Source organism: Rousettus aegyptiacus, unplaced genomic scaffold (assembly GCF_014176215.1).
Source record: "Rousettus aegyptiacus isolate mRouAeg1 unplaced genomic scaffold, mRouAeg1.p scaffold_m13_p_3, whole genome shotgun sequence".
Taxonomy (NCBI): Eukaryota; Metazoa; Chordata; class Mammalia; order Chiroptera; family Pteropodidae; genus Rousettus; species Rousettus aegyptiacus.
Window position 1 is genome coordinate 113,094,431 of NW_023416306.1, and position 288,358 is coordinate 113,382,788.

The 288,358-nt window shown below is 38.7% G+C and overlaps 2 protein-coding genes, 1 long non-coding RNA gene and 1 pseudogene across 10 annotated transcripts; 1 reads left to right on the forward strand and 3 right to left on the reverse strand.

Annotated features, from left to right (window-relative positions):
- Positions 1–22,879: 22,879 nt before the first annotated feature.
- FAM98B (family with sequence similarity 98 member B) lies at positions 22,880–49,077 on the forward strand. The gene is made up of 8 exons (XM_016152181.2): positions 22,880–23,021; positions 29,774–29,919; positions 31,069–31,203; positions 35,321–35,499; positions 38,398–38,478; positions 39,049–39,165; positions 45,879–46,046; positions 48,130–49,077. Exons 1-8 carry the CDS (start codon positions 22,942–22,944, stop codon positions 48,514–48,516), a joined length of 1,293 nt encoding a protein of 430 aa, XP_016007667.2. The 5' UTR covers positions 22,880–22,941; the 3' UTR covers positions 48,517–49,077.
- A 1,313-nt stretch (positions 49,078–50,390) lies between these two features.
- RASGRP1 (RAS guanyl releasing protein 1) lies at positions 50,391–135,182 on the reverse strand. 8 transcript variants are annotated; one of them, XM_016152177.2, is made up of 18 exons: positions 135,087–135,182; positions 130,183–130,364; positions 93,881–93,991; positions 84,419–84,573; positions 78,895–78,962; positions 77,839–77,970; positions 75,781–75,934; positions 72,567–72,740; positions 71,292–71,408; positions 68,512–68,787; positions 66,970–67,050; positions 65,582–65,686; positions 64,618–64,727; positions 63,770–63,914; positions 63,039–63,075; positions 62,211–62,363; positions 60,342–60,718; positions 50,391–54,345 (listed from the first exon to the last, which is right to left on the reverse strand). In XM_016152177.2, exons 2-18 carry the CDS (start codon positions 130,256–130,258, stop codon positions 54,211–54,213), a joined length of 2,406 nt encoding a protein of 801 aa, XP_016007663.1. In that variant the 5' UTR covers positions 130,259–130,364; positions 135,087–135,182; the 3' UTR covers positions 50,391–54,210. The 8 variants fall into 8 exon arrangements, with proteins under 8 accessions (XP_016007663.1, XP_016007658.1, XP_016007659.1 ...); XM_016152172.2 differs by lacking the exon at positions 135,087–135,182 and adding an exon at positions 134,852–135,043; XM_016152173.2 differs by lacking the exon at positions 135,087–135,182 and adding an exon at positions 134,852–135,041 and having other exon boundaries at positions 78,895–78,957; positions 84,468–84,573.
- Positions 70,785–70,924, reverse strand: LOC118601147 (annotated as a pseudogene).
- Positions 135,183–144,675: 9,493 nt separating the features above from the next.
- Positions 144,676–157,615, reverse strand: LOC107514452. Its single transcript, XR_001597786.2, has 3 exons — positions 157,525–157,615; positions 152,076–152,153; positions 144,676–145,060 (listed from the first exon to the last, which is right to left on the reverse strand). It is a non-coding gene; the product is annotated as an uncharacterized LOC107514452 (long non-coding RNA).
- Between the last annotated feature and the right edge of the window lie 130,743 nt (positions 157,616–288,358).

Below are 288,358 nucleotides of genomic sequence, written 5' to 3' on the forward strand. Positions count from 1 at the left end.
AAAGGATTGGTCTTAAAGTGGCCTGTCACACAGGAAGCTTTTTCTGTGAGAGTCTGAAACTTTCTTTGTGGAGCAGAATGGTGGGAAGGTTGTCCTCTTTCAAAGAGTTCTTATAAAATAATCAGTACTGTGGCATGTACCGCTAGAACCTAAATCTCTGCCTCAGGTGTTTCTGTAGCCTAGCATGTGATTGAGCTAGGACTGAAATAGGTTCTTTAAACTATGCCAAGTTCCTAAACCATTATCAGTCCCAAGTTCCTAAACCATTATCAGTCCCATTTGTGTTTTAACAATTGACACAATGTCAAGCGAAACAGCCGACACAGGATGTCTGGTGGAATCAGCAAGTGGGTGAGGATGATTTGAGGGGCTGGAAAAATGGAGTTTGCTTATTGCTGCCAAAATCTGCATGGGTAATCAGTAATTTAACACTCTCTGCTTGTGAACACTTGAGCTTCCAAGTGTCTGCATATAAAAAGACTCAGAAATTTCTCCAAAATCCTTCTGTGATCCCATATCTAAAGTGTCCTTTCAGTGCTTCTCCATTTTGTCTCACTCCCGATTCGCATTAAACAATGCCACGTGACCTCATCGCTCTAAGTAATTGGGCCAACATCTATCTCAGTATTTCAAGAAGGCATCATGAACATTTGTCACAAATTGTACACAAAGAATGGACTAAGGAAATACCTGCAACATACTTATGCTTTTACTCATTTCAGATATAAAAATACTAATTCTGTTTTGAGAGATTACTTCATTTCCAACAGTGCTAAACCTTACCTAATATAATTCTTTTTAAGTGTGCACTTTAGAATGACATGAAAATTACTTAGTTCTCAGAAAATAGCTTTATATAATGATTTTATCAGAGCAAGGAATAATTTGATACTATTTCTTTTGGAGAAGGAAAAAAGTATATTTTAATGATATTGCATATAGACTCAAGCTAAAATTAACCAACTTTCAGAAACTTTAATCATACCTTCTAGTTTAGTGATCATTATATTTGTCTTGCAATAAATTTGAAATAAACCACAAAACAATAGGGAATAGAACTGGCTATAATTTAGGAAGAGCCTGGTATCCCAAGTTAATAATAATAGGATTATAAGAATGGGATGAAAAATGAGCCGTGCGGTCAACCGTATAATTTACATAGGACTTTGGCTCCAGAGTATTTTAAAGTTATAGGTAGCATCTAAAGGACTCTTGATAAAGGCATTCTTTCCTTTTAAATGCCTCTAAATATTATCCTATAACATGTACTCCTAAGTTAGTGTTGATTTTATTATAAATTAGTTTTAGTTAAATATTTTTGAGTGATATTTCCATTTGCTCTGCTTGGTTACAAACAACAGAAATTAACTTAAGCTAAAAACAAATTATTAACTATGGTGGCTAATGGAATTGAAGGAAAAGCTGAAATACTATGGTAGAGTTTTAAGAGTCAGTATATAACACCCCTTTCTTCCTCGCCAGAGTTTGGGAACAGGTGAGAGGTATAAGAAGGATTTATAAAAATGAGGATTAAAAAGTCACCTTTGTTATCTAATAAAGCTAATTGGACAGTGTGACTTGAATACATCATCCATGAATTAGACTTACACATGCAGATGTTGGCACAGCTGGACAACAGCAGGGCCTCCCTCATATGGCAAAGGACAAATGGAATGGACACTCCCTGTGGGGAAGCGAAACTGAAAAAACAAAGAGGGAGTGGCTGATGGGCACATCAGGCTCCTACAATTGCATGGATTAGATAACTCATTCCTGCACAGAGGTGAGTAAAGGAGTCCAAAGAGCCCAGAAACTAATAGAAATTTCTCCACATGGAAGTGTGAGGCCAGGGAGTCGGAGCTTTGTCCATTGAGTGGTGTGGGTTGTGCGGTGAACACTCTGGGCAGCTGTGTCCCTGTTAAACAGGTTCCCCTAATAAACTAACCTAACAAGATCTCCATCCTTAGAAGCCTTTCTTTGCATACATCTTTTCAAGAGAGTATTGGCTTTGACAACTCGGTTTCTCCACCACATCGGCCTTTTGGAAAAGGTTCTGTCATCATTAGATGGGTTCTGTAAAGCTTTAAAATGCAGTCCTCAGAGTAACAGCTGTATTGAAATATTGCACACATACACAATTCACCCAGTCAAAGTGTACAATTCAATGTATTTTAATACCTTCACAGAGTTGTGCAAACATCGCCACAATTAATTTTAGACTTGTCATCACCTGAAAAAGAAACCCTGTACCTTTTAGATATCACTCCTAAATCCACTACAACACCCTGCCCCAGCTTTAAGCAACCACTAATATATTTTATGTCTTTATAGATTTACTTGTTCTAGATATTTTATATAAGCAGAATCACAATACATAGCCTTTTATGACTGACTTTTTTTCACTTAGCATATTTTCGAGGTTCATCTATACATATATCATGATTTCTCTTTAAAAGCAAATAATATTCTATTATATGGATATACTACATTTTCTTTATCCATCAGTTGATGGACATTTGAGTTATTTTCACTTTTTGGATGTGAATAATGCCACTATGAACATTCGCACAAGTATTTGTATGGAGATGCTTTCATTGCTCTTGGGAGTATACATAGGAGTGGGATTGCCAGGTCTGTTTACCTTTTTGAGGAACTGTTTTCCACAGTGGCTGCACCATTTTACATTTCCACCAGAAAGGTTTGAGGGTTCCTCTTTCTCTACATTCTTGACAAAATTCATTAATTGACTTTTTTATTATGGCCATCCTATTAGCTATGATTTTCATTCACATTTCCCTGGTGATTAATAATGTCTGGCATCTTTTCATGTGCTTATTAGCTGTTTGTACATCTTCTTTGAAGAAATATCTACTCAGATAATTTGTCCGTTTTTTAATTGGGTTATTTGTATTTTTTTTATTAAGTGGTCAGAGTTCTTGATATACTTGATACAAGTTTCTTATCAGATATGTGATTTGCAAATATTTTTCCCATTATGTGGGTTGTCTTTTCACTTTCTTGACATTGTCCTTTGATGCACAAAAACTTTTAATTTTGAGGAAGTACAATTTATCTATTTTGTCAATGTGTATTTTTTTTTAACAGCACAGCAACAATTACTGTTTCAGCCTAGAAAATCATCACTTCTTTAAAATTTCAGCAAAGCAAGTTAAAAACTTCACTCATCAAATAAATTATAATTTAAACAAGAACTTGCTAAAAGTCGACATGTCTTTTTAAGGACTATTCATTTATGAACAAATTACCCTATTTTTTGGTTTTTATTATACATATTTTTTGATATCTTGAAAATCTTAAAATCTATATATACATCCTGTGGATAAAAACCACTGTTAGATCTATAGTACATCTCACAAGCAGTATTACATTATAATTAAGGAAATATAGTAATTAGTTAATAATCATGATCTATTACCAGTTATGCTTTAACCCAACCCATGTCTCAGTTCTAGAACTTGATTAGTATATATCTTTATAACTTGCACTAAATTCTATCAGATGTTTCCCATCACTGGCAGTCTCAAAATATTTCTTATTTAGCATGGAATTTTTTTAAATCCTTGTACTTTTTCTTTTCTTCCTGAATTCAGTGGCTATTTCACTTGAGGGAATCAAATTATATATTTGTTGCTAAAGTTAATCTCTTTTTCTATATCTCAGAAACTGAAAAATGTTTATTTAGACATATTAAGCCTTCACGAACACAAAAAAAACCCTAAACGAAGTCGTTCCAATCACACTTTAACTTTGCTCTAAAAAGTGTAAGACATACATCTCCCCAAAAGGTATTTTCAGAAGTTACTGCTGGCTGGGCAAAATTTAAGTTGATACATAATAGCATTTGCTTATTTTTGAGTAATACTTTTAATTTAGAACATGCTACCTTTACAAATTTTTCCAGTTACAAATTCAATCAGATTAGAACTATCCAGTGAAATTTAAACAAACTGCTTTTAATAATCAATCTGAATTAAGTTCACATTATTCCTAACTCAGTGCAGGAAACTTCATAACTCAAATCCCTCTTTCCTCACAAACCTACTCATAAGGTCTTTTCCCTTCTTTTATGTGTGGGGAAATAGGTTTTAAATCATGCATTTATTTAGGGTTTAGATATTTGCACAACTTTATAATATCTGTGTGAAGAAATGTGTTTCAGATTGTGAAACTACTCTTTTGTTGATTAGTTTCAAAGTTTTCCAAAGGAATAGAGTTATCACCTTTAATATCATTCACCTGGAAGGGACACAGCACTGGAGTGTTAGGACAGGCAAGAACAAGTTAGGTTGTTGAAAACAGTACTTAGGCTGCAGTTCCCAAATCTGGCTGATCATCTGAATCACCTGAGTAATCTATAAAAACCAGGTTCAGGCAGGAGAGTCACGGGCCTAGGTAACAAGAACGAGACTCCGCGATGGCTTGGTTGTTGGAGCAGTGGCTTAGACTGGAAAAAACCAGAAAAGGCGAAGTATTAAATGCATAATGAATGCAGACATAAAAGTCGTATGTGAAGACCAGTTGGAGAGAGATGGATACACGTGCATATTTTGAGGAGAACTGGAAAGACGAACATCATGAAAGGTACCTCATTACGTCTCCTTAACTTCCTCTTTTCTTCCCTACGTTTTTGAAATACATTTAAAAATTTTATTTAAAAACGTTTAAATCTATAATTTATAGGGGAAGTTAGCTGATTTACACTGTTGTTTCAATTCAAAATATGTAAATATTTAGTACAATGGTTGTTTCGAAGGCTTACTCTTCATTAGAATCATCTGAACTTTAAAATATAGTTGAACCTTGGACAAAGCAGGGAGTAGGGCTTTTGACCCTCATGCAGTCAAAAATCCTCATATAACTTTGACTCTCCCAAAATTTAACTACTAATAGTCTAGTATTGACTGGAAGCCTTACTGATAAGTTAACATATATTTTGTATGTTACATATATATTATATTCTTACAATAAAGTAAGCCAGAGAAAAGAAAATGTTATTAATAAAATCATAAGGAAGAAAAAAGTACATTTACAGTATTGTACATGTTTATTAAAACATATCTGTGTACAAGCAGAGGCACGCAGTTCAAATCCATGTTTCCTAGGCCTTGTCTCTTTAACTGGATCAGAATCTCTGAGGACAGAGCCTGAATATATCTCTGTGTAGAAGGCTTTCCAGGTGGCTCTCAGTGGCGGACATCTCTGCTTCTGGGCCATCACAGGTGAAGTGAGTCAAATTCCTATTTTCGTATTATTAATCAAATAACACTGAAAAGCTGGGAGCCAAAATGTATCTGGAATGATGCTTTGCAGTAGTAGTTCTTAAAAAATGTTTAAGTTAGAAATCTTTGTTTAAAGAAATGCTAGTTTTATCTATGAACTCTGAGAACAAGAAAATAAACTAGAATTGCTCCAGTTGGTTGTGGTGTGTGAGGTGGAGTTCTCCAGGTTAGCTGCATCTTCTCTTCAGCTAAAAGGGGTCTAAGAGGAAACCCCAGAGCTCTGAGGGGGTGTTTACAAATCTGCGTTTTATTTTATTTTCTCCCTCTGCCTTGGTCACTGGAAAGTCCCCAGTTTCTGTTAATATTACCATTCTTCAGGAAGCAGAAGACCAGGAGGCTGCCTATAAGGAGACTCCTGTGGTCCTCATCTTTTCTCCTTCATCGTTTCTTGAGGCACAAATCCCACAATGCTCTAGACATGGCCCTTGTTGCAAAATAGTGGCCCCAACATAGATTTTTAAATTTAAATTGATTTTTATGGTGACATTGGTTAATGAAATGCAATAAGTTTCAACTGTACACTTTAACAGTAAGGCATATGCATACACACACACATACATACACACATACACATACATACATATATTTACACTGTGTGTTCACCTATAGTTAGATTTCTTCCTGTCACCACAAATTAGACCCCCTTTACCCTGTCTATCTCCTCTCTCCCCTCTGGTAACCACTAGTCTATGTCCATGTCCACCTGGCATAGATTTTTAACTCCTGACTCTCTCTGATGAATGGAGCTGGACAAGCTAGAAGGAAAATTGATGGTTCAAACATCTTAGTTTGAAAGAAGCCCTTAGACTCCTTTCTCTGGATTTTATCGTCTCCAAATGGGCTTCTGAATGTCTTCAAGAAAATCTTAGCTTTGTCCTACCAGGTCTCAGATATTTATAATCTCTTTTCTTCTATTAGGGGCTCCACTCCCTAATATCGTGGTGCTTTTGTCTTGGACATGGGGGCGGAGTGGTTAGGTAGACATAACCTCCTGTACCCTCCTCTCCTCCCTGGGCTGTTATTTTAGCCACTTTTAGTTTTTCAGGGATTATTATTCGCACCATTCTGCTCTGGGTTTTTTTGAGCCTTTTCCATCTCTCTATCCTATGACAGTCCTAACTGATTAACAGAGGAGGCTGGAATGAAGAGGATTGCTTGTTTTTTTTTAAATTTATTTTAATTAGTTTCAAGAATATAGTACATTGGTTAAATATCTATATAATTCATAAAACGATCGCCCCAATTTCTCCCTCCCTCTCGAGACCCTCCATGTCAACATATTAATGCTAACTGCATTCCCTATGCCATGCTCTCCATCCCCATGACCATTCATCAGCTACTAATTTGTACTTCTTTAACCCTTCACCCCATTCTCCCAGCCCCACAAGCCCTACTCCCCTCTGTTCATCACCAAATTGTCCACTATATTTGTGAGTCTGTTATTGATTAGTTTGTTCTTTTTATTCCTTAGATTCCTCATGTAAGTGAAATCATATAGTGTTTATCTTTGTCTGACTTAAATACCTTCTAGGTCCATCAAAGCAGTATCTTTTCCCATCCCCTTCCTTTTAGTCTGTATGTGTCTCTTAATCTTAATTGAGTCTTTTGTATTTTTTCTTCTTAAAGAAGTCCCTCCAACATTTCCTGTAATACTGGCTTGGTGGTGATAAATTCCTTTAGCTTATTTTTGTCTGGGAAGCTTTTTATCTGTCCTTCAACTCTAATGATAGCTTTGCTGGATAAAGTATCCTTGGCTGTAGATCCTGGGTCTTCATGCTGTCAAATATTTTTTGCCAAGTCCTTCTGTCCTGCATAGTTTCTTTTGAGAAATCAGCTGCCAGTCTTATGGGTATTTACTTATAGGTAACTATCTTTTTTTTTCTTGCTGCTTTTAATATTCTGTCTTTGTATTTAACCTTTGGCATTTTAATTATGATGTGTCTTGGTGTGGGACTCTTTGGATCCCTGGTTTTTGGGATTCTCTGAGTTTCCTGGGGTCTTATGTCCATTTCCTTCACCAGATTAGGGAAGTTTTCCATCATTATTTCTTCAAACAGTTGTTCAACATCTTGATTTTCTTCAGTTACACCGATCAGACAGATATTTGGACCCTTAATATGCTCCTTAAATTATTTTTATAGTCTTGGCATCTTATCTCTTGCCATTCTGATTGTGTGTCCTTGGCTTTCCCACCCTCTAGATAGGGCATTTGGATCCTTTATCCACTTTGTTTCTTCCTTTGTTTATTCCATTTAATATACTTCTCATCTCAGATAATGTGTCCTTTGTTTCATACTGGTTCCCTTTTATAATTTCCATGTTTATGTTTTTTTATTTCTTTGTTGAAGTTATCACTGAATATCTACACTTCCCATAAGTTCATTGAGAATCTTTATAACCAGTGTTTTGAACTCTGCATCTGTTAGGTGACTTGACTCCCTTATATCTTGATTTCTGTTCTCTTCTCTCATATGGTTTCTGCTTCTTTGTCTTCCCGTTTTGGCTGCCTTTGTGTGTCTGTTTCTATGTACTAAGCAAAGCTCCCAAGTCTCTCAGTCTTACTAGTGTGGATTTGTAAAGTAGGTGTCCAGTGGCACAGTCCTAGAGGAGCTCAGTTGTAGGCCAAACTTAGCCCAAATCTCTACCCCTCTGGGGTTACCTGTTAAGATTCAGCAAGCAAACTATAGGTGTTGTGTTTATAGTTGCCTCAAAAGGCCACACCAGAAACCGAGGCCATCTGTCTCCAGTGTGAGTCTAGGCACTGCTCAGCAAGGAGCACCTCTCTGAGGATACACCTGGAAGTGGTTTGGGTGGGGCCACAAGATGGAGGAGGCGGAGTTTGAGGGAATCCTCTAGGCGGAGCGACCTCTGTTATCCAGTTCAACGGTGTCATGGCTATGGCGGTGCTGCGTGTAGCACACTGGGAAGGTGGAGGACTCAACAGGAGACAATGGAGACCGCCAGCACTTATGTACAGAATGAGCCTCGCTTTAGTCCCTACTCTGATAGTGTCTTCCTGTAAGTCCCTGATGCCCCTATGTGCAGCCAAATTGGCACTGGTGCTCAGAGAGAGCAGGTCTGTCACCGTGAAAAATGTTTGTGCACGCGGCCTCTTTAAGAGGCTTCTGCTAATTGCCACTGCCTCAGCCTCTGTCTCACTCAGCACTTGAAACCTGGCAGCCCGTGTCCTCACCCTGTCCTATCTTCTGCTGTTGCAGAGTGATTTCTTATATTTCTCTCTAGTTGTGTGGCTTGTTCATCAAGATCCCAGGCGATTTTTCCTTGCTGCTGTTCCTTGTTTCCATCACAACTTTGATCTGGTCAGCAGAGGGATGAACATGTGGCATATCATCTATGCCATTTTTTTCCTTCCTCCTCAGCTGCATCTCCATTTAATTTTAGATTCCACGTATAAGTGAAATCATATGGTATTCGCCTTTCTCTGACTTATTCTACTTAGCACAATAACCTCTAGGTCCATCTATTTTGTTGCAAATGGTAAGATTTCATTCTTTTTTTGTGGCTGATATTCCATTGTATATATGTACCACGTCTTTATCCATTTGTCTATTGGTGGACATTTAGATCGCTTTCATATATTGGCAATTGTAAATAATGCTTCAATGAACATAGGAGGGCTTATATCTTTTCGAATTAGTGTTTTGGATTTCTTCACATAAATACCCAGAAATGGAATGGCTGGGTCATATGGTAGTTCTATTAATTTTTTGAGGAACCTCCATACTGTTTTCCATAGTGGCTTTACCAGTTTACAGTCCCACCAATATTTCCTTTTCTCCACATTCTCGCCAACACTTGTTCGTTGATATATTGATAGCCATTCTGAAAGGTGTGAGGTGATATCTCATTTTGGTTGTAATTTGCATTTCTCTGATAATTACTGGTATTGGGTATTTTTTCATATTTGTATGTTCTCATTAAAAAAAAAAAAGTCTATTCAGGTCCTCTGCTTAATTTAGTCAGATTGGTTGGTTTTTTGGTGAGTTCCTTTTATTTTGGATATTAATCTCATATTGGTTGTATCATTGGCGAATAGTTCCTCTCATTTAGTAGGATGTCTTTTCGTTTTGCCGATGGTTTACTTTTCTGTGCAAAATCTTTTTAGTTTGATGTAGTTCCATTTTAAAAATTTTTTTCTGTTTCTGTTGTCCAAGGAGACATATTCAAAAAATATTACTAAGAGCTATATCAAAGAGTTTACTAGCCTGTGTTTTTTTCTAGTTTTATGGTTTCAAGTCTTGCTTTTAAGTCTTTAATCCATTTGACTTCATTCTTGTATATGGTATAAGAAAGGGGTCTACTTTCATATGTTTTTTTTTTTTTGCATGTATCTGTCCAGATTTCTCAACATTATTTCATGAAAAGCATATATTACCCCCATTGTATATTCTTGCCTCCTTTGTCGTAGATTAATTGACCATACAAGCATGTTTATTTCTGGGCTCTCTATTCTGTTCCGTTGACCTATGTGCCTGTTTTTATGCCAGTACCATGCTGCTTTGATTACCATAGCCTTATAGTATAGTTTGATAGCAGGTCGTGTGATCCCTCCAACTTTGTTCTTTTTTTCTTAAGATTGCCTTGACTTTTGGGGTTATTTTGTGGTTCCATATAAATTTTAGGATTATTTGTTCTACTCCTGTGAAAAATTCCAGTAGTATTTTGATAGGGATTGCATTGAATCTGTAGATTGCTTTGGGTAGTATTGACATTTCAATGGTGTTAATTGTTCCTATCCATGAGCACAGTATATTCTTCCATTTATTTGAATCTGTTTCAATTTCTTTTTTAAATGCATTATTTTCTGATTACAGGTCTTTTACTTCCTTAGTTAAATTTATTCCTAGGTATTGTATTCTTTTTGATGCAGTTGTAAGTGGGATTATTTTCTTAATTTTTCTTTCTGATAGTTTGCTATTGGTGTATAAAATGCAACCAATTTCTGAATATTAATTTTGTATCTTGCTACATTAGTGAATTCACTTATCTGTTCTAATAGTTTTTTGATGGAATCTTTAGGATTCTCTATCTACAGTATCATCATCTGCAATAATGAGTATCATTTCTTTTTTCTCCATTTGGTACCTTTTTTCTTTTCTTTTTTGTTTGAATGCTGTATCTAGGACTTCTAATACTATGTTGAATAACAGTGGTGAATGTGAACATCCTTGTCTTGTTCTTGATCTTAGATGAAAAGCTTTCAGTTTTTCACTGTTGAGTATGATGGTAACTGTGGGTTTGTCATATGTGGCCTTAATTATGTTGAGGTATATTCCTCTATTTCTACTTTGCCTAAAGTTTTTATTAAAAATGGATGCTGAAGTTTGTCAAACGCTTTTTCTGCATCTATTCAAGTGATCTTATGATTTTATTTTTATTATTAAAATATTTTTTATTATGGCGACATTGGTTAACAAAATCCGGTAAGTTTCAGGTGTAAAATTCAACAGTAAGATGTATATATATTGCATTATGTGTTCACCACCATAGTTAGATTTCTTTCTGTCACCACATATCTGACCCCTTTTACCCCATCTACCTTCCTCCACCCCTCCCCGCTCCCCTTTGGTAAACACTAGTCTGTTGTCCATGTCTATGAGTCTGTCCTGTTCATTTGTTGCTTTTAGGTTTATATCCCACATATAAGTGGTACCATATGGTTTTCAACTTTTTCTGTCTGGCTTATTTCTCTCAGCATGATTATCTCAGGATCCATCCACATTGTCACAAATGGCAGTATTTCATCTCTTCTTATGGCTAAGTAATATCCCATTGTATATATGTACCAAGTTTCTTTAGACAATCATCTATCATAGGACACTTCAGTTGCTTCCATGTCCTGGCCACTGTGAATAATGCTGCCATGATATCAATGTGCAAATATCTTTTCAAATATGGGTTTCAAGTCTTTGGGGTTTCAACTTTTTGTGGGAAAAATACCCAGTAGAGGGATTGCTGGATCATATGGTAGATCAAGTCATAGTTTTATGAAGATCCTCCATGCTGTTTTCCATAGTGGCTGTACCAATTTGCAGTCCCACCAGCAGTGTATGACGCTTCCTTTTTCTCTGCATCCTCTCCCACATTTGTTATTACTTGTCCTGTTGGTAACAACTATTTTAATAGGTGTTAGATGGTATCTCATTGTAGTTTTGATTTGTATTTCCCCAATAGCTAGCGATGTTGAGCAACTTTTCATGTTTGTTGGCTATTTGTATGTCTTCTTGGGAGAAGTGTCTGTTTAGGTCCTCTGCCCAATTTTTGACTGGATTGTTTGTTTGTTGTTGTTATTATTGATTTGTACAAGTTCTTTGTATATTTTGGATATTAGGCCCTCATTGGAGGTGTTTCTTGCAAATATATTTTCCCATTCGGATGGTTGTCCTTTTATTGACAGTTTCTTTTGCGGTACAGAAGCCTCTTAGTTTAATGTAGTCTCATTCATTTATTTTTGTTTTTATTTCCCTTGCTTTTGAGGTCAAATTCTTAAAATCCTCTTTAAGTCCAAAGTCCTTGAGTTTAGTTCCTATGTTTTCTTTTATGCATTTTTTTTGATTCTGGTCTTATATTCAGGTCCTTAATCCATTTTGAGTTAATTTTGATGTGTAGTGATAGACAACAGTGTAGTTTCATTCTTTTGCAGGTGGCTTTCCAGTTTTCCCAGCACCGTTTATAGAAGAAGCTTTCCCTTATCCACTGTATGGTTTGGTTCTTCTGTCAAAAATTATTTGCCCATATATATATGGGTTTACTTCTGAACTCTTGATTCTGTTCCACTGGTCTGTGTGCCTGTGTTTCTGCAAATACCATACCATTTTGATTACTGTCATTTTGTAGTATAATTTAAAGTCAGGCAGAGTGATGCCTCCAGCCTCATTCTTTTTTCTCAGGATGGCTTTGGCAATTTGGGATATCTTGTTCTTCCCTACAAATCTGATGATTTTTTGTTCTACTTCTTTAAAAAATGCCAATGGGATTTTGATGGGGATTGCATTAAATCTGTATAATGCTTTAGGTAATAAGGTTGTTTTAACTATGTTGATTTTTCCGATGCGAGAACATGGAATATTTTTCCATTTCTTATCTTCTTCTATTTATTTTTCTAGGGTCTTATAGTTTTTTAAAAATTTTATATAGGTACTTCACATGTTTTGTTAAATTTGTTACTAGGTATTTTATTCTTTTTGTTGCAATTGCAAAAGTAATCATTTTTTTCACTTCTTTTTCTGACACTTCGTTATTAGAGTATAGGAACGCTATCGAGTTTTGAACATTGATTTTGTATCCAGAAACTTTACTGTATTTGCTTATCATTTCTAGTAGTGTTCTTGTGGAGTCTTAAGAGTTTTTAATATAGAGAATCATGTAATCCACAGATAGTGACAGTGTGACTTCTTTGTTTCCTATTTGGATGCCTTTTCTATCTTTCTCTTGCCTGTTTGCACTTGCTAGGACCTCCAATGTTACGCTAAATAACAGTGGTATTAGTGGACAGCCTTGTCTCATTCCTGATCTTAGAGGAAAAGCTTCTAGTTTTTCACCATTAAGTATGATGTTAGCTGAGGGTTTGTCATATATGGCCTTTGTTATGTTAAGGTACTTTCCTTCTGTAATACTTTTGTGTTTTGATCGTAAATGGATGCTGTATCTTGTCAAAGGCTTTTTCTGCATCTATTGATATGATCATGTGATTCTTATTTTTTGTTTATGTAGTGTATCACATTAATCGATTTACGTATGTTGAACCAGCCCTGTGCCCCTGGGATGAAGCCACTTGATTATGGTGTATATCTTTTTAATATGTTGCTATATTTGATCCACTAGTATCTTATTTAGGATTTTTACATCTGTGTTCATGAGAGATATTGGTCTGTAGTTTTCTTTTTTTGTGTTATCTTTACCAGGTTTTGGTATCAGGGTAATATTGGCCTTATTAAGTGAGTTAAGTGTTGCCTCCTGTTTGATTTTTTTTTTTTTTTGGAAGAGTTCAAGGAGAATAGGTATTAAATCCTCTTTGAATTTTGATAGAATTCACTGGTGAAGCCATCTGGTCCTGGACCTTCACTTTTTGGTAGGTTTCGATGATTGTTTCAATTTCCATACTGCTGATAAGTCTGTTTAGGTTTTCCAGGTCTTGATTCAGTCTGGGAAGGTTGTATCTTTCTAAGTATTATCCATTTATTCTAGATTATTAAATTTGGTGCTATATACTTTTTCATAGTATTCTCATATGATCCTTTGTATTTCTGCTATGTCTGTCATAATTTCTCCTCTTTCATTCCTGTTTTTGTTTATTTCTGTTCTTTCTCTTTTTAGTTTAGTAAATCTAGCCAGGATTTTGTCAATTTTATTTAACTTCTCAAAAAACTAGCTCTTTGTTGCATTTATTTTTTCTATTTTGTTTTCAATTTCTTTTAATTCTACTCTAATTTCGATTATTTTTTTCCTTCTGTTAATTTTAGGCTTCATTTGTTCCTCCTTTTCTAGTTTTTAAAGAGGAAGTGTTAGGTTGTTTATTTGGGCTTGTTCTTATTTTTTGATGGACCTATAATGATATGAACTTTCCTCTTTTTACTGCTTTTGCCGTGTCCCAAAAGTTTTGATATGTTGTGCTATCATTATCATTCATTTCTATGTATCTCTTGATCTCTCTTTTTATTTCTTCTTTGACCCAATTATTCTTCAGTAGTATGTCGTTTAATCTCCATGTACCTGTGGTACTTCCCACTTTTTTTTTTTTTTTTTTTTTTTTTACAGTTGATCTCCAGTTTTAAAGCATTATGATCAGAGAATATGGTTGGTATGATTTTAACCCTCATATTCGTTGAGGTTATCTCTGTGTCCCAATATGTGGTCAATCCTTGAGAATGTTCCATGTATACTAGAGAAGAATGTATAAGCAGCTTTTGGGGGGATGAAAGGTTCTGTAAATGTTGATTATGTCCAGTTGGTAAAGTGCCATTTATGGATGTTATTTCCTTATTGATTTTTTGTTTGGATGATCTGTCCATATCTGACAGAGGGTCTCCTACTATGAGAGTGTTTTGGTCTGTTTCTCCCTTTAGTTCTGTTAGAAATTGCTTTATATATTTCAGGGCTCCCTGATTGGGAATGTTATGTCTTCTTGGTGTATGATTCCCTTTATCATTATGAAGTGTCCCTCAGTAGCTTTCTTTACCTTTTTTTTATTTTGAAGTCTATTTCATCTGATATTAGCACTGCTACTCCCGCTTTTCTCTGAATGCCATTTGCTTGAAATATTTTTTTCTACCCTTTCACTTTGAGTCTATATTTATCTTTGGACCTGAGATGTGTCTCCTGGAGGTAGCATATGGTTGGGTTTTGTTTTTTGATCCATTCTGCAACTCTGTGCCTTTTTATTGGTGAGTTCAGTCCATTTACATTTAGGGTGATTATTGAAATAATCTTTTGCTTTCTGGTAGCTCACTGTTTCCATTGCTCCTTGTCTTCATGGTTTTCGTTTTTGTTTTTGTTTTTTGTTTTTAATATTCTGGTTGGGTTTTGTGTATTTTCCCTCTGATCTTTCTTGTTTTATGTTATATACTTCAGCTCTGAATCTTTGGTGTGTGGTTATCATTATGTATATGTATAGGACAGATATATATATACATATATACATACATACATATACACACAGTTATATATATACAGTTATATATATTTATATATAGTAGTCCTTTTCCTTCCGCATGTGCCTTATCTCCATTTCCCTTTGAGAATTTGGATCTTTGAATCTCTCCTTTTCAGTCATCATTGTCTCAATTTGTCCCTATGTATGCTGAATGTTCATTATCTTGCAATAGCAAATCTCTTATTGTTTAAGCTTATAATGCCTTGTTCTTAATAAACATTGCACTCCTCTGCTTCTATCTGCCTGCTAGTCACCTTACTTGTAATTATGTATTTTTTTTTTTTTTGTCATTTCGTTTTAGGTGAACTGGCCCCTTTCGATATTTCCTATAATGCAGGCCTCATAGTGGAGAATTCTCTCGATTTTTGTGTGCCTGGAAAGGTCTTTATTTCTCCTTCATATCTAAAGGAGAGCTTAGCTGGATACATGGTTTTTGGTTGGTAGTTCCTTCCATTTAATAGTTTGAATATTTGATTCCACTCCTTTCTGGTTTATAAGGTTTGTACTTATAAGGTTTGTCTGACGATAATCTAATGAGTTTTCCTTTATAGTTTACTATCTTCTTTTCCCTGGCTTCCCTGAGAATTCTTTCTTTGTCATTGATTTTTGATAATTCTAATCACTGCTTCTTTTCCTCCTCTTCAAGAACACATATTTTTCTTATGTTTCCTTTCCTGATGGTATCAGCTAGTCCTTGTATTTCTTTCATTATTTTTCATTATTCAGTTTCCCTTGTCTTCCTTCTGATATATTTCTAGATTTTTGTATCACTGATCCTTTCCTCCATTTGGCCAACTCTTGTTCTCAAGTTTGCTGTTTCATTTTTTTTTTATCTCTTTTAGTGTGTTCTTCATCTCCAGAAGTTTTACTTGGTTTGTTTTTTTTTTTTTGAGGGTTTCAATCTCCTTGCTAAAAAACTCATTCTTCTGATCTTGTTGTTTTTTCAATTCCTGAAATTGTTGATATGAGTTATTTTGAATCTCATTGATTTTTTTCAGAAGTACCATCCCAAATTCTCAGGTCACATATCTCTATATTTTTAAGCTTATTTTCTGGGAATTTTTCTTTCTGAGCTGACTTGTCACCTTGGTTGTTCATGGTATTTAATGGATGATTTCTTTGCCTGGGCATTAATGGAAGTGTAGTTTGCTTTATCTCCAGAAAGATTTATTATATAAAGGTCTCTCTTTAGCCTATTGCTAAGAAGGCATTTTTCTTTTGGTTTCCAATGTGAGTTAAGTTTTTGTTGTTGATTTGTTTTTATTTTTATTTTGTTGCAACTTAGTATATTTCTAAGCAATAGAATTCTGAGATCTGGAGGGTGATACAACAGCACAGGCCAATATTATAATCTATAGTGCTAGAAAAAACAAAATTTCCAGGAAAGAGCCAATAATGAGAGAGTATATCTAACCAGCAAGTGGGATCAAGGGACTCAGATACTCCCTGCCAGATGTTTCTAACTGGGAGATAAGTCTTTTTAAAAATGTATTGTGGTAGAAAAAATTGTGATGTCTTCACCAACCATTTTTTTCTTCTAGGCACACAGAAAGACTATATTTCCTAACTTCCCTGCAGATAGATTAGGATAATGTGGGGGTAATGTAATCTGTGCAATGTGGACAGAAAGTGTTGTGCTTTCTTTTAGATTTACCATAAAACTCTTTGTATAATCCTCTATTCTCTCATTTTCCTTTATATGTTGACTTTGGTTGCCATATGTCAAAAATGGCAGAGTCACAGGAAGGATCTTAAGTCCACAAAAGCTGCCTAATAAACCACCTCAAAACTTAGTGGCTTAAACAACTGTATTATTATCTCATGATTCTGTGAGTTGTGTAAGCTTAGCTAGTTTTTACCACTTGAGATCTCTCATGCAATTGCAGGCCATTTTGGATAGAATTGTAGTTATTTGATGGATCAACTGGGATGGATGACCAAAAGAAGTCCACTTATGTTGGCAGATGATGCTGGCTATCTGCTGGAAATCCATCTGGCACTGTCAACTGGAGTGCCTACGTGTGGCTTCTCCATGTAGCTCTAGATTCTCCTAGCCTGGTGCCTAGGATGGTTCCAAGAGAAAGCATTCCATCAGAGGGCATTCAAAGAGGCAGGAAATGGAAGTAGCGAGCCAGTTAGGAACTGACTCTGCCTGGATTGGCACAACATCATTTCCACCATATTCTGCAGATCAAAGTAATCATTAGGCCTGCCTTGATTTAACAGGGATATTACCTCTTGAGGGGGGAGTGGCAAAGTCATTTTGCCAAAGAGCATATGGTATTGATGTCATTGTTATGACCATCTGTGGAACTACAATATGACATACTCTCCCACCAAATACCTCATCAGACTATGACATGAGCCAGACACAACTGTATTTTATTCTACTGAGATTTGGGGTTTGTTACAGCAGTTAATTTATCTTGATACCATCCATAACATTGCATCAGTTTATGGGGCAACCCTCTTGTCTCTGGTATTCACAGTAATGTCTTTTTCCAGCTTGAGTAAGAAATCTTATCTTAAAAATGAGGATACCATTATTCCAAACAGAATATTTAGTCCTAGATGAGTCCATTCACAAGGCCATTTAATATACGATGTTCCAGCTGCCAAGTTGAGGTCTGGCTCAGTTCCGCTGGGACATTATCACATTACAGGCAGTATCAGGGAACAAGCAGAAGTGCCCACCTCCAGACATAGTAGCTATATATTGGTCAAGGTATAGCCTCACACATCTACCTTTCAAGAATCTTGCTTCTGTTGTTCAGGGTCCCAAAGAACTTATGTTGAGAAGAGTGAATGTCTACTGACTGTTTTCTCTAGTTTGTATAATGTCCAGCAGAAAATCTCTTTGGATTTTCTATACATATAATATAGTCTGGGAGGGCTCAAAGGGTACAGTTTTACCAGAGAGCCTCCTATAATTCAATGCTGGAGGTCACAAATTCTTCTTGGTCTTTTGGTGGGTACAAGGAGGGCCAGCTTTATGGGCATGTGACCTGTGCAGCTGCAAACCTGCTCTTAGCATAGCTCCATGCTTGGTTTAATGCTCTGTCGTTGCTATTTTGAAATTCTTAATTTTAAACCTTTTCATTTTGTACTGGGACCTGCACATTAGGTAGTCGGTCCTGGGTACAAGGACCATCATTCTTCTAATCAATCAGTAGCTGCTTAATAATGTCTTGCACTATTATTGATGTCTTCTTGATGAAATCTAGAAATTGCCACAGAAGTTGATAACTCCTGATAACAGGTAATATTAAGGCTACAAGTTTTAGAATATTCACAGAATCCAGAACAATATATACCTGGATACTAAGTTTGCATTGCATGGCATTGCATTTCACAAATATTTTCTGAGCACTCTAGAAATGCGGGACACAGCTCAACAGAGAAATGGATTAGAGGCCAGTATACTGAACAATGTGGAGAGTGTTTGTAAATGAGTTTGGAGAGGTATGCAAAAGCCAGATCAGGCATGGCCTTTTGAGTCATGTGTATGTTGGACATAGATTTTATGTGCCTCTTCAGATGTCTTCCTGGACTGTTAGCTGCTTGTTTCACCTCACCCACCGCTGCAAACTACCTGACTCCTCTTGGGCCTCTGAGGCCAACTTGTTTCTTGCCCTAGTGGTTTTAAATCCTTCTCCTTTGTCATTGTCACACAGCCATACACATCTGGAGTTTGGGGCTCCTTCTGTCACTTCTGCACTTGGAGAAAACCCAGACTTGGGACGTGGGATCTGGCACCCAGAAAACCTGTCAAAAGGGAAAATGACACAATCTTAAGAGCAGGGAAATTTTTGGCCAGTGGGGAAGATACAGAGGAACCTAAGCAGATAAATACCCTCTCTTTTTCCCAGCCTGGGGACTGTGATAGGACAGTTTTTTCTTGCAGTTCACCTTGTTGGAGGTATGGATATTCCTTGACTCTTGGGAAAGCAAATGGCTTGAATGGAAAATTAGAAAGTCTAGGGGAGAGGTCCATGGTTAGATATAAAGGAATGGATCTTTGTATTTCGTCTTAAGGCCAATGAGTGTATCTAGTGCAGAAAATACATTCAACAATGAGGAGGGCAATTTGATCCAGCCCATCAATGTCAGCTAGACTCTATCCTCAGCCATCTCAGAGCTTTCCTAAAAGGCCCAGAACAGAGAGGCCATGGTGGCAAGGATGACTTCTGCATTGACTCAACAACCTGAGCTTTCCCTTCACTAAAGTTGACTAATTCTGTTCTTGTCTGTATTTATAGTTTGGTTTTCATTTCTTTTAAAAGTTTACTTTAAAAATGTGTAAGTCAGGTAAAGTATTTAAAACAGTGTCAGGTACACAGTAGAGCCCTTAATGCTGTCAATTGTCCTAGCTTGTGTTCCCTGAAAACAGTTTGAGGCAAAAGCTGAGGTATTATCGCATTATTAGTAAGTGCAGTCTTAGGGAAGGAAGATGGAAGAATGAAGTGAGGCAAATAAGGAAGGCAAATATATGGAAGTACCGCACATTATTGTGCTACCGAATGCTAACACGCCAGCAACAGAGCCGAACGTGGCTTTTTCTTTAGAAATTCCGGCCAACTTCCTGGTGCAAGGTTGGTTACATTCCATCTTGGAGAGGGTTGTGATTCTGGATAAGAGTTTGCCTTTCCCACCCGTAGTTTTTCTGCTAGCTTCACCAATTGAGAGTTCACATAGAATGTCTCACCTATGACAACATTGCCTTGAAATAGGGAACTCATTTTATGGCAAAGATGATGAGACAGTGGGTGAAACAGCAAAATATTTACAGGTGCTACTTACTGTGTTATGAGACTCACCTTATGAGAATCAGCTGTCCAGATAGAATGGCATAATGGCCTATTGAAGACTTAGGAAAGGCATAAGCTTAGGCTCAACATCCTGCAGATTGAGGTGCTGATCTCCAGGTTAAGGTATATGAGCTGAATCAACAGAATACTTACGATAGTTGTGCTCATGAGCTAGAAAACATGGACCTAGGAACTAAGGGGAGAAAGTAGCGTTGGCTCCCTCTCCATTACTCTCAAGGTTGCACCTATAGAATATGTTATTTCTAAAACTTTAGGCTCTTATGGCTTAGAGGCCCTGACTTCCAGGGTGGGAGGATGTTGACTGTGGCAATTGTTTTTTTACAAGGTTGGGCTCCTTATGCCAGTGAACTTGCAGGCAAAGAATAGTTTACAGACATACCTATTTGTCATGAACATCTCAGGTTGCTGCTACACAGCAGAGGCAGGAATTTGTTTGAAACCTAAGATCTTACTGGGGCACCTCTTGTTGCTCTTGTTCCTGTTATGACTTCAAATGGATAATTTCTGCAAATATGGCTGTCACTCAGATTAACTGAAATTCTGGCCAAGAGTGTGGAAAATATATATAGGTATAGAGGAGGAAAGTGATAGGCCTGTATTATAGTTTGGACTAACTGTACCATGAAAGAATCCAGCAGGGGTTGCTGACCATTTTGTTGTCTTCTAAGGAGGTTACAGCATCTACCACCTTAGCTTGGTCTTCTGTTTCTCCTGTCAGGGAAGAAGTCCTAGATATAAGCGAATACAAGTGTGTCTGAATACAGCAAGGGATGATCTGGGTGAGATTTAGTTTAAGCACTGTCCAGAGCCACACACATACATTGTATCCTGGCCAGAGTGGCCCTAACAATAGCTCGTGCTATTAAATGGTTTGTAGAGACAGCTGCCTTCATTGTCATGGTGGCTGCTCTGTGATCTTCAGCTCTTAGTTTTATTCTACTGTAATTAGAGAACATGCTTTTTATGCTTTCTGCCTTTGTAATGAGACTTTCAGGTACAGTGTGAAGCCAATTATTTATTGAAAAATGTATATTCTGAAGTTTTGGGGAGCAGTGATCTATATATCATTTAGATCAAATTTATAGATCATGTTTTCCAAGTCTCATGTATGTATACTGATTTTTTTTGACTGTTACATCAGTTAGTGAAAGATGTGTTTAAAATCTTTATCTGTAATTTTGGATTTGCCTAATTCTCCTTTAAGTTCTTTAATTTATATATTTTGAGGCTGGTTATTAAGCTGACATTTAGGATTGTTATAGCTTCCTGTGATGTTGACACTTTTATCATTATGAAATGTCCCTATTTATGTGTCTCTGATACTTTTTGCATTAGTAGCTATTCTTAATAGTTCTACCCTGCTAATTTATGGTTTGTTTTCTTTCTTTCTTTTTTTGCCTTTTTAAGATTTAATCAAGTGTTTTTAAAATATTTTTCTATTTTCCCCTTAGTTATTAGTTATACAACATGATTATTTCTTTAGTGAATATCGTAATGAGGGTGACATGCAACTTTTTTATTATAAATTATTTTATCACTTCATAGACATTAGAAGAACCTTATAATTCTTTAACTCTTTGTTATCCTCCCCTCTTGAATTCTCTTTATCTTTTAAATTTCACAAGGCATTACTATTACTGTTTTGAACAGTAATAACATTGAATTTTACTCACATATTTACACTTTCTAGCAGTACTATTCATTTCCTTTTGCATTATTGTGGGATCATCTTTTTATTGAAGAAACTCTTTAATATTTCTTATGTGGGTCTGCTGGATACAATATATATCAGTTTTTGTGTATCTAAAAATGTCTTTGTTTTCTCTTCATTTCTTAATATTTCTGCCGTGTATAAAATTCTGGATTTAGAGTTATTCATGTTAAAAATGTCATTTCATTTTCTTGTTTTCATTGTTTTACTTGAGAAGTCAGCTTACGATATTGTTGAAGTTTGAATATTTTTTCTGACTTTAAGATTTCCCTTTTATCCTTTGTTTTCAGCATTTTTACTAATATTTTCTTAAATTGTGATTTTATTTATTTTCTTTAGGGTTAGTAGAGCTTTTAAATCAATGGCTTGATACCTTTTCTCAGAAAATTCTTGCCTCTGCCCCATTTTCTCAGTGGTCTCCTTCTTGAAGTCCAATTATTCCAATTGCTATGTTAGACTCTTTTTACCTTTCCCATATAATTATCATACTTAAAAAAAATTTCAATCTTTTTTTTCTGTGCTTCAGTTTTGTTTTTTACTTATTTTTAAGGAAAAACAGCATCGGAACACTCAAGATCAACATTAATGAAGAACAGTTACCTCATTTCTATTCGATTTTTTTTTATAGGAAATTTTTGCCAAGATTACTGAGACTAGCACTTTCTATGACTCTTAAACTCTTTGAGGGAGGCAATAACCTTTCAGAACATACATTCTCTCCCATCATTTAGATAGAACAACTCTCCATAAATAATACACAAAGAGAATATTGTGTTTTGTTTGGAACTTTATGGAACATTAGTCACAATTTTTGAAAATCACAACTATACTCTCTGCTCACAGGATTTTGTTTTTTATATGACTCAATTACATTTTGTCAGCAATACAACACATAGTCTGTATGTGTGTTTAAGAAGGTTCTACAGGTAGGTGCAAACATCTGATCACTTCGTTGATTTACATTTCATAATGAAACAATATTTTTACAAATTTCTTTTATTTCTTAAACTTGGAGCATTGCCGTGTATATTGATTTAAAAATTATATATATAGGTACATATTATGTACTAATTTTAGCTTGATAATTATTTCAGAATTTTTGTTTTAAAAAGAGAGGTCCCAGGAGTCAGATTAAGAACAACTTGGGTAGAATCACGATGTTTGCTAAGATTGATTTCAACACACAGAAAGACTTAACACAAGTCTTTTTATTACTATTATTATTTATTATTACCTAAAAGTTATTATTGTTACATAAGGCCGTTTTAGGCACCCACCACTGATTGCCTCCAGGCCGGGAACCTTGGCGCCCTCAGTCAGAGGAGGTCCTAAGCAGTCCTGGTCGAGACCCCGACCGGAACCTTGGTGCGGTAACGCCAGTTTCCGGCGGGCTCCTTAGAGCGGTGAACAGCTTTCGGCCGAAGGACCATGAGAGGGCCGGGGCCGGAGCCGGGTCCCGAACCTACTACGATGGAGGGGGACGTGCTGGACACACTAGAGGCGCTAGGGTGAGTGTTCCTGGGGCTGTCTTTCCCCCCCAAATGTAAGCTTTTCCTCGGCTTGGCTGCTGCAGTCTCCTCCCCGTAGGTCTACTCTGGGCTTGGGCAGCTCGGTGCAGGCCTCTTTCTCTGCCTCACTCCCTCCGGCGCCGACGGAGTTAAGAGGGAGGTGGGAGAGAAATCCTTTTGCAGGTTGGGGGTGGAGTACGGCCGGAGAGCCGAGGCGCGTGGCCTCCTCTTCCAAACTCCTCGCCTCAGGAATTCCGCAGCGGGTACTGGCGGCAATGGCGCGGAGCAGCCAAGCTAGCTCTAGTCCTCCGGAGAAACATGTCCCTACCCTGCGGGTGGTATTTTTGTTGACATAGTTGTCGTGCCCAGGGGGAGGTGCTGGAACTCTGGACTGCGGCCAGGGACTGTTGTCTGGTATGGTGTACAACCTGTGGCTTAATTAGGGCCCGGGAGCGAATCTCTCTTCCTTGACCGAAGTAAATGTTTTAGCTCAGTGCTAGTCCATTCATTCAACTATTTCATTCATGCGTTAACATATTTACTTGATATTAATAGGTATTCATTAATGCATGTTTGTGTGCTAGACAGAGGAAAGAATTTCAGGTTACTAGTAGTTTACATAGTCGTGGGGGCTACAAAGAGTGTGCTAGTATTTACAATTTAGAGTGGGAAGTGCTATGAGAACTCCTGGGATGGTGGTAATACTTCTAGGTATGGGGAGCAATAAATACAACGTGGTCTCTCAGCTTTATCTTATTTTGCCTCACAGCCATTGTTCCTATCCCAGATTAGCTTGTCCTTCGCATTTGTCCGTTTAATCCCCCCACACTGCTCCCGCTCCCACCCCCACTACCAGTCAGCTCCAGAAAAAAGGTGTCTTACCTGTCTTGTTACCAGCACCATTCTATAGTGGTGCCTGGCACAGTAAATACTGGCTGAATGAATGGGTAAATGAATGAAGAAAAGTTCAAAGAAGAGAGTGCACAGAGGTAAGCATAGGGCCAGATAGTTGAGAGTCAAAAAATACACGTTAAGAGATTTGCGCCATGTGGCACAATTGTTTGCCTTGTCACACGCCGGAGTTTCTTGAATAGGATAGTGCTATTGTGAAGCTTGAAACTCCCACTCCCCGTTTTTTTCCCCCCCCCCCCCCCCCCCCCCCCCCCGCTAAAGCTGCACTTGCTACTTTATGAACTGATTCTTTTGGACCCTGATGACACTTACTTTGCAGTGACCCAGTGTTATAGAGTATTGCACTTAGTAGATCCAGAATAAGTGTTTGCCAAATGAAAGAACGGAGCCAGCAATTATTTAGGGGGCATTTTCACTTTCGTGATATCCCTCGGAAATTTCAATTAACTTGGTTAAGGAAGTAACCAAAACAAGAAGTTAAAATAATTGAAGTGTTTAGGCCTCAGTTTGGGCTCTTAAGTACTCCAGATAAGAATAGTGGGATTCTGTAAATAGTTAATGAAAAAGGTTAAATCAGTGCTTTTTTTCTTCATTCCTTGAATTTATTTATATTATAGGTGTTTTGAAAAACAAAGTTTGTTGTAATTTTTGCTTTTATTAAGGAGACCTAGTTTCAGATTATTTAATATGAAAAGTGTAACAGTTTGCATACTTTAGACTAGAGTTTTTTCCTAGAATAACTAAGGACAAGATTTTAAAGTTTAAATTTTCCTATAATAATGAAATGTGAAAAAAAATAGTTGTTTACTTACAGTATGTTATAACCGAACACTTTAAAAATACTATTCATGTAGGTCGTGAATAATGCATTTTCTATAGTGATTAAAACATTTAGGCTATTAGAGGAAGCACTTTAGTTTGTTAGATAAATAGAAATTGAAAGGGAAGAATTAAAAAGGGAAATCTATGTGAAAGAACAATTTAGTGATATAATATAATTATAAATGAAAACAGGGTAGAAATAACTTAGTTTCCTCATCTGCGAAAAGAGCAGACTGGAGCAGATTATTTTAGAAGTCTCTTTCAGTTCTGATAGTCTATGATTTTATAGAACAATGGATCTCAACCCTGATTATGCATCAAAATCATGTATGAAGCTTGCAAAAAATATTCTAGTCTGGTATATACTACAAACTGACTGACTCATGATCTTCAGGGGTGCTGTATAGGCCTTCATGTTTTTAAAAAGCTTCACAGACTAGGTTGAAGACCGCTATTATGGAGAGAAGTTTATTTCATATATTTATTGAGCACAACTCTATATTGGACACTGTTCTGTGAAATCAGTGGTGAGCAAAATAGACTTAGTCCCTGTGGAGCTTACAGTTTAGTGGAGAGACATGATTACACAAACATTAATTTATTAACTATAAAAAGTGGTTTAAAGGAAAATAACAGGGTGGCATAACAGGATAGGAGGACCTATGTAGTCTTATGTGGTAGCGATAGATTCCTGAGGAAGTCACATTTGTGTTGAAATAGGAATAGTAAATAGGGGTTATGTAGGTGAGGTTGGATAAGAAAGGAGGACAAAGGTATCCTTATAGTGAGAACAAAATATGAAAAACCTTCAATTGGATAAGAGCATGCCGTATTAGAATAACTGGAAGGAGACTGATGTGGCTGGAGGTCTGAGAGCAAAGACCAGAGTGGTGGCAGATTGGATTGGAGAGTTAGGTGAGGACCAGGACATGCAGCACCTTTTAGACTATGTTGTAGATTTTGTTCTTCGTCATAACAGTGGGACATGATTGAAGGATTTTAAATAAAAAGGAGTTGTTAGATGTTTAGTTAGAAAAGTGACCTCTGTCATCAAGGTGCAGAGTAGATTGGAGAATTTAATTAGTAGTCTAGCCAAGAAGTGTTGGTTGCTTAGTGGGAGTGGATATGGAAAGAAGTATATTACAGGACTTAGTGATTGATTAGAATTAGAGCTGAAGGAGATAACAGTATTAAGGATTCGTTTCTTCAGTAGGTGTTTATTGAGCACCAAAATGAAATGATACCCCTTGGAATCTAAATTGAAGGGAAGAAAGTAAAGACAGCAGGGAACTAGTGAACACAGAGAATATAGAGGGACCAGTGGAATGGAAATAGGGATGATAACAGAGTAGGTATAAGTTGAGTGGTCAGAAGAAGAAACTGGAAGGATAAATGTAGGTTGGGGTCGAGGAGTGACATGTGTGAATTAGCGATTTCAGAGGTGGAGTAGTTCTAGATGATGGCAAGGTCCAGGGGCTAATTCACGGACAGGTGGCAAAGGTTAAAAAAGAGGAAGTTAGGGAGTTGAGAGCTCAGGGTATTGGATAGGGTATATATGTGGATTTTGAAGAAACTTAATAATGCTGAAAATGAGGATGGAAAGGAAAACTGAGCACAGGAAATGTTGGGGAATATCCAAGAGGCCGATTGATGAAAATCACAAGAGAAAGAGGGTGGCAAATCTCACTGGCCTGAGCCTGGAGAGAGCAGAAGGTATTTATAAGATAATGGGGGAACAATGATATGAATGCTGTATTGGAAAGTAAGGAAGACAAACCCATATGATTTTATGGAACTTGAGAGAGTAAAATAGCCAAAGCTAGAGGTGATAGGAATAATCTTTTTGAGAACAGATTGACAATATAGGAGTTGTTGTTCATGGATGGAACATAATGGAAGAGTTTGGGAAATACGGAGAAGTGGAAAGCTGGATCAGAGGCAAGCCACTAGGGTGGGCAAATGATAAGGGGAGAAAAAGGATCTCATATTTTTATGTCGGCTGATGAAAATAGAAAACAAAGTAAATTAGGCCTTGGCTGTATCTTTGTGGAGGTTCGCTAATGGCCTTAACACACTGAAGATTGGATCACCCATCTTGAAGTAGTGTCAGACCAGCAGCTATGGTTCCAGAGTACGGAGGACTCCTGGGGGATTCTGGCCTAGGGGCGGAATCCCTAGTGTTTGGAATAAGAGTAGTATTTTCCTAATTAAACAAAAATTTATAGGACAAACTAAGAGCATAATACTAACACCTTTCTTTTAGGACATTGTAGTAATTAACTGAGGTAATATACATAATGCACATAGCACTGGCCTAAGAGCAGTTCATGTTAGTTGCTCTAATGATCGTTTTTAGATATTAGATTTGTTAAATGTGTTTCTTTTTTCTTTTTTACCTGATTTGGTAAGCTGAGGCATTAAGGATTGTGGGGTTTCTTGCCCTCTAAATTTAGAATTTTTTTGGTGATTTAATCAATTTTTGTTGAGTTTTATAGTTGGCAGTTTAGTAAAAATTACTTAAAAACTATATGAATTAAATTTATTCAGGGGTTTATGATAATTGCAGAAATGAAAGCAAGTTGAAGGAAATAAGATGTTTACTATTAAATCTCAATGAAAGGCATCGTAAGACATGGAGGAAAAGTAAACACATAGAGGAACCAGTCTTGACTGGAGCTGCAGAGACAGCAGTCTAGTCCCAGTTCTTCCTTTACTTGGCTGCATTACCTGGCCAGGTTATTTATTATTTCTTTCTTATTGTAGACAGAAGTTTAAGAGTTCACATGGAGCACTTGGAGTCAAATCTGGATTTAAATCATCATGTCATTTATGTTCTAATCCTACAGAATTAGGATAATATTAACTTCAAAGCATTGTTGTAAAGATTAAATGAATTATAGATAGCAAGTATCCTAACATTGTTAACTCTTAATTTCTTATGTGCAAAATGGAGATTTGAAAATACTCTTCATTAGATCTGATCAGAGAATTCAGAGAAAAAGAAATGCAAATGACCTCAAACATATGAAAAGATATAGTCTTATTCATAAGAGAAATGTAAATTAAAACTATATACTGAGATACTAAATGGTCATAAATCCAGATGTTTGACAACTTTGGTGAGTTATGGTGGAATGGGTGGATGCTCTTATACCTTTATGGTACCACTCCTGTAGAGCAAAATTTAATAGTATCTAGCAAAGTTACATATCCACTTACCCTTTATCCTAACAATTCCATCTCTAGGAAGCTATCCCAGATATACACTGACAAAAATTTGCCGAATTTCTTAGTAATAGAAAAACACTGCACACAACCCAAATGTCCTTCAGTGGGAGCATAGTGAATAAAATATGGTGTATCTAGGCGGTGGAGTACTATACAACAATAAAGGTGGAGTAGTAGCTCTACTGATCTCTAGTACATGTAAATACGTGTATGTAAGTGTGTCTGTATTTAAAACAGTATATAGTAGGCTACCTTTTATCTAAATAAAGGAAAAGTATTTATATGTTTATATTTTAAAATGTTATGGAATGACAAACCAAAACTAATAAATATAATTACCTATGGGGGAGAGATGGAACAGAGTAGAGGGAACAAGATTAAGATTGTAAACTAGATTTGTCTGAATGTACTTTGTTTTGTAAATTAGACTTTGAAACCATATAGATGTTTTTCATAATTATAAAACAAATAAGAAAATCAGAACAAAAAAATTAAAAGCAAAATGAAACAAAGGTCTCTCAATATGTTGAATAAGTATTTAATCACATGGGAAGGAATTGTTTTTTTTATACATCCAACTGCAATATATTCTAAAGATAAAAATATTGTTTTCAGTAACATTAGTGTTAGTAATAATTTTGGTTTTCCTATTTTGAAACCACAGGTAATTTATATTTATTTTTACTGAGATTATGTAAATATCATTAGGAACCGAATTTTCATTGTAAGAGGAAATGGATAACAGTGTAAGACAAAATAAATTAACCCTCTCCACCCCCTCCACAAACCCACAGTTCTAAATTTGATTAGGAAATAGCAATGTGAACTGCTGTTGTGATTTCTCTTAAAAAGATACAGATAAAGTAACTCACTTTTAGTACCAGGTCGAGTACTCTTAACTTCCATTAAAAAGAATCAAGTTTTCATGGAGAAATGACTGATTACTGGTATTAGGGCAGGAACATCTTGTCATAGAAAGCAGGGAAAGTTTTCAAAGAATACTGGGGATAAATCATAGGTCTCATTGGCTAACATGAATGGCCTCCCACTAACCAGAGATAGGGCAGTTTGACTATCAAAAGAAAAATAACTGCAATGGATTAAAACCTACCAAATATACTAAAATATTTAAGTTTATAATGTGAAAAAAAGTTCAGTTGCAGAAAGGACAACAAAAGTAGAAAACTGTTATCTAATCCAACTAAGATAATATATAAAATGATTTAAAAATTTAAGGTTCTATTCAAATATACTTTGTGGCACTGTTTTAAAAGTATAAAATTATAAATGGTTTAGGTTAAAATGATCTCATAGATCTTTTTCAGCTTTAATTTTTTTAATTTAAAATTTGCCTGATCTTTTTTCACTATATTTCCTTTTTATTATTCTTGTAACTAGTGTAGTTATTAGACTGCTGTATTTGTCTTTGTGTTATATGTAATATTTCTCTTAAAATTGGTTGATAATTTTACTTATTAAGTGTTAAAATATAGAAAAAAAGCCAAACGTAAACTATATAGAGCAGAAATTGGCAAACTATTTCTATAACAGACCAGATAGTGAACATTTTAGATTTTCCTGGCTATAATGTCTCTGTCACAACTACTCAACTTTGCCATTGCAGTGTGAAAGCACCTGGAGACATTCTGTAAATGGATACATTTATTGGCTGTGTTCCAATAAAACTTTATTTACAGAAACAGGCAGTATAGGCTGTGATAAAGACTATTAGGGTTTCTTTTTTCTTTTTTTTCTTTTTTCTTTTAACTTTTTATGTCTTCCTTTCCTAGGTATAGGGGACCACTGTTAGAAGAGCAAGCCCTTACCAAGGCAGCTGAGGATGGGCTATCTTCACCTGAATTTTCAGAGCTCTGTGTTTGGTTAGGCTCTCAAATAAAATCATTGTGCAACTTGGAAGAAAGTATCACTTCAGCTGGTATTGGCATTGTGTTTTATTTACTTTCTCTTTAATAGTAAAATGAAATGATAGCTTATGATTTACAGTTTCATCTGCAGTATGCCCACTGTACAAAGAAAAATCAGTGTGAAGAACTTTAGTATGTTATATTAAATATCTTTGGAGTACACTTTATATTAACCCAAAATTCTTAAATTTGTATGAAATTATAAACAATTACTGTTCATCTGTTGTCCTAACCTTAGTATTGTTCTTTAGAAAAAGTAGAGTCTGAATTTGGTTATTTAAAAAGTTTAATTTTTGAATACTGCTTATTTCGAATTAAAAGTTCTTTTTTTGTTTGTTTGTTTTTTAAAGTATATGTAATCCCTAGTTTAAATTGTATTACTAAACCTCTAACTCAGGGCATGGATTCACAGAGGAATACTTTTATAAAAAAACTCCTGTACTAACTTGTAAAGTTTAATTCATCACTATCTTGGTGACTGGAGTCTTTGTGGGTCTTTGATTGGTAGAATTTCAAATAGTTTAATAAAATTAAAAAATAAAAATTATTGGGCATTTGCTCGGGGACAAAGTGCCTTCCCTTTTGAAGCTATCCTTTTAAATTGTTTTTTTCCTTGCCAAATCTAATAGAATTTATGTGATGTGGAGTAAATAAGATAAATTCAAAACGTGATACAGGCTTCTACAGAATTAGAATATTAAAGAAGGGTAAGCAATTAGGCATAATTAGGTGGTGGCCTTTATTATCTGAATCCATAGAAATACAATAGAAATGGATCATTTGCTCTGAAGCCGGTTAATTATAGCTATCATAATTACTTTTTAATATTTTAGTTACATAAAATATTTCCATTTTATCTACTTTGATGGAAAGTTTATTGGACAATACTTATCAGGGATTTAAATATAAAAATATCTCATGATTAGATACTTATGTTCTTAAATTGATACTTATGTTTCTGAATTTAAGTGTTGCTTTCTATATATGGAAATTGGGTACCTTTACCTAAGCTTTGGGATTACACATACGGATTTAATGTCAAAGTGAAAAAGTAAAATTGAATAAAATTGAAATCAACTCGTGGTAGATTTTATAGTATCAGATCAAATGGTAATTATTCAATAACGATCTTATGATTTCTTTTTTTTTTTTTTTTAAAGGGAGAGATGATCTAGAAAGCTTCCAGCTTGAGATAAGTGGTTTTTTAAAAGAAATGGCATGTCCATATTCTGTACTCATATCAGGAGATATTAAAGACCGTTTAAAAAAGAAAGATGACTGTTTGAAACTTCTATGTAAGTTCTCTTTCTTTGAACATTTAAATGCATGCGTTCACTTGGTTTTTGTTATTTTCAAGATTTATGAAATTTCATTAATGAAGCATTTTGTATATAATAAATTTTAATGTACTCTATAATATTTCTAACAGTTATGATTTATTTGGCTAATATAGAATTTTCTGTGTTTGTGATTTATATAGTATTTTAGTAATTTTTCTTATGCCTAATTCACCTCTTAGTATTTATGACTAGAAGGCAAAAAAGTTGGTGATCTCCAAAGTCTTATTTAATCTTAAAACTCTCTGAAACTAGGCTGCTAAGCAGATTGTTAGATCTTGTTTTAGTGATAGGCACTGAATGGTTAGTGGGTTCAAAAATATTTATTGATTACTTACTATTATACCAGAAACTGCCCTAGGCATTAGGGATAGATTAGTTTAAAAAAAAAGCACCCTTAGGCCACTTGAATTTTAGTGAGTCTGGCCTATTTTCGTTAGGGATGAATTTGGATTATAAATTATCCTATATCTACACAGTTAGCATAAATAATCCATTGATTTGTATTGAGTCCCTTCAAAAAATTTTTAATTCAATTTAATTTCATGCTATTTTGAAACTTGTACAAACAGTGACCATTTGGAAAAAATTTTCTAACATTTTCTATTGAAGATTTTTATTAGGTTGTACCATTTATACAAAGATCCATGTGATATATTCCTTCTAGATGCAAGTGTTGGCAATGTTTGTTTTATTTGAGCTGAAATTACTCATTTGTATTTAACCGATGATGATAGGAGTTTTGATATTTGAATAACCTTGTGTGTGTGGGGGGGGTGTGAGGAGTGGGGGGATAAAAATTATGCCCCCTCCTTTTCTTGCACTGTTTTCTCACCTTCCTCTCATTCACTGTGAGTCACTGATTTTATGAACCATTGTTATTAATTGGAGGTCAGAGTAACCCCTGGGAATTTTGAGACAAAGGATTCTAAGAAGCATGGCTTAGAGGAACTTGCATACTCTTTCAGTTAATGAGAGTTAGGTAATTCATTTTTACCTTACCTGCTAAGAAGTTCAACAATAACAGTAATATAGGCTTCTGGTAAAAGTAAAGAGGATATATAAGAGAAATTGGTATAGTTTTTTTCTTCTGATTATGGAAACTTGCTTTGGAGGTCAGGTAAGGTGGGGGTTAGTGTTAAATGGATACAGTTGGAGTTGGAGAAGGTGAAAAGATTCTGGAGATGGATGGGGGTAATGGTTGCACAACACTTTGAATGTACTTAATGATAATGTACACTTAAAAATAGAATGGTAGATTTTATGTTATATGTGTTGCATGCTCATCATAGAAATCTTACAAAATAGATAAAATTATAAAGAAGAAAACCATTTATAATCTCACTCTCCAGAGAGAATCATGACTAAATTTTTGGTGTATTTTGTTTTCTTTTTTTCCTTTGTATATACACATTTAAGTAAGATTGAGATACTGTACAAATGCAGTTCCTTCACTACTTCTTTAGTGAATGTGAACATTTTCCCATCACTTATTTTTTAAAAAAATAATTTAAATTAGCTGTATAACATTGAATGCTATGGACACACTTAATAGATTTCAAATTTGAGGGTACTTAGATTTTTTCCATTTTAAATTTCTTTGCTCATAATTCTGGATTAGTTAGACCAAGATTATGAACATTAAAAACAAAAATCTGTGGTCTAGGTATATATTGCCATAGTTTTCTCCAGAAAGGCTATACCGGTTCACAATCTTAGCATCCACTCCATCTTTATCTTTAGTTAGACTATCTTTAAAACATACAAAGAAGCTTCATATTCTTGGAAGTGTTAGTAACCTGTATAAAATAAAAGGGACCAAATTCCTTACTATGTGGAGAGCTTTTATAAATTAAGAAGAAAAAGAAAACTCAGTGATAAAATATATAAAGTACGTAAAACATGAACAGGCATTCTACAGAAAAAAGTTTTTTAAATTACTTTTAATCATGAGAAAATGCACAGTATGCCTCAGAGTTAAAAAAGTAAAATGAGAGGATAATATATTTGTTTTCACTTAACAGTTTAGCAAATACCAACAAAAAAAGAAAATAATACAAATTTAGGGGAGTAAGCATTCTCATGTACAATAGGTGTTAAGAGTGTGGAGGAATGACTAGTACAACCTTTTGGAAAAGCAGATTATTAGTATCACAACATTCACATGCCTTTTGACTTGGCAATTTCATGTCTAGGAATACATATTTATTTCCCCAAGTGTACAGAGATACATGAAAAGGACGTTCATTATGGCATTGTTTGTAGGAATGGTACATCTTTGCAATGATACCACAATATAGCCATTAGAATGAAAACACATCAAATGTGCTGATACGGAATGGTCTCTAAGATAAATTGGTAAATAAAAAATGAAAATAGGGAACGTGTATAGTATGCCTTGTTTCTACAAAAGTATGTAGATGGTAGATACATATACTAAATATACATACACATATGACTAAAAAGATAAGAAACTAATACTGATTGCCTCAAGGGAAGGGGAATGTGAGGATTATGGTGGAAAGACTTCACAGTATTTTTTACCATCTGCATGGATTAGCCATTTTAAGTACTAGACTGAACTCTTGTTGTTACTGTTACATAGCGCATGTTTCTGTGGAACAAAGGCAGACTTCAGCCAAGGTTCTGTCCAAAATATAAATTTTTGAATGGGTGATTTGTTTTAATGAGGTTTCAAAACCAGAGTGACTTTGGCATAGTCCACAGAAGCAGTTTGATACATGTTGGCCTTAACTTTCTGTGGGCTCTTTAGATTATGTGACATGTGTAGATTGCATGGAAAAGACTTTAAATGGTGGCTTTCAATCCTCTCTGCCCATGAGAATCACCTTGGTTGTAAAATATACCACACAGATGTCCTACTCCTACTTCAGATCTACTGGTTCAGAATCTCTCAGGGTAGGACCCAGGCACCTGTACTTTTAAAGTTTCTCAGATATCTTGTTTGCTCAGCTGAAGTTGACACTATTAAATTGTGGAGTGTGTGATTATTACTTAAAATAAATAAAAACAAAACCCTAGTATTTTAACTACTGTAGTGAGAGTTAATTTAAAACAAGGCTACAAATAATCACCTAAGATTTTTGAGTAATTTTCTTAAATATGGCTGTTGAAAGGGTTAAATGAAATGGTGATAGTAAAGTGAAATTGTGAACAGCCTGGGGTGGTGTATCTTGAAGGCAAACATTATTCTGATTACTCTCTACTAATAGATCAGTTAGAGCTATACATTCTCCCCTGGCTTGAGTACTCTGTGTATATAAGTGAGACTATTTTATCAGAGTTTTATTCATTCTTAAATTATTGATTTGCTGTTGTGTTTCTCCTACTGAACTTTAAACTCTTTGTGGGTAGGCTCTGTCTGTCTGCCTGCCTGCCTCTCTTTCCTTCCACTCTCTTTATTTCTTTTTGTGATAAGAAAACGACATGAGATCTACCCTCTTAGCAAATTTTTAAGTATACAGTACAGTACTATTAACTATAGGCACTGTACTACAAAGCAGTAGATCTCTAGGCCTTATTCATCTTGAATAAGTGACCAATATGTATCCACCTTGGCTTATGAGGACTATGCCACAGTCCTTCTGATTTCAAAACTTCAAACAGATCATTGGTTCGTAAAAATTTTATGTTTAATAACTCCCCATTTCTCTCTCTTCCCCCACCCCTGGCAACCACCATTCTACTTTCTCCTTTATAAATTTGATGAATTTAGATTTCTCATAAAAATAATTTGTAGTATTTGTGCTTCTGTGTCTACATTTTTATTTTGCCCAGTGTCCCCCAGGTTTATCCATGTTGTTGCAAATGGATCTCTTTCTTTCTTAAGGCTGAATAATGTTCCATTTTATGTATATACAACATTTTCTCTATCAAAGAATGCCTAGGTTGTTTCTGTATCTTGGTTATTGTGAACAGTACTTCAGTGAACATGGTAGTGCAGATCTCTTTGAGATCCTGATTTTGATTCCTTTGGATATATGCCCAAAAGTGGGATTTTTAAGGAGTTTGTGTGGATTTTAACATTATTTGTTTTTCTTTTTTCTTATTATAGTATTTTTAAGTACAGAGCTTCAAGCTTTACAGATATTACAGAACAAAAAACGTAAAAATTCTCAATTGGATAAAAATAGTGAAATTTATCAGGAAATTCACGCTATCTGTGATACCCTTGGTATTCCTAAGTCAACAACTTCTGACATTCCACTTATGCTAAGCCAAGTGGAGTCAAAGGTATTGTATTTGTTTTATTTTTCTTTCCCCAAATGCAACTAAATGCTAACATGTAAATATTTCCTTTAAGTATAAAATATTCATTCCATTTCAGGAGAAGTATTTCATCATGGAAACTAAATTTTAGGTATGGAGTTAATATGTATGTGACCTAATTTGCTTATAGTTAATACTCAATAATCACATCTTAGTGAGTGCCCTTAGGCTTTATGAGAGTTGCTGGGATAGAAATCACTTTGCAAATTTAAGAATTCTTTTTCTAAACAAGATTGAAATACATTATGAAGAAAAAAAGTAGATTAACCTATAAAGTCAAAGGCAAACTAAATTTTAAAAAATGGACATTAATGGAATTGCAATGTGGTTGTCTTTGGTAGTGAACAAGCACAGTTTCTGGTGGATAAGTGTTTAGCAAATGTTTGTTGTATAGTGAATGAATAAATGAGTACCCCGATGGTATAAAAAGAGCTGCAAACTGTGAGCCTCAAGTTTTTTGATTTTTTTCAGTTATTAAACTACTTTTCCTAGTCAAGACATGTGTTAGAATGCTGCTCTCATAGATAAAATTTTTGCCTAATCCCTAGGTTTTGCAGAAACCCTCTAGGCAATAATACAGGATTCATTTTAAAGAAAAAATTCTTACTTTCAAAAATAGGTACTAAAACTCCATTTTTAGGCACACTAACCTAAGTCCTTGAATAAAGTACTTTTTTGCATTGATATTTTATGAACTAAAGAAAAAGATTTGTCTTCACTTGAGAGAATTTTAGTATCATTAAGATGAAAACACAATATTAAAACTTTTTTTGAGGTAGGAGGAGAACTTGCAAACCAAAGAATGTCTGTGAATCCCAGCTCAAATATACGGTCTGGGTAAACAAGTTATTCTTCAGAGTTTTTTCTCTTTTCCTCTGGATTAAGAATGATCTGGGGTTGGCTGAAATTTTTGGGACTATTTCAGATTGAGGCAGAATTATGGACTCTTCCTAATCTCTCAGTGCTTTCACATATTTACCCTAAAGAGGCTTTTTTCCTTTTAGGGATTTCAGTTAGTATTAGCAGTTAGTATTAGTTAGTATTATCTCTTTTCCCTACTTAAAGCAGGCTATCACACCAGTATTCGAATGCTAGCAGGCTAATTATAAGGTAGTCGTTACTGTGGTCATTGTGGCTAAATAATTTACCTAAAAGGACTTCCTTCTCCATTCAGTTTCTATCAGAAATTTCCATATGTGCAGAAGAGACCATTGGGAAGAAAAGTATCATTTTCTAACTCGAAGCTATTTAAATGTGAATCTAAAGTAATTCTAGTAATAATAATAGCACATATATAGCATTTACTGTCCTAAACATTTATATATAACAACTTATTGCCTTCCTTAGATCATCTATAATGAGTTAGGTATCATTATCTACAACAGCTATATGAGGAAACTGAGGTACTGAAAAGTTTAATGAATTAGACAAGCAGATTTCTAAGTAGCGGTGGATCCGAGTTTTGAACCCAGGTAGTCAATCTCCAGAATCTATACTCTTCACTCCCTCACTATCACAAACTTATTAAAACTGTTATCTAATGTTGCAATCCTGGGAATGTGATTACATGTAAGAAACTGCAAATATTCATTCAGAATTCCTCTCGAGTGAGGAGTTACAACTAAAAATTTTAGTAATATATGAAATAATTAAATTGGAGGTATTTATGATAATTGGTGAATCTGTACAAAAGGTATATTTTAACAGAATGAGTTAATAATTATAATATGTAAGAATTGTATCAGTAATTGTAGAGGTAGATTTGCTATGAAGCTAATAAAGCTTAAGCTTTGAGACTCCTCATTTGCACAAGTTCTTTCTAAGCTAATTTTTTAAAAACAGCTTTCTCAAGATATAATTTACATGCCGTAAAATTCATCCATTCAAAGTGTGTAGTTCAATGAATTTTAGTGTATTTGCAGAGTACAACCATCATCAAAATCTAATTTTAGAACATTCCCATCACCTTTCCATCTCCTTCTAAAGAAATCTTGTGCCTCTTTACAGTCACTCCCTATCACCACTAGTCTTCATGCTAATTTTGTTTTCATAATTTTTAATTCTTTTAAAAAGAGTGCCCTCCAACATTAAATAAGCTTCATACCCCTCAAAATCTAAACTGTCCCTGATTGTTTTCCTTAGTTACCTTATAACTAAGACACTGTAAATATTTCATTCAGTTTCGAAATATTTTCTTTAGATAGTAAAGGATTCTCCAGTTAGGGTAAGCCCAACTTAGGCTATCATTTCTTAGTCATTTCCTTCAGGATAAATGACTTATTGGAATGACCCCTATATTGCTAAAGCAAAAGAGAATGCCTACTATCTCACCAGAGTAAAACTGTTTCAAGTAATATAAATTAGTAGCTTTGCAAAAGGAATGAAATGTATATGTAGAGACTTAATTGGGAAGTCTTGTTCATCTATGTTGTCTTGCCGAACAGTGAAACCAGAATGAATACTTAACAATCGGAATGTGTAGATAGTAATTAATTGAGAAAAATCATGTGCTCATCAAATGTGTTAATCCTTTTGAGAATTTACCAGTATGTAAGAGAGTGCCATCTTAAGAAAATCCAAAATCATATGGATTCTCATAGTAAAACCTTCTAGTAGCTATTTTAGTTGTTTATGTACATTATTTTTTATTCTGGAAAAGTAATGCGTGAATTAATTTAAACTAATACTTTGAAAAAGATATTCTGAATAGTAGTGATATTCTTTCCCTATATGTAAAGGTATATTTTAGTTATTTCACTTTAACATTTTATTATCTAGCATTCAAAATAACATTTTAAGCAAGAGTAAGATTGCTTTAAATTAGGGATTTATAATTTCACAATCTTTTATATTTACTTTTAGGTGAAAGATATTCTCTCAAAAGTCCAGAAAAATCATGTGGGAAAACCACTGCTGAAAATTGATTTAAATCTGGAACAGGCGGTAAGTCCTTCCTCTTTTTATTATTAGATTTATATAATTCAGTTAGCAAATATGACTTAATTTTACAAATGGACATCTAGATTTTACAAGATGTAGCATGTATTATTTTGGAGAATTAAAATGGATCGATATTACAGAGTAATAGGTCCAGACATTTTTTTTGATCAGCTTATTAATTTTAAAACTACTTGGCCAAGAGTATTTATGGTGCCCATTATGTTAGCATAGTTGCGATTTGAAACAAATAGTAGCTTAAAGCCAATAAGATTGGAAGTTACTGGTATTTTCTCTCCTTATTGGTTCAGACAACTTAGTAAGTAAATGTTTTCCTTAACACATTTGATTGAAGATAAGGTAAATTCCAGTTTTAGAGTTTAATTTGTATGTTTAATATCTTCTGAATATCATAAATGTTCTATCAGATACTCTTTATTATTTAAATAATTTATTGTTAAAGTCTCATGGATCAGAAAATAGTCATTGGGTTCAGTATTTTTTGAATCAGTAGGAAGTACTTACCACAACTTTTAAATTTCCCTGCATAATGAATCTAAAACTTATGATATTTAGGAACAACTGGAAAGAATCAATGATGCTCTTTCCTGTGAATATGAGTGCCGCCGGCGGATGTTGATGAAACGATTGGATGTCACAGTGCAGTCCTTCGGATGGTCTGATAGAGCAAAGGTAGGGCTGTTTTGCCATCTGTGTCCTGTAGGTGGTACTCTGTGACAGTTCTTCAGTCTTTCTTGTCTGTTATGTAACTATGCCACATTTGTACTTTATCCCTCCATCGGAAGAACATACCCAGGCCAACTGCTGGTCTTATATAACGATCCTGGTCTTGTATAAATCCCTTTTTTCAAATATTTTTATTTCTACCCAAATCTTTCACATTATTTTAAACTCATAGATAACTGATTAATTCAAGGATATGTATTAAAGAAGGCATCATATGAGACAGTAAGAGAAAGTGAGCAACTGGTCAAGAAAGAAAGACATAAGAATAGGTATTGGTAGTACTGATGCCTGAACAAGTCTTCTTAAAAGTATTTTACGGCCGTGGAGTGTAGTACAGTTGAAGAGGGATTTGGAGGATATGGGCATCTCTAAATATGAATCTCTTCATACAGCTTTCTAGAGATCTGTCTTCTATCGCACCCATTTTATGCATCTAACCTGTACTCAAGCTTTGTCCTACCTTGCATCACAGACTGGAAATTCTCCTGACAGTAAGCTGGGACAATTTTAGGAAATCATTTGCTCCCTCTGTTTTCAGGGGTCACTGTCTTATGTTCCTTGATGTCCAGTGTTTGAAAAAAAAAAAATCCCTGTTTCACATGGGTTATCCAGTTTTATAGTTGTTTCAAGTGGAAGGGTAAATCTAGTGTATGTTACTCTCTGCAGTTAATGTTATTATACTCTTTGGATTAACTGGGCAGTTTTTCTGCCCCATCTCGTATCAGCACTTATGCAGCTTTATTCAGCTGATACCTGGACTGGGCTGGAACATCCAAGATACTTGTCTCACATGTCTGGGTTCTGCTGTCTGCTGGGGTGCTTTGGTTGTATTCTAGGCTCTTACGTGGCCTCTCTTTCCATGTGGTGTTTTGTATTGGTTTCCTGTGGTTGTTGTAACCAATTACTGCAAACTTAGTTGCTTATATAATACACATTTATTCTCTTAACAGTTCTAGAGAACAGAAGTCCTAAAATGAAGGTATTGGCAGGATTGCATTCCTTCCAGATGCATAAGGGGAGAATCTGTTTTCCTGCATTTCCTAGCTTCCAGATGTCACCTATGTACCTCGGCTCTTTTTCTCATCCTCCATCTTCAAAACTAGTAGTGTAGGATCCTCTAATCTTTCTTCCTCTGCTTTTAGTGTCACTTTGCCTTCCCTTGTCTGACACTCTTATGTCTCTCTTACAAGGATCCTTATGATTACACTTGGCCCACTCATGTAATCCAGAGTAATTTTTCTATCAAGATCTTTAATCTGCATCTGCAAGGTAACATTCACACGTTCCAGAGATTAGGATGTAGACATCTTTGGGTGGCCGTTATTCAGTTTACCAGATGTCTCATCTTCCTTCTAATTAGATGTTATTTCTTCTTGTTTTAGGTTTCTCTATCATATGCTGCTGCTGCTTTTTCTTTTTAAACATACTTTTAAAATTGGATAGGCTAATGAATTTTCCATTTTCTGTATACTTTCCCTCCTCAAAACATGTCGTCTTATTGTAGTAAATCTGTGCTGTTTGCTTGGCTATATCACTATTTCTTTGTTGTAGTATGCATATACCTTTTAATGATGTAGTTTGGTCATTCTGACCTATTTATGAAGAAATACTCCCTCATGTACTATACAGAGTCTCCTCCAGACACCTGGCAGACAGAAAATTGAAGAGTGCTTAGAACAGAGTTGCTGGTGAAATCTGTTATTTCAGGGAACAATTTTTTTTTTTTTAAGCACAATAATTGAATAGTTGTAAGGCAGAGTTGAACACTGTCATTTATGTGTTTTCTTTAATAAACATTTATTCAGCATCTCATATGTGTCAAGCACTATGATGTACCAGGTTCTGGATGAGCATTTCAGTACCCTCTGATTAGGTATAGAACATTTTTGGAAGATTTTCATGTCTGTGATACCTAATCAGCTTCTCAGATGGTTAAAGCTGTTTCTTTTCTGCACGCGCACCAGGATAAACTCCAGAAATATGTGAGCGTCCATGTTATTGGAATAACTGTTGTATGCAAGAAACCGAGATGCTCTAAGCTGTGGGTTACAAAAGAAGTAGATGACATGATTGCCGGCCTCAAGAAATGCAATAGAGTTCAAATGTATGGGAGGTATTCGCTTTACTGACCTCTGGAAACTAAAATAGGTTAAGTTTTGTACATGTCGGGTCATCAGTTTAACCTGTTAGAATTTTAATGAGAAAACAGAATTTAGGAATATAAGGACAACTGTGAAGGTAGTGTATTAAATGTATCTTAATATGGTAACTTAGAGGATATTTTCAGTGTTGGCCTTAAGTTTACAGAGAAATACAAAACAGTTTTGACATGTTCTTTTCTTTGAATGTTTAGAGTGGCATGGACTTATGAGCATGTTGACTCTTTACTACCCTTGAATTTGGAGACTTTGAGAAAATATGCCTTTAGGAAATGCCTTCATATTTTATTTTCATCATCTTTTTTTCATCATGTTTTAGGACAAAGGAAGTTGTATTTTTATTCTTTTCTCCTTTTCTCCTTAGTCTGGGGAGATTTTAGAAATGTTTTTTTCTTAGCCTATGGATCACTTTAGGCCTTTCTAATTGATTACATAAGTATATGCCGTTATACCTTGAGTTTTCTTGTTATATTATCCTGTTTCATATGTCTGACATTGAATGACTCATCAGACATTTATTCTACAGCATTCTAAAACTTTACAGAAAATTTTATAGTCTATTAATTGACTTTGAGGTTTCCTTTAATTCCCTATTTGACCCTTTAATGAAATCCTTGGCAGCTAAATTTTTGTACATGTCTATGATGTATTTCTAAAATTTCTTTTAAAATTGAATTATAATTGACATATATTAGTTTTAGGTGTACACTATAATTATTTGATATTTATATATATTGCAAAATGATCACCAGAAGTCTAGTTAGCATTTGTTTTTGTGATGAGAACTTTTAAGATTTATTTTCTTAGCAACTTTCAAATATGCAATACAGTATTATTAACTATAACCATCATACTGTACATTACATCCCCATGACTTACTTTATTTTATAACTAAGTTTGTACCATTGACTCCCTTTACCCATTTCACATACTCCCCCATTCCTCACATCTGACAGCCACCAGTCTGTTCTTAGTATCTATAAGCTTGGTTATGCTTGGTTATTTTTCGATTCTTTTTTTCTTTTCTTTTTTTTTTTTTTTAGATTCCATATAAAAGTGAGATCATATGGTATTTACTTCACTTAGCACAGTACTCTCAAGATATATCCATGTTGTTGCATATGGCAAGATTTTATTTTTTTATGACTCAATAATATTCCTGTATATATGCGCATCGCATTTTCTTTATACATTTATTCATTGATGGACACAAGTTGTTACCATATTGGTTATTGTGAATAATGCTGCAGTGAATAAGGGAGCACATATATCTTTTCAAGTATTGTTTGTGTTTTTGTTTTGCTCAGAAGTGGAATTGCTGAATCACATAATAGTTGTATTTTTAATTTTTTGCAAACCTCTGTGTTATTTTCTAGCAGCTGTACCAATTTACACGAACCTCCATCAGTGCACAAAGGGTTCCCTTTCTCAACAGCCTTGCCAACACTTGATATTTCTTCACTTTTTAATGATTGCCATTTTAATAGGTGTGAGGTGGTATCTCATTGTGACTTTAATTCGCATTTTCCTGATGATTAGTGATGTTTAGCATCTTTTTATGTACCTGTTGGCCATCATTATATGCTCTTTAGAAAAATGTACATTTGATCCTCTGCCCATTTTATGAGTTATTTATATATTTTAGATATTAACCCCTTATCAAATATATGATTTGTAAATATTTTCTTCCATTCATTAGGTTGACTTTTCATTTTATTGTTGGTTTCCTTTGCTTTGCAGAAGCTTTTTAGTTTAATGTAGTCCCAGTCATATATTTTTGCTTTTGTTGAATTTGGTTTTGGTGTGAAATCCAAAAAAATCATTGCCAAGACTGATGTCAGGGAGCTTACAGCCTATGTTTTTTTCTTGAAATTTTAAAGTTTCAGGTCATATATTCCATTTTAAGGTCTTTAATCCATTTAAAGTTATTTTTGTGTATGGTGTAAGATGGGTCCACTTTCATTCTTTTGGATGTTGTCTGGTTTTCCCAGCACCATTTATTGAAGAGACTGTCCCATTGTATATTCTTATCTCCTTTGTCATAAATTAATTGACCAGACATATGTAGGTTTATTTCTGGAGTCTCTATTCTGTTCCATTGATCTGTGTTTGTTACTATGCCGGTACCATACTGTTTGATTACTATAGCTTTGTAATATAGTTTGAAATCAGAGTGTGATGCCACCAACTTTTGTTTTTTCTTTCTCAAGATTCAGGGTCAAGTAGAATTTCTTAATCAGAGAGTATGCAAGATTTTAGTGCTTTTGATGTATATTCCAGAGTTACCTTCCAAAAAGATTATACACTTTTGTTAGTATGGTTAATCTGACTTCTTTTAAATTATTTTGCTAGTATTGAATTAGGACAGTATAATGTTACAGTTTTCTTTTTTTACAGAATCTGTCGTGATCACTGTCTCCTATCTAAAAGTTCTATTTCCATACCCTTTATAAAATTTTTAATTTTTGGAGCTATAATCCACCATCTTAAAATGTATATATAGTTCAGTGGTTTAAGTATATTCACTGTATTCTGCAATCATTACCACTATCTAATTCCAGAACGTTTCCATCACCCCAAAAAGAAATATGCACCCATTAGTAGTCATTCCTAACACCCTCTCACTTCCCTGGCAGCCACTACTGTGATCTATTTTCTGTGTCTTTGAATTTGCCTAATCTGGACATTTCATATAAGCAGAATCATATAATATGTGGCTTTTTGTGTCTGTTTTCTTAGCATAATGGTTTCAAGGTTCATCCATGTCATCTCATGTAGCAGTACTTCATTTCAGTGTCCTTTTTATGGCTGTTATATTTTATTGTATAGTGATGCCATAATTAACTTTCTTATTTTGTACATTTTTTCTATATAACAAATACCAGGAATATTAATATGGATAATTTTTATTTATGAATCAAAGTATAGTCTTATGATGGATTCCTAAATGGAAATTTATTGTGTCAGTGGTTATGACTCTTAATGCTTTTGATTCACATGGCCAAATTGTTTTTTAGGAAATTGGTATAAATTTGAACTCCTGTCAGTAAGGTAAATGAAATTTTGTCTTCACTTTAGTTTCTTTAATATTTAGAACATTATCACTTTTATTGCTAACTTGATGGTTCAGAAAGACTAAATTGTTTTAATTTGCTTATTTTTATTATTGGTAAAGTTTAACTTTTTTCCATAAGCTTATTAGTCATTTGAATTTCCGCTTTTTTTTTTTTGGAATTTCTATTTGTGTCTTGTCTCCCCCCGCCCCCCCCCCCCCCGCCTTAGGGTCTTCCTGTTTTCCTTTTGATGGAGCTTTTTATATATTAAGGAAGTTGGCTAGTTGCTGTGTTTGTTAAATATTTTTCCTAGTTGTCTTTTTTATTTTATGTGTTTTGATATATATAAATTTTAATCTTTGTAATAAAGTTAAATTTTTCATTATGAAATAAAACCTTAAACAGTGAACTCCGTATTTGAAATTCCAATATGGTGCACCTTATTATTTTTACAGATAGCCAACAGTTTATTCCAGCACCATTTAAAAGAATAATCCATACCTTTTCTCACTGGTCTTTGATGCTCTTCTCTCATTTATTGATTGCATGCATACATTTATGAGGCTCAGAATCTTAATTGCCTTTTTTGTTTCATCAATCTGTTTTTTTCCTCCCCAAGTTTCATGTCATTAGACTGAGGCAGGAGAGTATACTGTTATCTGTACACCTGTGCTTGGGGATCAAGTGTATCCTTATAACTAAGTAGGCAAAGCTGGGATTCTCTCCGTATTTTGGGGAAACTAAGCTTTCCATTGGCAAAAGAGGGTAATAAAAACAACCACACTCTAAAAGGCTTTTTCAGGATTAGTAATAAAAACAACCACACTCTAAAAGGATATTTTCAGGATTAAAGACAGGACTATTAAGTGAACAGTATTCTGGCACATTTAATAAGTGCTCAGTGACTGTTAGCTATTATGACAGTGATAATAATTTCATACTGCATATTAATATCTGATAGAACTCTTTCAAAATTCTTTAAGTCATTTTTACATATTTAGTTTCAGGATTAATTTTGGGTCCCCGCACCGTCCATTCCCCCCTCCCCCTGCCCCACATTTAGCTCGAAAACCATTCCAACAGATTGCAGTAAATCTTTAGTTAATCTGGGGGAAAACCGACAGTACTGTGTCCCCATCCAGAAACTTGGTATTTCTCTCCATTTATTCAAGTTTTCCTTTTGTTTTTATAAGATTTACAATTTTTTTTTTCTTAAAGGTCTTGTATGTGATTTTGGTAAAGCTGTTTTTAGGTTTGTCTTGTGTTATTATGACTAGAATCTTTTTTGTGTTACTTTTTAGTGAGTTATTGGTAGTTGTATATTCTTTTAGCATCTGTTGGTCTACTTTTTTCATTCTACATAGAAATTATCAAATATAAATGATTGCCATTGCTCTTTCATTGAAACGTTCTTTGGTTTCTTTTCCCCCTCACTTTTGTCATTTAGGTGAAAACAGATGACATAGCAAGAATTTATCAGCCTAAGCGTTATGCTTTGTCACCCAAGACAACCATTACATTGGCACATCTACTTGCTGCTCGTGAAGATCTATCCAAGATCATTAGAACAAGTAGTGGCTCTAGCCGGGAGAAGACGGCATGTGCCATTAATAAGGTTGGTTTTTCTCAGTGGAGAATGAATTTATGATATCCTTGTTTGATGTTTTGATATTTTCTTTTGTTTTGGTGAACTCCTAGAAAAGAGGGGTAGAGGGGCTTCACTCCATCTAGGCTTAATTATGTTTTGTGTGTGTATGTTCATTTGAATTTCTTTATTCATAGATTAAACCAAAGTTTTATCTGAATTAGAGGAATTAAGAATTGTTCTGATCAATAGCTTTATGAAGAATTATTTGTCTTTCCAGCAAAGTAATCATTCATTGTTAGTGAAAATACGTAGGAATCATTTTAGGTATTGACAGGTTTCTTATACCCTTGGTATAAAGGGAAGAGCATGTGCTTTGGAGTCATATAAATCTGGCTTCACATTCTAGTTCTATCATTTACTTAGAGTAATCACCTTGGGAAAGTTACCGAATCTCTTGGGGGCGTCTGTTTCCTGATTCAGAGCATAGAACCATTTTTTTGACAGGTCTTAAACAAGTTCAAAGAGTCTGAATTTTATACTTTAACGGCAGCAACAACAGTAAACTGATCTAGAATGTTTGTTAGGTCAGCTAGCATGTACTCTTCATTTAGACCCAGGCTATATTACAGAAGAGGAAAAATTCAGGAATTAGGGCATTTGGGTAATTTTAAAATAGTTTGTCACTCAGCATGGTGAGAAAGTTATCCTTGATATGATTCCTTACCTGAGGGATGGTTGTGTATAAAGTCAATTTACCTAATTATTGCTCAGTTAGACAGCAGTGTTTATGCCTCCCTGCTTCCATTTTAATATCAGCCTATCTTCTGAAAATGTTCTGTCTTGAAATATGTTAATGTCTTGCGTCAGGTTACAATCTAGTTGGATCAAGAGTTCTACTTCTTTAAGTGAAATTTCCCATCTCTTTTCTGAGTTTATAATTTATAGTCTGATTATTTGAGGGAAATCTTATGATCAGTTCTTGCAGTAGCTTGCCATATACCCACCAACATAGCTTGTTTGGTGGAGAGACCACTGAGAATAACTACCAAGAAAAGCTGTTTTGGGGATTGGATAATTAGAGCATTATTGCTGACTTTAAAAGAATGTTTGACATACTTCGTTCGAATCTTGCCCCACAGTGAGGATGTTGTACTTCTTGTCCGTCATGAATTACTAAAACATAATTTTGATTAGATGATCAGTGGAAGTAGAACCTGATTCATGGATCATTTTAATTGAGGTAGTTATGGTTTTACCTTCTTCCCTGAAAGAGACTGGTAGGAAGCTATTGGCTTTTCCTTGCCTGTGGTGAGTGGAGGGCTACCCTCCTCACTTTTGTCTGTCTGTCTTCGTTCGTGAATATATAAAGGGGGTCCTTTCTACAGGACCTTGGGGCGTAAACCATACTCTTCCCTGGTTTATCCTTCAAAGTATTGTAAAACATAGCTAAGGAGGTATATTAAGTTTTTATTTTCTTTATAATAATTACTATCATCATTGAAAGTTAGCTTAAGTTTCTCATAAAAAAGAAATAGTTCCTTGAGAATCTATATCTCTCCTTGCAATCATACCTTTGATTATAGTTATTATATTCATCTTGATTTCATTGTATCCATGTTATATATATTTTATACTTTGCTGAAATAAAATGTGCTTAGAAATATAGTCTTTTATTGCATAGCTCATTACCAAATCAGTGGCAATGGAAAGTTCAGAGTTTTTGTTGTTGTATAAATGGATATGAATTTAATTAAAGTATATAGTTTATGTACTTGAAAATGTTTTGTTAAAAAAATTTCTTAGTGTGATAGGTACCACATTTGTTATAGAATTTGCTAAACAAATTTAAATGAGAAAATTAACAAGCCCTTAAGTTTCAGAACTATTTCCCTGGATTGTTTAAAAATAATGCCACATTGTGAGAAATTTGTCATACATCACATTTATATTTTCAATATTAATTCATATTACCATGTCTGTTACTTTCATGTCCTTAAATATTTGGCTTCTGTTTCTTTATTAGAATAGTAACCTCAATATCACTTAAATCCTTTAAGTAGATTTTAACTTTTAAAATATGAGAAAGTGAAAGAAAATGTTTTTTACACAGGTGCTGATGGGAAGAGTGCCTGACAGGGGAGGACGGCCAAATGAAATTGAACCACCACCCCCTGAAATGCCACCTTGGCAAAAGAGACAAGAAGGCGGCGGAAGGGGTGGGTGGGGTGGTGGAGGTGGTGGTGGTAGAGGAGGTGGTGGAGGTGGAAGAGGTGGCTGGGGAGGTGGAGGAGGGTGGGGAGGTAGTGGGGGAGGGGGAGGAGGGTGGGGAGGAAGTGGGGGAGGTGGTAGCAGAGGAGGAGGTTTCCAGGGCAGGGGAGATTATGGTGGGAGGGGAGATTATGGTGGAAGAGGGGGCTATGGTGGAAGAGGGGGCTACGGTGGAAGAGGTTATGGAGATCCATATGGAGGAGGTGGTGGTGGGTATAGAAGATATTAAAAACTGTAAAAATTAGCAATGCTTACTCCTTGAGAGATACATTAGGCATAGTGTTCAAAATAACATACTTGAATGTCATCTTTGAAGTAAACACCATTTTAGATTCTTAGTTGGGTTAATATGTAAGAGCATTGTTTTATACAACTATTTGATCCCTTAGACATAGTGATGATTTTCCCCCCATGTTCTGTGTACCCTTGAGCATGTTATATCTTTTTAAATAACAAAAACAAAAAATGAGCAAAAACTATTTTTTAAAATGTAAATATTATCATCAAACTTGGAAAATGGAAAGTATTTTGTCATGATTGAATTTAGATTGTGACCTGTATTTTATTCAGGTTCGAGATACATAAATGACCCCACTTGTTAATTAGACTGTTGCCTCATCTGTATTCCTATAGCTGTGTTTTGTGTTTGTTAATTCTACTTTACAACGTAGGGAAAGAGACCGATGGTTTTGTTCAATAGGTAGTTGTCATGACTTGTTTTCTCTATTATAGGAAGCTATTCCTCTGACCAGGTTTCTGTTAAAGTTCCATAAATCGAAGGCTGAGTTTACTTTTTGGTATGCCTATTTGATTTGTTTTCCAATTGGATTTGAAATCTGATTCTGTTTGACAAAGCAAAGTTAAATTTAGGTCAGAATTACTCTAACGGGACGAAAGTATATCAATTTTACATAATGGTGTAAAAATATTCCTATAAATTGGTCTCTTCATCCTTCGGCCCTCATTTTAGGTATCAGAATATCAAAAGGTAGGCTGAGCTGTATAATATAGGATTAGAGCAGTAATTTCCAGTTTCAGTAGAACAGAGGTAGGGCCAAGGCATCCATAGGTGATTCTGATTCTCAGCTAGATTTGGGAAACACAGGGTTAGGGGTTATATGTGGTTTCGTGGGTGGAGCAACGAAAGGCTTGGGGACTAGATATTGTGTATTCGAATTATGACATTAGCCCCTGGGTGCTGTGGCTGAAATGACTGGAGGTCACAGGGATTGATTTGTCCTCATTGGTGAAATGAGGAATGTGATGCTTGAGTACAAGTGAAATTCATTGAGAATTTATAGCAGTCCTGTTGTGAATGGTGTAAGAGATGGGTCAAGTAATGCAGTTTTTTTTCTTAGTAGAGAGAAAAGAGCCACACAATTTTTTTTCAATTCCTACTGTAAAATCTATATCACAATGTAGATGTCTGGTCAGCACCTGTGCGTAACAGCTTTCTGTGCTCTAACCAACCTTAGTAGATAGAAAGCTGAGTACCAGTGGACAAATGGTATTTGATTTTTGGCAGTTTTGTTTTTTGGTTTTACAGTAAACCCTGTGATAATATCTAAGATAACGTTAAAACTTTAAAAGTATGCTGCAGTCTTGGCCATGTACTTTCAAGCTAACCTTTCAAAGAAATTTGTTCAGGATAGGAAAACAAATTTTTTTGGTTATTTGTAAACTTATCTTTTAGTGTTTATATTTAATAGAGAGATTTAATTTCATTTATGATAGTAAGAGAAAAATGTTTTCCATGATTAGGAAAAGCCTTTTATCAGTAGCTATGAACTCTGGAAAACAATTAAAAAAGAAAAAAATATATATATATGTGTGTGTATATATACATGCAGAGAACACTGGAGTAAAATATTTCAAGAGTTATTAACTTAAACAGAAAAATGTTCATTTAAAGCCTTTCTATTTCTGCTTCATTTCATTTTGGGAGCTTTAATTGATAACAGAAGGGGTTTACAACTACTTCCAACTTTTATCACTAAAGGTTTATAGCAAATAATGGCAGAAACATCATTTTCCATAAGATGTCTTTGTACCTTCATTGAAGTGCTGTTTGATTATCCACTGGAGGCACTGTAAATCTTATCCAAGTTTAGCACGTGCTCCTTGAATCATGTTGGAGCTGGAACCACACCTTATCGCATTCCTATAAATGTCGCTCGAATGAAAAGCCGAGTAGTCTAGACTCTAATGTCTTATTCTTTCCCATAAGCTAGGATTTTTATGATTATCTTCAGTAAAAAATTCATTTGTATAAGAATGTGCTGAGCAATATCTAGAATAGCAGTAAAGCAATCTGGGGTCTTCACGTGAAAGGCCATAATGTGAAAATGTTTTATAAATTGAGTGCAATACAAATGTAGTGTGTGATGAATGGCATTTCACTGCTTCCTAAAGTCCAACACGTTTTTTTGTGTCTCTTCATTCTTTCTTACCTTGTTCTCATTTTCGCTTTTCCTATTACCTTGTTATTCCTCCCCTTTTTTCTTTTTCTTGTCTTGGTCTAGCCTGTGGTATCTAATAGCATCTATAGATACATCTTTCCTGGGAGTTTCTGGATTAAAGAAAGTAACCTCACATCTGGACCATATAAAGAACAGACGTCCTATCCATACATAACCACTACACCATTATACATAAGCAAAAGAAGGGATCAGTTATTATCTTTGAACTTATTCCCTTGTGTTCTGCAGATGAGAGAAATCCTTGCCTCACTAAACAAGAAAAAAGTATTTTAAACCAAAAACATTTAATTACTTATATCCGTGTCAAAAGAAGGTATAATAACTCAAATAAGATTTGTGACCAGAGAATGTTCTGATCAACGATACCATCTATACCTTGTAAGGAGCACAGGTTAGAGATATTTGGGATGAGAATCAGTGCTGGAGGAGAGTCAGTTTAATCTCTTCTCTAGGTTGTCAGTGTGACTTCATTATTTTGTATGAAGTATTATGAATTGCCAGAATGATAAACCCACATCCAAATATATGAAGATAAATTGCACAGTGAAATGTGAGTGATTGGAATTTTTCTCCCTTCATTGGTTTGGTTAAACAAAAGTTGGCTGGGAATTAATGGAAAATCATGGCTATCTCTAATCACTAAATAATCATGAGCACAAATGGATTGCTCTGGGTGGACTGTACACTGAGTTGAACCATCCTCTACCAATTTCACCCACAGCTTCAAAGTTTCTCTCCTTGCTAGTTTTCTTAGAACTGTGTAATTAAAGATGAAAGCCACAGAGAAATGACAACTTCATATTTGTCTCCTTCAGTTTTAAATATTTATAGACTTAATATTTGGGATCACTGTAAGTCATTATGTAATAAGATAGGACAAGATTAAATATTTCTGTTACTTCATGTTATAAAAAGATGTATAAAACTTATACTGAATAATTGCTTTGCTTTTCCTTCCAGGAAAACTGGTTAATAGGATAGGGGAGTGGTCATAGCTGTGGATTATGGTAAAAATTCAGGTGAAGCTTCTACATATTTGTGAACTAGAAGACAAGACATCTGTGTTATAGGGGTCCTAATGTCTTTTATCATATAAATATTACACAAAGAAAATGTACATTAGGTATAAAAAATCTTTACATTCTATACATTTTGTTTTTCCTTATAGTTCTTTTACATAATATATCTTTAGACAGAAATTCACAAATAGTAAAAAGGCAAGTCAGTTACCAAAGAAAATGAGAAGTGACATTGCTCTTAACAAAACAAAATTTGTACTTGTTTTGGCAAATAAACATATGCTCAAACTTATTTCAAGTCAGTAGAAGACACAAAAATTCTTATCCTAGGCTTGACAAATGAAAACTTTGTTCCAGGTTATTCCTGGAAGAGTCCACTAATCCCATGTAGCTCAGTATAAATAATACTAATTTACATATTATACTTCTTGGCCTTTGCTGAACTGTAAAAACCTGTGAGGAAGCTACTCCTTCCTATCCATTTCAGTGATAAATTCTGGAATGTTTGAGACCTTCTATCCTTGTTAATTTGACTAAGGGGACTTTGATCTTCTGAATTCCAATAGGTTACAGATATTTCACACAAAACTAACCTGGAATGTGTATTTTGGATGGTGAGTAAGAAGAATGAAAAAATTTAATTGTGTTACATGACTAAGTTTAAAGAAACTGAGCTGTACTGTCTTTGGTCTATATCAGAGGAAAATAATAGTGAAGAATATGAATTTTAAATATTATCATAAACTCATGTCGTTCCATACAACTTAAGTAGCAAAGTGCTTCTATAAGTTTATATACCAAGTGGTAGACCTAAGCAGCTCTGCTGTAGGATTTTTGAGGTTAGATTTAGAAATGGGTAAATTTGCGAAATGATTCTTTAAACGCTAATTGAAAGCAAGTCACTTTGTCCCTAAAGCTCAGTACAAGGAGGTACACAAGTAGAAGCTGGTCTTTTATCAAAGAAGCTTCTTAAATGGTCAGAATCCTCTAAGGAAGCTACCTTGTATATATGTATTTTTGTGTTCTGATTAAGACTTGGTAGTGGTGTTGGCTCTAGGTTTGGAACTTCTAATTGTTGAGATTATATTCTTGGCAGTTGGTCAACTTATGAATTTCAAGTCCGTTTAATACCAGGTTTTCCAAGCATGGAAGGTAAGTTCCACTCAAAAAGAAAATGACCATATGAAATTTTTGTAGAGAAATAAAGAGTCTGACAAATTTGTGAGCAGTTGCCCAGACAATGAAATGAGCCCATTTATCATTAACCTTCACTGATAGATAACTTACAGAACTCTTACTTGTGATTTTGCCAGATACTACAGTTTACATTGTGAGCAAATTCTTCATCTTATAACAAATTGAACTTTATATTTGTGAATTTGTGTAAATGACTAAAAGTTGTTTCATTCACTTCCACATTTTGTGGAGGAAACAAAATTCCAAGTCACATGCATGCCTGATATTGTATATACATAGTATATATACATATGTACACGTTTTTCAGCTGTTATTGAAGGTCGTAGTCCAATTAGCTTATTTCTAAATAATATAGTATAAGCACAAATTCAGCTCAAAAACAATTACTTCCACAAAAGGTAAAGATAGTACAGGAAAAGCTAAATAGACTGTTTTAAAAAAACAGCCACAAAGTCTCAGTTCTATCCACTGTAGATTATATGAGGACAAACATTTTTGTATTATTTAGCCAGTCATGTCTGAGATGGTAATAACCATATTTTCAGGGATTTAATTGACTATTCTGATTGTGAGACTAAAACTATGAGTTGATCTGCAGTTAGATAATGTCATGTTGTTTAATAAGCCTCCCGGCAAAAATTTGTCCTCTAGAAGGATGGGGAAAAGGCTAATTGATTAGTTATGAGGTAGTGAAGTGGGAACCAGATTCATAAAGAATACTGGATTATAGAGAAGTGAATCTACTTTTGGAATATGGGTATTTTAATATAAGCGAGCTTCGGATGGAACAAAGTAAATCCCTTAGTTCACAGAAAACCCTGGGGAAGGAAGCAAATTCATTTTCCAGGGATTTTAGTTCTAAGGAAGATGCAGACAGGCCATATAGGAGAAGCTACTTTGTCAGGAAACTAGTCATGATTTTTTTTTTTAAATCATGCTTTTGCTATTAGTCTTAAGGGGCAAAAGTTTGTGGTCTTAATGGCAAAACTTTTACATTCTTCAGTTTTCTTCTCTTTTGTTTCATCTGACTGAAAGAGAAAACAGTACCACACTGTACCACACTTTCTAAAAATCTTTTAGATTAAAAAAAGAAACAAGATTTTCTTTTTTAAAATACCCTTTTCAAAACTGGTCTATCTAAGGTTCCCTGGGTCTTTCTGTTAATGGGTTTAGGAAAGAAGATCTCTGATACAGTTATCTACAGATTGTGCTCCTTGAGTGTTTGGGCTAAGAACAGTCACCCTGTACCATTTGAGCTAAGACATGATTGCTTTTTGCAAGCTGGAGGCTTTCTATCTTCTTCTGTGCATGTTTCAGTTGAATCTTCAGAGCATCGTTATCTGCTTTCAGGGTATTTATTTCCTAAAGGGAAAGGAGAATAAATTAAGTTAATAAAGCAACAATGAATAGTAAAATCGGTTATAGTATGAGGAGTACTACAGTTGACTGGCATCTCTTATTCACTGTGGCTGAGAATTAAAAACTATTTTCAAAACAGGTATTTTGCCCTGAATAGGAAATAAGTTAAATATCAAATGATCATGTGCAAATAGCAGTTTTTGTTACTCATATCAAAGATGTGAGTGGCTAAGAGGCAGAATAAACCATTCCTGAGCAATAAGTGACTAATGACCTTTGGATGTTGTGAAGCAGGAGACCTACACTTGGCAGAGACAGAGTCTGTGGTCAGGTTTAAGGTATGAAAGAGTCTTGGCAAATTGTAATATGAAATATTATAGTTCATTTAAAATTCTCCCCCCATTCAAATCACCGAAAACTAATGGACTCTTGATAAAGATAGGAATTTTATTCTTCACTCTAAACTGAGATCTAGTTATCTAATTTTCAGTGATTTAATTATAAGGCAGCAGTTGGTTTCCAGTCTTTTTTTTAATTGACATATTTTACACATTGTGTAAATTAAAAGTGTACATGTTAATTTGATACTTGTATATTGTAATATGGTTGCTATTGTAGCTATAATTAACACCTCTATCATGTTACGTAATCATCCTTTTTAGCTGGAATAATTAAGTTCTAATCTCTTAGTAAGTGTAATGACTTTAGTACAATATTGTCTATACTCATGTGCATTTCTAGGGCTTATTTACTACTTGTTCTTCATTTGTACCCTAAACATCGGTCCTGTCCTCCAAGCCCCATCACCTAGTAACCACCGTTTTACTCTTTTTACAAGTTTGGAAAATTTTACATGTAAGTGACAGTATTCGTTTTTCTCTGATTTATCCCACTTAGCATAATGTGCTCAAGGTCCATCGATGTTGTTACACATGGCAAGATTTCGTTCATTTTTATGGCTGAATAGTATTCCATGCCACATTTTCTTCATTTATCAAGTCAGCAGACCCTTAGGTTGTTCTGAATCTCGGTTATTGTAAATAATGCTGCAGTGAACATAGTAGTGCATTTGTTTTCGAGTTAGTGTTTTTGTGTTCTTCCGATAAATACCCAGATGTTGAATCACTGGATCATATGGTAGTTCTATTTTAAATTTTTTGAGGACCTTCCATAGTGTTTTCCACAGTGGTTGTACCAATTTACATTCCTACCAAGAGTGCACAAGGGTTTCCTTTTCTCCACATCCTCATCAGCACTTGTTGTCGCTTGTCTTTTTGATGATAGCCATTCTAACAGGTGTTATTTCATTGTGGTTTTGATTTTCATTTCCCTGATAATTAGTGATGTTGAGCATCTTTTCATATACCTCTTGGCTATCTGTATGTCTTTGGAAAAATGTCTATTAAGTTCTGCCTATTTTATAATTGGATTTTTTTTTTATTGAGTTGTATGAGTTATTTATATATTTTGGATATTAACCCCTTATCTGATACATGGTTTGCAAAAATTTTCTCGCTTCTGTAGTTTGCCTTTATTTGTTCATTGTTTCTTTTGCTGTGTAAAAGCTCTTAAGTTTGATGTAGTCTTATTTGTTGATTTCTACTTTTGTTTGTGTTTTTGGTGTCATATCTGCAAAATCATCGCCAAGACCAGCATCGAGGATCTTTTTCCCTACATTTTCTTCCAGGAGTTTTATAGTATCAGGTCTTATGTTTAAGTTTTTGATCGATTTTGAGTTAATTTTTATGAGTGGTGTAAGGTGTCCAGTTTCATTGTTCTGCGTGTTTTTCCAGTTTGCCCAACATTTGTTGAAGAGAGGATATTTTCCCCATTGGGTGGTCTTGCCTCCCTTATCGAATATTAGCTGACTGTGTAAGCAAGGGTTTAATTCTGGACTATCTTTTCTCTTCTTTGGTCTATATTTTTGTGCCAGTACTATATCGTTTTTATTTATTACTGTAGCTTTATAGTATAGTTTGGAATCAGGAAGTGTGATATCTCTATCTTTTATCAAGATAGGATTGTTTCCATTTTTGTGAAGAGTGCCATTAGTATTTTGATGAGGATTGCATAGAACCTGTAGATTGCTTTGGGTAGCATGGACCTTTAACAATATTAATTCTTCTAATCCATGAACACAGGTGTCCTTCCATTTGTTCATGTGTTCAGTTTCTTTTAGCAAAGTCTTGTCATTTTCATTGTATAGATCTTTCACTTCCTTGGTTAATTTATTCCAAGTATTGTTTTTGACGCTATTGTAAATGGGATAGTTTTCTTTTTCAGATGTTTCATCTTTAATGTATAAAAATGCAGCTGATTTCTGTATATTGATTTTGTATCCTGTAACTTCCAACAGTTTTTTGGTTGAGTCTTTGGGATTTTTCTATATGTAAACTAATCTGCATTTAATGATAGTTTTACTTCTTTCCCATTTTGGATGACTTTTTTTTTTTTTTTTTGGCTTAATCACTCTAGCTAAAGCTTCCAGTATTATATTGAATAAGAGTGTTATGAACAGGCATCCTTGTCTATTTCTGATTTTAGAAGAAGAGCTTACTATGTTGAGGTATGTTCCTTCTCTACCCAATCTGCTGAGGTTTTTTTTTTTTTAATCATGAAGGGGTTATATTTTGTCAAATGCATTTTTTGCATTTATTGAGATCACGATTTTTACTTTTCATTTTAATGTGATGTAATACATTTACATATGTCAAACCATGCTTGCATCCCAAGGATAAATTCCACTTAGTCATGGTGTATAACCCTTTGTATATGTTCTTGAATTAGGTTTGCTATTATTTTGAGAATTTTAACATCTATATTTGTAAGTGATATTGGTCTATAGTTTTCTTGTGGCATCCTTATCTGGCTTTGGTATCTGGGTAATGCTGCCCTCATAGGATGAGTCTGGAAGTTTCCCTTCTCAGGTTTTGAAACAGTTTTAGAAGGACTGGTGTTAATTCTTTGAATGTTTAGTAGAATTTGCTAGTGAAGCCATCTTGATCCAGGGGTTTTCTGTGTTGGGAGGTTTTTCATTATCAGTTCAATTTCTCATTAGTCTATTCAGATTTCTATTTCTTCCTGATTCTGTCTGGGTAGGTCGTGTATTTCTAGAAGTTTATCCATTTCTTTCAGTTTATCTAATTTGTTGGCACATAATTGTTCATAATAGTCTCTTATGGTTTTATGTATTTGTGTAGTAACAGTTGTATTGTCTCCTTTTGCATTTCTAATTTTTTTGTCAGTCTGGCTAAAGGCTTATCAATTTTCTTTTTTGAAGGACCAGCTTTTAGTTTTGTTGAATCTTTATTTTTCTGCTCTGATCTTTGATTTCCTATTCTCTACGCTCTCTACTAACTTTGAGCTTAATTTGTTTTCTTAGTCCCTTGAGGTGTAAAGTTAGGTTATCTGAAATCATTCTAATTCTTAAGATATGCACTATTGCTATAAACTTTATTCTTGGAACTGCTTTTGCTGCAGCCCATAAGTTTTAATATGTTGTATTTCCTTTTTCATTTGTCTTGAGATTATTTCCATTTTGATTTTGTTGACCCATCGGTTCAGAATTATGTTGTTTAGTTTCCACATATTTGTAGATTTTCTAGCTTTATACCATTGTGGTCAGGAAAGATAGTTTGGTATGATTTCAGTCTTTAAATTTGCTGAGACTTGTTTTGTGCCTTATATGATCTATCCTGGAAAATGTTCCCTGTGCACTAAAGAAGAATGTGTGTTCTTTTGCTCTTAGATGGAATTTTCTCTATGTGGGTGCTAAATCAATTTATTCTAGAGTGTGGTTTAATTCCAACATTTCATTACTTTTCTGTCTGGATAACCTATACATTGTCTCTCCTACTGGCAGGTTTAATCATTTCAGTCTTCCTTCTGAAGGACCAGTAATCCTCAGTGTTGTATTGTCTATTTCTCCCTTTTGATGTTAGTATTTGCTTAATATATTTCATTGCTGCAATGATGGTTGCATACATATTTACCATTATTACACTTTGTAATACTTTTTAAGCCTTTGTAAGTTAACTGGTTAACACACCAATCTAATATAGTTTCCTAATTCTGACTTTATTTTTCAACTCTGCTAGAATGTTGTTGGAAAGCAGGAGATAGGACAACAGCAGGTGTCCAAATACTCTATTCTGTATTGTCAATCACTAATGGACTTGTTTTTGTTAAAGTACATGGTGAGCTGTGGGTGGAGCTATTGAATTACAGATAGACATTTCACTTAACTGCAAAGTGAGACTTGATCTTTTAAAATGTAATAGTGAATCGTTTTCCCTAGGCCTCTATGACAAGGATAAAAGTAGAGGCAATGGAGAAGATGGTGAGAGGCTTTAGGAGCTCTGGTATTACTGGGTGGGAATTGTTCTGGACCTAATGCATCTGAAACCTTTCTACCACCTTGCAGCAAGAAGTCATTGTTGCCAAATACATTGTGCCTTTTCATGCGCATGTAAAATGTCAAGATCTGAAGCAAACAGTAGGGAGGACATGGAAACCCAGCCCTGTGTTTTACAGAGCACCAAACAGATCATAGATTTTAATAGCTAGTGTAAGAAATATCTAGGACTAGAAATGCCAATCTTTGTCCTGAAGGCCAAAGTTCTTTCCTCTCTATTAAATTCACTTTTCAAGATTTCTTTCATTTTTCTTAAAAGTTGCTTTTGGCAGTTTGTGCCCCTCAAAAGAGAGGGCTTTGTGTAATCCACATTTTGCCATCCAATGGACTTTAGTCTTAAAGCATGTCTTAAAAATACTCCAAGCAGGAGCACTTTTTTCTTCCAGAAAACCTGTTCTTTTTCTATATGTACTTCCTAATATTATATTCTTTGTTCCAGGTACCAAACTAAGGGTTTCTTCATGTGTATCTAACTCAATTCCTGGGAGTCTGACAGGGAGGGTACAACATTGAGGACAAGGTAGGAAATCCTGAGACCTTCTTGTACAGTTTCACTGTGTACAATTACTAAAGGAATTCTACCTAGGTAGGTATTGGTTTTACATTTGTCCTGATAGGCCTCTAAAAACACATTGTCAACCTGGATGTTTTGAAACAGTGCAGATAGTCATTCTTCCTCTTTAATATAAAGTGATTGATAATAATGTTGGATCTAATATATCCTTGGTTGCCTGTTATTGGTAAGAAACTACTGTCCCCATAAGAAGTCTAAGTCAACTCAACTCGAGTTTTGTACTCTAAACGAAAAGAAGTACATTAGTTAATTGACTCCACAGAATTCAGTGTTTGAACAACTGACTGCTATCTTATTTCCTCCTCTCAAACCTTTGGCCACCATATTCCCAAACTGTTATTTTGCCTCCATTAAGTACCTTATTAGACATTGTGAGCCTAACAAAAAAGCAGCTCCCAGTATCACAGTTGTTACCATTTTATATTCAACTGTGCATTGGCCAGCTACTACTGAGTTAGCTGTTCTTTCTACCTGAGATGTTAGAAAAGATTTCCCTCGTTTATATTAAAAGGGAGGCTTTTTCCTTTGCTGGGTTTTAATACACTTTTTTTTTTTTCTTGGTAGCAAAGATCATCTACTGTCTCTTAAAAAGATACCTAGGCAACCATGAATGTCTCCAAACATGATCCTGATGACTAAATTAGCAAAGACCTCTAAAGAAGAAGGATTTAGGCAAGTTCATTTGAAGTTCCATATAGAAAAAGGGTGTGGTGTCAGCACAGTAAAACTGATCAATAGAAACTGGTTTTTCTCAAAGAGCCTGTTGTGAATAGTGTTTTTGGCCCTGGCACCGACACGTTAAAATGGTACCTTTATGGTAATAAGGAGCCCTGTATATCCTGTTCTACTCATGTAATGTGAACCAGGGCCCCCATTGGTTTCTTTGAGAGAAAGCCAGAATCCTTTTTTTCCTCCTTTTATCCCACTAGTAATCAACCGTCTGACTATTCAGTTCTCATGCCCTCCCCTGGATTAGCCCCACTTCTCTCAGAAAGTCTTAAAAAAAGGTACCTTTTCCAGCTCTTGGTAAGTTGGGAGTCTGAGGTGACGGAATTCCTCCTTTGATTTTATGAGGGAGTCTTTATTCTCCCACTTGACAAAAGCCCGCCTTCTTACCAAGACTGGGCTAGGGCATGGAGATGTGGGACTGGAAAGCACATACAGAGTGTCTTGGCCTATCTTCCTTGGGGAATACGGCGTGAAAGGACCAGAAGGGCTCTCACAAGACGGTAATTCGGTCTGGGTGGCCTTGTGGGCGACAGTCCTCTTCAGCCGAACAGAAATCTTTTGTGAGGATACTCCCATGAGCATGATGGTCCGATCCTTACTTTCCTCACTTTGTTCCACAGCCTCCCCATTAGGGAATGTAAAAGATCCTTCCTCGGGTGCTGTGGGAAGATACATGACATATTAGTTTCAAATGAGATCTTTCTTATTGTTACAGGAATTCCAAAGGTCTAAAATGGACTCATTTTCAGGCACCCAGTTTAGAGAGTGAAAGGGACAGCCTGGTGTCAGGCTGCATCCACCCTGGGGAAAGGGCATCTTTTTGTATTTGCATAAAGGTTTCCTAGAGGATTTTTATTTCTGCAGAAAAATTGAAGCCCCTGCATCAATGCTGTAAAGTTTCATAAATGAGAGCAAGGTCATTATAGAGACAGACATGCCTTATAAATACCTGTTTCAGGACCAAAACTTGAGTGCAGACAGCTTTCACATCCCAATACCCTGGGATTTGGGAGCTGTCTACACTTAAGTTTTGGTCCTGAAACAGGTAGCCTTCAACAGCTGGTAGGACTTCTCCGTGGCACCTATTTTCCCTTTTGTACAGTGGACACAGCTTAACTATGAGAGAGCAGTTCTAGCTGTGTACAAGTAATCAAAATGTATTTCCCTGGTTTGATACTGATCGAAAGAGGAGTCATTCTTTGAACTAACACCCTTGCCCAGCCTAGTTTTAACCAAAAGGATTAAGTTCCTGGAAAAACAGTAACAGTGGATGTGTTTTAGATGTACGTTTACTGCTAAGGTTCAGCAGTAATTTTATGTTGTGCAATTTTATTGAAATGTTTTATATAGATTGTTAGTCGTCACTAAACTTTTTAGCCAAGACAGTGGACTGGTGTAGTCAAAATGACTTCTGGACATGAACAAAAGTTCTCTAATTAGCATTTGTAATCTGATTGACAGTTTGTAAGCTTTCTCATAATAAAAGATCCTAGTTTAATTTTTTGTTAGGGGAACATAATTAAACATTAGGTGTTTACCTAAATCTCAAACTTATAATTACATTGTCTCTTTTGGAGGAATATCGTGGGTGATATTTTTGTAGTTCCAACTTTTCTGTAGCAATATGCTCCTTTTACCAGCCAAAATTATAAACACTTCTATTATTTGTCAAATTCCTAGACATACAGAAAGGTTGAGCTAGATTCTTATGCATTCTATCTTTTTTAAGAGCAAAAAGAATAGCAAATAAAAAAGCAACAGAAAAGGAGTTCTTAAAATGGCAGGAAAAGTTCCAGGAGACCACAGTGTTATAAAAGTCAGAAGAGTTGTACACTTTAAGAAAGGAAAAGTAGGTAAGTTTAAAGTACGAGATCCTTTCCAGGCTTCACACTGAGGCCCCAGACCTTTATGCTGTTCTCTGCCACTTTTCTTACATGAAAATTTACATTTTAAATGACAGAATTGTGTTGCCCAAAGGTGATGTATAACTCTTAAAATATAGGCTGCATAATATACAGGCATGTCCTCCACAGTGGTATCTGTGCTGGTGGTGTCTATTAAAAAAGGGAAGGATAAAGGTAACCTTTCTTCCTTGGAAACTTTATCCTTTCCATTTTACTTTACAAGAGGAAAGTTCCAGCGCCTGCTTACCGTGAAGCAGATCTTTGGCTCCCAATGAGCAAAGGTTAGAAGTTGGCCCTATAGAGGTGCTGTTCTCTGTTGATGCTGCTGAGTTCTTGGCTCGCTTCTTGCACTCAAACACAACCAGATCTTTACATTGTTTGTGGCAGTTCATCCCACAGTCTGTGGAAGAGACACCCTGGTCAGGAAGTCTTTCACTTCTGTGGTCTCAAAACCACATTTATGCAGTATTCTTGTGTCACACATGCCTGTCCCATCTTCTGGGGCTAGGATACCCAACATTCCTAATGAACCTAGCATTTTCACATGGTCAAACCCCGGACTTCAGTCTTGTTGCCCTTTTCAAGTGGAAGTGGCACCTTGGGGATGTGGTGTCTTGGTTATCCCATGCATGGTGCCTACTCTTAGGAGACTCTCTGGGGCTTCCAGCTGTTAGGCCATATTGTTTTTCCCTTAGAGTAAAAGGCTTTTTTTTATTCTTGAATTTTTCTAGTCACAAGGGAAGCCAATAAGGGCCTTTGGTTAATCACTTCTTTTCCCAAAGGGATTCTGTACCTTACATTTGCAATCCATATCAGAGCATAATCTACCAGCCATCCCTATTTCTAGAGCAAACAAGCCAGAGAGAGGATCTTGTAAGGGGAAGCTGCATAACTGGTCACTTAGGCACTCTTCTCTATACTTTGTGGTGGCAGTCCCTCTTAGGGGGTAGTCTAGGGAAGCAAGTTTGGGGATGAGGCTGTGGAATGAACAGACAACTACTATGGGTCAACTGCGCTTTATAGGAGAGCCCCTAAGACAAGGGAAAACAATGCAGTTGACCGAGTTGAGTCTTACCTTTACATCGATATCCTTGTTTGATCACTCCCCAGAGCTATAAGACAAACAAGACAATGCACCACACATCATTCATCTGTCTGGTAGGAGGCTAGGCACATTTATTCTTGATTTTCCCTCGTTCTACTTTATACCTCAAGTGGGAGGGAAACCTTGTTTATCTCTCACGTGTCCCTCCTGATCTTAAATTGAAAACAGGAAAATTTGGTGCAGATAAGAGTCAAATGTTCTTGAGAAGCTCATTATAGTGGACTTATGAGCCAGGCCTTCTCCAGGCCTGAAGTGGATGCATCATAGGACAAATAGGCTTCTTAAGGACTCCAAACTAAACAAGTATCTAGATAGCTGGGGTCAGGGGTGGGATAGAGCCCAGATGACTTCTTAAAGACAGTTCCTTTTGAAGTGGGGAGAGGTGAGGATGTCTCATTTCCTTTTTCTACCATTTAGAACAGCATATGAATATAAGACTCAAAAAGTATGTCCCAAATTCAACATTTCTTTACCATTTATCTAAGGCTTCAATGCACCAGAGGGAAAAATAAATCAGGAAGGAATGGGAAAGGATGAATGCAAGTAAAAACCATGCATTTGCGGACTATTTTATATTACGTGTTTGCTTAGGCTCTAAGGTGGGATAAACCGATGAGGATTGTGAGGTCTGTGCCTGGCTTAATCATTTAATGTTTTGTACCCTTCCCCAAGTTCAGCCACGAAGCACTCAAAGAACTTACAAATCCAGCACAGTTGTCACAGAAAGTGGGCTTCAGGTAGGTTGTCTCTTGGAAGTTGTGAGGAAAGCCCAGGCCAAGCTTAGAGTAGATTGAGCTGGCCCTCATGAAGTAGGCTGTGATCTCGTCCCTGCTGATAAGGCCTTCCCTGCCAGCAAATGACACAGACAAGGATGTGAGGGGGCAAGCAAGGGTAGCTTCTAGGCTTAGAAACCTTTCTTTTTTTATCCTTCAGCTGTAGTATAGTATTAACTGACAATTACCTTCGTGAGCCCTCCTCTCAGTAAGTATACAAGAACAGGATGTAATAAGTAGGTGAGAAGGGATTACTCATTTTATGGCGTTCTTTGGCTAAACTAGGTTTTCTTAACTGACCACTATCTACAGGACTTGAAAAATGATGGAAATTATGTGTATAGAAATACCTTATGTTCCAGTTACTGATTTCAGACAGGACATAATACATAACTAGAATCTACCAACCATACATTTAGTTTTATATAGAGGACAAAGATTAAAACTTATATAACGTTGCAAAAAGGAAATATGCAAATTATTAATACTCGTTTCTCATAATCTGTAAGGACAAAACAAGAAGGAAAACTAAACTTCTTTAAATTTATAGTTGACTATTCCTAAACTGGTTTCATGGTCTATTGTGGTCCAAACCAAAGCCAGACAGGCATTCATTTGATGATTGCTCTCTTAGCCTCAGTATCTTAGCTCAAATAGTCATTAATGACTATCACAGCAACAACACATCCGAATTTACAGATTCTTCTAGTGACACACCCATAAACTATCCTTTCCAAAGGGCTCATGACCACATATTCCTGTACATAGACCCTCACCTGTCTTTGTCCATCACACAGAAAGAAAACGGAAAACTTGCAGCAATCTTTTCAAACTCTTCCTGAGAAATGTATCCATCTTGGTCATGATCATAGTTCTTGAAGACAGACTGTGAAAAAGAGTTTCTCTGATTACCAAAGAGAAGCCAGTCATTTCTCCCTTTAGCCAAATGCCAAAGGGGCTGGAGTAGCTGATAAAAGCTTCTCCTCAGCCTGATGAGAGGAACAAGGAAACGTGTTCCTTAAGCTGCTGCAATGATGCGTGGGTCACATCCCAGATCTTTGCTAGTACCAGAATTTAGAGGGCGGCCAGGAGTTTTTGACCCATTAGCCTATCAGTTATGCCATATCCTGGCTGGCAGACTCCTGATTATTGCATAGAGGGCTGTTCTTCTACTTTGCCTTTTCATTGCTCAGCTTAGATTACACCTTCTCTGTGAAGTTTCTACTAAACAGCTCAGTCGGAAGTGTTCCCTCCCCTCTCAGTCCTCTACTACTCACTGTCCTGTCACTTGCTGGCTCTTTCTTTTCTGTAGTTACACTGGATGGTCCACAAGGATGAATGTAGAAATATGAATGTATGTACTGCTCCCTTGGCATTTAGCACTGAATTAAATCAAGCAGTGTCCAAATTTTCAGTTTTAGATTCTCTTTATTACCTTTACTTATACTCAAACCTTTTCTAGCACTTCTCTGCCCTCAGATCAACTGGCAACCTTTAAATATATACCTTCCTGCTAGGTCTTTCAGAGGAGGCATACCTTCCTCCATATGAGGCCAAAGTGTGCTGGCAAAACAAAACTTCTGTTCTGCAGCCACAATGAGAAGTGGTTCCCTGTGTACTGTAGGAACAAGTTTCAAGTTTCTCACCTTATGTTTCTACCACTACCCCCTTCCCCCCCAACATCCAAAACTAAGCCAGGCAGTGCCTTGCTTTTGTCTGCTGAAACGTAGCTGTACTTACGTCCACCATCCTCTGGACATGTTTGCTTATAGTCTTTGGGTCAGGTTTGGGAGATATTCCAGAGGCCCAGTCCACTACTACTGGTGGCTTTGAAGGTGTTAGTGGCTAAAATGAAATAATCAGAGACATCCCTATGACTATAATATAGTCTACAGCTCCTTCCTTTCTCATTACCTGACAGTTGCAACCCCACCTCCATCCACCGCCACATGCTATGTGGCAAGTTGCAGAGTGCCCACATGTCACTGAATTTAGGACAGTAATCTTGGCTAACAAGTATTGTGCTTTACAGTTTATAAAATACTCCTCACATGTATTATTTCCATCTACAGATAATTTAAAATTCTTGAGTTTTAATTTCCTCTCCATTGAACTTTTTGTCAAAACTATCGACAAAGATTAAAGTGATTTACATAACTTTTCTCTCTGTTCTCTACTTCGTATTTAGTAGAGATGTTAATGGAGTAAGAAATAGATAAAAGGCAGGAAGACAAGAAATAAATCTGAGGCCTAGACAAGCTGGGATGTAATATACTCTCAAATATTTGACTTGGCCCAAATTAAAATCTCTCCTAAAAATGGTAGAAGTTACCCTTTCCACTGAAATACCTGAAAACCTACCAGATATTTTCAGTGAACATCTTTCATTACAATTGGAAGCTAGAACTTGATCTTCCTTATAGAAACAATGAAATTGAGCCACCTGAACAGGTCAACTGAATTTCTTATGTGGGGGCAATTCTCTCCCCTTTAATACCACTTATTTTGAGGCTGAGAAGCTTCCCAGGACACTGGGGATTACTGGTCCTTCAGAAGGAAGACTGAAATGATTAAACCTGCCAGTAGGAGAGGCAGGGCCAGATAACCTGTGCAGCTCCTGCTGTGCAGTGTGCTATTTGAGGACTTTTCTGCACAAAGGGTCAAAAGACTCAGAAGATTGCTCTGACCCCGATGACTACAGGATGATGGGGCTTATCTCCCCACCAAGCTGGAAATCTTCCGAAGTTTAGCTTCCGACAGTATACATATTGCTCTCATCATCATCAACAAATCACAGAAGGAAACAACAATGTGGGGACACTTTATAAAAAACAGGAGGGAGATGTCACTCCTCTAATTTGTAAACCACTGATTGATTCCACTACTTATTCTGATGCTCTCATGGCATTTAGTTATTTACCATTCACACATCAATCTTATCCCTTCACCCACAGGCTCTTTATAGTCTGGAACTATTTCTCATATATAAGTTGAAGCTTTACTTCTCTAACAAGGTTGGGCACATAGTAGAAACATAATATGCTTATTAAACTGAATTAAAAATTCCTTCAGATTAGTGGCTTGTAAAGCACCTGTTACCTACAGGAGTCTTAATATGACAGACTTACTGGGGCTTTGTGGTTCCTTGGTTCCCGGGCATAGGAAAGCTCATAGATTTCATCCTCAGTGTAGTAGAGATCTAGGGATAACTGCAGATCAAAGTAGAACAGGGTTAATTGCTAGAGTGCTGTCTGCCTTGCCCAGGGCTGATCTATTTCTTTCTACCTTAGTTCTTTCTCTCCAGTGGTTTAGTCTTCTAGGTGCTTAGTAGTTTGTTTTTAAAATTCACAAAATTTGGAGGGTGTAACTTACTGTTGTAATAGCTCAAGCATTAGTTCTTTTAAAATGTTTTTAAATTTTGGAGAAGTCTCAAGATGCTCTCATTTAAACTATAATACTTAAGCCTTTAGCCTTTATATGGAACTTAGGCCCTATCTGCTCAGGTAGTCTGCACTTTACTTGTCCTCTCCCAAAGCAGACGAATGATCTGAAAGGATAGTTTGCATGGCCTACTACTATTAACATTTGATTCTAGTAACAGAACCAAGCTTAAATAATAGGTATTAAATGATATTAAGAGTACATGAGTTTCATATATTTTAGAACTATACAATTTTAGAGGAGAAAGGTCTTAGAAAGAACCTTCTTAACCAAGACTCTATGAATAGGCTTCAGGAGGTTCAGAATGCAAAAACATGCATATTTTTGCATATATGGACTATGCATATTTTTCTGGGAAGAATGTTCACAGCTTTCATCACAGGATTTCTGATTCCCAAAAGTTAAGATTTTGTACATTTTTCTACAGGTGGTGATGTCTAAGGCTGAGAACTGCCAAGGTCACTTGACTAATTACTAAAAGGTCTAGGATTAGACACCAACTGGAGGTGAAGCCTGAGGCTTTATCATGATATAGGAAGATAAAAGTTATTCCATTCTGCAGAAGAAGATTAAAAATTGTATAATTTTAGAAGTGAAAGAGAAATTGGAAGTCATCCCAGACACTAATCCCTCTGATTTTACAGAGGAGGAAATAGGACTTAGAGTTATGTTTCTAGTCATACAACTGGCAAGACTACAGAACAAGTCTGGCTGAAAGGGAGTCATCTGGTCTCCCCTGCACTGCTACAAGTGTCCACCTTCCCTTGGTTTAAGTGCTTCCAGGAGTAGAGATCTAAGCCAGTTGTGGCAAGACCCAGATAATGAACCTGTTTTACTTTTTGTTACTCACTGCCTTGTCCTTTTTTATGAGTACACACTGTCCCCATCTCTTACCAAGCCTGTATCCTAATTTGCTGTCATCTCCTTCCAGAAAGCTTAGGGCTGCTTTTGCAGGGAGAAGGAAATACTTCTAGTCCAAAGAGCATACTGCTTAAGAGCAGCTGGAGTACGCCATCTGGGTCTGAATCCAGGCTGAGCTGCTTAATAATGTGTGGTCTCCTGGCAGGCTATGTCTTTGTGCCTCAGTATTCCCACCCACAAAATGGAGATACGGTATTTACATTATAGAGTTTTTATGAAGATTAACTGAGCTAATACTTGGTATGGTGCAGAGACTGGCACCTGGCACACAGAAAGTGCTTAGTAATCATCTCCTGAGTGACACTCACCGTCAGCAGGTGCACCAAGTCCTTGTTGGCCTCCAAGGGTGGGGCTACCTCTTGCAGCTGGACCAGTTCATTGATATGATTGTAAAGGGCCAGCAGCTTGTGGACGTTCACCTTCCCATCCTCTAGATAGTCAGGCATGGCTTCATATAGGGAGATGAGGTCCTTAAGGTGCACCCCCAGGATGGGGATCTTAAAGTGGGTGCATTCCCCATAGGCTCGTCGGTAGTTGTCATAGTTTCTGCAGGAGGACAGCAGCTCAGTCATCTCACCCAGGACCTATAAAACAGAAGAGACCCAATCACAGGCACCTTCCAGGCAGAGTGTATTGCCTGCAGTAGCCACCTTGTTTACTCTCAGCCTGTACTATGATTCACCCCATCTCTAATCTGTCGGGCAAGGATTGATTGATTCATCTAAAAGGTACAGATTATGACTCTCAAATGAAAACTCCAGCTTATGTCAAATGTCACTGTGCTTTACTTGATTCTACTACATAACTGAAAAAGTTTAAATGAAGTCATATTTATCATTTTTATACTAAAATTTTTCTTTTAAAAAATAGGTCCCTGATATACAAAGTAAAGAGTATATAGTGAATGGTAAATGTCCCTCCGACCGCTGTCTCTAAGCTATGCATTTCCTTTCCCTACTATCTCCTAAATGCTCCTAGAGATACAACACTCTTTAACATTTGAAATGTGATGTTAGAAGTGCTGGCTATGTGCTGGCATGGGGAAAAACGTGTGTTTTAAGTGTGGAACTTCGGTAGTCTATTGCATGTTCTTATTCTTTATGCTATGCTGTATAGGCCTTACCTCAATGGTTTTCAAAACGGGCCTGTGTTTAGGAAGCAAGTGACACTCCATTCACTGACTAAAACCTTAAACTAGAAAGAATGAACAGACTAGATCAATTCCTAGCAAAGGATATGCATGAGAATGAGGCAGAGGGCCCAGGGAGCTCTTCCTTGGAGCTCACCCTCTGCCTCGGCCCTGGAAGGGGCAGCTGTTGACCAGCTCAAAAAAGGAGCTGCCGGATCTAGTGTTCTTTGCAAATATGCCGGGTTCAAGTCAGCAAGCGGTTCACAGAACCTCATTCCCCATGTGTGATGACCAGTTTTTTCACAAGCAAAGACAGCGAGACTGTCTGCCGATCATGTTACAGTGCAAAATGACAATTTTAAACACTGCTGGAAACTCTTAATAAAACTGTGGCCTAAGAAGTACCATTTCTCCCCAGTGAAGAACTTGAGGTTTTAGAGTTATCCTCCCTCAGGCACTTTGAGTTGGTAAGGGTGCCCTCTTGTCACACACCTCTAGCAAACAGTGCAGGTGACTGAAGTGTGGATGGTCCTCACAGATGAGACTAACGGCATAAATTAGATATTTTTTTCCTTAGAAGGTAAAACTACTTGGGGGACAGTTGCTTCAACCCTGGACTAATTCACCATGTAGAGCAACCCAAGGGGCAAGCAGCTACAGACAAGGAAGCACTGCTTTGGAGTACCCCAAGCTGAAGAGAAGGAGCAAGCCAAATAAGTGAAAAGACACAAAGTCATGTTAATCTCTGTGACTGTTTCCCTCTGTCACCTCTGAGACATGGGCAATCTCTTCAGTTCTGCCTGGTCTCAGCAGAACTATCAGAATTATAAAGTGACCAGACCACAGGTGGCCGGGGGTGGGGCAGCATCCTCAGAGTCCAGTACTGAGACCAGGGATGATTAATAAGAGACTCCCAAAAGGAGGCTAATAAACACCTGGGGAAAACATAGGGCAACAAGGCACAGACATCTCTCCCTTAGCAGACAATCTCTGTTCCAGCTTGGGAGGATTGGGGTTTGAGTTTAGGAAGGGCAGGCTGGTTGGTCCTCTTAAATGAGATGAAAATGCTCAAAGAGTAGTTGTAGTTTAACCCACACCATACATAGTTGCGCTGATATCTTCGCTATGTCATAGTAACATATTTCTAACAGCCTTATGTCATAAAAGATTAAAGTCTATTCTGTAAAATCTAAGGATGTAGAAAAATGCATAAGATATTTAAGAAAAATATTCCTCAATGAAACACTATTACAAAATGGCACCTGAAAAGCTCATTTCCAATTATCTGGGGAAATTCAACTATCTAGAATGTCATTCTCCAGGGAATCTTGAAAGCTAGGGTTTCTTTTTGTTTTGTTTTCTTAACTCATATTTTGCATTCTTATTTGGAGTAAAACAGGTTGTTCAACTGTTTACAGGGTAACTTCTGAGTTGTAAAACGCGATGTTCCTCAGTTGTATTCCCCCATTCAATCTTGGCTGCCACAGTCAGACAGAAAGAAAGCACGAGGACCCTTTTTTTTTTTTTTTTGCATCTGTACTGGAACCGTAGCAGCAGGCGGTAACTGCTCCAGGTCTGTCAAATAGATGCATTTTTGAAAGCTAGGATTTTACTGTGTCCCTATATAACCACTTGACATGTACACTGAAACACTATTCCTTTTTGGAAAACATTTTGGACCAAGGGAGTCAGTATTAAAGACGGTGACTGAATATTCAGTGGCACATCATTTCAACTGACCAGCAGTGACACTGAGGCAAGACTGAATCACAGTCACTCTCGGATCTAGGCTGTCCCCATCCTGTGGGATTTCTCGAGGTTTGCTTCCTTGATATTTTCCCTGGTTGACAGGATAGTGTGGTTCGCAAATGCTTCCTGGGTTGCCCCTCAAGGACGAAATGTTGATGTGGGTCCTATGAATGATGCTGAGGAGCCCCAGAGGAGACAAATCACACTGACCTTATTGATTTCAGGTGGGACGTGCGAACTTGTCTCTTTGAGCCTGGAGATTGAGCTGTGACATAGCCCACCAATCACAGCCATCAGTGTATTGAAGTTCTGTAGTTGGTGGAGCTTCTGTGACACACAAAACAGATGAGAACAAAGTCACTGTACCTATCAGTTATACGTGAGTTTAGAGGCTGCCTCTTGTCTCAGTGCCCGGTCTTCCTTATGCTGTTCAAAGACTAGTGCTCAGATGTTGCAATTTCCTGTTCGTTTCAGCCTAGTAGGTCTCAAGTCTAGCAAGGCTTCCCTCCCTTTGTGGTGCTGGTCTTTAGGCCACCATCTAGATCAGTGGTTTCGAAGAATTACTTGAAGTATTTGTTTAACACAAATATTTCTGGACCCAAGCCCAGATGTTCTGATTGCCCGAATCTGGAGTTGAGCTTAGGGATGCGCTTTTAATATACTTTTAGTTAATATCAGAGCAGGTGGTCCATGTACCAAACTTTGAGGAACACTGGTCTGGACCATCTAGGGGTGGAAAAATGCATCATTAAGTATAATCTTTTATATCCTTCATACCAAATTAACCAGACATTTGATGGCAAGGACTTTGTCTTCTCCTGTGCAATTCCAGTGCCTATATAGGTCAGTAATTAGGATAGAGAAGCTAGAATCTCTGGTGAATTTCAAATACATGTTCAAATTTAAGCGATCCTCAAATAACATGCAGTTCCTCGGATAATATTATTTCAAAGTCATTTCGTTATGTTGATAAGTTGCCACAGAAACCTAACTTGTTTATATCATTTAGCCTCTGGTAAATTGGTTTCATTATACGTCATTTTGCTTAAAGTTCAAAACCTATTGATGACCTTAAGTGAGGACTTACTGTACTGTTTTCCTCTTATCAAATGTTTACCCATTGTCCCTCAAATATTAAATCCAGACATTTAACACACCATGGGCTCAAAGAACTAAGACAAATTCGGCTCCAGGAAAATTTGGAATTACCCTTTTCTTTACCATGCAGGCCAGACTTGGGAAACAATGTAGGCTGATAAGCATCTTAAAAACGTTAAAGATCTAAACAGATCTAAAACCTTATCCTGACCCCTAAGATGGTCCTCACCATATTGCCCTTGTGTGCCAAATAGAAAAGTTGCCATATCTAGATCTCAGGAAAATTTAAAACACTAATATCACCATGGTTCAGGATGGAAAAGACTCGCCTTGGGGAGAGGGGATAATTTACCTCAGCCCAGGCCAAACTCTTGCTCCATCACTCACCTGAGCCACCTGGATAAACTTGATGAAGACTTCAGCTCGGAGCTGTGGGGTGGGGCGGCTGAGCACCATCAGCTGCACCCACTGGGAGATGCCATTGCACAGGGCAATGGACCGCTCCATGGTGGGGTTCTCCTTCACGCAGCTGTTCACCAGGTAATTCTGATAATCGGAGAACTGGGGGAAAAGAAACGCATCAGGATTGCTGCTCTGGTATTGTGGGAGATCCAAGGGGCATGTCGCCTCTGCTCGGATGGCTCAGAATGCTATGGGACAGAGGAGCTCTTGGCCCTCTCCTACATGTCCTCTACTTGGCTGACAAAAATGGTGGGGAGAAAATCATATTCTACCCACAGCATGGTCTCTCTACACCAAAAGTCATTAGGCATAAGCGGATGTGTACCAGTTTATCCAACACATCAGTTAAGCCAAATATTGTATTTGGGGAGATATTGATACTTCTAAATTCTAAAGAATACAGAATAGAAGAAAGATCTCAGTACTAATTTCAGCTCTGCAGCTGAAAGGCAAATAAAGAAAAAAAAAAAAAACCCAAAAACTGCAAACTGCAAAAACTATCTTTTTCAACCCCCAAATATGCTCTTCTCCATCTCCCTACCTCCCTTCTTACCCTCTCCCCCAGCTGTTTTCTTAAAAATGGGATGATAAAATCTGACCTACCTAGCACATGGAATTGTTATGAAGATCAAACGTGATAATTTGTGAAAGCGCTTTAACTTTTCAAAGCTACATGAATGAGATGGTGCTAATAGGGTAATTATTAACTGTATGCTAAAACAAACTTGAACAGAGGCCAAATGAATTGGATACATAAAACCTGGTTAGCTAATTTTGTGACCGAGGTTTCCCAACTGGACAATAGCACTGACTGGTTGATGATGAAACGGCATATATGGAACTGGAACTGTCCCAGATTGCCATGTAAGTAATGATTATAGCTGTGTGTCCCTTGTCACAAACAATCCTGCTCAAATAGGATAACCAAGAGGGAAGAGTAGTCCACCCGTTCACGTGTTTCTATGGAAGTTTTTGGTGCTGCTCCCCAGCTATTTCCAGCTCCCTTTTGAAATCAGGTGTGATGATGTGGCATAGTTTAGCTAGTTGCACGTCAGTGGAAATGATGTGACTCTGGAGGGAAAGATACAGGAGCCAGTGAATGATCTGCTATATCGCCTTTCCACTGCTGCAGTGTGTGTGGAAATTGGTGTCAAGGTGAAGCCTCCCGCATCTGGGTCCCTGAGGGACGTGGTCAGCAGAGGCTCCTGATGACCCCTGTAGCTAGGTTAGTGAGTGAAAGATAAACTTTTGCTTTGTTAAGTCACTGAAATTGCTTGGGGGGTGAGAGTTGGGGGGAGTTGTTACTTCATATACATGCCTCAGTTCTGCCCGACGGGTAATACATTGATGAGAACACTCACAACCTAAATAAATACAAATTAAGCCCTATTTTACTGTGCTGTAATTACTACTGGGTAGAAAACTATAAGTAGGACTAAAACTACTACTCAGAGACTCATAAAGCAAAAATCTCACTGGTTCTGAGAAAATACCCATGACTCATTCCAGGGGTATACATTTGTATACCTCTCCCGTTATAGGTAACATATTGAATTCACTTGTTTTTCTTTTAAAGAATCCCAGTAATCTCTATACCCCACCCCCAAAGTATTATAATAAACAAGATATCAAATGCCACTCAATTCACAGCAGGGAGAAAGTTCTGTCCGATCCCACGCTGGAGGGAAAATTATTGTTTGGGAAAACTGTTGAGAACTGTGTAGGAAAAGCAAAAAAGTCCCCCAAACAGTCTTCTATGCGGGGGCCATGGCATTTAAAAGAAATGAAGGTTGGAACTGATGTTTTCTTTTGCAAATAGAACCCTGCCTCAACTGCAGGGGAGCACAGGCTCAGAGTGCTTGTTCTACTGATTTTTCACTTCGGCCTCCCTTGATCTGAGCACTGGCATCACGCAGACGTCCTGCAGGCCTCTCTGAGCAGCCCTGCCAGCTGGGCCTCAGCAGGGCTCAGATTTTCAGTGTGATAAATGGCTCCTTTCAGTGGCCCTCCCGTGACAGGAAGGTACTGCCAAATGGAAACTTCCCAGGTGGAGCTTTCTAGTCTGGGCTTATGGTTCTGTCTGGGGGTGCCAGTGAGGAGAATGGGGGCGTAGTGCAGATTAATGCTTGGTGACATACTTCCAAATGGGAACTGGGGGGAGGGGAGTTCCTGGTTAACTGGCCAAACAGCTTTGTGAAAAAAGGACAGATGTCAATATTGTAGGCGACGAAATGAAATATCCTCTGTGACCTGGTTTTCAGGTTTCCTTCCAGATACAATCAGGCTCAGTAAGTTGGGGCTAGGTGAGTGAGGAAGGCATGTGACCCTAGCCCCAGCTCAGTCTAAGAAGCTGTGTGACCTTGTTCAAAGCATTCCTCTGGGCCGCCAGCCCCTCATCCAGGAACACAGGCCATTTTCAGAAATGCAACCAGCAACGAGGGTGTCTGTATTTTTAGAGCAAAGCTAAAGACTGTATCTTTCTGTGGGACTAGGGGTTGAGTAAAGGTATCAGTTCTCAGGAAAGCATATTGGACAGTGAGGGTCTGTTGGCATCTGACATATTGACAAGTTCTCTTACATGGAGCTAGTGTTCTTTGGTATCACATATGGAGTTTTAAGGAGCGAGGTTTGTGTCAGTATAGTTTAGTATCATGGTGACTGCGGGGCCATGTCAGCACCACTTCAAGGATTTAGATATATTCTGGGCTAGACCAGTAACATGGACTTTATTTTGGGGTTTCCCTGAGCCATTCAAAACCTAGGACATATCTTAGAGGCCATCTCCATTTTTTTTTTTTTTTTTGGTAGGGAAATTTTTAAAAATTTCTGGAAGCCTAACGATTAGCAGGGGTAAAAGATGTGTAGGGGTGTGTGTGTGTACTCTCGGGTATGCATGTGTGCCCACCGTATTGTCACTTGAGTGAGTGTAAGGTGGCGTGGGCATGGAGGATGGGGGGGGAAGTGCAGCAGGAACGACAGAGGAATTCGGAGTATACTGATTCTCCAGACTATACCAAGTCTGATGGGCAAGCCTGCCAGCACTGAGAGGGCCTCTAGGGTTAGGAGATAGAGAGGCTGTTCTCTACTTATTTGCAGAAAAATCCCAGGGAAGTTTTTTTCCTGCCCCCTGGGTACATACGGATATCCTCCGGAAGGACTTGAACTCCAGGTAGGTGAGATGCTCTGACAGCTCTTCTGGTTCCAGATGGTCAAAGAGCAGGGAGACTTTCCGTTTCTTGCTGGTGTTCGATTTTATCCTCTGAGTAAGTTTTCTGGACCAGTCACGGGCATTGCTTTTGTGGTTAACCGTGAAAGAGAGAAGATGGGGGAAAATAAATCAAGATTGTTTTTTAATGAAAGTAAATCCATTGACATTTTCCATAAGATTATACAAAGAACCATGAGCTAATTTTCCTTGGCCAAAACAATACATTAACAGAGTTTCTTCATATCAATTTTTTCTATGGTGGCAACTAAGAAACCTTGATGGTTTTCTATGAACCTTCTGAAAGTGCCATGGGAACTGGGTAAATGTTTGTAAGGCCGTGGGAGGGGCAGAGTCTCAGGCGTTGGTCATGGTTTCCTGGCCTTTGGTCCCCACTTCTTCATTTAGTCTCTTAGTCCTAGGCATGTCTGTTCTCTCCATGTCTGCCATCTGTCCCTTCATTCCCGTAAGATTGATGGGGACTCTCTATCTAGTTGGCAATCTCAAGGTAGGAGTGCAGTTTTCATGCCAGAAGAGTACAGAGAACCACACAGAGGAGAGTCGTACAGGAATCTGTGGCCACTCTGCGCAGACTTGTGGTGTTTCCTCAAATGTCCCCAGCCACAGAAATGACCAAGGAAGCCTAGCCACCCCTGGAGGTTCCCCCCACCCCATTGTCTTGTAATCGACCCATGTCTTTCTTGTTGAGTGACTCAGTTTCAATTTCCTACACTAAGAAAGCAAAGGGAAACAGCCATTTTGAGAGGTAGCAGGTTGCAGATCTGTTCCAAACCGGTGTTCCTGACAACCTGTATAACAGAAGGGTTCTGTGCTCAAATGAGTTTGGGGAATGCTATAAATTCTGTGATCCCCTTGGCCAGTGAGCATATTACAGACTCTGAGGTGCACTGTAAAAGGCAAGTTCAACTCACCATTTCTCAACTATATCTGGCCAGGCAGCATCCCACTAATTCTTAAAGAAGATACTGTGAAAAATATTGGTGGAGGATAGTCATCTAGGGGCATATTGGGACAAGGAGATTTGCATTTGAAAACTGCCATTGGGGATAGGTTCTGTGTCCTTAAAATGAGAAAACTGTTCACTTGAAAATCTTTTTCTTTTTTTCAAGTTGTATAGTTCTAAGCAGAGAACTATACAGAAAATCCATATTGATAGATTTATGTGAGACTACAAAATGTGATTTTGAAATTCTACATTTCTACATGGCTATGACACAGTGTATTGAAGGCCCTCATAGTCTAGCTTCTGCTTTGCTACTAAACTAGCCATGTGACCCCAGATGAGTCCGACAACCTTGTTGAGCCTCAGTTTCCAAGGATGTTGGATGAAATGACCTCTAGAATTTGCTTCAGTTCTAGAATTCTATATCCTTGGGATCTGCACTATTCCAACATAAATTGGCCACATTCTAAAAGTCTTAGTGTACAATGTGTATACTCTCCTCTCTCAAATCTGGAAAGGCACTTATTTTTCCAGAGTGGGCCAACCACATAAATAATGTGAAATATCCCTGAGATATCTTCCAGCTCTGGAAGTCTTTCACAGAATCCACACACGTTATTAACCCTCTCTGCTCAATTCAGTTTTCAGCAGTCCCTTCCCCATTTTCAAGTTCTGGAGGCCTTTGCTGCCGAAGAAGCATGAATTTAGTCACCACACTTTCAGTTTCTCATGATCTGGATACATTTTAGTCAATATCTTGCTACCTGATTTCTTTTTGACTGAGCCATATTTTTTTCTGCTCTTGAAGATTAGTCACCCACAGCTTTATCACCAGGGGGCTTCTCTGTTTGTTTGTTAAATGTCAAGCTTTTCACTTTGGTGAGGCAATTTGACCCTGCCTGTGTGAGGGGCTTCTCCAGGTGAAGAGAGCAGCAGTTACTGCTGGGAGTCAGAGCCTAGCTGAGCAGCCTGGATTGTATTTCAAGAGGAGGTGGTTTTGAAAGATTTATCAAAACCTTGACACTCACATTTGAGTCGTGTCAATCAGGCGGCAGTGTAACTCCTCACCATTAGCTTTCACCAGTTCCTGAAACTCCTCCATAGTGTCTGTCAAGCTGGCATCCATTTTGAACATGATCCAGAATTCTGTAATCCAGTACCTACAAGAAGGGAGTTAAAAAACACAGTCCAAAACTGTAAGCAAGGACTCACACTTTGGTGGGTTCTTCCCACAAAGACGACTCAGGGAAAGAGACTGTTTTGTCCTTCTATTATTTCTGGGAACATAGAATATATATTCTATATATAGAACATAAGGAGCTGGGGAGCTGGGATGGGAGCATGGGGGAAGGGAAGAAAACAATCCATTGACAATTCTCTGCCCCTCCTTACACTAAATGCTTTGACAGGATAAGGCATATCATAATCAAAGGAGCCATGACAGAGCTTTAGGCACAATCATGTGTAACAGATAATTATAAATAACACAACTCCATACAAACCAAATGTCCAAAGGTGGGGTAATGTACCTATAAATTATACTTTATCATAACTTAGAATATAATGTGGCCATTAAAACAGTCACACAAATTTTAATGACTAGAAAAGAGTAATATAAAGTTAAGTTAAAACTATAGAACACAAAATTTTCTATGTGTTTTGATCTCAACTATATTTTTAAAAATCTGGAAAAAAGACAAAGGAACTATAGCAAAGTAGGTAGTTGAATATGAGTGATTATTAGTATATTTTCTGTATTTGAAAAATGCACTAATATGAGCTTTATTACTTTTGTAATTAATAATAAAAACAAGTGATAACCTCTAAGTTATTTGATACCAAAATGCTGTAAGACTGAGGAAAAGACTGGTATAAAATATTAAGTTCAGGCCCACTAACAGAAATGGACTGTGCTCTATTAAGGAATTTGCAGTGCTAACAACTGCCCTTTCCAGTCTTTCTAGAGGTGGTTTATACATAGATTGTCAGGAAGCGAAAGGCGGGGAGGACAAGGAAAGAGCTGGAGTCACCTTGCTCCATTTTGCCCCACTCCACAAAGTTCCAAATGCATGCAGAAACGTTACCTTACGAAATAGCAGATCTTCAGGCAAAGCCCTGGTGAATTACTTGCCAAGGCATCCTGATACGTGGGCTGTGGTTAAGGGAAATGGAAGCCTCTGTTATAACAGCCAAACGACTTCTCATCTGTGGCAGTATTTACTAAAACTACTGCCCCCCCCCTCCCCCAACAAATAATTTTTTTTTTTTAATTAAAATGTTTTCTCATCTCTCTGGCTATAGGATAAAAACCAACTTGATGTATGCTGCTGTGTGCTTATCGTCACCTAGAAGAATGATGTGGTGACTATCCAGCCCATGGTGAAAGGGCTTATGGAATGAGGCCACAGCATTTCCTTTGCAGGAGTAGAGCTAAGAAGTCAACTGCAGGGAAGGGCCCCAGCAAGGTGACCTAAAAGAAGTGAAGAAGGGACAAATGACCTCTTGCCCATGTCCAAAAGACTATGAGTCCAACTGAGACAAGTTAAAAAGAGCAGCCTCTTATCTTTTAAAATCGATAAAGAATGTGTGCAATGAATGAGAAGGGAAAGGAATAAATATTCAGATATACTGTCATTATTAAGAACAATAATACAAAAATGCCAACATCCACATAGAGGATATAGGATATATAAATTCGGTAGGTTGGCCCTGTAAATTGTGATGGCATGACAGACGAAGCCATATGAATAATCCAAAATACAATCACATTAAGGCTCCATATCCTAAAATTCCATGAGAATGGTGCCATCCTAAGAATATGAAAGAACGGCAAGATTCCATCAAGTTCATATGTCTCTAGAGATATATGGAAAGAACATCCATTTAAGAGTGAAAGAAATGCAAAGTCCAATCTCATGGTGAATCTGGGTGGGTCCTACCATCTTCCATCAACAGACTGAGGAATCAGGCTGTGTGGGCTGTGTGCCCTGCAAGACTCTGCCCTCTTTCTCTTCTAAAAACTGTGCCATAATAATTGCCATTCAGGGCTGAGTGAATTCCAGCAGGGCCCCTGAGAGGGATCAGGGAGAAGAAGCCAGTAGAGATGTTGATTAACTGGGGTGGGAGCAGTTTTTCTTCAGTGGGTATGCATATTTTAACTCCTGAAAAACTGAGAATTAAAAATAGCAAAGTAAAAGTCCCCATCGTGTTGATTTTTTTTATTAGGAAGGAATCTGTGCATTTTGAGATTTTTATATGCCTGTAATATTTAAGAGCATATTAGAATGATAGGTTTTAAACTGCAATTTGGAATGTATAATTAAGTGCTTTAGACCTGTGGTTTTAAATTGAAATCTTATTAAGTTTATGCATAGCTTTGGAACATCTAAGATAATGTTAGCTTTACTGCTTATAACTTTAATCTACTAGAGTTATAAAAACTATTTAGAATTTAGAAGGCCTCTGAAGTACTTTTAGAAAACCTAAAATGTAAAAGTCTTAATTGTAGTTTAAAACAATCGGAAGTATTTAATTAATTAGCATTCTCTGAATTAACAAAACATTTTTGAAGGCCCCTTAAAAATGGTGGAACATGCAAGACTTATAGAAAGAATAATAGATTTGCAAGCTAAACTTGAACCCCTAAAGAAAAACTGTGGTTGTGCAATTTGTACTTCTAATAAAATGACTATTTTCAAAAAACCTAAATTTTAATAGATTTAGAGCCTATAAAATCTGACCTGGAGGGCACCAAAACAAAACAAAATCAAAAACACAAAACCATGCACACATCAACAAAGGCAATCAAAATAAAAATAAGCCCAGGCAACGAGCAGACTTCATGAAGTAACAGGTTCTGACACCTGCCTTTGTTTGGGTATAAAAGGTAGGAGTGAGGATGAGATGACCTTACATGTCTTTATGCCACATCGCTAAGAAAATGCATCCCTGCAATCCAAAGAGATTCAGCATAAAGGTACGTTCCAGATAAATATGTCTTAGAGTTTATATTTTTATCATTTGATCTGCTTGTTGAAATTTTTGTTCCCTTTTTTAATGATGAAAGCACAAAAAACACACATCTCTTTTAAAACAACTAAGTGGACATGTAAATCAACATGGTGCCTTTTACTGTGGAGTTTATCTTCCTCCTGGTGGTTCCTTATCCTTCTCTTCAAATGCCCTTCTGGCAGCACAGGGTGGCCGCATGTGAGGCGGGATCTATGTAAATCCTGTCCGTCTACATTGGAGTGCTGAGCCTGCGGGGCAGGCAGAATGCCAGTCAGAAGGGCAGAGCCTCCCAAGGTCATGGGAGCCCCTATGCCACAGCAAAGGCAGCCAGAAATCAGGCTGCTCACTTGAAGAGATGAAGCCAGCACTCATAACAGGCCAGTAATAAGAGGCCCGTGCGTCTCCCGACCTGAGAAAAAGGCTTTGTGGCTAGAAGTTTAGGCTCCACACCTTTCCCCTCACTTCGCAGCTGGTCCTGTGACTGTAAAATATCAGGTCAGTTCTGACTGTAGTTTTCAGGCATCTCTGAACTATTCACAGCATGTTTTCAAATTACTCTGACAGTGGAAAACCAGAAACCCTTCTGAGCTTATTTAACAATTCTGTTACTCTCAAGACAGAACAGAGAAAATAAGTGTGAAAAAAGGATTGTCTTGCCTTCAATGTTTAACTTGGGGTTTGATGATAGAGTCATATTCCCTTCTTGGAATCCCTTCCCCCTACACAGACCTGAGCAAAGCCCAGATTTCTCACCTCAAAGTCCTGACAGATACAGAAAAAGTATCTGAGTGTTTCGCACCCACAATAATAAAACATTAATTGTGTCCTACCATGAGATGACCACTAAGCTAAGTTCTAGAGAAACAGAGATAGATAACAAGCCTTGGTTTCTGCCTTTGAGGGACACACAGTCTAATGGGGAGGATATGAAAAAAGTAATTTACAATATGGTACATGTATTTTTAAATATATGCTAAAAATAGATTTTTTTCTTTAACTCGTAATTTTTCAGTACCCTTGCAAAACTAGACACAAATGTTTTGCAGTTTACTTATAATAGTCATCTTTAACGACCAGAGTATATAGCTATAACATTTCAAAACTTACAGACTGAAGTTTATTTAGATAAATTCATTTAGCTAACAGAGTTATTAAAGTACTTCACACCTTCTGCAATCATAGATGAAAAGCTTTTCAAAGCAGATTACATCCAGACCAGGGACATAAGAGACATGACTTAAGCCATACAAAACTAAAGTCATAGGAATTAAAGATTTTCAATCCATAATACTATTTTAAAATACTAGATGTATTTTTTTATTTTTTTAAGGAAGGGGTTGGAAAGGTCAGGAAAGACTTCACAGAGGGTCTGGAAAGAGTTTGCCAAAGAGGGAGAAGAAGGCACGGGAACTGTAAGGGGACCCAGCACAGTCCAGCGCACTAAGTTCAGCGTGGAGGGAAAGGGGTCTGAGAGCTGCAGGACGCAGCAGGACACACACCAGGGTCAGACTGTGGAGGCCACTTCCTGGCAACTGAGGGCTCTGACATCATCCTTGCAGTGCAGAGGCTCTGAAGCAATGACCTACCTGATTTGTCTTGGGAAAGTAGCCTCAGAAGTAGATAATGAACAGGAGGGAGAGGCACGTATGAGACAGAGGCCTCGGAAACCATGGGGGCCCGAGTGAACGCAGTGGCATGGGAACAGGGAGAAGAGGCCAGATCAGAGTCGACAGTGCTGCTGATGTTTCTGGTTTAGGCAACTGAATGGGTAATGCCACCGGGAACTGAAAGTGAAAATGAAAATACAGGTGTCAAAGCAAAACTAATGGGGTAGTTGTTGGGGTGGGGGTGGGGTGAGTTAATGAGTTAAGCTTTGAATATGTTAAGATTCAAGTGTCTGCGAGACAAACTAGCATAAACATTTTTTAAAAAATGGTTTGGGTTAGAGAAATACAGACTTGAAAGTCATCAACACAGAGGAATGGCAGTGATAATGCTGGTGAGAAATCACCCAGGGAAGGAAGTAGAGTGAGGTAAAAACAGGATGTTATCCTTGTATTTTAGAGGTGCTCAAAGAAGATGCTAGATGAAAAGGTAGAGGAGAGACGGCCCAGGAGGAAGGAGAGCCAGGAAGGTGCAATCCCAGGAGCCCTGGAGGGAGAGTCTGTAGAGGCGAGGGCTTGTCAATGATGCCCAGTGCTTCTGGGAGGTCAACATAAGCAAGGATGGAAAAAAAGCCATTGGTCTTGGCAACTAGGAGGTCACTGATGACATCAGAGGAAAGTTTGAGTTACAGGAGTGCAGGCCACAGTTGAATTAAGGAATGAGTGGGAGTTGAGAGACTGGAGATACTGACTGTAGGCTATTTTAAGAAGTTTGCACATCAAATTTCTAACCCTAACAATGGAATGAAGGGGAGGCAAGGTTGAGAGTTTATTTTTAGGCTGGGGAGACTTGAATGTGTTTTAGGCTGAGGGGCAGGTGCCATCGAACAGTCAGAGTTTAAAAGTATAGGAGAGAGGGGAGAAAACTGATGGGTAAGATTCTGTGAGAAGTGGGAGGGAGAAGGGAAGGGAGATGGGTGAGCTCACCATGTGGGCTGGCAGCTGGCGGTGTACCAAGGGCAGGCACCCCAGGTACAATTTAGGCCTTAGACCGACAAACAATTTTTCTAGCGAGAAGTATTTAATCCCTGCCATTGTTTAGAATTGCTGGTACATTAAGTTAATAAAAAGCAGATGGACTTTGAGTCAGTTTTATTACGGTTTTAAAACTCTCTGCCAATGAGACACCCACTTATTACCTGCACCTCTTATGACGTGGACCTCTCCCAACGCTCTGCCCTTGGAATGCCAACTGGAAACACCTCCTTTGAGATAAGAGGTAAAGGTTTATAAGTAGGTTTAGAGAAAAGATTCAGGCTTGGTGGCTTTTATTTTTATCAGTGTGCCAGAAGATGAAAAGGGAGAGATCTGGGTGAGTAGTAAAAGATTAGAAGAGCCACAAGTCATGACTCAGTGCCAGGGACCTGGCTTTAGGTGCTAAACAGTCTCACCCCACCTACAGCCCTTTCTCTTAGGGGGTCACAGCTTACAGTGTCATCAACGAGAGGGAGAAGGCAAGTGCTTTCTCCACCCCACTCAGTTCACACCCTGTAAGGAGGTTAAAATCTAGTAGTGTTTGCTACCTGAAGCTAACAGGCATCAGCAGACTCTCCAGATGCTATGGCATTAGGAAGCTTTTTTCAGAACCTGAAGAAGATTGCAGAATTGGATGGAAGAGCAGGAATGCAGTTCATCATTTGAACCATGCTTGTATGCTTGTCAATTTGCACAGGATAGATACGAATTTTGGCTATTCTATGTGAAAGGTATTTCTCCTAGCCACAGGCACTGAAGAAGACTGTTTCTATGTTGATTTCTTTGACTACTGCCCAGAGCAATCAGCATCAATAATATTGTCCCTCCCAACAGAAGACACACACAGATACATACCGATGTACACACTGCATATCCTGAAAGGACATATGAACCCATTTACCACTCAGGGTTATTCCGAATTAACCAAAATGAAATCACACTTCAAATTTCAACGTACTTCAGAAGGAATCCCATTTTGGGATTTCCAGTCATTGCTAAAAGGATATAGGGTGACAACTTTTTGGAGCAGTTCGGCAGAGGAAATGATAATTCGGTGCATGGTCAGCATGACTTGCAACAGTTGGTTACTTCGACACAGGTTGCCATCTGCATCTGAAAACATAAAGAGCAGCATCTGAGCGAGTCCGCAGCAGTGAGAAGTCAGTCACCTGGTGGAGCCCCCGACGACCGACCCTCCGTTACTCAAGGGCGCGTGGCCAGACTGTGGGTTCTTCAGGCACCGCACTTTTCTCCCACTGCCTGTAGCACCATCCGTCCCTCCCTTTTTTGCTTTTATCTTCCTGTTGAAGTCTCCTATTCCAAAAATGTCCGCCCCACCTGAAAAATGGTAGAACCTTGGGAAAGGGATAAAATTTGCAACGGTACGGTTGAGCCTCTTTTGAAAGCACAAGCGGATTCAGGTTTCGTGGGGCCTAAAGTACACGTAATAGCCAGGGTTCAGGAGGTTCTTTCTGAAGTCAGAGTAAAAACGGTTATGGTCTTACTAGATTGCCTAACTTTTGCAATTTTTACAGAAGCATACGACCATCTGAATACACTTCTAGAGCTCTCCCATGGCCTTGGAGAGGCTCTGAAACATAAACATCCCTAGTTTGATGGGCAGTATGCCTCTGGATGAAAGTAGAGGAGGAAGACTATGGGCAAACATTAGATTTTGAGATGATGGGTGGGTTTATAAGTATCCACGATGATTTGTATCAAAGGGCATGGTTAGCTAGGTTTTCCAAATCCCGGCTGGTAGCAAATTATAAGACACATTCTATATATTGGCATTGGGTATAAAGATGTCCCTTAAAGTAGTTTTCAAAATCTTTTCAACAGCTACAGCATGAAGTATGAGGGGCTTGCTGGTTATTTGCTGCCAGATCTAGTCTCCGTCCTTCCCATGGACTGCATCGGCATTGCCAGCCGGCTTCCAGCTGGGTTCAGCCATTGGGTGGCATCAGCACGAGATGAGAGGAGGAAGAAGTCAGGATATTTCTTTCTCATTCCCTCTCTGCTTTCGTGCCACTTCCCTGACAGTAGCTACAGGTCTCTGATGACAGATCACACTGGTCGGCCCCTCCTTCATGACTCCGACTCCAGCTCACTGGGATCTGACACTTCGTGTCTCCCTTGGCCCTGTGCCCGTGAGGGTGGCAATGACTTCTGGCTGCTGACTGTCCCTAGGTGCAGCTCTCTTAGTTCCACTCTCATCTCTGTATATAGGTCCATCAGTAAAGTGTCTTCATTTAAATAAACTATGTGAATTCTATTTCCTGCTGGGAACTTGAATAATTCAGGGTAAAATACCAAATGAAAGAATAAAATAATAAAATAAAGAATTGCTTTATCATTTGATAGCTCTTTAAAATATACTGTATAAAAGGTGTCGTTGTTTTCATTTTTTTCCAAGTGTACCAAATGATAAATGAAGGACATAGTGCATTTGGGCTCAGGATCGAGAAGTCCTAGCTCATTCTCAAAGGATGACCTAAAATCATAGTTCAGTGAGAAAATGTAAGTAAACTGACGGGATCGCTCACCTTCCCATCACCAAATGCACCAATTCACCCGCACTCTATTACTCTTACTGCCTGTCTTCCCGTTTCCACGGAAGGCCTCAGATTGGCTAACGCTTCCACTGTGCTCTCGGTCACTGCCTTTCCCAAGGACTCTTACCCTGCCTTTGTCCACTTTCTCTCCTGCATTGTCCACTTTTCTCTGTCTCTCCTGGATTACTTCCATTGGCATTTGGACATGCCCCAGAATCTCCTATATAAAACGAAATGGAATAAAACCTCAAACTATCATCCTCTCTAGCTACCTCTGTTTCTCTGTTCTTTTGGTAAAACCTGTCATCAATTTCTCACCTCTCATTCATTTTCGGCCATTCTGGTTTGACTTCTAACTCTATTATTCCACTACACATTTTATTTTCAAGGTCACCAAGCAGCTCCACATTGCCAAATCCAATAGTTTATGCCTCTGTCCTCATCTTACTTTATGACTCAAGTTGCAGGCGACTCAACCCACATCGACAACTCTCTCTTTCCTGGAACACTTTCTTCTCTTGGCTTCCATAACATCACACTCTCTTAGCTTCTCTCTCAAGCTCTTCTTCTGTCTCCTCTTCCTCTGCTGAGCTTTTAAATGTCACCATGCTCTGTGGCTTATTCCTCCCACTTCTTTTTTCTAACAATTTAAAAAATTTAAAACTTCTTAAATTTGACATTAAAAAAAAACCTTTTTTTTTTTTTTTAACTCATCTAGTCATTCAGCTAAAATACTATCTGTAACTGCTGAACTTGCATCTTCATCCCTGAGTACCAGATTAGTATGTCCAACATCCTACTTGGCAAATCCACTCAGATGTGTAATTTCGAACTTAACTCATCCGAATCAAACTCTGACCTCTCCCTCCACCATTTCGTTCTTCCTCCACTATTCCACATCTTGGAAAATGGTACCACCGACCATCCTCTCAGTCACCCAAACAAAAACCTACAGGTCACCCTTCTTTTCACTTTCCCTCTCATCCAATCCATCGGCAAGCCTTGATTCTAAATTGAAACTATATCACAAACCTGTCCATTTCTCTTCATCACACTAGTTGTAGCCATGACCACAATGCAATACCCTAACTGACCTCCCTGCTTCCACTCTTGTCCACCTACAGTCCATTCTTCACACAGAATCCAGAAGCGAGTGAGCTCCTCACATTTTTACAACAGATCATGTGCTCAAGACATTTTAATGGATTCCATGATACTTGTAATAAAGCACAAACTCCTTATTACGGTCAACGGATCGCCACATGTTCTGGCCCCTTCAATATTTCCCATTTCATTTCATACCATATCACTTCTCTCCACACTTCTATTTATGCCTCAAACTCTCCAAGTTTATCCCTACCTCCTGGCCTTTGCATTTGTTATTTCCTTCAATGTGGTCTTTCTTCCTTTGGCCCATTTATGTTATTTAGGTCTCAGTTTCAATGTTGCAACCTACGAAAGGTCTTCCTTAAACCACCTGAGGTAGCTATTTCCCTACTTGAGTTTCTTCATCTTACATATCATGATCTGAAGTTATCTTTTTAATTTAATTTTTCTTTTCTGAGTCTCCACTAGAATGTAAGCTTCATGAGACCTGAGCCTTGTCCTGTTTGCTTCCCCCCCGCCTCCCCCCAGAAGATTCTCTCTCCAGGGCCTAAGAATAGTGCATGGTAGACATTCGTTAAACATTTGTTGAGTAAATGAGTGGACTGTATCAAATAGAAGACCCCTTAACTTTTCATGTACCTTTAGATATTGAGTTTAAGCATTTCATTGATGATATATAACATACTTATTTTCTTCTTGGCTACAGTTTACAAAGTAAACTCGAGCTACAACTTGACAAATCATTTTTATAAAAAGCGCTCAGCCAGCCTGGTTATAGTTTTGTGAATCTTTCATAAAATTCTTCTAAACTTATACTCTGGTGAGGTTCGGGTTAGTATTGCTATCTCTGTTTTCTGGCCCACACAATTTCTATAATCTCTTACCACAAAAATTCTGCATAACAAGCTACCGCAAAACTCATTTATTTTTTTCTCTAGTGTCTGAGGCTTGGCTGGGGGTTGGCTGATGTAGGCTGCCTTGGGTCAGTGGGTTAGCTGAGATATGTTCTCTCGTGGTGATGGCAAGGTACCAAAGGTCAACTGGAAATATCCAAAGCATCTTAAGCCTAGGCTTAGAACTGGCACGCTGTCACTTCTGGCTTATTCTGTTGGCCAAAGCAAGTCGCACTGCTGCATATCCAGACAAAGTAGAAAAGTTTACTAACACAGAGGAGGTTAAACATTGGGGGTGGGAAATAATTCAATCAAATCTACTGCAATTATGGGGAGGTAACTTTTCAATTCAGCATCTGAAAACAGTCTTTATAATGCAGCTTGCCTCATAGAGGTGCTAGTGTTCATATTCCCATACCCTACTGTAAAACGTGGGAGAAACTGTGAAATATATTTGTAGGGTATGCAACAGAATGTTCAAAGGAGCTATGGACACAGTTGCAGGCTAATTTAGTATGGACAGAATCTCAGACTTGTGATTTCCACTCTTTGTGGCTGGCTAGCCTCTTCCCATGGATGCTCATATATTAGGGAAAGGGGCTTAGAAGCGTCTTGGGTGAGATCAAAACCAGTTCACACAGGGAAAGATTCAACGGTCTGAACGGATTTACTAGGCAGAAAACTCAGGAGAGAGATGAGAATTGTCTCCGAATATTTGGAATGTTACTTGTAGGAGAAGGTTTACATGTGTTCAGTGGGGCCACAAAAGAACGAACCACAGAGTATGAACAGAAGTTAGAGGACAGAGAACAGGACACAACATGTGGCAGAAGCTTCTAACCACCAGGACTGTGCAACGAGGGAAGCATTTGCAGCACAGAGGCATCCAACAGGAGGCTGGAAAGGGACATTTATGAAGCATGATTGTGACTGGCAGAGCAGCTATTAGTTACTGAAATCCTACTAAATACCAGGGGCTGTACTAAGCACTCTAACGATGTGATTTCTAATTCTCACAACTCTGCCATGTTGGTATTGTTCATAATTTATAGCTGAGGGAATTAAAGCATGGAGAGATTAGGTAATTTGTTTCAGGTCAAAGAGACGTTGAGTGGAGGCACAAGAATCTGGCTCCAGGTCTGTCCGATTCCCAAACCCATACTCTTTCCACTACACTTGGCTAATAAGTAATTCAAGTATTAAGCAGGGGGCTAAAGTGGATGAGCTTAAGATCTCTTCCAATCCTTATGGCTGCAAATCTGAGAGGTGCCACTGGGATATTAGACTGGTACCAATGCACATTAGGAAGACTAGCTTTTGTAGTCTGGTGATTTCTGATATACTCATGGAAGCCTTGGTTGATGGATATTGACAATTGAGGTTGCCTTTAAGATAAGTAGGATGCTCTGCCTAAGATTCACAATCATATTCATGCTCCACTTTTACCTTGCACCCCCTCTTCCAGTTCCGTGATGTTTCTCCACTGTGGCTTGTTAATCTTCACATGCTCTCTCTGAAGCAAGGGCTGGTAAATGGTAAGGCCAGGAGGGGATGACTTACTCAGCAAAGGGAAGCAGAGACAGGATGACAGAAGAAGCACCTCTGTCCCTAGGTCCAGAACCACATCCCCCCACACCGCTTTCTCAACAGGAGAAAGTCTTGAGTATTCACTTGCCTTCATTCCCATCACCAACTCTCCCCCACGTGACCTTGAACCTCCTCCACATGACCTCATCCAGGATGCATTCCCTGCCTGCCCTCATCTCACAGAGCATCCACTTCTTCCTTTTTGATGGGAAAAGCCTACTTTTGAAAGTCAGATTTCAAAGTGGGTGGTCAAAGGGAATCTACCTTCCAGGCTGCTGGGTGTTATTTTGATAGTTTGATATAATTGCTGTAAGCTGATTTAAATATTTCAATGAATAATTTCATTTTGTTTGCATCTTGAGGCTTTTTAAAAATGCAGGGTGTCATACTAAAAATTCTAATAAGTAAAATGTGCAATGCATTTCTCACTGCCATCTGCTCCTCCTCACACTTCAGGGGAAGACTTTTTTAAAGGATTGAAACCTGAGTGAGGTACAAAATGTCAATGTTACATACTCTGCCACTTGGCCTGGGGAGTCATGTATGCTGCTAGAGAAGTATACAAAAGACCCACCCCAACCTGTGGACCTTTTGCTCCACAGAGAAAAGTAATGCGGCTTCTAGGAGTCATTTGTCTATGAAGCAACAACCCATTTTTCTGCATTAGACTCGTGTTGACAAAAGCTATACTTCATGAAATCACAGAATCTTGGGGCAGAAAACACTTTATACATCTTCTATCTTGACCTTCCAGCCAATGCATTAGTTTCTCCTAAAAGTGTCACAGGTGGCTATCTAGCCTCTGATTGTACGTTTCCAATGAGGGGATACAGCTCCCTAAATATTCTAGCAACTTTTCATTCTACTTTAGTTAAAAACAATTTTGAACACAATTAACCAGTATTGACAATCTACTCTGTGCAAGGCACTGCCCTGGGTCCCCAAGGAAATCTGAAGAGCTATAAGAAAGTCCATCATTGAGGAGTTCACAGTCTAATTGGGGAATAAGACACACATCCAAGAAACCTAATAATATCAGGCAGTAACTGTGAAGACTGAAGCCATGGAAGTTTATGCAGAATGGTGGTAAAGTTCAGAGAAGGGAGAGACACTATCCAGTGTGGTGGTTCAGGAAGCATCTTTTGATATCCGTGGTGAGGTGACCTAGAACTTCAAGATGCAAGAGGCCATATGGTCCAGCCCTCTTCCTGCACACTCTTTTTTTCCTTTTTGTGGTTTAGCCTTAAGTAAGCTATTTGCCTCTAAGAGCGATGAACTGCTCCCTGATGATTAGAATCCTGTGAGAGCAAAGGTGCAAGTGGCTGCATCCCAGGCCCCGCTTGGTGCTGACAAGATGTGGGGTGACTTTCCTATAGTGAAGGCTTGTCTGGGGGATGAGGCAGAAGTGACTTGCTGTGAAATGGACATAAAACATGTCTAACGCCAGAGAAACTCCAGAACAGAGCCTTTTCTTCTCCTTTGTTTTGGTTTCCATGGAAATCTCTTGATGTCTGAAAGGATTTGAATGTACCAAAGGCAGAACATCAGAAATTGGTATGCTGAGGGTAGAGAGGCTGTCAGTGTTGGGGGCATAACACAAAATAACAGGTACATGAAAACCAGGGACCAGAAAATGGTATTGGAAAGCTAGCATCAGAAAATCGTGCAGGCAGAGTTGGATCTAGAGCCTACAGCAGGGCTGAAGCAATGAATGGAGGTCAGTATCTCCAGAAACAAGAAGATGGGCTCCAGGAAGAACACAGAATTCTGAATGTATAACAACAAGGTAAGTGTTCTAAAGAAACAAAACCTACTTAACAGCAAGACTATTACATTCATTAAATCCTGTTTGGAGAGCGCACAAAAATCGGCAAGCTGAAAATAAGTTCACTAGCTTGTTGTTATTTGTTTTATTTTGTGTTTTAGTGCCAAAAGTTGCAACTGGGGCAGGAAGTACATGTGAAGAAAGAATGTGGCGATACATAGAATTCTCAGAGCTTCTACTACCTGAGCAGCTTAAAACATGTATCAGACACCACCTTAACATTGTTTTTGTCCCTGGCCCCTCAAGATGCAGGAGGAGAACAATTGGGAAAAAGCAACTGTTTTGCTAAGGATGGCTTCTCACCTCCCAGGGCAAGTGTAAGAATCATAAGGTTGTTGTCAGTGGTATGTTGGTTAGAGTTTAAAAAACAGCTCTCCTGGGGTGACAGGGAAGAGGTGTCATTGATTTGCAGTGTTTGCAGATTTCTGTAGTGTAAACACTCTCACTATGGCCAATCCCAAGCTATCGATGTGAACTCACTGAATGTGGAGCTGGGGACTGATGCTTGCAGTTAGCTTCCATCCAGATGTGGTGGCTCCAACAAGGCACGGTTGTCAGTCTGGTCAGTGGACCTACGGTCAAAAAGGCTGGTGCCTGCTCAGCACCTTGTTGTATTCCTTCCCATGTGGTGTCCTTGTTCCCAAGTGCTCCTGAAACTACTGTACTCCTCATTTCACTCTGAATCTTGTGCCCTCTGGGCCTTCCATCGTGACTGAGCAGTTATCCAGATCTACAAATTCCTCTGGTAAAGAGAAAGATTTCAAAGATGACTCCTCTCAGAATATCTGCATTGCAAAAGCAACTTCTTGGAGTGGTTAGCGCTCTAATCCAAGGACAAAAAATTTAATATAAGGTGAGATTTGGGAGAAAAGAAGTCCCCAGTTCCTTATAAATTTAGCCCTGCTCTTGCCACTTCTGTGATAACCTGGTACATCACACCCAGGCCGATGGTGCGGGGCCTGACAAGTAAGAAATGTTTTCTATTCCTTGGTCCAGTACAGTGTCCAGGAGCTCTGAGTATCTTGTTTACAATTACAAGCTTTTAATTATCTATTTGCAATGGCCAGGGGACATCACGACATGGACAGTTCACAAGCCTCCATTTAACCATGACCTGCAATTCCAAACTTCTGCAACAGGACTTTAAGCAGAGGTGTTTTTTTTTTTTTGTTTTTTTTTTTTTTAAGTGAAAGAGGGGCTGGTCAGGCCCACCTCTTCTCTCTGCTCCTTCCCAACCCCTGGGGGGTGATGATGGCCAAAGACAGGGAATCAGAGAAGGGAAACCTGGCTAACCCACCCCTACATACAGGGGATTTGGTCTCATTAGGCTTCCTTCCACGCCTGTCCCAGAGAGGCCAACTGGGGAGACACTAGGTAAAAAAAGGCACCTGTGCTTTCCTCCCTTCATTCTGTTGATACTTATTTACTGTCCTGCTGGGTCGGAGTGGTGGAGCAGGAGGAGGGACAGGGGTTTCAGGTAGCACAGCACATAGGTACAGACACGGGCACAAAACATGCGCCTGCACCCAAAAGCCATCTCCGAAGCCGGCCAGCCCTGGAGAACTTTTATTCTCCCGAGATGAGAACAGTTGATAGCAGTACAGTATGTTTTTATAGCACTCATTTTCAACAAACAGAATTATCTGTGTTGAACACCCGAGTTGCACAACTGTGTGCAGTAGCAGTACCCACGGGCTCCACTTTAAAGATAAGGAAACTGAGGTACCATGCCCTGGCCATTGTCCCAGGGCTGATGAGTGGAGGCTCCTGGACAGGGATGTCCATCTGACACCCAGCCCAGGGCTCTTCACAATGTACCTGCTTCTCCTCAGGGAATATGAGATGAATGGGGTGAAGACTAGTTCTACTGAGAAGGGCTCTACCTTTCACCCACATATGCTGCAAAGCTAAACTCCCTACCCACCTCCCACTTCTCTTTTTCTCCCCAAGAAGCCCTACCCCGTACGGACCAACCTCTTCGCCTGCTCACTGCAATCATGTTGCATGCGGTCTAAAAATCTCTCTACAGATCTGAACTTTGAAAGCCACTACTTTTCACGACATTAACACAAAGCAGTTATTACTGGCACCATTTAGCTAGGACGACTAGAAAGCAGAAAGCCTGTGAGCCAGCGGCCACATGGGTGAAAACAAGTTCCCTGTGGGCTCACAGCCCCCCGTGCTGGCCCACCCCCCCTCTCCCCTGCAGCAGCCACTCGCTCCATCGTCAGCTAAACCAGACCTGGACAGGAACATGCCTCCCTGGGCATGGCTTTTCTGCTGGAGTGTGGGGCTCTGTGCAAAGGATGACCTAGATTTTCTGGATGAGCGACTAATCTACACATATCTAACCAAGTGCATGAACTGCCTTGAGTTAAAAAGAGCTTTTAGCTGTGTCGCCTCTGCTGTGCAAGACAGCCGGTCTTCCTTGGGGACTGCCGCCTCGACCGGACCTGTCATGTCTGAAGAATCAGGGGTCTGAGAAGTCACAAGGTCGGCTGTCCTCTTCGGTTGTGTAAACTGGACACAGTTCTGGGGATGAGGGTTGGGAGGCTGGGCTGGCACTAAAAGACAAGGGGAGAGAGAAGGTGTGACAGGTCCTGGGCAGACTCAGTGATCGACTCTGGGACATCGAGGACACTATGACCTCAAACTCTCAGAGACGCTGTTAGAAGGTGGCACCCACTGAATACCCGGCTGCTTCTCTGGGGCCCGCTGAACTCCTTAGGAACAATCAAATCATGTGGCTGGGAAGTTAAGCTGTGATTTGATTCTTTGCTGATGCAGCCTACCTGGCTCACACACAGTGATAATTCCCCACAACGGCAACATAGGAATGTGCCTAGTAGGGGGCAAACGGGCAGCAGGGCCCTGTCCCAGCTTGCCAGAGGACACAGAGCACTGCCAGCACGTGGCTGAGAGAGAGGCTAGCAAAGGGGGAGTGGACCCGAAGAAACAAATGAAAACGGGAGAAAATCTAGGGCAACGAATGCTCTTTCCCCGCTCACTGGAGCACATTCCTGTGGCTTCATTCTTGTGTTAAATTCTGCACTTTTGCATATTTGTTGACAAGCTGAAAAAGGTATTAAGAAGCAACTCCAGGGAACTTTCCCAATATGCAGTGACATAACACAAGGTCTAGCTGAGACTCGTTAGCCTCAAATTCGGCCTCCTTCGGAACGTTCTTCTCAAGGTGTGACTTGATCCTAACACACCTACCTGCCTAGATAACCTCGTTCCAGGTCATAACGGGACTGAAGGAGTTGGTGTATGTTGACCCACGATAGATAGCTCTACATCGAGTACAGTCTTACCACAAATTGTGCTGTTACCATAAAAACTGTCCTTGGCTTATAACGCTCTGCAGTGAACAGTTCTGTACCAGAAACATCGTCATACCACCATTGTGGTGAAAGTAACTGAGCAAAGTCTTTTGTAATCAGATAGAAGTTATTCTGAAAGTCTCTTCTCCCCTTCTTCGGTTGTCATTAGGATTAGATTACTATTGATTAAAAATAGAAAAAATGCTTAGTCAACTGACTACAACAGTGAATTGTTCATATTTCTCTTACTGGATTTGGATTTGGGACACTATTGTGTCTTTCTCTTTGCTTTATTCCAAATAAAACTTATTTTTCACAAAACGTTGACTCTCATTACAACTCAAAGAATGGCAGGCCACTGTGCCTTGTCATATAATCTGTGCCAGTGAGATTGAACCCGGGTTCCCCTCAAGCATGGTCCCGCTCCATGGCGGAGCTAGTTGGGGGCCTTCAAAACCTATTTCCAATCCCAGGTTTTAAATGCACCCTCCCCTCAGACCCTTAAGACAGAAGGATTTCTTAGAGTTTACTGAGGTGCTGGAGAGAAATGTGCACAAGGCCCCGGGAAGCAACTCTGAGAGAAGGCCTGCATGGGTGGGTAACGAATCTCAGTGCCTGAAAGAAAGTGCCCTATACTAAGGAGCCAAGAGCAAATAAGAATGTTTCGACACAACCCAAGTCAGGAAATAGTGCTGTGTCACCGTATTACAGAAACAGCCCAAACGCAACACTGAAATTCATAACAGTGATACCAACTGGGAGAAGGAAGAACCAGGAGAAAGATTTGGTAGTGATAGAGGAAATGCAGCATCTGAGGGGAAGAAATGAAACCTTTTCAAAAATCAGCCTGATTCTCTCTCCCTATGTCTTTCTCTGCTGCTCTCTCTTCGTTAACATGCATGGTAGGCTTCCTGTGCACCAGAGACTCTTTACATGTGCTGACCTACAAGACAGGTGGCATTACTGTTATCTGGTGATGAGGAAATAGAGGCAAATGGAGAGGTAAGGTAACTTTCCCAAGTTAAGCTATTAAGTGGCAGACCTGGGATTCAAACCCAGGCCGCACAGCCTTGGGAAAGCTCTGGACATTTCTGAGCCTCGATTTGCTCATTTGCAGAACGAGAGCTTGACAAGGTCCTGCCCCCATCCCTCCCAGCAGAGAGATAATCAGGAGATCAGCCAAGATAAGAAAGCTTATATATCGTTTGGGGAGAACAAGGTCCTGAACTGAGTCCAAATCACTGTAATTTCTGGTTGATTTGTGGGTCCCAAATATCTAGGCTGTCTGACAGTTGTCACATGGGCCCACAAAACCCCCAACTCTGTTGATAAAGCAAGAGTAATGTACATTTAATGGTGCTTTCTCATCGACTACCCTCTCCATGCACTTTGGCTCATTTGAGCAAGACAACTCTGTGGGGTGGGTATTATTTTAGAGGTGAAGAAAAGGAGAATGAGGTGAAGTGACCTGCCTAATGCCACACAGCTGATGAGTGACGGTGTTCGGACCTGGGTTTTGGTCTTTCGACTCAAGCCCCACCCTTTCCATGGTATCTCACTGCTTCTCATTCTGACAGCTGTGAAGATTAAAGGCACATCCTTTCTCTCAGCACTTGAGGGTTTTTGGAGCCAGCCTGCATGCTGAATGAGAATACCAACAGTAATCACCACCACCCTGTACCGAGCATTCCATGTGCCAAATAGGGGCAAGGCTCTGTTATAGACACTCTAATTTTTACCACAGCTCTGCGTGGTAGGTATTTCTGCTTCACACATGAGGAAATAGACTCAAGAGAGATAAAACAACTCATTAGTGGTCCCACTGCTAGGAAGTGGCAGGAAACAGGGCTGCAAATTATTGTCCTGATCACTTTATCATTATGATTCTAGGGTTTTTAGTCTATGATAGACTTGCATGGCTTTTTAAATGGGGATCCTCGACGGATTAAGGGAAAGGGTGTGTCTACTTCTTATCGGTTCCCTATAATCTCTAGTCCTCTTCTGTAAACATTACACTGGGGCCATTTCCTTTACTTAAACTACAGTATGTAAGGACAGACATCAACTGGCAACTGCTGATAAACACAAAACAGTTACTGCTCACTTAATACAAGTTAAGAGTTAAACACTTTTGGAAGAAATAGCTAAGAATTTGTATCTGGAGATGTGAAGGGATGTAGGGAGTAGATGGTGAGGAAATTAGCACAGTTTTTAAGAAGGTGAAAAGATGAGTTGAGAAACTATAAGGACAAAGCTGGGACTCAGAATTGTACTCTTCTTTCAGTGTGTGTTAGCGTCATTGGCATTTAATTCCATTTACAGATCTAGACAGATCTGCCCCTAGACACATTGACAGAGATTCTCAAATATCTTTAGGATCCTGAATTTTAAGGTCATCGTGCAATAGAACAGGATGTCCTCAAGTGAGAAACGCTTAGATTCAAGTTCAAAAAGCCTTTTCCATGGTTTTTTGAGTAGATCTTCCAAAGTTTATCTATTGAAAACCTACATTTTTAGGACTTAAAAGGTAAGGAGTAATGCTTGAAGAAGCTAATATCCTGAATTTCTGTGGGATCTAACAGTTTGATTCTAAGAGTTTCCGATTTGTTGTGTCCTGTTAGACTTGTCAACAAGTCCTTGGTCAGCTCCTGAGAGCCTGCTCTGAGCAGAGCAGAGGGGAATGCTGAGGGCAGGGAAACCAAGCCCACACACAAGCCCTGAAAATACCACTAAACAACCCTGACTTACATTTGTATAGCACTTCCATTTACAAAATATTTTCACATGTATGATCTTGTTTGATCATCACAATATCCTTATGAAGTAGGAAGGACCATATCTATTCAGCAAATGAGAAAGACTATAGAGCTGATGTTTAGTCTGTCCAAATGGCATCTGTTCAGATTGATGGGGGTCTGTGCCATACTAGTTATTAAATATTTTGAATATCACCCTGGATAAACAACTGGTTCATGGATAATACTACCACCAAGAGGCGGAGTTGGAGTTCCAGGCTTGACTGGTCTCACAAGTGCAAGGTTCTTTGTTCAAAGAACTCTGTTAGGTACTATGTGTGTGCATGCAAAGATAACCAAGATCTTGTCCCAGTGAATGGCCAGAAGCTACTAGCTACAATATGGTAGAAAATACAGCAAGGACCTGTAAAGCAGTGTGGAGAAGGTCCAGGAAAGCCAGATTTGACTAAAAGAAATGGCTCGACCTTCATGAAGAGGTGGCATTTAAGGTGGGGCTTGAAGGATGGGTCAAATTTTGATAGACTAAGATGGAGGTAAAGGTATTCTGGACGGGGGAAGAAATGGTTTCTACTTTCAGATAAGATGGTTTAAATGTATTAGGGAAAGGATGTAAAGTCTAGTTTGGTTTAATGAGAAAGCACTGTTGGGTAGGCAAATAAGTGTGAAAGTGTAGGTCCATATGGGAACATCACATGCTACATTGGGAGTTGCTCTGACTCTGATCTTTATCTTAAAATTCTACAAAAGCAGATGGCCTACAGGAAAAGAAAAGCAGTAGTCATTCACTTAGTCTTCTGTTCAAATTGTCAGGCTGTTGCATGTTACAACCTCAGCCTTAAGGGTTCTTTTCAAGGTCGATCATTTAAAAAAAAAAAAAAACCCTTGAACCTTATTTTAATTTCTACTTGTGTATTTTTCCCTAGCCTTATAGCCCCTCAAGAGACACAGCCAGCACAGGAAGGCTGAGGGGGGGAAGGGGAGGGGGAGGGAGCGAGAGCGCGTGAGCACGTGCGCGTATGAGTGCTTGTTGCTACAGTGAAGTAGGACATAAAGGTTGACTTTTGCGGATCTCAACTAATTTTGTTGTTTAGAAAGCTTGACCAAATGCAGTTATTATTTTTCCTCCCTCACCTCGCCTGCATTAGCATCTTAACTTTTAATTTCCTTCCCTGTCCATATCCTTCCCTGCCTGCAGTAGCAGCTGAGCAGCCACAGGGAAGGCCATCCGTGATAATGAGGAGCAATGACTCCTCTAGGGCTGCCCAGATCTGTCACAGAGACACGGGAGCACTCATTTTTGGATAAAGTCAGACCGCCAAAATGTACGAGAAGTCAGCAAGGAAGAGGCTGAGAGTTGGCAAGGCTTTGGCTTCACCTGCTTGGCTAAGTTTTATCACAGTGGGATGAATACTGTTATTTCAGATGCACCAGCTAGCACGTCTGCTCCTGATCCACACTTGTGAATTGAGTAAAAGTATAACCCTGTAGCCGGTGAGATAGGTCTAGAGTAGACTGTGAAGTAGATAAGGACTTCAATGCTTTCCCCACTTGGTGTTATTTTCCCTTTACTTCCCACCTTTCCACAGACCTCATGGTTAACTGTGGAAACCATGAGAAAAGATCTGTTAAGGTATGAGAGACTTCAATATTCTCCAAGTCATATTTGCATAATAATAGTCATTCTGAGAGGAGATAACATAATGAAGAAAAATTCACAACAGGTAAAATTTGAGGATTCGGTGGGTAATCTTTTTCCTTCTTCTAGTGGGGAGGCCTTAATAGTAATAGAAAGTTTCAGGGGTGAAAAAAATCATTTTATACCTCAGGATGAACATATTCAGGCTTATCCAGAAACAAATATATTAAATCTGACTGACTTTTCAAGACTTCCTGGGTAGCTTAAAAAAAAAAAAAAAAATCCCCAAACAACCTCCCCACCAAAAAATTCCAAGTCGTTATCTTACCCCTATCACATCATATTTAGGGATGGGGCAAAAAATTTGTATTTTTCATAATCTCTCCTGGGATTTGATGATCAGTCAAGTTTGATTGGGCTGATTAGAATGATTAGTTTATTTCTTGCCCTGAAGTAGGTCTATGAGCTACTGAATCTAGGAAGACACTTCCAATTTCAGAATTCAGTGGTGAAGTCTTCCAGGGCTAGATACAAGGAAAGTACTTAATAAATAGGGGATTTGGTGCCAACATTACAGACTCCTTGGGGCTTGGTTAGTCTTAATTTATGGAACACCATGAGAGATCAATCTGGGATGAGCCAGAGGACCATGATCAAAGGTAATTGGTCTGGGCCACTGTACATCAGCAAAACTCCCTTCTCTCCTGGGCCTGCGTTCTGAGGTGATATTTTATTCCTGAAGCCAGAGACCTTGGTTCTCATACTCTACAAAATAAAAATGTCAGTTCCTCTGTGGCCTTCACAGGCTCTCCTGGACAAGAGTCTTTGCCTATGGTGTCTGAGAAGTCTTTTCTATCCCTTCTGTCTCTGGTATCCATGAAAGTGCCCACTGGGGCCTGTCACTTTTCAGGCATTAATGAAGGGATACCAATAGCTCAATCCTCTGGGTCACCCGGTTCTTCAATGTCTGCACAGATGCATTTTATCCAGGATATTAAAACACCTCTCCTTCCCTTTCCCGCCATCTAACTCTTGGGCTTTTTACTGCTAATAACACTTCTGCCAGAGAGAGGACCTACAGAAAACTGAATGCTACTTATTTTATAGTATTTCAACAACTCTGGTAAAACAATTGAAACAGACTTAAAAGGATGATTAAAATGTGTGGGTTCTTGGTAAATTTCTATGAACCCCTCTTCTGGTCTGGCATGGCCTTATGAATAAAACTTCAAGTAATTTGCCATTTCACCTCTTTAGTTCTTGGGGTGTTCCAAAGAATATTTCATTACTAGCAAGTCACCTCATTAAATAAGGACATCCTTTTTGTCAGGGTTTTATTTATCTCCCATCCTTGCCCAGTGAGATATCAGAAGGGGGCTCTGGTTTCTCAGTTATTAAACCTTTTGTCTCTCAGATCTTTGCCTTCACAAACTTGATCCCACACATGAGGAACTCAAAGAATTAAACCAGAGGTGAAACAAAAGTTAGTCACCTTCACTTGTCATCTGCTGCTACCTTGAAAAGTCTTGATTTGCCTTCTGGCAAGCTCTATCACATGGGCATGGTTGTGAAAGAGATTTCCCATCACTTAAAGTTCCTACAGAAGGACCTTCCACTAGTTTTTCTGATAGCCTCTTTTGATGTGTTTGTTTTAAATAACTTTTTCTTTCTCACTGAGTACAGGGAAAGGTAAATGGCTCAATATGTAGTTTGATGTCTTTTGACACATACATACATCCATGTAACCCAAACCCCTTTCAAGATCTAGAATATTTCTAAGTCCCAGTAAATTTCCTAATCTCCCAGTCTGTTCTTCCAATCCCGCCCCCATCATAAAGCCATTATTCTTATTTTTATGATCACATTAGTTTTACCTGTTTTCGAACTTCATATAATCGGAACATATAGTATTTTTTTGTGTAATGCTTCTTTCATGAAAAATAGTTTTTGAGATTAACCAATGTTAACTATATCAGTGGCTTATTCATTTTCATTGATGAGTAGGTATTCCGTTGTACACACAATATTTTGTTTATTCTTGTTGATGTCGAGTGACATAAGGATTGTTCCAGTTGTGAATTTTTATGGCTAAAGCTGCTATGGACATTCTTGTACAAATCATATTGCATACGTATGTTTTCCTTCCTCTTGCATAAATACCTAGAAGTAGAATTGATGGGTCATAGGGTAGGTGTATATTTAACTTTATAAGAAACTGCTAAGCAGTTATCCAAAGTGACTGTATCATTTTACAATCCCATCCATAATGCTTAAGAGTTCCAGACGACACACATTCTCACCAACAGTTGGTGTTATGAGTCTTTTAATGTTAGCCTTTTCAGTGGGTGTACAGCACTATCTTATTGTGATTATAATTAATTTTTTCTAGTGCCTAATAATGTTGAGGACTTTTATATGTTTCTTTGCATTTACATATCTTCCATTGTGATATGTGTATTCAACTATTTTGTCCATTTTTAACTACATTGCTTATTTTTATTATTGGGCTGCAGGAGCTCTCTATTATTTTGAATAACAGTTCCTGTTGAAGTCATATATTGCCAAGTATTTTCTCCCATTCTATGCCTTGTCCATTCATTTCTTTAATGGTTCTTTTGATGAGCAAAACTTTTTTGATTTTTATGAAGCCCAACTTATAAATACATCATTTATGGTTAAGTCCTTTGTATCTTGTCTAAAAATACCTACCTCAAGTTTGCAAAAATATTCTCATATATTGCCTTCCAGAAGCCTTATTGCTTTAACTTTATATTCAGGCCTCTGATTAATCTCAAATTATTTTTGTGTATGGTATGAAATACAGGTCCCAGTCATTTTTTCATGGGTTTCAGTTGTTCCATCACTATGTGTTGAAGGGACATTCCTTTTTCTAATGACTTGCTTTGGTACTTTTGTTGAAGATTAATTGCCCGTATATGTAGATTTATTTCTGAACTCACTATTCTGTTCCACTAATATACTTGTCTATCCTTATATGGTCTTATTATAGCTTTATCGTAAATCTTGACATCAGGTAGTGTGAATTTTCCAACTTCACTCTTCCTTTTCAAGATTGTTTTAGCTATTTCAGGTTCTTTCATTTCCATATAAGCTCTAGTTGCATTGCCTGAAACTCTAGGGTTTTTTTTTTTTTTTCATTCTTTTATTCCTGAGTTGTTGACTTGCCATCTTTTCTTTTTCAGTGTCCAATGTACTATTAAGCCCATTTGGCAAATTTTTCCTTTTGGTATATTTTATTTTTCATTTCTAAGATTTCTATTTGGTTCTTTTTATTGTTTCTGCTTCTCTGTTGAAAATACTCATCTGTTTACATTACTTTAAATCCTTCAACATATTTATAACAGCAGTTTTAAATTCCTTATTGACTAATTCCAACCTTTGTGGTGTCTCTGGGTTCATTTCTATTGAACTTTTTTCTTCTAAGTATGGGTCACATTCTCCTTGTTTATGTCTTGTAATTTTATATTACATGCTAGCCATTGTGGATACAATACTGAGAATTTGAATCATGTTCCTTTATAGAAGCATTTAATTTACTTGAGCCTTAAATTGATCAAGGCTTGAATTTAGGCTTTGTTAATCTGGGTTAAGAGTAGCCCTTATTCTAGGGCTAGAGTAGCTAAACTCTTATGTTTCAGTCTTCTTCATGTCCCAACTCAATGCCCAAGGCATTGTATCTGTCCATTCTGGCTGATTGGAACTGTGATATTTCCAGAATATGAGATTTCCTCTGACTCACAGATGCCTTGTATTTGGTGTCATGGAGTCTTACCATATTCATATAGTTTAGTATTTGGCCAAAGATTAAAGGAGATTCTTCCTAAGTTTCTTATTCCACAAATTGCAGCTACCCCAGAACTCCTAAACACAAACTCCATTTCCTCTGCCAGGCAAGATCCTACTCTCCAGTGTCTAGTTCCTTGTACCAGAATTTGTAAAGTGACCCCAGGCAGAAGGCAAAGGTGTATGTTGAGTTTACTTTGTATCTTTTCGTTTTATCCACAATCACAAGTCTGTTTTCCTTTTAGTACCTTAAAATAGTTGTTTCACATATTTTGTCCAGTTTTATAGTTGTTTATAGCAGGAAAATAATTACAATACCCAATATTCCACTATGGTCAGAATTGGAAGTTCCTGTTTTGATGTTTAATATCTTTATAAATGGGAAGTTGCAGTGTTTTTGCTGAAATTGTAATCTATTTACACTTTTTTTATCTGTCCTCTTAGAGATAACTCATCCTAACTCTTTTATGCTTAACACCTTAACATATGTTAATACCAAGAAGACAGAAAAAGCCACCTATTTGTCTTCTTTGCTGACATCTTATATACTCAAAGATTTTATTTCTATATCATTTCTTAACTATTTATCTCCTCTGTACTCACTCTAGCCTTCCAAGCTTATCTTAAAACCCAGAGACTAAACCTGAATCTAATAACATTTAGCTCTCTAGTGTATGGTCAGATTTTAGTGTAAGATCTTGATGTCCAGAACATCAGCCTTTCTTTGGGAAATATCCCTTTCCCAAATTCCATCATGTGATTCGAGAGAAATGTTCCTTTCTTAAATTGTTCTACCCATATGATCGCAGTTGATTGGTTCAAGCATTAGCTACCTGCCCCTGTTTAAATCAATCAAAGTCCTTCCCCGGAAATTTTTTCATTGAACTTAAAAAATATTACATCTCTAATGATTAGAGATGCAGGATTTACAGCTGTTGGTGCCATATTCTCTGTCCATGGCGATGAAAGAGAATGATTAGGTGACAATCAGATAGAAGCAGAGACAGAAGAGAGAGATTGAAATACATGCTAGAGTCTCCTAATGGTGTTCTAGTTCCTAATTTTGGATGTTCCCAAGGCTTACAGGTATCTTATACTCTTCTTGTGCTTTAGTTATAGAAATATCTGTATTCCTTCTAATAAATTCCATAATATAGTTCATGTTGGATTTCTTTCATTGTTCTAGTATTTTGAAAAATGAGAGAGTTACTTTTTTGGGTCTTATTTACTGAACAGATATAAATATACATCGGAATAATATAAAATTTAAAATTATAATACTACCTACTAGGTTCATACCTGCTTGTGTTTATTATGACGATATCCTGGAAATGTTTTTGACACAGCATCCCAACCAGATATCGCCATCTTGTATCTCCATGATGCGCTTTTGGATCCTTTCATGGTTTGCATTATTGGTCTGAGGAAGTGGTACACTAACAAGCAAGTCTATAGTAATAATAATTGTTACTATTTTTGCATATCTACTGTTTAATAGCGTTTTGATATTTTACACAAATTCTTTTTTTTTTACTAAGGTATCAACTTTGTAACAATACAGAAAAAAAGGTGCTAATGCTAATGTTTATAGAAACTGAGTCTTAAAAACATTAAGAAACTTGCTAAGGACAAATAGGTACTATGTGCCAGCATTAGGACTAGACTTCAGAATACGACTGAGGTTTTAGTCCCTTAACCTGGTAAGTCTATTTCTACTAATGCAATCTCAAACTATTTTAACTTTTTTAGAAGACATGTGGCACTACTGGCTTATATTGAATTTACAATCTACTAAAATCTTTTGGTTTTTTTTTCATAAGAATTACAATCTAGTTTTTTTTTTCATGCAGAACATGTATGAATCAATATTTTTAAACTTAAATGCTAGGCATTTATTCCTATTGATGTGCTGTTTGTCAAAGTCCTTTGTTTTACCTAACTGATCTTCTTGAATTTTGATTTTTATTGAATGCACTTACTATTTCCATTGGTGATCTAACGAAAACATAAATTGTGTTTAGGCCTGAGGAAAATGTCTGGGGCCACTTATAAATGCTTATACCTGCTGAATGACATCCCTCTATGCTCACATCTGTATGCATGCACTTTGAGTATGAAAATTAACCAGCTGCTATAAATCTATTTACATGGATTTTTTTTATATAGCCTATATTTTCCCACTTAACATTTATTGAGCATTTATTTTGCATTTACTTTTTGACTTTATAGCAGAGCCTGTCACTGCCCCAGCCATATACTCTCAGGCCTTAACATTATAGTGTATACCCACTCAACTTTCTCTGGCTTTCTTACCCTACCCCAACTTGTGTACAAGACAGGCCAAAAGTGCTAGAGAATTAACACCCCTTAAAAGTAGCCTTTAATCAATGACTGATGGAACTTCGTATATGAATAATCCAGCTCATTTGCCTTGAGTGGGACTTAATAAACTCTTTCATTATGACTCCAGAGTAATAACTCACTTGATAATGCATCTTTATAAGTTGCCTTTCCTATTCCTCTACCAGTTTTCCCTGATATCATCTTCCAAAATAAGTATTTCTGTTGAAATCCTTGTCTCAGTACCTGCTTTTGGGGAAACCCCAAACTAAGACAATCTAATTTAATTTTCACCCAAATTTAAATGATCTTTAAAATTTTCCACATTATCTTTTTTTGTAGATGGGATAATTGCAAAGACAAAAGTTAAAGTTGAAAGACAAAAGTAGTAAGAGCTTGTGTAACTACAGTAATAAGTAATAAATTTACACACAATGTAAAACATGATGTCAAAAATATAAATGTGGGGGGAGGTTGAGTAAAAAATGTGGTGCCCTCAGAATGTGCATGAACTTAAAACATAATAAATTTATAATAGGTTGCTATAAACATAATTTGTTATATATAAATGTTATGGTGACCACAAAATAAAAACCTATAATAGATACACAAATATAAGAAAAAGAATCCCAAACAAATCACTAAAGTCATCGATGTATAAGAAGAGAGAGCAAGAGAAGAAAGGAACAGGGAAGAACTACAAAAAACAACCAAAAAACAATGAATAAAATGGCAGTCAGTACACACCTGTCCATAGTAACCTTAAATATAAATGGACTAAATTTCAAGAAGCAAATAATCTTCTGAGACTGAATCAGGAAAAACAGAAAATGTGGACTGATTGGTCATTAGAAATGAAATTGTATCAGTAATCAAAAACTACCATCAAACAAAAATACAGGACCAGATGTCTTTACAAGTGAATTTTACCAAGCATTCAAAAAGGAATTAAGAACTATTCTCCTCAAACTATCAAAAAGAAAAAAATTGAGGAAGGAAAGCTTCTAAACTCATTCTATAAGAATAGCATTAATTACTCTGATACCAAAACCAGACAAAGGCACTGAAACAAAAAGAAAATTACAGGCCAGTACCTCTGATCAACACAGATGCAAAAACCCTCAACAAAAGCTTAGCACACTGATTTCAGCAATACAGTAAAACGATCGCACACCATAATTAAATGGGATTTATTCCAGGGATGCAAGGATGGTTCAATACCCACAAATCAATCAAAGTGATACACCACATAAAAAAGGATGCAAAATATATCTTATCAATAGATGCAGAAAAAGAATTTGAAAAAAATCCAACATTCATTTATGATTTCAAAAGCTCTCAACAAAGTATGTATATAAGAAAAATACCTCAATATAATAAAGGCCATATGTGACAAATGCACAGCTAATATCATACTCAATGACAAAAAAACTGAAAGCTGTTTCTCTAAGATCAGGAGCAAGACGAGAATGGCCAACCTGACCACTCTTATTTAACATAGTACTGGAAGTCTTAGCCATAGCAATCAGACAGGAAGAAAAAATAAAAGGTATCCAAATTGGAAAGGAGGAAGTATAACTGTCACTATTTGCAGATGACATGCTACTATATATAGGAAACCTGAAAGATTCCTCCAAAAAAACTCTTAGAATTAAAAAATTCAGTAAAGTGTCAGGATACAAAATTAACATAAAGAAATCTGTTGTGTTTCTATATACAAATAACTAACTAGCAGAAAGAAAAATTTGGAAAACAATCCATTTACAATTTCATCGAAAAAGAATAAAATAGCTAGGAATACATTTAATGAAGGAAATAAAAGACCTGTACTTTGATAAGTAGAAAATATTGAAAAAATAGAAGAAGGCACAAGTAAATAAAAGGATATACTGTAATCACGGATAGGAAAAATTAATAGCATTAAACTGTTCATAGAACCCTAAGCAATCTACAGATTCAATGCAATCCCTATTAAAATCCCTATTAAAATGCCACTGGCATTTTTCACAGAACTAGAACAAATAATCCTAAAATTTATATGGAATCACAAAATGCCCTAAAGCATCTTGAGAAAGCAGAACAAAGTTGAAGGTATCACACTATCTGATATCAAACTATGCTACAAGGCTATTGTAGTCAAAACACCAAAACAGACACATAGATTAATGGAACAGAATAAAGAGCCTAGAAATAAACCCACATCCATATGGTCAACTAATCTATGAGAAAGAAGGCAAGCATATGTATTAGGGGAAAGGCTCTTCAATAAATGGTGTTGGGAAAACTGGACAGATGTAAAAAAAAAAATTGAAACTAGACCACTTTCTTACACCATATGCAAAAATGCAGTCGGCATTAATATAATGAGTAGGTGTAGAGCCAGAGGAGAGAGAGCAATTAGGGGGATCGTTTCATAAACCATATAAATGTCTAACCAATATACTGTATACTTGAAACTAACAATAAAATAAAATAATATAAAAATGGATTGAAGACTTAAATGTAAGACTTGAAATGATAAAACTCCTAGAAGAAAATACAGGCAGTAAACTCTTTGACATCTGTCTTACAATTTTTGGGGGGGGGCTATATAACTCCTCAGGCAAAAGAAACAAAAATAAACAAATAGGACTATATTAAAAAACTTTTGCATACTGAAAGAAACTATCAACAAGATGAAAAGGCATTCTACTGAATGAGAGAGTATTTTCAAACAATAAATTTAATATGGAGTTATATTCAAAATATATAAAGAACTCACACAACTCAACATTTAAAAAATACAATTAATAATGAGCAGAGAACCTGAATAGACATTTCTCCAAATAAGACATAAAGACGGCCAACAGACATATGAAAATATGTTCGACATCACTAATCACCAGGGACATGCAAAGCAAAACCACAATGAATATTATCTCACACCTGCTAGAATGGCTATTATCAAAAAAGACAATAAATAACAAATGTTAGTAAGCATGTGAAGAAAAGGGAACTCTTGGGCGCAAATGTTGGTAAGATTTAAATTGGTGCAGCCACTATGGAATACAGTATAGAGATTCCTCAAAAAATTAAAAATAAAACTTCTGTACAATTCAAAAATTTCACTTCTGGGTATTTATCTGAAGCAAATGAAAATGATAATTCAAAAAGATATATGCACCCATATGTTCACTGAAGAATTGTTTACATTTTCTGAGATATAGAAGCAATCTAAATGTCCATTGATAGACAAATGAATAAAGATGTGGCATATATATACAATGTAATATCCCTCAGCCATAAAGAAAACAAAATCTTGCCATTTGCAACAACATGAATAGATCTGTAAAGTATTATGGTAAGTTAAATAAGACAAAGACAAATACAGTATTTCACTTATGTGTAGAATCTAAAAACAAAACAAAGCAACAAACAAAAGGAAATAGAAACAAACTCATAGATACAGAGAACAAACTGATGGTTACTAGTGTGTAGGGGTGAGGAGTTGGGAGAAAAGGGAAATGGGATTAATAACTACAAATTTCCAGTTATAAAATAAGTCACAGGTATTAATGTACAGCATAGAGAACACAGTCAGTAATACCGTAATTAGTATGTCCAGTGATTGATAATTACTAGATTTATTGTGGTGATCACTTTGTAAAGTATATAATTGTTGAAATCCTATGTCATACACCTGAAACTAATATAATGTTGTATGTCACCTACAATTAAAAATAAATTGAAATAATTTTTCTAGTGCTGATAAAATTTTTTTCCAGATTATCCATTTTGTAAATGAGAAAACAGCAGTAAAATAATTTGCCTAAGGTCAGTATTTGGTAAAAGGGAGATTCAAGATTAGATTCCAAAGACCATGATGCTATGTGACCTACCATGGTCTCTTCTGTAATTAGTTCACTGCCTTGCTGAAATCAGGCATCATGTTTTTGGCCTTTCCCTGTTCATAACTGGGTGTGTGTGTGTGGGTGAGGTGGGGCAAGGAGGAAAGTACATTTTCTCTCTTAACTCTAGCTCCCATCTTTGACAATAGAATTGAAGTTTAAAGTTTCCAGTTTTAGTTTTGTCTTTCTAGACACCAGAAATGCAACATCTCAGTGTTGAGCAGGGAATGGGCTGAATTTGATTTGGGATGTCCAGTATAGGACATGAATAGGTTATTTCAGTTGTATGTATCCAAAACACCCAATTTTTATTTTTTACTCTTCTCTCCCCTCTTTAATACAATCATGGCACTCTATTTCATCGTCCAAGAAAATGAGAACAATAGATTCCTTTGAATTTTCTGTAATTCGTAATCATCTGTTGTCCTTAGGTTTTGAGGACACTTATATTTTTGAGATATTATGGAAAATTACAGATGTCCAGTCAAGATGTCAGAGTAAGTAAACATTGTCATCACCTCTCCCCACGACCACATCAAAATTACAACTAAATTGTAGAACAACCATCATTGAGAACCACCTGAAGTCAAGCTGAATAGGATTTCTATAATTAGGGATATAAAGAAGCCACACTAAGATTGATAGGAAGTGTGGAGATACAGAATAGGCAGGTCCCACACCCATGGTGTCATGAATAAGAATTGGGAGGGACATTTCAGCTGCTCAAGTCTCCCCTGAGGAGTAAGGGGGTCCCAGCCCCACACCAGGCTTCCTGGCCTGGGGCACAAGTGCTGAGAATAGGAGCCAATATAACACCTGGCTGTGAAAACAAGTGGAGACTGCACCTGAGACAGAGGGCAGCTAGAGATCGAGGTGTTCCTCTTGAGGGGTCCGCACACATACTCGCTTGCTTACAAACTCACTCACTCTAAGCTCCATCATACGGATAGCAGTTAGAAAAGCACCAGGGACATATGGGAGGAACTAGATTGACTAGCTTCAGGGAGAAGGATGGAGGGCCAGGGGTCAGGGCAGCCCTCTCTGGGGTCGAAAGTACTTCCAGGCACCATTGTTCCTTTGTTGAACCCTCCTCGTACTCAGCTAGAGAGTGAAGGGGGGGGGCAGGAAATCTGTTTTCTCCATTAACCTGGTTAATACTATTTGCCCTGCCTTGGTGGTTCTCTACGACTCCACTCCACCCAACTCACTTGCTCACCCAAGCCTCTTCCAGTAGCCTGCCTTGGTTAATGCTAAAGACTTCCCTAAAATCTCTCAAAGGTTCAAAAACACCAAATGAGGAGTAGTAGGCCTTGTGTGCCCTGAACCTTTTGCTAAGCATCCTTAAGCCTGGCACAAGCAGCGACCAGTCTCAACTTGCATTGCACCTCCCATTAGGTAGCCCCAAGACTGGCATATAGGGTGGCTAGTCTTGGCTTAAACACAGATTAAACTAAGTGGCCACAAGACAGACATAAGCGGGGGGCTGGCCTCAGCTCACATCATGGCACCAAACAAAGGGTCCCGAGCCCGGCATAAGTGCAGCCAGCCTCGGTTGATAGTATAGCCTCTTCTAAGCACATCCATGCCCAATCCAAGTGGCAACCAACTGCAGATCGATCTGTAGCTTCTACCAGGGAGTCTCAAGCCTAGCACAAGACATGGCTGACTGTGGCCCACATCAGAATCCCTTCTCAAGACATTCTAGAACACACCCAGTGGCTGGCTTCAGATCACACCAGAGCACAGTCCAATGAGCTCCACAAATGACACACCCCAAGAGTGGACTCGACTAGCACCAGATCCCTGCTAAAGTTCTCCTGCTCCATAGGATCAGCCCTCACAGAACAGCTTTCCTGTCGTGGTCACATCCAGGCCTCACAGTCAGTCAGCCTGAGGCCCGTCTCCACCACTGACATGCCAAGAGCAACTGAGGCTCAACTACAACAGGAAGGCACACACAACCCATACAAAGGACATCACTGGAGCATCCAGCTCAGATGACTGGTGAGATTGCATCATTGGGTCCCATAGTACACCTTCTACAAGACCAAGAGACATAGCAGATCTATCTACTACATATAAATAAACACAGGAAGTCAGCCAAAATAAAGAGACAAAGACACATAACTCAAATGAAAGAACAGGACAAAAATCCAGAAAAAAAAATTAAAATGGAGATAAGCAATCAACCAGATGTAGAGTTCCAAACACTAGTTATAGGAATGCTCAATGAACTTTGGGGAAGAATAAATGAACTCAGTGAGAACTTCAACAAAGAGATAGAAAACAAAAAAGAGATAAAAAACATAAGAACCAGCTGGAAATTAAAAAAAAATAATAACTGAATTGAAGAATACACTAGAGAGAATCAAAGCAAGTTGTATGAAGCAGAAGACTGATTCAGAAATGTGGATGACAGGGGGTCAATGTTAGCAATGTATTAAAACAATCACACACCATGATCAATTGGAATTTATTCCTGGGATGCAAGATTGGCTCAGTATCTACAAACCAATTGGCAGAAAACAGCCAATTGGAACAGCAAAATAAATGGATGAATGAATGAATGAATGAATGAAGATAATGGACCTCTGGGACAACATCAAGCATACCAACATTTACATCATAGGGGTACGAGAAGGAAGAGAGAGAAGAGAAAGGGATTAAAAACTTATTTGAAAAAATAATAACAGAAAACTTCCTAAACGTGGTGAAAGAAACAGATGTAGAAGTCCAGGAAGTACAGAAAGTCTCAGAGAAGATAACCCAAAAAGCCCCACATCACAGTAGCTCATGATTAAAATGTCAAAGGTAAAGACAAAGAGAGAACCTTAATAGTAGCAAGAAAAACGCAGTTAGGGAGTGCCCGTCAGATTACCTGCTGATTTCTCAGCAGAAACTTAGCAGGCCAAAAGAGCTTGGCATAAAATATGTAATGTGATGAAAAGCAAAGACCTGCAACTAAGATTTCTCTACCCAGCAAGGCTATCATTTAGAATCAAAGAAGAGATAAAGAGTTTCCCAGATAAGAAAAAGCTACAGGAGTTCATCACCACTAAACCAATATTACAAGAAATGTTATAGTGATTTTTTAAAGAAAAAAGGTAAAAAATATGAATAAGAAAATATAGGAAAGGAAAAAATTCTCATTATCAAGGGCAAACACTTAGTAAAAGCAGTGGCTCAGCCAACTATAAAGCTAGTACAAAGGCTAAAAGGCCAAAGTAAAATTGGAAGATCATGTGTAATTACAACAATTAATAGACACACACACACACGCACATAATACACACAAGGAGTAAAAAAATGACAAAAGCAAACAAAGAGGGGGTGAGTAAACATGGCAGTAATTTTAGAATGTGTTTGAACTTAAGTGATCATCAACTTTAAATAGACTTCCATAAATATAGCTTGATATAGGCAAAGCACATGGTAACCACAAACTAAAAATCTATAAGAGATATATAAAAAATAAAGAGAAAGGAATCCTAACACAACACTGTACAAAGTCATAAGCATACAAGAAAATAAGCAAAAGGGAATAAAAAGGAACAGAGAATCACAAAAGCAATAAAAATAATTAATAAAATGGCAATCACTACAAACATGTCAGTAATTACTTTAAATGTAAAAGGCTCCAATTAAAAGACTTAAGGTGGCTCAATGAATAATAATAATAATAAAGACCTGTACATATGCTACCTACAAAAGACCCACATCAGAGCAAAGGACATATGCAGACTGAATGCAAAGGGATAGAAGAAGATATTTCATGCAAATGGAAATGAAAATGGCTGGGGTAATAGTATTTACATCAGACAAAATAGACTTCAAAACAAAGGCTGAATCAATAAACAAAGAAGGACATTTCATAATAATAAATTGATCAAACCAACTGGAGGATACAACTCTTGTAAACATTTACAAATCCAATGTAGGGACACCTAAATATATAAAGCAAATATTGATGGATACGAAGGGAGAGATCAATGGTAAGAAAATAATGGTAGGAGATTGTAACACCCCACTTACATAAATGGATAGACCATTCAGACAGAAAATCAGCCAACGGTGGCCTTAACTAACACATCAGACCAGATGGACTTAATTGATATTTTTAGAGCATTTCACCCCAAAGCAGTGGAATATACATTTTTTTTTTCAAATATACATGGAACATTTCCCAGGATAGACCACATGTCGGGCCTCAAAACAAATCTCAAGAAATGAAATCATATCAAGCATTTTCTTTGACCACAATAATATGAAACTAGAAAAAAAATTACAAGAAGAAAACAAAAACATACACATTGATGCTAAAGAAACACACTATTAAATAATGAATGGGTTAACAATGAGATCAAGGAAGAAACCAAAAGATACATGGACACAAATGAGAATGAAAACAGAATGACCCGAAATCTATGGAACACAGCCAAGAAGTTTTAAGAGGAAAATTCATAGGAATATAGGTCTATATTAGGAAACAAAAAAGAATCAAAAACAATCTAAACTTACACCTAAAGAAATTACAAAAAAAAAAAAAAAAGAACAAGTCCCAAAGTGAATAGAAAGAAAGAAGAAAAAAATAAAGATCAAGGCAGAAATAAACAAAGTAGAGTCTAAAAAACAATGGAAAAGATCAATGAAATCAAGAGCCAGTTCTTTGAAAAGATAAAGTGATGAAAGGCAAAGATCTGCTTGATAAACCTTTAGGTAAATTCATCAAGAAAAAAAAGAGTGTGGGTCCAAATAAATAAAATCAGAAATGAGAGAGAAGTGACAACTGACACCACAGAAATACAAAAGGTTAGAAGAAAATGCTACAATTATATGCCAACAAATTGAGCAACCTAGAAGAAAAGGATAAAATCCTAGAAACATACAATCTTCCAAGAGTGAGTCAGGAAGAAACAAATCAGAACAGACTGATCACTAGAAGCTAAATTGAACCAGCAATAAAAAAAATACTCCCAACAAACTAGAAATGAAATTGATTCAGCAATCAAAATTTCCAACAAAGTTGAGGACTACATGACTTCACAGGTGAATTTTACCAAATATTCAAAGGGACATTAATAACTATCCTTCTCAAATTATTCTAAAAAAAAAACTGGAGAGAAGAGAAGACTCCCAAACTCCTTTTATGAGGCTAGCATTACTCCAATAACTGAACCACTCAAGGACATTACAAAAAAGAAAATTGTATGTTGATATCCCTAATTAATATAGATGCAAAAATCCTCAACAAAACAGTAGCAAACTGAATTCGACAATACATTAAAAAGATCATACACTACAATCAATTGATTTATTCCTGGGATGCAAGATTGGTTCAATATCTGCAAATCAATTAACGTGACACACCACATAAACAAAACGAAGGACAAAAATCATATGATCATATCAATAGATGTAAAAAAAAAACATTTGACAAAATCCAACATCCTTTTATGATGAAAACTCAGGAAAGCGGGGGTAAATAGAATATATCTCCCCATAATAAAGGTCTTATATGACAAACTCATGGCTAATATCATGATGAAAAGCTGAAAGGTTTTTTTTTAGATTGGGAACAAGAAAAGATGTCCATTTTCACCAGTTATTTAACACACAATTGGAAGTCCTGGCCACAGCAATTAGACAAGAAAACAAAATAAAAGCATCCAAATTGGAAAACAAGTAAAACTTTTATTATTTGCAGGTGACATGATATTAATAAAGCAACTTCTAAAGAGTTCACCAAAAAACTATCAGAACTGATAAATGAATTCAGTAAAGAAATAGGATACAACATTCACATTCAGAAATCAGTTGCATCTTTATACATCAATACTAAGCTATCAGAGAGAGAAATTAAGAAAACAATCCCATTTACAACTGCATCCAAAAGAAGAAAATAGCTAAGAATAAGTTTAACCCAGGAGGTAAAAGGCTTGTACTCAGAAAACTATAAGACATTGAAGAATAAAACTGAAGAAAATACAAATAAATGAAAGGATATATCATGCTCATGAATAGGAAAAATTACTAACATTAAAATGTTTATACCATCCTAAACAATCTACAGATTCAATGCAACCCCTATCAAAATACCACTGGCATTTTTCACAGAACTAGAATCTAAAATTTATCTGGAACCACAACATACCTGAAATAGTCAAAGCATCTTAAGAAAGAAGAACAAAGTTGGAGGTATCTTGCTATCTGACATCAAACTACACTACAAGGTTATGGTAATCAAAACACCACGCTACTGGAATAAAGACACATAAATTAATGGAATAGAATAGAGCCCAGAAATAAATCCATGCCTATATGATGAACTAATCTATGACAAAGTAGAAAAGAATACAATACAGTGGGGAAAGACAGTCTCTTCAATACATGGTACTTGGAAAACTAGACAGATAGATAGGAAAGGAAAACGAAAGGAAAAGGAAAAGGAAAAGGAAAAAGGAAAAAGGAAGGAAGGAAGGAAGGAAGGAAGGAAGGAAGGAAGGAAGGAAGGAAGGAAGGAAAGAAAGAGAAAGAAAGAAAGAAAGAAAGAAAGAAACTAAACCATTTTCTTATACCATATACAAGAATAAAGTCAAAATGGATTAAAGATCTGAAACCATAAAACTCCTAGAAGTAAACAGGCAGTAAATTCTTTGACATTGCTCTCAATAATATATTTTTTGGGGGGGTGGGGTGGGGTGGGGATATGTCTCCTTGGGTAAGGGAAAAACAAAAGAAAAAGAAAGATTACATCAAACTAAAAAGTTTTAGCACAGTGAAGGAAACCAGCAACAAATGAAAATACAACCTACTGAATGGGAGAAAATATTAACCAATGATACAGCCAATCTATAGATATCCAAAATACATAAGGAATTCAAACAACTTAATACCAAAAACCAATTAGAAAATGGGCAGAGAACTTGAATAGACATTTCTCCCAAGAGAACATACAGATGGCAAATAGACATATGAAAAGATGCTCAACATCATTAATCATAAGGGAAATGCATATTAAAACCACAATGAGATACTACCTCACTCCTGTCGGAATAGCTACCATCAATGAATCGATAACAAATGTTGGGGAGGATGTGGAGAAAAGGAAACTCTCGTACATTACAGGTTTGATTGCAAATTGGTACAGCCACTATGGACTATAGTATAAAGGTTCCTCAGAAAATTAAGAATAGAACTATAACCCAGAAATTCTACATCTGGAGAATTTTCCAGAGAAACTCAAAACACTAATTTGAAAAGATATATGCACCCCTATGTTCAATGCAGCATTATTTTTAATAGCCAAGATATAGAAGCAACCTAAGTGTCCATTGATAGACAAATAAATAAAGGTGTGGTACATATATACAATGGAACATCTATCAGCCATAAAATCGATTGAAACCTTGCCATTTGTGACAACATGGATGAACCTACAGGGTATTATGCTAAGTGAAATAAGTCAGAGAAAGACAAATACATTTATATGTGGAATGTAAAAAAATAAATGAACAAACAAACAAACTCATAAAGAGAACTATTGAGGGTCGCCAAACTGGAGGGGGTTTAGGGTGATGGATGACAAAGGTGAAGAGATTGAGAGGTACATACTGGAAGTTATAAAAAGAGTCAAGGGTATGTACAGCATAGTGAATATAGTCAATAACTACTGAGACTGGCCAAGACGGTGTAGAAGGTAAATGCTGTGCTTGCCTCCCCTCACAACCACATCAAAATTATAACGAAACTACAGAGCAACCATCACTGGGAGTCACCTGAGGTCTGGCTGAATGGAAGTCATACAACTGGGGATATATGTAAGTGGTCACCTAGAGGCTGGTAGAAGAAGCGGAGGCATGAAATGGCCCAGTCCTACAACTGCACGTGTGGTGGTCGAGAATAAGGAGGGTTATCTTGGCTCCAGAGCCCCCTTCCCTCCCTGAGGAGTGAGGGGTTCAGGCCACCAGCCCAGGGTTCCAGTGCCAGGAAGAGAACTCCCTACAACCTCTGGCTGTGAAAAACCAGCAGAGATTGTAGCTAAGTGAGATGGAGAGCTGCCGAAATTGCAGACGTTCCTCTTAAAGGGCTGGTGTATGGACTTACTTGCTGATGGACTCACTTGCTCTGAGCTCCAGTGCTGGAGCACCTGCTCAAGGAGTGCCAGGGACATATAGGGAGATAGAGTTGTTGGGCTTCAGGGCTAGGACTGGAGGAGTGGCCTTCTTCCAAATTGAAGTGCTGTCAGTATCCATTTTTCCTTGGTTGAGCCTTCCCTGCTCCCAGGGTACAGATGCGGGAGGCTGCCATATCTGAGTCTTCATCAACCTTGATGACACAGGTCACTCTGCCCAGCTGATCTCCTGAGATTCTGCCTCTCCCAACTTACAGGCCTACCCAAGCTATCTCTGGTGATTTATTCCATACTAATAGCCTGTCTTGGCTCATGCTGTGAACTCTCCTAAAATCTCTCGAAGGCTCACAAAACCCAAAGCAGCAGCATCTGGCCTTGGTGTGTCTCCTAGCTCTTACTGAGCTGCGCGAGGCCTGGCACTAGCAGCAGCCAGCCTTGGTTTCTGTCTTGACCTCTCGAGAGTCACCTGTAAACCCAGAATGGGTGACAGTCATCTGAGAATTGCTTGGCGACTCTTACCAGGTGACACTAGAAGTGCATAGGCTGTAGGTGAACTTGGCCTGCAGCTGGGCCCCTCCTAGAAGGCCCTTAGGCCAGCACACTCAGTGGCCTGTTCAGACTGACCTAGGAGTTGGAGCACTCCCAAGCTGCATCTGAGAACACACCTGAAGGGCAGACTAGGCAGGCACCAGAGCCCTGCTGAGGTGAATCCTGATCTGTAGGGTTGGCCCCTCACTGGCCAGTCTTCACAACCAATCAGAGTTAATCCTACCTACTGACATGAACACAGCATTTTAGGTTCAACTACAACAGGAGGGCACATACAATCTATACAAAGGACGCACCTTGGCACCCAGCTCAAGTGACAAAGAAAAACTGCAACACTAGGCCCCAAAGGACACCTATTACATAAAGCCACTCTACTAAGACTGGGAGACTTAGGAGCCCTACCTAATACATAGAAACAAACACAGGGTGGCAGCCAAAAGGGGGAGACAAAGAAACATGTCCCAGATGAAAGAACACAACAATGCTCCAGAAAAACAACTAAACAAAGTAGAAACGAGCAATCTACCAGATGCAGAGTTCAGAACACTGGTTATAAGGATACTCAATAAACTTAGGGAAAGAGTAGATGGACTCAGGGAGAACTTTAACAAAGAGATAAAAAACATAAAAATGGAGATGGAAATTATAAAAGGGAACCAGTCAAATATGACAGATGTCATGTGATTCGGTTACATGTAGAATCTAAAGAACAAAATAAACAAACAAACAAACAAAACCAGAAACAAATTCACAGATACAGTGAACATTTGGAGGCTTACCAGATGGGAGGGGAGTTAGGGGGACAGGTGAAAAAGGGGGAAGGGATTAAGAAGTACAAAATGGTAGTTATGAAATAGTCATGGAGATATAAAGCATAGCTTAAGGAATATAGTCAATAATACTGTATTATTGTACACTATGTTGTACACCTGAAACTAATATATTTTATGCCAACTATAAATAAAAAATAAAAAATATTATTAAAAAAGGTTAGAACTATATGATTTCATTCATATGTGGAGTATAAAACTGAAAGGAACAAGTTCTCAAGACAAACAAACAAACAAAAATTCAGACACAGACAACGGTTTAGTGGTTAGCAGAGGGAAAGGCAGGGAATGTGGAGGCAGAAAAGGGCAGAGGGTGTCAAATACATGGTGATGGGAAGATTTTGAATTTGGGTGGTGAACACACAATTCGATACACAGCTGACATATTATAGAATTGCACACTTGAAACCTGTATAATTTTGCTAACCAATGGTCACCCCAAGAAATTTAATTTAAAAGGACACAAAATGATATAAATTAGATTGTGATTATATTTGGACAATTCTGTGAATACACAAGAAAACACTGAAATGCATGCTTAAATGGATGAATTATATAGTGTTTGAATTATATCTCAATAAGGTTATTTTTTAATTAAAAAACAACAACTATGGTATCAGATGGGCACTATATTTATTGGAGTGATCGCTTCGCAAGTTATATGAGTGTCTAATCATCATGCTTTACATCTGAAACTAATAATATTATGTCAATAGTCACTGAAAATATTTTTTAAAGGAAAAAAATTATAAGCACATGCCACAGCAGGCAAAAGAGCGTAAGAAACCTCCACGGACTCACCCAACTTTAACAATGATCAGCATATGGCCACCTTTGATTCATCTATACCCCCTTTCACTCCCCCATCTCATGTTATTTTAAAGCAACTGCCACAGATGATATTTCATCATAACTATTTCAGTACATATTTCTAAAAATAAGAACTCAAAAAAAAAATCCCCAAAACCATGCATCATTAACATGCCTAAAACAAAACCAAAAGTAATTTCTAACATCAACCATCCAGTCAGCATACAAACCTCCAAGTACCTATAATTATATAATAATGTACTTATACACACATACACAAGTTTTAGAAAAAAGATTCCTACACTATGATGAATTGAAATCTCCCTTTTGTCTTTTGTGTGAGAGGTCCTCCTTCATCTCTCTTGCATTTTTGAGGGCACACTTTCTCAGTCACCTGAAGCTAAGTCCATCTCATGTAAATTCTGGTGGTTGCTGACCAGATAATGGGACTCAGCTACTGGGGACAGAGAGGGCTGGGAAACCACAGGCACAGTGTGGATTGCTCTTTGGGACTTAAAGCGATGCCAAATAGTCAAGTGAACCCCAAGTGCTCAGCTTATCCATGGCAATAACTGAAAATAGAGACCAGGAGCCAGTATCACGGACACTACAGCTAACTTCTGGGAAGCAACACATCAAAAGCTTGAGTGACCTGCTATATGTGGCCTGAACTGTGTGCGAGTGGAAAAAAATGATGAACCCACAAAGACAGGTTTGGATGGAATAACTCTGGAATCCATAACTAGGGAGGAAGAAGGAAAGGAAGCATTTAAAAGCTCACATGCATTCAGCATTAAATAAGTAAACGTAAAATTAACCAAAATGATTAACTGCTCATCAGATTTAAGGATGCTCTGTAAACTGTAACTACACTCTAACAAGATAGAATCATCAGTGATAATGCTTGGACATTTTTTTGGCTTCCTAAATTTCCTGGGTGCCTCTTTAAAATGGGGCTGTTCACAAGATTACATAAACAAGTCCTGGACAGCAATTCAGAGAGATCACGGAAGGGAAGCCAGGCATAGTCACCTTTGCCCCTCCACCCTAGAAATTCCCAGATGACTTCATCATTGCCTCACTGCTCCTGTTATTCCAGTCTCTCACTACAGAACTGGTAAGCTCTGTTTCCCCCTCCCCTCAAGAATAGTGCCTCTAGTCCCTATTCCTTTTGTCCATTTCAATTAATCACTGATGTCCCTCCAATCCAAGCTCCATCCTGGCAGCGTCTTCTGCCTGAAGATTTTGAGAGAACCTCAGCAATTTCCCCAGGGTCCTTGACTACTCTCTGGGGAAAAAAAAAAAGTAGACAACATGGTCTCCCCCACAGTACTGCCCACTATCTCTTCTGTTCTGCAGAAGAATCACAGATGTACCAAATTGTAGCATCTTTCTGTTTCTGCTATGTATCTTTTCCCAGTTGCTACTTTTTAAGAGTCTCTTAAAGTTAATAGAGACACAAGATTTTTTCATTGTTTCTGAAAGCAAAGCTTCTCTTCCACCAAACCCATCTGGTTTCCCCTATATATCAAAAAGACCACATCTAGAATTTTAATAGAAGCATTTTTTGTTTCCTTCAATTATTATAACTATAATCACATGGTGATATACTTAGCATTTGGCCTTGGAAAGAAACAAGTAGTTACTCTTCTTTTAATGTCTTTAATTCCTCATTACAACCATTTTAGTTGCCAAGCAACCTTCACTTTTTATGTTCCATATTTGAAGGGATTATGCCGGAATTATCTTTTGAAAATCAATTTTAGGATAGAATAGCCACTTTCTGTGCTAGCACACCTCTTTATAAATACTAATGCTGATTTTAAGAGAATCGTTTAAGTTGTGAATTATGGAAAGCAGAGTTAATAATAGTGAATCTACCATAAAAAAGTTAATGTGATTATTGTCCATGTAAACATGCACAAGAGAGAATCTAGGAAAATATTCCCAACAATGTTGATACTGCTTACCCTGCTTTTGGTGGTAGAATGGATGACTGCAATTTTCTTCTTTTTGCTAGTCTGTATTTTTTAAGTTTTCTATAGTGCACAGTAATAATTTTTAAAGTTATTAAAATTTAAAAGGTAAATATGAGAGCTGGGTTACAGTTAGATCTTTGTAAATATAAGAACTTACAAAAAAGTGAGATTAAATAATATGTATATAAAATATATTAAAATAAATATTGTTATTCATAGTAAATCCTCAAAACTATTACTAAAACTATTTTAAAAATCTATGTAAGTGATAAATTTTATTATGTACATATTACTATAATAAAAATATGTAAGAATATAGACTTGATGTATATTTATAATTTAGAAATAATGGGTTTAAATTTGGTTTGTTTTCTAATTCTCCACCTAAAGGATATTTGCTCTTCAAATAGATCAAAAATACTTTCTTTCTTTAAATTTACAAATTCCTAAAGGACTTTCTTCAAATTCACACTCAACATCATGATTGAAACCCCATTACACCTTCTCTCAGATATTTTCAGTCTCAGAAATCATTTTGGCATAATCACAGCGAGGGGAAAGTGCAGCTCTGAGTTACAAGGTGACTATCCAAGCGCTCTCCGGTTTTAAGCCAATCACAGTCCCAGAAACAAAACTGAAGTCTTCTTGTTTTCCAGAAAAATCTTACTGACAAACTCTTACTGATCATCCATAACAGTGGGTTACAGAATTGCTCCATATCACAGGCCGGATTTAATAAAACTGATTAAAATGAGAATGAAATATTCACCAAATCTTTGGAATAGAGATTTATTTTTCAAGTTTAGAGTTAATAAAGATGACAAGAATCATGGCCAAATTTAAATGTAAAATTTTTATACATTAAAATCTCAAAACCAGTATAGAAATGGAAATGAGAATGAGGGAAAAAAATATCTGTACCAAGTGATATTCAGAGTTAATAGGTTTATAACATAACGAGCTTTTGCAAACCTCTAATAATAAAAAAGCATTAACCAGCAAGTGATAAATAGGCAAAGGATATGAACAGACAGTCCACACAATTGGAAATGTAGCTAGCAAACACACTTATGAAAATATACTCAACAGAAGCTTGGTTGTATAGATATATCAATAGTGCCTGTTACCATGTAGTAGGAAAAGAAGGCAAATGATTAAACAGATGGAATCAGAAATAGAGGCAGCATATAATATATGAAGAACAGAAGTTCACAAAGTTAAGGTTCGGTTGCTCAGAAATAAGGACCAGTTAAATCATGGAGAATTTTTAGAGGAGGTAAATTAAAAGAATCAAACAAAACACAGAAACACAGAGTGATAACTTTGATGCCAGAATGAGAATCTCAGTTTTAAAGCTCCATTGTCACTTCTTTAAGAAAATTTCTCAGCTTCACTGATATTTGATGTCCTTATCTCTAAGGTATAATGTTCCTTTTCTTTGAAGAACACATGGAGAGTTGTTTTATAAGACACTTAGATGAAAGGAGCAAAACAGCAAATATTGTCTTCTCTTAATTAGGTGACACAAAATTAAATTTCCAGTTTTAGCTTCCCCTTCTCACCTCGACACTTTGCTTAGCTGGGGAGAGTGGTGTGCTGGTAAATACTTAACAACAGACTCTTCAGGGGTGGAGTTTAAGAGGAAGCCCTGTTTAGCAGTGTTTATCCATTTCCATGATGTAAATACGCCCAACATGGGCGAACACAAGCTACTAGCATGATTGCACTGAACATGGAGCTTAGAAGAGATGGACAAACCATAGCTCACCGCTATGCAGCATTCATACCATACAGATAAAACAGACATATCTCAAGAGCATAGATGATAGTAAAATGTGGTATTAGGAAATGAGTTTTGAGGATTTTCTTGTAAGTTTATACATTTAATTTTTAATAATGGTTGTGCTTAACGGGCTTGCAAATTTTCTGAAAATTTAACAATCTGTTCTTGCGGATTATGATTTTCTAGATTGTGACAGCATTAAATCAAGTGTGGTGCCCTGTGTGTCTGCACAGGCCGTGTGCCTGTGAAGCTGGCCCTGTTTACACTCTTGCTACCTACCTCCCTGCTGTTTTCCTCCCACCCATTCCAGGACAACCCCAACTAGGCAGTAGACCAAACTACCCACAGAGCAAGGCACAAGGTCCAGCATGTGTAACTGCTCCAGGCACAATTGGGCAGGTCCTACCATCAGGAAGTGGGTCTGTGGGTGGGGCTTGCACTTCGGATGACCTTCTCCGTCTCACTGCCCAGTCACTGCTATTTCAGTCAATTATTGAACACACAGCTTTGGCTTTCATGTTATTTCCTAATGTGTTTCCATTAAGGACTCAATAACCTTTATGTCAGCCTATGGCCTTAAAAAATCTGTTGGAAAAGTGACACTTTCAGGGACCTACTTAGAGGTAGCACCTCTCCAGTCCCCCCCCCCCCCCCGAGCTAATCCACTACTTCTAGGCCTCTGATCCTTGGGGGACAGGACATATATTAGAGAGCAAGGACCTACAGCACTGCAATTAACTGGTCTGATTGTGGTTTAAAGGTAGAAATGCATAATAGGCATGCTGCCTTTGAGCACAAAGCACCAAACGGTAGTGATAACTGATACCTACTTATTTCCATGCCCAAAGATTAACAGGCTGGAAGTTTTGAAGGGTGTTTCTGTAATTGAGATAGAAATGCTGGAAAATCTGGTAGCAGTGGGCTCGGGGTTGCAAATCTGCTCAGGGGCAGGCCTCTCTCTAATCAGATCCGGCTGGATAGCTTTAGAGGTGCCCAGGAGGCTGGCTTTACCATGTGTCTTTCTAGTCCATATGGTTGAAAAACTTATTTGCTCTACTGCTCCTCAGAGAGTATGTACTCTTCAGGTTTTCCATGGTTTCCCAGAAAGCCCAAGAAAATGCTCTGGAACATCCAAGAAGAAAAGTATGTCACAGGACAGTATTTCTCAAAATCAGCTCATGGGACACCTCCATTAAAACCACTGTGATTGCTGGCTGAACGGAAATTTCTTGAGTGGAGTCTCAGGAGTCCGAAAGTTGAACCCCTGCCCCACTGATACCTGCACATGTCAAGCTGGAGAACCTCTGGCAGAGCAGAAAGACGTGAGCCTCAGAGATAGACCGACCAGAGCTCAGATCTCAGTGTCTTTACCACTAATGAGTTGGTTCAATTCCACAGGGTCTTTAATGTCCCTGAGTTTCAATTTCCTATTAATTAAAAGAGCAGAATAATATCCACCTCACAAGGTTGTTTTGAAAATCAATGGTGCCGATTCAGTAAAAGGCCCAGCAGCCGACAGAGTCCAGAGCAAGTGTCCAACCACCATCAGTCTACTGTCTGTCTCCCTGTCTTTGTCTCTTTCTCTCAGCAGTCATTCTCATCCCTCTGGATGGACTCACTGATTTAAAATGCTCAGAATTCATGAGGTGCTGTCGACCTCATGCATCAACGCTTTTATGAACCCCCTCTGTTCTCTAGTACAGAGAGAGGTCTGCTATAAACATGCCCCACACCGGAGAGCACAGATGACAGCGAAGAGGGTTTCCCATCTCCTCCTTTCACAGGACTGGCAGTCACCGTAACTCATGCCCGTGAGAAGGCAGACATGCCAGCCCAGGGCACCAGGTGATGCCGGGCTGTCGAAGATGTAGCAAAGAAGCTCCTTAGAATAAATAGCATCTTGATCACAGAATGCTAATTCACTCCGAAGAGCTAAGAACAGGCCTGCCTGGGAGCTACTCTGATGCCAGAAACCTTAAAACATGGGTGCTCTGAGCACCACCCTTGACATGTGAAACCTTGTGATCATGATTCCCCATAACTGGGGGTTCCACTGAGGAGGCAACTAGGACAGCTGTGGTCTTCTTCACAAAGGGCCCGTCATCAACAGTGGCTAAGGCTTTGGCTTTGTTCCTCGCAGCTGCCTATTCTTGGGTCCCAGTGCCCTTCGATGTCATGGCCTTGGGCTTCTGGTCTTGTACTCCATTGCCTCTGGGCACCTTGCTTTGGCACACAGACTAAGTTTCAGAATGCTGAGGAATACCTAATTTTCCCTTTGTCATGGAGGAACTGTGTGTGGTCCCGACAAGCATGTGTTCGGCTTCATGGCTCCAACTTAAAAAAAATACCGTATAGTGTTTTACTTTTAATAAACTGAAGTATATACAACTGCTCCATGGTGTGGGAAATATCCCCATTACCTCGTGGGTATTTCTAGTTCAGGAGGTCTTTGGATAGCGTTAGCACAACATATGGGGTAATTTTAATCAACACTTTGTTCAAGAGAGAATTTCAGGAAGACATCTGGTATAGACGTGGTCCAATAAATATTTCTTATATTTCACGGAGTTTAATTTCTAATCTGGGGGAGATTATGCCTGCAGAATGTGGGCCCAATGTGCAAGCCTGTCCTGCGTGGCATGTGGGTCTCCAGTTAGCGAAGAGAGGCCTGTCCTAAGAGGGGGACCCAGCACGCCCCAGCTCAGGCTGCACAAGGCTGCTGGGGGCAGAGGAAGCAGCACAGGAGCAGTGTGTTTTCTCTTTAGGCTGAAGACATGAAGCAAGTTGTTTCAGTTCTCGGAGGCTTGATTTATTTTCTCATTTGTCCAATGGAGGAGACAATAATACCTGACCTATTTCAGAGTTGTTTTGAGCTTAAAAGAAAATCAATACATATGGAACTCTAAGAAAAAATAAACAGTATTCTAAATATAAGATACTAGCTAAACTGTGTTCCCCTTCACAGAGAGGTAAGACAGACCTAGAGTTTTCTCCCACGCCCCACCTGAGAGCAGGAGGGTTGCTTGCTGAGGGTCCCTTTGTGGGACAGGTATGCAGTTTTCTTTCTGATGCTGTTGGAAGTTGTCTGCATTCAGAAGGGGACAAGAGAAGAGCTTTGTGAATTTGGACATACGAAGCCTTCTATTTGGTCCCAAATGCTTGGCAGCCCTATTACAAAGTGAAAACGTTAAAAAAGAAAAGAAAAGAAAAGCCCGGATGCTCTCATAGGTCTCTGAAACAGATGGCGTGATTCACATACATGTGACATAAATGTACCAGGTTATAATGATTTGCCTCGTTATGCTCAGCTGAAGAGGGGCTTAACCAGCAAAAATATGCCGAGAATGTAAAGCATGACCTCTGATTAGAACAGAAGGTAGGAGTAGGTTGTTTCACAGCTAAAGCAATGAACTATGACTCAAGGCTCTGAGTTTCTAATCACAGATCTGTAACCTTGTGTGTGACACTGGGAGGCTTGCTAGAGACCTTTGAGAGTACCCTTAATTTGTACGTGCTGATCACCCGTTCTTAAAAGCACTGTAATAAGTCCTTCCTTTGAGAACAGTGTGGGTGGTAATTAATGGTTAATAATACTAAAGAGAAAACCATCAATAAGGACTGCCAAATGTCCATGATGCCTTAGGAAGTATTCAGAGTATTATTTAGAGATGCTAAAAAAAAAAAAAAAAAAAAAATGCAGATCCCAGTTTCCAGATCTGTCTGTTGCTTTCCCCCTTCAAGTCAGCCATCTACCCTGTTCGGCACTACCCAAGAGACTTTCTGTGACGATGGAAATATTTTCTCTTTACTCTGTCCAGAGGTAGCTACCACTTGTGGCTATTGGCAATTGAAATATAACTACCGAGGCTTAGGAACTAAATTTAACACTTGATTTAATTTTAATTTATTGAAATGTATATGTAAATCGCCACACGAGGCTAGTGGCTATCATATTGGACAGCAGAGAATTAGGCAATTCAAACCCCCTCAAAGCAAATGCGTGAAGGTGAGGCTAGGAAAGTAGAAGAAAGTAATTAGCTTTTCTGTTCAAAACAGCTTTTTCCTCCCTCTTCTTTTTTTTTCAAAGCTGAAGGGAGGAGTAGCTGAAATCAGGGTTTTAAACAAGATATTACCAAAAAATAAGAACAGTTTCCCCACACTTCTGTACTATTTCCCTCTTTTTTTCCCCCCCGTGAGTATTAAAGCAAGACATCTAAACTCATGAACAAAAAGCTAAGCTAGATTGCTTTATTCCAAAGCAAAACTCTTCTACACAAGCCTGAGGAGATAACCAGAAAGATAAGGTTCAAGAGAAACCTGAGCCTCACTCTGTTCTATTCTCCAGTTGCCTCTGGGGAGACCCACAGGAAGGAGCACAAGCACACGTTTTGCTCTGGGTTGTTCTTTGTCTGCTACCCAGCCGCACTTACCTCTGTGGCTCCATTTCTACTCCTGTTCCCTACTAGACACACCAACTGATAACCAACGAGTCAAAATCATAGGCGAAGTGCTATCTCCGGTTCCCTCCAGACATAGGGTGCCTACGTTTTTGCCCCTTTCATGTTAATTCTGTGACAGGAAACCTGGCAGTACAAAACATGCAAAGCCCTGATATCTTACCTTCCCGCCTTCCAGCAGCATTCCCATGAGAGGGGTGTGAATAAACAGTGGTGGTTCTCCTTAATCTATGTCCTCACCTTTGAAGTGAACTTATGCAAACTCCACATGGTGTAAAGAATTTACTCTTCCTGCACTTAGTTTATTATTGCCCTGTCTTTTGTATCAATTTTCTTCCTAAATGGTGCATTTTGCAAGTATTCTAAACTTGAATAATGAAACAGGGGTTCAATCCCTGTCATTCTCCTTGTGCGGTGCCCAGTATGGAATCAAATGCAATTAGGGGTTTAATCGATGCCTCTTGATAATGGATAAAAAGACTTTTAGACTAAGTGGGATTTTTACAGGGCTGGGATTTTAAAGTACTTCTTTAGTTCAACATATTCCAGGAAGCAATGTATCTTTTGCCCTTGGGAGGATTTGTTGAGGGGACTGGGTTAGGCTTCGTTCTTTCCTGGAAGGACTTCAGAACGCATAATGTATTTTTCAGGTTGATGTCATGATTAGTTGAAGGTTAGGAAAACAGCCCTGAATTCAGCCAGCAATTACGGGATTGACATGGGAGGAAGAAAGAAGGCATAAATACATTGTTGGTCCCTGTTTTCTCAATGGTGAAATGGAAAAGGAATAAAAATCCTTTTCATGAGATAGTCACAGCATCCTGCTGAAGACCAGTAAATATGACTGCCAAGCCTATGCGACGAACTTCAGTTTATTCAAGTTGAGAACTAGGTGAAAGGAAAGTACGGGATGAATAACAGCTCCACACAGCTATACTTTTACTAGCCTCCACCATCTCCTGGTGTTTCTCCTTTCATGCATATTTTCTGAGATTATTCTAAAACAGAAAACCATTCATTCTGCTCCTGAATGCATCCTTAACTGAAACATTAAAGTGTAAATAAATAGAAATTACATTTTACGTTAAACTAGCAATAAAAAAATGCTCTTACCCAAGTTAAAAAGTCTACAACAAGCAAAAAAGCAAAGTGGGTTTCTTGGATCAGCTGCATTAGCATCACCTGGGAACTTGTTAGAAATGTAAATTCTTGGACGCTACCCCAGACCTACCAGAGCAGAAACTCCGGTGGTGGGGCCCAGGAATCTGTGTTATTATAAAAAACAAACCAACAACAACAACAACAACAACAAACTCCATGTGATTCTGCACTAACAGTTGAGAATGATTGTTTTAAACCAATGTTGAAATCATCAAAACTATTACTTTCAATGTCGTACTAAAGTGTACTGAATGAGTATTCCCTGAAATGTCAAGTCTTTCCCAATTCTATAAACAAGATCTGATCAAGCACTAAACCAGTCCAGCCAGTAATCCCTAGTTCTGAGTTCTAACAGATCTGCACGTATGTCGTGCTACCCGGGATCTGATCAAGCCTCCCCTACACTCCCCAGAGGCTCCGGGGCGCCAGCTGGGCCACCAGTGCTCATCTGTTTTATAGTGGGAGATAGAGGCGTTCAAAAAGGGGGGATGCAAAGGAGAACAGTGACGTGGGAAATCTATGTTTTTTTTCATCAATTTTAATCATTTCTTTTATGAAGAAGGGAAGCAAATATTTAGTGCCTTTCAATCACCGTTTCACAAATAATTAAAAGACAGTGCTTATAAAAATTTTTAGAATAGGGCATTTTTGCAGATAATTGCTTGTCAGCTGCACTAAGCTGTGCATCCTTCATGGTGCGTACAGGTAATGACGGCGTGCAGCATCTAGGTAATTCTCTGCCAACGTGTGTCTGCGTGTTTCTTTCCCAGATCCTTGACCTTCAATCAAATGCTTGTTAACCAGTCTCTTCCAGTCAGACATTCTAGCATTATCCAATCCTTTCCTATTCCGCCGCAATTACCCTCCAAATCACAAAGGGAATTGCTAAGACTTTTTGTCCGAATGATTCAAAGACTTTCAAATTTCTGCTTGATAACAGCGTTTGCTCATGTAATCTTGTCTTTATGTGCCCCAAGAACAGAAGGACAAAAAAAAGTCAAAGCACCAGATGCTCGATAGCATTTTATGATATTTTTCGTCACGAGAAAAACCTCCATCCTAAGAAAAATGGAAATACGAACTCTCCTCGGTAACTTTTCTCACTTGAAATCACACTTCTCATCACGACCTATTACACCCACACGATCATGTGCCACAGGCGCTGCACACTGTCTCCAACATTTCAAAGGCTCAAAAGCTATTTTTAAAGCCAAAACACAATCTAGGTTGCTATTCTATAAAGCACTTTTTTAAGGAAGAACAAAGTAATATAGAGATTTTTATGCATGTGGGCAGTTAGCCTACTCACCAAAAGACTGAATGCAGCTGTCGATGAGGTCGTCCAGGCTGGCTCCTTTGGCTAAATGTCCCAGAGACACCATCATTCTGAACTGGGTGATCTGGGCCAGGCTGGGATGGGAGGGGAAGGCGCTGCCGGCTGGCTTTGCCTCTAGTTTTGCTTTAGGGGCAGTTCTGCAGCCATGAGGTTTCCTGGGGAAGAAAAGAGGCAATGAGTGCAAGCTGAGCATCCAGGGGACAACAAACTGGCAGCTCCACACTCTGAAGGCAGACTGAAGAGGAAAGGAGTAAAGACAATTAATCCTGGGAGCTGGGCAGATAGAAGATATACCCCTCCCACTTGGCAAATGCACCAAACGGACTGGTTGGCTGTTAAAGAGATATCTCCCAAGCAAATAACAAGGTGAGATTTTAGGGTTGCAACTAGGGCTCGTCCTCCTGGGGTTAGGATTGCTTTGGCCTGCTGTCTCCATTTCTTGAAGAGGAAAGGCAGAGGCAGGACTATCTTGGCAGTCCTCAGCTCCTAGCAGTAACTTTAAATTTTAGGCTAAAGGCCACTGACTTGGGTCTTACGAATTAAGTTTCAGGTCATCTCACCTTTAGCTAAATTCATTCATCTTGAACAAAACCCAGAGATGCTGTAGGTCAGGCGGCCTTGGAAATATCTCTAAGGACTTTGTGGGGGGAAAATGACTGAGGACCTGTGCACAGGGGGTGAGAGTGGTATTTAGATTTTAAGATAGTCCTGCCTTTTTCACAAATCTTGGCTGGTTTTAAGATTCTGCTTTTCAGTATTGGTAATACAGGTAATCATTATGAGTCATTTTTATCATTAAACAGTATTCTATTAAGTCCTTACTTGAGTCCTTACCTACTGGGAAAAAAAAAAGAAAAAGGGAAAAACAGCTTATGAGAGCTTTACTTCAGAACTGAAACGCAGAAGGACAATCCTGGATCTGAAAATGGCATAGGAGTCTGATAGGTCACCTTTGTCCACTCTCCCCTAGCTTTATCTTTGGTAATGACCTTTCAGTGTAAATCATTTGCAAAATGATATATGAAGGTTAAGCACTTTGTTTTCTCTTCCATTAAAAAAGGTAATCACATGCACGCACAGACATATTTCTATATCTTTGAAGGTTTAATAGTGATGGATGTTGTTGCCCATAACTTCTTTGAGCATACAGTTAAGTCTCCTCCCCCTACTGTGTTTTAGTTATTTCATAGTTTACGAAAAGGGGTCAAGAAAAAAATATATATATACCTCGGATCCCTAAGTTTACCCACTATATATTTTGACAAACACATGATGGCATCAATTAATCAGTAAGTGCTTATTCCATGAGTAAGACACTGTGATAGGCCAGAAAAGACCAGTGATATAGTCTCTTACAAAGGACACTTTGTCAACTGTAAAACATACTCGTTATATGTTAGTTGTCGTTGTATAAAGGTCATCTAGAAGTTCCTTAATACAAAAATCTAGTTGGAGAACCCAGACAATGAAAAGAGAACTCTCTAAATCTTAAATAAATGTCCTATGAGTGTCAAAGGTAAGAAATCGTGATGCTCTCAGAGGAGGGAGAACCAGTTCTGGGTGTAGTGTTGGGGAAAGCTTCTCAAATAGGATATAATATCATGTAGAATGGGCTTAAGAAATAATGATGTCAAAATAAAATGCTGGGGCACATGTGGAATTTGGGAAACCAGCCTGTGAAAAGACTACTGAGCTATCGGGTGACTTAGTACATAGCCAGACTTGTGGACAGAACGACTTGCCCTTCGTGCTCCATTTCAAACTATCTCCAGGGCGCCAGGCTGACAGTAGCTGCTGGGCTCTGTTCAGACCTCGGGTGGGCCCAGTGAAATCAAATCAGCAATTAGCTGCTTGGAATCTGCTAACCGAAGGCAGTGACTTCTGAAAGATCAGGTTGGTGTTACAGAATTTGATTAAATTTCTTTTGGCCATTACTGATTTTCACCCAGGCCCTGTGATAGCCCCAGGATCCTATCAGTATCTGAAAATGAGGGAAAATAATAATGGCCACCATGAATTGAGTACCTATGACATAGCAGGCACTGTTATGGATTTACAGGGTCTTTAAAATTTATGACCCAGAAAGATATCTCTATTTCATGATGCTGAAACTGAGACTAAAAGAGGCTAAATGGCAATAGCCAAGACTGTACAAGTCATATGTGCTACATCTGGGATTTGGACTGGGCCTCTATTTGTTTAATAAATATTTACTGAACCTGGAATTGTGCGCCTTTCTCTACATCAAAATTAGCAAGAGAGGCTGGAAAGGTCAACTTACAAGTAACATCCTCCAAAAGCACAGCTGATAACAAGGGCTGAATCTCAGGCCCTACTTTTTTTGCAGGCCTCTGGAACAGTTCTCAGACCCCAGAGCTGGATGGACTCTTCGTGGTCATTTTCCAAGCCCTTCACCTAGAGGTGCAGAATGCTAGGCTCAGAAGGACAATGTGATCAGCCACAGGTGCCCAGACAGGTAGAGGCCAGGCCTCCTATAACTACGCAATGCTCCCCAGCTGGGCTCCCTCCCCTTCCAGGAAGCACTGACAACTCTCTAAACCTGGGGCTGGTCATCAGGTGTTGGCATTAATTAGCTTTCGGCCTTGCCACTGCCTTTTTACTGTTAAGACCTCCACTCAAGGCAGAGTTGGGAAAGGAAAATAATGTCCTCTGTACAAGTCTTTTTCTCTTCTGCCTTCCACACCATTTCTTCCTGGTCCCTGGAGAAAAGGCATCTGCAGCTAGAGGCTGGGCTTACACACACAGCTCTTCCTTCTGGGGCCAGGAGGTGTCTACCTCAAGTCTTTCAGCTGGTGGGGCCAAGAAAATTCCATTTTCTTTCTCAATTGGTGGCACTGACTGCTGAGGACTCTGAAAACTGCCCTGGTTCTATTTCTAGTAATGGTTCTTAGTGTCGGCAGTAGGGCAAACCACTGGTTCACAAGGTGAGATGGTTTTACCAAAAGTAGGAGGGACTTGGGTAGATTCAAGGAGAAAGATCTTGAAGGGAGTATTTAGGGTGGAAGAGGAGGGAGAGTGAGAGATGCAGTCTGGGAAGTATGGAGCCCAGAGAGACTCAAACGGCTTGGGCATGAGAAGCCAGGGAGAAAAGAAACTACTAAAAATCAAATTGCAGCCTGAGAGGTCTAGGAAGATGGAGGTTATCTGCACCATAAACCAGGAAACTCAGCTTTTCCATTGGGCAATCTCTTGGCTGACTGCTTTGTGACAAACCTTCAAATTACTCTGTCTCTTCAGGTGAAATGGCTGTAGATAAGGATTTATAAAACACTTCATTATAGGCAGGTCTTGAGGGTGTTTTAATCCATTGACAAACAGACTCTAGTCTGCCAAGGCATATTTTTAAACAACAGTAGCCAAGTGTTTCCTGCCCAGTTCCCTTGTGAATTAAAAAAGGGAGGTAGCAAGAGAAAAATTAACTTGAAGGTGTTTTTTGAGGCTAAAATCAGCTAAGACCCCTTCGAGTTTGCTAAAGAAGATTGTCAAAACTTGGGACTGGTTCAAGTGAAATCCTCTCCAGGCACAGGTACCTCGGAAGAAGTCATATTTTAAGGTTGAACTTATGGAAACTTCAACACCTTTCTTCGCAGTGGTAGGTGGCTTTTACTGGCTTCTAGTGAGGATTCTTTTCAGTCCTGTTCTCTCCTCACCCCCATAACATAGACTCAGTTTAACTTACTAAAGCCCCTTCCTTCAGTCTAGAGAAAGGTACAGTGCTGGACCTTCTGGGATACAGGGCAGAGTAGGGAGTGCATAAAGGGCCAAGAAACTTTAGCTCCAGAAGGTCCAGATGAGCAAAGCTCCTGACTCTACTGGGCACACTTGTGCAGGCTGGGCACGGTGCAGTCACACTAGAGTCCATGTGGATGGCGGTGGGAAATGCACAAAGTGTCCAGCCCTATGCTGAGTCCATGCCATTGTCCAGGCAGTTGTCCTGTTCTGACCCTTTGGGGCACAAACCCTAAGTTGCCTGGTCCTTCCAGGCCTCTTTCTCCTACTAAGAGCCGTTTCACTCACTGTTACTCGTCCTTAATCTTGTGTCGCCCCAAGACCCTGTTAAAACAGCTCTCTGGAATCACAGTGACGTGGAAGAGAGTACAGGTTTCCCACCCAGAAGGTCGTATGTTTCGCTGACCTCTGCTTGCTCGCCGCCAGGGCAGCTGGCCTTTCTGGGCCCTCCCAACTTCCTCAGGGACAGAAGAGGCCGCCAGGTGGCGTTGCCCGAGCCCCGCGCCCGCAGCAGGTGCGGGCGACCGGGAAAAGTCCGAGAGTGGGAGTCCCAGGAGCGTGGCGGCGAAGAGATCGGTCAGTGCAACTGTGGAGTTCGCCGAGCGAACTCGGGCTGCGTGGACCGCACAATGCAGCTCCTTCCCCCACTTCCCCAGTGCGACGCGCTGGTCGCTCCAGGCGTGTCCGTCCCTTGCGCGTCTGTCCCTTGTGCGCGTGTCCCCGGACTTCAGCCGAGACCTCGGCCTGCCGCCGCCAGCACCCCAACCGGCAACTTCCCGTAAGAGGAGGCCGCCCCACTTCCCAACCCCGAGAGGTTTCAGAGGGCCGCCCGCGCAGTGGCCCCCAACCCAAGGAAGGAAACGCGCTCCCGAGGACTCGGGCTCCTACTCACCGCGGAGCCTCTCTCGCCTTCCCCAGGGTGCCCATGGCCACCGCCGTGCTCCTGGAGCCGCCTCACCTGGCGCGTCGGGACGGCTCGGCGGGATGCAGCTCATCGCCACCACTGCCGCCACCTGCGAGGCCCTACGCCCCGGGCCTCTTCACCTCCCGGCCGCCCACCCGCCGCTCTCGAGCCGGGCGAGCCCGCTCGCCGCGCACCCGCAGGCACAAACTTTATGTGCTCTCACCCGCTCGCGCGCGCGCACTCTCAATCTCCTGCACGAACCACCTGACACACACGCTGATGTTATCGGCTGTAGGAAGTGTGCGGCGCTTTTCAGCAGCTCTTCTCTGAAACCGGCCCCCAGTACTCGGTAGTAACCGGAGGCCAGCGCCTCGCAGTCCTCGCTTTTTACCGCTGCCAGAGACCTCTCCCTGCCCAAGGGTGCCGTCCGAAGGGGAGCTAGCTGGAGGGCTGGGGAGGCTCCGGGTGCACTGGATCCCACTCAACCCGCGCCTGTAGAGCAGGTGTGCATAGACGCAATCGGCTTTGCTCAGCGGCTCTTGGGGGTACCCCCGGCGCCCTGCAGTCCTGCATTTCAGTCCTGGCTGCTGAGGATCCCTTGTCCACCTGCAGACCTCTTTTGTATATATCAGCGCAAAGCCAGGGGTGGGTTAAGGAATTAATACACAGTTGTGGATTTGTCTTAGCCTGTGCCTTTGAGTGTCTTCTTGGTAGCAGTTTGCAAGACTGGGTTGGAGTTACAAGCGCTATACTCCGCAAGAGGCTGCAGGTGTGGAGGTGCCCTCTGGGGTCGTGATCCATATTGGACGAGAGACAGCTGCCTGGAGTCTGTGGGTGTATACCATGTGGGGAGAGGAGGACAGGGGTAGGGAGAACTTTCTACAGCAGACCTGGCCAGGAATGGTGGCCTAGTCCTGCTTGCAAGTGATGATAACAATGATAGCTAATGTTGATTCTATTGTGCCAAGTGCTTTCTATACATTGCCTTAATCTATCTGCCCCAAATTCCGAGGTCACTATTTTAAAGATGAGAAAATTAAGGTTTAGAGAATAACATGCCTCCCATTACAAGACTAGTAAACAGCAGAGAGAACTAGGACTGGGCTGAGATCTGACTCCCTGTAATCACGGCTGCACTGTTCTGATAACACACCCATTATCATTGTCACGAGCCATAACTCCAGCTACAATAACAGGCCTCAGCCATGTTTTGGACCTTAAGGCCTCCATCCGTGACTTCATTTGTACAATTCTTTATATTTGTATGTCATCCCGTCCTAAAAAAAAAAAAAAAAAAAAAAAAATTCAAGATAGCTTACAAAGGTACATAACCTGTAAAAGTGTGTGAAATGAAAAGTGAAAAATAAAGTACATAAAATAGAGTCAGAAAGTTTTTGTTTTTGTTTTTTCTAAAAATGCACCCAATAGGTCCAATGCACTTGCTACAAGTAGGACAAAAACTTGTCTCCTAGATTTCTGGCAGTCAAGTTCCAAAGGAAGCCTTATTTAAAATTCAATTCCTGTCACATGCAAGGAAGAAAAAAAAAAAAAAAACAACAGGAAAATTGCTCAAGAGAAGATCAATTCTTGATATCGAGACCAGAAATAAATGTCTCTAGAGAACTCCCATGAACACTGGGGTGATAGAAAGAACCAAGTCCTCCTCGGTCACAGCCAAATGTATAGAAAGGGCATGTGAATGTTTAATAAATATTAAATAACGACACTTATCCAGACTTATACTGTATATGCATATGTATATGTGCCAAATGGATAAACATATACCTTTATGTATATGCATAATTATATGTAATGTATATATGTAGATAGATAGGCTACTTGGTGTATATAAACAATACTAGGCACATATGCATAGGCAGTTGGATAGACCGATATACCTGCAGTCCATTATGTATATAAGTACCGAAATTATTAGTTCATTTAGGAAACGAGTCTTGCTGAGTTTTCTAAAGTAAGAGGCCTGCTTCTGGTCTAGAAGCTTTTTCTTCTCTAGCTTTCTGAGAGCTCAGCACTCCACTTGCACCTGATTCTGTTTCTCTGCTCCCCCAACCTCCCACCCTGAGCTCCTTGATGAGGCTTTCTGGCTGTTCCTACTTGAGCAGTTTGTCTTTTCCAGACATCTAAAAAATTAGAAGTTAGCTCCATCTTTCTTCATCTTCTGCCATGTGGTTAGTCTCCCTGCCGTTGTCTAAGGCATCTTTGACCTCAAGAACAAAAGTTCTTTTCTCCTGTACTCCCTTACTTTCTCTTTTGTTTCTCTAACCTCTTTGATGGGCAGTGTCTCTGTGGCAGTTGAAAAAAGTGGGGGACCATTGTCTTACTCTGCCCACCCTTCGGTTAAGGTCACTCCTTGGGACTCTTTGTCATTCTTCTTTTAAATCAGGCATTATTAACTGATGTCCAGGACTTTTACTTGGATTTTGGTGAATATTATGAAGCCTCTGGAATTAAAACACCTGCTTTCATCTGAATTTCTAAACAATCCACTACTCAAATTAGGTGTTTTTATTTCTTCCCACAACTTCAGCAGGACCTATATGACTCTCATGTCTGAAATTCCAACCTTGAAATCTAACAACTACATCCACATTTCCAACTGGTCATCTCCTTTAATTATGTCCCAGGGCTTCCTCTCCATCTTCATGGCCACATGTTGGTCTTGGCCCCCATTATCTTAGAATCTGGACATGTGTAACAGCCTCATAACTGGCCTCCCTAATTACAGAACCTCCTCTTCTCTGATTCTTCTTTCACATTGCTTTCAGAGTTACCTGGTCATGTCATGTCTCTGCTTCCAAACTGCCAAGGAATCCCCAGTTGCCTACAGAATAAAGTGAACACTTAACATTGTGCATCTTCACAGTTGCACCTTACCGTTTAGCTTGGCCTCCAGCCATGCCCTCGCAGGCACCTGACCCCTTAGGTTACACCTTGGTCACTCCTGGTAATTGCTGTGTCCTATGCCCTTGCAAGCCTCAGTGCTTTCGCTTGTGTATGTCCTTCTGCCTGCCAACTCTTTTCCTCCTGGCACAGGTATGCTAAACGCATGTCAAGCTGGCAAGTCACCTTAGAGGGCACACACAGGGTTGCCTCTCAGATGCAGAGGGGTGCAGACTCACCTTTCAGAATCTGCCTGATGACTGGTTGTGCTTGGAGAGCCTATTGGCTGCCACAGCTTCCACTCTGTTGTCTACCATTTATTTACTCATTTAAAGTGATATTCACTAGGTGTTTACTTAGTGTCAGATGCTGTCCTTGTCATTCAGAATCTGGTAGAGAACGAGAGAGACAAGATTCTGGTTCACAGGAGCTTACACGTCTAACAAATAGTAACCAAGTCAAAAAATAAAGAAATAAGCCATGGTTTTACACTCTGATTTCCAGGGGCTGCCACTTCAGAGTTGGGTTACCCCCGCCTTCATGGGGACACCATGTCATATCCCAGTTGGGGCCCCCACATGGCCCTGTGAGGACAAAGCTGCCATATTTAGGGGCACACAGCTCTAGAGGGGAGTGGAGAGAGATGGAGAGGGAACGAAGGGAGGGGATGTGACACCAACCTTTTCTCTCCTGCTGAGTGCTGCTGCTATTTCTCAGACAGGGAGAATTGGCTTCATTATTTTATGATTGTGACTGGCTGCCCCACACAGCAGCACATTGAATACCGTAAGTCCCTGATGCTACTCACCATGGACAAGGCTAGGGAAATTGCCCATAGGAGAAGCAGCTCCTTTTGTTTGATGTCTATAGATTTGGGGCTTGTGTTTGCATGCCTGCTTGTTTTTTTTTTTTTTGTCCTGGGCATTATCTTCTAGATGTAGCAGTAGGCCTCTCTGGGAGTCTCTCTGCCTATGGGCCAGCTTTTCTGGAGAGTGTTCTGTCTCCTTGAGGTACCCCCAGAATTCTCCAAAGGGAATTTTATGAATGTCATATAAATTACATTTTTAGATCATCCTACATGTAGCCCCTAAATGGGACTGTCCATTCTTATTGAATAGTCATTCTTGAAGAATGCTGCCTATGTCTGTGAAATCCCTTCACAGAGCTCCCCTACCCCCAATTCATATGTATTTGTCACAGGGCCCATATTTTCAGTTAGATTGGCCTCAATATTCTTTCCAAATTTGATCAAATTTGATTTTGTCATTTTTTCCAGGATGCTAATACAATGAATAGAAATACATGGTTTCTCATGGCTCTCACTCCTTGTGAGATAGTAGTCCCTTGAGGGATTTGAACAGATGAGGAACAGATTCTGACTTCTGTTTTACAGGATCATTCAGGCTGCTGAGTTCCAAAGAGACTCTTGGGAAGTAAGGGCAGAAGGTTCTCGGTGGAAGTAGCCTTCATAATTTCCAGCTGGATGGGTCTACCAGGTTGGTGGCTTTCAAACTCTTTTGAACATTACTCCATGGTGAGAAGAGTAAAGTCATATTTCACATTCTGTGACTCAGATGTATATTTATGCCATATGTAAAACTGAAACACAAGCTATGTGAAACAATATTTGCCCTTATTACCTGTGGTTTGCACTGATCCTTTCAAATCTTCTTTAATTTTTTTTTTAATGACATTTAAGAATAAACAATGGTCAGGACTCACTAAAGAGCTATAGCTTACAAAGTATAGCTCTAGGTCCACCTCTCATGATAACAAGAGATCTCCATAGTTACCTCAGGAAGTGGGAACTAGGTGGCTCTGACTACGGGGGGAATTTTACTTTTCATAGCTTCCCCTTTTGTAATTTTTATTTTTGTGTTATGTGCAAGCAACTATTCAATAAATAAATCCTATTTTGAATCATTATGGCAAAAACTTCCTGCTTTCCAATTCCAGCCTGAAAAGCTTTAAAAAGCTGGAGGCTGTGGCCAACAAAGATAAGTTGCCAATGAATTTGCTTTATCAAAAAATCTCAAGCGATATTTTTTCATAAATATTTGGGAGGCAGAGTGGCACACTAGTTAAAAGTGTGAGCTCTGGTGTTAAGATTGATTTTGATTTTCAGTCCTAAGCTGCCTGGTAAGCTGAGTAAGCTAACTTTTCAAGGCCTCCTGTTTCAAGTCTATAAAAATGGGTACAAACAGGGCCTACATCATGGAACTTTGCTAATGATTATATGGACGTGATCTCTGCCTAGTGCGTAGTAACCACGGAAGATGTGTTAATGTTTTGAGTGATTGCTCTGTGCCAGGTTGCAGGCATACATTGTGAGTGTTTCAGGAAACTTAAGTGCTATGTGATCACATCTAAGTGACTCCTCCCCTAGTTCTTGGTTGATGAAGCCAACTTCTCAGCGGAAGTGAGGTGAGGGTTAAGATGTAAAGGGTGAAATAAATAGTGAGCCAAATAGAAATGAGGGGAGAGGAGAAGTGAGTGTTTCAGAGAAAAGGAGGATGCAGAGATAAAGAAGAGGAAGACCAGTGTGCTTTGCTGAACTAGAAACTTAATTCTGATACCCCTGCCCCAGTCAATATATAAATAAGGTCCTCGAATCTAACTTAATCTTACTGCTTTTGCAGAATCCGAGAGGCTTCACACCTTCAAGAGTCCCCCGCAGGCTCCTCAAAACCCTCACTCTACTTTAGATGAGATTCAATTAAGAGCACTCTTCACATCTGCCTTTGGGTGCTTGAGATGAGTGCAGCTGAAAAGAGGCTGGAGTTAATTAAAATTCAGCACTGGGCTTCTTTTCAAATGGCTGGCCATGCAATCAAATAGCAATAATTTAAATTCTAAAACAAGTTTAATGCAACCACTTAAAAAAAACTCCTAGTGTGCACCCAAGTACCACACTAGCATTAAAGCTACTTAATAATTTAACACCTGCAAAGACACATAGTTAAAAGCTAGGAGGCCGGGGCAAGGAACAGTTCATAGAAAGATTCAAATGGCCTGGACTAGACCAACAATGTGTTTTTCCAGGCACAAAAACTGTTTAATATGTATTTTAAAAAGTTCTATGATAAGCATAGTATTGAAAAGGAAACTCCTAAGTATTAATAGATACACTTGCATGTGAGCAGTGGAGAAAGATCAATTCAAAATTAACATAGGTGGATGCTTCTCAAACTGGGATCATCGGCTGATGTATCCTTAAGGATCTAGAAGAATTTTTTTTCTTTTAAAAGGTGTAATACTTAACTCATATTTCAGAAATACTAAACCAGGGCATTTCACATTTACAAGCATTTTACCTCTTGATTTTGGCAGTGGAGTTCTAATACCCTATCCACTCCTTTGTGCCAAAGCCCAGTCTTCCTCACCCCATATAGGGTTTAAGTATCTTTGTATTCAGTCTGATTCTCGGTAATGGGACTAGGGAGTAAAACACTTGTAGCAGCCTTAGGAAACCATAAATTGGGATAATCATCTTATGTTCCTCTGGCTTTAGAAATAAGAAGTGAGGCACTGTGAGCCTACTAAGGAGGGTGTGTCTTAACCCTGTGGGCATGTGTGTTCCCTGAGTACTGAATTTGTGTTTCGTAAACAACAAAGTCACACCCAAGACAGCATTATGGAAATTAGAAATGCATTGATTGAAAAACAAGACTGAAAGCTTAAATCTGCTACAGGCATCCATCAAGATTGCTCTGCCCCAGTGTATAACTGGCAACTGACTCAGTGTACATCCAAATGATAGCCAAAATTTACTGTAAAAGAAAAACTGTCTTTTGTAGTGTGTTGGAGTTTTTGTTGTTGTTGTTTGTTTGTTTGTTTGTTTTTGTACTTTGTATCAAACTGAGAACACTTAACTCTAAACAAAGTGTGCAGCAAGAGGGGTCTGCATTGTGGCTTCTTAAGTATGGATGGAGATCTAATGGCCAATCAAGATAGTAAACCAAGTGTTCAGTTTAACTGATTTTAAATTAAATTAATCACTGAAAAGCATTGCCCTATCTTGTGATAAATCCAGTTAGTACCCATTTATGTGTGATTTTCAAGCGCTCCAGAAGTGAGGTTTTGCTCCCTGAGGAAGGTTACTTCATGTTGGATATTAATTTAGCCCACGCAGGTGCTACCCTGCTGTGGTTTTATTGCTTTGAGATTGTTAGTTTGTATTTGGCTTGGGTGTGTGTAGAAATCTGGTTTAGACTTAGTATGGAAATAGATAAGTTATATATAATTGATGTTGGCAATTTTTTTAAAAAATCCTCTTAAAAATCTAAGTCACTGTGACTTTTTTCCTGTACCAGCCAGAGGAAGTAAATGGGTTGAGCCAGAGGTAGCAGTGAAAAGTGGGGGTGGGAGAGGGTGAGTTTGCCTCAGGCCCTCCTCACTTAGGACCACTCCAAACTCAGCAGGAGTACAAGGGCCATATTTTGACATTTGTGGGCTCCTTCCTCCATAAAATTATATTCAAATGTTTTATGATTGTGTTGGCATAAAGATAAGTATAATTCAGGCTGGATTCATTATTATATATTCATTCTTTTCATATTTATGTTTCTTCTGATTTTAAAAGGAATTAAATTAAAACATTTTTGTGGGCCCCTATAGGTACTGTGGGGTCTAGGTACCTGTACCTCCTGGATTAGTTGGCCCTAGGAGGTTGGCTGGCTCCTTCATAAAATATAAAGTTCTTTTCCTTGGCTCCAGGAGAGTTTGTGGATTCTGTCTGGTGAGAAATGGTACAGAAGAAGAGGAAATATGAGTTTTGAAGGGGAGTTTTCTCTCTGTCCCTCTGGGATAAGCAGTAAAGAGGAACTTGAAAGATTGCCTGGAGAGCAAGAAGGTGAAAAATGGCATGAAAAGTGAAGCCTTGCCTGGGAGGACAGATAAACACATGACCTTTAAACTAGGGGCTATGAAAGGTCTTTCAAGACCAGAGGGGCCAGCTTAGAGGAGCCAAAAAGTAGTACTTCCTGACTGACTAGCTGTTGGCACAGTAACTAAGGAGTACTTGTCCTGTACCAGGGAGTGACCTGTTGCTTCTATGTTAGACTTGGACTTGGAGCTAGCTATTAGACCCAGAGGCCCAGCCAGAAAGGACATGACAGCCCTGGGCTATTACAGAAAGTAGGCTAGACTATTGCATACAATTGGTTGTTGGCAAAAACAAACAAACAAACAAACAAAAAATGGGCTGACGTGCATGTTAAGCTATGCTGAGCTAAAGTCTATGCTCAAACAGCCATGCTTTTTACTTTTTTCTCTGTATTTCTATTTACTCTAAATTCCTCATGATAATTACATGGGCCAACATATTGGGTAATTCCTTACATGTCAAGCACTGTGCCGAGAAAGAAATCTGTATACATTATTTCATTTCATCCTCACAAAAAACTTTATGATGATTTACCATTGTTGTCTCCACTTTATAGGTAAGAGATTTAAGGCTCAGAAAAGGTTAAGTAACTCACCTAAGGGTGCATAGCTAGTGAAAGGTGAAGCTAGGTTTCAAGTCATTGTGAGTCTGGAGTGCATATTTATCACCATTTTGCTACACTGCCTGCTCATAACATATTAGATTTTGCACACAGCATAATTGAGCTTGTGCAAGAAAGTCTGGGTGGGGTAGAGAGGGTAAGTAATCTACACTCACTATATTGTTGATAGTCTCAATGAAGTGCTAACCTTTCAGCTGTCTTATCAACCACAAGGGACAAACTTGACCATCATAGAAATCAAAATTTTGGTCTAGCTATAGCTACCTCTCAGCCTAGCTCAAACTACAATTATCTCTAAAAAGACTTGGCCACTGGTCATGGGAGGGAGAGCCACTGACTTAAGGCTTCTTCAGGTCCCACTCCAAGTTTTCACTTTCATTTTAAAAGCGAAAGTATAAATGTTGTCAATGTGTTATTAATATGTTGGTTGTGACTATGTTGTGTGAGTATATATATCAGTTCTCATATGACAGGTACCATAACGCGTGCGTGCGCACGCGCGCGCGCTCGTGTGTGTGTGTATGTCTACACATGTAAATGTTTCATAACAGACTGGGCTAAAAACATGGTTTCTGCTACATTCTCTCCTCCATGATTCTGTTTTTAGGGGCTTTGGTCCTTTTCTTTAAGAAATGGGGATTTTATTAGATCGAGTGATTCAAGTATTATTCCTTAGGGCTTTTTTTTTTTTTTTTTTTTTTTTTTTTACTACAATCCAAGAGGTTAGTGTTATTTATTTATTTAACAAGAGTGTTAATTCACTATGACAGTAGTTCCCTTATCCTGAGGGATATGATCCAAGCCTCCCCCTACCCCAGTGGATGCCTAAAACCACGAATAGTACATAACCCTGCATATACTATTTTTCCTATGAATACATACCTATGACAAAGTTTAATATATAAATTAGGCACAGTAAGAGAGCAACAACAATAAGGAATAATGTAATATAAGTACAACAATACGCCATGATAAAAGTTATATGAATGAAGTCTCTCTTTCTCTGAAAAATATCTTATTGTACTGTATACTCACCCTTCTTGTGATGATGTGAGATGATACGATGCCGATGTGATGTGATGAAGTGAGGTGGAATTGTCCATTTGATATGTGCAGACTGCAGTTGAATGTGGGTAACTGAAACTGCAGAAAGCACCCCCTTGGATAAAGGGGGACTACTATATACTTTTAAAACAATTCTCATGACTGAGCTATTAATGCAATTGTACTCCAATTTCAAAATCTACTTTTAAGAGGTATGAATATTTTCCTAAGGTGCAGATATAAATTCAGATGTTTGGTCTATCTATTCAAACAAGGATTATTTTGTCCAGTCCTTCAGGTTTCCGTTCTGAGCCATCCCTTCCTGGAACATCCCAGAAACCCAGTGTTCTCAGCATCTTCCTATCTGTTACCCTCCTGAGCCTGTTTACAGCTTCTGATGCAGATCTGGGCGCTGAAGAAAAAGGGTCTCGTACTTGCCTTGCTCTCAATACAGGGCAAATCACATGCTAGGAAGTTCTGATTCAGCAGTGCTGGTTTTATTCCTGGTCACCAGGCTCTCGGGAAGACTCACAGGTGACACAGAGACTTCTACTTCCTGCTATTTCTTCAGTGTCTCGCTTTTCCTTTAACTCTTCCAGAACATTTGAGGAGCACTTTTTATTTTATCTTCTACTTAAAATGATGCATGGCAACTCTGCCAGCTCCAAGTGTGCATAACAAATCTTGTCCTCACAAACACTGGAGTACACAAAGGAAGGGTCAGTTGGCCAACTATCCAGGATGCCTATAAAACAGACAGGGGACTAGAGATAAGGAAATGGATGGAGATGCAGCAAATAGAATAGCTCACCTACTTTCTAGCTTCTGTTACAAAGAAGCACAATAGGTCCCAGTTCCTAAAAAATTATTTAACTATGTTTCACCCTACCCATTCTCTGGGGAAAAATTTTCCCCCTGCTCAGACTCGTGCTTTTGTCTTTATCACTTGGGGCCAGAAGTTTGAGCTGCCTAAGATAGATAACCGTCTTAATATTTTTTACGCCATAACTTTACTAAGCTTGTGGATATCCCAAACATAGGATAGGCTTCTGAGTCAGTTGTGGCTTTAGATTCAAATTCTCAAGGTCCAATGTTTTCAGCAGATACCGTTCTTTCCAAACAGTAAGTCATTGTTGAGTGAGATGAATAGGACCAGAGCTAAAGAAAATTAAGGTTTCAAAAGACCGTCTAAAACAAAAGTCCTTTCAGTCCCTGGTATTCAGAGTTTCATCCCTCACTGAACCAAGACTGGTCATTTTACAGGGAGAAAGCACACGAAACTGTGCTGTCTGGAATGCAAGGCACTTGGTTTGGGAGGTCAGCCACCACTGAAGGATATGAAGTGCTCATTGCTTGGTATAAAGTTTATCTGGAAGGAAAAGTAATAGGTAACCCTCTCCTGTCTTATTTGTACTTACTCTCATTTTTGTGTTTCACGAGGGGCTTGGCTGTAGTTACAGGTAACAATCAAACAGAAAATCATTCCAGTTTACTAGTTTCTTTCTTCCCTATGTCTGTTTTTTGTTTGTTTGTTTGTTTGTGTGTTTTGTTTTTTACTTCTTTTGAAAGTTGTTGAGGTCTAGTTGTTTCTTAAGAAGGTTCAACTCATCTGGAGGACTCAGGAGGGTTTTATCAATTGTGGCATGGACCTCAAGAAGTGAATCCTGTTCTGGGCATGGCCTGGAAAGCCCAGCACTCTGAGGCCTCCATGGACCCTATGGACATTTAAAGATGGACTGGTTCCCTGGGGGAGATTTCTGGTTGAGAGAGTTCCCTAGAAATATGTTAGACCCTTCACGACCGGGGAACTGTCTAAAGCAGAGCAATTCCAGACTTTCAGAGTTGAGAAGAGGGAAATCCCAAACCTTTCTGAATTTCAGTAGACAGGTGGTTCCTCTTAGTTTGCAGAGGACTTTCCACCCCTGTTCTTTGTTCATTACTCACATGAGTCTTTCCCAAAGCACAGAATTAAGTGACTTGTCTTGGCCCACAAGATGAGTCATTAACAAATTGAAAATTGCATCATGTCTTCAAAGTCTAGCTTGGTTTCTTGACCAAAACATTACTGAGTCTTTCTTGAAAAGATTATGTCACACGTGGTAAAACATCTGTCTTTTCCTTTCTTCACCTCATCTGTTTCCTGGTTTCTAGCAGATGTTATCTGAAATGTCTGATTAGCCTTTGTAATTGATCCACATTACACAATTTTATTTTTCTACGCTCCCTCTCTGCTGAGTTATTTTGTTTCATTAAAAAAGGCAGAAATCCATGGAATAAAACATAAATAAAATGACATATCAAAGTTGCCTATATCCTAGAAATCATCCCCATTGCAACCCTTACTCTGTGCTGTACCTGGTTTTTAGGGAAGCAAGTACTTGACACCTAAGAGCACTTTTGTTGTTGACCTTGAATATGTCACTTGTGATTTTTAATGAGGGACTTGTATATGTAAACTGAAAATATACATACATTTCTATTATAATTATAAGTGTTAAAAATCTTCTGAATTTCTAACTTGGTTTGCTGAGAAAAAAAATTCCTAAGAATATCGATCAGAAATCTGACGAATTTCTGGAAGGGCCAGATGGTCTCAGAGGTTTGTTTAGTCATCTCTCCTCTCCTTCTCTGGAGCTGCCCCAGCCAGGAAACTCATAAACTAGTTTCAACGGGGGTAGGGCCTGGAGAGGGTTCAGGAGCTGTCAGACTTTGAGTTGTGCAGAGTTTTCTTCAGCTTTGAAGTAAACATTTAGTGTTAGGTTGTCATTTTAACTCTGTTTCTTTGCTTAACACATTAGACAAATCGCTCACTTCTGAAATCTCGCTCAGTGGTTCTCTGGTTGGCAGCATGTATGATAATGTTCACCTCACTTAATTTCGACTGAACTCCATGCTCTTCAACCAGATAAGTGATATAGTAAAGCATCATTAGTCCTAGCTCAACACTTTCAGGGATTAGTAATTCCAGAGGTGTGGCATGAAGCTTACCATTTTTAAAATACATATATGAAGATACTTTCTTAAGCCTAAACATATGATTGTAAGAGTAAATAGTTAACTTGCTAGAAGAAAACTACCTTTGAAGATGCAAACACTTTTTTAACACTGCTACTACTAATTACAGAGCAGTTTGACAAAGCAGATTGAGCAGCATTCTAAAAGAATCTTTGATTAATATATATCCTATGAAGTTAAAAAATAAAACACAAAATTCCATATCTATATATTCTATACATAAGACAAAACAAAACAAAACAAAACAAAACCATGCCATTGGCCTTTTTCACATCAGTTGGTTCAAACTTGAGAAATTTAACTCGATGTCATAATGTTATAAGGTTTGAAATGACTTACAAGCTCATGACTTTTTGAGGGCAATTTAAGAATCTCTGGCTTTTAAGTGTGATGTTCAAATATATGAGTCTAAGGTACATGTGTTTTCATGTGTCTGAGAGTGTGCACCATGCAGGGTTGTGTGCTATGATGATAAATTTCAGTGCCAAAAGAATTTAAGGAAGCAGACCCAAGGCAATGATTAAGGGAAAAAATTTATTTACATGGAAAAGGGAGAAAAAAATCATATCAGAATTTTGAATTTAAGTAAAAGCAAGAAAGAGAGACTTCACAGCATGAAAAACAAAGGGGGGAGAGGCCAGCATAACTGGATCATAAATATCAAGATCTTTGGCAGAATAAGAAATGGAACCCATCTGAACAGAATTTCTGAAGTATATGGTTCTTTTCATATTTGCATGGTGTTTATATTTGGGAATAATAAATGAGTTTTGAGGTTTGTGTCTTAGAACAAGAGATCTACATTCTATTCCTGACTCTGGCAACGAGTAAAAAAATTTAATCCAATTGAACCAACCTTTAGGGAGAACAGACATGGACAGCTCTCCAGGAGTTTTTAGTCTAGTTAGTAGAGTCTTTCCTACTCGGCCCTTTGATGCTGACAAATTGCCTAACTCCTCTGAGGCCGACTTTAAAATGACAGATGCAGACAGCACATGTCTGCTTTCTCTTCGTCTTGTACTGATTATGGTCCTCTGAGGATAAATGGACACTCTCCAAAAACAAGTATTTTTGTGGATGTCAAGTGCTCCTCGTCCACAGCAATGACTTCTTTCCACATTATTTGGAATTTTCTGTTTTTGGATATTATTCAACATAACATAGTTCCAAAGCCATTTCAATAGAGCCAGCCTACCCACTGCTTGGAGAAGCAGTGCTGACAAAGGCAAGGCAAAGTCTCAGGAGCATGTGGACAGGGGCTTCGGAGAAACTTTCTCTTTTCAGGATACAAGTATTGTGAATCAAGTGGACGGATACCAAAATGATATCATCGGTTTTCTCCAAACAAAAATAGGTTCCTCATTCACTGGCTTTGAGGCCTGGAATTCATATAGTAAGAAACTTTAACATTCAAAGTTCTCTTTAAAAGGCTATACTGGTTGTCTTTTGTGAAGCAATCTATCATCATATATATATATTACATAAGGTTATATAATATAGTGCATTTATTATATAAGATTATATATAATAGATTATATAAGGTAACATTTAATCTGGTATATATGTATATTATGTAAGGTAACATAATATATATCATATTAAAACATATGATAATATATGATTTTATATATGTATATGTGTGTATATTTATATGTAGGAATTGAAGCCTTCCAAACTAGGACTACTCAGATTAGGTAACTAGTAAATGGTAAACCTAGAATTGGAATCTTGATTGTTTGTCTTCAAATTTAGTGTTCTTACTACTAACCATGCTGCCTCCTCCATAGAATATTCTACCCTAAAATATTTTAGCACAATTAGTTCAGCAGATTAACAGTCTTCAACAGATAAATAGTCCCTATTTGGAATGGCGTCTCAGGCACGTGTGTGTGTATGTGTGTTTTTCCTGAGTTTTTATTATGAATTTCAGACATAGAGAAAAGTTGAAAGAATAGTATATAGAACATCCATTTACTTTCCACTTAGATTCAATAATTATTAACAGTTTGCCATATTTGCTTTCTTCTACAAATATTATTTTCAAGAATAATTTTGAGACATCATGACACTTTCCCCTAACTACTTCAGCTTAAGTATGAAGACATTCTTCCACATATCCATATTTCACTTATAACTGACAATAATCCATAACAATTTCTAATAACTAGTCCATACACAAGTTTTTCCACTTGTCTAGTTCCTATTCTAATGTTCTCAATTGTCCATTCAAATGTTGTATAATTGTCTTTTATAGCTCTTTCTTTAGAACTAGGATTCAAATTAGAATCACTCATTGACCTTGGTCATTAGGTCTCTTAAGTTTTTTTTAAATCTAGAATGAGCTAGTTCAAGTGCTACTGAGCACTTGAAATGTAGGTAGTCCAAATCGAGTTGTGCTTTAAGTATAAAATATACATCAAATTCTGAAAACTTAGCATGAAATAAAGAATGTAAAATATCTCAGTATAATCGTAATGTTGGTTAAATGTTGAAATAATATTGTGGCTACATTGAGATAAATAAAATATGTTATAAAAATTAGTTTTGTCTATTTATTTATTTTTTAATGTGTCCACCAGAAGATTTGAAATGACATATTTGGCTTGCCTTTTATTTCTCTGGAACAGAACTGGTTCTAGAGTGTTCCTCCTTTCTTTCCCCCTCCCCAAGACATTGGCTTAATGACATGTTTATGACATTCATCCTTAGAATAAACATAGGTATATTTTGGTGGGAAAGAAAAAGGTAGGAAAAATCTGCAGAAAAAGCTGCTTCTTGGAAGGACTTGAGTAGAATGTCCAGGTGGGAGAAACCCAAAAGAGTCTGCTAAAAGAAGGCCTACAAACATCCTGCTGTGTCAGGCGTTTGCTCTGCACAGGCTAGTTATTCACCTTTGCTCACTCTGCCTCCTTCACAGATTTGTAAAGTGTCTGAAGATTCACTTTCATGTAATATTTTGGTTTTTTTTTAGCCTAATGTATTTTTTTTTTCAGTTTTTTTCTTCTTCTTTCTGTGCCTGCTCACTTCTAAATTCATTCTCTCAGTTCGTTTTGGGGCAAGCCTGCTGTTCCTGAGAGCTGTTGTAGCCATCTCTCAAAAGTTCCTGGGCATTGTTGCCTTGGACGAATCAGTGGGCTTTAGAAACACTCCAGACTACTTGCCAGAATCTCCCCCCAAGCTGCAGATGCCTAACTCCAGACTCGTTCCCTTTTAGAATTTTCATGTAATGATTCACCAGAGTCCTCTTTTAGAGAATAACAACTTTTCGTTTTATTACAAAAGTTGTGTTTATTTTAGTAAAGGTAAAAAAATATAGGTAAACAAAAACAAAACAAAAATCTTACCCTTACCCCAACCATTATACAATAGGATAATTTGGCTGCTCCTAGAGTAAGAATAATATATATTCCTGCCCTCCAGTATTAGTTTCCAACTGCTGCTGTAACAATGACTCAAATTTAGTGACTTAAAAAACCACAAATTTATAACCTTACTGTTCAGCGGGTCAGAATCTGAAAAGAGTCCTGCGGAGCTAAAAGCAAGGTATTGACAGGGCTAAGTTCCTTCTGGAGACTCCCTGGAAGAATCAGTTTCCTCAATCTTTCCATTTCCTAGAAGCACTTCTTGGCTGTGGGTCCCTCCTTGCATCTTCAAAACACAATACTCCAATCTCTACTTCCATTATCACACCTCCTGTTTCTGACTTTGTCCCTCTTGCCTCATATCTGATTACATTGGGCCTACCAAGATAATCTTCACATCTCAAAATCTTTCATCTTCACCTATAAAGTCCTTTTGTCATGTAAATTAGCAAATTCACAAATTCCAGGGATTAGGAGATAGACATTGGGGGGGGGGGGGTTATTATTCTGCCTGTCACACCTTCCCAACTTCAAAACACATTTCACCATCCATTTGCCTCCATTTATGTACATAGAATGTTTAATGTTTACTGTTATAAATTGAGTAATAGTGTGGAGGGTCTTTTTTTTTCTTTTTTTTTTTTTCTTTTTTCTTTTGGTGAGAGGAGAGAAAGGTAAAAGCAGGAAGAGAGAATAAAGAATAAAAGGTTCTGTGATGTCTCTTCTAGTTCTACCTGAAGAACTGGACTTGAGATCAGCTGGATAGGTGGTGATGGCAAGAAATGGATGGAACCATTTAATAATGACTACGTGGCTCTGGGCACATGCAGGGCTACTTTAGGATCAAGGGAAAATGTGGTTCAGAGTTACTTGTTTTTGCCAAGAACCCAGCAGACTTCTGATGTACCAGGAATGGAAGCAATGAAGTATCTGGCAGTAGCAGTGTCACATGGGCATGCTTATTCTTATGGTAGCAATAGTCGAGGTTGTGCATGAGAGCGAGCTGGTAAGAGAGAGAAAGGACATGTGAATGCCACAGGTGGACTGTAGATGATCGTGGACACAACGGTGCTCCATTTAGAGGCTTGCAGAAAGTCTTCTTATGAAAAGAATAGAGACCTTAGAGGCAGAACAAATGTGTGTGTGTTCCACCTAACAATATATTACAATATATTACAAACATGTTTTTTTTTTAATACAAGTTATTTCCTTCTATGATTTATGGAATTTCTAAGTATTCTATGTTTGGAGATGTACCAATATTTGTTCAATTACTCTTCCCTTGCTGGTGTTTCCAATTTTTTCTCTATTTTAAACCACAGTGTAATGAATCTTCTTGAAACTTTCACAAATCCATAAATAGTTTCTTAGGATAAAACTTACCTGAAAGTGGAATTGCTGGATCTAAAGGGTATGGGAGTCATCCAGAGGCTTTTAAAGTATGAAGTACAGTTTCCTTATCTGTAAAATGAAAGGATAAGATGAAATTGGTGACTTTCAAGCTTTTTTTTAATGTTTTGTTTGTTCGTTTGTTTTCTTTTTCTTTTTCTTTTTCTTTTTTTTAGCCAGTAGACTCTTCCAGCAGAAACCTGGAAAGTAAGTAGATCAGAGATGAACCCACTCCAGTGGAATGGGCCTGGGCTGGTCTGTTTCTGCCTCCCAATTCCCTCAGCTACCAGGGGCTCTGAGGGACCTCTAGGTCTCTGAGGCACACACTTTGCAAACGAAGGGTGAGGTGACTTCATATTCCTTTCTACTGACATCTTTGCTATTAGGCTCTTTGATTGAATTGCTAGCTGTCTAGACAGGTCTGAGATCATATCACCGGGTGTCCATGGTGCCTGCTCCCTAAATGGTCAGTAGACACTTGTTAATCTTAGATAACAGCCACTTCACAACAGGTCCGAAGCAAGGGATCCTGCTGGCCAAGTATAAAGGGAAGAAACTGAGCTACACCCACTTGAGGGAGATGACTCTGGAGCCTGGATATGACAGATGAATTGGGGGAATTCCTGTGACTCAGAACTTGGGGAATATAGACAGTGTATAATAAAAATATAATTTTAGCTGTATAGGTAACTTTGGGAATATCAGAACCGACCTCCTCTTTTTGCAGATGAGAACCAGAGAAGGTAAGTTTCTCACCCCAGGGCACCCAGTAACTTAGTGGCATAATCAGGCATCCTGAAAACTACACAAATGCTGTTTTGTTTTTACTGCATTTGAAGTTTCCCTCCCTCCCCACTAAAGGTCAAAGGTCAGAGGGGAGGAAGAAAGTAACATTTAGAACACCAGTTATGTGCCAAGCAACAACCTAAGTACCTTCATCAGACTTTGTTCACTTAGTCAGGATGGGCATTGTGGTGTCCTGCACATGAGGTCTTTGCCTTGCAAGTTTAGTCCTGGGTCCAGAGGCCCCAGCAGTGAGTGACAATGCTGTGACTGGAACTCAGTCTCTGACTCCAAACACCATCCTTCCTCAACTTGGATATACCGTATTAACCTAGAGAGTTACTTGTTGCCTAACTATCATATTGACAAGGAATTTAGGGAGTTATTTTGAGATGAAACAGGTAAAAGATGATGAACAAGAACCTGACAACGGACAAGATTCTAGATATAAATACATCAATTTGATTTAAACACATCAATTTAGGAACAGAACATGGCCTGAAACCTTGCTCAGAACTCATCCTTGGAGGTCCTTTCTTGGCATGAAGGTTAGTGCTACAGGAAGTGATGTAAGATATAAAGAGAAACCCTCTTTCTCATGTCAGATTCCTCTGGGAAATACCATCCAGGGTTCAATAGTCTGCTGTCCTCTGCGGGAAACTCAGGGCACTCTTCATAAGAATGTGAGGTTTAGGTCCAAATCTCCAGAGTCATTCAGGAGACTTGGGCACCCAAACTGAAGACATGAAGGTGTAGTCCTTGCGGAGATCAAGGGCTGAGGGAGAGGAGGATACATACATAATTATCTAGAGTTTGAACTCTAGCACCACCTTTCCTCCAACCCAGACCTACAGGAGATCTTGCCATGCTTTGGGGTGGGGGGAGGGGAGCGGGGAATTTCCAGGCCTTCCACCAATATCTTGGAAGTTAACGATGCTCTAAATTGGGGCTTATTTACAGTAATTCTAAGAGAACATTAGGAAAATTCTAGAGTTTATCAGTGGGATTGGGTTTCCTTTGAACAAAAGTTTTATGACTCATGAAGTCTACTATAATGCAGCTCATAAGTCCAAGGTTGAACAGCCTTCAGAGTCGCTCCTAAAGTCAAATGCGTCTGCAGCCCTGCTGTACTTCTCTCTCTTGTCGCTCAAGTCACATAAGAGTAGCTTTTTATTCTTGAAAATTACAAGCTGCTACACCAGCCTGGCATGCTCTCCACTGCCTCCCCAAACTCTCGCCTCCCCCGAGCACAGCTCCTGCTGCCTCTCTGACAGCACCGCCCCTACTCTCCCCTGCATTCCGCACATTGGTTATTTCTTCCCTCTATTATTCCACTGAGATTATCGCGAGCTGCTATATTATATTGTTCTCTAATTTTTCATTTGTGTGAATCCCATTAAACTAAAAAATGTACACGTTTCTTGAGATTAAGGAAGAGATGGGGTGATGGACTGGACTACCATTTTAGTGCGGTAAATCTGAGAGAATGGGTATTTAAGGGTTGGGCTTTGAAGTCAGACAGCTTGAGTTTAAATGCAGACTCTGCCTTGGTCAAGTTACTTAACTTAGCTGTGCTGTAGTCACCTCATCTGTAACATGGGCATAATAATAGTACCTACCTCACAGGGTACCAATTAAATCAGAGAGTCCATGTAAATTGTCATTCCAAAAAGTCACCTGCTATTATTATCCCCATGTGCCAGGCACTGAGTGGGCCATTTTAACTTACAATCTCATCTATTTACCACAAGAATTTGGTGGAGCGGTGTAATAAACACTCTCTGGTGCCTACCCTCTAGCCAGCTACTCCTTCTTCCTCCTTGTCTGCAAAGTCCTGCTTATAGTATTTAGTTGTTTGTCCTCCTATCATCCTGTTCTCAGGGAAGTAATTTTGCTCTCAGCCCAGGGGTAAGTCCTGAATAGTTTAAACCAATTATGGTATTCAACACCAGCCACTGGTTCAGAGGTGGTCAAGTGACCCCATTTAAGCATGAGGGAAAGCCTGGCTGGGTGGGGGTGGAGGGTAGGGGAAGATTTCCTCATTGATGAAAAAGAGAACACAGATAAAGAGATCCTTCTTCCTTACTCTGGACTTTGTGCTGTCTGGATGTTTGCCTGGAATTTCTACAGCTGTTAAGGAAGCCAACACAGACGGATGAAGCCAGAGCCAAGCAAAGCAGATACAGGTACCCTGGTTCCTGGCACAACTGCGCACTCACTTTTATATGAAATGGGACTTCCCATAATTGTCAAAGCTCTCAAGTCATGCTTTTTCTGTAACTTACACCTAAAGAAAACACACTCCCTATGTCCCAGAAGAGGACACTGAACTTCAAAGAGATTTGCATTATTTACTCCAATTCAGACAGACAGCAAGTGGCCCTTCAGAGCAGTCTCATATATCACCTGTGATTTCTAGTGCTCAGGACATCATAGGACACACACTTGTTGTTTACTAAGGAGGCAGCATCTCAGAGACTCATGATGTTTACTGATCTGTGCTACCTCTGGGTTGTTTAAGAGTTCTGTAGTAAGAACAATGTAAAATGACATGTTCCAACAGTTTTAATGACTTTTTGACACAGTGTGCATGGTGAGTCTCATGAGTTCTCTTAAAAGCAAGAAGAATAATTATCTAAAGTGATTCTCATTTTTAGGGCATACTTCAACGCACTCAGCTCTGTCATAAGTAATGCTTGCTCTTTATTTAAATGACAGACTTTGGTTTGGTAGTTACCACTTCTTAATGTCATCTTCTTTTAAAAAGACAAGATTTGTGCTATAAATGCTAAAGAAATCTAGTTCTCTCTTTCTGTAACACGTTGTGCTGAATTAATCTTAGCTTCACTCTAAGAGAGTCCCTTAACTGGAGATCTGGGAGGAAAGCCGGGGTGGGCTGTATAAGAACAAGATCCAATTGGGGTGTGAGGGGCATGTCTCAGATTTCATATCTGAGGAGCCTGTGTAATGTTTTAGTAGATGCTTCTCTGATTTTTGTCAGAGGATGGAATATAAAATGCACCTTTAATTCTACCAAAAGCTAACCAAGGGAAAAGTAACTTACAGTGATATACACCATAGTCACAGACGCATGATTGGGCTCCTGCCTCATACAGTTCTGCACTAGCTCAGTTCTCACTGAACCCGAACCTGGGAAGAACTTCAAGGACAGTGACCTTGACTGATATGGGCAAGTGAAAGAGTTAAGGGCCAGTGGGCTAAGACTGTAGCTGGGCAATTGCCTCTCAGGGTTCTACCTATGATAGCTAAATTAATTGTTAAACCCTCCTCCTCTCTGAAGGAATAATCATAGGAGAGAAACCAATAATAATAAGGGTGACAATACTGAGCATTTATCACATACCAGGCTCTGTTTTAAATTCTTTACCTAGGTATTATTTTATTTCTCACAACTCAAACTGTTAGTTAAACCATCACAAGTTGTACTAATTAGTATATCTCTCACATCAATAATAGTAAATGCTATTATTATAGATGAGAAAACTGAGGCATAAAGAGGTTAAGTAACTTGCCCAGGGATTCAAAGCTAGGAAATGGCAAAGTCAGAATTTAAATCGCAGTATTCTAGGTCCAGAATCCAGTTCTAATCACCACCCTCTGGTGAGTTAATAGTCAAAACAGCTCATGAGAAGGAACAGATGGTTTGAAAATGGTAAACAGATGGTGAAGAGCAAAACACTTTTACCAAGCAACTTTCGCTTCTGTACATTAGCTGAGCCTTAGAGGCAGTGTACACGATGGGGAGAGCCTGCGGGTAGGGATACCTGAGCCCAGTTATGATGCTGCCATGACTGGTTTTTAAAGCCTGTGGAGGATAAGCAACATGCCCCCATCTTTTTGATATTTGTACTAAAATTTAATGACTTAAAAACCTTAAAGTTCATACGAATCACCAACTGATTCAGAATCATTTAGAAGTGGAGAACAGGAATCTGCATTTTTGACAAGCTCTCCAAGGTGATTCTGAAGCAGGTGGTCTTTGGACCATGCTTGGAAACCAGCTGATCCTTGGGACTCCTTTCTGTCCCTTATTTAATGACACAAGTCTACTTGCCCTGGTGGCGGTGTTTCTGGTCTGCTCTCATCTGTAGTGAAGAGCAGGGATGTGGGAGAAGCAAGGTGTGGGGAGGCGGGCAGTTAGTTGTGTGATGGTGGGCCAGGTACTGCTCACCGCCTCTGAGCCTTTTCTTTTGTAAAGTAACATGAAGGAGACCAGAAATAGGCATGGAATGGAATAGCTGCTCAGTAATGTCGGTGCCCACCTCCTGGTCATTATAGCCACGTTCTGGTCTATGTTGTCGTGTTTGAGCTAATAACATTATAGAGAAAAGTTGGATTCTAAAGAGTCTCAGTTCCTTTTTTTTTTGCAAAGTTTGTTGTCTGTTGCTGTAATTAATCAATCGGTTTATTTACTTATTTATTTATTGCAGCAAGAACATGTAGCATGAAATCTACCCTCTTAACAAAACTTTTTGTGTCCAATACAGTATCGTTGACTACATGCACAGTGTCGTACAGCAATTCGCTAGAACTTACTTATCTTATATAACTTTAAACCCATGGCAACCCTGTTTTCTTTCTCTCTGGCCCCTGGCAACCACCATTTTACTGTTTCCATAAGTTTGACTATTTTAGATACCTTATGTAAGTGGAATCACGCAGTATTTGTCCTTCTGTGAGTTAATTATTTCACTTCGCATGGTATCCTCCAGGTCCATTCATGTTGTTATATATGGCAGGATTTCCTTATTTTTAAAGGCCAAATCATATTCCACTGGTCTTGGCAATGATTTCTTGTATGTGACACTAAAAGCGTAAGCACAAAAGCAAAAGTAGGTAGGTGGGACTGTATAAAAACCTAAAGAAATCTCATTTCTTAAGTAACTTAAGTAACATAAGTTAAAATCCTCTTGTTTCTTTAGTTTGGTTTTCTCCACCCCTCTCTCTAAGAAGATTTTGTCTAAGCTCCCCTAGTGTAGGTCTAGCATACACAAAGCATAATTGCAGACACACTCCTCACATCCTTTCTTTGGACAGAAACTGCGCGTTGATATTTTCCTGTTGGCCCAAGTGCAGCCTCAGAGCCCCAGTAAGTCTCCACCGACAAATTAAAGATGGCTTATGAGTCCTAGTCCCCTTTCAAGGAAAGAAACTTTTAAAACTTAATATATTTACTTTTTAAAGCCATCTCTTTTTGAGAGTCAGCATGATCTGGCATCGGGTCTAATTTTAGGGTCGCAGCTGAGAACAGAGGAGTGAGAAAGGATTTTATTGTTAGCTATCAAATTTTGGAACCTCTATTCTTGGAGAATAATTTTCTAAAAAGGTAAAACAATGACTCTCATACAAATGTAGAATGAACACATGTCAAATATTTTAACTCATTTATATTGAGATATTACAGTTCAAAGGAAAGCTGAAGACCAGTCATTTATATAGACAATCAGAAATGCTGACTTTAGTTTACTAATAGATGCAAAAATAGCCTGTGTCATATGGTGGGAATTAACTGTAATTTCGCAGGACAAAATTTATTTGCTTTTTTATGAACAGAAATCATTGGCATGACTATCAGTTCTCCACAAGTTGAAGTCTGTCTCTACAGAGTTGCAAAATAGTTGAGGACCAAGAAAGGCACAGACCACCTAATGCATCAGAAAACCCTGGAAGGGTCCTCCAGACATCTAGCATTCCACCAAAAAGATACTCAATAATTGTTTTGCTCATTTCAAAGGTTTTTTGGGTTTTCTTGACCCTACTGTGTGCTAAAATTGCAGGGGTGCTACACATCCTTTGAAATCATGGCAGGAAATACCTGTTAGCACAACTTTCTCCTCTTGCAACATCATTGGGTAGTTGAAAACCAGTTAAAATGTGCATTTACTTCTCCTTGAAACCTGCACAGGGCAGCATGCTGGCTTCGTCTTTTCTGCCTTCCTGCCTTTCTTCCACCTGGCTGGGCCCACTGAGGCCTGGTGCCAGTGATGGACCTGGAATGATTGTTCTGTTTTGCCTTTCCCCACCTCACAGCATTTTCTCAGGGAGTTCCAAGAAAAGAGAAATGCCTGTCCAACTTATCCTTACATATCCTAGGGCTCAAGGATGAAGAGGTAGAGTAAGGGGGGAGGCAATATTTAAGACTCGGGCATTCTGACCACTGACTTGCCCCAGTTCCTTAGAAAAAGAATGACACTGGGGGGCTGTGGGAGGGCAATTCTGGTGCATGTGTGGCATGCGTGTGTGTTGTCAAAAACTCTCCTTGACCAAACTTTAGTCAGGTGAACCCTCTTCTCACCCAGACCTTGACCTTGGCCCTTGACCTGTCTCAGGTCTGTTTAGAGCAGTTTTATCAAGAATCATGCTAAGTCATTTTAGCAAGAATCCCTCTACCATTGATATCTGATCAAGTTCCTCATCACCCATCTTTGATATCTAAGTCCTTGGCCTATCTTCAGCAAGAATCCTCTTACCCTTGATATCTCTTCTTAGTACTTTTCCATTACCGATTCTCTAATTCTTCTTCCTGGGGATAAATCCCTACTTGTCCTTGTCATGTTTGGAGTTGAGCCTGACCTCTCTTCCCTACCACAATGCCCCTGTTGCAGCAGTCTTGAACAAAGTCTTCCTTAACTTTTTAACAAGTGTCAGAATCATTTTTTAACTCTTTGTGTGTGTGTGTGTGTATGTGTGTGAGAGAGAGAGAGAGAGAGAGAGAGAGAGAGAGAGAGAGAGAGAGAGAGAGAGAGGATATTTTCCAGAGGAAGTAACACCTCTCAGTGAGGGACACAAGGACAAAGAGTCTGGAAATAAAAAACTAAAACAAGCTTTCCCACTCACTATACTGGCTGTAAAGGAAATTTAGCTTACCCTTCTCCTCAGTTTTTTAATCTATAAAATGGAGATAATAATAGTGCCCATCTCATAGCATTGTTATTTGAGTTTATTAATATTAATATTTATAAAATATTAACAATATTTATAAAACACGTGCATTTTACATGTGTTTTATTTTGTTATTATTTAAATAAATAACAGTATTAATTAAGAAAAGTGTTATTCTTAACCTTTAGGAAAAGTACTATTTTTAACCTAGCTAGAGTGATATAAGAGGTACAAAGGGCATTACGGCATTACGAGGGCGAGAAAGAGAGAGATGAAAGAGATGATAGCACCCTGGACTTTCCAGAAAAGTGACTCGAAGTGCTTAGTGTTGGCCACACAGTTCTGTGTTGGCCACACAGTTCTGACCAAACAAAGGAGTAAAATGATTTCTGCTCCGGGGCACAAGTGCTCAGAGAGGAACTGTGAAGGAACACACTACCTTCCTATGAAATGTCTGCCTCAGGGACCCTGGAGATAGCGGAGGAGGCAAGGAAGGTGTAAGTGGGGCTGTGGATTCATTACTCAGCTTCTAGAATAAACACATTCCCTGTTTGTGGTGAGAAGCCCAGGCCACTAGGGAAGTGAGTCCACAGCCTGTGGGCTGGAGGAGGCACTGAACTCTGGGGCATGTTGTCTTGAACCTTGAGACCTTTTCCTGGAAGAACTGCTTTGATAGTAAAGAAGAAATCTTAGAGGAGACTCTAAGAGAAAAGTCTCTGGGAGACCAAGGCCATGTGGGATCTCCAGCGAAGGAAAACACAGCTTTGCAGAAAGTAGCCAATCTCCTCTACCCTCCCCAGGCACAGAATGAGGCCAAAGCCTAAAGAAAACAATCTTCAAATACTATTGCTCTAGGGAACGGCTGTAGGCAAGAAAGCTCTTTGTTTCTCCAAGTGGGAAATGTGTGTAGTAAATTGGCAACTTGGTTCAGAGTTTAAGCTGGATATAAAGAAATGGAATTAAGAGTCAAAATGAATTCTTTTAAAGAAAGTTTCTTTATTAGGTAATTGGAGTGCTGTAGCCACTCACTGATCTGAAGGTGTGAAAAAGTAGTTTAATAATGAAAGGGCTCAGTCAGTTAGTGCAGTGAATTTCAGTTGGTTGGGTAATTGACGCTTGGTAGAGGTTTTTGAAAGGCATGTAACTTACTTTTCCTTAATGTCACCAGTCATTGTTCCTGGCAACCACAGGTGACCTTTTGACTTTATATATAAGATGTTGATCTCTGAGAAGCCACAGGCTTCTTTCTCCTAGAGGATTAGAGAAAATTCTCTTTGTGGGGAAAGCTACTAGAAGAGAAAGGAAAGGAGAAATATCTCATTCTCACACTGCTGACATAGCCTTAGATAGATGAAAAGCTATGTAAGTGGAAAGAAAAAATGAAGGGAGAAGGCCACCTGGAGTTCCTGTAGGCCAGCCAGAGGTTGGAGATAGAAACTCTGTTTCTGCCCTCCTAAAGCCCACTGCAGTTCTTTAAAGTTTCATCTCCCCCTGTATCATTCCTAATAGCATACTGCATATCCAGAAATCTTTCCTAGAATTAGTATTATTTCTAGAAATTAGTTTGGGTCTTAGAAATTGGGGATCGGGCAAAATAAAATGAGACAGTTTTTTAATTTACTCATGTTACCGAGTAATTGTTTTAACAATCTAAAATATTTGCTAAAGAATATTCTAAAGAATATTCCTCTGTGTGATATTTATAAATAACACACACACAAAAGAGTTTTATGGTCAAATAAGGTTGAGGAATACAGGATTAATATAAATTAAGTAGGTTTCTTTCTGGTAGAATTTTTCAGGACCTTTAATAAGCTAATGTATATTATAAATCAAGATGGACTATCTGAGCAGTGATTCCCAAGCTTATACGTGGAGTATCACAACACAATAGTGATTTAAGGAACACACTTTAAGAGATGCCGATTATTTCCCAACCAATTTATTTCACTATTTGGAAGTTTCCTTTTATAGGTTTCACCAGAACACATCACAGAGATATTATGGAGGCAGAGAACAAACATATGACTCAGGAAACCTGGGTTTTAGTCCTATATTCTTGCTGTGCCAAGTAGTAGCAAGTTGTTGGGCCTCGATTTTATCACCTGTAAAATTGGAGAACAGTGGTGAAACTTGGCTTGCAGGGAAATCATTGAGAATATGAAACAAGAAATTTGAAATAAACAAGTGTGAGTTGGTGGTTGTTATCACATAAGGGCTAAGGAAATCCCTTATTTTGTTTGAATCATACTTCATGGCAGCTCTGTCTCTCTTGGTTCTTTATTTTCTATCAAATCAACAAAAGTCTGAATGCTTTTTTGTATAAGGCTTTGCTTAAGTTGATTCTAGGAGAACTATGCTGAGATTCATAGCAATCCTCTGGAAATATTTAAATTCCTCTGATTGCTGTGGTAGCGATGTTTAGGGATAACATGCAAATACATAACTAACTTAAGCTGTCTGGACAAGCTCAGTCTGATAGTCCTTATTGCTTGATGTCCATGGTCATTAATGAATTGTTACTATTTTACATGGACCTGCGGAGCAAAACATGTGCCTTTGGGGCAGAATTTGCAGCAAAGCTCTTCTGAATATCACTTCTGTGAGCTCGACTTTCTTAAGACCTGGCTTTGAAACCATCTTCCCAAAGAAAAAGGCTAGCATTGCTTCGGTCATTTCAGAATAGACCTGGACATTTCCTGACTCAGAATCTTTTACCTTTGTTGTCGAAGGGTGTTACCAAACCTGCACTGAAAAATATGTTTTTCAGAGATGATTAAATTTGACAATTATTGAGGCACATGTTCTTGAAAGAGATGGATCAAGGCAAAGAAGCTAAGTTGGGAATCAAGAGTGTACGTAGCATACTGAAAAAACAGAACAAAAGTGGTTGTAGTACTGCTTGAATGAGAATACTACTTATAGCAATAACCACATGCTAGACACTGTTCTATGCATTTCACGTAGATTAATTCCTGTAAATCTCACAGCAGCACCATAGGGATGTACCGTTATTAGCCTGATTCTACATTTGAGGAAACTAGCAAGTTTACAATGCCTACTCCAGGGTTCTGGTTTCAAGGGTAATCAGTGATGTTGTAGTATGATGGACATATCAGCCAATTTGCTGGTACTACCCTTAGTTCAGGGTGATGCTACTATCTATGGCTGATTGGATTCTGGATGGATACCTGCCTCAAAGCCAGCCAATTCATTGGCTAGTCATATTTTCTCAATAATTTGAATTAGGAGTCATAGATATGAATCTCTATGAAAGCTCTAGGCAGGAGGCAGCCATTTTGGATCATGTGCAAATAGATAGGAAAATAAAGGCAGCTCTTCTACTGAGAGAGGCGGAGAAAAGAAAGAACCACATGATGCTAAAAATTGTAAAGAATGAATCGGCGCTCTGGATCTGGGGTCTGATAGGCCTAGATTTGAATCTGACCTCCACCATTTGTGAATGTAAACTAATTAGTTAAATTCTCTCCCAATTTCCTAATTTTTAAAGTAGGAATGATGATATCTGTATCAGATGGATTGCTTAGCATAGTGCCTGGCACATTATCATCACTCACAAAATAATAGCTATTACTATTATTATTAATATTTTTAATGGCTTTCCAGTTCATCTGTGGTCTAACTTTACTTAATTTCCTTTTTGAAGATTTCAACATTTCCGTATCCGGATTATAACCCTCCTTTTACTAGAGTGAGACTTGATGGAAATGTCACAGTGATAACTGACACTCTCCCCCACTTTTTCAAAACAGATTTTATGTTTTAGAGCAATTTTAGGTTCACGGCAAAATTGAGCATAAGGCATGGAGATTTCTTGCATACCTGCCCCCTGCCCCCGCCACCACACACAGCTTCTCCTATTTTCAACATTCTCCAAAGTGATCCATCCATTTGTTACAATTGATGAACTTCCATTGACACATCATTATCACTCAAAGTCCATAATTTACATTAGAGTTCACTTTGGTGTTTAACATTATATGGATTTGGACAAATTAATAATGACATGTATCCATCCTTATAGTATCATACAGAGTAGTTTCACTGCCCTAGAAGTCTTCCATGTGCCACCCTATCATTCCTCCCTCCACCCAACCTCTGGCGACTCCTCATCTTTTTACTGTCTTACTGTCTCCATGTTTTTGCCTTGTCCGAAACGTCACATAGTTGAAATCATACGGTCCTTTCAGATTGGCTTCATTCACTTAGTAATGTACATTTACATTTCTTCTCTGTCTTTTTATGTCTTAAGAGATCACAGTTCATTTTTCCATTCACCTACTAAAGGACACCTTGTTTGCTTCCAAGTTTTGGTAACTAATTATGAACAAAGCTGATAAAAATCTCCATGTTCAGGTTTTTGTGTGGACATAAGTTTTTAGCTCATTTGAACAGATACCAAGGAGTGTGATTGCTAGATCGTATGGTAAGTATATGTTTAGTTTTGTAAGAAACTGCCAAACTGTCTTTCAAAGCGGCTGTCCAATTTTGCATTTCCACCAGCAGCGAATGGGAGTTCCTATTGCTCCACATCCTTGTCAGCATTTGGTGTTGTTAGTGTTCTGGATTTTGTGACAACCCTTCCCTTTTAAGATTAGCTCTTTAGAAAATGATCTGGGTCATGTGCAGGATCTGTTCTTCAGAGAATCACAACAAACAGAAGATGATATAAATAATTTACTATCCTATTATTTCATTTTCTTCTTTCCTCATCAGGTATGGCAATCTAGCATTAACAATTCATTATATCTTCACTGTGTACTCCGTACTGCACTGGACTGTGTGTGTATGTTTATGTTGGAGAGAAAGATGGAGAGAGATGGAGAGAGATGGGGAGAGAGATGGGGGGAGAGAGAGAGAGAGAGAGAGAGAGAGAGAGAGAGAGAGAGAGAGAGAGAGAGAGAGAGAGAGAGAAACCTGCCCTGGCCAAAGGAGCTGATGGATTGGTAGGAAAAACAGAAGCAGCAAACTCAAAACAAGTGAAAAAAACAATATGACAGTATATATCAAGTATAATGGGGTACTTTATTGACCAATGATACTTAAATGAGGGCCTATGGGAATATTTAAAAACAAACAAACAAGAAACACATTTTCCAGCCTCACTCCCCAAATTTCAAATTCAGGCAGTCTGAGGAGAGTGACAGTAAATATTTAAAAAGCTCATCAGCGAGTTTTGCTTTGCCCCACATTTTATAACCGCCACTATGGATTACAAGTGCAATTAGGATTTCTGGAGTTCAGAGTAGTCAAGACTGCCTTGATGAAAGGTTGAAAATTAGACCTGGATCTTAGAAGGGGTGAGAGAGACAGAGAGACAAAATGGGGAAACGTTCCAGACCGGGGGACCAAGAGGAGCAAATGCAGGGAATTTGGACTCTCTGTGGCATCTGTAGGGGAGGTAAGTGAGGGGAGTGTGAAATAATAAAACTGATGAAATAGGAGCAGCATGTCTAAGAGGGAGAACTGCTAAGGCAGAGGATCATGCTTAAATCTTACATTTCTGTTTGCAGATTCAGCATCATCTTGGACTAATTTTGCAGCAGTCTCTTGTAAGGTAGGTGGAGCTGGTCCTGGTGGTCAAGCTACGTAATCTCATTAGTTCTGAGAATGTCTCTTTTCTACACCTACTCTCCATTGTCAGTGTCACACAGCAAAACCCACTCCAAATGAGAGGAGAGGACCAGTGGTGTTTGCTGAAGTAATACCTCATTTTCTTAGGGAAGTTCTGGATTGGCTTGTTGAGTCAGGACACCTGGAAAAGCCAGTTTGGTCCAACCCGAGCCCTGCCTTGGGCTTGGTGATGGCCTCCAGGAAGTCAGCAGCTCAGCTGACTCACAACTTGGTTTTGTGGTACTGTCACCCTCTTTTACAGGAAAGGTTTATGGAGGACAGAGAAGTCTTAGCTCAGGTAGTCTTCCGAGAAACTAGAAGGACTTTAACAGAAAAATTTGCCTGGCATCTTTGCTATATGTAACTCAATGTTGAACACAGGGCTGCTGTCTCCCTTATTCCTAGAAACCAGTAGCCTATGCATTGATCTGATGTGGAGTTTGTATTTTCTGGGGGATCCCTTCCTTCAAGGTCTGGCCTCCTGACCTTTGCTTTCACATGCTCTTCTCTGTGTCAACCCAAAGTCTGGACATGGTTTGTCAACTTTTCTCTTCTCAGGTCTCCCTTGTCTTGTGTCTTTTGGGATTAAGCACAGGTATTCATCAAACTGAATTTATGTAGAGTAAACCCTATAGCAAGTATAGCAAAAGCTGTAGCAAATCCCAGGGACTTGCATTGTCAACAACCGTCAATAGAGTTTTTGATGCTCACTGCCCTTCACAGCTATCTAAACACAGAACTTCTAGACACAGCTTACCTTAAGTGGCCTTTCATGGTGAGATTTTCTTGCTTTGTGATGTGGAGTGAAGGGAGAAATATTCTTTGGGTATAAGGGTCTTTACAGGCCCTATAACTTTAGATTGCCTTTTATGAGGAGATTGTTGATGTCCATGAGTTTGATGCATAGTGTTTGTTAGCATTGACAGATTCAGACTCATATTCTTCACCTCCATTGTTTAGATTTGACTTGCCTTATTGTTATTGTCCTTCCTTCCCTTCACATAAAGCAGTGCAACAAAACAGTAGCCCCATAACCTAGAACATCAATGAGCCATGCTCTCTGATTAAAAGTGAAGACAGGAAGACTTTCTGTGTAAGCATATTTTTTTCTCTCCCTCTGCATGCACAGGCCAGGTGTCATTGCTGGGGAACCCAAGGCATGTGTGTGCTCAGGTAACTCATGGGGAAGGATACGTACCTCTGGGGAGCATAAGCTTTCTCATGAAGCATTAAATATTCCACAATAACAGACCTTTAGGACACTTAGTAGACCTTCTTTTGAATAAACTGTGTCACTGAATGGGTGAGTCCAGGTGAGTTTGACAAGTCAGAGTTCTCCAGAAATAGTTGTGGCAATTGTGCAGAAACATGCTGGACATTCATGTTAAGTAGTTGAGAATCTTACTGTGCCTATTCTCTGGGAAGTACCTGTGAGGAGCCCAGCGCAGACAAGGACCTCAGTGAGCGGGGTTTAATGAGGTGCCACAAATGCACTTGGGGTCCTTCAAGTGCCATGAAGTCAAGAGCCTCATCTGTCTTGTTTACCCTGGTGAACTTGGTACCTGTGGTAGTTATTCAATAAACCCATGTTGGATGAATTGATGGGTAGAGTATGGTACTATAGGCATGAGCTAACTAAGTATGATATGAGATGAGTTAACTAGATGTACAAATTGGCCAAGATGTGGGCACTCTCTCCCTGAAGAGTTCACAGGGTACAAGATAAGGCAAACAGTTGGGCAAAAAGAACACGAAGTGTAGTCATAGCTGTATGTAAAGATCCTAAGGGAGCTCTAAGGAGGTAGTTCAATCCTTGTGTTGGAGAATGTGCAGGTGGGTTGGGGCTTCACAGAAGAGGCAACTTGACAGGGAAAAACTGAGTAATTTTAAACAGAAAGTTCTAGGAAGACTTCATGCTTCATCAAAGGAGGTCAAGATGAGCTGGATCTTAATGAATGTGAAGGGGATAGATAATGATGGAAGAGAATGATGTAAGCATGATTTCTATTGCTGAGGGACTCACTGTAAAAGGGGGAGCTGGGAAAATCTCTGTGAAAGGGCGTTAGAAAACATCTTGTAGGAGGCTAAACAGAACTATTCGTGCCTCTGTTTTGACTGAGATATCAATGCAATAGTTATCTGTTATCAAAGGGAGCGGAAAACAAAACTCACTACCACACTCTGCAGATTTACAAAAGAAGTAACCCTGAGGACACATTTCATGCCTGTCAGTCCCCTCAGCAAGATCAAGGACTTTCCAAGGCAAGAATGTCATAACTGTTGCCCCATTTCCTATGGACTAGATGAAGGCCACAGGGGAGAGAGATGAGGTAAAGCCATCTTTGGACTTGTCCAATAGGACAGGTCTTATTTCCAGAGGAGAGGAGAAAGTCCATTGGAAAGGGCCAGAGGTGCATTGCCCAATGCCAAGAAGATGAGGAGCTGTAAGAGGCTACCAAGAATAAAGATGTATTCACCAGGTCGCAGGGGACTGCAGGAGAGATGAGTCTAGCAGGAGACCCATGAAAAACTACAAAAGCACTTCGTGAGAGTGTACTACCTGAGGGTACTGGCTCTAGCCATGTGCTAAGCCCAGAGAGGACAGAGCTCAAGTAAGTACTGTCCTATCCCCTCACCTCTCCCTTCTCCTCTTGGGTGTGACAGTGAAGGAGTGGGGAAGGTTGTAATAGGAAGAGGAGAGCTTAAGTATCAAGACCCCTTTCTTGCTATGGGATCCCAGCCTGAGGCAGACCTGAGGACAGAGGATTCAATACTTAGTCAAATTCAGCCTCTTGATTATTACATAGGACTGGACATTATTATGACCAAAGTGAGAATGTCTTTGTTACTTAAAGTGACTCCAATAGTGTTCTACTACCCAAAATGAGTGGAAAAGCCACACCTACCAGGGTTTTTGTCCAGGGACAGAGAACATTAACCCACAGAAAAAACCATTAAGAGACAATGAGAGACAAGAACAGTTCTGAGTGTATCACGAGTCAAACTCACTCAACGTTCCTATGCAAATAGCGCTTGGCCTACAGTGAGTGTCCAATAAATACCTTTTTACTGAGTAATGTCAACAAAATTATAGTGATCGCACCAGAAATCTCTACATGGAGACATAGACATCACAAGAGGACCAAAAGTCAACCCTAGAACTTGTGATTTGGGGTTGCTATGAACTAGTTAAGGATTGTTAACTATTTGACCTCACAAATGTCACAATTACAGGGTGACATCAGGGACTTCGTGGCATTCTGAATAGGGTAGAGCTTCCAGGGAACCAAAGCCCACAGATGATGTCTCTTTGTGGAAGGAAACTGATGACCAATGATTTCTTTTTTTTTTTTTATCTCCATAGAAAATAAAAGTTGTTTCAAATATCTTTACAAATGAAGATTCCACTCTACCTTGGGATTGACTTGAATTTGCCTAGTTGGCCATTGATAAAACAGAGGATAAGACTTTCTCTGTGATTTTCTCAAAAAGTACAATGGATCATCAATTCATTCCACCCCTCCTTCTAAAGTGCTTTCTTTTATCCTGCAGAGACTAGAAGTCTAAAAGCTACATTTTCTCAACTCCATGGAAGCAAAGCTTCCTGACCTGATTCAAGTTTGACTAATCAGTGGCACTCTTGTAAATTTGGAAGACAGACATGGGGCCATGCTTCAGCAGCTTCTGAGGGCCAATAAGCATGCGGAAGCATCTGGCCTTTCCAGAGACTATCATTTTTATGGGTGGTGAGAGGAAGAGGGTAGGGCATTCGTTTATATTATAGTGGGTGTGGTGTGATCTGGAGCTGGCTGCAGTGGAAGATTCCCGATCTCAGCAACATCCTGGTTGCTGTGTAGTTCCGGGGGAGGTAGTTTCCTGGTTAGAGAAGAGGCATCTCCCTTGGGCCAGTTCTACAATGTGCTTCTGGAGTCTTTCCTGACAGCTCAACCTAGTATCTGCTTCTTCAGTGCTCCCACTGATTCTATAAGCCCTTTGATACCCTGAAATAAATTATTTTCTACAGGAACTATTAGAATTCTGTTCACTACCACCAAAGCCCCATGGATACAGAATGGCACCTAAAGGAAATACAGAAAACAAAATCAAAAGATGACTAAGAAGCTAAAAGCAGAGATAAGTACAAGAGAGAACTTTCATCTGTTCACTCATTTATTCATTTCACATTTATTGAGGGCTTCCATGTGCCAGACACTGGAAACAGATGGCCATTCACTAGGGGAAAAGACTGATGGGATCCTGTACTCATAGAACTCAAGGTCTAGTGCATTACTATCATGTGTCACTTAATGATGGGGATCCATTCTGAGAAATGCATTGTCATTAGGTAATTTCATCATTGTGTGAACACCATAGAGTATACATACACAAACCTAGATGGTACAGCCTACTATACACCTAGGCTATATGGCACACCACCATCATATAAGTGGTCCGTCACTGTCTCAAATGTTGTTATGTGGTGCATGACTGTATTCCTCATTTCTTCCCCTTTTCTCTCTATTTTGCTGACAATGTCAACTTTTACTTCTTTTCACTTAGTGATCAGACAGTTGAGCGGCTTCTTTAAGCAAAGAATTTGGTTCCTAGAGGAGTAAGAGCTCCAGGAGCAAAGCTTTACCCTCAACCCAGACCAGTCATAAACACCAGTGATTGAGTTTTTCCTGCCAGGTACACCAATAATTAACTGATAAATAAAGCCTATAATTAATTCATCATCTTAAGATCAAGGTTTACATCACACACACCTAGAACACATTTCTATCAGCAGAGTAAATTCTCCTCTAAATTCTTCTACTCCAGGATGATGCATGTGTTCAGCAGCCACAGAGATGTGATGATCAGATCTCCCTGTGAAAGAGAAACTGCCGTGGGGCTTGCTGTCAGCAGGGACTTCCTCTGGCACCTGCTTCAGCTTTGGTTTGCCATTTCGCCAGGCAGCTCTAATGGTGACTGAGTTTGGTGTGGTACCAAGGGTCAGTCATTTCTCCACTATGGGCATCAGATATCTATCATTGCCTGAGCCTTTCTCTACAAACTCCTGATTTCCCTCTTCTTTCTCTTTCATAGATCTTACCTCCAATAAATCTCTCAGCTTACTAACTTGGTCTTGGCATCTGCTTCCTGGCAGATGCAACTAGCCGATTATGCGAAAATATCTTTTCTTTTGAGAGGCTATCCATTTATTTCTCACTTAAGATGTTTCCGGCTTGCCTTTGTCTGTCTGTCTGTCTGTCTCTTCCTCCCTCCCTCCCTTCCTTTCTTTCTCTTTCTTTTTGGATATAAACTCCCATACCTGATGTTCTGATTTCTCTTATCTAGGCCCACCTAAATCCAGCAGTAAAAGAGGTGATGGGAGACCCTTGGAAGTAATCTGTGTAAAAGATATAAACTAGGGAGGATGTTGGGTTACTGGCATTTGACTCCCTGACCCTAGCCCAGCTTGGGACAGTTATTGGCTGCTTTTCATGGAGCCAGCTCTTCTGTGGTGATGAGAAGATAGTCACCAGTGGATATAGGGGTGTAGGCTTACCTCTAGCATATGCTACTGTAATTGTTTGCACAGTGAAAATAAATGACCAAATGGGAATGCCCTTCCTGACACCTGTACACTTAAAGAGCTACTAATTTTTCAAGGCCCAGCTCATCTGTCTCTTTCTTTGTGAATATTTTTCTGCTTTCCCAGGGAACGTCACCAAGTCCTTAGTGCTCCTATAGCGGAGTGAGGGCAGTTCTCACACTGCATGGCAATTGCTTGAACACATACCTCCTCCCTAGCTAGGCTGTGAATCTTAAGGGTGGTATGGTGTCTGTCTCAGGCATTTTTATTATCCTCCTTACAGGTGTGGACCTGACATTTCATAGGAGCCCGGTAAGTGTTGAGTCAGTGGACGGTGCATGCCTGCCTGGAACAAGGCAGTGGACTAGACACTTCTTAGGAAGCTCTTTATTCATGTCATGGTGAAGAGCAAAGAACAAAAGGCAAGTGTTCAGTCTTGGCTCTTTAATGAGTAGGGCTTCAATCTTCTCATCCATAAAACGGGAGATCTAATTAGGTCATCTGTAAGGATTTTCTAGCTCTATTACTCTAGGTTTCTGTGCAGAGGGAATGTGGCTGTGTCATCTGCTTCCAGAGGGATGTAGCTGACATGGAGATGGAACCTCCCTCACTGTTGCATGAACATCCTCCATAACTACTTGCTCAAGTTGGTGTGGGGAAGAGGCTCTTCTAACCACAATAATGAGGTAACATCTGTGTTCAAGCTTGAAGGATCACAAAGAGAAAGAATAAATTTTGATTGGGCACCTACTGTGCTTAGTGCTTTCACAAACATTATCTAATTTTATCTCTCCTTACAACAGCTCTGTGAGGTTAATATGAGCTCTAATTTTAAAGATGGGGAAATGAGACTCAGTGGTTAAAAAAAAAATTGTCATAGGTCACATAGCTAATGAACTAATAGAGGTGGGATTTCAAGCCAAACGTCCAGACTCCTAGTCTGGTCTTCCTACTGCTGTTATTCCCGGCAGAAGGAATGTGTGAGTAAAGGTACCATTTGAAGAAGTATGGAGAGTATTTGGAAATTAGAGAATGGTGCAGATAAAAGGCAGGAAGCAGAGGGTGTTTAAAGAGAGATGGTGGGAGATAAGACTGGCATAGCATTGGGCATGCATATCAGCCACCAACAGCGGACTTGATAAACTGTGTTCACGAGGGAACCTTGGCAAGTTTTGATTACAAACACAATATACTTAGAATTATATGTTATGAAGGTTAATCTGCATTTGGAGTATAGATTGAGTGAGGAAGGATGAGGGCCCTCATAGGAGGTCTGTGGGAATAGCTTTCCTCCATGATAAATCATTCAAGAAACAAAAGGCTCTGTGTACAAACTACTGTGCTCTACACTGTAAGAGATACAGAAATGAAAGAGACATGGTTCCTGCCCTCAGGGAACTTATCTCATAAAAGAGATAACATAAGGATTATTAAGAACATGTGGTCTTCTAGATGTAAGTGCTAAGGAGGTAGAGACACATCCCTGCCTTTGTAGAGTTCTCGATTGGACACAACCCATTCGTTTTAAAGGGGTCAGCAGTGAGTTTTTGTGTATCTCTTTGTATTAAAAATTGGGTTTCTTTTCTTACTGTTTGCTTGGATGTCCGAATGTTCACCTCTCAGTATAAAAGTGAATTGTGTCTCACTGCCTGTTCTCCTTCTCCTTTAAGCCTCATTCTCCTTACTCAACAAGAGCCCAAGTGTCAGACTGCCGCTGGGGTTTCCCTGTCCTCAGGTCAGGGCTGAGGTGGGGTTGGCAGAGCTTCCTTCACTCTCAACTAGATTTAAGGATCCACTTTGCTGGCCCCTCCTACTCCTTCCCACTGAGGCTGAGACTTCTAACATTTCCATGTGCCAGCAGCTCACTTGATCCTCGAATCTCTTGCCTCAGGAGATGTGGAGCGGCTCTGCTTTCCTTTTTATTTCTATCTTTGCTTTTGTTCCATTTGTTACTTCACAGGTGCCCCGCACATCACAGTCTGACCTCACTTTCAGTTGCCCACTGAGAGCCAATGTCTCAGTTCTTGGATGCTTAAATAGCTGTTTCAGGAGGGATGCTCCCAGCTATTAAATAGAGCTCCTTCGAACTAGACATATAGGCAATAGAGAAACCAACGTGCTATTATTTTATTCTTTTACTTCTCCTTCTGTGTGTTTAAGCCTCTCCTCCTCTGTGCGTGAGACTGTGTTGTGAGATGGAGCAGGATACAGGATTATTATTCATCAGAATTTTATAGAATTATGGAATGCCCTATGCCAGGCATTTTGCAGAGAACTTTCTCTATTGGATTCTAGCTCCTCAGCCAGGAGCTGCCACTGGTTGGAAACGTGCCCATGCCATTGACCCTGAGTGGCTAAAATTCATTATTTTCTTTATTTCACTGGCCTCCTGACAACCACCTACTAGGGAGAAAATCTCATTGAAAAAGGACTCTGAAACTGAGAGGAATTCCAAAGTAAAAATAAACAACAGCTATTTACAGGGCTCTACACCCAGGCTGCTGTCTTTGTCATTGACCTTTCCTTACTGAAAAATTCTCAGGGACCTGAGGAAAGCTTTGTGCTAATACTGATATGGTTATGCTTACCATTACTACCTAGATTAATGTCATTCTTATCTTTTATTGATGATCTGGAAAAAACTGAGTCCCTTTTCTTTTATCAATCTGTGAGTAGATGGACATTAGGGCTGAGGTTCCAAACTGCTATTCTCTTAGCTGCTGTGAGGAGAGGAAGAAACTTTTCGCTACCCCTCTAGGTTCTAGGTCTAATAGTCAAATTGACATGAGACAGATTAAGAAGAGATAATGACCAAATTGAATTACATATGTACAGACGAGAACTTCACTTACATGAGAAGTTCAGAAACAGAAAGGAAAATGGGGTATTTATGGCATTTTGAGCTAAAGATGAGGTAAAGCACTTGGGGCTTCGGAGGGTCACTGCAGGACAATAAGAAGAACAGATGTTCAGAAAATTAGAACTTTTCCCTGCTCTATATATAGGTCATACAAAATTATTTCTGGTGATAACTCTTCTCACGGTCAAGGGCTGTAATGTAAGTTCTTTAAGGGGGAGATAAAAGTTTCTTGTGAGCCCACAGGGTCTCAATTGCTTTCAGCTCAATAATAATTCACACACCAAGTCAACACACTTTGGGAAGGCCTGTTCTAAACCCCTTCACTGTAAACTTTAAAAGAGGCTTTGGGGAAACAAATGGAGGCAGAAATAAGTTAGTCATTGCTATATCCTCCTGTACTCCTGGCCTCTCTCCATGTCATGTCATTTCCCAAGGCTATTTGTTACAACTTCAATCCAACAGAATAGAAAGAAATTACCTTATGATGACCAAAAGTCATTTATTAAGTTCTTAATTGATTAGAATTTCATGGTTGAAACTGTATTAGACTGTGAGTTTCTTGAGGGCACATGCACAAACCTGGCACATAGTGGGTATGCAATGAAAGCTTTATTTTGAAGGAGTCAATGGTGTATGAAATTACACTTCATACAACTTTCTCAGAGGCAGAGGTTATTGACGATGATTGTATTTCAGGAAAAAAAATTGAAAACAGGGCATTATAAGTAGCTGTTTCTGATTTGGGTACTTACATGAAACTACAAAAGTATAAATATGAAATTTGTTTTGTTATGCTTGAATGAATCACCTTTATTGAAAAGAATATCTATATTAAAATTGGGGTTATTTCAGAAAATTTAACATGTAACATCATGCTCATGGCTTGCAAAATCCAAAGTTGAAACATGTAAAGAATTTAAAATATCTTAGAAACAGTAAATACAAACTTTGTCACTTAGTGTGGTCGCAACTCAGGAGTAACTATGAGGTTGGGGTGGGCACTAATTAATGCATGTATGAACATTCTGGGTTCAAGTTGGGAGACAGGAAGCATGTAGCAGCTTCTTCCTATTTAATCTCAGAAGGCTTGAAAGGGATGACCTTGCCAAAATATTTGAAACATGAACATAGATAACTCATATTAATCAGCTGGTGTCATCACTACTACCAGAATTTATGGTGGTAATATCCTCACCTTCTGCCAGTTCTGACCAATTTGGGTTTAGGGTCAGGTCTTGGGAAGATTACAGAAGGAAATAAAGTGTATCGCAGTCACATATTTCTAGGTATAAAAAGATATGTAGGAAAATTCTATTCTAATCCCTCATCTCTTAAACCCCAATAAAATGAAAAAGACAGACACCCAGGGCAATAGTTTACTCCGTGAGTGGAACCGCAGGGGCTCCAAGGATGTCTGACTGCATTTCCCTGATGATAGGAGGACAGAGGGGACGGGGACATTCCCCACGGCCCGTCAGCACTCAGAGCTCGACCTTAGTGCACATGACCAGTTTCTGTCACCTTCATTGTTGGATTAGCTTCCTGACTGGTCTCCCTGCTTCTGCTCTTCTTCTTCTGCCATCTGTCTCTCACATAGCAGCCACAGTCTTGTTATACAAATGCAAATCAATTTGCGTCACTTCTTGCATTAAACCTTCCAGTAGTTTTCCAATGCAGTTACTGTTACTGTATTCCTAGTCTGGTTTACAGAGCCCTACGAAGCCCGGTTCCTAACTACCTCTTGCGCCTCATCTCAGGCTACCTTCCCCTTATGGAATGTGTTCCAGTCACAATGGCTTTCCTTCTGTCCCTTGAGCACGTATAGCATGTCCCTGCCTCTGGGGTTTGTACTTGCGTGATTGGCCACTCTGACCTCAGTTCTTTGAATGGCTCCTTTGGGCCTCAGTTCTTTGAATGGCTCCTTTGGGCCTCAGTCCAATGACATTCTCTCCATGAGAACTTCTTTGACCTCCTAACCTAAATTAACTCAGGAAGTCACTTACAATTATATTGCCCTATTTTATTTCCCTCGTAGTCTTTATCACTTTCTAAAATTATTGTGTTTATTTAATGGTTTATTAGTTTATTGACTGTTTCCTACCTCTAGGAGGTAAGCTTCAGAGAGCATGCTTGTGACTGTATTGCACACTGCTATATACCCAGACATAAGTTCTTGGCACATAGTAGGTCCAGAATAAGTAGTTTTGATTGGTATTGATAAATGGTGAAATTTAATCCATTCTCTCAGAGGGCTGGCACTGACATGCTCCAGGAATGAGATATACCTTTCCTTTGTAGAGTGGGTTGAAGGGTCTGTTTACTTCAGAAAAAGAGTCAGTAGAAGACACACATTAGAATACTTTTTAAGCACTTAGAGTTTAGAGAGTTCCCATGCACAGCATCAAATATCACCCAAGAGTCGCAGTATGGTAGGCAGTCTCCGAAGATGGCCAACACCGATCTCTTCCCTCCTTGTATATGTATGCTAGCTACTTCACCCATCAAGAGGTAGAGACCATTTCTCCTCTCCTCCAATCTAACTGGCCTTGTGATTTGTTTTGACTGATAAATAGAAGGTAGCAGAAGTGATGTTCTTAGACTTCGAAGCCCAGGCCTTAAGAGAATTGGCAGCATCTGTTTCATCTTGGAAGTCAGCTGCTATACGAGAAGTCCAAAACCCTGAGAATACCGTGCTTTGAGGAAGCCCAAGAGAGAAGCCCCAGGGAGGAGTACCGAGACACCAGAAATCTGAGTGAAACCTTAGACCTTTCAGTCCAGCCCATAAATGCAGCCTAGTGATTGACTCCAGCCTATGCCACTTGAAACAAGAGAATCTACTAATGGAGCCACGTCAATGTACAGAATCATGAGAAGTGAATCATTCCTGTTTCAAGGCAGTAAATTTTGGGGTGGTTTGTTATGCAGCATACAGTTATTGTTGGCTGGTGTTGCTATGGAATTTTATGTAACAAAATTCCAAGGCTTGAAGAAATTTTGAGCTTCCCAAGCTGTAATCCACAAATAAATTGTCAGGGGTATACTGTTAAAAGACAGTTTCTGATTCTCTAGGTCTAGATGGAATTGAGATTCGGTGTTTCTCACCAGCTCCTAAGTGATTCTTATACTGATGACAAAGTGCATGGACTACACTTTAATTTTGAGTAGCAAAACCAGTCCCCAGCCTCCAGGAAGGAGTCCATACTTAAGTCCACACTTAAATTATCTTAGAAAACCTCAGACTTTCCCTATGCATATTTCAGAAAAGACTAATTTGAAAAAGGTTTCTGGTCCAATAAGTTTGGGAAACACCACCTGCTATATTCTACTTCTAGAGAGTCACAATGTATATTGGCTAATTAAAAGCTCTTTAGAACTCCTCCAGTAAAGAAACCTTTTTGAACCCATTTAGCTCAATATTTCCTCAGAGTATTCAATTGTATTTATTAATGTCCTAGAGAATTAGTTCTTTGCAACATACCTGGAGCACGCAAAACTGCCCTGTTTTTTTTTTTTAATTTTAAATTAAATTAGCTATTTTCTCATTGTTCCTCAATAATGAATATTTATCTTACAGTTTCTCAATCCAGAAGTTCCCTCCTCCACAGATTTAATCATTTCCTTTCTTTTTTCTACAATATAAAAGAAATCTCTATTCATTTATTGTAGAGTGTTTCCTCATTATGTAGCCCTTTCTGTACTTGAAAGTCTCCCTTCTTTGACAAGGTCCTAGATCTTCCAGTACCTTTCCTAGCACTTTTTTGTTGTTGTTGTTAAGCTCCACCACTTAATTGGCTGAGTGACCCTGGAGTAGTTTTTTGGTATTTTTAAATATCAATATCCCCATTTGTAAAATGGAGGTATTCCTAGTATAGGGGTGCATTAAGTGAAATATGAAAAGATGCTCAACATCACTAATCCTCAAGGAAATGCCAATTAAAACCACAATGTGGTATCACCTCACACTTGTCGGAATGGCTATCATCAATAAATCAACAAATAGCAAGTGCTGGTGAGGATGTAGAGAAAAGAGAACCCTTGTGCACTATTGGTGGATTGTAAATTGGTGCAGCCACTATGGAAAACAGTACTGAGGTTCCTCAAAAAATTAAAAATAGAGCTGCCATATGATCCATCAATTCCACTACTGGGTATTTATCCAAAGAAAACAAAAACATTAATTAAAAATGATGCATGTACCTCTATGTTTATTGCAGCATTATTTACAATAGTCAAGATGTGGAAGCAACCTAGATGTCCATTGATAGATGAATGGAAAAAGAAGATGTGGTGTATTTATATATACAATGGAATATTGGTCAGCCATAAAAAAATGAAATCTTGCCATTTGTGACAACATGGATTGACTTAGAGGGTATTATGCCAAGTGAAATAGGTCATACAGGGAAAGACAAATACTGAATGATCTCACATGTGGAATCTAGAAAGACAAAATAAACGAATAAACAAAACAAAACAGAAACAGAACCATAGATACAGAGAACAAGCTGATGGTTGCCAAAGGGGAGGGTGTGAGGGGATGGGGATTTAAAAAAATTATCTTCTGGCATAAAATCACACGCATACACAAAATTAAACAAAACACGAAAAAGAAAGAAATTGATCTACATGAAGTACTGAACATAAGGCCTGTGAGTCCTAATCACTCAATAAATGACAGTTCTTGTCATCACTGTTATGGGTCTAAGCCCCGTGTCATAATTCCAGCTCACCCGGATTATGGTTGTTCATTCATGTCCCACTGAGGCAGGGGAGGAGAAAAGAAATTGGGGGGATATGTGGCTGATAGAAACTCATCTAATTCCACAGTCTGATTTGAGCTGCTATTCTTAGCTGCCTTCATGCCAAATCTTCTCCCCGGAACTGCTAAGCAGCTTCAGAAAGTTCAGGCTAAAGTTAGATTCTGAGCCTGTGTCTCTGGAAGTCCACCCACTCCTCATCTCTGGAAGCTGTTCTTTGGGGCTGACACCAGTATTTCAAGGGTTATCTGCTATTTTTACATTTTTTATGGTCTCCTTGCTGAAATAAATCAGCGATTGTCTCCCAGAAGCCAGACTCGATACTGGTAGGTTTTGCACTGAAACATGGCTCTGCTCAACATCGCCTCTACTGTTTACCCCTCTGTTCCAGAGACTACCTGTAAATAGGGTTATATTTCTTGCTTTTCTTGTTCCTCATTTGCTTAGGAAAGAGCAGGCAGCTTCTCATCCATATTAAAAAGCTATGGCGCTTTTCTTTTCCCTGGCTCCTCTCCCCTGCCATTTGCAGACCCTGCTAATAGCATCACACTCTAAGTATCTGCTCCTATACAGGGTGCATTGGGTAACTCAAGCTGCCCCTAATTCATTATTCCTTGGCCTTGAAATGAAATAGCTCAGGTCACAAGAGACTTCCTTTTCCGTGAAATGGGAAAAAATATCTGCTGGATGTTGTTTGCCTTCGAGCCTGAAATGGTTTCTTAAATGTATGCAGCTATGATGTAGTTATTATTTCTTTGTGGGCACCAATTGCTGTTCTTCACAAAGGCTAGAACCAAAAACCAGTGCAGAGGACAGCAAGACTTTGGTGTGTGTCCTGAACTTGAATGCAGCAATTCAGCGTCTCTCTGTAAGTGACATCAAGGCTAGTATTTCCATCTCACTTAGAGATGGAAGAGAACCCCTGACAATGGCAGCTAAGATTTAATGTTACTAATGTGCCAGGCACTGTGCTAACCAAACACTTTACCTATAGGTTCATCTAAATGTCCATTTGTAGTCCTTTTTTACTGGAACAGACCTGAGGGATCTAAGGCTAAAAGTAGGTGACATAACTTGTCCTAGGTCACAGAGCTGGTCAGTGAAAGAGCAGAGATTCAAACCAGAACCTGGGAGCTTAGAGCTTCACTCCTCTCTTCTACATATGAAATCTTCACTTGGCAAGTCACCCGGAACTGCTTTGGGGCAGGGTAGGAGGGCAGTGTGGAGTAATACCCCTGTAAGCCTGCAGGGCCCTCTTGAGGCCACCTGCCCCATTTTCCTGCCTCCAGAGAGCATATCACTTAGCTGGTCCACTAAGATGTTGTCACTCCTATTTGTAAATAGTTGAGAGATAAGTCATCCCACAGCCAGGTCTTACAAATCTGTTGGGGTTTTGTGACCTTTGTACAAGAAGTTTTAGCCTGAGGTTTCTATTCGTATCTGAAAAAAATCTAAGTGCTGAAACTCGAACCAGTGTTATTTTCTCTTTAGCTTCCCACGGATAGGAAATGAATCCAGGGAAGTTGCTACTTGAAACTGGAATGCACATATGGTGCTAGTCTTAGGACGACTGTCGATCCAAAGAGTTATTACTAGTCTCATTACAATATGTATTTTGCCTATTGTATGAATTTTAAAGTAAAAAGTGGCAATGACTTTGATTTTAAGGTGTTTCAGTCCTGGAGGCATATATATATATATTTTTAATGGCCTTGCTCCTCAAAGTATGTCTCAAGAACCAGCAGCATTAGCATCACCTGGGAGCTTGTTATAAATGATACAGACTCTCAGGCCCCACTCCAGAACTATGGAACCAGAATATGAATTTTAACAACATCCCAAGCTTATCTGTGTGCACAAAAAGTTTGAGAGACACTGTAGTTTGGGACTTGAAGCTTGAGGGTGGGGTACAGATGGCCTAGGTGTTAAGGAAATTGTTCACCATGCTGGTTGAACTTTAGAATGTATTAAAGATAGGGCCCCACCACTTCAGCTTCTGCATTAATTTATCTGGTATGTGGTCCAGGAATAGGTACATTTGGAAAGTTTCCTAGGTGATTGTAATGTGCAGTCAGAGCTCAGCACCACTGCCCAAGAGAAAACAGAGTTCTGGCTCTGGAACACTGTGTCTCTCATCATGAAGACGTGGATCTGTGTGAGAACCAGAGCTCTCTCTACTGGACTCTCTAACTAAGGCAGCACAAATGCAGACAGGTTCAAGAAAGGACAATAGAATAAATACTGAAATATACAAACAAGCCCTATTATGTATGTGTAGATACATTTTCGAGAAGGCAATGAAAAGAGAACCATGGGGATTATGTTCAGACAGAGCCGGGGCTGGAAAAATGAACCGTTATTCTTCTAACTCCATGAAGCAAGTGTTCATGGAGAAGAGCTAATGTTCTTTATTCAAGAATTTAGCATTTGTCATTCAGAACTTATACCTGTTTTAGGGTTGTCAGACTTAGCAAATAAAAAATACTGGACACCCAGTTAAACTTAAATCTCAGATGAACAAAGAATAATTGTTTAGTATAATTTTCTAGTATGAAATATTTGGGACCTACTTACATTAAAAAATTGTTCTCTGTTTATCTGAAACTCAAACTTAACTGGGTGTCCTGTATTTTATCTCTCAATCATAGCCTGTTTAGTTGAACGGTGAATCTCAATCAATGCTTCAGGGCATTGTGGTTTATTAAAAAAGATGTGCTTGATGAATTGTGAGGGTGAGCAGCTGTGTGTGCATGTGTGTGTGTGTGTGTGTGTGTGTGTGTGTGAGAGAGAGAGAGAGAGAGAGAGAGAGAGAGAGAGAGAGAGACAGACAGACAGACAGACAGACAGACACATACAGACAGATAGAGACAGACAGACAGGGTTATTGAAAGGGTTAGGATGCTGGCCCCCAGGGGTGAGGATTGAGAGATAAACATTTCAATATAATAATGAGAATGAGAATTTTTTTCTCATTATGTCAGGGAAAATTCATCCGTCATTTACAGACTGAAAAAAACTAAAGAAGGTTCATAAAGGGAAATATTTTTCCATGAGAAATAGATTATTTTTTTGTGTAAAATTATAGAAGGGATACATGCTTGTAAAATTTTCAAACTTACAGACAGGTATGAAATGGAAAGCAAAAGTATTATAATCCCTTATTATCACCCCTAGAAATTACCACTCTTAACTTTTACTTGTACATCCTTCCAGAAATTTCTTGGGCATGGATTAACATATATATGAATCTGAATTTCTTAAATTTCAAAATGAAAAAACCTTTTGCACCCTTCTGCAAGTTGCCTTTATTTTCACTAAATAGTATACCTTGAATAACTTTTCATATACACACACATAGATATCCTTGCCTTGTTCTTTTTAAACTGTACTATAATTTATTCAATTACATGAATATTTTTAATTATTAATTATATAAGAGATGCTTAAAAGTACTTTCTATGTGCAGAGCTTTGCATAAGTGGTTGCTTCTCATCATTTCAATATTTACTTCATAATCAATACTTGGTATCTGTCCAAATATCATTTCGGAGGGGCTCTCCTTGTTCCCCATAGCAAAAGTAGCTTTGCACCTCTTCACACCCTCACTCATCCTAACGAATTTCCCTGTGTTGTTTTTCAAATGGTGTTTTTCGCTATCTGAAATGATCTTATACGTTCTTTTGTTTATTTTTACTGACTTTTCCCACTCTTATGTCAACCTGAAGGCAGGGACATTGTTTAGTTGATGGCTGTTTCCCCAGCACCAATTTCACACCAAAACATATAGTGGGTGCACAAAACATATTTGTTAAAGGGTTAATGATCAAATGATGGAATTGAACATACTGTGGCATATATAAAAGTAAACAAGAGATGATCAGGAAGCACATGTTTTATTGACTGGGGACAGCAAATGGAAATAACTTTAATTCCAAGCATACTGTTTCAAGAGAGGGATGTAATCAATTTCGTGGGAGCCCATGAAGGGGGCATAGGTGTCACTGGGAAGGAAAGGTGTCACTGGGAAGGCGAATTTACAGTGACAGTTTAAAAATGAGAATGGCTGGTAGGTAGAAACTGTGGGGCTGGTTGTACGAGACAGAGAAATGTCTAGACAGAGTTCGGAGGCAGGTCACTGCCTAGCATGTTAACAGAGTGGCACCTTGGCCACCATGGCAGGAGCTCAGGATGTGTATGTGAAGGCATAGTGGTGGGATTTGGAGGCTGTATTGAGGAATTTAGGTTTTTCACTCCCAGCATTGAGGAATTATGGAATTATGGAAGATTTTTGAGGTATGGGATAATATTGTCAGCAGTGGAAAATATTTATTGGAGAAGGAGAAGACTGGGGTCAGGAGGAGGCATTAAGAGAGAAGAGACAATGAACCCAGAAAGATGTGGAGTGGCCTTTTCAGATAGGGAGAATTAGCTGTATTTGATGTCTTTCCTCAAGATCAGGAGTTGGCGAACTATGGCCCAAGGGCCAAATTTGGCCTACCAGCTATTTTTGTAAGTTTTATTTGGAGATGGCCATATCCATTCTTGTACATATTGTCTAGGCCACTTTGGTGCTACACTGGCAGAGATGAATAACTGTGACAGAGACCTTATGGAATGAGAAGCCTAAAATATTTACTACCTTACTCTTTACAGAACAAGTTTGCTGATCCTTGGTCAAGACTGACAATATCTATACAGGCATGCCTTGGAGATTTTATAAGTTTGGTTCCAGACAGCTGCACAAGAGGCCTCGCTTTTGGTTTATCTCAGCTTTTGACGGGCTTTTGTCACTAATCTTAATCATTTCTAGCCTTTGATGTAAGGTGAGAGACATGCAACTCTTCCTTTTACTTGTACATTTAGAAGCCATTGTAGGGTTATAAACTAGTCTAATCACAATATTATTGTGTCTCAGGAGCAGTCAGAACACACACAACATTTATTTATCAAGTTTGCTGTCTTATACAGGTGTGATTGTGGTGTCCCCACATACAATTACAATAGCAATATCCAAGACCACTGATCAGAGATGACCATAACAAATATGATAGTAAGGAAATAGTCTTAAATATTGTGAACATTTCCAAAATGTGACACAGAGATACGAAGTGAACGAATGCTGTTGGAAAAATGGCACCAATAGACTTGCTCAGCGTAGGGTTGCCATACACCTTCAATTGTAAAAATGCAATATATGCAAAGCACAACAGAGCAAAACACAATAAAATGAGGCATGCCTTTATAGCCTAGATATAGGTCTTAGATGATTTGATCGTCTGCCATCGAAGTCTGTCCTTGTCCTCTGAGAACCAAATGCCACAGTTTTCTCATCAACCAGCTGTAGCTCTTTGCCTTGAGCTTTTGTCCTAAATTTCAGTGAAGTTAGGAGCCATAAGATCCGCAGGCCATGAGACACATGGCCTGAAGGGCTGACTGTGAAGGAGACCGTCATCTCTGGCCAACGACCAAACAGCTCAGCTTCCTCAGGAACTGTCCTTTGATTTTGCAGAGCCCGCCATATTGCCCCTTTCAGTACACTGTTTCTTTGACTTCAGAGCTGCTTACAACGAAGTCTCCAGTCCTGAACTAGACTTTCTCTAAGGACAATTCAAAGTCTTCTAATCATCTTCAGTAAAAAAGAGAGCAGCAGTGACATGACAGCCTTTCAGGATGCTGAGGGCCTTTAAATGCACATGCACATGGAGACCTACCTCAAACAGCGTTAGAGTGGGAAACCTCACATTTGTGGCAGATGGCCTTTTACCAGTATCCTTGTTGCTAGGATACATGTCATCTGATGGATGTGTCAGATGAACTTAAAATGAATCTGAAGACTTTGCTAGAAATAAATGATAGAGATTTATTCAGGGTCTTAGAGTTTATATACTGGAAACACAGCGAGGCAAAAAACCAAAAATGTTAAAGTTCCTATAGTAAAAATTATATCCTCGAGAATTATCAGTCTTCCATTCTTAGCCCTAGGATTTGTCCAAGATGGTTATCGGTCAGATGATAAGCAGTCGGGATGATGGATGCCAAGCAGTCTGGAAGATGGGTGCCCAGTAGGTCTGGTCATGTCCCATGGTCTGAATAGATAATAGATGTCGGGTGGATGTACATGTGAGTCCTTCAGTGGGTAACTAGAGGGTTATCTGGAGGTACAGATTCATATCCAGGCATTGACACAGGACTGGAAATTTCAAAAAAATTAAGTTCTCAGGCTAATTAGAACAAGTATGGGGTCTTTCCTCATTTCTCAACCCTCATAATATTAACAATTTTAGCAGCTTGGTTAAAGTGGCTCCATTTTATATATTGCCTATCTTCACTCTTTCCTCAGATGGTTCCAAGATCTTGTTGAAATTCCTTTGTTTCCTCAGTCTTAAGGAAATGTCTTCAGGTTTTATGTTTTGAGTCTGCGGTTGTGTCAAACAAAATGGCTGACGTTTTCAACAAGTTGAAAATTCGCCAAAACATCATTCCTCCATTAGTAATAGTGACACAGACTTTCCATTTTGGTGAGTGGACCTACAGTTCCTTACTTCAAGGTACTGAGTGAATGGGAGTTTCCTTGCTGACTTTTCTCAGCTTGTTTTTTCCTTTGATCTACCCACTTGAAAATCATTTCTTGCCTATAAACAGCTCCTACTTATTTCTAGAGTCAAGAGTTTGTTTGTAGGTTGTTTACTGGGATGCCATCAGCCAAACTTCAGTGTCGAGCTGCTTGGGAAAAATCTAATTTGTTTTTTGAAAATTACAATTCTGAAAGCGCATGTATTTTATCTTTATCAGCAATAGGAACTAAAGTATAAATATCTTTATGCTGAGTGATACACCAGCAAGCCAAATAAAAATAATATTACTCTTGCAAGTAAAAATAGATAACACTGGTGTGAACTGACCCCCACTGTGGCACGCACAAAATTAACTTACAGGATCTCTGAGCCATCATCCTTCAACAAGAGGACTGGGTGACTGCCAGTCCAAAGAAGCAAGCCATATGTACTAAGACTCTTTGAATAAAAAGAAGCAGTAGTTTCAAACAAGTTCCAAATTGAAACTGACAGGGCAGATGCTTCAACTTACAGGCAATAATTTTCAAGTGAATTATTTCATACACAGGCAAATCTAGGCAGCATGCATCAGAGCATATATATAGCTTAGGGCGATGATTCTCATCTGGGATGATTTTGCACCCCTACCCCTACCAGGGAACATTTGGTAATGTTCGGAGACATTTTTGGTTGTCATGACTTGAAATGGGAATGCTGTTAGCATTTAAAGAGGCCAGGGATGCTGCTACACATTTTACATTTTCATAGGACAGCCCTACACAACAAAGAATTATCCAGCCCCAAATGTCCATAGTGCCAAGGTTGAGAAATCTTACCCTATAAGTTAGTTCTTTACTGATAGTTGATGATCCTCCTTCGCAATCCCTGGGTGGCCAGATAATATTACTGTGTTCTGTAGTAATGTGTCTGTTAATACGGGGACTTGTTATTGGGCAGTAATAAAAAGTGAGGCCTGTGAAACCCATGCTCAGCAGGTCTCACTTGGAGGAAAACTAGGACTTCAGGAGTCCCTAGAGTTATGGAAGAGAAAGCCTGCAGTGAGTTGGAATGGGACTGGGCTTAGCATGCCCAAGTTTGTAGAATGAAAAGTTTGATTTGGGACAAAGTGAAAAAGAGTTTGATAGAAAGTAAGTGATCCTGTAAATGGGGGAAGGAGAGAACCTGGAGACTTGGTGGCAGGTGGGAAGGTTTTTATTAGTGCACAGATGGCTTCCTGTGCTCTGCTCTCTTGCTTACAGTGTGATGCTCCATAAAGCAGCCCCTCATCTGTGGAGGCGAGAGGGAGCTCCACCACTCTTGGTACTCCTGATCACCTCTTTTTTTGAGTCTCCCTTCTATATGGATCTATAGGAAGGTGATAACATGCCATTTCCTGGGAAATTCTTAGGCAGGTCTCAATAAGGGAAGAATATTTGGGAAACGAGGGTCTAGAGAGCGACTGAATCCTTTTTCCAAATTACACAAACTTGCTAAAACCATTTCAGTTAAAATCAGGAGCTAGATGGGATTACCTGTCATCAATGTTGCTACTTAATTTTGGCTTTGAGATTTCAGTGAATGCAGTGATGAAATAATTTGTATAAACTTTGGAAAAGATATAATCGTTTGATCCATCTGCGATCGTGTATTTGGAAATCAGTGTCTAGTAAAAAATGCTAGAATTAATGAAAGAATTAAGTAGGTGGCTATCTATAAGACAAATGCATAGAGATCATTGGCTTTCCACCATAGAACCACATGCACCTAAAATGAACATAGAGAAAACATCCCATTCTCAGTAGCAATAACAATTATAAAAGATTTATAGACATAATTTGTTCTTGGATAGAAAAGCTTAGAATTATAAATAAATCTTCTAAAAACTAATGTAAAAAGTTAATAAAATTTTAATGAGAATCTCAAAAAATTTTCCCCTTGGAACTGGATAAAATAATCTTAAACATTACCTAGAAAAACAAATGCCCAAGAATAGCTAGAAAAATGTGAATAAAAAAGGAAGGAGCAATTGAGGGGGATTGTTTTATGAACTATATAGATGTCTAACCAATGTACTATATACTTGAAATGAATTTAAATAAATTAAAAAATTAAAATCAAACATAAAAAAAAGAAGGGCTTTTTTTGAGTTGGATTTGCTTTACCAGATATTAAAGCAATTTTCAATCATATAAATATGATTTGTCAAAGAACAAGAGAAACATACAAGCCTAACAGAATTAAAAAACTAGAGAACAATGGAAGCATACGAGAAGATTTTATATATGTCAAAAGTGATTCAATGAGGAAATGATGGATTTTTAAATAAGTGGTGCTGGCACAATTGTTTCTTTATCTGGATAAAGATAAAATTAGACTCTATCTTACATTATGTTCAAAAATCAAATTTAGGATGGAGTAAAGATATAAATGAAAAAAATAATACAATAAAATCTAGAGAACTTCATGAATAATCTAGGATAGAGGATACTTTAACAAAGAAAAGGAAGCCAGAGGCTATATAAGAATACACAAACATATACACATATATTAAAAAATAACAGTGAAGTCAAAAGAGACCATAAATAACATCTTGAAACAATAAATATGGAAAAATATAGCTCCAATGTAGAAGACAATGCAAGATTTTGTTACAATATTTGAAGAGCTCTCATAAGTTAATAAAACAACCATCCAATGAAAATAAGGCAAAGGAGATTGGAAAAACAATTCACTAGGGAAAAATGAAAACGGTAACAAATACCTGAAGAAGAGCTCACTCTTACTAGTGATCAGGTAACAATAAGCTATTTCTTCAGTCCCATCAGACTGAAAACAATTTCTAACAACCAAAATACATATTCCCTCTGAGCCAGCGATCCCTTTGCTGGGCGTATATCCCACAGAAGTAAAACACCAAAATGTGGATTGATTTCCTCCTGTAGATCTTATTGTAACCTTGTTTGTAGTGCTAAGAAAATCTGGAAACAAGTAAGTGCCATTAAGAGGAAAACAGATAAAAAATTATGTGCCTATCTCGTCACCACATATTGTGCAACTTTCAAAAGGAGAATTTAGAACTATGTTATATCATTCGACATATCGGCATATTGTTGATTGAGAAATGCATGATGTTGAAAAGCTTGAATAATGTGATTTCCATTACTATAAATAAGTAATGATCCATTTTTAGTATATGTACGAGTGTGTATGTGAACATGGAGAAAAAGATACAGAAGAATACCTGCTAGGTTTTTAGCACTCTGGGGGTATGAGGTGTGGAGGAGGAACCTAGCAAAAAATAAAAAAGAATGAAGAGACTGCAGTGCCTCCCTCCCACATCTATGACATGATTCAATTTATAATTAAAATAATACTATATTTATGTGTATATTTATCCATGTATTATTATATATTTATTTACTTTTATTTTTGTGTATACATATGTGCCCAAGTTAGCTAGCTAGAAGAAAAAGAAATTAACATAAATAATGGCTTTCAAAAATATGATAATGCTACCTCAAATTTATACACCAGTTTTCTCTCAAAGAATTCTCAATATTTTCATGTATATCATTCATTTCCTCCTCGCGACTTCCTAGGAGATGTGACCTTTAGATATCAAAGCTACAGGGCTTTCTACCTGGCTCTAGGGATGGACATCTGCAGTGAGGTTCCTGGATCAGGCCCTCCGTGTGTGAATGTATTCACGGAGCTGGACTCTGCTGCTGGGTTCTTTCTGCCTGTAGAGTTCTGTGTTTCTCTAGTCTCCTTTGTAAAGTGCCTACTTCTTCAGACACAACTAACCCTCTTAGATGAAAGGGAGAGAATCAAGGCTTTATCTGGCTGCGAGTTTGTTCTGCAACTCTAATCGGGTCACAAGTGAAAAGAGAATAGTCGGTCAAGGAATATCTTAAATAGCAACTTTCAGGAACTGATACAGCAAGATCATTAAGTGAGAGAACTAGTTCTAGTAAGTAGTGGATACACTGTTCAGTACAGTAAAAGCAATGGGGTTCTACCTTGCACAGGTTGAATGGAGTGGAATGGAAAGGATGTCCTTGGAATGCAAGACTGAAGGATGAAGTCCTGGTTTTACCACTTCCTTGAAAAATTATTGAACTTTTATGAGTTTTTAAACCAAACTCTCTCAAAATAGTTCTTATTTACTAGATTATTGAAGAATTTTATGAGATGATGACTATGAAAGCATTTAACATTTGCTGGCACATCAAAGGAACTTAACCAGCAGATAGAAAACCAACGTTTTGAAAGCCTGTCAGGATAGGGCCCCATGTTCTCTCCATTTCTCCTGTCCTTCTCATACAATCTTCCAAAATTTCTTGACTTGCTATTATATCCAATACTTGACCTTGGAACTCTCACAGTCAGTGAAGGACACTGAGAAGAAGACACGTACTTTACAGTGGGTTAAGAGCTTTTAAGTGAAGTGCATACAGAGTACTGTGGGGGACCCTATGGGAGTAATGCCCTGGCTTAACAGACAGAGTAATATTGGCGAGTTTGTCTTGTTAACTGGGGGATGAAGAGTCAGGTAATGGGTATGTGCCAGTGTGAAGAACGCTAATGGACAGGAAGACAGGTATGTAAAATAAAAGCCAAAAGATAAAAATCCATTGATATTTATAGCTACTATTTTTGGTATAAAAATTAATATGTTTTGACAAAGAATTCTGTGCAACTGCTATTGCTGGGTTAGCTGAAATAGTTTAGATCCAACAATACTGAACTGTGGTAAAAGTTTGTAAGTTTCTTGGGATAACTAAATAAGGTATTTTAAATCAAAATGTGATATCCAGCTTTCAAGATGGCCCACAATGATCTCTGCCTCCTGGTTTTAAAACCTATAATGTAGAAGTGTTTGTCTGTATGACCAATAGAATATGGGAGATATGATGCTATGTCATCTCTGAGAAAAAGTTATAAAATTCAGATGTTCTGTCTCGGGATTTCTCTTCTTTTTGGATCACCCACTCTGGGAAATCTGGCTGCTATGTTGTGGGGACACTCGGATAGCCTTTAGAGAGCCCCACATGGAGAAGAACGTATTTTCCAACAATCAGGGGAGTAATCTTAGAAGCACATCCTTCAGCCTTCAAGCCTCAGACAACTGCAACTCTGACTGACAGCTTAATTGAAACTTCATGACAGACACTGAGCTAGTACCACCTAACTAAGCTACTCTTGGATTCCTGGCCTGTAGAAGCTGTGAGATAATATATATTTGAAGTGTTAAGAATAATTTATTATGCGGCAAGAAATATTTGTTCCTATTTACCTTTCTTTTTATCACTGCCTTTTGCTATATGTTATTGCAATTTCTCCTACTAGACATAGAACATATTTCCCTCTCCAACTGATATTGAACTTGGCCATGTAACTTGCTTCAGACAATAAAATGTGGACAAATATGACAGTATCTACATTCTTAGCCATCTAGGCCTTAAAACGTATTGTGTGTTTCTGCTTACCTTTCTTGGCACTTCTATTCTCTTCCATGAAGAAGAAATAGTAGCTCCTTCCCTGGTAGCTGATGCCCTTTGAGCCTGGGCCCCATAAGGGGCACATATTAATAGAGCCTCTCCAGCCAATTTGTAGATCTGGGAGCCTGAGAGTAAATGTTGTTTCAAGACACTGAATTTAAGGTGTTACACAGAATGAAGATGACAATAAATGATTAATGCTATACCCTTAGGAATGTCAGGAGAAAAGGAGACATGAAGATTCGAAATGATTGATGAGATTGGAAATACAGGTCATGACTGTGTTTGGAAGGGCCTTGAGTACCAATTTATAGAGTTTAAAGTTTATTCTGTAGAGCCGTCATGACATTTCATTTTGGAGAGACGACTTTGGTGACAATGCAGGGAATTAATGAAGGAGGGAAAGATTAGAGGCCAAAGTTCAGGTAGGAAACTTTGCAAGAGTCCATATGGGATGTGCCAAGGGTCTGGATTAGGGCATGGGCAGTGACAATGAAAGGAGAGGATAGGTTCCAGCTTGAGATTATCTCCTGAAATAACTTGTCTGTTTGCCAAGGGAATATATGGGGAGAGAAAGTCTCCTGGTGAAGATTTATGTCTTCATTAAGCCAGGAAGCCTATTGGTTAGAAAGGTTGAACTAACTTGATTAAATTTCCAGCCAGATCTCATTATTCACTCCTGGATCTGTAAAAGAAATGCAAGTTACTCCATAGGAGGTTGGGCAAATCTGCTGTCCAAATGCCAGCTAGGCGTTCCCTTTGCATATAGGTAGATAATTTCTTTTCCTTATATTGGCCCCACTCCAGCCATTTTCTCTAAAGTTAGGGAGTATGGGTTATCTGAGGGTTTCTTTGGTAAATATACTCTCAGATGAAGTTCAGAGGTTGCCCAAGGGAAACTTTCTTGGTGTAGAGCCAAAGGCTCTCTGAGAAATATTTGCAGTTTTTACTAGAAACTTGATATGAGTTAAAATGAGTATTCCAAGTAAGACAGATTTGGAAGACTTTCCTCATCATTCTGAAGTCACAAGTTGGCTAGTAAATTTTGGCTCCATCTGGTATTTTCTATACATTAACATATTAGCTGGGAGGAGTCTTATGTTACCAAAGACTGATTGTGATGATCATTCCTACATGTTAGTACAAAGATGTGTATGCTTCTTGCAAGTAGGAGTATCCTTAAAAAAAAAAAAAAAGCCTAATAAATACTTGTTAATATGAAATGGTCATTGAATGAGACTAGCATAGTCCACATCTGTCTGACAGAATTACAAAGTTTATATTCTTAGCTGTGAAGATGGTGTCTGGGAAATTTTTAGTGGATCAGGGATTTCCAAGTGTGAGAGGCTTAGAGACATAAAAGAGAGCATTATGTTGCTTTAGTGCCATGTGATCTAGTCTCAAGCCAACTTGTAATATACTGAAGGGAAATTCATGGTCTCCATGTCTCAGTTTTGTCATAAGGAAAAACTCTTTCCTATATAAATTTCCTTACTGGTCTTTTTAGGGAATCAGTCAGCATTTGCAAAGAATTTACAAAGACCTTTGAAAGCTGGATAGCAGCTAAAGGGTACAGTATAATAGTTATTTCCTCCCCTATACTTAGGGGAGTATAGTTTAGCTGTGGGCCTCTGATAAAAACAAAACAAAACAAAACAAAACAAAACTCTAAAGCCTGGGATCAAAAAGGATTAGAAACAATATTTTTGGTGTGGTGTGAGATGACAGGTCTTACAACTGGTGGTAGAATTCAGAGCTTCAGTCATGCAGGAGACTGATATGATTTGAAGATAAGTTTGCGCAAGCAAGGGGTTGAGTACAAAGACCTATTCTGAAACCACAACCACCTGCTACCTTTAACACCACAGGAAAGATGGCTTTGCAGTAATCTTCTTTGGAAATGGTGCCGTTAAGTCAATGAGGACTGCCAATGCCAGTGATGGCAAAGACCCCAAGAGTCACGTGCACATTAGTGTGAGTAATAAGGAGTCGGGTTCTGTTAGTGCCAGATGTGGTTGTTTTGACAGCTAAACACAACACTTCTACTCGTAAACTGCAGTTAGACATTGAGGCTTGCCAGGATTTAAAAAAAAAACAAAACACATTTCTGTTGTGTTTCTTGTCTACAGAGGCCCTGCCAGCACACATTTTATAATGTGAATGTAGGAGAGGTCCTCCGAGGGTTATTACCTGGAGGATAAGAAGTGAGGCCAAAGGGGTGAACTGCCCAAGGTCATACAGTTAATTTGTGGTCAAGTTGGAGACCAGCGCCAGTTCTTCCAATTGTTAATCCATTAATTGTCTTAACTGTTTAACTACTTATGTTCTTGATTCCTTGAAATTGATCATATCCCATTCTGACTCCTAGAAAGAGGCTACCGGCTTCCTTCAAATGAAGAAGTAGATAAACCTACTTCCCAAACTTCCTTTATCCCTCCCAAGGAGCATCTCAAAGGTCACCCTGACTCCAGGCAGAAGGGTTGCCTATCTACTTGGGCTTCTCTTCTATTGACCACACTGGAGGTGGGCTTTCTCCACACTTTCCCTTTCTCCCAACCTCCCCTAGTAGCAGGATATCTTTCACATCTGTATTTTATGTTACCCATTTCAAGGAATATTTAATGTTACCAGCTCCTTTTAATAGAGGAACCCAAGGAGTGATTTAAGGTAGAAAGCAGGTACTTAGGAGATCCAGCAGGGGTGTTCAGTCAAGACAAGTTGAGTTTCTTGTGCTTCTGAAAATCATACCTTGTAGCTGGCCCCATACTCTGTCTATCCACACAGCCTAGCTTGAACCCCATTTCTTCATCCTAAAAGAAAAGGTGACTCCTAGTTTTGGGCATGCTATGATATACTTTAGTAGTATTTTGTGAGATACTAGGTGGAGAAGTAGAGACAGAGATAGGCAACAATGAACATGATGGTTAAATGGTAGTCAGTCTATGGCAAAATGTAAAAAAAGTTAGAACATAATTTTTAATTTCCTACCACCTACTTTGCAAATGTCTATTAGCTAAATGGGGCATGACAACCTCCTTGCAATGTAATTAATTACAGCTTAATTTTACATGTTATCACACTAGAGAATAACCACTAGACACCTTCTAATATTGTCCTTTATGACCTTGGAAAGTAAATTGTCTTTTCCTTATCTTTCAGTCTCATAATCTGTAAATCGAACTAATATAACTTATCATGTCTAAAAATCAGGCCTTTGATTTAGCCTCCCATAAATTTTCTTAAATCAGCTATGTCAGTTATCTGTTACCACACTAATGTTGCATAACAAACAACCACAAAATCTCAGTGGCATTTGATGATGACTTTGTTGGAGGTTAGGGTACCCACTGTGACTATTATGAGACAGTCTTGAGCTAAAACCCCAATTATCACCCAACTTTCATCAAAGTCTGATTATTTTTCCTTCTCCAATGTGTAGTCACCTTGATAAATGGCCATGGGTACCTTTGGGGAAAGTTAGGAAGAAGATTTACAATATAAGTTTTTTGTCTGTGTAGCAGGGTCCTTGGGTCCTTACTCAAGGGACCCTTCTTCATTCAGGAGGTTCTGGGTCCGTGAACTAACTCAGGTCTAGGAATTGCTTATTATTTATATTTCTTTTGATGTAAATGGGCAAAGTCATCCAATTCCATTAGTGTTTATTGTATCTCCTTATGAGTCACACTTTGTACCTTGCCCTCTTGGATCTGCTGGGACTCGAGTCTAGTTGTAGCAGTGGTAAAAGGTGGGAAGATTAGATCCTAAGGAAGATGAGCAGTTTCTTGCAAGGCAAAATATCTCAGGGGAGATGATTATAGGTTCTTTAGACAAAAGGAGACTAACCTTTTTTAGACAGGAGAGAAAGGGCTGCTTCTTTTGGTAAAGAGGCTTATCAGAGTTTAGGGGTTCAAGTTGCCCATCTTCTTTAAATTTGACCACAAATTGCCATATGAATGTTAAGATTCTTACTCATTGCCAATTAATATTCTGACTTTAATATGATAAATTTTCTAAGGCAGGAATGTCGATTTGCATTATAATTTAGCCTCCTACAAGAGTTGACATTGAGGTTGGTTTTGGAACTCTTGGCCCTAAGGCTGTAAGAGATAAAGGATTCTATTAGGAAGTCATATATTTTAGGCTCCTTATGCGGATCTTAAGTTGGGAATTTAAAGCTCTGATTTCATCATTTTCATTCTCCAAGTTCCATGGCACATTTGGAAGCAACTAACTAAAATACTCCTAGTACCAAATTTTGTAACAGTCGAGGTTCAAATAAACCGAAACCACTATGAACAATTCTATATCATTATATTATAGTAAAGAATTTATTAAAGAAATTAGTTCATATACAATTATGAGAGTTTATGTGCAATTGTTGCAGTTGTGTATATATGTTGTATACATGTTATTTTTATATGTTTTTATATAAATATATACATACATGAATGTATAAATACATGGAATACATAGAAAATATATAAAAGTACATAGAAAACATATACAAATACATATATACATATACAAATAGATATATACACTCATAACTACATAGAAAATTAGTAGCTTCTGGTAAAAAAGTAGGCTAGAAGAAACAGAAACTCTCCCACTATAAATTCTAAGAAAAGCTAAATCAAATTTATAAAAATTTTTTGAAATTTATAGCTCAGCCTACCAAAAAAAAAAAAAAAAAAGGGAAATTCCTAGATCCCAGAAATGAAGAGGGAACTGAAAGCCAGATGAGTAAGATGACAACCGCTGCCCTTGGTGTGGGATTATGGGCCTTAGGCTTTAACAACCATAGCGTGTGAAATAAGAAGCTAGAATTTGCATGATATGGTGAGTGAATCTGAGTTATTTGCAAAAGCCAAGACATCTAGAGGCTTAGGCTGTACTGTCAGTGAAAGGACAAGATAGGCAAAAGTCTACACAGTGGCCAAAACTCACGAAGGAAACCTTTCTATTTCTATACGGATCTTAGTGAAAAGAAAAAAAAAATCTGACCCAAAAAAATGAAACCACAGAGCTATACCTGACATAGACTTGATATCTAAAATATATTGCCTACATGGTCCAGGAGTTCAAAATGTATAATAAGTGATATGAAATCTAGTGATAAATTGATAATCAATGTTATAAACAATAACCATAATGGCATCAGCAAAATAACGATGATTGTGAGGATGTAATTTCAAGGATAATTGGAGTAAAAGAAAATGATAATGTGTAGGATTGCAGAGGATTTACTGAGTTAAAAAGTTCTAGTGTCTATTATGTGTGAGGAAATTAGGTTAAATTTAGATTTTGTTGATTAATTATGTATGTAGAATTTTAAGAGTAATCCTCACTATAGAAATAAAAAATGTAACTTCAAAATCAGAAGAAGGCAAAAAAAAAAAAAAGAAACAGAAAACATGATAAATCTAACAGGATTTAAGAAAGCAAATCAGCTGTGAAAAAGGATAAATAGAAAGCACAAAATAAAATTATAGACATAGAAACAGCCAAATGTATCAGCAATAATGATAAATAAAAATGGACTGAATTCACCAGTTCAAATATGAAGGCCCAGATTTTATTTTAAAAACCTCACAACGTTATCAACTAGATATATGATGGTTTCAAAATATATAACTAAAACATAATACCACAAAAAGTTGAAAATAAAATGATGGTAAAGAGATGCCATAGAAACAACAACACAAAGAAAGCTGAGTTCACTACCTTAATACCAAATGAAATGGACTTTAAAACAACCCCCCAAAATTGTTATAAATGAAGATTGTTAGAATAAAATTCAATAAAAAGAAAATTTTGAGGAAGATATTACAATAGAGTATCAAAGTACATAACCCCTAAATTGAAGAACTTCAAGGAAAAACTGATAAATCAGTAACACCAGAAGGAAATTTTATCACATATATTGCTTAGAAATTTCTAGATGATGAATATAAAAACCAAGTAAGGACATAGGAATTTTGACTAATACAATTAATATAATAGATCTGATGGATGCTTATAAAACCTGTCTCCATCAATTAGGAAATATACATTAATTTTTAGGGCAACAGTAGCATTTACAAAAGTTGACTACTTGGATTGAATTGACTTGGATGGATTTCAGAGATCATTGTTTTTTTTTAAAGTTCCCCAAAAGATTTTAATGTGCAGCAGGATTGAGAACTACTATAATATAGCAATTAAAAATGAATGAATTGTATTTTCTGATATTGATATAGATACATCTGTTGAAGATAATGTTGAGAAAAAAGGACAGTTATAAAAGGGCATATTTATGTTGGTTGAAAACACAGAAAAGTTATGTTATTTCTAAAAAAGAAAAGAAATATAGCCGAGTATCAACACGGTAAAATCTAGTGACATGTGTGTGGATAGCTGCTATATGATTTTTGCATTTTTGTATATTTGAAATATTTTATATTCAAAAAATTGAAAAATACATTAATAGATGAATTAGATCTCATATCCACTGGGTAATGTAGTATGTTTGTTGATAAAGTTTTTTTTTAAATAAGATTTCACAGCGTAACATTATCTTGGTGATTCTACCATAACCTGGATTTTTCAGGCTCAAAATTTGGGTTTGTCAGCAAATTGATTCACAGTTTCAGGGACCTAAAATATTCCTGTGTGATGGACACTTTCTTAGGCTTACATAATGTTGGAAGAGAAATCCTAAGGAGAAGTTTGCTTACTGAGCACCGAATTAGACTAAGTGGCATTATTTAAACAATGCTTTTGTTTAATAGCATCACATTCTGATATAACAACTGAGGCAGCTGTTTCACAATGGAATTGACCTTGGCAATGGAATTGGAAATTCTGAAAGTTCCGATTTGTGAAGTTTCTCTTTCCTCTTGACAGAGTTGGATGAACAGAGTTTCTACTTAACCCCGTGAATATCATTTTTAGGCTTTTAAGGCTGAACAACACCTTTTCAGTCTCTCTACTCCCAAATGTCTTTAGACTGGTTAAAAGAGGTTCCTGCTGGTTAAGGCTTGAGAGACGTTCTCTCTTCATGGTTACTTTCCATTTCTCGGCTTTGATCTAATCTGGGTTGATTTCATAATATTTCTCTAAGTACCATCTTGCTTTTTTACTTTTGAAGAATTGTTGGGGGAACACTGAACTATATATGCCCCAAGAGATGACACAACAACCATAGTACTTCCCTGCTTAAAATATATCAATAGCTCCCTCTCTTCTAGGCTCAGGCTCGAACTCCCTACAATGGCATGGTCTGGCCTCTGCCTACACATACAGTCTCACCTCTGTCTTTCCTGGCCTAGTACTGTACACTCAGTAATGTTGTACCAATACCCTACTTCTTATTCTATACACATAGAGCTATCTCTTGCCTCTGCCTTGGCTACAGATGCCTGGAGGGCTAACCCATCCTCTGCCCCCTTCACTTGCTAAATCTCACCCAGAATTCACTATTCATTCAACTACTACGTTCATAGGTAGACTTCACTACCCTCTATACCGCCACCTTGGATTTACCACCCACCCTCTTTGCAGACTTCAGTTTTGGAACTTGAATTTAGTGCACAGTATTTTAAAATTTTTGTTTATATATCTGTGTCCCCAACTGGATTGATTGCTCCAGCAAAGGCAAGAACCATGTAATTTTAATCATCTATCTTATGCTGATCTATTTCTAGCTCTCTGCTTCTGGGCATGTGGTAGGATTGTACTTCCTGACATCCCTGACATTATGTGACTAGTCCTGGCCAATGAATTATGTGTGAAAGTGATCTGTGTCAGTCCTGGGCCTGAGAAGTTAACTATCAGTGGGAGACCTTCTAGACTCTGGCTGTTCCCTTGGCTGACCGGCAAGGTACAGGTGGTGACTTTTCTGGCAGCCTAGGACCCCAAGTAAGGATGATGAAGATGGTGAGCAGATCCCCAGCCAATCCATGGTGTACATTTAGTGTGAGTATGACATAAACTTTGTTTTAAATAGCTGTCATGAGGGGTTGTTTGTTATCACAACGTAAGCAAGTCTATCTGACTGATAAATATACCCAGCATTTGTCATGGTGCTGGCACTTGTAAGTACTGAATGAAAAAGCTAAACTACTCTAGGAGGAAGTAAAATAGTGTTTGTGAAATTACAGGCATCTAGTAGGCATTCATTAAATGTTAATTGGATCCAAGGAAAACATTTATATTTTAGGGTTCTTTTTAAATACTTCAACTGTGTGCGAGAATAAGTATCTGCTGGAATGAGAATTAAGTTACTAAATTAGAAATAGTCATCAAAAAGAAGAGGAATATCATTTGTAGCCAAAGATAAAATGTGACTAGGGTACATATTTCTCAAGCAGAATACATATTTACTATCCCAAATTAAATAAGCATCTATTAAAAAACAAACTCTATTAAAAAAGTGTCAATATTTGAAATCCTGTCCTATGTGTCTTGTACTCCTGGCAGGCTGTGTAAATTGTTTTCAAATGATTCATTTAACTTTTCACTGCCTTTTCCAGATGCTGCAGGCTTTCCTAAGGTTGGGAGAGACTTGTTTATTATTAGTGGGGGGCATAAGGGGAGCAGGGCTGATAGGTGATAAAGCACGGGAAATGTTTATTTTGAATAGTTTTCTTGGCTTCTCTAATGGTTGGTACTGCCTGCAATAGTGGCATGACAGCTGAAATAGGACTTCTTAATAGCTGAACTCCAAGGAAAGTTTAATTAATAAACAAGCAGCCACTGATACTTATTGAGTATGTGGTAATGTTCTAAGAATTTACAGAGAGTGCAAAAGATAAATACAACTCCAACCAGAAACTTACAAAGTATGTGGATAAACTTTTCACAAGAAGCCACTGGTACAAGGGATTGTTACTAATTTGTATTGGGCAAAGACTAAGAATGTGTGTTAGGGTGAGTGACCGTGTACTTCCCTTCTATACAGAAAAATAAATTGCCTCTTATGGAACTATGCTAAAAGAAGTGCTTGTGTACGTTAACTGGCGACCTCCTCACTGCTTGTTTCCTCCAGTAAGATCTGCATAGTGCCAGAAGAACAAGAATGTGCTTCAAATTTCAGAGGCCAAGGTAGAGAATGGGTGGTAAATGGTTAAAAAGAGTGAGTGCTAATGTTGTAGAAGGTGAGAAGGATGGAATGAAAATAATTAACTCGTGGGGGAAATGAATAAACAAACAAACAAAAAATTGAACTCATCCAGAGGCAAGAGCAGAAGCTGGTTAAAACCCAGACACCTAACTCTAACCTAGAAAGGCCTATATAATCTGGACCCTGCTGTCCACCTCATCCACCACGCTTGTCCCTTCATTCACGATGCTCCCCCAATGCTTGGCTTTTCAAACATTTCAAGCTTTTTCTCTTTAAGCAACTTAGCACTTGATGTTTCCTCTGCCCAGAAATCTGTTCCCTAGATCTGCACAATGGCTGGCCTCTTTTTCTAGGTCTTGGTTTAAATATCACCTTCTCAGAGAGACCCTGCCTGACTGCTACACTCTAAAAGGAAAATATCTAGAAATGTCTATTGAGTAAAAGAACTTGGCAGAAATGGAACAGCATGTTGTTAGGTGTTTTACAGAAATGGAAAACCAAGGGCACCAAGCATTGAGGTGACACATCATAGATTATCTAGGCTAACCTAGAATCTGGTACTTTGAACGTACATGTGTAGCTATCCAAAGTTTGAGGTGGAGAATCAGGGACTAGAGATATACCTTTCGTAATTAATTACTGTACACCTATACTTTGTTATTAGTGAAATGTGTAGGCTTTTTTCATGGCCTTTGGGAGCTTCCTTAATTAACTCTTTTGTGATTTAGTGTTTTTATCTGAGGATTTCAAAATATATATTTAAAGTTTATTAAAACCGAAAAGAATTATTTGCACTTCATGTCACAAAGATCTCCTCACTCAATGTAAAAGTTTCTGAAAGCATAGGAAAAAAAAGGCCAACACACCTATGAAAAATGAGCTGGAAATATGAGAAGACAGTTCACAGAAAAAGGAAAATGACCCTTAAATATATGAAAAGATGCTCAACCTTACCTATTATAACAGAAATATATGTGAAAATTTCACTGAGATACAATTTTTTCACCTATCAAATTAACAACAATCTAAAAGATTGATAACATATTTAGTTGCTGAGGCTATGGAGAAATAGGCAATCTCATACATTACTAATGGGAATACAAAATGGTATAAAGCCAGTGGATGGGAATTTGACATATCCAGTAAAATTATATATGCAATTGCCCTTTGGTCCAGAAATTCAACCTCTAGGCATCAACCCAAAAACGTGTTGTAAAAGTACAAAAAAGACTTTGATATAAGACTATATATTGAAGAATTGTTTATACTGTAATAGCAAATATTAGAAACTAGTTGAATAAACTATGGAACATCTTCCTAGTAGAATACTACACAGCTGTAAACAGAAAGGGGCTATCTCTATGTACTGCTATGGAGTAATCAGCTCAAAAAGATGTTCAGTGTAAAAAATTAAAGAAAAGTGTATATAGTATTCTAACATTTATCTAAGGAAGGGTGGTATGAGTGTCTCTATGTGTACTTGCTAATATATAAGGAACCATAAAATAAAATAATTAAAGGAAAAAGAAGCAGATGAGTAAAGGAGTAGAGATGGAAGTTAGATTTTTCTGAATGTACTTTGTTTTGTAGGTATAACAATGGTACAATATAAATGTCTTATATAATTATAAAAAAATTAATCAAAACTAGAGAAGTAATTTCTAAAAAAAAAAATGTGATTTAAAACAGTCATGTGTCTACACAGCCCTAGGGTGGTAAACTCTGAAAATAAAAAGAACTGCAAGCTGACAACCAGTAATAACCAAACAAAAATTTAATGATGGTTTTGTTTGTATTGTTACCTAAAATGGCTATATATACATACATACATATATACATACGTATATATACACGTATATACATATATACACACATATGTGTATATATATAGATATGTATATATTAGTATTAAATAAATGATTATGTTAAAAGGATTAGAAACTCAGATTTTCATGTAAGAGAAAAAAGGATACAAAATCACATGAGCAAAACCATATAATTCTAAAGTTAAATTAAGAATATCAGTATGGACCTATAATTTATTTTAAAAAATACTTCTTCTCTGGTCTATTAATATAAAAGTCAACCCAATAACAATAAGCACCCCTTGTGTCTGGATTGCAGCATCTAAATACCATTTTCCAGGAAAAGAAACCAGGGATTTTGGCAAATGGATGTTCCAGGTCTGAAGGCAGCAGACAAGAGGAGCCTGAATATCTCGTCATACCAGAATGCCATGAAGTTATCAAAGATGATTAAGCTTGTGTCAAAATTTCTCAGGAGCCAACTTAAAGAGCTTTCCATTGGCCAAATATAGATCCATTTGAGTGTCAGAAAAGCTAAAAATCACAATGAATTAAAATATATCAGATATGTTAAAACCCATGAACTCATGAAGCTAGTTGGCCATCTTTAGAGGATGCTGAAGGACCAAATCATTATCTTAAACTATTCATAAGTGGATGGAAAAGGTTAAATAAACATTTATTCTTCTTTTTCATGTGAGAACTCTATCTTGGGGTAACCAAATAGTTAATGATCAAATTTCTCTCTCTATAGGAGTATTCCAGCTAATTAGGAAGAATGACAGAATGGGGATGGGACGATTTTGTAACTCCTAATTGAAATAATGGATCTAGGTAATTACCATCAATGGCTGCTAATATCACTAAAAGAGAGATAACCAGAAAACACATGCCTCCTGATGGCTGCACACAATACCACCTATGAAATATTCTTGTAAAAAAAGATTAAATCTGAATCAAACTAAGCTTCTAGATCAAATGTCAATTTACAGAGGAAGTTGAATGGACAAAACTGAAACAAAACTGTGAGAAAACAATCAGCCAAATTCAGAAGGTGAGAATCTCTCCAGGTCAAACAACCTAGTTTATGCAAGAAATACATTTTAAAAACCCCATGTAGATTAAAATAGACTTAAAGTCAATATTAACCAAATGCCAATGTTCCTTGTTTACATCTTGATTTGAACAGATAGACTCTAAAATTAACAATAAAATTTAGTTAGTGTTCACATTTTCCTAGTCCTGTGAGAGTGAACGTGGTCTCAATATTTGATGATTTTAAAAAATGGCTGTTGATTTGGGGGCCCTAACACAGATATTGCTGTTAGTTTTAAAAACTTAGTCCTTATATTTTTTAAGCTTATATTGAAGTGTCTGGCTGAAATCATATGATGTCTGTGATTTCCTTCAAAATAATCCTAAATTTGCATATGTTGAGGTAGGGGTACGGTGAGGTAGTTTAGCAGTAGGTGGGGTCATAGATGAAATAAGAAGGACGAGGATTATTGTAGCTGAATGTTTATTGGGTTATTCTTTACAATGTTGAGTATGTCTGGGTTTTATTTACTTGAGACACTGCCTGGCAATTAATAATCCCTTAATATATGGGTCTCTGAGGGTGTCTGAGGCTTGAACAGTCTGGAATGCTGGGAGACAGTATAGAATATGTCTTCTCTTATGAATCCTAGATAATCTATGTGTGAACGAAAATGAGGAGACATTTTTTATAGCAGTAGCAGACTATCCACATTGTTTTGTACATTGCTTTTTTTTTTTATCACTTAATAATATCTCTTGGTGATTGTTCCATATCAGTGCCCAGAGAGCTTCCTCATTTTTTTGCAACTGTTCAGTTTTTTATTTATGGTTACACCATATTATACTTAACCCACTCTTTACTGATATCTGTTCCCATCTATTCCCATTTGTTTCATTTCAAGTGCTGTATTTAATAACTTGTTCCTATAAAACACGGAAAAATTTTATTTCTTACAAAGAGATCCATGGCTCTATAACTTGCTCAACTATCAGCAGCAAATCAAGATACTCTCCTGAGTTGTAAACACCCACCCCATGTCAAGACAGCAAGTACACTTTATAACTCTGTCACAAGAACTAAATCAACTTATCTTTGAGCAAGCACCTTGGGGGACACACCCCTCAAGTGTGGGTTTAGTTTGGTTTAATTGGGGCGTGTGTCGGGTGGGTGGGGCAGGATAAATAGTTCTTCATTATTGTTTGTCATGTTTGAATTCGGATCTTCTTTCCTAGCTGGGATCAGAGTCCTCAAGCTACTAATGGGAGTTTTTAGGGTCCCTGAGCCTTTAGATAACTGATATCAAAGTTCTTGGCAGGTATAAGAGAGTCAAAGTAAATGCCTTATACGGAGCTGCTTAGAAATGGGACAAACTACTAAAAAAGTGTAATAGCAGAAAATGGTCTAGGGTATATTTAAATCTCTTACAAATAGGAGCAAGCCCAAATTTAACATTGGCTGGTCGTTTAATGTGGCTTTCTCTTTCACCCACCTTCACTTCAAAGGGATAATTTTTTTTCCCTCTCTCTGTCAAAATACATGGGCTCAAGTAGCAACTATTCAGCTCCCATAGGTAGAGCAAGTTAGTACTTGTCAGAGCTGCACCCAAGAAGCAAAGGAAGCTGAAGTTAAAATAAAACCACACCTCCTTCCCTTGCAGGTGACAAAGATAAACTTCCCTGGTCTGGCCTCTACACTCCAGCAACAAGCAAGTTAGAGTGAAGGGCAACTGAGCAGGAAAGAGAAAGAAGAACTGAGGATCATTCTTAACTGCCCAATTCCCTTCCTCCTCTCTCTCTCTGCTTCCTCAATTCCCATTTCCACCCAGAGGTGGCCCAGTAAAGAGAGGCTAGGAAAATTTGTGGCACCATTTTTTTTTTTCTCTCTCTCTCAATTACTTCCCCTGGCAACTTAAACCTCTATTCTTCTCTCAAAAAAGCTCTTAGAAAAGGTTTGATAAAATGTATTTACACTACAGTATAGAAGATACTATGGAATCATCTATACTACAGATAATTAATGAGCTTTCATGCATGATCCTTTCTGAGGATATTCTTAGCCTTAAGCCAAATTACTCAGTAGGGCATTTCAGGCATCAGTGATTCATGAATGGCAGGTAGTATGGGTAGAGGGTATGCTCTGGATTCTAAAATTATATCATGTGAGTGGCTACATACTCATGTATGCAAAAACATAGTGGTCTACACCCCTAAATGCACTTAAATCATGCATAAAAATCTCACTGTTAAATGGCCTGGGTTTCCACACTCCCCTGCAGAAAAACAAAATACCTTTGATTTGAGTAAAACTTGCACTTACATGCAAAGATCAAGGGCTGCGGAGTCTAGCTTGTCAATCCACTGCATGTTGGGGAGTTCTAGCCTCCAAGATTGAGGTTTAAGTAATATGAAGTCAGATCATTGAGCTTAGATCAGAAGCTTGGTGATATCTTTCAACCTAAAAATATTCATCCATATCATTCACTTATTTATTCATAATTCAACATTTATGTGTCCCAAAGCCCAGTGCAACCTATTTTAATCTGAATCTCTGCCATGTGTCAGCCTCTGTATTCTAGAAGCCCCGAGTTTGGGACAGAGACTATGCAAGTGTATTCAGGTCTTGCCTTGCTGATTAATTCACAAAATAGATGACTCCCTGACTTTAATCCCTGAAACTAATTAACTTTAAAGGTTGGAATGAGAAGGTACTCAAACTGAAAAGTGTATGCAAAGCAGCATGTAGACTATAAGAACCGGTAGATTAAAGGTAAGTAAACTGCAGGACCTCTCGTGCATCCTCCTCTACCCTTGTCTGGAAACCACTTTCATGCAGCCTGGCTTTCTGAATCTGTCAAAACCCCAAACTTAAAGCTATTGGCTCAGTAATTAGACTCTGGGTTTTGGGGTCAGGAAGTTAGGTTGGGGAGGGGGGTGGAGTTGTTCTGTGGCTGTCTGAGCAACTGTAAAATTGTTTGATCTTTGCAGGCTCTAAAAATGATAACCAGCTTCAGTGGGCCTTTGGTAGATGATAGGCTATGTGGGGGGACTTTTTACCTGTCTTTGAAGAATGTGACATTGTGTCAGTCATTTGACATTCAGAAGGGCAGCTCCGGAGGGGAACCAAGCACCAAAGGCCAGTTAAATATCTGATGCAAAGTCAGGTAATGGAAGGAATCTAGACCTTCATTGTGCTAGCTCCTCCCTAGACTCTAGCAGTTTATGTAAGCTTGTTCTAATGACCTGGATTTAAACTATCCAAGATCTTTTAAATAAATGCTCATTGTCAAGAGCAAGAGACTGCAAGAGCTTCAGGAGAAATCTGTGGACAAATGCTAGATCGATGTCACTAAATGTCAAGGTGGTCCATCAGAAGTCTTTCACTCTCTAATTGGCCATTCTAACAGGAACAATGCATCAAGGAAGGAAAGAACTATTTTCTGACTTACCTAAGGAAAATACAGATTAAGTCAAATCTCTGCATAAAAAGGTAGGAGTAAATGCTCTCCTTTCCTAAAACCCAATGGTGAGCTTAAAGACACTCTTTTACCCCCATATTGCACAAAAAGCTCAGGATTAAGACATAAACAAATATGCGGGTCTTTTGTAATTGTCTTGTTTAGTGAGAAGATTGTGGCAATGTCCTAGAGTGATAGAATCATCATGCAAATGGTGACTCTAATAAAGTCTAAACAGGGAAATCTGGAGGGGGTGGGTAGTTCTGGGAAAAGGACACACAGGGAAACAGGAAACCTCCATGCAGCATATCAAAGAGGAAGAGCTAGAGAGGACTAGACAGAGGGAATCACAGTGGAATTCTGAGGGATGAATTCTTCAGGACTTGGTGAAGCAGGGAAAACACTCCTTTTAATCCCTAGCCAATTGAGAATTTTTAGGGTGACAGAGGGACAACTTGCTCCTCTAGAAACTAACAGGAGTTGACAGCATAGTTCTACATGGGACTGGAGGCCAGAAGCAGGATTTGAATAAAGAGTCGTGACCCTGAGGGTTAGGTTCTGCACCAGCTCTGTTCAGTAGAAATATGATGTGAACCACATATATAAGTTTAAATTCTCTAATAGCCACATTTAAAAAGGTAAGAAGAAATAGATAAAGTTAATTTTATTAATATATTTTATTTAGCCCAATATATTTAAAACGTCATTTCAACATACGATCAGTATAAGCAGCATTGGAGATATTTCACATAAATTTTAATGTTGAATTAATCAAAATTAAATAAAAAATTTGGTTCCTCAGGTGTACTACCTACATTTCAAATGTGCAATAGCACATGTGACTAGTAAGTAACATGTCAGACAGTGCAGGTCTAGAACAATGGCCCTCAAATTATGAAGGCTTTTAGCACTTTAAATTTGAATCCAGACAACTGAACTATATAAACACATGTGTTTTAACAGATCTTGAGAGTCTATTCTCTCCTCTAAAGTTTAGTGGTTGAGCAACCATGTACATGGAGCTGTAGTGTCCAAGGCAGAGAGACCGTCTCCTTCAGAAAAATATAAGGGTGTGGGAAAGGGTCGGAAGTGATGATAGTTGCTATCTTTATTGCTCTGGATAGACTGGGTTTTGCTTTAGTCATAAAGAACCCCAAAAGGTTGGTGGCTTTATCCAAGAAAACTTTATTTCTCACTCATGCTGCAAGTCCAGCCTGGGTTGGTGAAGAGGGGTTTGGGGTGATGGGGGAGACTCTGCTCTGCATCCTTGCTCCTGATCCAATGTGACAGACCAGTTACTTTCTGAAACCTTGCTAGTCACCAAGATAAAAAAGAAGAGGGCTCTGAATAGTTTCAGAACTAAATGATGGACCCTAAAGTGACACAAGTCACTTCCCTTCAGTGGCTAGAACTAGTTTCTTGGCTACCCCAACTCCAAAGTGACCAGGAAGTACAATTCTACAATGTACCCAAAAGGCAAGCTGAGAGGTAGAAGCTTGGTGAACTCACTGTCTTTTTGAACTTGATTGGTGGTTGTGCCATCTACTTAAATTATATCTAGGGACTAGAATAGAGTATCATGTTGAACTTCATAAAGAAGCCTGGCCACATCTGTTTTGTTAAAATATTGCCTGTAAATTTGTGCTTTTGTGGAGGGGAAGACCCAGAAAAACACATTTTTAGGTAGATGAGGTTCAAATAGGAGAAGTGGTATTTTTTTCTTCCTCTGGCAAAAAATCAGAGATGCAGCTTCTCATCTGGTCTAGGACAAGAGCAAGAACTTCTACTCAGCAACCAGGCATTGTTAAGGAGGGAAAGTAAATACAAAAAAATTACTTGTGTTTGTGGAGCAAAATCATCCCAAGTATTAAATAATGTAAAAATAACCAAGACCAAATACATTTTCACAGGCTGTGAGTGTGAAGATGTTAATAAGGGTAAAGGAGATTATTTAAAATGCAAAATATTGCCTTGTTAATTTTTGAATTAAGAATCATCATTTTTGCAGCAGGAAGTCTTAACCTCATTTTAGAGAAAAGAAAATTAAGTAGCGAGTTTAGATGTATTGCCTGAGATTAGTACATTGTAAGTCAATGGCCTGGTTGGCATTTAGCTCTGGACTCCTAATTTGCTGATTAATGTTTTTTTTTGTCCTTGTGACACAATTTGCCTATTGGTGGAATCAGGAGCTCCTCATTATATTCTGACTTTCTCTTCATTTCTAGCTCTGTCTTCGAACCTTGATAAAGATAGATGTGAGTTTCATGAGATCAGGGATCACAGATCCCTTTCTTTCTTTCTTTTTATTTTATTTTTCTTACAAATCCTTTTTTTTTTTTTTTTAAATTAGGGACTTGTGGTGGGCTGGGACCAAATCATATCCCCCCAATCTCCCAATTCATATGTTGAAGCTCTAACTCTCGATGTGGCTTTATTTGGAGATAGGACTTTTAAGGAGATATTTAAGGTCAAATGAGGTTGAAGTAGAGGTGGAGTCTAATCCTATAGGACTCGTATCCTCGTAAGAGAAAGAGAGTCCTCTCCACACCCACAGAGAAAAGGCCATGTTTAAGTCTCTGTTATTTTGTTGTGACAGCCCAAGATAGCTAATAGAGAACCTATCCCACAAATCTCTCCTCTAGTCATATAGAATATCTTGCTGGAATACAATAAACAAGACATTTTACTGATGTGTTCAATTGCTACCTGAATTCAGTGAGGCCTACATTTGTGGTTGGTCCCATATTGGGTGTTGAAAGGAACGTGAAGCATGATAAGACACCGCCTTCAAAAGTGTAGAGATGGAGGTATAGAAACTACCATATTAAGAATTGCTAAATAATATTGTGGATCTGGGAACAGTGAATTCTGACTAGAAGGTAGAGACATTTTCATAGAGAAGACAGCAGTGGTTTGGGAGGACTTCTCTCACATCCTCCATCCCAAGCTGTCCTTTCAATTTGACTTATTTATATTAAAGACATACCATTTCTCAGTGAAGTCAACATGAGCATGCTTACTGAAGAAAGAGAAACTAACTTTCATTGAGCACCAACCATGTGTACTTATAAATTTTATTTCATAGAAACCTATAACATTCCATTTTGTATTTTTATGCCCAGTTTTCAGATGAGAAAACAGAGTTCAAATAACTTTCCTATAGATTAGCTTATTAGTGATGGAGTTCAGGTTTGAACCCAGATTGGTTTGACTCCAAAAACAAACAAATAGACAAACAAACAACCCCTCCCCCAGTATATTGCCCCTGTAAAGTAAAAGATGCTATTGCTAAAATAGCTCAGACAAATCTTTCTCAGAGATCAGTTAATTTGTAGACACTGACATCTATAGGTTTTACCTATAGGTTTGTTTATTTTCTTATATTTGGATGTCCTTGCTACTCTGTGTCAGCGGTCTTTGTGTGTGTGTTTTTCCATGATGTAACCTGAGTGCCTTTATCAGGACCTGGCACATCGTAGGTACTTAATAAATATTTGTTGAATGAGTAATTGCTTTTAGGTCTTTAAACAGGTATGAAATATAGGTTTGCAACGATAAATAGATACTAGTTCAACTGATCCCTCTGGTTGATTGAAAGGCTATTTGAAGATGGAGATTGGTACAGAGGTTCTTTTAGGTTAATAAAATTTCTTAAACTTGTGAACTTTGACAAGTCATAGAGATTTGAGAAAATAACCAGCTGGTACCTGGGAAAATCAGCCTGGATATAAATAAAGATATGTCTGTGGGCCATCTACAGAGAAGACAGCTGAGTGTATAGAAAGACAGAGCTAAGGGAGAGAGTGTGGGGTGAGACTGGAAGAAGTAAAAGTCTGGGAGACTTCCTAACTTCCTGTTTTTAGGAGGCAGGTATGTCCCACACTGAACTAATATGCCTTTATACCTCCTCAGTGCTAGCCCCCAGATCATTTAGATCTGCTATCTGACATTCTTTTATTTATGACTTTGATGACACTTTATTCTTTCATCTGGATGCAACTTCTCTATGCACCTCTATCCTTCAAAGTCAAATTCTATGAAAATCTCTCTGACCTTGGCCCCTACTGGTTTATCTTTCTTGGAATTTCTTCTGCTTCATAATTAAATGAGTGGTCTCTGCTTTCCTGATTGCACATCACTACCAGCACAGCGTTTCTGAGCTTATCTCCCAATACATGTATTTACTGATACCTTAAAAGATATACATGTAACTGCTCTAAGACATTATATAGAAATGAGAGAAATTCTAAAAAAGATACAAATATTTTAAAATATTATAATAATTGTGATATCTACGTGTTAATATTAGCTTATCTCTCAAGGGAAAATATTCACTTAGGGACATGGTTTCTTGTTAATAATAGTGGATAGTAATAATATATTTCAAATGCTTTTTCTTCTTTATTAATTTCAAAAAATTTGTTGACATCTGCCAGAAGCTTATGAAGAGCTTTTTCCAGGAGATGTCAGCCCTGCTATTTTCTTGTAGTGAATTTGTACTAAAGTTATTATTTTAAGTCCACGGATGAATTACAAAATAATTTTTATGGCATTTGTCCATTTTGTGAGATCTGTATTATCTAGTCTTTACTAACTGATAAATCTATTCATGTGAGAACAGATAAGTCCATTTGTTACTGTTATTGAAAAATAGATCAGCTACCATCAACTCTTTCTCCTTGTAAAAATCCCACTCTTTCCTCAGGACGCATGATTATCTGACATAAATTCCAGTGTCACCCTCCCTTCAGAGTACATGCACTTTCTATCTGAGAACTTTGGCCCTATCTATATTTCAAAGCATTTATTACTTATGGGCTTGAATTGTTTTGTTTCATATGTGCATCTCTTCACCTTCTCAAGTTGTTAATAACCCTTTGAAAGTCAAGATGACCATGTCTTTCGTCTCTGCTGATGGATTGATGACATGCATAGGATCTTTTCTCCTTTATTCATGTCAACTTTTTCATGAACTTTGAGTCGTAGGGGATCCAGAGTCCAAAGATAATTTGAGCGGCCAGCATCTCTAAGTGTGATGTATGCAAGTAAGCCACATTTTGTTCAGTCGAATCCCTATACCAACAGCTATTGTTGCTCTGAATTTTCCACTTTACATTTCTCTTGAAGGGAAGGTACTCCCCCTTAAAAGCTCTGAAAGGTTCTCACTATATAGCTTTTAATTAGAATGTGCTATTCTTGTACTCTGTCAGTTTTCCCTCCTCCTTTCTTTTCCCAGCTCCTTCTGCAGTGCAGAATATCTCACCTGATGAAGTTTACAAAGAAAAAAAAAAAAGAAAAGAAAGAAAAGAAAATTACATCTCATTTAACTTCCCTCCCCAAAAGAGCAATTCAGAAATAGAACTTTCTCTGTAGTTTATTTGTGAATAATGCTTTTAGACTTGAGTCTCAGCTTTAGTCCCTAGTTAAGGGCTTTCACGCCTGGTATGGTGACTGAAGGCAGACTCACCTGAGCCCTTTATGGTGTACAGTAAAGTCACAGATAGTGACTGACAGGGATTGAAAGACCCCTCACTGTGGTCACAAGGGGACTTGTCCAGGTTCTTTTCATTTATAACAGTGGATAAGCCACTTTACTGGTCTGTACATTTCAATGTAGATAAAAATTCTACCCACTTCATAGCTTGTTTTGAGGATTGCTGAGAAATGGTACAGTAAACATATTTTAAAAATATATAGAAGGTGTACATTTGCATACAAGTATTAAATCTATACAAGTAAACATCTGTTCAAATCCATAAAGTGTACAACGCCAAGAGTGAACTCTAATGGAAAACCGGTCTTTGGGTGATAATGAGGTGTCAATGTAGGTTGATCAATTATAACAAATGTACCACTCAGGTGAGGGATGCTGATAATGGGGGAGACTGTGCGTGTGTCAAAGAAGGGAGTATATGCGAAATTTCTGCACCTTCTTGATTTTGTCATAAGCCTAAAACTGCTTTAAGAATAAAGTCTATTTTTAAAAAGCATAAGGTGTAAAACAAATATAGGATGCTAAAACGAATTTGGTATCTTTTGAAAATATTTTCCATTCTTCTGCTCTTATAACCCTAATAGGCAGTGCTTGTTTCTCCCTGGGAAGAGGTGAGATGCATAGGGAAATTGTTTCTTTTAAATCAGTGCTTAGGGGTGATATAATGTGCAGAAATATTAGTGGTAGCTCAGAATGGCATTGTAGACTGGATTGAGGATGATAGGGGAAGGGATGAGGATGAGAGCTCCTTGAACCTTTAAATTTTTGTTTATTTTTCATCTACCAGCTAATTCTTTAACAGTTTTTTGTGTACTCACACAGTGTATGAGCAGTTTGGGCTAAGGAAATGTACTATACCACTCCATATATATTTACATAACGAATTCTTTATTCTTTAGTTATTCAGCAGCATTTGCTAAATATTTATCATGTGCTAGAAATTACTTAAGATGCTTGGGAGAAAAATACCCACATAAAAGAAAAATTCTCTGTGCTCAAGGCGCCCCAGCTCATGACTTTTGCAGCACTTCGATATTGAATACATATACCAAATGTTTTCCCCTAAATGCTCAACTCCTGCAGAAGTCAAGTTATCAGGCTGAATGTCTCAGCTGAGGTCTGGCTTGTAGTATGTATGAAGGAGTTAAATTATTCAAACATCCTGGGAAATAAACCTCTTGTAAATTGTCCCACTCTTCTCCTTTCATGGTGCCCACGTAAATATAGCTAAGAATGACACTTCCCCCAAGAAATCAACATTGCATCACTAAGGGAGAAGCAATAAGCATATAGACTACTCCAAGGTAGGCAATGTCTTTGTTTGTTGAGACTCTGAAGCTTGGTGGGGAGGGTTGCTTGAAGATCTCCGATTTGTATTCTTCAGAAAGGAATTATTTACACCCCATAGAGTTCTACCTTAGAAAATATGGCACTTCTGCCTTTCAAGCACTTATTCTAGTCTTGAAACAACCCAATGACAGGGGCAGGGTGGTGGCTGTGCTTATTTTACCACAGAGGAACTTGAGGCCAAGACGAAGTAAATGATTAGCCATTGTCTCACACTCCTAAGTTTTAGAAGACTAAAAATCTTCCACACAAATTATTCTGTGAAAATATTCTGTTTCTTATCATTTGTTGCCTGCATTTCATGCTGCGTCATCTCATGATATACTAATTCATTTCTTTATTTTTTAAATTGTAAGTATTAACAGAGCAGCACCATTTTATTCAAGGCACTGTTTAATAGTAGAGAGATGAATGTTGAGTTCAGAGAACTTGCTATCTATTACCTATGCTTCTGCTGATGCTGCCAGCTCCTACTTGCATTCAGCAAAGACATCTACTTTTGGTGGCCCAGTTGGGGTTATTACAAGTGTGGAATAATCTAGAGTCCTGCAGCAATTTTAGTGGTGAGTGTGCAGTGGCAGTGAGGCCAGCAGTAATGAGCAAATGTCCAGAAGTAATGGCATCAGCAAAACACCACAGACAGCACACCTTGCTTATATTTTCTGAGCCTTTTTCTCATCTTTTATGCCAATTTTCTCATGTATTCAATATTCTTATAAAAATTTATTTTTCATTTTAAGTTAACATTAGTTTCTGTTGAAAGTGACCAAGAACCCTGATATAATTTCCCAAGAAATTATGTGTATATATAATTATATATAACACAAATATACATCTGTATGTGTGTGTATATATATATGTATATATATAAATTTATATAAATTTATATAAATTTATATATATAAATAGTATATATATAAATTTATATATATATAAATATATATTATATATATTTGTATATATTTAAGAAATATTCTGGTACAAATATTTAAAGTTCAGGTTTCCACAGTCATCCACACATAGGATGTCACTCATAGGTCACCGTTACATGCTGCTGCCCTCAGTCCTGAGCACTGTTCTCTTTGCCTTCTACCCCCACCTGATCTCAGAGTCTCCCATTCTGTACTCAGTGCAAACTCAGTTAGAGAGAAATGCTACTGGAAGTGGCAACCGATATCACATGAGCTCATGCCCTTCTTCTTGAAGCAAGCATTGCTAGTCTAGTTCTAAAACCTAGACTGGGAAAGGGAGGCATTTATCTCTTGCCAGATACATCTGGCTAGAGCAGCTCTATTTTACAAAAGGAGTTCCAGGGCCATTGTGAATGGGAAGAGCTTGTGGTCAGTCTGGAAAAAGATTTTGACAAAAGACTGTCTTAGGAAATGACATAATGAGGTAGTAATGTAGCATAAACCAGAGTGCACTGTCCATATCAGAAAATGGTCTCAGACTTGAAGTAACTAAGTTCTAGAATTTTCTAAAGATTCTAGTGTCATCTAATGACATCTGCAGGTCTTAGAATAGGCACCACTGGCGTCATGTCCCATATGGGACCTGTTACACATTCAGAACTTTTGTCTAAATTAATGGGCAAAACTGATTTTTACTGAAGCGTCTACAGAGTGGTCTTATACAATCTATAACAAGAGGGGTTCATGGCTGCACATTAGAAACATCAAGGGAGCTTTTCTAAATACTGATGCCCAGACTTAGAGATTCTTATACAATTGCTCTTAGCTAGATGGGGCGGCAGGGGGCTTTTTTTTTTTTTTTTTTTTTAAGATTCTTCAGGGGATTCTAATTTGAGTTCCCAGGCTGGGAATCATTGATATGTAAAAACAAAAACATTAATAACAACAAATAGTTGATTCGCAGTTTAAAGAAAGGCAGAGAAAAATGGGAGATCTTAAGATAGGAATTTAAAACTCTGAACAACACTTAAAAATACCTTTGTAAATCATGAACTCCTTATATAGACATGGCAAGAGCCAGTGTGCTAAAACCATTACTTCCTCAATTTTATAGATAAGTATTTACTTTTTCATACTTCCAAAAATGCTGTGCTCAGAGATAATATCAATACTTTATTCTTTCGCATACTTTGCTTTCTTTGCTTCTAGCATTTTTTCTATTCACTTTTGGAACATATTCAACTACTTGTTCCTCCATCGGCTTCATCCGCAGATGGACAGAGAGCATAGAGCAAAAACATTCAAACCAAATAGCTTTGGCGAACCCTAGACCTCCTCAGATGTGTTGAATTTAGAGCTATAGAGCCCACCATAAGGACAAAGCCTTCATGTACGTCTAGACAGTTCTACCAGAGCTCTAGATGAATGCTTATAGCACCGTGGTTTGCCTAAAATATGTATGCACACGCACAAACACCTCAAATGCTTGTGAATTCCCATCAAGAACAGAACTATTTAAAAATCATAATGCTCTCTATTGACACCTCCAGGTGAAGAGAAATTTTATGGCATAATTATAATGTATTGCATAATTTGGAAAAGCTTTTGTTCTCATTGTTATTATCCTCAGAGAGCTCCTTTTTACCTCACCCTTTCTACAGTGACTGAATTAAGAATATCTGACCCTTAAAGGCTGTTTTTCCTTCAGCGAATAAAAACGATGCTTTAAGATGAAGCGCATAAAAAGGAATGGGTGGGAGAGAATTTTTGGTATTTGATTCACCTCTTTATTGTGGTGAAGGTACTTTTTTACTGTTCTTAAGAACTTTCTTCCTAGGATTTCACTGGGGTAGGGAGAAAAGGACCCATGGAAGGGAAGTGTAGGCATCAAATGCCCGTGAAAGAGGTAGGTTTATTGATTTGTTTATGCCCTTGGGCAAATCACAGAGCCCTCTGAGACCCTGTGTTGCTCCTTTTCAAAATAAGAGAAGTAGACCAGATGACCTGTAAAATGAACTCTTAAATCAAAGAATTTTATCATTTGGGAATGTAATATACGGAGGGTGGAGCTGAGAAAATGATTAAAAACCAAATATCACAACAACTTTTTTGTACACCTTGAAAAAATAAAAAATTCAGATTCATTTTGGATTTAGTGTTCTATCAGTCAGGATAAAGGATTTTGGAATAATATATCCAAGTCCCCCAGATATGCTGCAGATTTTTCTCTAAATGAAAGTGCCCAATTTTACTATCTGGCCACAACCAATAACCCTGAAAAGTGAAATAAGAGTGAAGCCTTCAAAAGATACTGTCAGTCACGAGGCACCCTATATCAAGATTTGTTTAACACAAATAATATAGAAAGAATGTCTGAAGCTTCTCTCTCTCTCTCTCTCTCTCTCTCTCTCTCTCTCTCTCTCTTTCTCTCCCTTTTTTCTTTTTATTAAGTACTGGATTTTGAAGAATTTATTCTTTTCTCCTGGCCATACCTAGTATACTAGGGAGGTCGTCACAGAGATGGTAAAACATGCAATGACATTTTAAAGGCCCCCGGAACATCAGGTGCTGCCACTGTCTATTGGTAAAACGTCAGTCAATACGGCACAATTAAAAATGACAAGCAACAATTTTCGACTCCTTCTCTTCTTAGTCCCCTTCTTTTAATGATTTATAATTTTAGCTGTTCTTGGGGTTATCTAAATAACGTGCTAATGGTTTTCTTTTTTTGATTTCTTCACTTTAGACAATATCGATCTTTCCATGAAAGGTGAGGATTTAGATCATTCTCACTCACTCCCCATGCCTTTTCCAATTTTTGATACTAATGCTATTGATTTTTGTTTTTCTCTTCATTATTTTTATAACTTTAAATACTACAATTTCCTCCTTGTTTCTTGTTCTACGAAACCATGGACCTCTTAAACGTTCTTACTCTATAGAATTTTCTGGCCAGACCTTGCACAGGGTTTACTTGCTCACCCCTCTCTGGTGTTAAGCCTCAGTAACCACTTCCACCAATACTCTATTCTGAAATACCCTCATCTTTGAAGACTTTAAATAAAATTTAAAAGACTACCATCCTTTAGTCATTCTTACTCCATACACACACAATTATGCTAATGTAATATTACTTTCCATGGGCTTACCTGTATTCTTTACAATATAATCTGTGCTGGTTTTATAACTCTATACCTGACCTGCCCCTCAGGGGCAGACAAATCATTCTCATCTTCCTACAGAAGCCTATGCAGACAGAGTTAGGCACTGAAGTGTGCTTAGTACACTCCACTGATTGAATAACTAAAGAGACACATTTCCTTCCCCAAATTACTGTTGACAATTTTGAAGTGTCAGTTCCAAGTCACGGTTTGGGAGAAAATGAAAATCTTTCCAGCCTAGCAGAGTACTTTTGTTCACCTTGAGGGAGTGTTAATTAACTGATATCTAGTGTGTCTCTACATCCCCTGAGAGTTAACACCTTTCTTGGCAGTAAACCAAATAGGTTGCCTTAAGCCTAGCAAGGATTAGGTAAAGGCTAGATGTCCTGCATATATATATATATATATTGTTTTTAGATGTGGATTTGGTTTTGTGTTGTCCAGTACCAGGCCTGATTGTTCCTGGTTTCCAATCCATTTTTTGATGTGGTAAGTAAGGAGCACAGACTAGCGGGAATATTCTCAGAGGAGAGGTAAAAACGGTTCTGCAACCTTGCCCTGGTTCTATCCTGGCCACAGTAAATGGTAGGAAGGAAACTAAAGATACTGGAAGGCATAACACACACAGGCTGGTAAAATTGGTAACCCAATCTTTTGCTCTATTAATTAGCTCTTATTTTACTTTTCGATAGGGATTATTACGAAAAACTGAAAGCACAACAGTCTCTACTGGCTTTTAAAAACAATCAAATAAGGATTCGATTCAATATAATTCTAAGTTTTTGAATAGTGGCAACCTATCTGGTTAAACAGGAAGCATCCCATTTCCTGACTATGGCAGATCATAAATTTTATCTATACACTCAGAAAGGAAGTTGTTCCTTCTCTACCCTCTACATATACTGTGTTGTTTGTGGGTAAGCCGTGTGATAAAGATCTACAATTTCTCCGTGGTGATCCCAAATCAATACCCCCATAACTGTGGCCTTCCTCCGGCCCATGCTTAGAACAATGTGGGGTAGGAGTGGGCTGGCTGCTCTGAGAGAAATTTAAATTTCATGGTAATATGGAGCCTCTGCCCACCACTACCTGACCAAGACTAAGAGCAATTCACAGGCACTGAATGGAATTCTATTGGCTCTGTACACTATTTTAAAGTTTCTGAAGGGCAGTGGTGGTACAAACAGGGGACTGCTGAGGGCTTGGCCAGTATGACTACGATTATCAGCTCCATAAATGGGATGTGGTTATTCTCAACAGAGAGGGGCTTCTGAAAACACATGCAGCGTTTTTTCTAGAGTCCACGACTGCCTATTCAAAACATTTCTGTTTAAGTGCCAGAGGAAGTGTTATGTGGGAGGTGGCATGCACAGGCTTACTATTGCCTCAAGAGAGCCAAGCACGATCTCATTTAATGACGAAGAGCCAGTCTTCAGTTCTGAGGAGGGAGAAGTTTTTCTAACACATTTTAATACAAAATTGCAGAGATGGAATTTGGTATTTACTGGCTTCTAATTTGCTGTCTGCCTGCCTTAATATATATCTGAAATACAAACACGACACAGGAAGAGCAAGGTTTTACAAAGGCTATTTGGCTTTCCCTCTCAAAACCTACAGACACCATGACAATGGTGAGGCCATTTCCCTCACAGCTGGCTGTCCTGTCCTCTGTCCAGGCTGCTGTGAAAGGGGTCACCAGGAAGACATGAACAGATCAATGCCTTTGGCTGTGCTCTCTCTGTTCCCACAGTGATTACCCAGGATGCCTTAAAAATAATCCCTTCACTTCATGTGGAGTGGATTTGCAGGTCTGGGGTCCATAAAGCCAATTTTCATTTTTAATCTGGTTTGAGCTGATCTCATTAATCATTCAAGGCCTCCTTTTCACACTTGCCTTGGGACACAAAGGGAACCCAGTTATGAGCTGTTAATTAGCTATTAGGGGACTGAGAAACTTCCAACAGGTCATTATTCACACTGTTTGAGGCTAATACTTATTTAATTAGAACTATTCCTTTCCTGTCATAAATCCCTAGTTAAAATCAATTTAACTCAAAATGTCATCTCAGCTTAAAAAGAACTGATGGCTAATTCAAATCCTACTGACTTTTTATGGCACAAATGCTTGAACAATTGCTGTCCTACTAAGCCAAGTACAGTGACTAGGAACTGATCAGAACTTGCAATTGGGAGACCTGTGTATGTGTATGTGTGTGCGTTTGCACATGCACATGTGCACGTGTATGTGTGTGCACATGCGTGTGTGTATGTAGATGTAGAATGCACACAAGATCAAGAAAGTAGCCTCTCCTTTGTTGTCTACCATTCCATCATTTTGTTTAGTCTTTTGAGAATTTTGCTGAGAACACAAAATCTGATTAAGGTCGAGGAGAACAGGAAGGAATGGGGTTGAACCATGGCATCCTTACTCACAGACATTCAGATGCTACATATGCATGTCTTATTATATGGTCACACACTCTTAATACCAGGATTTGCTGAGGCACTTGGAGAATGGAGTGTCCTGACAAATGAAATTTCTAGACAGGCAAGGGTTCTGCAGAAAGCTTTTTGTTTGTTATTGAAGCTTGTTAAAAAGGAGAATCTATATTTTCCTGGTGTGTCAGTTATCTACTGAATAAAAAACCACCACCAAACTTAGTGGCTTAAAACACCAAGCATTTTATTTGTGAGTCATGAATTTGGGTAGGGCTAGCTATGCAGTTCTTTAGTTCTTTATGACATCTTCTCGTGTTTACTTGGCTGCGCTTAAGAAGGTTTTATCACATGTCTGGCACCTCAGGCCTACTTCACAGGTCCCCCACTCTCTCTCCTCCCTCCCTCAAGGGTAGCTTGAGCTTCTTCCTAGGTAGTCATATGGTAGGTGGGTGTCTTATAGGGTACCTAGGGTCTAGGAGGGAGTGTTCCGAGTGACGTGTTTCAAACTGAAAATCTCTTAAGGTCCAGCCTCAGACATTATCAATGTTACTTCCACTGCATTTTTTTTTTTTTTTTTTGGTCACAATAGGTCATGTGGCCAGTGCATACTCAAGAAAAGGAGAAATTGACTCTAACTCTTTATGGCCTCCCAATGACAAAAAATATTGTGGCTAACCTTAATGCACTACACCAAACTACATCCAAACCCAACTTTTGTTTGTTGACTAACAGTTGTGTGATGCCTCTTAACCATCATGCAAGATGTGAATGATAAATGCAAAGTTATGTGGATACAGGAGATGTGACAGATTCCAGCATCAACTAAAGATGCTTTCAGCTGTAAAGAATAGAAAAGCTAAATAAAATCTATTAACATCATATGGAAATGTATTTGCTTATTAGTCAAGAAGGCCAGGATAGAAGGTTGCCTTCAAGGTTGGTTGATTCACTATCTAGTGATATTATTAAGCGATATCTTATTATTTTTATGTGTCTTCTGTGAGATTCACAGTATTGTCTTCATCCTAAACTTCTCTTCTATAGCAAGAAGGCTGCCAACAGTAATTGTAGCTGTTTGCTTCCTTGGAAGAGAGAATTACTATGTGTGGTTCTTTCTTAAGAGTAAGAAGGAAGTTTTTGAAAGACCCCATCAAATCTCTCCTCATGTCTTATCAGCCAGAATTGGGTCACATGGCCATTTCTGACCAATCACTGACAAGAGGTATGGGTTCATTCTTATATCAGTCTGTCTCCTCTTGGACCCGAGGGTGGAATCAGTCTCCCTTAGAGATGTGGGCTATGTGGTATAAAAAACAAAGTTGGGGTCACATTAGGGAAAAGAAAGATGGCAATAGATTTTGCATAGGCAGTCAAGAATGTCATTGCAATGCTGTAAACATAAGTCCATGGCGTCAATTTATTTTCTTAAGATAGAAAATAAAAATCCCTTTTAATTGAAGATCCCATTTATGGAGAAATTGTTATAGAATGGGTAACCTAATGAGAATCCTATTTCTGAGAAAGTAATCTATCTAAAATTTTTGTTTTTCCTCCCTAAAATAATGATAATAGTACATGCTTCTTAGGGTCAGGATTAAAAAGTGATAATATATGCAGGAGTATGAGACGAAGTAGACAGCCCTATGCTTGAGAGAACAGCACAAATAGAAGGTCTCCCTGAGTGAACAGTGGGGTTTTTCTGAAGGACTAGGGATAGAGGGGACGTGGAGCACAGTAGCTTTACAAGGCAGAATATAAACATATCTAAAAGCCCAGAATGTAAACTTTCACAACTAAAACCATCTGGAGTGGGGAGGGATGGCAATGTAGAGCTAGGCCAGATTTCTCTGGGTGTTTCCTCCCCCACAACATGTTTTTTAGAAGTGAAATCAGGTTATGAAGAGCACGAAGGCAGCTTGAAGGGGAAGTCATAAGAGGATAGGCCACAGCTTGGGGACTTGTGTGCCCCTGTGCTTATTGGGGGTGGGAACATGGGGGAGAACAGGCCCACTTACTTGGTCTTGCCTGACGGCATATCAGGTCATTAGCTGCTGATGGCCTCACCTCCTGCATGCCTCCTGAGTCACTGCTCAGCCAGGGAACCAGTGGGCGTGTCCCAAAGGCCAGGCAAGGTTCCAGCCATTCACCTCACCCAAAGGATGACTGCAGATCTCTCTGACTCCCACTGTTTCTCACCTCCTACCAACAAAGCAGTGTTTTTGCTCTCCCAATCATCCCCTCACGATGCTGGCAGAGTCTTCATACTCTACAAGTAGATTTTCGAATGAAAGCAAGAGACACTCAGGGAAGTTTCCATCCAGGTATCACTCAGTCAGGATTTTTTTTCATGTGTGCTACCTCTAGCCAACATGCCAATGTGATTTGATGCCCTATAAGATGCAAAATAATAAGGCCATATCTTCTTCAAAAGTGAAAAACAAACCACAGATATTTCCAACAGCAGTTAAGAGCCACAAAGTGCTTTAGAAAATTTCCTGTAACTTTGACTCTGGCCCAGACGATCTAGAAAAATAACTTAAAAATTATTCACTTGAAAGAAGATTTTATTTTGCCTGTAGAGTTAGCTAAGCTTAATATTTCAAATATTCGAGGCAAATTTTGCTATATTTTGGGGGGGGGACAGTAAACCTAGAATGAATGTCAGAGGCTGACTATATTACTACGAAGGCAAAGAAATTTTTATGTAGTGAATGTCAATGAACAGTAGGCCATCTACATGCATTACGTCCTTTTCATCCTTTACAAGAGCCTCGAGTGAGGTATTAACATTCCATTTCACGGATGAGAAACCTAGTAATTGACCAAGTAAATGCCAAATTTTTGTGTGTTACATCAGTTTCCCACTGAAACAATGACCTTTCTTTATCCGTGTTTAGCTCCTTATATAAGGTAAGTTATGCACACAAATTGGGAAATGTGGGTTCATGCCAGAGCTCTGCTCTCATCAACAGGGAGGCTTTGGGTAAGCCACTTCCCCTTTCTGAGTGAATGGGCCAGATATATGGTCTGAAAGCAGACTCAGCTCTGAAAAGCCACAGTTGCTTTAGCTATTTTGCATGCCCATCTGAATGCTTATTTAGCTCTGTCCTGCCCATTAGTTCTCCTTTAGGGGTGTGGTTGGGGTAGAGCCTTATGCAAATATTGTGGGAGGAAGGAGCCACTACAAGAATCAGATCTTTCTTGGCCCAGAGAGCCACCAGAGAGAGACCAAGCCTCCTTGAACGATGCATTGGAAATGCACGCTCTTGGTGAACAACTTAGGGCTGGAATGTGGGAGGCCTTTCTGCTTTCACCCAAAAGATCACATTATCAAATGTCTGTAGATCAAAAAATAAAGGTTTTTGTTGAGCTGGTATTATGAAATATTACATGTATCTCCAAAAATGACTTTGTTCTGCTTATGCGGCAATATATAATTGAGGTCACACCAGCATACCCTGGCTGTTTACAAATTGTGAGAGGTGGAGTTCAGGAGTGAAGCAAGTGGGTGAGATTCTTCGGCAGGCTTTCTCAAAGATGGTGGTTTTGAAAAAGAAAGAAGGGACAGTTCCATACATGGTATAGATGTTTGAATTTTTTTTTTTTTTTCTCATAGATTGGAGCTTAAAAGTAGCTCGGGGAGGAAATATGCAAATGACTGACTACGAAGACAGTGAAGATGCTTGTTAAAATTGGGATTTGTAGAACGTGATAAGAGGCCAACTTGGGGTCTGATAGATGTTTTTTACTCTTCCGAGAACAGTTGCCTTGAGTTGAAGCCTGCATTCAGATATCTAAAGCAGGTGGCTGGACTTTGGCTAACTGGCAATGGCCTAGGGAGATAGGGGAGGAAGGGCATGTGCGATGTTGGAGACAGATTGAGAAGACCTTTTAGTTACCTGAAGGACAGCCACCTTTTCTTATAAACATTTCCTCTCTTCTCATCACTTCCTCTTTTGTATTTATCCAACTCACTGAAGACAACTTGCAAAAGATTTGCAGAGCTCTGATTTTTAATTCGGACCTTATTGCAAGCTGGACCTTGAAGAAGGATAAGGCAAACACTTTAGTAACATTTGCTCTCATGGATACCCTGTTTATGTTTGTTAGGGATGAAGATATCACACTGCCTGTGGCAGGTTCCTTGGGGAACGAGGCAGGGAAGAATTTCTTATAGAGAATACTGTGAAATAAGAACACAGAATTCACCCCGGGTCCTTACTACTCAACCTTAGTTTTTATGGCAGCAGCTGGTTCTGAGATACTTGGAGTGAAAACCATATGACCTTGTTGCCAATGGGAAATGTACAAAATAATATTGACTACTGCAGGACAACTCTCTTTAGGTGGGACACTGACAATCTAGAGCGTCTGACCAACTAGTGTGAAGTGGAGTCAAAATCCAGCTTTGTCTAAATCAAAAACCACAAGTCTTATGTGAGAAGATGTCCTCTCCCACCTAATTGGGATTTGTTTTGATAGCATCCACGATCAGAAGCTATTAGCCTCTTTTGAACAGTCTCTGTGATGAGAAACTGTTGTTCAAGGTGCCTCCACGACCTGCTGTTGAAGATGCTTCTCTTTATGTAGAGCTGAAAACTGTCTGCCAGTAATTTCTCACTCTGGAACTACACACACAGAATCTATTCCTTCTTTCAGATGACAATCTTTCTAATGTTTTGTGACCGTTTTTGTCCCTTCTTTTCTCGATTTTCTCATAAAAGCCTGTTTTCTTGGTCTGAATTTTCTCCTCTGCTTCTCAGTCTTAACTGACTTATAGATCCTTCTTCTGGAGACACTCTAGATTGTCAGTGTCCCACCTAAAGAGAGTTGTCCTGCAGGAATAAATATTACAGATGGGCCTGTCCGCCATAGAGGCCAGTGGGCTATGATCTCCCTTGAGCTGGGCATTACATTGCTATTCTGGCTAGTTAATGTCAAATATTATGTTCAATGAAAAGGAGCTAGATGCAAAAGATTACAAACAGTATGATTCCACTTATACAAAACCTAAGTATGAATAAAACAAATCAGTGATGGAAACGTTCCTTGTTTTGTTTGAGGTAGTGTGTAATGGGTGTATAGTTGTCAAAACTCAGCAAATTGGTCACTGATCTGTGTATTTTACTGTGTATAGTTATACTTCCAAGGGAAAAAACTCAGACATTTTTCATATAGCAAGACACCTTTTTTCCTCAAACTGTTATTTGTTTAGCTTGAGGTATTTATAAGACAACAGAAGTGCTGAAAATGTATCTCAAGTAGAGCAGCTGCCAGCTTTTTTCTTGTTAGTCAATTAAGCATGCACAAATTTGCCTTCTCCATCATGTGAATCTACTTCTGTGTATTAAAAGAAAAAAAGAACAACAGAATCTCAAGCACAAGTAACGTTTTAATGCCAATCGCCTTCATGAAAACGAATTGCTCTTTGGTAATTTATTAAATTGCCAAGGATTATAAAGTGATTAGGAAAATATTTTTATTAAGCTGGAATAAGACTTATGTGTCCTTGCGCTGGAGAAAACAGTGCCATTCCACTCAAATAAATGCTAATCACATAAAAGCTAATGATAGTTGCTAGGTTTCTTTGTTGGTATGGCAGGGCAAAGAGTAGGTCTTTTTAAAAAGCACATATTCCAATATTTTTCTTTCTACTATTTCTACTCTACTCAGAATTCGAACATTAGTTCAACACTCTAAAGCAGTAAGAAACTGAGGTTTTCCAGAAATAGAACTCTCTTCAGTCAATGACTGGGACCATTTTCAAAGTTCCCCCAAACAGGATATGGAAAAAAGCCAAGGAAGTCTCATAACCCCGGCCTTACCACAAGGAAAATGTCAGGCAAATGCCAATACAGGGGCATCCCATGATACACCTGACCAGCAAAACTGTCAAGGTCATCAAAAACAAGGAAAGTCTGAGCAACTGCCATAGGTAAGAAGAGACTAAGGAGACATTACAACTAAATATCATGTGGCACCTTGTATGGGATCTTGAAACAGAAAAAGGACATTAGGGAAAATTGAGAACTGAATAAAAATGAACTTTAGTTAATAATAATGTATAAATATTGGTTCATTAGTTATAACAAATGTATCACACTAATGTAAGATATTAACAGGGGAAATTGAGCGAGGGATATATGAAAATCCTCTGTACTATTTTCTTGATTTTTCTGCGAATTTAAGATTGTCTAAAAAAAGTAAGATTCTAGATAGTTTGTACAGCACAGAAATGAATACAGAAGGTTACACACAAAATGTTTTCAGAGGTTATATATCTTCATGATGGGATTAATGATTTTTAAAATGAATAAACGAATGAATGAATAAATAAGCCATGAGGGAAAGTATCCATAATCTGAACTCTTTGCACATTTCTCTGGGCCTGGGGAAGGACAGTATTAGCCTCTGATCAGGATCTTTGGCTATGCTAGGTCTACCACCTGATGATTATGAGACTGAGTTTTGATCCTTAAATCAAACATTACACAGTTTGCCTAGTATTTGGTACTGTTAGTCTTTTTAATAATAGCCATTTTAGCGGGTATGAAATGGTGTCTCATCGTGGTCTTAATTTGCGTTTTTCTAATGGTAACTGAAAATCAGCAGCCTTTCATGAATAATTGAGCATTTGTAGATTTTCTTCTGAAAGCTCTTCCTTCTGGGAACCCAGCCTCTCTTTCCGTCACTGGGCTCCGAGTCTGAATTCTGTTAGGTCCAGTAACTGGGCATGGGATCTTGGATTTTTACTGGGGCAACGGCCCTCAGTTTCTTGTTCATCCATTTTTGGTTTACTCTGAAGGTAAGTTGAAGAGTGCCTTTGTTGAATCCCATCTGTTTTGCCTATAGGGGTACCGTGTCCTATTAACTATTTCTGTAACTGCCTCAGCCATGCCTTCTGGCTATTATTTCAACCTTGCCACTCATTATGATAATTAGATTCATCTGGTTTCTGACAGATAGGCGCCATTACCTGGCCACTGTTTTGGGTGAAGTTTCCTATCATCTCTATCACTATCAATTAGCTTAGTTCTGTAATGGCCTTTCTTACTATCACCAGCGGTCTACTGAGATCCACCACTGAACCTCTTAGTGATGCTGGTGTGACTCTCACCAGTATACTTAAGGCTATCCTGTGGAATATAGTCATTTGGTGGGTAGTCTGGCCTAATGTAGGATATTTACTCCAGCATGCCCACTTCTCTGAGTCTTTCAACCCCTTCCTCCAGCATCTGCTATGGTAATTTTGGCATTTCACCCTCACTTATTGGGGACCATTGCTCTTTCCATGCATCTAGGAAGCAGCTTAGTAGCAAGTATGTACCATTTTTTGGGGTCTTTGCCAGGATGCTAAAATCTATATTTCAGAGTGTGCCCAAGTCAATAAGCTTCCTCTTATTCAGTATTATGTCCTAGCCTCCTTGATTAAGTCCCCTCAAATCCAGTCTCATATGTGTACCTGCTAGATAGGTCTGGCAGTTCCTTTAGGGGTGGAGTCCCTTTTCTTCCTTATCGGGCCTACCATGTCCGTAGCTGGGTGAAGGTGCAACTTAATCCTAGTTACAGGGCAAGTGGCTAGATTGGAAGGCAGAGGCCTCTGCATTGTCCTTAAGAGTTTGGGCCAAACCAACCCAGACATGCTATCCTATGAGTCAAGATTCATATGCCCAACCAAATCCCTGACTTTGGCATAACAGACTTGCCTTGATCAAGCGTTTTAACATTTCACTGAACTTTGGGTGAGACTTTGTATGAAGGCCTGAGGCTGGGCCTGGGCCTCCACTTTCCCTGCCCTCCCTCTGCAGGTGAGGAAAACCTCTCTGCCTTTTGTTCAGCTCTATTCTTTTTGCAGAACTTCAACCGAGTGTAGCTAAGTTACTCTTTCCCTGATAATCTTCTGACCCCAGATACATAGCACCAGCTATTGCATTCCCTTCCTCCTATGCATTATCCTCATTCACCATGGGGAATTTTTAATTGAATCAGGGGCTGTTTGTGCTCCAGCTACCTCCAGGGATGGGGTTCTCATCTCCAGCTGGGTGGTGAGTGATCCAGCTCCTAAATATCATTTCATTGCCTGCTTTCTTGGATCACTCCTGGCACCAATGTTCACAGGTTAGGTTCTCTGGGAAGCTGACTCTGAGACAGAGTTTAGTGTATACGATGTTAATTAGGGAGAATCCGTGGAACTGATATCCAAAGAAAGGATGAAAAGAAAGCAGGATTGGGTAGTGGGGAAAAAAAATCACTGAATTTTTTATATTACAAGAATTACACGGTCATTGTAGAAAACTTAGAAAACAAAGAGAAACAGAGGATCAAAAATCTCCTCAAATCTTAACATTGCTAATTTTTTGATTGCAGAATATATTTTATATATCTCATATAAATGTGTACATAATTCCTTTTTAAAAAATGGTTTCGCACTGTATGTAATATTTCATAATCTATTTTTCTCCTTCATATATAACCATGCCTTGTTTTATTGTGCTTGTATTTACTGTGCCTCACAGATGTCATGTTTTTTTTTACAAAACCAAAGGCAAGATTCTCCGCCAGCAAAAGATTACAACTTGCTTTGCTGTCACACATGCTTCAATGCAGTGGTCTGGGATCAAAAGTGCCATATCTCCGTGGTATTCCTGCATTTTGAGCACTTTTCCATAACAGTGAATACAAACTATTTTGTAATTTTAGTGGCTGCAGAGAGAGGCTTACACACCATATGAGAGGCTGGATAGCCTATGTCTAATAGGACAGACTCTGCAGCCAGATGCCTGGGTGCCCATGTTAGCTCCACACTTACTCGCTTTATGACCTGGAATGAGGTAGTGAGCCTTTCTGTACTTCAGTTTCAATCATCTGTAAAATGCTGATGGTAACTGCGGTACCTATCTGTTGAGAGGATTAGATGGGTTCATTAATATATGCGAAGTGTGAAGAAGAGAGCCTAGCATTCAGTAAGTGCTCTGTATGCAGTGTTAGTGCTTCGTATGAAGCACCATTATTTATTTAGCCAAAGTCTCTACTTTTTGATATTTTCTCTGATAACATTGTAATGAATACCCTTCTTCTCAGGGGTGGGTAAGGGACACTTATTTGCCTGCTTCTACAGATCAGTTCCTAGAATTAAAATGGCTGTGTTAAAAGGTAAGTACATTAAAATTTTTATGCTATTTTTTTGACTCATAAACCAGTCAGAATATTGCACCAATTTCCAGAACCAGCACTATTGTATGAGAGTGCCCCTTTCTTCATACTGTCTCCGACACAAGTATTATCATTCATGTAAAGCTTTGTCAGTCTGAAAGGTGGAAAATGAGGTTTCAATTCACACTTAATTACTGAAGAGTTTGACTTCTTTCATAGGTTTGTCAATTCTACTTCCGTTGTCAACTGGCTACACATGGCCTTTGCCTATTTTTCCAAAGGGTGTTACTTTATCTTTATGAATTTGAAATTACTCTTTATATATTAAGGCTACTCTATATATTTTGCAAGTCTTAAATATAAAAGTGGCTTATTAAATTTAATATTGAAGTTTTGAGTTTAGGCATTAAAGCTATGTTTGATATGAGAGATCAACTGGTTTTACATAAACTAGTGAATCTGGGTGAAGGGTAAACTATTATTTATTTTCACCTATAAGTGTGAAATTATATCAGAATAAACCCCAACAAACAAGCAAACAAATGTAACTGAAAAGAAAGCCAGCTGGTGGGATACAGATGCCTGGTTAGCCTAGCCACTAAATGCCTCATGATTTTCATTACGTTTGTGGCTGCTAGAGAGACCTCAGAGCCATCTCTGTGGCCCGTCTGAGACACAGTCTATGAGTTACTCCTGCCACCCAGAGATCTGCCCTTCTCTGGCCTGACCCCAGGCCTGCTGGAATAATCATACCCTTCTGGTCTGTTATAATTAGCTTAGTGTCCTGCTTGTAGTGGTAAGAAATGATAACCATACATAGCCTCTTTTGTTAGGGAAGCTCTCCTTTCTTCCCACTGCCCTCAGGAGGATTGGAGGTGGCAATGCAGTTTGAGTTTGTTTTTCTCCATCTTCACAAGTCTGTGCTTCTTGTGCAAAGACCCACCCACTTAGAGGAAAAAGACCTCTTAGTTCCATCTGTGCAACTAGAAATTTAGTCCTTAGACTAACATACTTGCTTGGTTATGCTTCAGAAACAAATTAACCCTCAAATCTCTATGGCTTAATTCAATGAAGATTTATGCTACCCATCCAACATGAGGAGTGGAGGTCCAGGATCAAGTAGCATGAGGGTTAGTGATGGCTCTGCTCTGTGTAGTCACTCAGGGGTTCAGGCCGACAGAGGCTCTACTGCCTGTCATGTCACCAGTTGTCACAGCAAAGGAAGAGAGAAGCATGGAGAAATTATGCTCACTGTTCTCTGCTTGGCTCTAAAGTGTCACGGGTGATTTCCACTCATATCCCATTGCCCTGAACTAGTAACAAGGCCCCACCTAACTGCAAGGTGGCTGGAGAGAGCAGAGAAACCGTGCAACACGCAGTGAGCTTTGCTGTCTCTGCCCACTCCCAGCATTAGCCTCTGGGAACTGACTTTCAGCACTGTAATTTAACGATTTGTAATATTTTGCTTAACGTCTGTCTTGCTACATTTAGAATTTTTTTGGGAGGGTGGGGGTGGGTGAGCGAGGGCTCCTCTTTGTTCATCACAGATTTTTTAATTTCCTGCAAGATATCTGGCACAAAGTATTCTAATAGAACTGTGACCTCTGTTGCCATCTGGTGGCAGCATATACATATTACAGGAGCTGTTACTTTTAAATTATGTAGAGAAGACCCAGGACGCCGGACTTCAATTCTTTTGAGGGGTGGGATGGGAGGAGGAGCTGCAAGCTGGAATGTGGGGAAGTGAAACAGTATTGGAAAAGAGAACTGTTCCAAGATTTTAGTAGAAAAATATGGTAGAGCGAGAATGTCTGGATGCCATAGGGTAGTTCTGATGTTCTATCAGTTCTGACCCTGCCCCAGTTTTACACCCTCCCCGATTTGGCTGGTGAAGAGCTTTTGGTGCAGCCTGGGTTTTCAGAGTTGTTAGGAGACAAAATGAGTTAAAATATCCAATAAAATTTAAAAATCTACCCATAGTTGCTAAATCACTTGCAAAATGAACTCACTGAAAACAGATAAAGCTAGAGACTTATTTTTTTCCTCTTGTACATCCCTTAGTCAGGCTCCATGTTCAAGTGGCTTTTGTCAAAGCTGAAAACATTCAAGGTGAAGAACCATGTTAAGGAGCTTTCTAAAAAATTATCTGGCCCCCAACTTTGAGATTTCTGAGAAGCGCCAGGGCCAGCTGTGGCTGCTAACTGCTGTGCCGGATGAAAGCTAATGACCCTGGGTGCAGATGGAGGCTTTTAAAAAGCAAAGCTTAATTGAAGGTAATAGTGGGAGACAGGAAAAAATGGAGAACAGTAATGGAAGGAGTGCATTAGCGAGGTTTCTACGCTCTCACTCCTGACCCAGAGACTCTGGGCTCTTCCCTGTAAGTGGCCCCTTGGTCTCAGGAATCCATTATCTCTCCAGGATGCCCCATTATGTGCTTAGTGAGAGAGAAATTGTGGTGCCCTCCTGCTGGCTCTGGAGAGAAGGAAACTGAGGCAAAAGACATTTCCCAGCAAATAAGAAACAAAACTTAAACAGCGAGGAGAGCAGGAGCAGGCAGTGCAACCGTTTGACTGTACAGAAGGCTGAAAAGTCTGTTTTGTTCATGAGGAACTGATTAACTGGATGTGGATAAGGTGGTGAACAAGAATTACAAATATGTACATATACGCCTCGCAAGTATCACGTCTAGAAACAATGAAGAAAAATCTGTAAGAGAAAGTCCACTGAGGTGACAGACTTTTTGGAATCAAGAGGGACAATCCTGAATTTTTAATGAATAATAACTCACAGGGGTATGTGCCAGGTACCAGGCTACATGCTTCTATATAGTTTATCCCTCAGTCCTCATGGATACTTTCTGCAGTAGATGTTGCTCTGATCTCCAGAAGTTTCTATAATTTGTCCAAAGTCATGCAGCTAGAAGGAGTGGGATCAGGGCTTGGCTCTTGGCCCTGGCTTTCACAGCAGGTTTCCATGACTGACACTGTTCTTTCCCACACCCTGACTCCTAGCTCTTAAATGCCAACATCACTAGTATTGCTAAGGAGTCATACTGTCTCTCAACGCTGCCTTCCCTGCACCCCCACCTTTCTTCTTTGCTTAGTTAGTGATATAGAACCATAATCGACATCAATAATCTATGTTTATTCTACTGTGTGGGGGGCTGGGGATATAGTCATGTATAAAAGAGGGGCCTGCTGTCCCCAGAAGTGACATATTTGGCTAACCAAGGTTTTTCATGTCTGGTTCCCTAGATTGCCACTCCTCACACCCTTCTGCCTCTCCCAACCAATTTTTCTTGGCCACACCCACACTTCAAAACTCTGAGCTCAAGAGAACCCAGAGAGAACAGCCAGAGGCCCCTAAGCCACCCTTTCCTGTGAGAAGGTTCTTAGAATCTTCAAAGAATCTACTCAGCATTATTAGGTTACAGGGTTTGCTGAGGAGTGAAGACACCAAAGTGAAGTGTATCTTGTTAGATGAACTGCTGGAAACTTCTTGAAACTCAATTTGCTAAAGAGAAATTGTATATTTTTTGCTCTGACCTCGACAGGGAAAGTGCAAAAGGTAATTTAGAGTGAAAAAGGTCAGCTAGGTTCTGAATTTTCCTTCTCACTGTATGAAGAAGAATTTGCACCTACAAACCTAGAAAAGATTGAGAGTGGCAGAAATTTTTCTGCTAAACTGTGAAGTGCATGCACAGAGACAATGTAGTGTAAGGAGGCCCTGAGAGAGGCCGGTGGGGCTCAGGGGTCTTTGTATTTTCAGCGCAGGGTAAATGTGCCCAGGCTGGCAGTTTTCTTGGAGTCGAACATTAGGTCACTGTTAGGGACAGAATTCAGGACCAGGAGTTGGATGATTAGGGCACAGGTTTTCTTAATGACTGACAATCTATGATCCTAAGCATGTCATTTAATTTCTCTGCCTTAGTTTAATAATCCATACGATAGTGGCGTTATCTCGTCTCATGAGTTTTTTTAATTAACTAAATCAATCGAAAGTAGTAAATTATTTTTGGAATATTTTGGTCAAAGTTCTTAGTAAACTCTGCTCAAAATCTTTGGCTCACAGGATAGTGCCATCTTTCAGCATGACATGCAAGTTCCTTCACCACCCAACTGCAAAGTCATGTCCCTTCGCACACCGTCAAGCGCCCTATGCTCCTACCATGCACATCTATATAGAGTTCTTAATCAAAATCACTTCTTCACACTTCTGTCCAGGCCATTTCCTTTGCTGCCAAACCCTAAATTTCCTTGTTTGTTCTGAAACTGGACATTAGATTTACACCTCCCTGAATTCTTCCTAAGCGGAATGAACTTGCATAAGTTATTTAGCTTATTTGAGCTTCAGTTTCCTTATCTACGAACTGGTAATGCATTATATTAGAGAATTTCTAACATAAAGGTAAGGAAAAATACTCATCATATGCCCAGCACAGTTGGGAGGTTCTGCTGGCCTTTCCTCTTGTGAAATTGCTTACGGATGGGAGTCTTTGGAAAGGATACCTTTTCCAAAGAACATACCGAAGAAGAATCAAGATGTGGGTCATTGTATTTAATGGAGCCCATGCAATGACTTATTTATTCTAGTTAGTCTGGGTAACAAGTATTGGTCAGAAAGAAAAAACATTGGAGATTGTGTTGACATCTGTCTAACTCAAAACATACATGTGGAATAAGGGAATGAGCTTCTTGATCAAAGCCACTTGGTTTCTCAAGCCTCCTTTGTGGCTGACCACCCTTCCTCAAGTCTGCCTTCTGATTTCCTTCCTTTTAAACTACTTCTCTCTGTAGGAAACCCTGGGAAGATGACTGACCCTGGGAGAAAGAAACTCAAGAAGGCAAGTGGCAGTAAATCAGGCCAGACCATCAGGCTATGGAGGTGAAAATGAGAAGCTGTAGCTTTAGGAGCCATGGAAGATGTAAGGCTAGATCAATGCTTACTTGCTATCCACTTCCATCTAGGCCACATTTGTGCACAATAGTTCAGCACAGTCAAGGTTCTGTAAAGGTATAAGAGACTAGAAAATTTTTTCTTCTCAGACCTGGGATGGGGTGCTCTAAGCAGAATGGTAAACTCTAATTTCTTCCTCAAAAAAGCTCTCCTCAGTAGGGAGGATTTGACCTAATCTTCAGGAGAACAAGCCAAGAACCAGAACAACCTTAGCCCAGCACTTGGAACCTTTTAAAAGCAGGGGGATGTGCCATGGGAGATCCATTCCATGCTGGTCTTAGCCCAAGGCGGAAAAGCACTGGAGCATGGGGTGGTGGTGATATGGAACCAAAAGGTAGGAGGTCTATTACTGCCTAAGTGATGGAAGAGAAAGTATTAGCAGCAGCTATTCTAGAAGCAGCTTTCTCTCCAGGGGGGCAAAGGCACACTTTCATTGGGTTTCAAAGGGAAGAACTTTAGTGGCATACACATAAGGATGCAGGCTTGGGAAGTAGGGCAGAAAATACAAACTTGGTGGCCTTCCAGTATTGCCTAGATGAGCGTGCTTTTTACTTCGGAGCTTCACAAACCCAGAGTTAGGGAAAGCCACGACAAGGTGAGGATCTAACTCTTTCCCTCAGGCATCAACTTCGACATCCAGTGAAGTGTAAAAAGCATACTTTACTCGTGTGAACGAACATGTGAAACCATCAGGGGAAAAGCATGCTTGAAAAAATGGCAAGCATTAAGTAGACGTGTTTTAAAGAATAATAGCAGGCTGGTAATTGTAGACCAAAAAGCTTTTTCCTTTCCAGAGCCTGAACACTGAGGCTGGCGTTGTCCCTCCCCCAGACACCCTTGTCACTGAGTACTTGGGCTTCAGAACATTTAAACTCATTAGGGTGTGATCATCACAGCTCTTGACAAAGCCTCCAAATTATACCTTTTATAATTTTGTTATTCTTTTTATGCCACAAAGCCTTATGCCGTGCGTTAACTTAAGGCAATTAACTTTATCAGGAAGAAAAGACTAACCTTGACTTTTTCCAGAAGTTGAAATTACTGGATCAAACGCTGTTTATTATCACCCTCAAGCGCCACCTTCAGGCAGTTCCTCAGTACTGCCGTGGAAATTTCTAGCCGTCTCAACTTTGTAGGTGAGCTAAAATGCACACCACCTTTCTATAAGGGATGTGGTACAAGAACCTTCCAAGAAACACTTGTATTTCTGGCAACTGTTTTTCACTTAATATTTAATTATTTTGTAACGACTAAGTAGTAGTAAAAGAGGCCTTTTTAATGTACAACTTGGGGGCCTCAAATGGAAAATTACTAAAGACTCAATTCAGTTGAAAAACTGGTTAGACTCCTTAGTCACTGAGGTTACTGGCTAGATGAATAGATTTATTAGATATTCCATTAAAGTCCAAGACAATCCAGAGTCCCTATTTTAGCTATTAACTTTGGTAACTTTCCAAACTTCAAACCCGGACTTTCTAATTATTATTATTTTTAAACCGGAAGCTGGCAATTAACTATCTAGATAATATGCTTCTTCATTTTCAGGTTCTGATTCTGATGAATAAGAAAAAAAATCAAGATAATATATTAACCTTAACAAACTACTTTTTATTATTTGAAAACTGTTTAGAAATTCAATGATCCGATCCAAATACCCTCCCATTGTCCCTTGGACTCTCCTTGCTCTACTGGTTGCCTTCGAGCTGTACCTGGCTTGACTCTGGGCTCTGCCACTTTCTGTTGGACTGTATCATTTAGGATCCTCTCAGCTGCAAGTAATGAACAACCCAACTAAAACTGGCCAAACCATCTTTTACTAACTCATTTACACAGAAAGTCCAGAAAGAGGGAAGTTCCAAGGTTGGGTAAATCGTTTGCTCAATAACATCTCAGGTATCCAGCCCCACCCCCCCCCCCCACCCCCGCCCCCCTTTGTTTCCTCTGCCAACCTTAGTGTGCCGGCATTTGTTCTTAAGATGGTGTCCACAGTTCAGGTACCACTTCTAGGGATCGCACAGCCTGTTTCATCAACACAATACATGTGTTTTTAAAAGAAGGGAATCCTGCTTTCCTTAAAGCCCCCAGAACACTTCCTTTCCATGTTGGTGAGGATGGAAATGATCATTTGTAGTTCAGACAGGTGAGTCCAAGCACTGCTGCACATGAGAATCACTGAGGAGCGTTGCAACTATTGAGGCCTACGACTCGCTCCCAGAGACGCTGACTTAACTGCACTTGGATAGTTCTTATGTGCAGCCAGAGTTGAGACCCCTGGCTCAGTCTAATCATGATTCCCTTCCCTGGGCTGGAGGAGGGGCTCAGCCTCCCTTTTGCTCCACCCACCTGATGCCTAATCAAGGTTCTAATGCAGAGAGGAGGTTGGGCGGAGATGGAGATTTAGCGGGCAAACAAGCATCCATTGATTGCCCTCTGAGTCTTCTATTTTTTGCCTGGAAAATGAGAATCATGATGTGTCTTGTATGGCAGGTCTGCAGGGGTTGCGGCTCAGAAAGCTGCGAGAATTCCAACCCGACCTGCTCACCAGATCTCCAGACCTCACGGAGAAACCATTTTTTCTTTCTTCCTTACTCCAGTCCCCCTCCCCCATGCAGGACAAGGTCTCAGGGCTGGCTGGTGGCAGAGGCAAGACTGTCCCTTACTTCTCACTGCTCTTCTAAAGCTTTCTCTGTCCTCCTCCTCTCCAGGGAGTTTTGTATCCACGGAGTGGGGCGTGGGGGGAGGGAACCAAACAGTTTTTCTGGCTCACATAAATTGCACTCCTTAAGAGTTACTTCTCAGACTTGGGATGCTCCCCTGAGTGTCCCGAGTTGAATGAAGATGCTCTGAAGGTGCGGATGTCTGGCACCCGGTGTCTTTGTATTCGTGGATGCTCCAAGAGGTCCTCCTGGATGCTCTCTGGAAATACGCTCTTTCCATGGGGTTTCCATCCCTGTCTCAGAGGGCCCTAGTTAGTGCGCCCTTCAGTGCGCTTCTTCTCTGGGGAGGAGTTGCAGTGGGAATGACAGAACATGGTCTTATACGTGACTTTCAGCCAAGTATAAGGTAAGATATTATGTGAAGTATAACGTAACAGTCGTTCGAGAGGACATCCAAGCCCCAGTCCAGTGCCCATTCTCACCTCCTCCAGAGTCCGCATCCACCCAGAGGATCCGCGCCCCCCCTCCCCCATTATCTTGCTCTGTCCCACAAGTCTGACTCCTATGGGAATTCTTAGGCCTTCAAACATGTACATCTGAATATGCCTTTCAACATTCCTTCAACAGATGTCTACTGGCTGCCAACTATGTGCCAGGCACCATCTGAGGCCCTAGGAATGCAGCAGTAAACCAGATGGATAAAGGCCCTGTTCCCACCAAGTTCACCTGTGTGCAGGGTGACAATAAGCAAATTGGACCTAAAGTGTCAGACAGTGACAAGAAAACTAGAGAGGATGGCAGGATAGTGAACTCTGTGGGTGAATGAGCCACTTCAGAGATGGTGTCACGAGTCTCTGAGGGAAGAAGTTTAGGATGAAGCCTGAATGCTAAGAGGAACCTAGCCAGGCAGAGAGCTGGGGGAGGAATGTTTCAGACATAGGGAATAGCAGGAAAGGCTTCCAAGGTGGGAACAAACTTGGGATATTGGCGGAAGGGTGAGAAGGCTAGTGGGCTGGAGTAGAGGGTATAGTGTCCGAGCTCACATAGAACTTAGGCCAATCCCAGGACATGACTGGACACCTATGTTAAAGTTTCCTAAATGGTACTGTGACCATCAAGAAGTTTTCAAGATGACCTATGGCAGAGCACAGAAGACTCTCCCAGTGACAGTGTTGCCTAACTCCACCTGCACACCTAAAAGGACCTCATCTTCAACCCCAAGGACAGCAACCCTCTTTTCAATGTCACCCTGTTTCTGGTTCATTATAAATCTGTTGTTTTCTTAAGTACTTTATATATGAATCTCTGTCCCCACCACAGGACATGGAATTTTTCTCTATGCTCTGAGAGCAATTACATTTTCCATTGATGAGAACCGGCACGTTCTGTAGATTTGTGGCTGGTGCACAGCCTTGCAGACCCTCTTGGCCAATGAGTTCTCTCTTGAATTTCCTGAGTTGAAGATGTTCTGTGATGTGCAACTTTGCCCTGTGCTCATGATGATTAGCTTATGTCCCTAGCAAAGACACTGGGTCTAGGACCACAGTGAAGAGAGATTTGTCCTTACTTCCCAAAGTCAGGTGGTTGAGGTGATGTCGGCAGTTTTGTGGTGGTGCAAAAACGTGGAGATCAGGATTCTCTCATTCTGAGTTGGGAAGCCATAATCCCTCTTATGTGATGGCTTTCAGATGATTGAATTATTAACTTATTTCTGAACCCACCGAAGCTGAAATGTGGGAAGCTGGTAGGAAAATAAAGACACACATGTCTTGGATATTTTAAGGAGGTGCAAAATTTCCCAGGGACATTTTACTAAAAGTAGATCAGGAACAAGAGGGAATTTATGTAACACCACTAACAGAAGCCACATCTGCCTATAATCAGCGATCAGAGACTGCAGAGGGTCAAATGGCCCTTCCTGTTAATGTGCCTTCCTGCTAAAAAGCACCAGCAGAGCTCTTGGTCACACTCCATTTGTAAAGCTAAAGTGTGCGTGTGATTACAGACATCTCTTCCTCTGAGCGTTGTAATGGTGCTCTTCAGGAGATGATCACAGAGGAAAGCTGGCTCTCAGGTTTAGCCGGAGACCAGTGTCATTAAACAGAAATGCAGAGATAGACCCTGTAAGGCCTAGGCAGAGGTGGGTGGGGCTGGGGGACCTTCAGAGTAACCTTGTCTCCCAAGCAACCGAGCTGTTGTATGGGGCTTGTTTCCTCCTTGCTATCGGCTTGTTTTGTGTCACTCGGGGCAGTTGTCAGTGACTTAGCCCTGTAGAGGGGTATGGGAAAGATAAAAAGGAATGCCATTTTCCTGAGGGCATCACCCCTTAAAGGTTTCCTTTGCCAGCAAATTTTAAGTAGTAGGAGCAGAAATGACAACCACCATTGTCATTTTTGGTTTTGTGGTATGAATAGTAAAGAGCCATTTAAGTGAGGGGTACTGAGCACCCCTTCATGGTAGCTCTTCCTGCCATTGGAAGTCTGGTTGGCCAGAATGTCATGCTGTGCTGTGGACTGTATCTGGAAGACTCTGGATAAGGATGCTAGAGTGGAAAAAGGCGGAATGCCTCTTCCACCACATCCCTCTTATCTCAAGTCTGGCCTGGAGCAAAGATCCTCAGATGCTGTTGGCCAGGTGCTATCTTGTGCTTATTACAGGGGGCTGATGACTGTTTTTCTGGTTTATCAGTCACTTTTGCCTTTCATGCCATGGTTTTGGAAGCTCTACACTCAGCTAGATGGATTGCTGCTTGGGTTGGCCAGGATGTCAGTCAATCAGGGAGGCTCAAGACTAGAGGGAACCAGGTGGGGGTGGGGGGCGGGCAGGCTTGGGGCCAGGCTGATTGAGAGGCCGAGCCACCTGGAGCTCCACTGGGGGCTGTGGCCTCCTGGCTGAGAGCTAACCTCTGTGCTGACTCACCATGATTGTAGCTGAGAAAAAAACCAGCAAGCTGGTGGCTCTCATGAGTCCTGGAGCTACAAAATATAGGCCAGGGAACCTCAGCCGGAAGGGGCTTCCGCTAGTGAAAAATCAACCTCTCGCCATCTCTCTTTTATGATCTGGAGTTACAAGGGGACTTAGAGGACCCTGGGCATTTCCCTCTCTTGTCCCTTGAGAGACCATAAAACCAGGTCAGGAAACAGGGTAAAGAGCAGCAGCAGTATCTGCCTCCAGGCCTCTCTGGGATGCTGCAAGTCCTACCATGCTCTTATTGGTCTTTCTGCTATGGCCACACCTGGATCCAGCAGGTTCCTGTCTCAGTCCCTTGGAGAGCTTAGCTCCTGCTTCCCAGGGAACTGGAATGACCCTCTCCAGAGTTATGCAGCTGCACAATTTAGGGCTGAAGGTTGGGGAGTCAAGAGGGATAGAGGGGTGACAGTGGAGGTGTGATCTATGCTGTGCTTTATTCCGCCCCCTGGAATGCTGCAGAGGAGCCCTAAGACAGGTGTCCTAGGGTGCTGCACCCCAAACCAGCTTTCCTCTCCAGCTTAATGGTGGCAACTTAAATCAGTACCTAGACCCTATCTGGCTCGTTAAGGAACTAAGTAAATACTTGTTGAATATATAATGGTGTGGTAGACAGAATTATGGCCCCCCAAAGATATTTATGTCCTAAAGCCTGAACCTGTGAATGTTATCTTACATGGCAAAAGGGATTTTGCAAGTGTGATTAATATCATGGACCTTGCAATGTAAAAGTTATCCTGGATTTTCAGGGTGGGCCAATTCTAATTACAAGTCCTTAAAAGCAGAAATGTGACTATGGAAGAAGAATCATAGAGATGGCAGTATGAGAAGGATTCGGTGCCCTGTCGCCGGTTCTGAGATGTAAGGGGCTACATGCCAAGGCTAAAGGGAACCTTCTAGGAGCTGAGGGTAACCCCAGCTGACAGCCAGCAAGGAAACAGGGGCCTCAGTCCTACGACCCCATGGAACTGCCAATACCTGAAAGAGCAAAGAAGTGCTTTCTCCCCTAGAGCCTCCACAAAGGGGTGTAGTCCTGCCAATCAACACCTTGCCTGTAGCCCGGTGAGACTCATGGGACTTCTGGCCTACGGAACTAAGACATAATATATTGTGTTTTAAGCTGCTAAAGTTATGGTAATTTGTTATGGCAGCAATATAAAACTAATAAAATGGCTACAGAGTAGAATATATTTTCTAACTGAACATATTTTTCTTGCATCTGGCACCCCCAATTTCCTTGGTGGCTGGCTGCCAGTGGTGGAGGAGGCCTTTTTCATGGTTGGCTGGAGTCTGGGGGTAGGGAGGGCATCTTTCTGGTCTTATATGCTTCTTAGAATATCTGGGTTTACTTCTTTGCTGGTGTCTGCTGGCAGCATCCACACCTGCCTGGCCCTGGGACAGATATGTTGCTGGAGGGTCCCGACTGTTTTCTATCACCTCTGCTGCTTCAGAGAGGCATCCACTGGCCCCTCACCGCAGGCAGGTGATCCACACTCATGCTTCATGCTCCTCTTTTCCTAGTGCCCTTTTGGGGCTGGCAAATTGTCTCAGGTTCTAGTTAATGCCTCTGGACCAGTCTGGGTCCAAAGAAACCGATGTACCTCCTCCATTACAACGCTCGACTCCATGGAAGCCCAGAAGTGGCTTCTGGCACCTCCCACCTGTCTGTGCCTTGCCCTCTGTCCACTTCCTATCTCCCCATGACCCAGTGACAGAAGTGTCTGTGGGAGCTGTACCTAGGGGAGAGCTTGCAATTTCTCCACAACTCAGGTCCTTTGTGGGAGTCCTGCTTCCTTCCTTCCTTCTTCCCACCCAACTTGGGACAACGCCTGAGGGTGGATGTCAGTGATGGTGATGAAGATGGCAAGGAAGAAGCTGCATGCTCCTCTTGTTAGCTTTTCTTTTAAACTTTTTTCTCTCTCTCCCTGGTTCATACTCCAGCAGGGGGAAAAATAAGGAAGCCGTTCCCATTCACAAAGACTGTAATCCCTACTGTTTATTAACTCTCACAGATTGTGCAGTGTCCTCTGAATCTGGCACTTTGGTCTAGAGTGTCTTTGTTTTTAGCAGTCTTTGTGGGGTTGCCAGCAAGGAAAGAGACATGAGCAGGTAATCTGATTCCTCATGTTCTTTGTATGCAAAACTTGAAACTCTATCACCAGCTTATGAGTGCATGTTGTGTCATAACAGCCAGGGCCTCAGAAAGACAGCTTTGCCCAGGGCTTGCTTCCCCAGTTCTATCTCAGTGCCCTTTGCTGTCACGGTATGGATTTACTTTATCCTTTGATTCCTCTGGGCCTCAGTTTCCCTATTTTAAGCCAAAAGGGATTCATGGTATATACAAATATACAGTGCTGATAGAAGATGGCTAATGCTTTCATTTGCAGTCTTCTCAAGTTTCATTGTTCATTCAGTTTTCTCAGGGTCCACGGGTGGCCTATTGGCCCCACAGAATGCCTGGATTTGCTCTTCTGGGAGCCGCCTCATGTTTCTGTGGAGATGAACCGTGGCCCTGATTTACGCTGTGAGCCCAGAAAGTCCCTCATCAAACTTTGAATCAGAACCAGCAGACTAAATGGAGCCCTGTGAGGTTCTTCTTGTAGTTCCCAGAAGAGGAGACCCAACCAGTCTTGGGGTCACAGACAACAGAGGTCAGTCATTTCTGTTCTGCCATGGCCCGCTAGCTTGGTTCCCCTTCACCAGGACCTCATAATCTGAGAGATTCCTCTTTGGGTGGCGAGGATGTCACTTTTAGGTGAGATCATCATGGGCAAAACAGTGCAGCCTGGTAAGAAAAGACCCCGTGTCCCAGATGCTGCACTGGGCTTTTTATGAGCATCATCTCCCTTCGTCCCACAGCAGCCTGAGGAGGCAGGTGCTCTCATTCTCAGGAGAGGGAGGTGAGATTCCTTGGGACTCAACTTGGAGTCATGGCAACAGTCAGAGTGCTGGGTTTCAATCCCCTAACCTCTTACTTTGTGTAAGATACATTAGTGCTAGAAGCCTTGGGATTCTTACCTGTAAAATGGGGATAAGATTCCCTAATTCACAAAATTATTGTGAGGATTAAATGAAATAAAATACATAAAGTTTCTTGCGCAGAATAGGTAATTCTCAAATGCAGAGCAAAATTTTAGTGTGATCCTTGCATAATTTGGTGGCTAACAGCAGTTTCAACTAAAAACATTTGGGCATTGTTCCATCCAGTGTCGTCTAAAGCCTCTAAACTTCCTTCCTCCCGGAAGAATTCAAGAACGGTTCCAGGGGTGAGAATCATGCCCTCTCTTTATTTTCCCTTTCCCCCCTCCTAAGGGGCTGCGCTGCAGTTGTGGAGGGCTCACGGGAGACTCCTCTGCTTTTCAATACTATCTGACCAGTCTCTGATCTTATACATCTTTCTTACTGATGTTGTGGATGTGGTTAATTTAGCTTTTTGCTAACTTTTCAGTGAAATAGCGTCTAATGGCATTCCTTTTCATTTTCCACGTGCCGTACTCCCTATAACTTTCATTTTTCTGCCAACAGGCCTAGTTAAGTTTTACTCCATGATTCATCTGGCCTACTTCACATCTCTTGAATGACAGCACCCAATGTTATCAAGCTGATCATAGTATTGACAGTGAAACTGCCACCTAGTGGTCATTGGAGGTGTGACTGCTTTTTCATGAAAAAACTGTTAACTGGTCTCTGTAATGAAAAGTTGATGGTTTTCTTTTAAACTAAGTTAGAAGATGTGATGTGAATCAGACAAAACAATGTACCTGCTTCAAAACCTTACTGGAAAGAGATAAATGAGTATTTTCAAATTAAAATGAATAGTGAAACAAAAAATCAGATTGACACACACTGCTTTGCCATCTAAGGACACTACATTTTTTTTCTCGGACTAAAGTTAAATTCAAGTGAAGTCCTACAAAAACTAAGTAAGTAAACCAACCAAAAAACCATCTAAACCAACCACCACCAACAAGAATGGCTGTTTTCATCTATCCAACATGTGTCTACTGAGTGCTAGGCTGGCTCTGGGGAGCACTCAAAAGTTCAATAGGCACTGGAGCAGGTCATCACAATACATCGTGGTGATTTAAAGTCAGGGAAAGAAGAATCGATGGGGCACCACGAAGAAGACCTGTTAACTCTATAGAGCAGTGAAATTTGAGTTCAGTGATTAAGGAAGACTAGATTTTGTCAGGTAGGCGGGATGGAGGGCCCGAAGGGAATTCTACCTGATTCAAAGAACACATGCGAGGCCCAGAGAGGAAAAAAAAGGACCAGCTCAGGCATTGGTAAAATGTGTAGTGTCACCGAAAATATAATTCATTCTAAAGCTTTGTACCGACAATGTATTTATCGGCTACCTATTCCATTCAAAGTAAATAGTCAAAGGTATGAGACACCAAAATTTAAGACGTGGAAGCATGTTGCAATGATATCAGTTTATAGATTCAAAGCAAACCCCAACAAAATTCTATTAGTTTTTTTCCTCTTGTGGACATTGACAAGCTACTTCTAAAATTTATTTAGAAATGCAAAAAGCCATGAATATTCAAGATGATCCTTGAAAAAGGAAAAAATTGGAAGGCTTACACCACCAGGTATCAAGGCTTATAATAAAATAAAGGTAAAAGAATCAATCATTAGAAAACTGGCAGTATCCACTAAAAACGAGTATAGGCACAGCTTCTGATCTAACATTTCCACTCCCACATATACGCCCAACAGAGATGCATATGTATTTAACAGAAACTTATACTAGATCATTCAAAGCAGCATCATTCATAATAGCTCTTAATTGTGACTATTAAAATAGCCAGCAGCGTGGTGATGTCTTCACACAGTGGAGTTCTATTTAGCAAGGAGACGGAATGATTTACAACTACATGGAACACTATGAGTGCATTCCACAAATATCATGTTAAGAGGAAAAAGCCAAATTCAAAAGAATACATACTGTACAATTCCCATTAACAAATGGCCAAAGGGGGAAAATACGTGGTAATTAATCGCATTATTAGCTCTGATTCTCTATCTTCCAACATTCGCGCCCTTTGCCATGTGACTGCGGGTCCTCTCACTCAGGATGTGAAGCTCATTTCCCCACCAGGGCCAGGACTAGGGTGAGACAAGTAAGGCATTTACCCTGGGCGCAAAGTTGAAGGGGTTCCCAAAAAACCTCAAGAAAAGAAAGATTTTGATGCAGTGTTTTTAAAAAATCAAAGTTAATGCAAAAAATTAACTTAGTGAACAATTGGTGAACAAAATATCGAAAATGTCAATAAAGACAGGAGCTGCCCTGTACTTGCATGACTCACTTTACTGGCCTCACACGAATCCTGGCTCTGTCAGATCCCATCTTGCGTAAAAAGGAGGCTTGCGTAATTCTGCTACTTCTTTCATCCTCTGCCGTCACCATGGAGGACAGCTGTGCCCACCCCTAGACATGGGGGAGAGCTCAGCCAAGATGAGCAGAGCCCAGGTGAGTGAACCAAGAAGCCTTGCTTTTGTGTGCGGCTGAAGTTTTCTGGTTAGTTGTGATGCAGCAATCGCCACTGATACAGTAAACTATGTAGTTAGAAATCAGGATAGAGGTTGCTCGTGGGAAGTGGGCAATGACCTGAGGGAGGCACGAAATGGGCTTCTGAGCTGCTCGTACGTTCTGTTTCTTGATCTGGGTGCTAATTACACCCAGTGTTCAGTTCGTGAAAATCCATTGAGCTGTATGTTTATGATCTGTGCATTTTTCTATATTTTTATTACATCTGAATACAAAATTTAAAAAATATAGGAGATAGGGCCCCTATCAATTTTTCAAAGACAATTTAACTGTAATAAGACATATGAAAGAAAAGTTACGAGCATTGGAGATTGAAACAAAAATTCGGAATAAACTGAATTTGAACCAGTATTCAGAATATCTGTGAAATTATTTGGAACTCTACCCACTATTATTTATAAGGAAGCCCTTAGAATTATTTGAACCTTTTAAAACTCTATTAGGCTCAGACAAAATCACAACATAAGAATATTCTCTGAACCAGTATTTCATTTGCCTTAGGTTTTTGCTAAATTCATCTTTATATTTAGCTTTAAATTGGCCTCATTTCAATGAAAAGGATAATTATTATGATCACTGCTTTTTCAACCATATGCTTACTGATAATATGTATAAGATCAGAAAACATAGCTTTTCTATGCACAGAAATTAGACATAATTATCATTCAGCCTCAATTGTTTGAGGACCACTTTATTATCTGTTGTCTGTCTGTTGCCTGTCTATCTTAGTATTAACACTGAAATGGATGGGATAATCTTGTCAATTTGGTACCAAATAAGTATATCTACTTTAAGACTGAGATAAAAGGGGGGAAAATATGTATCTAAATAGAACTTGTGATTTCTTCCTGCATCTTCCAAAGGAATAACATCTATTTGTTTTTCAAAAAGACATATAAACATTTATGCTGTGATCTTTCTGGAGAAAACACATTTCTGTTTAGTACTAAATTTTCCCCCTAGGCCCAGTGCTTCCCATTCACCTGGTTCTGACAGTGTTGTGCCTAATTTTCCGCAGCAGATGAGGGCCAGGCACGGCGCCAAGAACTTTACAAGAATTCATTTAATCTTTGACATTTCCCCCATGGAAACATACCATTATTATCTCCATTTCACAAATACAGACACTGAAACACAGAGACATTTCATCACTTGCCTCAAGTCTCGCAGCAAGAACCTAGCAGAGCTCACACCAAACCCAGCCCTCTGGCTCTGGAGCACGTGCTGCTCTTAATCACCAAGACCTGCTTTCAAGTTGGACCATGAGCTCAGAATTTCAAAGGAACTGCGATAAATCCCCTTTTAAAGTGAATTCCTTTTATAAACAGAGCTATGCTTCCCTAATTTATAGCTGGTATAAATCTAAATTTTTATGTACCTCGGGTTTGCTTGATGTGAATTTATAAGTGAGATCATTCTGACACTAATGATTCAAAATGATCTTTTAAGAACAAGTATTTTAAATGTATACCTTATTGTCTACTGTCCTGTTTGATTGCATCACACAATAAGCCTGTGGTGTTTTTTACTCACTGCTAGTTTCATAAGTTTGTCTTATTAGTTACGGATGAAGGCCTTTAGAACAGGAATCAGCTCATCTTCCTTGTAAAGCTGCGGTACACAGCACACATAGTAGGACAGTGTGTGGTCAGAGTATGTGCTTATGGATTGATTAATGGGACTAAATTAAATGTTTTATAGCTTAACAGAGATTCTGGAGAGAAATGGAATGAAATAAATGAAAATGGTGTTCTGTGAAATTGACTAATTATACATATGCAAGTTACACAAATATTTTCATTGACAGGAAAACAACAGTGATATTTCTGATTATAAAAAATTCTTTATCTGTTTTGTCCCTCTATATTTCCTAGTTGTAATAGTTTTCATTTTCCTCTTGTCTTCACCTCCGAGCATGAATAAAAGCAGAGTCAGAAAGTTTTAGTAGATCCCCAATTGTCTCTGCACACTCCTTTTTCATTGTCAGAAGGTGAGTTGTGAGATTTCAGACAGATGGAGGGAAATCTAGAGGTTTCCTTAAGTCTCATAATCCCAGCTCTGCTTCGTGCCCAGTCAGGTGTTTCTGGGAAGACTGTCCTCAGCTCACATTCCTCTCTAGGTCATGGCTAAGGAGTCACAACCAAAAGAATACTTGAGTTCACTGGTGACAACCTCTACTAAGGCCATCTTTTATGTCCCTTGTAATTTCTACCATTAGGAATTGCATTTCTTGTTGTTTAAAACAAAGTGCTGGTTCTAATCAACACCTTCAGTGCAACACATTCTCACCCCTTAACCAAATCAGTCACCAATTGCTTTAAAAAATTCAGCTAACATTTATAGCTCTGCGAGCACAGTCCCACTCTAGGTGCATCAAGGCATGCAAAGGTGAGAGTTCAGATCTGTCCTGTGGACATTGGAATCTGAAGGACAGGAAATTGGGATACACACCACCCAGTCAACTCTAATATTGTGATATGTGAACTCTCATGGAGATGTGAGAATGAAATAAACTCAGAGGGTGGGACAGACTAATTTTAACAAGGGGATGTAGGCAGACCCTTTCATGGATAACTTTGAAGAAAACTTCCTCCTTTCAATTTTTATCTTAGTTCTGGCATTTATTAATTCACTCAAAATTGCTGCAAGTGCATTTAATTAATCTTCCAGTTTCTAGCCTTGGTCCACTAGGAGCCTTCTAGCTCTGCACCACCAAAAATGCTCCAGTCACCCAGACAGGTCTTAAGCCAGAAGGGATTTTTCCTTTGGATAACTGTGAGCACCCCAGTCCTCATCATCCACCACATTTTTCTTCCTGGATTCAGACTTTGGTCAACATTATAACTATCCTGACTTTCATGGTTCATAAGGAAAGGTTTTGGGGAAGAAAGCAGCCACAGATTATATACAAATTGGGTTATTTGTTCCTTTGAAAATAGTCTACCCAAAAGCAAATCTGTTAACTATAAGCCAACTTTTGTAGTAAAGCAGGCTTACCTTTGATGATCTGGAGCTGAAGCCACATCTCTTATAAGCAGTGCCTGACGGAATGTAAAAATTCTGAATCTGCGTACCCTTCTCAACAAGATACAGCTGTGATCCTGTAGTGGGTCCCGCTTTCGAGCTCATGAACTGACAGTTGCATTTAGAATCACCTGGGGAGCATTTGAAACCTGCAATTTCTTGGACTCCAGCCTTAGAGACTCTGTTGCAGTAGTTCTGGAAGTAGGACCTGAAATTTGTTTTTAAAAAGCTCTCCAGGGGAGTCTGTGTAAATCAGGTTTGGGCATGATGGTTGCAGGGACAAAATGATCGGCAGATAAAACTCCTGGTGATCAGTAATGCTAGATTAATGGTCTCAGGTGATTCCAGCTTCCAGAGTGTCCTTACCCACATGATCTACAGCTGATTCACGAGAGAAAAAGAATTGTTGTTTGAGCCGGCTTGACAGTGGTCATCATGTGTCATTTGGGTGCAGTTGGCTTGTTTCTGTTTGGCAGGATATTTCCTGTGAATAGAATATACCATCAATGAAGTGACACCATTGCTGGCTTGGTGCATTTTAATGGCCTACAAGTCACTCTTTAGAAGTGTTCAGCTGTTCCCTGACATTTCTCGCTCTCTCTGTGCAACACCCAGATGAGACCAGTAGATGGTGCTGTGGTCCAACTTTTCCCTAACATCATCGGGCAATGCAGGTGGTTTTCTGGGCAACCATGCAAAATAACTTGAGATAGAGCTTTAATTTCTTCCTTTTTGGGGCTAATAAAATGCTTATATCTGCATGCTAAATGAAATTTTTTAAATTAAAAAAATAACTCAGGGCTGAAAGATGATGATGGACTTTGAACCCTACTCTAAAGCCCTCAGATCTGAAATTCACACCAAACTTGAACTTGGGGACTTAAAGAGTTTAGTATTAACTGGTAACTAACTATTATTAAGAACGAGGTCAGAGAAAACTTTTGAGGAAGTCTGGAGACCGATCTGGGGCTTTCTGCTACTCTAAGAGCGGCACAGGGAAATGATTTTAATATAATTGGAGTTCTAAAAATAAACATATGTCATGCTTTTGTTGGTTTAACCATGGAAATGTCAGGCAAAAATTACTGTCTACAAAATTAGCATAAAGAAAAAACATCTCATGCCTAGGGACATAAGGTTTTGCCCAAGCTCTTTGTAACCACTAATGCAGTTAGCTCACTTTTCTAGGCATTCCGAGATAATGCTAACAGACTGTTCGGTTTTCCTCTTGTGTATTTATAACTTCTTCTGGTATTTGTAGTTAGAATGTGGCCTGCTGGAATTAATTTTCTTTTTCTATTTGCATGTAAATAACATGACCATGACCTTGTAAATTTCCCAGAGGCCGTTTTAGAAATAGGATGTTGTTATCCCAGAGGTGGGAGCCCCTGCATCATCCAGAAGAGTGTCCAAGCCAATAGCTCAGTTGGTTTGAGTATGGTTGTAAGACATCCAAGGTCACAGTGACCATCTGTGGCAAGATCAGTCAAATTAGAGATGAGAGATCCTGCCTGTGTATTCCAGGCACCAAGAGGAATATACTCTAACTCAGGCAATATGTGAGTTATTGGTAACATGGCAAAATATAATGAACATGACTCAATATTCCTTGATGCTTAAAAGAACAGTTACTCAATGATGTCATTATCAATAGCAGAGCCGTTTTTGTCTATACAGGACAATCCCCTTCCTAGGAATAAAATTGTATGAGCCTGTGGTTCCTAATTCAGAGTTTCATCCACGTGGCTCTACACATGGCTACCTGTGCAACACACAACAATTGGGAAGAAATGGAGAGATAAATATGCTTGTCGATAGAATGGGGAAACAGCTTAATACTGATAAATGGTTTTACCATTGAAAGGCCTCCATTAGCTGCAAAATTTTAGGAAAACTGTGAAAAACAAGTTTTCATCATTTTTGCATGCTGCCTATGGGGTATACTTGAGATTTGTAGTTGTTTACTTGGGAAACAAAATCTCATATGAAACAAGAAAGGGATTTTTCATATAAAGAATAAATATTTGTGTTCTAGATGGAGAAGAAATTGCCTTCCTGAGCTGAGTTTCTGCTGCTGGGCTGGTTAAATGTCTGGCACATATAACAGCTCACATTCATTGACCGAGGGATAAGCTCTGTGCTAAGCACAGTACAAGTATCGTTTCTTTTAACCCTCACAAAAACTTACTATGTCGGTACTGTTATTATCTGCATTTTTTAAGAATGAAGAAATAGGCTCACAAAGATGAAGTTATTTCTCTGGGGTTCTCTGGCTAGTAAATGGCAGAGTCGTGATTTGAACCCAGGTTATATAGTTCCAAGGTCATGTTGTTAAACACCATCCTATCCTATTTGTCCTATAACTTATCAGAAACTATTTAATTTCAATCTAATTCCTTCCTCCTCCCTCAAAAAAAAAAGGTTTACATACTTGTAATTCTGTAAGTGGGAAGTAGGCTCCAGTTTCTGCATTCAGATATGCCTCCATGCTTCTCTTCAATAGGCAACCATGTAGGCAGGTTAGGGATCGCAGGATCAGCGTTCGTGTTTTCTAGTATGTTCTCTGTATGTGTGTGTGTCTGTGTGTGTGTGTGTAGTGTGTGTGTGTGTGTGTGTGTGTGTGAGAGAGAGAGAGATTGAGAGAGAGAGAGAGAAGAGAGAGAAACATCTCTGCTTGGAATGTGAGGCTATCTTTCCTCTATTGTTCTCAGCTTGGGACTATGTCAACAATTCTAGACAACAGGGAGAGACCCATTCAATACCCTGTTACAGTGGAATACTCCACTTGTCTTAGTGCTCAGCAAAATGAAAGTCCTGTAGTTAATAGGAAACACCATCCTAAGAGGGTATTTAGAAATTCATCTATTGTTACTTGTGTATATTTCTCTGGGATTTCATCTTCTCAAAGTATCCCCTTCATCTCTTATAACACATACACTATTCTTGCAAAGGAAAATTCTTGCACCATTAATTACCAAGAGGATATCTTTTTCTATATACCACCTATAAATGTAGCATTAAAACAAAATGTAAATAAAGAAGAATTGGTTTTAAATAACTTAAGCACATGCTTTTAGAAGTTCAGAACTTACTGCCACCCCCTTCATTTGGAGGTTCATTGTTACTGTCTTGCCGAGACCTTCTTCTCTAGGAGTATCTGCCTTCGGGAGATAATGTGGCACTTGGATGCAGGGACTTGCACAAAAGGGAAGTTCGGGAAGGTTTCTTAGAAGTTGAACGTGAGCTGGACCTTGAAAGAGGTGCGGAATTTGGACTGATAAGGATATGGAGTAGAGTGTATCATGTGGAGAAAAAATTCAGATGACCCCAGATTAAGTGCTGGAATTCATCCTATAGGTATAGACTGGGAAGCCTGATAGGATTAGAAGGTAACTGGTCTACATGGAGCAGGGGTAGGGACATAGTTAAAATGAATGAGGAATATGAAATTAATGGAGGAAGTTGTGGAGTTGGCAGGATACCAATGGCAGTATTTTAGTATGTTCTTATATTTGGAAACCGTCTATTCCAAACCTTACATCTTACAGAGGCAATGGAGATTCGGAGTGGTGAGGCAATTCCCCAGGGTATCACAGGGTATCAGTGGTAGAAGGGTCATTCAGTGTTTGCTCCTTTGTACACTCCTGCCTCTGTACTTCGTCTGAGCATAAACATAAAGCCATTGTAGGTCAGGAAGCTAAGAAGTTCTGCCAGTTTGCTGGATATATAAACAAGGAAAAAATAGAAAATCCGAAGGAGAGCTATTATTACTATATTAAAAACTTGAATTGCATACTGTAGCTTTGGTTGTTGGCAAGGGGACAAATAGAATCAGATACATTAAAGGAGAAGCTGGTAGGACCCAGTACAGGGCCCAGAAAATAGAAACATGAGCTGATTGCAAGTTTCAAAATTGGGGCTTTTATAGAATAGTGTCACGGAGGGCAAGAGGGTAGGAGATTCTAAGTTTGAGTCTAGAAATATTTGGTGAATGGACTTGGTGAAAGACAACTGGAAGTTGTCCATGCATCCATCCATCCATCCATCCATCCATCCATCCATCCATCCATCTATCTATCCATCCAATGAATATTTATTGAATGCCTACTATGAGCTCTTGTGCGAGGTGCTGGATAAACAAGTAAGATGTACTTGGTCTGGGACGTCCTGGAGCTTTCATTCTGGTGTTTCCTAACATGGCCTTAGGTGAGAGGCATACCTGGGAGTCATCAGCTATGGTGCTTGCTGGGGGACCTCTCTCAGACACTGAGTACAGAGTAAGCTGCAGAAGTCTGAGAACAGAGTCCGTGGACCCCCAATTGTTGCAAGAAAGATGACACCATTATTGAAAGGTTATAAGGTTTAAATATATTGTCTTAAGAGTTTTAAAACCATTTTTTCTTTCATTTCTTTTTATTTAAATCAGCGAGCTGAACTTGTCCCTCCCAAAAAATTCTCTAACATTCAAGTGAATAGAGTAAATGATTAAACAGGCTGTCAACGGGGCGAATGTATCCACTGACCCAAGATAAAAGGTGACAGACTCTAATTATATTTTAAAAATTCCCCTGGCCCACTGAACTGGCACCAGAACCTTTTGTTTGTTTCATTTGTCAAGATTCTTAAAGCTTAGCTCTCGCTCCGCTAGGTGGTGTTAAGTGCTGAGCCCGTCTCTCTTTTTTGTCTCTGTAGTTTTAACCCTAGCTAGGCTTTTGGGTAAATTAGAAAATTCTGACCAATGGGATCCTAAAGGATTTAAGAACTTAAGGATAGGTCCAGAAGCACCCCACAATCCCCTGATTAAATCGCAAAGATAGTTGTGAGAGGTTAAGAGAACATCTTTTTGAACATTAATAAATACAAAAATGATCATTGATTTACATTTTCAAAGCCTTATTTACCATTTAGTATGCTATAGTGATTAATTTTGTTAAATTTAAAACTTCTAAAAACTCACAGAAGCAATCACAATGTAAATCTTGCTGGTAAAAGATCAATTGTTATAAGGGAATTTATAATGGGGGAAAAAAAGGAGAAATCATCTTAATGACTAAGTTCTTAATAGTCTTTTCCAGAAATGTCTCATTAGGGTGGGATGTGTGTTGAGAAGAACCATAAAATTTACCCTTTGAAAGACTGTGATGACTCATGATCTGAAGAAATTTTTAAATTCCTCAAGGGCAGGAGGGAGCTATTCTCTGTACCCTTATTTGTTCTGCAAGCCTTCCATTCTTCTCTCTTCTGTGTAATTGTACGTGTGTGTCATCATTCCCTTATTGTTGGTGAAAATGTTTGGTACTCCGGCATCTCCTCTACCCTCTGTTTAACTATGAATCTCTCTATCCTTCCTCTCACTTTTTTTCCCCACGACACAGAGTGCCTCGGAATTTTGCTTCTATCTGCCTTGAACTATTAGGATTTTGTTTTAAAGTTTAACTCTGAGGATGGCATTACTTCCTTGCTGTTGTAGTTATGTTGGGGGTGGGGGAAAGTGTCTCATTCTGTGCCCCGCATCTAGATCACAACAATTTTTACTCCTGGAACATCTGGGAAGGTCAGCTGTGGGAGCTGCGAGTCTTAACTCTTAGCTGCATGTCTCAATCTTTTCTGAGGTGGAACACAAATAATTTTCAACCATTAATAATCTTAGCACCAAAGTGTGTGAATGACAATTCTTAAAAAATTAAAATCAGAGAGGATTGCAATTTATTCCTATAATCAGTAATTTTCACTCTTTGCATTACTCTTTTCTGAAGTAGAAGTGAATCAGAAATGAACATAACTCACTGTCAGTCTGAGTACCTACAGGACAGTATGTTCATATGTGTGTTTACTTATTATTTTTAGGAATGGGAGGTGGGAACTGTGTCATGGAGCTATTTGGGGAAAAAAAATCTAGATTGTTTTTTGCCAAATCCAGATTTTCTTTTTTCTCTTCTTTTCTTTTCTTTCTTTCTTTCTTTCTTTCTTTCTTTCTTTCTTTCTTTCTTTCTTTCTTTCTTTCTTTCTTCTTCTTCTTCTTCTTCTTCTTCTTCTTCTTCTTCTTCTTCTTCTTCTTCTTCTTCTTCTTCTTCTTCTTCTTCTTCTTCTTTTTTTTGGTATCAAGCAACTTTAAGATCCATAGCCCTTCCCCTAGTGAATATTGAAGTTACTTTGAGTGACATAAAATTAAAAGGAATTTTTCTCATAGTGTAGTTAAGTCAAGATGTATAGACTGAACATGATTCATGATTAGCTAGACAAATCTAACTTTGTTATAACATGTTGCTGTTTAGAGACCTGCCCAGACCATTTGGCCCTGACCATGAACCGCCAGCACGTACTGCTTCCCTCTCTGCCTGTCTTTGTTTCTCTCTTCTTGCTTTCCTGGTCTCCTTTCCTCCCTCCCTGCCTCACTCCCTCACCAAGCACCATCTTTCCCCTTCTCTGAACAGAAAGTCTGTCTTTCTACAGTGTGGCTCTAAGCCAGAAATAATGGAAATGGTAGAAAAATTTTCCTGTGGTTGGAGGTGAAGCCAACAGCGAGGGGAGCTTATCCCTTGCTCTCCTCCCCTCCAGACACTGTTCTACCCAGGTATGCATTCAGCCTGGGGTCAAGAAACACAGCAGAGTTGAGACCATAAGAGTTTTGAGATTCTTGTTGACTCTTGCTGCCTGCTGAGTCCTCGGAAACAGCAACTGAGAACACTTTCTGGACATCCTGGAAGAATGGGAGAGCATCAAGCAAAATAGTTCTCCTCCAGAGAGAGTTGCTGGACACCAAAGAAAGGCCCTCATACTGCACTAGGTTTCCCCTCCTGGACCCCTAGCACACACAGGGGTCCAACAGAATAAATACCTCCATGCCTTCTGGGCCCATCTGGCCCTGTTAAAACCCTGCCCCTGCATGTTTGGGTTAATCTATTAGAGAATTTCCAGGACTCTTGAAATGCCTGTGGGTAACCTGGAATTTCCTGAGAGACCTGGCTGCTGAGATCACTGACCAGCTCCATGGATCCATGCCTTCTGTGAGCGACAAAGACATTTGTGTAAAAATGGGTCATAGGAAATCTTAGGAAATTCTTGAGCCTCAAATTCCCTATAAGGCACAAATATACCAACTATAAAAGTTCTAGGTTATGTCACAGAAGGTCTAAATCTCAATCAAACCAAAGATATGTAAGCTGCTTTCATGTGTCTTTGGCTTATTCTAAAAATCAGCTTTATAATATTTGTTGTTAAGGCCAAACACTTAAACGCTAGCTACCATTTACTTAATTCTCTTTGAAGTTGGAAGGTAAAGGCCTTATGGGGCTCACTGGGAATCACAAGGTCTCATGGGCAGGGTTCCCCAACCTCTGGGGAAGCTTCGTATGTATTTGCAGCCACTCCTAAGCGCTAGCATCACCGCCTCAGCTCTACCTCAGATCATCAGGCATTAGATTCTCATAGGAGCACCTGTCCTCATGCCAAAAAAGATTGGGGACCTCTGGGCTAAGACATGAAACAATGGTTAACAGTTGATGTTCTCAACAGAGACTTAATCGACCTTTCCAAGCCCGTGCTATACCTCAGTTCCCCCAAGGGAAAGCTCAGAAATGGCCACCTGTGCTCTTTCTTGGGGATAGATTAGAAAGGTCACCCTTATTTAAGCCATAAGTCAAGTACACTCTTTGGGGCTAACTACTTGTTCTTAACTACCAATAGGGTTAGCATATTCCTTTCTCATAGATGACACCATTATGTCAATTTTGATTCACTTAACAAGTATTTACTAAACATGAGCCAGATCCTTTATTAAGCACTGGGAAAATAATGGTGAGCAAGAGAGTCCCAGGTGCCTGCTCCTTAAAAGTATAAAAGCATGACAGAGAATCCCTCTGATGCCACATCTATAGATGTAGGCTCCCTAGCCTGGATGATATGGCTATTCTTGTCTATCTCTCCCTCTGAACACTGTGATTTCAGTTGCATCAGCCGTAACTTTGGCTCCAGCCCCTTCATTTCTGGTTTTTCTAACAGAGACGTTTGGGAAGGACAAAGAATCTGCTTCTGAAACCTGGGTGCGGTACCTTAGGCCAGCCTCTTTTGATAGCCATTTGATGATGTCCTCCTAATGGTAACAGTTTCTGCAAAGCCTGCATCACTTATATTTCTTTCCAGAAGCAAAACAAATGTGTGAATGTTATCACTGTGCTCCTTGAGGTCACAGTTTTTTCACTTTCCTTCTAATCATTGTAGTTCACTCCATCAAGGATCTTGTGTCCAAGGAGTTTACTATCCAGTTAAGAAAACAACAAATACAAACATGAGAGCATCTGGGGGGAGGGCCAGCAGGAATCAGATGGGAGGTTATTCCTGTTGGCTGAAATAACAAGCAACTGCATCAGGAGGGGATGACATGAGATTTGAAGCATGAAAGAGATGAAATGTGACTAAGGGAGGGTATTTTCACTATTGAAAAAGTACATGTGCAGGTGTAGATAAAGAAGTATTCTTGGTATGAGGTGTCAAATAGAAGACTGGCCCACCTGGGGCTCTGAGTTTTGTTTGGATAGAAACCCAGATAGTCTATCCAGAGACACTACCCAAAATCTCCATGGCTCACAGAGGCTTTGCTTATGGAGAAAGTAACTCACATGGCTTTTTGCCCATCACCACCACCATCATAAGGCAATCAAAGATAGAAAGTAGGAGAAAATAGCTCATTTCCTCATCCTATGTTTAAAACATCAATATTCCATGGGCAATTTTGTAAGTTAAGAATTTTCCTGTGCTAAGGGATAAGTGAGTTTCTTTAATAAACAACAAATCTTTAACTTGGGGGAAATATTCACATAGTCATGTGCTTAAGGAGGTCATACTCAACCCCCCACGCATACCCTCAACTATTCCATGGCATCCTTCATGGTTCAGAATGGAAAAGCCAAGTTCCTCTAATGGCCATAGCCACATATTACATGTCTCCAAAGAAAAAGGCCTTAAAATGCCAAGAACTTAAGCCAAGAAAGATCATAAACGGTCCATTTCTCTTTAAGGTGATGCAGTCAGTACAAAGCTGTTCTGTCTGAGATTTGTGAAGCTGCCTGTGCACAAGTTGGATTGCTAATTTGACTGGCAGCCAATTGTAAGCCAGCAGTGCTGAAAACCTGTTTGTTCTATATATCCACACCAACGTGTGTGCATGGCATCATTGTGGACAAAGCTGGTAATCAAGAGCATCCTGTGTGAGGACAATTGCATCACAGAATAAATACTGGACTCATATACCATCACAGCTCAAGACTTTTCCAAAGAAAGCTTTCAACATACATCATTATAAGCATTAGACAGTGCTCTGTTTGTGCTGCCTGAAGCTTTCTCACGGATGCAGGGAAGACTTTTCTGGTGAAATGTAGTTAATTCCAAGGTTTGGAAAGCCTTGGATTCATTTTCCCTCTATGAAATAAGAGAGAAGAGCAAACAAAAGGGGCGAGCTTCCTAGGGCATTTGCAATCTAGCCCCAACCTACAAAAGAAGTGGCAGACATACCTCTCACTGTGCTTCCCTCTCGAAAATAAGGGTTCCCCTTGCCTTCTGTGTCCCTTACTTCCCAAAGCAAATCTTCCTTGGCAAGCTGCTCACATCATGCTTTCCAAGACATGCCATGAACTTTCTGGCCTCTATATCTTTATGCCTCCCATTCCCCCTGGCCTGGAGGTCCCTTTCCACTCTCTTTGGTTATTTAAATCAAATCCAGATTTCAAGATTCATCTCAAATCTCTCTTCTTCAGAGGAACTTCCCTAATCACTGCTGTCTAGTTTAAACTATGGCAGCCCTTTATCTGCCATAGTTTCCCTGAATGACATTAAGTAATATTTTTTAGCACTGTATGTGACATGCTGCCTCAGGTATTATTATCTGTGAGTGAACTCCCTAACTAACCAAAAGCTTATAGAGAGGATAGATCATGTATGATTTATTTTATAAATAAGAAATATCCAATTATTTGTATTTAAATTTTAGATATCCATTGGTTCTCTAAATTAATGTAGACACATTTAAGGGACAAGTTATTTGGAATTCGGAGAGTTCATTAATGAAGTCAGCTATAACTAAAACAATACTACCTCAGACAACACAGAAGTATGACTAGTCTTTATACATTCAATGTTCTTTTGGCTTCTTGCTGAACCTAAGACATGTATAATTTGTGATTCAGAGTTAGTGCACCGAATATCTGAAGCCTAAAAAAAATCCTGCCATTGAGTGATATGGTGATGGAGAAAACTGGAGAAAAGAAAAGGAAGCATGTTCCCAGGTCGGGGTGAGGAGAGAAGGCCATCACAGGCTGCTGTGGTAGTGATCAGTTAGGACATTAGTCCGGAATCTGTCCAGGTCTAGCTCTTGGAGTTTTGGGGAGAAATGTCTGTCTAGGATGAGGAACAGAGTAACTACCAATCTGTTTCGATATAAACTTCTTGTAGCCTCTGCAAATCCTCCTGCGGCTGTTCATATTTCCTGCCACTGGCATTGGACCTGGTCACTTTCTTGTCTAAGAGCTCTTACTCTGCAGTAACTTGAAATCCATTTTTCAAATTGAGATATTAGTCACATGCTATGAAATTCATCATTTTCAAACACACAATTCAGTGTTTTTTAGTACACTCACAAAGTTTTATAGCCATTACCACTAATTACAGAATAATTTTCATCACCCTAAAAAGAAACTCCATACCCATAGCAATCATGCTACGCTTCCCTCAACTCCTGGAAATCACTAATTTACATTCTGTCTCTATGAATTTGTTTATTCTGGACATTTAATGGAATCATATGATTTGTAGCATTTTACATCTAGCTTCTTCCACTTATGATAGTATTTTCAAGGTTGATTCATATTGTACTACAAATCAGTACTTCATTCCTTTTTATGGCTGAATAATATTCCATTGTATGCATATGCAACATTTTTTATCCATTCATTAGTTGATGGACATTTGGATTGTTTTCACTTTTCAGCTATTATGAATAATGCTGCTATAAAAACTATTCATACAAGTTTTTTTTTGCGTGTGTGTGCGGACATGATTTAAATTCTCTTGGGTATATATCTGGGAATGGAATTGCTGGGTCATGTGGTAACTCTATGTTACCTTTCTGAGGAACTGTTGGAATATTCCAAAGTGATTACACCATTTTACATTCCCATCATTAATGTATAATAAGGGTTCTTGTTCTCCACATTCTCACCAATATTTCTTATTGTCTGTCTTTTTGATTATAGTCATCCTAATGATTATAGTCATCCTATATCCTAATGTAGAGTGGTGGTTTTGATTTGCATTTCCCTAGTAATGTTTTTTTCCATATATTTATTGAATAATTACATATCTTTGGAGAGATGATAATTCAATTTTTTTTGCCAATTTAAAAATTGTTTTTTTATTAGTGAGTTGCAAGAGGTCTATATATATTCTTAAAATGCACTTTTAATTTCATATTTATCAACCTATTACCACAACAGTTTAACAATACAATCCTGAGCATTCTCACTTCCTGCATTACTTTTTATTTTGCTTGACAATACAGCTTTCTCTCTTAGTATTTTCTTCTGTATCTGTATTCTTTCCTGTCTGTGATCTCTATATTTGTGTAATTAAAAGGGTTGTAGACCACCTTGGTGTGAAAAAAGAGTCATTTCCTACTGGATCTATATTAGGTTTTTAAAAATCATTATTCATATTTCTTTTCTTTTTTTTTTCTCTCTGCATACAGTGTTATATTCAGTATAACTAAGTATATAATTTACTTTATACTTCTACTCTCTTTGCAGGGTTAACTCACTATTGATGAGGTTAAGCCAGAGGTGATACTTCAGGAAATATATAGTTTTCACCTCCATTTTTACATTTTCCTGAAATTTTAATAAGCATTAGAAAAAGATAAAAATGTGTATCATGCTTTTCTCAAGGTATATTATTTGATATATTGTATCAAATAATCAACATTTTTTTGTACTAGTTTTTATTGGTGCATCACAAATACCCACAAACATAGAGGCTTAAAACAACACACACATATCGTCTCATTTTCTACGGATCAAGAGTCTGAACATGGCTAATGCTTCTGGCGACCCTCCTCCTCAGCTGTGCTACATTCTCATCAGAGGCTGAACTAGGGGAAAATCATTTTCACACTCCCTCAACCTGGAACGAGAAAAGGCAGAATTTATTTTCTCACAGCTGTGGAACTCGCAGGTCCTCCCACGCTGCTGACAACCCTCCTCCTCCTCAGCTGTGCTACATTCTCATCAGAGGTTCAACTAGGGGGAAATCACTTTCACCCTCTTTCAACCTGGAATGAGGAAAGGCAGAATTTATTTTCTCGCAGCTGTGGAACTCACAGCCTCTTGCTTCTTCAAGGCCAACAGAAGAGAGTCATCTCAGATGAGGCTCCAGTCCCTATTTTAAGGACTATTACTTGATTACAGGTCCAACCATGTAATCTCCCTTTTAACTTAAAATTAAATAATGTAGGACCTTAATTACATTTGCAAAATTCTTTCACATTTGCCATTTTCTATGTCTTACAAGTAAGTCACAGATCCCATTCACACTCAAGAGAGGAGGTTGTACAAGGTTGTGAGTCATTGGGAAAAGGGCTTTTCTTTACTAAGCAAAAAGAAACATCATAAGTTAAAAAAAATTTTTTTTAGGTAATGTAATTAAATAGCTTTCCTGGCTATAGCAGCTCTAAAGTTGTTCCTGTTTAATCATTTTTTACCCAGTGATGTAAAAGCTACAAAGCAAATACACATAAATGGCAGTGTAGGGCATCATGAAAATTTTTTCAATATAAAACAATCATAAGTACAACAATGACTTTTATTACATAGCTTATATTTTCCATAATTGTCGCATTAATAATAATGATAGCTAATGCATATGTAGTGCTTTCTGTAGTCCAGTACTTTACACATATCAACTCATTTAATCTCCACAATCGAACCTAGAAATAGGTATTGTTGTTATCATGTTATAGGTGATGGAACTGAAAAGAGAAGTTAAGCAGTCACCCAGTAAGAAGTAGAGCCTGAACTGAACCTAGGAAATCTAAGCCCAGGCCCACCACGTTCTCTGCCTCTGAAAGAGGTAAAAATTTGCCCAGCAGGGGAAGCACCAATCTGAGTGTCATCGAAGCCTTCATTCCACACAGAAGCTCAGGAGAAACACTTCTGCTAGGTCATCATTGTCTCTGGAAACAGGTCATCAGCAGAGGATTGTTTGGATCATTACAAAAACCAGTAACTATTAAATATCGAGCCAAATAGAAGAAGGTAGTTTCAAATTCTAAGAAAGCACTTCATATGTTCATTGTGTAAGGAAAGTACCAAGGAGAGTACCACTGACTCAAACTGCAGTAAAGCAGCTCTTGTTCAGAATGTATGAGTACAAAAGGTATCAAACCATTCATCTAACTTTTGTTAAGAGCCAATTATGTGTCAGGCACTGTGCTATGCACTAAGGACATAGTGGGAAGTGTCACAATCCCTCTTCCATGGAGAGAACATTCCAGTGTAGGGAGATGGGAAGACTCGGTAAGGAAACAAATATAAATAAGATATCAGCATAGCCATACATGCCATGTTGAAAATAAGACAGGATGGTTGAGACAGACTCAGGGTTACCACCTTTCTGTAAAACAACAAAAGCATGTTAATCTGTCAAGAGCCATAATTAGTGCTTTTAATCTTGACAGAAGAAACACCTACAAGTAAACTAAGGAAAAGAATGGCAGATGGAGCAGCCTCCAGCTGGAGGGTGAATTCAACTTCTCATGCCCCTTACAGTCTCAGCTTCTACCTTTTTTTCTGGCTGCTGCCACCTACCATCATTTTGCTCCTACCATGCCTCAGTCCAAATGACTGCTAGCTCTGAGGGTGAACCCACTGAACCTTCTTGGCTCCCATATTCTTCCCAGCTGGTCACCCATTCTAGTAACCAGGTCTACTCATTCCTGCCTTGACTGGTCCTGGAGTGTGAACTCTGACGTTAAAGGGATCCCTTTCTGGAGACTAGGCCACTTGGGATTGACCCTGCTAGACATCTCACTTCTTCACCAGTGAAGGTCCAAAGTTTCCTATCAGTCAGGACATTCTTAGTGGGACGTATAGAGGCAGAACTGGGATTTCGGCCAAGAATCGCAGTCAATTGCAGTTGTTTCAACCCTGAACTTCTGAATTAGTCATGCCCACCCAAGCACTCCCAAGTCAATGGCTGGAAAACACACTCACTATAAATCACAAAATCGAGCACTTCTTTATGCCTAATTTCATTCTCACATTAATTGCAATGTCTACCCTTATTCAGATCCTCTTGGTTTTGCCTTTTGTTTCTGGCCCATTGGAATTGACAATAGATTTTTGCTTCCCAGAGATAATCCCTTACCTTCTCTTCCTCTTCTATACCCAACTCAACCCACCTCCAGCCCTGGGAACCCATGCTAGCTTGGGCCAGCCGAGCTGCGGGCCATGAATGGGCTTCCATTCCCACAAGGGTGGGAATGAGAGCCATATGACAACAGGTTCCCTCCTCTGACCAAGTGTCGTCTACTTAGGCCATGACTTACAAGTGAGCCTTAAAGTCAGTCTCCCAGAAATGGCATCTCCTATTGTACCCTGAAGCGCCTCATCAGCAGGTAATTAGATCTAGATGCTCTTTAGTCCACTGGCCCTGGTCAGGTCATCAGTCAGGAGGTCAAGTAGCTTTGGTAAGTTTCAGCTACACAAGGCAACTTACATTATCCCTCTTTCCACTCTCCCACCACATCTGACCACCAGGCTCCACCCCACATCCCACAACCTAATCCTTGATGGCACCAAGCCCTGAGTTGTTAACAAGCTCCTCAGGTGATTGTGATCTGCTGCCCTGGTGAGAATTACTGTGATTAAAGAAAACTGTAAAACGATCTTTAAATAAAACCCCCAAAATCTTATTACATGGTTTCCTATTGCAATGAGAAGACTGGTCTCCAAAATGCAGCTTTAAATATGCCATTTTAGCTAATATGTTTGGAATAATCCCCCTGGAGAATTCACTCAAAGAATTAAAAAATGTTCCTAGGGACCTGCACTGCTATTCTCATACTTTCTTGAGTGATTTCAGTCAACAGTTCTAAGACCTTGATTTCTGACCTATCTCTTCAAATTGAAGAGCTGCTCAAAACAAGATGATGAACTTTTAGGGAAAGTAGGCCCGTGCTAGGGGCCTCTGACTCTATTATAATAGAAAAGGAGTAGAGGGCTCTGGTTTTCTTCAGAATTCCTCCAGCTGAAGACCTACATCAATACAGAACACTTCAGTGGGGTCTTGGGCAGGACTTTCCAAAACAGAGCAATTTCCAAAGTAATAAACATGTAGACTATTTTGGAAAATGTGAGAATCTCTGGTCATCATCAGTTTGTAATTGTTGAAGTTTTATAAGTGAGGTTCAAAGGAAGAATTTGGGTAACAAATTCCTCAAATCAAAATAACAAAGACAAAATTATCCCAGATTTGTTACTCTGCATGACATAAATAGGACATGTTCGTTCTTTAATAGAAATTCTTTTTCACTCTCTCATTTTCTTTTAAAGAATAGTCTAGATATTCTTTGACAGGCGAAATCTATTTTGTAAAAAAAAAGTAATAAAAATAAAAGCGAAGAAAGGAAAAAAAAGAATATCGCTTGAAAAGCTCACTCCGAAGCAGATGCCTGCTGGTTGGCATGTTACCTACTTACTCTGGACGCATATCTCACAGCGCCAGCAAGACAGGCACTTTGCCCCAACCAATCCCGAGGGCAATCAGGATGGGCATTGAACACACCGGGTGAGGAGAAAGATGGAATAGGACCTGTAATGAGGTCACTTCACCCTATAAGTAGGCTTCTTGTAAAGACCACCCACCTTCCAAGCCCATTCCCTCCTTGCCTGCCCACCCCACCTTGGTCTTGCAACTGTCAGAAGTAAACATTTTAGAGAAGACTTTTCTATTCTTAAATGTGCTTCAAAATTTTCTGCCCAATGAATATCTGGTTTGTGGATTATTTTGCCCCAGACATATCCATTTGCATTTTTCCATGATGATTCGCATTTTTGTCCCTGCCTTTTCCATTTTCCTAATTCCTTTAGGTTATTCCTTTGCTTATGCTGGTGTTTGTCACATTTCTCCATTTGGAATCATCTGTGAATTTCATTTTCAAGTTCTTTCTTACTCCCTAAGGTCATTAATAAAGACAGATCTGAGTGAGGTGGGGGGAAAGGTCAGCCTCCCAACTCACCGTGGAGACCACCTGCCCCAGCCAGCCCAGTGTTCTTGAAGGTTGTTTATTTCCACCCAGCACATTTTTCCATCCACATGACAGGATGGGCAGCCAAGATAATCTGCCTTCATTTATGCCATGTCTCAGGACCCTTTATTAACTGCCAGACTTCAGAATTCATGGATGGAACATCTGTTCCTGTCAGTTTTTATGCTGGGGTTACACACAAAGGAAAAGTGTTTGCTTTCGCTTCAAGAGCCACACGGGAAATTGTTGTCAATTTAATATGTGCAATATGGACACATGATTCTCCCTCTCCCTACTCAGTGAGAAATTACTTTCCCTCTATGACCCTATATTGTTCAGATGGTCCCCTTTACTCTTTTTTTTTATTGGTGTACAGGACAAGCAACTTCCCTTTTAAGAGAGTCAGCAGGGAACCAAAGCCATTCAGTCCTTCCAAAATTATTTAGAAATTGGTTTTCAATGCTTTCCTTTGCCACTGAGCCCCTGAATTCTCTCCTTGTGCAATCCGAGTTCTGCTGACCAAAGCATGACTTTTCCAACTGGCAAAGCCCAATCCCATGTAAGTCTTGGAAAGCAGGAAAGGGGCTGAAATCAGAATGCTCAAGAAAGAGATGCAAATTAGATGTAAAAATGATATTTGAGAACAGGAGGAACACTATAGAGAGTTCTTTACATGGACTGGCTTCTGACACAAACTAGCTCTGTGGGCTTGGCCAATTGCTCAACCTGTCTGAGCGAATTTTATGTTTTAGGATGAGATTGGAACTAGACAGTCCCAGACCACTTCCAGTGATAGATCTATGATTCTCTCTGAAGAACCGAACAGAGTACAGAAAAGAGTGTGTCCTTCCCAACAGATGTTCCCACAGCAGAGGGAATGACTATAGGGCTGAGACCTGGAACGCCTTAAGATCTCAAAGGGCTAGATGAATTATTTTTACTATGGTGCTTTTTAATAATGGCATCATGAAGAAGATAGGCTCAAAGTTAGCCTCAGCCCCAAACTGTGAAGCACATAGTTTGTCTCTGTTCTTTCTATATCAGCTTTTTAAAAGTACTTTCCCATGTAGCTCTCATACTCTTCCTCCTTGATTGGGGGTGGGGTGAGGTGGGATTGGAGATCTATCCTATGATCCAATCCTAAGCATTTCATTCAGGTGCTCATAAATGGCACAGAATGTCATTCCCAGAGGTACTTTCATTAATTCAAATGGTCAAAGAAGGACTCTTTGGGTAGCATTTTATTTATTCATTCTTGAAATATCGAGCACTTATTAAGTGCCAGTCACTGGGATAAAAATTTGGTACACAAAGACAAATAAGTTATAAGGGTAGGGGCTCTACCCTTGAAGCGTTCACTCTTTAACAGGGGAGTCAAGTTAGTGAACAATTTTAACATATTGATCAGAATGGCTCATGAGATTTCTCATACAGCTGATAGTACAAACCAGAACATTTTTTTAAGGTGGAGTGTTGCAATATTAACTAATATGCCCATAGAAATGCATAAGCCAGGTCTGCCATAAGCAAACCAGAATATATGGTCATCCTAGCTAAAGAGAAAGTATAGCTATTAAGCCCCCTTATGTCATCACTGAGACTGGGCCACATGTTACTCAGGTAAGACCCTTACCTCAAAGAATTAGGTGATGCTTAACACAAAATCAGCAACAGCTTGCATTCTTATTTCAGATGACTGGTGATTATTATTATTATTTTTAAAACAATGTGATTTTTCACTGTTCTTGCCTTCTTTCCTTCCTCCTTTCCTTTCTCTGGAACCAGCAAAATGACAAGTATACTCTGCTCACCCCCTCTACTCGGTGTTGTATTAGAGATCTCAGCCAGAATAATAAGACAAGTAATATAAAAGGCAAGGTATAGAAAAGAAAAATACTGAATTTTCGTTATAGGTAGATGATGTTATTTCCTAAATAGAAAATTCAAGAGATTCTAAAATAGACAAAAATATTAGCATAGAGGACAACATAATTGCAAGTTAAGAATCAAGATAAAAATTTAATGACATTCCTCCTCAACTTTAGCAGCAGCAAAATGAACTGTAATTTTGGACAAAGATTCTATATACAACAGAACAAGAATTATAAGGTAAATAGGAATATATTAGAAAAAATGGGAAAAAAAACCCTACGGAAAGTATTACCAAACATATCAAAAACAAGAAAAAAGATCTATATAGGTATGGTGGCATGTAGTTGGGAAGTTTCAATATTATTATGATAATAATTCTGTTCAATTCTACCTATAAATTCAATGTCGATCCAAATACTATCTTGACACTTTTTTTGGTGTTGAAATTGACAAAGTGATTGTAAAACTCATATGAATGAGTGAAGAGTCAAGAATAGTTAAGACAACTTCGAAGAAAAAGAATAAAAATAATTTTTACCTTGCTAGCTGTCAAGAGTTGCTCTAAATCTACAGTAATTAAAACAAGGTTAACCCAGCACACCAATGGAATAGACCAACACCTATATGGAAACTTTGTGAATGAGAGTGATGGCAATACCAGTCAATGGAGAAAGGATGAGCTATTTAACAAACACCACTGGGACAATTAGCTATTCATGCAGAATAAATAAAATTAGTTTACTATGCAAACAAATCTTACAGGGATTAAAAACTTAGATGTTGAAAAAAATGCTGTAAAATTCTTAGATGACTATACAGAAATATATCTTTGTAACATCAAAGTAAGGAAGGATTTCTTGTATAAGGTATAAAATGTACCAGTCACAAAGGGAAAGATTTATTACAATAAAGTTAAAAACTTTGAGGTGAAAAAACAAACTTAACAAAAGACAAGGCACCAATTAGAAAATATTTCTAACTCTTAAAACCAAAAAAAACAACAACAAAGAATTAGTATTTTAGTATTTAAACTATTCAAAGACATTCTTCAAATCAATGAAACAACAATAACAAACCCCCCCACCCCCGCCAAAAGCATGGGGTAGTTGGGCCAAAGAATATGAACAGGAAATTTATAAAGAAGAAACCTGAATGGCCAATAAATATATTTTAAAAAATCAAGAAAATATTATTTTATACCTATAGAATTGAAAAAATTTAAGTCTTACAACACACATTGGCAAGGATGTGGGAAAACAAGACATCATATAGTACCGATGAAAGTATAAATACCCACAAGCACTTTGGAGAGCAATTTTACATTATCTAAAAAAACTGAATATAAACACACCCTGCCACCAAATAATTTTGCTTCTATGTAATTGCCCTAGGGAAACTCTCATACATGTACTCAAGGTGACTTCTACATAGTTGGCTATTCCAATATTATTTTTAACAGCAAAATGTTGGAAACCATCTTAACAGCTATCAATAGGGAACAAATAAATTGTGGTATATTCATATAATGGAATACTAAGCCATTGTTAAAATGAATGAATGTATAATTTCATAGCTGATAATATGACTAAACCTGGAAAATATAAAGTTCAGCAAAAATAAGGAAATTTACAGTATACTATTTATGCACATTTAAAAAATTCAGGACAATATTATATATTGAGAACAAAGACTAATTGAAAGATAGTGGTTATTTCTGGGGAGGAAAGAAATGAGGTTTATTATCTGTATGTTTTATTTCTTTTTAAAGACAAAATATGGATTAAATAGAGCAAAATATTAACATCTGTTAAATCTAGATGGTAGATGCATAAATATTTGTAATTTTTGTGTGCAATAAACATTTTTATAACTTAAACAAAGCAATATTAAAAAGAAAGAAAAAGAAAAATGTCAAGAATTAAGAACGTGTTATAAATCAATATGTGACTAAATTAATGATAAACAGACACCTTAGATATTAGACTATATTACATAGAGTAGTAGACTATTACTACTGCAAGCATCATTAACAAGTATTTAATTTTATGCCATGTTTGATACATTTGGAAGTTGAGACCTAGAGAAATAAAGTGACTTCAAAGCCTCACTAGCAGCCAGATTGGAACCCCAGATTTCTAACTTGCAGTCCAGGACTCTTTTCCACTATGCCTAAGGTACATAACATTGTCACCTTCATTAGAAGATACACAAAATTATAGGTGTAAAGAATGTACAAAGAACCAATAGTGAGATTGTCCTCAATAACCCGAGTCATCCCCTAAAGGTCTATCATGTAAAGAGTAACATTTATAAACTCTCTGAGAAAACTACATAGCTTATTTATGTAATGGCTTAGCTTCAAACCTTATTATAACCTCTACCAATTGTCAGTGATGGGCAAACACTATGCAAAAAGTATCCCAAGGAAGAGTTGACTGGGGCTACAAAAATCCTGCTTTTTACCTGGTTATTAGAAGACCACACAGCTCATTTCATTTACCTTTCTGAAGGTGAGTTCTCAGGAAACTACCATGTCAACAAAGCTCAATATCTCTTCTTAAACTACCTGCATTCTGGTACTATACTGTAATTAGCAATGATAGCTAATTGTATTGAATGCTCACTAATGGCTAGATATTGTTTTATGCACTTTTTGATTATTAATTCATTTAATCCTCATGAAAACCCTGTGAGGTGGATATAGTAATTACCATCATTTTAAAGACAAGGGTTCACAAGCACAAGAATTAAGAACGTGTTCTAAACTCATGCTAATAAAGTTGTGGAAGAGAATTCAAGCTGGGTTCCTTACCCTAAATTATCACACACTACACCAAATTCACTTTATTCTTTGAATTGTCTACTCACTATCAGACAAGAAGTAAAGAGAAATAGAGACAGTTTGCCATCACTCCAGTTTGAAGTCAAGAAGCGTGCTGCTTTGTTCTTTTCTTTCAGGTTTGGGTGATTTGTTGATGTGGTGATAGAGCAAGACTTTGTATACAGTGGGCCTTGGAACTGGACTGGAACCAGGGCTAGAGTGCGGTAGGTTGCTTTGTGTAATTATCTTTGCCTATAAGTCTGCAATTTTCATAGTCAGTTTTGAGAAGTCTTTTTACTTTAATTTGGGCCAATGTCAAAATAAGAATCATCTTATGATAATGAAACTTAGCTTACAGTCAACTAACAGATGAACTAAGGAAAGTTGTGGGGACATAGATATTGTGTGTTTCTCTTTGTCTCCTTACCATGATTCCTATAATGTATATACCACATTTTCATTATCCATTTACTTGTTGATGGATACATGTTGTTACCATATCTTGACTGCTGTAAATAATGCTGTAATGAACATAGGGGTACAAATACTCCCTTGAGATTGTGATTTCATTCCTTTTGGATATATACCTAAAAGTGGAAAAGGTGGATTATATGGTAGTTCTATTTTTAATTTTTTGAGAAAACTCCATACTATTTTCAATAAAGGCTATGCCAATTTTCATTCCCATCAACAGGGTGCAAGGATTCCCTTTTCTCCACATCCTTGCCAATACTCGTTATCTTTTGGCTTTTTAATAATAGTCATCTTAACAAGTGTGTGTTAATATTTTATTGTGGTTTTGATATGGATTTTCCTAATGATTAGTGATGTTGAGCATCTTCCATATATACTTGTTGGCAATTTATGTGTCTTCTTTGGAAACACATCTATTCAGATCCTTTACCCACTCCATAATTTGGTTCCTTTTTTTTATTATTGCTATTGAGTTTATGAGTTCCTTATATATTTTGGATATTAACCTCTATCAAATGGTGGTTTGCAAATATTTTCTCCCATTCCGTAGGTTGCCTTTCGTTTTGTTGATTGTTTCCTTTGTTATGAAGAAACTTTTTGGTTTGATGTAGACTCACATATTTTTGCTTTTGTTGCCTGTGCTTTTGATGTCATATTTAAAACAATTCTCTGTTCTACAATTTAATTCAATTCTAACACAAAATACCTGTCGTGCAGGCACTACAGGTTAAGGGCTCAGTCCCACAAGACTGCATCCCACTTCAGATGGCAATCACAAGTGATGGGTTCCCAGGTTACCTGCACTTCTGTTAGACATGGCTGCAAGTGAGAGATCCTCTTGAATCCATTCTCCTCAGGTTCAATAATGTTTAAGTTTTTAATTCATTTTGAGTTGATTTTTGTGTATGGTGTAACACAGGGGTCCAGTTTCATTCTTTTGCATGTGGATATCTAGTTTTCCCAACACCATTTATTGAAGAGACTGCCCTTTCCCCATTTGTATATTCTTGGTGCTGTTGTCAAAAATTAGTTGATTGTATATTCATGGGTTTATTTCTGGGCTCTCAATTTTGTTCCTAAGTATCTTATTCTATGTGTTGTTTTTATGCTCCTATAGCTTTATAATATAGTTAGAAGCCCAGAGGTGCGATGCCTCCATCTTTGTTCTTCTTCTTCAAGATTGCTTTAGTATTCAGGGTATTTTGTGTTTTTATATGAATTTTAGGACAGTTTTTTTTCTATTTCTGTGAAAAATGCCATTGAAATTTTGATATGGATTTTATTGAATATGTAGTTTGCTTTGTGTACAATGGGTATTTCAACAATATTAATTCTTCCAATTCATGAATATGGGATATCTTTTCATTTATTTGTGTCCTCTTCAATTTCTTTCATCAATGTTTTATATTTTCACTGCACAGATCTTTTACTTCCTTACTTAAACTTATTCATAAATGTTTTATTCTTTTTATTGCTATTGTAAATGGGATTATTTTCCTAAAGTCTTTTTTGAATACTGCATTATTAGTGTATAGAAATGTAACTCATTTTTATATGTTGATTTTATATACTGAAATATTACTCAATTTATTTAAATAGTTTTTTGTTGTTGTTGTTGTTGGTATAGTCTGTATATAAGATCGTGTCAAGAGTTTCCTAACTATCTCTTTTAATGGAGATTTGATAATCTTTCCTTTGGGTGTCGATGTAATGGGGTCTTGTTTAAATTTAAGTTTTATTTATTCATTTGCTTTCAACAATTAATGAAGGTTATTGTTTATCATTTTCTAATACATTCGACTAACCTGTTACACAGGTGCAATATGGAAGTGACTGGTAACTTCATGATTTAGATACTAGTTGAAGTAAAGCACTATAAACTCACTTTCTGATCCATTAACTGTGGGTATGCAACAAAATTGTGTTGGAGAATGGAATCAAAAATAAAAAAAAAAAAAGATTCCAACAAGCTATAGTGATGTACCAAAACTGGTAGCATGAAATAGGATAGGGGTAAATATAGAATCCTACATTTAAAGAAAAATATCTGACAACTCGACATTAGTATTTAGAGTCTTTGTGGTTTTTGGCTAAGAACAAAATAGAGGAACATGGCTTAAAAGCAGATTTTGGTATTTACTCAGCACAAACTGTAAATGAACCCTAAGTGTGATGGGTCTGCTCAAAACAATGTACTAACTTTTAGGCTCTAGTGTGGTATCCAGGTTAGTTCTACTTTTCTTTTCTTATTCCTATTTTGGCTTTAGTTCTTACAGTAGACATGGTAAACAAGGACTTATGTAAGAATAGTGAAGAACTTAAACAAAAATTTTAGATTGGAGAAAAGACTTACTCTTTAATAGCTGATTTTAAATATTAGCAATATTGCCATGTAGACTCATTTTTTATACATCTAGAAGACAAAAATGACCCAGGTTATACAGCGGTATTATTTGGAATCATATAACTGCAGACATTTTAATAATTAGAGCTGTTGAATGATAAGGTCTGTCTTGTTAGAGAACTCCCCAGCCTTGGAAGTGTTCAAACAGAGAAGGGTTGTTCTCTTATGAAGAATATTGTAACAAAATGAAATATTACAGGAGGTGACCAGTAGTGTTGCTTCAACTTTGAGGTGCTCAGCTTCAGAGTAATTTTGCAGCTCTGCCTCCAATCTGTGAGAGGCAGTGAAATAGGGGAAAAAAAAATCATGAGGTTTTCCTTAGCCTTAGGAACCTGCAAAGCCTAAGGAGACTAAATGGATCAAAGGGAAGAGAGAGAAACAGTAGTTCCCATTTCTTTTATTCCTTTTTTAAGTGACAGACTCTTCCCTCCTGCCTTTCAAAAATCAAATACTACATAGATCCTAATTTGGAAAATAAAGAGCAATTTCAGTGGACAGGACTGGGGACAGATTTGACCTGGAGCCTTACCTACTCATCTCTTTCAACCCCCAGGAGGCCCCTGTGGTATCTCTATGGAACCTGGGGCTCCCTGGAATTCAGTGTGAAATCACTAAGAGGAAGCTTGAGAGAAATATTTTCGATTTATAGGAAGAAATTGGAAAATTCTGGGAAAACATTGTCTAGTTTCTTTAGCCCATTTAATGTACTGTGTCCGCATAAGTAAATCCAGGAACAATAGAAAAAAATGCTGAGGAACTTTTCCAGCTCAATTTCCTTGTATGTACGCTGAAGTACCTAATTTATTGAGTTTGCTTATTTCTCCATTTTAGCTCTATCTCTCATATCCCGCTTTCCTCCTTGCCTCTTCAGATTTAGTGACCCAGTTTATAAGTTGCTTGCTATATGCAGTTGAGTCTACTTCTTATCTGGTCACCACTCGTCAGAGCGGAGTGGGGGGTGGGGTGTGTGTGTTGGGGGGAGAAATGGTGGCCAACTGTACAGTCTACATGGGCAGAACACCTAGATGTTAGGGTTTGTTATCTAAATTGAGAGGTCTTGCTACCCCAGAGTAATCTACCTGTATAACCAACCCCCAAGTAGGGAGTGCTCAAAAAATCATGCTGGAAGCTGTGGCAGAAGACTGCTGTCTTCTCCTTCTCCTTCTCCTTCTCCTTCTCCTTCTTCTCCTTCTCCTTCTCCTTCTCCTTCTCCTTCTCCTTCTCCTTCTTGTCCCTTTTACCATACAAATAGGAAATATTTGGTCTTGGGGAGGTGGAGAGATAATATCAGAAGGTCATGGAAACATATATGGTTTGAAGCCAGAGTCCAGCACAGTAAATCTGGGTTATTTGAAGAGTTTAATAAAGGTATAAGCAAGATTTAGGGAAAACAATAATGGATAAAAGTAGTGTTACACTTAGGCCTGAAGTCTCAAGGGAAGGATCAATATGCCAGAATCCAGACAGAAAAAAACTGTATGGATAAGGCTGCCCAGCAGGACCTGTGGCCTTCAATAAGGAAAGCAGCCAATGACAACAATTATCAAAAGCAGAGCTAGAGGAGTAATACTCTGATTTCACTTTCCTCCCGCTATCTGCTCTCTTACTGGAGCCTTCCACTGTCTGAACCTAATGCACAAAGAGATATCAATGGAACCGCTTGAGGAAATCCATGCATGTCAGCCTCCTGTGTGTGTAGTAGGGCAGAAAGTGAATCTGAAAGGACAACTGGAAGATATTCATTACACCAAACCTCAAAATTTAGGCCAAACTTTGTGTTTCCACTATGGGAAACCACTATATTCACCCCACTTCTCTATTATTCACAGCCCAATTATAACCATGTGTTTTACTGGTTATGGAATGTTGGTAGATAAAAGATCATTTCTCCTTTATTGTGGGGAAACTCATTCTTATGAAAGTTAATACTGAATATTTTCTCAATCATTTTTCTGGAATGTGAAGCAGAAAGAACTGTTTAAAGTTAGCCATCTCTAGCTCCAGTTTGACATTTGCCTTCTCTGTTCTTCTAAGCAGATACTTCAGAATCTTAGGTATATGGTTGACCATGACCCCAACATCGGCAAAAATTTTTTCTGCTTTAGAATTGACCCCAAAAGATGATGAGTAAATAACAATTGCCCCAGAATTTTAACCTCATTCTCTTCATTTGTTCAAAGATGAACATTATAGTATGATAAGAGGGACAATAATCAAGAAGACGTAACATATACAAATATATTTTCACCCAACTTAGGAGCACTAAGATATATAAAGCAATTATTAACAGATCTAAAGGAAGAAATACTCGGCTACACAACAATAAGAGGAGCTTTTAACATCCCACTTACAACAATGGATAGATCATCCAGAGATAAAAAGGAAACATTGGTCTCAAATGACTCATTAGACCAGATGGACTTAATAGATTTATACGGAACATTCCATCCAAAAGCAACAGCATACACATCATTCTCAAGTGCACATGGAATATTCTCAAGGCTAGACCATATACTGGGACACAAAACAAATCTCAATAAATTTAAGAAGATTGAAATTATATCCAGCATCTTTTCTGACCACAATAGTATGAAACTAGAAATCAACCACAGGAAGAAAGTTGGAAAAAAATCACAAATATGCGAGGATTAAACAACACGCTACTGAGCAACCATTTGGTCAATAAATAAATGAAAGAAATAAAAAAGAAGAAGTATAAAAAAATACATAGAGACAAATGAAAATACTATACACCACAATATTTGGGTTGCAGCAAAAAAAGTACTAAGAGGGAAGTTTACAGTAATACGGGCCTACCTTAAGAAACAAGAACTCATATAACTGAAAAACAAAAATGAAAACCAACCTGATAGAAAAATGGGTAGAGGATCTGAATAGATATTTTTCCAAGGAAGACACACAGGTACATGAAAAGATATTCAGCTTTACTAATTAGGGAAATGTAAATCAAAATCACGATGACATACATCACACCTGTTAAAATGGCTATTATCAAAAAGACCGGAAATAACAAGGTTTGGAGAGAGTGTGGAGAAAAGGGAATTATTGTACACTGTTGGTGGGATTGTTAATTGGTGCAGCCAATATGGAAAACGGTATGGAGTTTCCTAAAAAAATTAAAAATTGAAAGTCTATATGATCTATCAATTCCTGTTCTGGATATTTATCTGAAGAATATGAAAACATTAATTCAAAAAGATTAATGCGCTCCTATGTTTATTGCAGCATTATTTATAATAGCCATAATATGAAAACAGCCTAAATGTCTACCAATGGATGAATGAATAAAGAAGATGCAATATTTATATACAATGAAATACTAGTCAGCCATAAAAATGAAATATTGCCATTTGCAAAAACATGGATGGATATTTGGGAATTAAGCTAAGTGGAATAAGTTGGACAGAAAAGGACAAAAACCATATGATTCACTCACATATGAAGTATAAAACAAATGAACAAACAAAACAAGAAACAAATGAACAAACAAAACAAAAGCAAACTCATAGATATAGATAACTGATTTGTGGTTACCAGAGGCAAAGGAGGTTGGGGGGAGGGTAAAATGAGTAAAGGGGATCAATTATATGGTGACAGGTGGAAAGCAGATCTTTGGTGGTGAGCACGCTACTGTATCTATACAGATAATGAATTATAATATTGTACACCTGAAGCTTATATAATGTTATTAACCACTGTTACCTCAATTTAAAAAAAATTAGCATGTAAGAGCTGATATTAGTATTTGAAGACATTATAATAGTCGACACACAAAATCCGAGGGAATCTATAAACTATTAGCACCTAGAAGTTACTGCCATTCCTATAAATTAATGGGTGCCAATATAATTATATATAAAGGATCCAACTCAAAATAGCACTAAAATCTAAAACGCTTGTAATAGAAAAATTCTGGAAACCAATTAAATGTGAATCAATACATAATAATTAAATATTTGTATAATGCACTTAAATACAATTCAACAGTTAATGTGAAAGAATTGACTCTCTCTATCAACACCGAATAAAGAATTACCTGGAAAAAAATTTTGAGTAAAAAATATTAGATTGCAAATATCTTTAGTATGATCCTATTTTTGTAAATTAAAAAAGCAAAAATAATGCTATACATTGCAAGTGAACTTATACTGTGTAAGTATGAAACATGGATGAAAAGATATTATACCAACTTCAGGATGCAGATTACCTCTCAGGGGAAGGTGAGAGAAGAATAGATTGGGAATTGAACCATGCAATAATAATATCTTAATTCTTTAAAAAAAGTTTGAAGCAAATTATACAAAATGATAACATTTTGTAAATTTGGATTGTAGGTAGCCAGGTATCTGTTTTATTACTCTCTTGTGTTTAATTTATTGCATGATTAAATAATTTAAAAAATAAAAAGGGAATAGGAGGAGAAGAAATACATAAAGTACGTTGTCAGCACGTTGAGGAAGTCTGACTATGCATAAGAACAGAGAAACGCTGTGCTTTCTAAACGGAGAGGTGATGGGAGATGAAGCCAGTGTGTGGGTTCCTCACTTACTAGGGGCTTTTTCAGACTTCTTGTGACTGCTTTATTCTAGGTGTAGAGATAGCCTGACTGCAACATCTCTCAGCTGCTTTTAGTTATAAGGTTGATGAATTCTGCCCATTTATCTGAAACACACACAATGAGGAAATGCAAGTACTTGCATTTCCCTTTGAGAAATTATAAAATAAAAATTATTTTCTGAACTATTTAAGAACTATTACATCATGATTGATAGAACTGAATTGTTAGGTATTGTAATTCTTCAAAAGTTAACCCTTCAACAGTCATTACCAGAATAGCCCTGTTTTTGTAATACTTGAGTTTACTGCAATGCCATCTTGTTTCAAGAAACTTAATAATGGTTTCTATATTTGCTTTTGTTTTGATTATTATCTTAATAATCTTCAAATCAGAGTAATCAGACAGAATCTGGGAGGAAGCCCTCATTCTAAATTTTCTAAAGAGCAAGCTTATGCTATATTGGAGAGTTAGTTAATACAATTTTTTTTGGCAGGAATATTCATCAGTGCCAATTAAAAATTAAGATGTATATAACATTTCACTAGACATTTCTATTTCTAGAAATACATCCTTCAGGGATACTTTCATATGTGCACAGACATGTGTAAAAGGGGGTTCATTGTAAAAGATGTTCAACTGTAATACCATAGTGAACATCCTTGAATGTGTAATTGTTCAAATACTCAAGAATATAGTAGTAATAACTTGAAACTTGGCCAAATGAACATTAATAAGGGAATGATGAATACATTATGACACAACTATACTATATAATAATAGGGCAGTTAAAAATAAATGAGGTAGATCTCTTTATATAGAGATACAAGTTCAACTTCTAAAATATAATGAGAAAAAGAAAGTTATAGAACAATACATATGATATGATCCCATTAATGTTAAGAATCCCAAGCCCTTATATGTGCAAATGTAAAACATACACATGTGTAAATTTGTGGAAAAGTTTATAACTCAAACTGTTGACAGTGATTACTTTTGGGAAAAAAGTTTCAGGTTGTGAGATAATGTGTTTAAAAAGTATACATATTTAATATATTGATATGTATTTAATATATTAACATTTGGTATAGAATACATATACTATGTAAATATATTTAAATATATTTATATTTAAAAATATTTAACATATTTTAATATATTTATATTAATATATATTTAATACACATTTCTGAATTTATTATGTATTTTATAATTTTTAAAGATAGATTAAATTCTCAATACAAATTCTACTGCCTTTGAGACTTATGTCACATTGCCTTAGGAAATAAATTATAAAAGGTTATGCTTGCATTTTTTCTATAATCAGGTAAATATTTTTTAATAAAGTTATGCATGTTTACTGTGGAAAATTTAAAAATACAAAACTGTGGAGAAGAGAATGAAATTCAATCATAATCTCATTCTAATGTTTTAATGCTTCTTCTTTTATGTATATTATTGAGATCATACTGTATATACTATTTTTATCCTTATTTCTTTTTACTTAACAGATAAATATTTACCTAAGTCATTAAAAGCTCTTCAAAATGGAATCACAGATTCCTCATTATTTACTTAACCACTCTTCATTGGTCTCAGATTTGGTTAACAACTATGAAATCTGTTCGTGAATGAGACTCCAGAGAACATTTGCGAAATTAAAGATTCTTTGGTGATGTGACCAGCATGTGCCCACATGGTTAAAGGGAAAGAGAGAACTCTAAAACCTCAAGGACACATTGTTAAGGACCAAAACACTTGTTAGGAAGCAATGGCCAGGAGTACAGATTAAATGCTTTCTTCTCTTATATGATGACGTTGGCAAAAGTCATTTATGGTTGACATAAATTGAGTCTACTTTTGAAGGAACCTTCTACTCTCTTATATTGGGAAGAGTGATGGTCCAACAAATAGGTACCATTTTTAGTTCCATCAGATAATCAGGATAGAAATTCCAAGGAAAAAGGTCCCAGATGGAAAAGACCATCAGACCCTAAGATTCAAGGGAGGGAGGCTCTAGTGGAGTTTCGTTGGTATTAGAAGAAATGTGCAAAGTCCTGAGGCACAAAATAAATGCGAAGGACCATTTGCAGGTGCGAAAAGTGAAACTTTTTCCAGTTTCACAGCTTCCATTAGAGAGGGTCTCTATGGTACACTTCACTTTCCTTTTTCCAGGCCTATAAGCAGAGGAAGGAGCTACAGAGGCCCTGGCTGAGGCCACCCAAGCTGCAATGAAAGCATGGCATCTACAGCAGAGGCCCGTCTCCCCCTGCCCATGGGCCCAAGGCACAGGAATTCCTTCCTCAGTTTCAGCTGGCAAGGGTTTGAGGTTTCTCTTTTTGTTGGACTCACTGCAGATTGAAACAACAAAGGCAATGGAAGCGTGCAATCTTTTATGAATGGTCTGAATGAAAACCACAAGGCCTGGAAATTCAAGGGCTTTGGCAAAAAGGCTGTTTTGTTTTTCATGTTCCTGGATCGATCTGGCCAATGCCTCCAGTGACAAACAGTGAACAGCACTGGGTATGGTGTATGCTATAATTAGGTTGGTGGGTTGGATTGGAGATTCTGTGGTATTAGACCCACCTCATCTGCTATTCTTGCAGTTACTTTGTGGTTTCATCACATGAGCTGGAGGTTCCTCAGAATCCCTGGCTAGGCTAATTTTATTAAAAGAAAAATAAGCTCACTGCTACTTCTCAGTAGTACACGTTTGGATGTTTTCTTTTTCTGATCAACTACATTTGCCAAGTCACAAATCTGTGATAAACAGAGCCTGCCTACCTAACTCTCTGCTATCTGGGGATTTTCCTGGCTCACTCTTACATCTCTTACTGAAATGCCTCTGGGGAAGCTCATTTAACCAATCATTCATTCCTTTGTTCATTCATTCATTCAATACACATTTATTAAGCATCCATTATGAGTATATTCTTACTGAAGCACTGTGCTTTGAAATACAACAGAAAATAAAAATATATCTAGCCTTCCTCTGATAAAACTATGAAAAACTAGGATAAGTGCTCTGATGGAGGCAAGTTATCACATGAGAATGTGAGACACGATGACTATTCCCTGGCAGATCATAGGCAAGCAGGTATCACACATCTCATCTGCAGCAAGTCAGGGAGGCTTGGAGTTTAAGGCATTCCTTTTCTTGTGGTCTTCAGGGATGGGTGGTGATAGTTTGGTTACAGTATATAGTTCTTGTTGATCAGGTCAGATATATTTAGTGTGTAGGTATTGTCTTTAGTTATGCTATGAAGCTGGTATCACCATCATTATTAGAAATGTTACTAAATGCTCACCCTGCACCAGAATGTGGTATCAGAACTCAAATTTTATTTATTAAACTGGGTCGCAATATTTATTGAAAAATCTTCCCTGGAGAAGCAAATGGCAGAATCATGGATGGAATTCTGATCCTACTCATAACATCTCTGACATCAAAATGTGGGCTTTCCACCCCAAGCAATTCTTCAATTTTCTGTCCTATAATTTAACTCAATTCTAACAGTAATTACTTATAATGCCGACACTACAGGCTAAGGGCTCAGTCCCACAAGACTGTCTCCCAAATAATGGGTTCCAGGTTAAGAATCACAAATAATGGGTTCCAGATTACCCACACTTCTGTTCGATGTGGCTACAAGTTAGAGGTTCCTTTGAACTCATCCTCCTCAGGTTCAATAATTTGTTATTATGACTCACAGAACTCAGGGAAACACTTTACTTACTATTACCCACTTATTGCAAAGGATATTATAAAGGACATAAATGAATGGCCAGATGAAGAGACAGATAGGGTAAGGTCTAGATGGGCCTCAAGCACAGGCGCTTCTGTCCCTGTGGAGTTTGGGGTGTCTGTCCTTCTGGCATATGGATACATTCTCCAACCCTTTCGTTTAGGAATTTTATAGAGGTTTCATTATGTAGGCAGATTAATTAATCATTAGCAATTGGTGATTAACTTAAATCCCATTCCTTCTTTCCTCTCTGGAGGTTGGGGGTGGTAAGCGAATGGGGTGAGGGCTGAAAGTTGGAACCCTCTGATTACATGGTTGTTTGCTCTGGCATGCAGCCCCACCCTGAAACCAACTAGAGGTTCATCAAAAGTTACCTTGTTAACATAAACTGGTGTATATTTGAAAGGGGCTTATTATGAATAACAAAAGATGTTCCTCTCACCCTTGTCATTCAAGAAGTTACAAGCATTTTAGGAGCTCTGTGCCAGGACATGGGGATGAAGGCCAGATATATATTTCTTCTTTTACAATGTCACAGGCCTCTTATAACTGAACCTTTGTCCCTATAGGATGTCCACATATTCATATTAGTAAGAAGGCTAAACTTTGCAATAGCTTAGAGACTCTTGGTGGGATGGAGGGTAGGAGAAGGTCTATAACTAATGCAGTCTGTGTCCCTTTGGCCTCTCTCTCCCATCTCCTTACCCTCACTTTACCCTCTAGCCAAATAAATTTTAAAATATGATGATCTCAGGCTGGGGAATTTCAGAAGGCAGAAGATTTGATGGTGAGCTCCAAAAAAGGCAGGAATATAGTCTTTTCATCTCTATATCCCTAGCAGAGCATGGAACCCAGGGTATGCATACACAGCAATGAAAAGGTTCTTCTCTCAGAAGACCTCTTCTGTGTCAAGGGCAGGATAACAGAGAATCCTAGTCTCTTCTTAGCTTCAAATGTCCCTTGGGAAAAGTAACTTGAAACTTGAAGAATCTGGCAGAGCCATGGATATTCAGAGGGATACTTAAAACTTCCCCGTTTGAACAGATTTCTCTGGGAGGCCCAGAAACCAGGCAGTCAACATTTCAGGTAAATATGGTTTGTGATTTTTGTCCTACGTTCTTTGACATCGCAACCTTTGAAGTCAAACTATATAACTTTTATAGTTCTCAAATCCTTTCTATGCTTAGTCTTTGATTTTCCCAGCACTCTATTGAGAAAATACATTGTCTAGTTCTCTCAGTTCTAATTTCTAATTCTTACAGTTCAGCTCATCATATACGGTTCTATGGCTTTATACACTGTAAACCTTAAAAGAATGTTTAATTTATTCATCGAACATAATGTGCCTTCACAGGGAAGCCCCTTTCCCACTCTCTGAAGAGCCATAAATGCTCTCCTTTTCCTTTCAAGCCCCTCAAGGATGTCAAGGCTGCCACTTTAGAATTTGCATACAGATGTTTTTGCTGGGCTAGGAGTGCTGGAAGCCACCACCTTCCTGTGGAAGTGAATTCCAGAGGTGGAAAACCTTTGCTTAACCTCTGTGGAAACACACTGTGCCCTCCTCAGCATCATTTTCTTGAAAACATAAAGTAAGGACAATGTGCCAGTGGAAAATTGAGGCAAAACAGTGTGTGGGCCAGCTGGACGGTTCTGAAGGAAACTGTATGAATGGCCCACTCTCGCCGCACAGCTTGGTTGGCTTGACCCTAGTGTGGTGCCAAGTGGGGAAGCCATCTCAGGCTTAGTGGGGTGGAGAACATTGGCCCCTGGATCTCTGGTTCTGGGGTACCTGGGGTTCAGACTCAGGTGGATGCAGAGAGTAGACTTGCACATGGCACTGAGAGGCACACCTCTCAGGCTGTCAGTTTCCAGAGGTCTCTGCTCCTGAATCCAGTCTATAGCTATAAAGCCTCAGGCTGAGTGTAGGGTGATGACCAGCCCCTAAGGTGTGTCAAAGTGTGACTTAAATCTTGAGCCAGAGCCTGTTTTAGGTAAACTTGGGTGAGGGCTGCATGTGCTGCCCCATAGGCAAATGCTTCTTACCTCAGACTGATCATTGAGGGGCTAGAAGTCAGATATTCAGCATCAAGTTGAGTAAGATTTTTCTAGGCATTACAAACAAGTCTCTGCCATATCATGGTGCTCAATAGGGGGCACCATGATTTAGGATTCAGAAGAAATGTGTTTCATGTGGGCTCTGCTACTACCTGTGACATCTCCAGCAAGCCACACAGTATCCCCATTGCCATCTCACCATTTATAAAAAAGGAGAAATGAGGATGTTAGCTCAGCCCGCACCCTCCCTCACAAGAATGAGTGTAAATGAGAGAATATACCAGATACCTGGAGCTCTCGAAAATAATGGTGCCGTGCCCTCTCCCCACCCCTCCACACACAGATCCCCATGCTCATTACCTTCTGCAGCCTGCTGGATGACATGCTACACAACTACCTGGGCACATTAGGGTAGCCTCAATCCAGCTGCAAAGCTGCTGTATTTTCTTGCTATTGAGGATTGTGTTGCTAAAAGTTGTGCACAGTTGCTTTCTCTGTCTTAGTTAGCGTTTGCATGAGGCTACAGGTTTTTTTGGGAAGCAGAATTTCCAGCCCTAAAAGCAGGACAGTCCTAGGCAAACCCTACTAGTAGAAATCAGAGAGCAGAATGATCTTGCTTCTGTTACCAAACCTCAATTCATTTGAGGGGCTGTGTTTCAGGAGATAAAAGGAGGAAGATTTGAGTTATAAACTATATTTTGATTTTCTACTTCTCAAGCTCAAATTTGGCTAGAAATCTCCATCCCTAGTTTACTTTGCAGTAAATTAATGACTTCATGGGGGATATGGGTAAGATTCTTTATGAAAGACCCTCATCATTCACTGGGGACTTAGGCATCCCAAACAGGGCAATCCTTTTAATTCTATTATTCTCATAATAATGATTTGTTTCCCCTTCTAACATCTTGCCCTCTCACCCCACTATTATCTGTCCCATGACTTTAATGGTCTGAGAGCTCAGCACATCCATCAGCCCATTCAATGTTCTATGTACCTTTGGCTGCCAAACATGAGGATGCAAAAGAAACAAGGCTGCTTTTGCATTGCAGCCAAAAGTGGTGAAAGCTACATCTTCTATTAATTGTTGATCAAAGATATGAGTAAGTAGATCAAAGACATGAATAAGTAGATATGAATAAGTAGAGGCTTAGACTTGATAAAAATGGATTTCCTCTAGCCCCTAGTAATTGACAGGCTTTTAGGAAAGCATCAAGAGGTACCAATGCAGAAGAAGAAATGAAGGAATGAGTTTGGAAGAGCTCAAGTTTGCTTAGTGACATATATTCAACAATTATTGCATCATCAAATGCCACCCATCCCTGTTTTTGCATGTCTACTTTATGAGGGACTGGGTGAAGTATAGAATAGCATAGTGAATACAACTTTATCTCTGTTGTCATGGTCTTAGAATTTAGCAACTGCAAGTTGATAATCTTTATATATGAGGATTAAGGAAAATAGATTGATATCTAGAAGTCTTAAAAATCTGCCCTGAAGCCTTGGCCAATCTTTTGAGATGGCACAGCCTGTACTTGAAAGTCATATTATTTATCTTTTTCCAGATGAAATAATTTATAGCTCCCAAATATCAGTGACAACTATCAGTGACAACTATCAGTGACAATCCATTGGGAAATTGATAACTGACACCATGTTGGTGTTGTTTGTACTTTCTATAGATGTTTTTGTAGAGGGCAGATGCCTCCCTTTGTCACATCTCACAATTGGATACTCAACTCATCTTCCTCTAATCAAGAAGAAGATGAGCAATAGCAACTGGAAGCAAAATGAGCTTCCTGCATATAGGAATATAAATCACAGAGAGGATAACTTGGAAAAGTTTTCTTGAAATAAAAGGACAAAACCACAGAGCACTTTTAACAATCATCCAAACTCACGGACTTAACATAAGCCACATAAAAACTTAATTAGGACACATGCTGTGTATTTATAGAAACAGAAAGTGTGACAGAAAAACAAAGTTGGGCAGATTACTGATGCATTTAGAAACCGTTTCAAAGGGGAACTAGAAAGGAATGCTAGCTGCCTGAGATTTTAAGACTGGAAGCGTTCTTGGTTCTAGTATAATTAAACATAAATACCCTGTTTACTTTAACTCCTGGTGATGATAGCAATTCATGAATCAACAGGAGTCAAATTGGGCTGGACAGTAGGTGGGACTGGATTTAGGGATATTGACCACTCACAACAATGGGTTAATTCATATCACACGTCACCCATAATGATGCAAATAAATTAGTTCTGAGATTTGAGACTTTACTATGGCTTTCAAACAGGCCGGGTCAAATAACCTGCTCTTTTCTTTGCCACCCTCACTGCTCTCTTACTTTGTCACAGTGTTGGAAGAATTAATGGCTGTGGCAAACTTAGGGGCAGGGAGAGATGACTATATGGTTAGATGGCCATTCAGTTAGAACCACTGGGGCACTTTAGGAACTAGAATTTAGTTTTACATATAAATTGCCCAATCTACACTTCAGCTGGGTGTGGCATGGTTGTCCTCTACCCAGATTTCCTCATCTCCCTTTTATACCTCTGTCTTGAACATTGTAGGTGCTGCAGACATGTGTCTGCAGTAGAAAATCATCAGAAAAACTCTTTTCAGTGAACTTTACACAGTGAAGGAGCTTCCCTGGTTAGCAGCTCAAGGGGTTAGGAGAACAAGTCTCTTCTTAGAGCCAACCTCACGCCTCTGGAAGCCAGGAAACAGGGTTCTGATTACATCTAGCTGTGTGATTTTCTGGATTTCTATTTCCTTCTTGTAGGATGTAGACTTGAATTGGACTGAGAATCTATACGACCGCTCCCAGATCTAACATGCTAAGAAATTTGAGCATTTACAATCCCATCCAGAAATAAATGAACCCCTCTATGAATCTTGTATTTAACAATGACAAAGATTATCCAGAGCAAAGAGGGGTTCAGCGTCTCCAAGCAGAACTGTTTCTGAGGTTGTTTCTTGGACTTGTCCATGAGATGTCCATTTGTATTTCCCAGTGAGCTAGCCAAGACGCCCGTTGGAGGCACTCATGGGAAAAGAGATGATGTGGATTTTATCAATGCAATTTAAATCATCATGTTTTGACAGCCCCATTCTAAGAGCAAAAACAAGTAGGGATGGGAGGTTAAGTGTCAGGGCTATTTTTGGTCTTCTTGTAGAATGCTCTCATTATCTCTTGAAAAATAAAGTGGATGATGTACTCAATAGCTCTCTCCAATTGGAGGTGGACTTTGAGTTTCCACAAGTTCCTACCTTCTTAGATAGAGAATTTATTAATATATTAGAGAAAAATACTTAATCATTCTTAGTGTTATTGGCCATCATATACCCACTGGTAACACATTACAATACTAGATTTAACTGGCTATTTATAAAATGATTTATTTTTAAAGAACATAGGTGAATACTGACCATTTAATTTTGTCTTTTTTTCCTAATAAAAATTCTCTTGGCCAGTTGTGATGCAGGCCAATGTTAATCTGACTGACCTTCCTTTGTGGTTCCTCAGCTTCCTTGATATGAATCCATCCTCCTGATGCTATTTTTTTATTAATAAGTTTTTATTTTAGAATAGTTTTAGGTTTACGGATAAGTTGTGAAGATAATACAGATGCAAGCAACTCTGCTGTTAACATCTTGTGTTAGTGTTTGTTACAATTTTAGTGAACCAACATTGTTATTAACTGCAGCTCATTCAGGTATCCTTAGCTTTTACTTAAATCCGTTTATCTGTTCCAGGATACTATCCAGGATACCACACTGTATTTACTAGTCATGTGTCTTTAGGCTGCTCTTTGCTATGATTGTTTTTAATACTTGCCTTATTTTTGATGACCTTGACAATTTTAAGATGTACTGGTAAACATAGATTAATAATATTAACACCAATAACATTTCTGTAGCCTTGTATCATGCCGAGCAATGTGCAAAGCTCTTTACATATATTGATTCATTTAGCATTTTACATGTATTGAATGAAGATTAAAGGGTTAATCAATTTACCTAAAGTTATGTAGTGTAATGAAAGCCAAAAAAAAAAAATTATTTTCCATGTAAATTATGAAGCTTTTAAATATATTTTTTAAAAAGTCCCTTCTGTAAGGATCTACTTATATTGACTATCTATATACTTATCAAAAGCCTCTCAATTGTCTAAGCTGATAAGGGAAGCAAGAGTAGGAATTAATAAAATTCAGATAACTTTAAAATGGAGTTTGTTTCAACAGATACAAATTCCTTCCTGGTGGTAGTGGTATTTATTTTTATTCCATATTGGCCAAGGCCTATCAGACATAGTTATATAATCACAACATTTCAATTTATCTCTTTGGCCTTAATTTTATGCCACTGGAAGAGATGTTAACATAAGTAGGGAAAATTTTTAGAAGTGCAGAGGAGAAGAAGTAAGGGACAGGACAACTTGGTGAACAGAAAACTGCAATGTCTGTATCCATTCTTTTCCAGTAATAGGAAGGCTCACCCTATAAAGGCCCAGCACCATCAGCCATGTTAGAAACTAGCCATCTTCTTGCAAAGCAGGCTGGGAAAATCCCCAGGATATCAGGAGTGGTGACTATTGTTATTTTTCCCATGGGAGATAGCAATGAGAGGCTCAGGGGACAGAACATGCATTGAACTTGCTTTGTAGAGAAATATTGTACCTGGGTTCAAATATTGGCAATTTACTATGTGAATTTGGTAAGTTCTGCTTCCTCTCAAATGGGCTTAATAATAAATGATCCCAGAGCTGTTGTGAGGATTAAAAATAATATGTACAAACAATATATGCAAAATCCGATGTGTGGCAAATGGCATGTATTCAATATATGCAGTTATTAACATGTATGTTTTCCAGTATAAGGACTGATGGACAGGGCTGCCTCTGTCACATTCCAGCTGCAGACTCCATACGCCTTTCTCATTTAATATTCCCAAAATGAAAGTCGAAATCATTTAAAAATATATTCTCTTGGGATGCATAGAAGCTGGTTTTTGAATTTAGTCCAATCCCAAGAGCACCTCTGAGTTCAGCACAGGTCCCAGAGTGTGACTCCATCTACTCCCACATCTCCAAGGCCAGGGCACATGAGGGCAAAGCCAGGAGCATGGTGTCTTCCAAAACTCCTCTGTGCCTTAATTCCAGTCTATGACTCCTGCCCCATCCTGCCCTCTGGGCTAGACTGACCTCTGTTTTTCACTCTACATTATATTTGGCATTTTTATCACCAGGGCTTGGGCAATTGGGTCAAAACTTTATGCCAGATCTGGGCCCTATTTCCCATGTGTTTCCCTCAGTGAACTGCTTGACTCTCTACTGGGTACGAGTGGGTGGTTTTGACAGCTGCAGGGAGAGGTGCTGTGTCCTAAGGTAGGATGGTTGATGACCACACCATAAATCCTCTGTCTACCAAAAGCATAAATCTGAGGGCTGTACAAGTTCTGAAGCAAGGAAATTGGAACTATGGAGCCAGGTAAACAGTCCTGAATCAACAGGAGCAGAGAAACAGTTCTTGTGGCCCTGCCATCCGCAGCCTTGGGCTGGGTTTCCAGAGAGTCAGATGGCTGGCTTTTTAGGAGTCATCTTTGATTTTTATGGTTTTGTGTGGTTTGGAAAGAAAATAAATGCAGGGCAAAGGGTGGACCCCTCTCACAGTGGCTGGGGCAAATGCTCACAGTGCCGTGGCAGAATTTCCAGGGCGGCTAGAAGTGAGGAAAAGGCTGCTTAGCTGCCCTTTAGCTGCCCCACAGGTAGGTCTTCTGGTGAAAACGTAGGGCTGCAAGTCAGAGCACCCGGATTCTGGGCTCTACTTTGCCACTAATCCGTGACATGATTTGAGGCCCTGTGATATTTCTGAATTTCGGTCTCCTCATTTACAACATTGACACGATATCCATAGCCTACCTAACTCAGAGAATCAAATGAGATTATAGATGTTATATTTTTGGAAATCGGTTACTTTGTGAATCTGTCAAACTCTGTGTGAATATTTACTAATGATAAAAAAATAATAGCTTTCAATTGCTAAGTACCTTTTAGTATCTGGTACAGTTCTAAGGCTCAGCACAAAATAAAAATGTGAGTTTCCTTGTTTAAAAAGAAGGAAAAAGTGCCACTAAAGTTATTAAAATGTAAAATGATAGTTAACAATACTATATTATCGCTAAGATAGGTCATAAAAGTTCTTATCACAAGAAGAAAAGTGTTGTAACCCTGTGTGGTGATGGATGTTACCCAAACTTATTGTGGTGATCATTTTGAAATATATGCACATACGAAGTAATTAGGTTGTATACCTGTCAATGTGGTTTTTTATTTGCTATTTAATGTCATACTGCATTAGCCATAGAAATACTTGCAGAGTGAGCACAGATCTTCATAAGC

Excerpts from the sequence above, each read along its gene's own strand:
- FAM98B (XM_016152181.2), top strand. The coding sequence starts at position 22,942 with ATGAGAGGGCCGGGGCCGGAGCCGGGTCCCGAACCTACTACGATGGAG. Across the intron at positions 38,479-39,048 it reads ATTTAAATCTGGAACAGGCG|GAACAACTGGAAAGAATCAA; the intron begins GTAAGTCCTTCC and ends TATGATATTTAG. Across the intron at positions 46,047-48,129 it reads CGGCATGTGCCATTAATAAG|GTGCTGATGGGAAGAGTGCC; the intron begins GTTGGTTTTTCT and ends TTTTTTACACAG.
- RASGRP1 (XM_016152172.2), bottom strand. The coding sequence starts at position 134,886 with ATGGGCACCCTGGGGAAGGCGAGAGAGGCTCCGCG. Across the intron at positions 84,574-93,880 it reads TGATTCTTCAGACATGACAG|ATGCAGATGGCAACCTGTGT; the intron begins GTCCGGTCGAGG and ends TTATGTTTTCAG. Across the intron at positions 54,346-60,341 it reads CTTACCAAGAGCTGGAAAAG|GAAATAAATACCCTGAAAGC; the intron begins GTACCTTTTTTT and ends CTTTCCCTTTAG.